General features: G+C 42.8%; 14 protein-coding genes and 1 long non-coding RNA gene across 42 annotated transcripts; 6 read left to right on the top strand and 9 right to left on the bottom strand.

The window, feature by feature from the left end:
- The first annotated feature begins 22,631 nt into the window (after nucleotides 1-22,631).
- YTHDC1 (YTH N6-methyladenosine RNA binding protein C1) lies at nucleotides 22,632-43,801 on the top strand. 4 transcript variants are annotated; one of them, XM_064652127.1, is made up of 18 exons: nucleotides 22,632-22,750; nucleotides 26,669-26,770; nucleotides 27,393-27,721; nucleotides 27,854-28,208; nucleotides 29,486-29,575; nucleotides 30,089-30,142; nucleotides 30,737-30,831; nucleotides 32,658-32,766; nucleotides 32,867-32,984; nucleotides 34,071-34,155; nucleotides 36,049-36,215; nucleotides 38,680-38,762; nucleotides 40,190-40,226; nucleotides 40,319-40,358; nucleotides 40,462-40,524; nucleotides 42,054-42,188; nucleotides 42,800-43,007; nucleotides 43,401-43,801. In XM_064652127.1, the coding sequence occupies exons 1-18, from the start codon at nucleotides 22,723-22,725 to the stop codon at nucleotides 43,448-43,450; spliced, it is 2,148 nt and encodes a 715-aa protein (XP_064508197.1). In that variant the 5' UTR covers nucleotides 22,632-22,722; the 3' UTR covers nucleotides 43,451-43,801. The 4 variants fall into 4 exon arrangements, with proteins under 4 accessions (XP_064508197.1, XP_064508199.1, XP_064508198.1 ...); XM_064652129.1 differs by lacking the exon at nucleotides 30,089-30,142; XM_064652128.1 differs by lacking the exon at nucleotides 43,401-43,801 and having other exon boundaries at nucleotides 42,800-43,328.
- Nucleotides 43,802-45,382: 1,581 nt separating this feature from the next.
- Nucleotides 45,383-61,839, bottom strand: LOC135413042 (UDP-glucuronosyltransferase 2A2-like). 4 transcript variants are annotated; one of them, XM_064652135.1, is made up of 9 exons: nucleotides 61,723-61,831; nucleotides 58,901-59,022; nucleotides 57,314-58,212; nucleotides 54,819-55,441; nucleotides 50,756-50,904; nucleotides 49,301-49,432; nucleotides 48,789-48,876; nucleotides 47,954-48,173; nucleotides 45,383-46,718 (listed from the first exon to the last, which is right to left on the bottom strand). In XM_064652135.1, the coding sequence occupies exons 3-9, from the start codon at nucleotides 58,051-58,053 to the stop codon at nucleotides 46,442-46,444; spliced, it is 2,229 nt and encodes a 742-aa protein (XP_064508205.1). In that variant the 5' UTR covers nucleotides 58,054-58,212; nucleotides 58,901-59,022; nucleotides 61,723-61,831; the 3' UTR covers nucleotides 45,383-46,441. The 4 variants fall into 4 exon arrangements, with proteins under 4 accessions (XP_064508205.1, XP_064508202.1, XP_064508203.1 ...); XM_064652132.1 differs by lacking the exon at nucleotides 54,819-55,441 and having other exon boundaries at nucleotides 57,318-58,212; nucleotides 61,723-61,830; XM_064652133.1 differs by lacking the exons at nucleotides 54,819-55,441; nucleotides 58,901-59,022 and having other exon boundaries at nucleotides 57,318-58,212; nucleotides 61,723-61,839.
- Nucleotides 61,840-62,154: 315 nt separating this feature from the next.
- Nucleotides 62,155-64,546, bottom strand: LOC135413048 (sulfotransferase 1B1-like). 2 transcript variants are annotated; one of them, XM_064652152.1, is made up of 8 exons: nucleotides 64,418-64,546; nucleotides 63,766-63,914; nucleotides 63,421-63,549; nucleotides 63,222-63,319; nucleotides 62,917-63,043; nucleotides 62,736-62,830; nucleotides 62,478-62,658; nucleotides 62,155-62,404 (listed from the first exon to the last, which is right to left on the bottom strand). In XM_064652152.1, exons 2-8 carry the CDS (start codon nucleotides 63,911-63,913, stop codon nucleotides 62,292-62,294), a joined length of 891 nt encoding a protein of 296 aa, XP_064508222.1. In that variant the 5' UTR covers nucleotide 63,914; nucleotides 64,418-64,546; the 3' UTR covers nucleotides 62,155-62,291. The 2 variants fall into 2 exon arrangements, with proteins under 2 accessions (XP_064508222.1, XP_064508221.1); XM_064652151.1 differs by having other exon boundaries at nucleotides 63,766-63,917; nucleotides 64,418-64,542.
- Nucleotides 64,547-64,908: 362 nt separating this feature from the next.
- LOC135413049 (sulfotransferase 1B1-like) lies at nucleotides 64,909-67,298 on the bottom strand. 3 transcript variants are annotated; one of them, XM_064652154.1, is made up of 8 exons: nucleotides 67,166-67,298; nucleotides 66,514-66,665; nucleotides 66,169-66,297; nucleotides 65,970-66,067; nucleotides 65,665-65,791; nucleotides 65,484-65,578; nucleotides 65,226-65,406; nucleotides 64,909-65,158 (listed from the first exon to the last, which is right to left on the bottom strand). In XM_064652154.1, the coding sequence occupies exons 2-8, from the start codon at nucleotides 66,659-66,661 to the stop codon at nucleotides 65,046-65,048; spliced, it is 891 nt and encodes a 296-aa protein (XP_064508224.1). In that variant the 5' UTR covers nucleotides 66,662-66,665; nucleotides 67,166-67,298; the 3' UTR covers nucleotides 64,909-65,045. The 3 variants fall into 3 exon arrangements, with proteins under 3 accessions (XP_064508224.1, XP_064508223.1, XP_064508225.1); XM_064652153.1 differs by having other exon boundaries at nucleotides 66,514-66,662; nucleotides 67,166-67,297; XM_064652155.1 differs by having other exon boundaries at nucleotides 66,514-67,023; nucleotides 67,166-67,285.
- Nucleotides 67,299-67,656: 358 nt separating this feature from the next.
- LOC135413047 (sulfotransferase 1B1-like) lies at nucleotides 67,657-71,109 on the bottom strand. Of its 6 annotated transcripts, XM_064652145.1 has the most exons (9): nucleotides 70,330-70,494; nucleotides 70,004-70,083; nucleotides 69,157-69,305; nucleotides 68,851-68,979; nucleotides 68,652-68,749; nucleotides 68,419-68,545; nucleotides 68,238-68,332; nucleotides 67,980-68,160; nucleotides 67,657-67,906 (listed from the first exon to the last, which is right to left on the bottom strand). In XM_064652145.1, exons 3-9 carry the CDS (start codon nucleotides 69,302-69,304, stop codon nucleotides 67,794-67,796), a joined length of 891 nt encoding a protein of 296 aa, XP_064508215.1. In that variant the 5' UTR covers nucleotide 69,305; nucleotides 70,004-70,083; nucleotides 70,330-70,494; the 3' UTR covers nucleotides 67,657-67,793. The 6 variants fall into 6 exon arrangements, with proteins under 6 accessions (XP_064508215.1, XP_064508218.1, XP_064508214.1 ...); XM_064652148.1 differs by lacking the exons at nucleotides 70,004-70,083; nucleotides 70,330-70,494 and adding an exon at nucleotides 70,513-71,109 and having other exon boundaries at nucleotides 69,157-69,308; XM_064652144.1 differs by having other exon boundaries at nucleotides 69,157-69,308; nucleotides 70,004-70,497.
- A 489-nt stretch (nucleotides 71,110-71,598) lies between these two features.
- Nucleotides 71,599-74,554, bottom strand: LOC135413045 (sulfotransferase 1 family member D1-like). The gene is given in 7 exon segments (XM_064652142.1): nucleotides 71,599-71,828; nucleotides 71,953-72,133; nucleotides 72,218-72,309; nucleotides 72,409-72,532; nucleotides 72,627-72,724; nucleotides 72,824-72,949; nucleotides 73,024-74,554. Coding segments are annotated over 7 exon segments (1,062 nt in total). The 5' UTR covers nucleotides 73,250-74,554; the 3' UTR covers nucleotides 71,599-71,613.
- Nucleotides 74,555-75,835: 1,281 nt separating this feature from the next.
- AP5S1 (adaptor related protein complex 5 subunit sigma 1) lies at nucleotides 75,836-78,776 on the bottom strand. The gene is made up of 2 exons (XM_064652156.1): nucleotides 78,438-78,776; nucleotides 75,836-77,967 (listed from the first exon to the last, which is right to left on the bottom strand). Exons 1-2 carry the CDS (start codon nucleotides 78,593-78,595, stop codon nucleotides 77,541-77,543), a joined length of 585 nt encoding a protein of 194 aa, XP_064508226.1. The 5' UTR covers nucleotides 78,596-78,776; the 3' UTR covers nucleotides 75,836-77,540.
- Nucleotides 78,777-81,726: 2,950 nt separating this feature from the next.
- Nucleotides 81,727-95,576, bottom strand: LOC135413051 (uncharacterized). Its single transcript, XR_010430080.1, has 2 exons — nucleotides 94,713-95,576; nucleotides 81,727-91,584 (listed from the first exon to the last, which is right to left on the bottom strand). It is a non-coding gene; the product is annotated as an uncharacterized LOC135413051 (long non-coding RNA).
- On the top strand, nucleotides 87,657-97,321 carry SH2D4A (SH2 domain containing 4A). Its single transcript, XM_064652141.1, has 9 exons — nucleotides 87,657-87,831; nucleotides 88,585-88,744; nucleotides 89,269-89,428; nucleotides 91,262-91,327; nucleotides 91,729-91,864; nucleotides 93,057-93,273; nucleotides 93,683-93,813; nucleotides 94,233-94,453; nucleotides 95,971-97,321. Exons 1-9 carry the CDS (start codon nucleotides 87,657-87,659, stop codon nucleotides 96,061-96,063), a joined length of 1,359 nt encoding a protein of 452 aa, XP_064508211.1. The 3' UTR covers nucleotides 96,064-97,321.
- A 2,019-nt stretch (nucleotides 97,322-99,340) lies between these two features.
- Nucleotides 99,341-143,029, bottom strand: CSGALNACT1 (chondroitin sulfate N-acetylgalactosaminyltransferase 1). Of its 4 annotated transcripts, XM_064652136.1 has the most exons (11): nucleotides 142,880-143,029; nucleotides 142,334-142,402; nucleotides 127,775-127,920; nucleotides 116,358-116,614; nucleotides 113,771-114,692; nucleotides 107,088-107,304; nucleotides 105,835-105,936; nucleotides 104,867-105,045; nucleotides 104,421-104,515; nucleotides 101,164-101,245; nucleotides 99,341-100,805 (listed from the first exon to the last, which is right to left on the bottom strand). In XM_064652136.1, exons 5-11 carry the CDS (start codon nucleotides 114,402-114,404, stop codon nucleotides 100,522-100,524), a joined length of 1,593 nt encoding a protein of 530 aa, XP_064508206.1. In that variant the 5' UTR covers nucleotides 114,405-114,692; nucleotides 116,358-116,614; nucleotides 127,775-127,920; nucleotides 142,334-142,402; nucleotides 142,880-143,029; the 3' UTR covers nucleotides 99,341-100,521. The 4 variants fall into 4 exon arrangements, with proteins under 4 accessions (XP_064508206.1, XP_064508209.1, XP_064508207.1 ...); XM_064652139.1 differs by lacking the exons at nucleotides 127,775-127,920; nucleotides 142,334-142,402 and having other exon boundaries at nucleotides 142,880-143,028; XM_064652137.1 differs by lacking the exons at nucleotides 127,775-127,920; nucleotides 142,880-143,029 and having other exon boundaries at nucleotides 142,334-142,835.
- A 6,433-nt stretch (nucleotides 143,030-149,462) lies between these two features.
- On the top strand, nucleotides 149,463-169,774 carry INTS10 (integrator complex subunit 10). Of its 4 annotated transcripts, none has more exons than XM_064652121.1 (18): nucleotides 149,463-149,623; nucleotides 150,474-150,541; nucleotides 150,806-150,909; nucleotides 151,910-152,049; nucleotides 152,548-152,629; nucleotides 152,931-153,071; nucleotides 153,442-153,613; nucleotides 154,060-154,229; nucleotides 157,813-157,946; nucleotides 158,719-158,875; nucleotides 159,502-159,584; nucleotides 160,458-160,610; nucleotides 161,700-161,808; nucleotides 162,081-162,160; nucleotides 162,619-162,781; nucleotides 163,346-163,439; nucleotides 167,384-167,461; nucleotides 169,385-169,774. In XM_064652121.1, the coding sequence occupies exons 1-18, from the start codon at nucleotides 149,495-149,497 to the stop codon at nucleotides 169,539-169,541; spliced, it is 2,214 nt and encodes a 737-aa protein (XP_064508191.1). In that variant the 5' UTR covers nucleotides 149,463-149,494; the 3' UTR covers nucleotides 169,542-169,774. The 4 variants fall into 4 exon arrangements, with proteins under 4 accessions (XP_064508191.1, XP_064508192.1, XP_064508193.1 ...); XM_064652122.1 differs by having other exon boundaries at nucleotides 149,464-149,623; nucleotides 158,722-158,875; XM_064652123.1 differs by lacking the exon at nucleotides 167,384-167,461 and having other exon boundaries at nucleotides 149,464-149,623.
- Nucleotides 169,775-169,867: 93 nt separating this feature from the next.
- On the bottom strand, nucleotides 169,868-182,517 carry HGSNAT (heparan-alpha-glucosaminide N-acetyltransferase). Of its 2 annotated transcripts, XM_064652125.1 has the most exons (17): nucleotides 181,981-182,517; nucleotides 181,568-181,707; nucleotides 180,962-181,083; nucleotides 179,922-179,991; nucleotides 179,203-179,272; nucleotides 177,999-178,105; nucleotides 177,450-177,526; nucleotides 176,770-176,800; nucleotides 175,759-175,919; nucleotides 175,271-175,380; nucleotides 174,442-174,563; nucleotides 173,936-174,062; nucleotides 173,701-173,787; nucleotides 172,463-172,540; nucleotides 172,282-172,352; nucleotides 172,048-172,160; nucleotides 169,868-171,020 (listed from the first exon to the last, which is right to left on the bottom strand). In XM_064652125.1, exons 1-17 carry the CDS (start codon nucleotides 182,515-182,517, stop codon nucleotides 170,839-170,841), a joined length of 2,205 nt encoding a protein of 734 aa, XP_064508195.1. In that variant the 3' UTR covers nucleotides 169,868-170,838. The 2 variants fall into 2 exon arrangements, with proteins under 2 accessions (XP_064508195.1, XP_064508196.1); XM_064652126.1 differs by lacking the exon at nucleotides 173,701-173,787.
- Nucleotides 182,518-182,582: 65 nt separating this feature from the next.
- Nucleotides 182,583-186,575, top strand: POMK (protein O-mannose kinase). The gene is made up of 2 exons (XM_064652143.1): nucleotides 182,583-182,870; nucleotides 183,394-186,575. Exons 1-2 carry the CDS (start codon nucleotides 182,583-182,585, stop codon nucleotides 184,165-184,167), a joined length of 1,062 nt encoding a protein of 353 aa, XP_064508213.1. The 3' UTR covers nucleotides 184,168-186,575.
- A 6,215-nt stretch (nucleotides 186,576-192,790) lies between these two features.
- SMIM19 (small integral membrane protein 19) lies at nucleotides 192,791-207,605 on the top strand. 2 transcript variants are annotated; one of them, XM_064652119.1, is made up of 3 exons: nucleotides 192,791-193,000; nucleotides 193,148-193,272; nucleotides 206,059-207,605. In XM_064652119.1, exons 1-3 carry the CDS (start codon nucleotides 192,834-192,836, stop codon nucleotides 206,109-206,111), a joined length of 345 nt encoding a protein of 114 aa, XP_064508189.1. In that variant the 5' UTR covers nucleotides 192,791-192,833; the 3' UTR covers nucleotides 206,112-207,605. The 2 variants fall into 2 exon arrangements, with proteins under 2 accessions (XP_064508189.1, XP_064508188.1); XM_064652118.1 differs by lacking the exon at nucleotides 206,059-207,605 and adding an exon at nucleotides 194,417-195,318 and having other exon boundaries at nucleotides 192,800-193,000.
- Nucleotides 195,962-253,768, top strand: SLC20A2 (solute carrier family 20 member 2). Of its 6 annotated transcripts, none has more exons than XR_010430079.1 (12): nucleotides 214,683-214,826; nucleotides 220,605-221,155; nucleotides 225,971-226,111; nucleotides 227,346-227,431; nucleotides 229,360-229,456; nucleotides 231,493-231,609; nucleotides 232,326-232,529; nucleotides 233,920-234,508; nucleotides 245,514-245,699; nucleotides 246,396-246,480; nucleotides 246,983-247,067; nucleotides 252,067-252,185. XR_010430079.1 is itself a non-coding variant. In XM_064652117.1 (12 exons), the coding sequence occupies exons 2-11, from the start codon at nucleotides 220,867-220,869 to the stop codon at nucleotides 246,995-246,997; spliced, it is 1,809 nt and encodes a 602-aa protein (XP_064508187.1). In that variant the 5' UTR covers nucleotides 214,683-214,826; nucleotides 220,605-220,866; the 3' UTR covers nucleotides 246,998-247,034; nucleotides 252,067-252,172. The 6 variants fall into 6 exon arrangements, 5 of the variants coding, with proteins under 5 accessions (XP_064508184.1, XP_064508187.1, XP_064508186.1 ...); XM_064652117.1 differs by having other exon boundaries at nucleotides 246,983-247,034; nucleotides 252,067-252,172; XM_064652114.1 differs by lacking the exons at nucleotides 214,683-214,826; nucleotides 246,983-247,067 and adding an exon at nucleotides 195,962-196,081 and having other exon boundaries at nucleotides 252,067-253,768.
- Nucleotides 253,769-260,710: the final 6,942 nt, after the last annotated feature.

The following is a 260,710-nucleotide window of genomic DNA, read 5'->3' as shown; positions in this document are numbered from 1 at the left end:
AGCTGTCCTTTTTTATTGCGGTGCTATCAACTTAATTGAACTCATGCCTATTGCAAACAGATGGAGAGGGATCCAAAGCCAGTGGATGCAGCAGTAATTATTTAATATCTGTGACCCTTCAATTTTTTTTTCCATCTTGTTTTTCTTCCTGCACCTTTAAGAGCAAATTGTATAGTTTCATCTAAGGCTTGAGTCAAGCAGCATTTACTCAGTCTCTCACTTGGGCTAATCCTAAAAAAACCCTCCTCCTTATTAAATTACTGTGAAGAAATTTTTTTGTTTGGAGCCTCCTGCTACCTTGTCAATCTCTTCCCTAATTGAGAAATGTACATTATCCAGAACTGCCCTGACTTGCAGAATGCTGAAGAATTGTCTTAAACACTAATCCGTTAACAAGATCCTGCTCTAGTAATGTGTCACCAGAATTGCTTCAGCAACCCTTGTAACTCCTCCTCGTCGTGTTTGCCATGACAGCTCTCATTTTCTTCCATAAATGCTATTGAGACATAGACTTGCCTACAGTACATGCTATCACCACAGTATTTAACCTCTCCTTGGGCAGTTCTTCTTGAAACACAGAGAAGCCAGAACAACTGGCTGCTGCTGCTGTAATGAATTGCCTGGGTAGGACTTAGTGCAAGAACAGGAACTGATAGGCTGGTGCAGGTCTATCGATGACTCAAATCATCTTCACTGGGTTACCCAGCACTGAGCTGTGCTAATATCCACTAGCTGAAGATTTCTTCACATTACTTCAGGGGTGACTATTCAGATACAGGCAACAACACATGTGCTTGGAGACTAAGCTACAAGTCTTTTTAAAGGCAAAGTAAGAAAGGGGAAAAGGAGCAGAGAGATTAAGAAAAAATATCCCTCCTTATAATTTGTTTTTGGATTTACATACATCCTTAGGGAATGAAAGATGACTCCAAAAAGAAAAGCAATTTGGTATTTGTGTTTTCTGTTTAACACAATTGTTTTACAAAGCTGAAGAGATATTTAATTAACTTGTTCCTATTGCAAAAGATGAAATTAACAACATGTCCATGAGAGGACAAGAATAATTCCAGGTTATCAATGGTCTGTAATGAAGAAGGAGACTCAAGGAAATAGAAGTGGACATGATCTCAAGCACAGCTATGGTTTCTAAATCAGGAAAGGGAAAGTGGTGGTGAGGAACAGTAAGATGAGAATCAAAAATACTGGAAATTAAACCTTGGAGCACTTGCCCATGTAGGCTGAGGCTGCTACAAATGACAAGAAACTAAACTCAGCTAAGAAGAGGAAAAAAAATGGAAATTTTTATTATTCTCATGCCTCCAGAAAGGAGCAAGGAAAAGCTGAGGAATAAAAAAGAATATCAATGTTTGAACTGCAGGGTAGCAAAGAGGAACAGCTCTTCAGTACCAGCCCAGTGGACCCTGCAGTCTCACGGACTCAGAAACCTTCTTGTCACACTAAAGGCCACATCACAGTCACAATACAGAGATACCAGACTCAAGGAATACGGAGCAAAGACACCATGCAAGTAGTCACCAACATACGAGGGACACAATCCGTGTTGCATTTCATTGCTCCTGTCCATGCTGTGCAGAGCTGCATTAGATCATCACCAGCAAGAACAGTGTTGCCCTGGCTGTATACAACTATCTGCACCTCCCAGATGGAGGGTGAGGGTGAGAATAAGCCCAGAGAGGGCTTATTCTGGCAGACTGATCCAAATTCCCTCCTGTGCTCAAAGTGTCCCAGCAGCAAAGATTAGCAGCAATCACAGATGACTTGTCTAGTAAGCCTGGAACTTCATTACCTGCAGGAAACAGAGAAAAGTGCAGACCATGCTTTGGGTACCCTATTACATTCAGTACCACAAATAGTGCACAAGGTGGGATACAATCTTTCTTAACGAGCAATCTTCCACTGCAAACATTGACAGTCTGTGCTTCAAGATTTTCACTAGCTGGAACACAGCATTTTTAAGGATTTTTTTTTTTCTTTTGGATATAAGAGGACTGCCCTCCCCCCGGTACTTGTACATATTTACACTAAAGCAGGGGACACACATATGGAATACTTAGCTATAATAGGGCTGCAATGACAACACAGCAATATCTTTGTGCTGAGCATACAGAAGAGCTCCCTGCAGTCAGGCAGGGTTCTCAGGATGTTTCACCCTTCCTGCCTGCTGAAACTGGGTGGGCCAGGCCCTGATTTGAGTTGCTAAAAAAAGAGAATGCTGGTGCAGGGAGTCAGGCTCACAAAGCGTTTGGGTGTGGACATGGAATCAAACAGCGCTGGTGACAGCTGTGTTTCTCAGGTTGTATCTGCATGCTAGAAACAGACTGGGTACCTCCCTTACATGGGGAGAGATGAGGCTCTTGGACTTAGAAGAAGCCTCCATCTCTGTCAATCATCTCTGCTATGCACAGACACTGCTAGGCACCAGGTGTTCAGGGAGCCAGGCCAGCACACTCCAGCACGCAGCAACTACAAGGTGATAAGTTTTGGCAGTGGCAAGCCAGCTCCTGTGTTGTGCCTGTGCAGGAACAAGTTAGAAAATTCTGAGACCATCCGGCTAATGTTAGAGACCTTGGTGACATTTGCAAGGGATGCAGGGACAACACCTCAGAGCCAAATGGGCAGAAGTCACTCCCCGTTCCCAGTTGGCAGGGGAGCAGAGCTGGACTGAGTGGAAAGTCAAGGGCCTGCTGCAGGGCCTGATGCTGCTGTGGTCAGTGACCCCTGTGCTCCACTGACAGTGAGAAAGATGGTGTGCACAGTGTGAGACACACTGCACCCACACTCCCTTCTGAAGGCCCAGCCCCCAGTCATCTGCTTGTAAGAGAGCATCCTAAAGAGCTTAGAGAGCTGATACACCTAACAGCATGGTCTCATCGAAATAGTTACTACAAGTAAGGACAAAGGAGAAAAAATTCAGCTCTGAAAGCTCTCAGGCTAATATGAGAGTACATGGAGGCTGAAGTGGATCCTAGGGATTTGGAAACAAATCAGGATTTAATGCAAAAGTAAATCTAGTAGTAAATACAATAGTATGAAACAGGGTGAAGTGCAAGATCAACGCTTGTAGGCTAAACAACAACTCAAATTCTGAAAGATCACCCACAGAAGAGAGGAAGATACTTGACCATGCTGTAGGCAATCCAGAAATGGCTTGGAGCCAGGATTGTGATCCAGCCATCAAAAAGGAGAAAACAAATCTAGTCAATATTGCAGATGAGCTACTCAGAGACAGAAGTAGTATGCTATGCACTGCAACACAGACTACCCCTGGAACATCATGTACAATTTTACTGCCACAGATGAACTATACCTAGAGCAGACATGAAAAGGTTTATCAAGAGAATGAAAGAAATGGAATGCCATTCTTACAAGAGGAAGGTAAGAACTAGAGAAGACAGAGCTCAAAGTCTAGTTTAACAAGACACAGAAGACAAGAACTAGACAATCAAAATCTGTGTGGGCTGTTACCTCATTTTGAGTCTTGGCTGGAATTAGAAAATCTGCAATACTGTAAGCACCAAGCCATGCAGTGGAATAGCAGCCCCAAACTACATGGCAAGCTATGCATTTTTCCTGAAAATAGCCATACTTTGACATTGAATGGCCTGAAGTTGTGTCAGGGGAGGTTTAGGTTAGATATTAGAAAAAGGTTCTTCACCCAGGGTGTGATTGGGCACTGGAACAGGCTCCCCAGGGAAGTGATCACAGCACCAAGCCTGATAGAGTTCAAGAAGCATTTGGATGATACTCTCAGGCACATGATGTGACTGTTGGGGATGTTCCTGTGCAGGGCTAAGGGTTGGACTCGATGATTCTTGTGGGTCCTTTCCAACTTGACATATTCTGTAATTCTGTGATTGCACCTGATGCATTCATTTTGTTTATGACACTTTAAGTGCTGTTTTGCATGGCATTACTCAACATTCTCAAAGACAAAAGTCTTCAAAGGGGCAAAACACTTGGCTGGCTGCAGGGGATTAGAGGGAGGAGAGTATCTCACCGGTAGTCCTGGGTGGTAGCTCATCCTTGAGAAGTTAGCTCCACCTTGACTAGTCTTTTTTTTGCCAGATTCTCTGGGCTTGAGTGGAGGAAGCAGAGGAAAAGAATCATTTGGAAGGGGACAAAAATGGATTTATGATGTTTAAGGAAAACTGACTGCATGGTTTCTAATTATATAAACTATCTTTTACCTCACAGCTGATAGCATGAAGCCACAGGGCAGCAAGAAATCAGTACATATAAATCAGTACATATAAACCTGTCTCAGCTCACCCAGCAGATTTCATTGCTAAGCCACAGAGAGAAGTGTTCTGAGCTTTACTAGACTAACTACAGCGCTGTTCGGGAGAAGAAAACATTCACAAAAGGTGACTTTTCACCCTTCTTCTGTTCTCTGCCTTTCTAAAAGGGTGGCTTCCCTGTAGGATGGCACACAGAACATGGCACAGAGAACAAGGCAATTTTGCTGCAAGGTGAGTTCAGGCCAGCACATGGCCTCCCGGTCAGCTGATCAACAGCAACATCTGTGAAGCCCTCTCAGTTTTAACACACTCAAGGGTCTCAAGGTGAATATAAAGGATTTGTCAGGACCAGTGTGTAATATCAACCAGAAATTGATCTTGCACCCGTTCTAGAAGAATTGCTTTGTATGAACAAGTGTTGCAATGCACATTCTAGCCAAGAGCATTCATGACCATATGACTTGGCTGCTAATAAATAACAGGAAATCTCTTTCCCTTCACACTGTAAAGACAATCAGTATTGTTACAACTTGAAGCCATGTAAATGCCCTCTGTGCTTGATCCAAAACACATCTAACAGAGCTGTTAGCACCAGCAGCTCTGGAATTTTGCATGATTTTTAAGTGAGGAAGGCAGTAATACTCGCTCACACTGATGTAGTCCACAAAGCTAATCCTTTGCAATGATGGGGGTGACTCTATAGAGTTTGGCAGTTGACTTTGCACAGACTAGTGCTCGTCCATTGTAAACAGTGTTTTAGTTCAAATACTCCAGAAATTCCCCAGGCTGAACCCTTGGAAAGTACTTGGCAACCCTAAATCTTATGCTGGAGATAATGACTATGTATTCAAGATGTTCAGCCATACATGACATTTCCACATGAGTCAGCAAGACCTGGGTTTTTGAGAAAGAAAAGACTTCAACAAAAAAATTACGACTTCTCAAAAATGTCTTAACTGAAGTCGTCTCTGCCATCAGCAAGACCAGAATGAGTGCTAATCCATTTGAAAAGGAAAACTGAAATTTCCAACATCTCCAGCTACAGAGGGAGGGGAGGAGCTCTCTTACTACTAGGTGTGCTTCAAACATTGACACACTTGTGGTGAAACTACCAGTAGCTGACATTCACAAGTATCAAATCCCCTACCCCCTTAGCCTAGCAGTCAAGTGCTGCTGGACTGGCTCTTCTGCATCTTTCTTCAAGACCAAAGGAGCCAAGAGCAGGCAGCTCTATGCCTGCACTGGTGTTTGCATCACACACAGGCTCCAGCCGCTGCTCAGGAAGGGTGAGGGTCTGACCAAATCCTATGTGCCAGACCCAAGAGGACATTGCAGATACCCCAAGGTGTCTCAGATAGTGTTAGAAGCCAATATGATGACAACTGAATCAAACCCAAGGGGACACTGCTCTTTCCAATGCAGGGACAGAAATTTCCATTACACTGGCAGCACAATGCACTTCAGATATTCTCCCTGCAAGTTCAGCGCTGATGGAGGAAAATTAATTCCCAGACATGACCAGGTAGGAAAGTGCTGTTTATACCATAAATAATCCAGGATCCTTACATTGAGAACAACCTGTAGGAGACACTGCTAAAGTCATTCAGATTTAAATTTGCATCAAAAACAAAAGCTTTTAGCTGGTAGGCAATTAAGCAGACATTTCTACACAAATAGCTCCAAGGATTTTTGAAAGAAACAGCAAGTTCTAGCCTAGCACTTTTGAGAGTCCTGCGTTTTAACACACAAGATTGCCTTCCAAAGCCACCTGTCTTTAACCCCCTATGCTGGCAGTTAGGATCACAAGGCACAGGTGTTGTGAGGTGGTCCTGTAAAGGACCTGCAGCTGAGGAGAGATGCCTGCTATCAGTTGAGTCACCATACATTAGCTAGCGACCTGCTAAACTGTAGTCTCTAAACTGCAGGGTAACCCGAACTTACTTCTATCTGATTTATAACAACATGTTAAGCTAATATAATCTTGCTTTGTGCTGTGATGGGACAGAGACAACCATGCAGTCAACATGACTCAGCTGAGCTGTACCATATTGAACAAAAGCAATCCAAAGGTCACCTCTTTTTCCGGCGTCCCCAACCATCCTTCCTGTAACACTAGGGTGCGGCACCTTTGCAGCATTATTAGTAGATAACTGTGAACTCCTTCCCCCAACCTGAAGGAAAATATAATAAAAAAATTATTGGAAGAGAACGTGAGAAACCCGTTAACCATGAATCTTTTTTCCCTCTGTCTCCCCTGCACGTCCTGTATCATTGTGGTCATTCTCAGAAATAGCCCCAGGACTAGTTTACTTAATTTATATGTAACCTCTCTTAATTAATGATGGAAAGAGGTGGAGATGCTGTTGTAACAGCGAGAGGAAGTCTGTCACTAGCCACAAGATGCAAGATAAAAACCTAATAGGCAAAATTCTCCCACACACTCTACCAAAGCCAGACAAAATCTGAACATAATCAGTTTGAGAAAATCTAAGCTCGTGTTACTCTACTCCATGTGTAATGTTTGCCAGTAACATGGAAAACTTAATTGTGTGAGGAGTGAAGACTCATTTGTATCATTTAGGCTACTAGGACTTCATTAGACATTCCTAACTGTTAAGTAAAGCAACCTGCTTTGCTCTAAACATTATCCATGACTGGAATACCGTATGCTGCGCTGCTTTATAATTCAGATGAAGGTCTCCACCTTTCCATCTTGAAAATCAGTCTTCCTTGACTTCCCCCTACCTCCACTTCTGGTGACAACTGCACTACCTTCCTCTGTAGACTGCAGGTTTTAAAGTGACAGCTTGTTTATGAGCTACATTCAGTTACACCTCCAGGATGGAGAGGACTAGCTGCTACTGTCTGAACAAATATCAAAGACAGGGGTTAAGAAAAAGTCTGCTGAGAATAGAGTATCAAAACAAACTTTTTTTCAAAGATACTTCACTAGGACCTACATTCTAACCATCTAAAATTTCTATACAGAAAGGCAAAAAGGATTCAGTTTGCTGCTTGCAATGGCATGTTACTAATGCACGATATATATTATATCTATACATATTTAATAACCAAAGGTGGTTTATTTCTCTTCAGTTCTTCATTCTCATTCAATAAAGAGAAGCCAAACAATGAAAATCCATCATGAACAAGAAGCCACTGGGCTCCAGCTGGGAAAACACCAGTGCTTACTGTTGCTAGATCATATAACCCCAACAGCTGAACTGGTCTCTGACTGGAAGTGGTTCTGATTGCCATTCTCTTCCTGGGACCCCTGTGTACTGGTATTGAACACCTGAAACTCAGAGATTATCTGTCTGGAACGTACAGTTTTATACTGCAGATAGGTAGGCAATTCACATTCAGATACACCACATCAATAAACTAAGGTTTTTAAGGTGTTGATTTGGAGATACATCTACTTAGTGCTCCACTAATGTACTCCAGTATCGCTGCCCACAGTACCCACAATTTAACAGGGACAGTTTCAACTCAGCCCCTTCTTGTTACACCTTACAAGCATTATCCAGGACTGTCACTACTGAGTATGTGCCAAGCATTAGCTAATTACTTCCAAGCTCTACAAGACAGGAGATAGGAGAGGGAAACTCACCAAGAGCAAGCACAAAACCAGCATCCCCAAGAAGCCAGAAAGGTGAGGTCTGGCATGAGAAGACAGGCAAACTTCACTTAGGTTTTATGGCTTCCACCTGTGCTTACCAGTCTTCAGCCACTCTAGCTGGGCGTTTAAACCCTGAACCCACACAACAGCTCTGCAAAGGATTAAGGCCACATTTGCTACTGACACAGCTCACACTGTTGCTCAGCCATAGCTTGTAGTAGGAAGAACTATTCTTCCTCCTTGGTCTGAGCATCTTATGCATAAAGTAGAAATGCTTTCACCTGAGCAGAAAAACCCAGTTTAGATAAATTCTAGGTCTCATCTGCACCTAAATGAATATATTAACTTTTCCCTTACCAACGCAATATATATAAGCCAGTTTCCTTGTTCAAATTCTCTAGCACCACACCAGCCACTCTCTTCCTGTTTCCTCCAAGAGCCACCCCTGCCTCTTGCACATGGGCTACCACCAGTCATTCCTTCCACACCCTTATGAAGCAACCAAGGTTGTCCATGGACCTCTTCTGCAGTAGTTTTCCACAGCAAGGACGCTACAAAACTGACTGAAAGCTTATATCAACCTTTGATTCTTCCTGACAAAAGAGGAAACAGGAAAAAAAGACAGTGCTGGAGGCAATTCCACCCCTGTGATGACTTTTCCAAGCATGAGACAGTCACTGTATAGACTAAGTATGTACCCATGTGTGTGCAGAATTTTCTATAGGTACCTATACCTAACCATGTTAACATATGCCAAAGTGAATCAACCCAAACAAGAAGAGAAGCAGATAGGTAGCACCACTGCAGGTTAGTTAGTCAATTTATTCCCTCTTATTGCCTCTTAGGCAGCTCTGGCAGCCTCTACTGATCTTAGCTGGTCAGACATCTTCTAGAATGCAGTTTATCCAATTTAATGCTACCTGCAGGATGTCTGCCACACATCCGGTCCTCCAAGTGACAGCAGCGTGGGTGTGTTGGACCTATTCTTAGTGTCTCCCCTCAGGTCTTGACAACTGAATGGGTTAAACACTTATAAGAAATATGAAGGTCATTTAAGGTCACCATGCTGGAAGTCTGGACCAAGTTTATTCTCTGGTCACATAAAAAGCTTTATACATAAAGGGAAAAAAGAAACCACACAGAGCAGAGGAAGGGAGATTATTAAGAAGATGTGCTTCAAAAAGCTGGTGATATCTCCAAATGCAGATGGCAAAAATAACAAACTCTGGTTTGTAAAATGCCAACATAATGAAGGCTCAGGTAAAGATTCAACAAAGAGTTTGGTCAACACATAAACTGGATAATAACTCCTCTTTCAGGATGTTATGTAGAAAGTCAGTAGGATCAACAGACTATTGGACTATTAAAGGAGTAGCAACTGAAGATGTATTTGAAATAAAAAGTTAAGGAAATTCTTCACACCAGCCTGGGGAAGTTTGTACTCTGGAACTTTATTTAGAAATAGATTATCTCCTGTGTTCTCCCCAAAGTAAACGTCAGCAGAGCAGAATTTGATTTTATTCATTTCTCTACTACCACTTACTAAGGTCAGGTAATATTCACCCACACATTCAAAAAAAACTCCTAGGAAGTGGAGCAGGAGGAAAGGGAGAACAGAAGCTTCCTATCCTGAAGATTCAGACTTGTGAGAGCAGCTAGGAAGGAAAGTTAGCACATTAAAACTTGAGCTGGTTCTCAAGATGCTGCTTCCCCACATCTAAGGTAGCTGGCAAACCAGAGACCACCAGCACATAACAGTAAACACAAGAGCAGAAGTGGGACAGGCATCAAAATTTCTGTCAGGTTCTTAGCTAAACCTCAAGAGGGAATGAGATGAAAAATCCGAGGCCTGAAAACCTCAGCAATCCACCTAGCAAGGTGGCAAGCAACCAAACATGCCTCTTAAACAGCAGGGAATGATGCAGTGCGATAGTTTTAATCATTCTGTATTTTCTGACATCTCTGCCAACATTTCTAAGCACCTATAGCCGTTACGAGCCTCACCCTTTCTCAAGAAAAATGGAAGTACCTCCTTTCTGGCATTTACTCCTTAAGACAGCATGATACATAGGCAGAGATATCACACCAGAGAGGAGGCACAACTTAAACACCTGCAGGACCAGGTTTAAGTTCCAGCACTTGTAAAATTATCAAACAATGCGAATGTTACGGGCACTTAGGGAAATTAAAAGCAATGATTTTACAGTGGTTTTTTACACATTATAGAATTACTACCTTGCTGTAAGATATGATTGTGACAAACAGCTGTGTAATATTTATGAAAAGTAGCAAGCAGTTGACTATCCAGCTTTAAATAACAGGGCAGTTCTGGGCTGACATCACTGTTACCTGTAACTGGAGGGAATTTGTCTCCAGCTGTGGCAACACTGCAGAAATCCTCACTTAGCATGTTACAAAGCAATCAGCAAATGGGTCATAAAACAAGGATCTCCCAAGGACATAATCTCCTGCACAACTGACATTGGCCACTAAGAGATAAGCTACCATGTTAATTAAACCTGGATCACTGTAAGATACAACTGTTCTGGTCTTACCCAACTTACATTTAGATAACTATGTCACAAAGCTGTAGAGGAAAAGGGAAAGAAGAAACAACAAGCATATCCTTACGGTATCTCCCACAGCAGATGACCTGGTCATGGCACTATACCCACTTCTAGTATTTCTATTTTTCTTTTGAACTACAAGTGAAGTAGCAGATCTGGTTTTGGATCTGTACCAGACTGATATCATATCCATCCTATTTAGTATGGGAAGAAAAAATATGCAGCCTGGCTTCTTATGGGAAAATATCATCACACTTCCTCTGTATTTACCCTCGATTGTTCCATACCCCCACACAAAAGAGAGGTGATATTTACACCTGTACTGATGAAAGGCTGGAGTTTGAACTCAGGTGTTCTAGACACAACTCTCATGAAAGATGTGATCAATGACAAAGCCAACACCCCTGACCAAAAGCCAGTCATACAAAGCAAACTTCCTTGGCCTCACTGCACACAGCAGGTATTTTGAGAAGGCAGCAGAAATGCTGACTTTGGCTCTGTGAAAGTGCTAGCCATTCAGACAGACAGCAAGAGCTAAGACAGGCATGGAGGTATTGCTTAATGGCTAAAGCCTCTGATCCTAGAATAAAGTAGAAAGCCTCTAGCCCGTTAATCCACTAACACTGTCTAGTTTTTAACTCGGAAGAAAACCAAGTCCTACTCTCCCATTCAATAGCAGAAGGGAAAGCCATTGCATTCCTTGCCAGCAGGTTCTCAAGAAGCCAGTGTCTGTGCACCCCAGGCCAGCTGGGGCTGCCAAGCAGGCTGCCTGCTGTCTGCTGCTATCTGTAACACGTCTCACTTGGCAAGATGATTCCCCTAACTGCATTGCTGGAGTGGCAAGCTCTGCAGAAATTTAGAAGACTTTTCAACTTGAAAAGGAAAATTTTATTAGAAAGTAAAATTAACTTTTTAAGCAGGAAAAGCAAAGCACCTATGCAAAAATAAAAAACAAAAACCAAACCAAACAAACAAAAAAATAAATAAAACAGATGTATAGGTAGGTCCCTTCTAAGGGACTTCTTCCCTTTTGCAGGTCTCATTCTGGTCACTCTGGTGGGTTTCTGGATTGCAGCAAACCCTGTACAATCCCTCCCCCAAAGAAGTTGCTCTATCACAAGGAGTGTGGTCACCTGCTCCCCAACTCTATAGCATCTCCCCATCAGTGACAGGCTCCCAAGGCTCTGGCATCCCTTTCACCACTTACCAATCAAGCAGAGATTATGTCCTAAGCATTAGGTTTCATAACTCTGTACTGTTCCCCTCTTTCCTCTGGGAAAACCAAACTTCACGTTGTCCGGGTTGCCTTGATACTGCACATATTTCTGTATACAATCTAACTCCATCCATTTAAGAGTTTTTATTTCACTGATCAAATTAAAGCACCTGGATGTGATGTGATCTACTTGGTAACACAGGAACCGAATCGAGTACCTTTCACAAATAATCCCGTAAGTACTGTAAGGTGGCTGAGCCACCTTCTGCACTCTCCCACAGAAAAAGGGCAGCTGAGAACCAAGGGGTCCACAAAATCTGGGAATGTCTATTCCATAGAGGGACAGCTGTCATCCAGCCTTTCAAGGTGAGGTGACAACATGATCAGGAACCAAATCTGAAGGCTTCTGTATTCCTCAGTGTCGCAGCCACCTTGTCAGACTTAGGCATAGAAGACAGTTACTGAAGTTGAACAAAATATCCTGTGGCCACATCTCAATATTATAGGCATGACAAGCAGAATAAAGTAGAATCAATCAAGTTGAAGTGAATAGCTCAGATGCTGAAATATTTTAATGCTTTTCCCTACAGAACAGCTTTTAAAAAAGGTCATTTTAAGTTTTGCTTTTAAGAAAAAATATAGAAGCCTTAAAATTGAAGTAAACTAGCATTGTCAAAATGACCTTGAGAGGATATAAAAAATTGAAATATTTTTGTTCCCAAAGCAAAGTTTTTTTTACTGCTCTTTGGATTGTCAAGTTCTTATCTAATATATCCATGTTTGAAGCAACTATAATACCTAAGGAAGCTGTAATTAGGATAATTAACCTATCATATACACGTAATTATTATTTCTACTTCAATACTCGGAAGAATTACTAACATGTTGCTACATGATAAAAACTTTAAAAGACTTCAAAAGCAGCAGTTAGTAGGTTATAAAATAAAATAGGAGGCAATTAAAACAGTTTAACTCATTGCAGAGACTACTATCACAGCAGTGTATATTTGGTCTGGTATACTTGGTCTGGTTGGGATGGAGTTAATTTTCTTCACAGCAACCCATATGGTGCTGTGTTTTGGATTTGTGACCAAAACAGTGTTGATAACACACAAATATTTTAGCTATTGCTGAATGGTGTTTGCACAGCAACAAGACCTTCTCTGTTTCCCAATCTACTTTTCCCCTCCCTGCCAGTAAGTAGGCTAAAAGGTAGGCAAAAGATTGGGAGGGGTCACAGGCAGGATAGCTGACCCAAACTGATTAAAGGGATATTCCTCACCACATAATATCATGTTTGGCCAAAAGTCCTGGGGGTCGTATTTTCCAAAATAATTGTTGCTTACAGACTGGCTGGGCATTCCACTGCCTGTGGAAGGTGGCAAGTTACTGCTTTTACATCACTTGTTGTTGTACACACACACACCCCCCTTCATTGAAACTGTCTTGATCTTCACCCAAGAGTTTTTCTTGTGTTTGCTCTTCTGATTCTCTCCCTCATCCTGCCAGGTGGGCCTGAGCCATCAGTTGGGGGTTAGTTGCTGGCCAGAGTCAACTCCCCTTAGAATCAAAAAAGACAGAGTTACCCCTAACAAACCAGGGAACCAGGAGTCATGCAGGTGAGATTAAAGAAAATTTAGGACAACTTAGGGTTCTGGAACAAAAAACTACAGGTGAATTAAAAATTTATTGTAATAGCCAGGGATTTCAAGAGGAGAGAACAAAAAGAATATGTAGTTTTTTCAACACATCAGAAGCCAGCTGGCTGAACAGTTTCTAAACCAGATATAGCACATAAAGTCAATGCAGTGAGACTTCATATTTCTGCATCTCCTTTCACTTTAGGAGATGTGGAACAGAAGATCCTCAGGCTTGTGTTAACTTTCTTCAGGAAAATGTAAAGTACTTCTTGGGAAAAAAAAATAAAGAACCAAAACTCGAAGTACAAAACCCCATAAATATGCTCATTTGGGTCCTGTAGTTCATGCCTGAGGAGTCCAAGACCTGCAAAAGTGTCCTAAATATGAAACATTAAATCCCATGTCAGAAAAAAGCAGATGAGTGGAGCTTGTGACCCAACGGTGCTGACAAACTCAAAACCACCCTGCAGATTAAATTAGATCTGTGTATTATGACTCATCTGAATAATTGCCCAGCAAGCTGTGCCTGAAAAAAAACATCTCAGCATGGAAGAATTTCTACACCCGGGTCAGAGAAGGTGAGCTGTACTCAGTTGCCTTGCTTTGCAGCAGAACTTGGTGCCTTGCAGAGAAAGCCAGGTGGCAGAGGAGGAGCAGAAAGGAGACCAAACAAATGACAGTTCTCAGTACAGCTGCAATGAGCTGCAGAAGCAGATTAGTCCAATAACAGACAGAGAGAAAGGTTGTGAAGAAAAGGATAAGCCATATTTCATATGCATCAGAGCTGTATGAAGACATTAAGTGAGTAGATGTTCCCAGAAAACATCTGAAAGATCAAGTTAAGTTCTTAAGTTTTTCTGGACTGAACCACTACTGCCTTCATCTCAAATCTATTCCACTTCATTACCTGCTGCCACAATAGCTCCTCTCTGGGACAAACCCCATGAAGGCACAGGAGTTGCCTAAGGCCCCTCCTGCTACGTCTGACACACGTGCTGTCTCCCTGACAATTGCTGTTTCATCAAGACTTAGCAAGCCCCACAGGAAGCCTTGCCACACAAGTGGCACCTCAGCTTCCAGCAGCAGGACTCAGTCATTAAGAGTTAGCTCACATACATTATCCAGCCAAAGCACTGCACTGCAAACACACTCCATACAAGGAGAGGGGGTCATCCACATTGTATCCTGGTTTAAAATGGTGGGGGTTTTTTTGGGGGGGAAGTGCGAGAGGCATACACATAACTGGGGAAACTTAAAGCTCCAAATGTGCAGAAGCCCTTCAGGGCATAATTTAAAATATTACTGATTTGAATTATTCTAGAAGGACACATGAACAGGTTGAGAAGTAGCATCTTAAATAAGAAATATTTCTTGAATCCAATTCATGCACAATTTCCTGAGAAGGATGAACAATTCTTTGATCTTCAACTTTTTCAGTGCTATACTGAAACCTACTATATGAGATCAAAACTTGATCTCATGCAGTCCTGTCAATACTAATTCTGATCACTGATTCAGAGCCCAATCATTTCCTCCCACTATTTCACCTCTTACTACTCATCTACTGTAGACAAGATACTTCCTGGTAATTGACTTTCATTTATTTAACATTTATGGTGAGGCAAAGCATCAAAGTCTGAATCCTACTACTTCTAAAACTCAAAGGCAGTAGAATACCCACCCTTATGGTGTCTGAGCTCTTAATAATTGTCCAACCTGTTCTCCCAAGCTTCAGTTACAGATACTCTAAAACTTCTGTAGATAAACTATCAGGAGCACTTAAACTGTAGTTGATCATGCCTGTGGTGGAAGAGGAATCAGAAGATCTAGCAATATCCTTTCAGCCCCAGTTTCTATTATAGCTCTAATGTTTATCTATGAAACCCCCTAGTTTTGCTATCTGACTCATGATTCTAAGCATCCAATGAGGGCAACACAGATAATCATTTGATAAACAAACAAACTCACACAGAAAAAAATTATGAAACTTAAAATAATTCAAACAGGACACAGAATGAGCAAGTCTAAAGTCCAATCCTATGAAACATGAGTATTCCAGCGGCCCTAGAAACAGAAAAGCATTGTGGCTTAAAAATAGGGTGTGATACCAGATAACAGCAGTGATTCACTTGGAAGACAATGAGAGTACAAAAGCAAGAGACAAGCCAAAACCTGCACTGTAATGACAACACAGAGAGTCACAGCCTTAACATCTCCTTTGGTGCTGGAATGAGAGGTGAAGAACAGGGCAACCTGTTTCATGAGTATAAATCATAGGAAAAAACTACAGCCATCACAGAAGCAAAAGCTATCTCAGACACAAATGGCTATTACCAGCTTATCTACTGATGGTGATGCACACTATAGCCATCTGCCATTAACCACAGTAAGCCACTTCTTAAATCAACACAGCTTTTGTAGTTTGAATTAAGATGTTTAGTCACAACCAGAAGTCTGACCATAAAGATTGCAGATGTACAGAGGGAACAATATTGGGAGCAAATGTATTTCCTGCCACAGTAAAATGTACGTCTCAACTTGACCATTATCCACATGCTTATATGTGCAGAATGAGACAGTAACTCCTTATGCAAGTGCTAATGTCTATTTACACACTCCCCTTTTTTTAGAACAAACATAACATCTGGTCCCATTCATATTGGTTCAGGTTTTTGGGGTCAAGAGACGGATATATACACAACCTCTACCCAAACCCAGAAATGCATACCAAACAAACATTTCTTTTTTCTTAGCTGCTTCCTGCCCTTCAATTCCCCTTGGATATTGCTTCTAATAGTCTACACTTCTGAGCAACTGCTACTTTGAACCTTGTTTTCAAAGACAGACCATCAATGCAGACAGTGTTTCCCAACAAACTCAACAGGCTCTGAAAGTTTAAGAACTTGAAGAGAGGTTGGGGAACAGAGAAAGAAAAGAGGCTACTGCCCCTATTGAGAAAGACACATGCTCACACCTTGTTAGACACCAATAACAGGTAACTGGGTTTTGCTTCGGTTAAGCTAAAAAATAACTACTTATTAACAGAAAAAACCCTACAAACTCACCAAACACAAATTTCCTTCTATCTCTAAAGATGACTTCCCAGCCATATTATCCCAATAATTACATTCAGTCTTCTAGTTAGACCTTTAACCCTGAACAGCTCTCTGCAGAAGATGTTCAGAACTGTCAGCATGGTAAAGCCTCACTGTGCTTGGCACCGACAGGCAGAGCTGGAAAAGGTGACCTTTACAGTCTGGTACTTAAACAGCACATGATGCTGCCTCTCTTGCAGTTTTTATTTGAAAGACTGTACTATCAGAAAGTTAAATCCTTTTCAGAAAGTAAAATCACATTTCTTTCTCAGGACAGAATAGAGGCAAAACATGCTGGGACAAGACAGGGAAGCCTGACGTGTGTTCTTTCCATGATGTTATTGAAAGCTCTGTCCACCGTGTACATCTTTAAACCGTGCTGCTGCCAATGGGTGTTAATACTGACTCTGTGCAGAGCCCTGGACACTATTTTTGTGACCAAAAAAATTCCTTGGTTTGCATCAGAGTGCTATTCATCTATTTCAGGATAAGTTAAGGTAGGGCTATCTAGCTAATAATAGGGTCTATCATACTACCATGTAGACACCTAGTCTTGTCAAGCTTGTTCTTTAAACCCTGTCTAATTGGGCTAGACAGTTTGTACCACACAGTAATTGTTCATACACTTCCAGTGAGGTGACAGCTAAGAAGAGAGATGTACTTTCAGCAACTGTAAATCACAGCAGAAGGGAGTGAGTAGAGAATACCAAATACATACCTCATCCCTTCAGTGTAGCAGAGTGTGTAAGCTGAGCTCCAAGTATGGGGCTCACTGGCAAAAAAGAGTAACTGTAAAAAAATTCAGCAAGGCCATGCTTAACTTCAGGTACCTGGTTAGGTCCTTGTGGATACCATAAGGCTCAGGCAGGAGCACTCATAGTTCTCTAAATGCCCAGCTGAACTCAGGCCAAGCAAATGCAAACGTCAAAAACAGATCTGAGAAACACATGTCAGGGATGACCTTAATTGCAACCTCACACCCTCTCTTGTTTCCCAGGAAAACAGACACCACACAAGGAGCAAAAATTTACCACTTAAAATATCACCCTGAACAAATCCTGCCATCTCTACACAAGTTCTGGCTATCCCAAGCAGCACTCTCATGCCAGTGATCTTGAATGAACCCTGCAGTTTGCTTCCTTTAGCCATAACCACTGTAGATCCTTTTTCTGCAGCAAAGAAAATAAAACAGTTAACGCTGGTCTGGAATCAAAATGTGCACCAAACGCAAGATGCTGCCACCTTCTGATTCAGTAGGAGACTGACCTAGAAAATCCACAAAGCTGTACCAGGTTGCAGCTGGACTCAGCACATCTAAACAATACTCACTGCTGCCAAAAGGGGACAGTCACCTTTTCTCTGTGTTCATGCTTCTTGAACAGCTATTTCAACTCACATTCTGGAAAGTTATCCATTAAAGAAAAATTAAACTTTTATTTCAGATAAGCAATTTAAATCATGTCAGTGATGATTATGAGAACTGGGGGCAGCACAACTGAAAGCAAAGGGCAGGCAAGATAGAAGAGAGGGTCACCACATCCTGCAGCAGAAACACACTGACCACCTTGGCTGTATCATGTAACCCTACTTTAGTGGATTTGAGAAGGCAAGCACTGGAAAAACATTCTACTCTCTACAATGGAAGTGCCCATAGAAGTGAAAATTGCAGTGATGATTGCGAAATGCAGATTCTTTAGGTGCCTCTCTGCAAAACCATATTCAATGGGACCATTCAACAAATTCAGCCTTGTCCTAACTTGCTTGTCACCGAAGTCACTATTCAACTCTTCAGGGTCAGTCTGTCTCACAGGATGCACTTCCAAAACATTTATCAGGTTTTATCTATTTATTAAGAAAAAATCTCACCCTTCTTGAAACCCAGTGCAAAAAAATAGATATCACCCTTAACACTATCAGCATGAGAATCACATCACCTAAGTGGAGAGGGGAGAGGGGTAGGAGAAGGAAGCCTGAGGGGGAAAAAGAACAGGCAACAAACATGACCAGAAAAAACAATAGGAAAAAGCATCCAAACCCATATATTTTAGGAGACAGAATAAAAACTTCTTGGCTTCCAAGAATTTAAGTTTCCCTTCCCTGTCCCCCTCCATCTTATTAACTTACTAATTAAAAATAATTTTTTGAGTAATACTTATTGGGAGTTTCCTGTTTACACAGCAGTAACTCCATGAACCAATAAACTCCCTGGCCCGAAGTACCTGGCCCTGACACACAGTCAGTCCAGAACACAGCTATTGCCTTGTAAACAGGAAGCACGCCAGCGCACTGAGGTACAGGAACAAGAACCACACAGAAGCTACACTTCTGCACTAGCACCTCCTGCAGCCGACCTCAAGTGCAAATCAGAAATTAAATCAAATACAAATAATACTTCACGGATGTCTATGCCAACAAGTGTTTGCCAGCACTCTCTGAAGCTTTCTTGAAAAATCAAGAAAGGTTTTTTAATTGTAAACATCTTCCATGGGCTGACATAGCCAAAAGACTTTCAGGCATCATAGGGTGGCTTTTGAAAGGTTTTTATGCATAAGCAAATTAAAGCAAAGCAAAGGAAACTTTTGTTATAACCTGCACCTTACTGTTTCAAGGTTGTAGGCAGATGACAAGGGTTAGTGCTCATAAATGATATCAGACTGTATGGGAATCACACATATGGTAACACCAGCCAAATATATGGGTGTATCAGCAGAGACTTAAATATCAGGATGCAGCTATACGGATGGCTCCCTGCTCTCCCTGCTGACTTGCATCATAGAAGTCTGGTTTTTGAGAAGAGCAGGACCAGTAACAAGTCTTATCCTCCAACCTGGAAGACAAATTCAAAATCGGTGGACTTTGCATTTTATTCTTAGACACATTAACCTACTTTACAAAAGTGATAGTCCCACCTCATCTTGGTTCTCCACAGTTCCAAGTTATACAGACTGCAAAGGGCCTACAAAAAATAATTTTCAAAAATACACCTCTTGAGCAGTCCGCAACCATCCCCACTCAGTATCTTGAGAGACAGCAGAATGACTGGACATAAAAGCAAGCCCAAATCTGTCTCTATTGCAGAATACAATTAATCTCAGCCACCATAACCATTTCTCAGCAGTGGCCCATCTCCAATACACAGTCTTCAGAGACTGTCCATCAGTAGTTACTTGCACAAAAAACCAAGGACAAATCGACTAATATTAAGATTTATAAAAACCATTTTAAAGGGAGAACTTCCAAGCAGCTGTAGTAACCTGGTTCTGAAAGGCATTTGGCTGACACCAAGGGAATTCTTCAACACTCCTTTAAAACAGGTTTGGGCAAAGCAATTAGCTGTACCTTTAAATAACCGTATCTCTCAAATCTCTGGCACAGCAAGATCTAAAAGGAAACACTGTCAAGCTTGGCACCATTTCTTCCCTCTCCTTTCATTGGGATTTGCTATATTGTAATCCACATGGGAAGCTACAGCTACCAGCTGCTTTGCTGCAGTAAGGAGTCTCTCTTACCCTGTAAATCTTGAACAAGAGCCCATCAGTAACAAAACATATGAATGGTTAAGGCTGAAAGGGACCTCTGGAGACGGTCTGGTCTATCTAGAGCCACTATATCCTTAGGAAAGTATCAGCAGCTATGCTCACTTGCAGACCACACACACACACCCCCCACACACGCCCACACCCACACCATACTACAGCAAAGGCGCTAGACTCATGCCACCAATATTTAAACTTTGTGTCATGTGAAAGGCATTAAACCCACGAAGAAGTTCTATGATTGGCTTTAAAGGACAGCCTTTCCAAAGTTGTCTTACTGCACCTGCAGATTGAAAAAGAAACATAAAAACTGGCGCAAACAGCAGCTCTTTATTTAACTCGTGCTAACAGCACCATCTAGCGCATTACACGCAAATAGACCTTTTTTTATTTTTTTTTCTTTTTATATAGGTAACAAAACATGCAGTAAAGTTAATACTACACAGTAATTTTTAGTACAATTTAAAAATTCAGATATTGCTCATAAATGACGGACATAAAATACACTTGATGTGTGCATACCAGTTGCTGAAAGGTCATTCTACAAGCAGCTTACCCAAGTGACAGTCAATGTCATCGGAACAGAGACACAGTTGCTTCAGCATTTGACTACAGAATCAAGAGGTTAAGTAAAACTACTACTGTCAAGTCACACATATTTGACTAAACAATACTCCAGAGACTGGATAAAGGCTCATGGAAAAAATGTTGAATCAGTTCAGTCATAGCACTACAGCAATAACCATATTTAATCAGGTCGAGAAGCCGATACAAAGTTGAAGAATAAGTATCTTCATTTATTTCTGTAAATTTCACAATCACCTCATAATTTTCACCTTACCACATCTTTTATCATCTCCCTGCAAAAATATTTCAGTTCTTTGGGGCATGCTTTTATCCTCTGTTCAGACTCTTGCACAGCTTTGAAGTGAGATAGACATTAACAACTAGAGTGCCTTTTGTGTTCCAGCCTTCATCACTGGCAAGGAAAATGCTCCCTTAAGCTAGCCAACAGCTGCAGTGCTGACCAGACATTTTTACCAACCTATCCACTCCAGGAGCACAGGCATGCACGCCAAAGTGAACCTTTGACTCAACACCACCATGCCAACTAGACCGTTTCACTAAGTGCCACGTCCAGTTGTTTCTTGAATGCTTCCAGGAAAGGTGGCTCCACCATATCCCTGGGCAGCCTATTCCAGTGCTTAACCAATCTTTCCATGAAAAAATTCTTATTGATGTCCTAACTGAACCTCCCCTGGCACAGCTTGAGGCCATTGTCTCTTGTCCTGTTACTGGTTGCCTGGGAGAAGAGGTCAACCCCCACCTTGCTACAACCTCCTTTCAGGTAGTTGTAGACAGTAATAAGGTCTCCAGCAAGCTTCTTGTTGCTTTGGGTGAGCCATGGACTGCCAGCTTCTCCAGGAGAGTGCTGTGCGACACAATATCAAAGGCTTTACCGAAGTCCATGTAGACACATCCACTTTCCCTCATCCACTAGGCAGGACATCTCATCATAAAAGGAGATAAGGTTGGTCAAGCAGGACCTGCCTTTCCTAAATCCATGCTGTGGGCCTGATCCTCTGGTTGACCTGTAAGTGCCAATAAATAACTGAATGCCACCTAAGTGGCCAGGCTTCTTCATAAGCTGCCTGAAAGAGTAACTAAGAGGAGGTGGTAAAGTTTTCACCTAGGTTATGGTAGGAAAGGATGACACCCTAACGCCACATTTAGTAAAAGATAATTTGGATGGATGAAACACACTTGTTTCATATTTCATAGAATCACAGAATGGTTTGGGTTGTAAGGTACCTTAAACATCATCTAGTTCCAACCCCTCTGCCTTGGGCAGGAACACCTTGCCCTAGACCGGGTTGCTCAGAGCCCCATCCAGCCTGGCTTTGAACACTTCCAGGGATGGGGCATCCACAACTTCTCTGGGCAACCTGTTCCAGTGCCTCACCACCTTCAAAGTGAAGAATTCTTTCCTAATATGTGTTCTAAATCTACTCTCTTGAGTCTCTTGAAGACTTTTCCCCTTGTCCTATCACTACATGCCCTTGTGAGAAGCCTCTCTCTGTCCTTCCTGTCGGCTCCCTTCAGGTACTGTAAGGCCACAATTCAGTTACCCTGAACCCCTCCCTTTTCCAGCCTGAACAATCTCGATTCTCTCTGTCTTTCCTCATGGGAGAGGTATTCCATCCCTCTGATCAACTTGGTGGCCCTCCTCTGGATTTACCACCAGGAGAAAGAGGGGGGAAAAAAAAAAGCTAAAAGACAACAGAAACCCAGAGAATAGTGACACCTAACACCAGGGGAAGCCACGGTCACTTTCCCCCACTCAAGGCTTTCAGGAAGGGCTCCAACACTCGACAGAACAGCCTGGACACAACCCTGTGCCATGTGCCCTGGGATGACCGTGCTTGGGCAGGGAGCTTGTACCAGGTGACCCACTGTGGTCCCTTCCAGCCTGAGCCATTCTGTGCACACTACACATAGCTGTATAGGGACGAGAATTATTTTTTTTTTTTTTTTTTTTTTTTTTTTTTTTTGAGAGGGCAGAAACCTCTTCCCTTCCCTACACCTCTTTTTCCCCCAGTCAGGGAAAAAAAAAAAAAAAAACAGCTCAGGGGCAACGCCAGGGACTAAAATGGCGGGCGCGCCCTCAGCGCCCGCCCCTCCGCTGTGACGCGCGGAGCGTAAACAAAGCGGCGCCCTGTGGGAAGAGGGAAGCGCTACGTGCAGGAAGAGGGAGCCTCCATTTTAGGAGCTCGCCGCGGTGGCGGGATGGCGACGGATAGCCGGGAGGAGAAAGGTATGAGGCGGTAGGAGTGGGGGCAATCGCTAGGCCCCGGGGAGGAGGGAAGGCTCGGGCAGGAGAGGAAAGTTACTCCCCCCGCCCGAGCCTTCTCTCCTCTCCGGGGCCAGCTTGGGTGCTGGCGCTGGGCCTTCACGCCGGGAGACATCCGTCTCCTCCCGGAGGGGCGACGGGGTCGGGAGTGAGTCTTCAAGGGCGATTTTCACAGGGGAGCTCTTCCTGTGCTGCGCTGGGGTGCTGGAGGTGGCGGGGCCCCGGGTAACGGGGCGTCCCGGCGGCAGCGGGCTCGGGGCAAGGTGACTCGAGCAGCGGGAGCGGGGATAAGTTCGTGGGCCCTAAGTTTTACATTATCGGCAGCGACTTACTCCTTGATGTCTTCTCGCAGAAAGTATCCGCTGTTTTTATTTTCAGAATTGTTATTTATTTCTACTTGGATCGCTAAGCCTTTTTTTTGTTTGCTTGCTTTTTGCAGGATTTTCTGTGGAGGGATGTAGTTACTTTACTAACAGAAGCTGGCTTTGGAATATTATTTTGGCAATGGTCAGAATTGTGATTTGGCTTTTTGCAGTCAGCTCTGCTTTCTGGGCACTGTGGGTAAATATATTTGACTTAGAGGAATCTGACGTTTCCAGAGCCATTACTCTGGAATAATAATCTGGATTATTTAATTAATCTGGAATAATTGCTCTGGAATAGTATAATCACAGCTCTTATAACCGACTGCCGCTATGCAGGGAAGCTGAAGTGATCCGCGTGTTATCTGGGAGATTATGTCAGCCACACCTCACAAAATAGTCCATTTAACAAGCAAAACAAAAGTTAAGACGTAGAGAATTGCCATTTGGTCGTTAGTGCAGATAGTGGCAGAGTTATAAAAAAGGTAAAGTATCACTGTGGTGTTGTGGTTTGCTTTATGTTGTTTTGGATTTCTGTGGGTAATAGGTTTCATGTAAAGCTTTTTACAGGACATGTGTCCGTAAAACAGCTTTGTCAGAGTGGTGAAAGTTTGCTGTCTCTAATATTTATTGTAAAACTATATCACATGGAAAATTCCCTATAGATTGTGTTAGAACTGATAAATAAAGTTATTGCTGGTGCTTGATCCTTAATGCAGTATTATTGTAAATTTGGTAAATTAGGATGCAATCAGGTTGTGTTGAAACAGATCTGATCTGCCACCGTGGATGAGCAGTGAATTTGAAATGTTTGCTGTTGTCATCTATAAATTTCTGTTCATATAATTATTTATCCACTTGGGCTTGAATATTTTTTTTGTTAGTTTTTTTTAGTCACTGACAGTGATCAAGTTATGAGTAGCAGATGAGATATTTTTGTTTTGTGCTTTAATTTGCTTTTAATTATTTGTCCTATGAAAAGAATTTTTTTGACTGAATAGCAGGTGTTGATGCATGTTTGTGTGCAACTGAAATTTCAGCTGTTAGTGCTCCTTTTGGAAGAGAAATGCTATTTCACTGCTTTAAAAAAGTAGAAATAAAGCTTGCAGACCCGTTTAGTTTGAAATCATCTGGTCATATCTTCTCTGTGTGCCAAATCAGATTTTTGCTTGGACCTTCTGGTGAATAGATCTAACACTAGCGGCCAGTAGGGAAGAAGTGGCCTCCCAGATTACTTTACTGCTGTTTTGGGTGAGTTACATTTGTTCATGGAGGGATCCAAAAGAAAGATAAGTTGCAGGAGAGCCCTGTTGGAGTATCTGTAATGAAGAGGGCTCAGTTGGTCCTTTTCCCTTCAGTGGTGATGAACTGTAAAAAAATCTGTCCTCTGCCGTTTTTCTCCTTCTATATTTTTCCTGATACTTCTCTGAGATAATTTAGCTCATCAGGTTGAACACTAGCAGTGGCAGTTCAGTGAGAGGAATCATTTTGTGGAAGGAAGTCAGTTGAGCAGTATGTCTGATGCAAGTGACAGACAAGAACCTAAATAAATCTAGAAATGTGTTTTTAAATGAAACAGGTCGATATATCTACAGAAGGGGATGGGGGAAACTTATCCTGCTCCTGTCTCTTGCGTACTTGTTTAAGGTTCCAACTACAAATGAGGCCCATCAAACGGGGAAGGGGTTTATCAGAGTGTGTGTGCCAGACTTGCATTTTCTGTTAAATTTTCCTTCTGATTTATTTCTGAATGAACTGATAGAGGAGTCTTTTACCACCTCTGAATGCTACTGCAGTAGGTAGGTTAAATGTCATTTACTCAAGTATGGTGCTGTCTCACCAAGAGGGAAATAAACCTGACGTTCAATATGTGTGATCTGAGATGGATGATATGTTTAATATTTTAATCCTGGTGCACCTCTTTTTCATTAGTATCCAGTAAAAAAAATCTTGTGCTCTGGACTTGCCAAGTCTTCTGTGGGGAAGCAGAATGCAAGCCAGGAAATTGCAGCCTGTGTTTAGCAGTTGCACACCCATGAATCTGAATTTATCAGTAACAGCAAGAATATTTGCTGTGGATATATATGTGTCTACAAACATAAAGGGCTGTTCCCAAGAGAATTACGATGCAAGTTTGTGTTGCATTTGAATGCCAGCCATCTATAAATTGCCAGGAAAGGTTTGATCCACCTCTCTCTGCACAGCTTCCTTTGCATTAGCTACACCAGTTGGGCAGCTCAGGGATCACTTCGCATTCCCCTACCACTGCAAATGTGGAGAAGTGCCAGCAGGAAAGTTAGCACACATGCTGACTTCAGGTTTGGTAGTATATGGTAGAGAGACAATTATAATACTAACTTTTAATTATGTGGATTGTGTATTTTTTTTTAATATCAAGCTGTAAAACTTCTTTTGTGTTTTGGCTCAAGATTTTGTGATAGACAAGTTGCCAAACTGTGGAGGACTTCTGCGTTGCCCCAGTTTCATCTAGTACAGGAGTCCTTACCTGCATCTTCTACAGATACTGTCAACTAGCTGAATCCTTGGAATTTGCTTTCTTTTTCATGAGTACAGAAAATAGAATTGATCATAAAGTGAAAAGAACTAAGAATTTTGGAGTTTAGGAGAAGAAACAGGAGGTTCCAAAATTAATACCTTTTTTATTATTTTTCCCTTCATGTGCTTAGGCTTAGTTCACTCCTGTTTTTTAAAGTGTTTGAAACATAGATCTGCTACCTTAAAGCTGGTGAGTCCTTCTACTAGAATCACCATATATCCCCTTTAGTTTCAGGCAAAGTAAATCAGTTGGAAACAGTGACAGATTTTAAAAGTTGTGTCACCAAGTGTAGTCATTTACTACTTTTAGCATGGATTTTCTTAAACATTTGCCCTTTTGATCAAGGTGAATTAGTTGTGGGGGTTTTTTTTCAGAACAGCTCAAGAGTTAATGATGCAGCAAATAAGTATGGCTTTCCCCTTCTTCGGTGGGGTAACCTAACGTATATTCTCGTTGTTAAGTTACTCTGTTGCGGGTTTTTTCTATTCGTAAGTGATCCACGAACCCCACCCTCCTAACACAGCAATGACAACAAAAATAGTAGGTCAGGAAGGGAAATAATTTAAGGTGCAGGTTTCAGGATTTTGAAGAGATAAGGGTCCCTCCTCTTTACTAGTGGCGCTTGGACTATCTCCCAGTCTCCCTTTTTCTCAAATTTTGTACAGGACTTTATGTTAAGCTTTCATTTGTAGGTCAGCTTTCCTGCAAAGCTTGTGTGACATGAGGAGCCAACTTGGATCTTATTCACGGGTCTAAATGCATCCTGTGTTGTATTTTAATTCTTTTATTTGCTTTGCTTGCTCTTTCCAGCTGAAATTGTGGAAATAAATCAAGATGTTAATTTTTGCTTTGTGGCAGATCTGTAACCCCAAAGGAAATGTTTGAGTTTCTAAATACTCGTTCTGTAGTTTACATGTCCAGACTTTTTATAGTTGTTTTTGACATTTTTTTGTGTATTTTCAGATGGTGAACTGAATGTTCTGGATGACATTTTGACTGATGCTCCTGACCAAGATGATGAGTTGTATAACCCTGATAGTGAGCAAGATAAAAGTGAGAAAAAGGGTAGGTGGCTTGGGTAGTGAATGTCCTGCAGGAACGTAAATGGTAAAAAATGTCTATCTCACTATAGTTAAAGTCTTTGGAGTAGCAGATTTTGTAACCTGATTCAAGGAGTGAGAGTTTTTTAAAAGTCTTTCTTTCCAGGACATGGGCTTTCTCATCTGACCTTCCAAACAAACAGTCAACTCTGTTTTCTTTTGTCTCAAAAGCAACTGCTGAGTCTGGCTTGTTTTGAATTCATTTGCTGTTAGAAAAGGACTGTCTTTTTTGGTTTGATGAAGTGAGATGAAAGTGGAGCAAGGGGGACTCAAAATCTGGTTCCAGCTCGGTTGTTGATTTGGCTTTAGGCCAATTCCATAAGCATTTAATTTAGAATTCTCATATATAAAATTTAGAAAACACCTACCAGAGCCTAAAGGATTACTCTTATAAAGAAAATACATGTTTTGGAACATGAGCTGTTCATAAGAAGCAGTTTTGAGTGTTGCTGCAAAGCCTTCAACTGGGAGATGCTTCCTGTGACTGCAGCAGGGGAATTAGCTAAACAGAGGAAGTAGGAGCCTCTGTGCAGTTTTTGTTTTGATACAGGAAATAACATTGAACTTGATATTTCTTTCTATTTAAGGATCAAAAAGAAAAACTGACAGGATGGAAAATGCTGAAAGCAAGAGGCAAAAACCTTCTGTGCATTCATCGAGGCAGATGATGCCAAAGCCTCCTAGTTCATCCGTTAGCAATAACAAGAGAATAGTGAGTACCAAAGGAAAACCAGTATCAGAATACAAGAATGAGGAGTATCAGAGGTCTGATAGAAACAAGCGCCCAGATGCTGATCGAAAGATGCGCATGACAAGCAGTTCCAGGGAACCTTATAAAGGACAACCAGAAAAAACCTGCATGAGGAAGAGGGATATTGACAGAAGGGCAAAGTCTTCTACACCAGATGGTTCAGAGGTATTAAATATTCTTGCTGCCTTATAAATGAAGCAGTTTTGTGAGACTTTTATAAGGCACGTTCTCTTAGGACTGTGTGTGCATCCTGACAATGTTATATGACTGCTGATTCACTTTTTCTTTAAACATCAGAGAATCAGGCATGATGTGGATAGAAGACCAAGCAGATCTAGCCATTCTTCTAAAGAAGAGGTGAACTCTGAGGAATATTGTTCAGATCACGAGACTGGCAGTAGTGGTTCCTCTGAACAAGGCAACACCGAGAATGAGGAGGAAGGAATGGAAGAGGAGGAAGATGATGAAGGGGAGGAAGATGAAGAAGTGGAAGAAGATGGGGAGGAAGATGAAGAAGAGTATGAACAGGATGAGAGAGATCAGAAGGAAGGAAATGACTATGACACACGGAGTGAAGCCAGCGATTCTGATTCTGAATCTGCCTCTTTCACAGATGGGTCAGTCAGATCTGGGTCTGGTTCAGATGCATCAGGTAGGCAGCAACATGCATGCTAGTCTGAAATACCTTGCCATTGAAAGTTTGGCTGCTTTTAAAAATAACCACTTCCTGACCATGTTAAAAGTAAGCTGTCATAGCATAAGTCAGTAAGATGTTAATTATGAAATACCATAGGCAAGGAAAAAGTGCACTAGAAAGTGGTATTTTCTTACACCCAAACTTTTGAATATCTGGATTACCATATTGAGGATTCATAGTGTTCTTGAATGATTTGACCTTGCTGTTCAATGCTTTGAAACATTAAAATTAGTGTTTTCTTGAGTACCTAGTGGCTTAGCTTCCCACACAATTCATTTTAAGTTGTTGTTAAGCTGTTCAGTATTCATCTAAATGAGTGACCAGGCAGACTGGTGTAATAAAAGCACTACCTCCCCAGGGAAGTATAGTTCAGTCTTAAATAGTGACTGCCTTTAGCTTAGAAAATGTAAACCTAAGTTGAAAATATTAGCTATTAGGGCAAATTTAGAAGGAGGTAAATGTTTTAAGCAGAAACTAGAAACAAATGCTTCACAGTGTTATATTATGACTGGTCCTAACTTACAGATATGAAGTGCTTATTATGTAAATACTTTTGGGTTTGGCTGTTCGTTGTTTGTTTTTTCTAGGAAAGCAACTTGCAATCCTGTTAAGATTCCTATTGTGTATCTTCCTTGTCTGAAGTCTCCATAGGTGGTCATCCTCCTTAACATGCTGCCTTTTTTAGCTCAGCTCTGCTGTTTGGAATTAGAGAACAGCAAGGTGTAACCTAAAGACAAGTGAAGCTGTAATAACTGTTCTAAAAAGCCCTGTGGTATAACATAACACATTTTTAGAGTGGAAATAGTTGCCTGTGTGCCACAGTGTTTTGTTGCCGTTGTCTCTTGCCGTTTTGTTGAGCTCTGAGCAAATGAGCCCATATCACTATTGCAACACAGTTTGTGCTTGATGTTGCACATTTGGGTGAAGGCTGGAGAGAAGAGCTAACCCACCCTTACTAAAACACCAGGAAGATAAGTTCTGTCTCTAAACATTGCATAGAATTACTACTTTTGTGGCGATCATCTTCCTTTTGTGAATGAAAAGCTTGAGTAATTAGCGTTTGCTTCTTTTGTGCATGGTAGTTTTGCAGCAACAACCACAATTTTAATGTGCGAGCCAAATGCTAACTTCACTTTTACTGATGTTTTCCTGTCTCCGTACTTTTTAATCTCAATTTTGCCTGACACTTGGTGTTTAAAATATTGCTTATATTTATTATGGTTTCTTTTTAGATGAGAAAAAGAAGGAGAGGAAGAGAGCTAGAGGTATCTCTCCCATTGTTTTTGACAGAAGTGGAAGTTCTGCATCAGAATCGTATGCAGGTATTCTTTCCTTTTATTGCTTGTCATTGTGACTTGCATCAAATCTTAAGGTGTAATCTAAAATAAATGTAACTGGCTGTAGAGATTTATGGGGTATGTAGCTTTGTATAATTTGGTATTGACTTCTGGCATGTTGTGTGTGGATACCTTTCGGGGGGAGTAGGCTTTCTTGTTACTTTAATGCTATTCTGTTGCTTAAGTGGAATTTTCACTTTTTTTTTTTTAAACTTGGAAGATGATGATTCAGTGACTAGTTTTCTGAGTAGGAAATTGTTCAAATACTATTTTAAAAACCAATCCCAAACCAAACAACCCAAAACCAAAACCAAAAAAAAAACAAAACAAAACAAAACAAAACACTCGTGCACATTGAATAGTATTTTTTGTGTGTGTGGGTGCGCGCCAGAAAGCATAATTTGTCATGAATGAAAATTGTATGTGACAAGGCTGTAGAAATTGTATATTATCTCTATTAAGGCTCAATCTGAACAAATGTACTTTGGCTAAACACAGGTTCAGAAAAGAAGCATGAGAAATTATCATCTTCCGTTCGTGCTGTCCAAAAAGGTATCATTTAAATTTGAATTTTTAATGCATGCCCCATAGCAAGCCATTGTCTCTGTTGATTGAATTACCTGTAAGTAGTGATGTTCCGATATAAATCAATTTGAGCACGTAATTGTTCTGAGCATGATAAGTGAACCTTGAGCTACTTTTGCATGTGTTGAGAGTGATATGCAAAAAGTTCAGTCACTTTGCTCCTTGCAGAGGCAGCAAATTAGAAAAGAGAGTGCTTAAATTTGAAAACATTTCAGCATTCTCTATTGGACAACTTGTGCTTGTTGTGTGCGTTACCCAGTATTTATTCAAAGACTCTTAAGCAAGGAAATAAGTCCTGTATATTGGAACATCACTGAATCATGCTGATTTTATTTTTTTCTTTACCTGGATATCTTAAGTTTTATTTTTGTTTTTGTTTCCCCTGGCATTTTGTGCTCTACAGCTTAGACTTCAAGTTGGGTGGCTGTGATAATATATAGGTAGGAATTGGGTGGGATACTGTGTATTTTGAAGGAAGCAAACAGCTGTCTGCACTCAAAGCAACATGCTTGGTAACTAAGTATTTACACATCAGCTTATTTGATACTCTGTTTTTTTCAGACCAAACAAGTAAACTTAAATACATTCTCCAAGATGCAAGATTCTTTCTCATCAAAAGTAATAACCATGAAAATGTATCGCTTGCTAAAGCAAAGGTATGTTGAATTTTCTTCAAAAACTTTGTTTTCAAAGATAACTATCTTAGGATAGAAGAGCATGTAGAGAGATGGGTTATTTTCTGCGTCAGATCTCAGTAGGTGCAGAGATAAAAGCTACTTAACCCTGGTTTCTTCTGCTTCCACTGTAACCTAGAAAAGTTTCTAGACTGTCAGTCATCTATCTTGGTAAGAATAGAGTTAAAAAGAGGCCTCGGGGTCTCTTTGATAAGGTCTTAAGCCAACCTCCATCAGGAACGCTGGGATGGTATTTTCTCCCCTTCATCAACACCTCTCTTTGTATCGCCGTACTGTGAGGAAGTTCAGAAGGTTGTTTCTTTTGTCTAATGTTGTAAAAGTCATTTTTCTCCGTTGATTCAGGGATCTGAAGCCTTACTGTGGAAATGTATGCCTGACAGTGCTGGAATTCTTTGGGAGGAATTCCAGAGCACTGGACTTCAGCTGTTGAGGAATTGCACTAGGTGTCCGTTGCATTAGGCCACTCTGGTGGTTTTGTATTGGCATGGAACAACTTATAGAGAAAATATCTTATTTGCTGTTACACAATATACACAGAGTAGGCTATTCTATTAATGAAGATTTTCTAAAATAGGGTGGCATTAAAATGATTAAACAAATCTCAGAATTCCTGGACAGATTTGGCTCGTATCCCTGCCCCCACCTTTGTGTCTGATCTCTGCAGTGAACCATTGTGACTGGTTTTTGCTTTAGCTCTGTAAAGGAGTATGTCCTTTTTGTGCCTCACCTGTGCTCAGAGCTACAGTAGTATCCTTGTTCCTAAAGTTCTTGGGGGGGATGTTTTTTTCTCAGTGTATAAGCATCAGTGCTATGCCACTGCGTTTTTGTGAAACTTGCTTTTGTAGTGCCAATATAATAAGTTGTTCTAGTTCACAGTGGGGCTTTAGAAGCAGCCTAAAGCCATGTAATCTGACTGAAAGCTAGTAAAAAAGCCAAATGGTTATCTGGTGACTAATGAATTGCCAGTCAAACTAACATTGATCTGAGCTCAGAACAGGACTTGTAAACACACCTTCACTAAAAACAGTAAGGGGAGGAACATTTTCTTTGGTAGATCTTAGATCCTATTCTGAGGCTCAAGTTTGTTTGCCCAGAGAATGGACTGAGGAGTAATTCAGTAAACTGATATTCTGTATTTCAACTCAGCTGGTACCTTAAAACAGATTGGGTTTTATCGTGCATGGCTACATAATGGCTGATGGAAGAGGTAGTAGCTAATAGTTGTAGATGTGGAAGGCTGAACCAAGTGGTTTTATTGTCAGTTTAAAGTGTTACTCTGGTATCTTTCATGTTGCTGGTATCTTTCACTGAAACAGTTCTAAAGTCTGCAAACTGCCCTCAACAAATCTGCAATACTATACTGAAGTCTATCTGCCCACCTTTAAGTATATATGCTTCTGGTTTTTCATAATTTGTGTGTGTTTTATAATACATGAACTCCCAATGTCACTTAAAACATACATGAAAACCTTTGCCTTTAGTATTTTTAAGGTATCTGTCCATCATTATAATGTTTCCGTTGTAATTACAGATGGTCTCAAAGCATCTTTCAAGAAAAGTTGAAAAAACATTGAAAAGCCAGTGTTCTAAAAGTTTTAGCACAAGACAGGCTAAAAATATTTCCTGAAGGACATGAATTTAGCAATACGTTTCTCTTTCCATTATCTTCTCTCCCAGTACACTATTTTGGTCTTGTTTTCCTCATCTGCACTATAATTTTTGTTAGCTAAATCACTTGAGATGAACTCTTATGTTGTGGTGGTGGGGCGGGTGTTGTTCTGTTTTAGGGAGTATGGTCAACGCTTCCAGTGAATGAAAAGAAGCTTAATGCTGCATTTAGATCAGCAAGGAGTGTTATTTTGATATTTTCTGTAAGAGAGAGTGGCAAATTCCAAGGTAAGGGAAAGTGATCTATTATCAAGGTAAGTGAAAGTGAGTTTTATGTGGCACAGATTTTCTGTTGTATCTTTGTTACAATTCATATGAAATCCTTTAGGGTTTGCAAGATTGTCTTCAGAGTCCCATCACGGAGGATCACCTATACACTGGGTGCTGCCTGCAGGAATGAATGCAAAAATGTTGGGAGGTGTCTTTAAAATTGACTGGATTTGCAGGTAAATCGCTGTTCATTTATGTTGCTGTCAGTAACAAGGCATTATAATACCACTTCTGCATGTTACTCACTCAAGTGCTGACCGCATCCTTCTGAAACTCGACTCAACCAGAGATGTGTCCTCCAATATCCCCAAACCATGCCTCTATGTTACTCTCCTTGAGACTCAGGTCTGTACCTGGCATGTGCAATGGAAAATACATGGGTTTTTTTAATATAGACAATGCATTATAGAAAGACTATTTTTTTTTTTAATATAAACGATTTTTTAACACTTGATTGCATTCCTTCACTGATCTTTTGCACTGAAATCAGAAAACTGTATTCTACGTGTTTGAGTAAAATAACTGCTCACTTGAACAGACAACAGTGAATATAAGGGAAAAAATCCTTTAAGGACAAATCTGTCTTTATCTGACTGAACAAAGAAAATGCTACTGTTGTAAAATAACAAATAGTACAGGTATTTTGTATGATGTGTAGGTTGTGAGCGGTATGTTCATTGATGTAACCGAGTATGTTTTCACAGAAAAGGTTTTAAAACTCTTAAAGAAAAAAATTATAGTAGTCCTGTGAGATACATAGTAGCATGGTTGTACAAGCACTTCAGGCTGCCTGAAAGACTAAAGTGGGACTTCAAATTAGAGAAAAATCTAGGTTGGAAATGTCCTCTGGAAGCTATTGACTCCCACTCCAGCTCAAAGCAGTTCTAGCTTCACAGTTACGTCACATGCTCAGAGACTTTTTTCAGTAGGTACCATGAGTTACCACATCACATAGAGACTGGTCAGTGTATTCAGATGGTGAGATAATAAACAAGCACAATCTCGATAGTGCACAAAGACCAAAAGAATTTTCTTTGGAATGATGGTCTGACATAGTATGGACTATATTAGTTAATACTGGAAGAAGTCAAAGTGAAATCTCCAGTTACCAATACATACTACATAAGAATACATTCAGAGACCTGACAGTGCAAAGGATAACAATGCTATTTTGTATGTAATACCCTGCTGTATGCGTTTTTAAATCTTTCCGTAATGAAAAACAGAGACAAAACTATAAATGGTGCCACTTGCATATTTAGGCGGGAATTGCCGTTCACTAAGTCTGCTCACCTGACCAATCCTTGGAACGAACATAAGCCAGTAAAGATTGGACGCGATGGACAGGTTTGTTAATTATTACTTTTTTCCTATAACCTGTATCTTCTAGTGCTTGCTTTCAGCTTTGTATGTGCAGATTAGGAGTGTTTTAGATCAGTTGTTACTTGCAGTAGAGTGCTGTAGCAAAGGCACTCTTTTTCCTTCTTCCACAACAGCATTAGAATAAAGCAGAAAACAATATGGTGCCAGTTCTGTTGTCATCTTTGCAATTAACAGTGTTTGCTTCAAAACTGTGTGATATTTTGGATTTGAAATGTAACGTGCCTTGCATTGTACGGTGTGCAAACCATATAGCATCAGTTTTAAGAACAAGTTCTGGTGTTTCCAGCTGTGTTCTGCATTGCAATTTTTTTTTTATATGAACTATTGCTTAGGAGGTAGACTGCCATTAAAAAGTATATGCTAAGCAAATTTTGAGTGGGGGTGGCTCTTTGTCTTGTCAGACGTATCAGAGTGTGGGTATGTAGCTGCTGTCATCAAGTAATCAGGCCTTGGGTAAAATAACGGGTTCTGCTTTCTTGCAACAAGATGGGAGTTGAATAATCCCCATATTTAAAGGAAAATGTCAGTTCTGTACTGCATTGTTTTGCCCATACATGCGTTTGCTTTGTTGTGTAGCAGAAGTAAAACAGTAGTATTGGTCTTGGTTTTAGTTTAGTGTGAATTTGAAAAAAAAAAAAAAGGATTTCAGTTAACTTTGTTTCTATTAAATGGTCAAGGAAATATATTTTTTGGATGTTTTGTCCACTTCACAGTACCGTTACAATCTGGACATGGGTTTCATCTTTTTTCGTAAGATTACTATACTGTTAGTTCTGGGCAAGCATTGTCTGATGCTTGCTCTCCCTGATTTCAACTCTGCTTATTTCCTGAAGCGGTTGTCGTTTATCCCTTTACATTTATGTAACTCTGAATGGATCTCTCTTCTGAGGATGTGTACATTGAAATTCTGCCTTTACAACATCATTTGGGAAGGCATTACGCAGGCCTGCTAGTCACCAGGTTGAAGAAGCACTTTTTTGGATTGTTTCATACCTGGCTCCTGCTAGCTTCATTTGATAGCCCCCAAGTTCTTGTACTGGAAGAGAGAATCAGCAAGTTGATCTCTCTCCTTCTCCAAATAACTTGTGGTGTCCGATGGTCCCATTATATCCACCTTGTTCCCCACACACCACGTATTTCTCTTTTAATCCAGACTGAAGAGACACGACCTGCTCAGTCATTGCATGTAGGAATTGTTGCACTCATTCAGTTATTCTTGGTGCCCTGCTTTGAAGCTTTTCCATTTCTACTGTCCCCCTGTTTTTTGACATGCAGGGATCAGAACTGCACCCAATATTAAAGGTGTGGGTGGAACATGAACTTCCAGTGTGGTATAATGATTTTCTTGTTTTGTGTTCCTTTCCTAATAATCCTGAACACATAAATTACTTGTTTTAACTGATGTCAGACATTGAGTGGGTATTCTCATGGAGCTGTCTACCATATGAAGAACTCATTTTGAGTGGTAATAGTCAACTTCATCAGGCCACGGCTTTATATGTGAAGCTGGAGTGGATTTTTTTCCTACGTCTGTCACTTTTCTTTCTGTAATAGGTGATCATTTTCTTTGTGATGAAAAACACTCCTCTGATTTTTGTAGCAAAACAGTGATGTGGCCTGTATGTCTCATGGGAAGATATGGTTGCCCCAAGTGTTGGACTAATTTATGAAAATTCTAAGTAGTGGCTAAAGAGTGAAAGGTAATGTAAGTGAATTTTGCTGTCTCTAGAGATACTGAAATCTCTTCAAAGTGTCCTTTTTTTTTTTTTTTTTTTAAAGTGTATGTTGTCAGTGTATTTGGGGAGAGTTTCATTTCTTCAGTTTATAAACCACTACTGAACTTCTAACTAATTCTAGGAAATTGAGCCGGAATGTGGAACCCAACTTTGTCTTCTCTTCCCTCCCGATGAAAGTATTGACTTGTATCAAGTCATTCATAAAATGAGGCACAAGAGAAGAATGCACTCACAACCCCGATCAAGAGGACGCCCATCCCGTCGAGACCCCGTTCGGGACGTGGGAAGGTTAGAAACGTTCTTTGGACTGATAATAGGCACATGTATCAGAATAACGTGATGGAGGAATGTCATTCGTCAAAGCTTTCCCTGCGATAAAGAAGAGAGAAAATCCTCAAATCAAGCTGCATGGACAAGTTTGTGGCTTCATTGAGGATTTCACATGGTTCCCCGGTCTGTCATTTTTCAAGAGGAAAATGGGGATCTTTGCTTTTGCAGAAAAAAGCTCTTAAAGTGCTGTCTCTAGTTTAGACTAGATCATTTATTGAGCTAATGCAACATGTAATGCTAGCTGTAGGTAAGCTCGGCTTGATTATGAGCAGGCTAGATGGAGAGGAGGAAATATTTATATGCCAAAAATGTGTTAATATCTTGTAAAAGCCTTTTCTTTCAGGTGTGTCTCTGGATAAGCCTTATCAAATATGGGACTTTTATAAGGATCACTTAGAATTTTGCAGAAGATGCCGCCTCATTTTGAGGATAAAATATTTAAGTTATTTTGATATTCAAGAGGAGCATTATTGGGACTGTTTCAAATTGTGTCACCGTGATGTGTTAACCCCATTGCCAAATATTCTCTAACATGTAACCACTGAATTCACACATCTTGCTGAGCTTCTGAAAACAGTAGGTTCTTCCCAAAAGGGATCAAGTGGCCCTTGGAGACCCGGCAACAAACCAAAAAGAATGGCTGTTGCTGTGTCTGTATTTACAACCTTTCCAGATGCTGGCAGTACCTGTGGACTTAAAATATTTTTAGAGGATCGACATGGTTATTGATCACTGCTATATGAACTTAACATCATTTTCCAGAAAAAAGGGGGTATAACTTGTTACAGAATTGGAGAAGTCTTGGCAAAGAACTGATATTAGCCCTTCTGCCAAACACCTTTTCCCCGTGGTAGCCACTTTGCATACAGACTGATGTATGGTTTGGGCTGAAACCTTTGGTTAAGTTTCCTTTTTGTGGAAACGTCCTGTGGTAGGTACAGAGCCCCAACAAGAGTCCCCATTTCCTTGAGCTTAAAAAAAAAAAAGGACACTGTAACGAGTAGGTAGGAGGAAACCTGGCAGCACCCCCCTATTTTTGGCTTTAAAGGACTGAACACCGAGATGGCTTTTGGAGTTAAGCTAAGAGGTTTCCAGTGCAATAAAGTATATACAAGTGAAGGTTTTGCAATGGACTGCAAACTATACATATAACACCACCACACCTTCTCAAGCCTGCCAGGGCCTCCATTTATGTATGTGGCTTACAGCTTAAAGTCAGTAGTTGGACTACTATATGAACTGTTTCTATCATATTTTATACCGGTCGTAAATGCACTCTCAAAACTACAAGAAAGCGGTATGTTTATTCTTTACACCAGCTTTTATTTTCTTTGATCTGAATTTGCTGTAGATGCAACTGCTTTGGTTTTTGGGCTTATTGCTTATAGTAAAGAATCTGCTTCCGTTTTAAAAAGCTTAGTAAGTGGGTATGGTGGGTTTTAAAGACTGAAGTGGGGGAGGGGGGAAGAAATTATGCTATTTATAACTAAAAGCTATATGAGCTTGTTACTCAGCCAGCAAGTTGCACAGTAATTAAGTAATTTAAGAAAGTGTTCATGTCTTGTCTTAAGAAATTATATTGCTGGAGTGGGGTGGGGGAAGGAATGGATTTTTAGCTGCTTTGTGTTTAGAAACACTGTTATGTTAGAATTGGAGTCTCCCATTAATGTTTATGTACCTTGATGGAACAAAATTAGCAGCCCTTTTTCAGTTCTTTATTAAACATAACAGCAACTGGAATGTACCTTTATAAGGAAGAGCAAAGTTCTTAACATCTCTTCTGTCAAAGAGCTTTTGTATAGAAAGGAGCCCTAATTATTTTAATTATTAGGAAGCTTAAGCACTCCTAAACTCTGTAAAATGCACCAATCCATTCCTGGTAAATTGCTTAGAACAGAAATTATTAGAAATAATTTAACTGGCCTACCCAATTAGGAAAGTTACAGTGAAAGAAGCAATTTCACACAGCATACAGAGTTTTGTTTATAAATGTTATGGAAATAGACCTTTCATAGAATTCTTTACCCCATAGCTATCAAATGCAGCAGTCTCCATGCCCTCTGACTGCAATGTTCTGTGAACTCTTTTGTTATCCGATAGGTTGTTTCAAAATGTAATGTGAAAAGTGTAATGTTAATGCCTAAGTTTGAGTTTGGTTTAGACAAATTTGTTACCTTTTGTTTGATATGAAGGTACAGTTGGGTAGAGTGCCTTCCTTAACTACCAAAATTCCTGTAGACAGAAAGTAACAGTAGAGGGTATGCAATTGTTCCTGATTATATCAGTTCAGATTTAAAGCTGTAGAATATTTTGAAGCAAATGGAATTCAGAATTATTAAATTGAGATCCTGGGTAGCTCAAACTGTGCTGTGACGAACGCTTCAAGCAACCTTGTTTAATCTTTGATATCTAATTTGTGTAGGCGTCGACCAGAAGATTATGATATACATAACAGCAGAAAGAAACCAAGGATTGACTATGCCCCTGAGTTTCACCAAAGACCAGGTTAATATCTTACTCTGAAGATTTGCGTGCACCAGTTCACAAATGCTTTCTCTTTTAGCATGTCCTCATTCGTTCAAAAGTAAAATATTGATACAACTGGGATATAAAAATGTGATTTGTCCCAAGGGCTGCCTGCTGATTTAACCCATCTCTCACACAAGTCAGTGACACTGTTTCACTGGTTTGAGAGAGAGCTGAGTTAACTATGCTGAGGCCTTTGTAAGAGCCTCAGAAATGTGTACACTGTTGTGAACGATCCTCTCAAATGCTTTGTTAATATGGGCACAAAAATTGGTCTGACCTACTTGTCAAGGTGCTAATCATCAAATGAAGATGTTTATCAGAAACTTCCAGCTGGGAAAGTCAGCTGAGATGACTAGCAGCCCCTGTTCAGAGATGACAGTAGATGTTCAGTTTTGTTTTCAGAGAGAGTTTTTTTACAACCTTGACATGAGGAGGTGAGGGGGAAATTTCCCTGCATTTTACAAGAGGATCTAATGATGAGTTTGAGAAAGGAATTGTGTTGTTGTCCAGAGAGAAATGTTTGCAATGGCAGTGCAGCAACAGCACTGGTCATAGTGCAGGGGTTTTTTTTCCTCTTCAGAAAGCAGCTGTTAAGAAATTGTTACTTTTAATCTACCAAATCGTGCTTCACAGCTGTTGGAAAAGTGTATTTCACTATTTCAGTGGTAGATTTCTAAATCTCATAAGAACCTGCATTTATCTGTCAAGCCTGTGTTCTTTGATGCCAAAAAGAGTGTTGTTGCTGCTCTTTCTAAGACCATTGTTTAAAGGAAAAAAAAAATTTAAAAATAATGAAGCTCAAAAGCATTATTTTATGAGCACAAGCATGCCTGGTGTTTTGCACTATTTTACTGAGCTCTTTAAAGCTTACTTCCTGGGATTTACTGAAACCGTAAGAATTCTTTTCCCTGTGGGGCTTTTCCAGATGCTTCTTAGGTTGTTTTTAATTTTCTGTGTAGCATTGTACCCAAAACTTAAAAAGAAATCAGCTTTAAGAGTTGCCCACAAGAACATTTTCTACTGACTGCACAGTTAGTAAATAGTAACAGCTACATACGAACTGCCAAGAGACAGTACTCTTCAAATTCATGGGCATTCCCAATTCATTTGACTAAATTTCAAGTCTTTATTTGCACAGTTACCCCCTTGCATATTTATTTGTACTATGTGCAGATTCCTGTGGGTTTATCTGTGCCACTTTTTTGTTTTACATTATACTATTTGTCTTCACTCTCTATAAGAAGTTCAAAGTTTTTGAGAATTAGTTTAAAAGTGAGGGTAGTAGCAGGTAGACACAATTTCATAGCTGGCACAAAATAAAAGGATAGTTTCTATTGAGTATGTTTTTAAGAGTGTAAATGTGAGATGGTAAATTGAATTAATACTGCTTGATGTTCGAACAGGGTATATAAAGGACCCCAGATATCCCGAAGTAGACAGGTAAGGTGTGTTCATGTTACTCATTTTATGCCCTGTTAACTTGTCTATATGGATAAATTGGATTTAGTTCTATAAATTTTTATTCCCAACAGACGATTTTCAGGAGTTCGACGAGATGTGTTTTTAAATGGGGTAAGTTTGTGCATGCACATTTTTGGGGAACTTTTATATTCAACTTTCTGCGCTTCCAAAGAACACTTATCACAAATTTTAATGTTACTGTCTTTCATTTTAGTCCTACAATGATTACGTGAGGGAATTCCACAACATGGGACCACCACCACCGTGGCAAGGAATGGTTTGTGTCTTGTTGAATTCAATTTTTCTCCATAGAATATGGCTGGTTTTGTTTCCCTCTAGAGGAGCCTGGCATATTCAGTGTGCATTCAACTCTCCCCTTTTCCTAAAATGTATTTTTGCTGTAAACATTTTAGGGGAAAATATTAATATCAAGTATTTTGAAATTCACTTAGCTCTCAGCAGTAGTCTGGCATTCTAGTAAACAGTAAGGTAGCTGGACTCTGCCTTGGTTTGAATCTACAAGAAACTGAAAGCTCTGAGGAAACAGTAGAACCCTCCTTTAGCCTACACAAGAGGGTGTAATAACATTTTGTATTCTGCTAAATGTTCATAGTAATTGGCTTTCTCTCAAACAGCAAATGCATCAAACAGGTGGACTTGCAGAAGAGGCTGATGGAATGAGCTGATGTGCTCTAGCGCTGTGCAGTGGCTTGCTTTTGGCTCTGGCAGTGAAGCATGCAGGAACGTAGCAAAGTGGACTGCGCAACATAGTTAAAATAAGTCCCCCCGTATACAGCCTCCACTGAAATGCAATCTTTTCCCAGTCAGATGAACAGATACCTCAGTGCACATATCTACATCTCTGCAGATAGAAATTAACTGATAGTGTGTCAGGAGGAGTAGTCATTATAGCAAGTTATTTTGATTACATCTAATAAGTCTGGCCTGATTTTGCGTAACTATAATGAGTCTTTTGGCTCTTGTGTATACTGGCAATGAGCAAAAAGCAGTGCCAGATGTAGAGATGCTCCTGTAGCCTCTAATTTTTCTCAGCTGAAACACAGCTATGGTTTGTTATAACTGAAGGAAGTGAACGAGCTTGTCAGATGGGAAGAAAAAAGATTTTTCAAACACAGCTAAACCTCCAGAAACTTTTTTTTCTTCTCTCCCCTCTTCCCTATTTTGCATGGTGTCCAAGTAGTCATCCTGAAATCCCACACTTCCACTTACTTTCTTTGTAACAAAAATGTAAGCCATGATGGTTTGGTAATATGGGAAAGGAAGGCCTTACTGATTGAAGAAGTGGAAGAAATCAGCCAAAATATGTCTTATTAAAAAAAAAATAAATCTGCCATTTGTCAAATAATTTGTCTTGCAAAGTAAGGGTTCAGTTAAAATAGAAACGTATTCATAAGGAGTAACACTGAAAAGACTCGTTCTGTAAGAGCTGGCTGGTTTGGACAGAATTCATATTCCATATGCATAGGTTTAAAAAAACCAAACCCACCACATTTAAGTAGCAGAAGTTTTATGTACAGTATCATGTTGAGGCAGATATGGAGGGAGGGCATCTTTGGTTTTGGGGAGTGTGTTGACCAAACTTCTAAAAGCAGTGGTAGAGAGGTAGTAAAGCATGCCAACTTAGTGGAAAGTAGTCTGCCATTCAGTTAGGAGGCTGTAATCGGATATATTTAGTTGTTGTGTTCTCCATCTGAAAGTAACCTGTGTTTTTAATTACCAGTGCTCAGCCTTGTGTGCATTCCTTTGCTTTGAAACACTAACAAACTTCCTGTAACTTTCTTGTAGCCACCGTATCCAGGTATGGAACAACCACCACACCACCCTTACTATCAGCACCATGCACCTCCTCCTCAAGCTCATCCTCCATACTCAGGACATCATCCTGTACCACATGAAGCGAGATACAGAGACAAACGAGTGGTGAGTGGCCAGAGAGACAGGGGGATGCAAGTCTGCAGGCTAGAGTAGGAATCTGGGATCCAGTTATAGCCTAACCTGAGCTTTGTTGACTGTGATAAACTGCATTTTTATGACCTGTAGTAGTGTTCCCTAGAAAGATCGGTTATTTAGATTGACACTTCCAGCAAATTTGAAAACCTTTTCTCTCCCAGGTGAGGTAGAAGCACAAAATTTTCCAACTCTTAAACTCAGGGGTGTTTTAGATTGGCTTCCAGCTGTCCAGCTCTGAATGTTTTCATGCTGAAGCCCGCTTTGAATAAGGACACACCTGTCACATTGCCTGTGCTCATGCACAACAAATTACTTTATCGGCAGAAGTTTGTGTTCTACTATTTTTTACAGGCACATTAGAAAACAGGGCAGATGGTTAAATTTCTGTCAGTTGGCTTAGAAGGCTCCTTAGCCTTCAGGTCTCTTGCTGATATCTGGCACTTGAACCCCAGCTTCTGCTCATGGATGCTGGACACTTTGGATTTGTTTGGGCTTTCTGCAGAGGTACAGCCAGCCCTGTGAATAAGGGGGGGACTTTTAATATGAGAAGGAAAATAAACAGAGCTGTCCTTTCATCACAGCACGACTATGACATGCGAGTAGACGACTTTCTTCGCCGCACACAAGCAGTCGTGAGTGGTCGGAGAAGCAGGCCACGGGAGAGGGACCGGGAGCGGGAACGGGACCGTCCTAGAGACAACAGAAGAGACAGAGAACGCGACAGAGGCCGTGATCGGGAAAGGGAGAGAGAGAGGATTTGTGACCGGGACAGAGACAGAGGTGAAAGAGGTAGATACCGAAGATAATCTATCTGGAACCAGTGCTCACTTGAAACAAAAAAAGCTTGTATTTTTTTGTGTGTTTACAAGTAGTACATTTTATTTTCTGCTGTCTACTTAAAGTTCGTTGTGTAGAAGGATTTATAATGACCCTCTCTATTCCAAGCATGCAATGAATTATGAACTGGAAAAAACTCAAATAGGCCAAAAATAAAATACGCAAAGCTGACACTCAACTTCACGTTTCTATTGGAACAGAGTTGGAAACAGCTAAGAATGTAGATATTGATTAATTAATTCTCAATAAGTGTTCATCTACTTAGTGACTTCATTCTAGGTTTTTGAATACTGATGGATAACTGCCTTTTTTTTTTTTTTTTGCTTTGATGTTTTCTTCCTGTAGTTTCATATGGTTCGATGGGAGAATGCTGCTATCAAGTATGCAAATATTGAAGTTTGAATTTTTTTTTTTTTGACTGTATGGCAGTGTTGTAGCAGCCTTTTTTTTCTTTCCCCCACCCCATTTTTTAACCCTATCTGTAAAGTCAAGTGTTTTTTTCAGTCTTCAGTAATAAAAGCAATATTAAGAAGACACTATTGATATCTAATTTTTAGCCTTTTTTAAAAATCTTCCCATGTTCAGTAACATTTTGGTCAATTCTCTTGTCTAGTCTCCTTCCAAAATGTACACATTGCTTGGAATGTTCACAACCTGCGTGTGTGGAACCAGAAAATATTGCTGTATTCTACATTGCTACCATTTTTTTTATAAAAATAAATTGGTAACTATTGAAATGTTTAAAACGTCACATCAGGTTTCTTTATTTTCTAAGCTTGCTAGATTTGATAGATTCTGGCAGTTCTAGGAAAACATTTGTGTTCAAAAACAGTTTAAATGTTCATGTGGTAGGTGAAGTTGATTTGAAGCCTGAATTTAGGAAAAGGACTGCTGAAATAAAAGGTAATTGCTTTTCTGTTTCCACAGTGATGTAGTCAGCTTACAATTCCTGCAGCTCATCAGAGTTAATATTGTTCATATTAATCATACAGTCTTTAAGCTATTGAGAGGCTGTCCTTGGCCACAGTCATATCTCTCTCAGAAATGTGTTAGTTCTGTAAGATTCAGATGCTCCCCATGTGTTCTTTGTAGTGAAAACTGCATCACTTTTTATTTCTCTTAGATAGGAAATATTTTAACCGAAATGCCAATGGTAAAACTGGGGGGGCGGGGGAGGAGGAAGAAAAGTAAAACTTGTAGTGAAAGTTCTTCAGTTTCTTTAGCAATTTCCAATTTTTCAAAACTTGTAAAAGTAGCACTGCTTGGGTGGACTTCATAAACTTTCTTCATCATCTGATCATGTAACAAAGCCAAACTGTAGCATGTGTTTTAAAGACCCAAGTTCCACTGTGCTAGGTGCTGCAGATGTTTTTATAAATGGCAGTACAGGATTGGCCACAGTGTGGCAGCTGTGGAAGCGTGTTTTTTAGATCTGCCAATAATCTGGGCTCTGTTTATTTTAGTCTACAATTCCAGTAGAAATCTCCATGTGTTAAGCAAAAAGTTAGACCTCCAACATGCAAGTATGTGTGGATTCTTTAAGCAGCACAACAAGCTGCACGTTTGGGTTCCTCAAAACAGTTTATTGTTCACGGAGAGGTGTGCATGCTAGCTGTAGGGTCAGATCAGTGTGACAAATTTAGTATACATACTGTGTCTAATTGGAGAAATGCATCATCGAACACCTTCCTACTTTGATAACTCTCTGCTTTTATATGCAGATTCTAAAATGAAGAAATGAAGAGGGGGGGTTGGTTTTGCTTGGTTTTTGGTTGGTTGGTTGGTTTGTTGTTTGTTTTTTTTTTACTTTTTAAATTCAGTACTAGATAAGCTGAATTTTTCTGAGTAGGTTACTGAAAAGAAGCACCCCTCCTTACAGTGACTATGGAGCACTTTCTCTCTCTGACTTTTCCCAGCTATCCTGTTACCAGTGTCCTTTGTTAGCCCTGTCTGACCAATGCCTATGGAGTGTTCTAGGAGGCTTGCTGGCCTTCAGGCATCTGAACTGACATCTCAGCAACTGGGTGATTGGGGCTGTTAGTGATCAAACTCGATGGAGCTGTGAACAGTTACAGCAAACTCTTTCAGATCTGGGGCCTGGATGTCACACTGTTCTATTTTCTGTTCACTATGCATATTTTAATATGCATATTCCTGCATATCATTCCATCATGACAGTAGGAACAGTGTACCAAAAATTGCCATGAGATACAGTAGTCTTGTTCTAACCCCTCTTCAATTTGGAAACAGTTCACTTGAGCTTTTGTATATGTTGTAGTATGAACAGATTTAATCAGACATTGAAACGTGACAATGCTAATAAAAAGTTGATGAGATATAAGGAATTTTATTATGTAAACAAATAATCATGTTTTCTCAGCCGGTTCTGTTTGAAAACAATTCCAGAGTACAGCAAATATCAGTTAAAATTGGAGCAGGTTCTTTCTCAAGTAAGCTGGCACATAATAACCTTACCTAGAACAGGAGGTCTTAACTAGCAGCATTTTAGAAGACACCTTTGACAACTGAAGAAGTACTGCCTTTAGTACCAGTCTTACCTGACCCAAGAGCAGCATTATTTTCCCTCAAACTTTGCAGGCAAGGCAAGTGACCAGTGTACTGTTCCCACTTGTAATGTTACTGCTTTGCAAGTTCCCTCTCTAGAGTTTTTCTTGCATGGCTCAGAGGCATTTGGGGTTTAAAACAGGCAAGTTCCTGACAGAGGTGGTTTTCACATCCCTGCAGTGTTGCAGTTAGAATGATGGCCTGTGCAGGAGGACTCCAGACTGAAAGGAAAAGATAAATGGTTCCCAGAAAAGCAATTTCTCTAATGGTCTTAGGACTCTGGTCTCCCCTCAGCTGCCAAGTAGTCAGTGCATTTGCCACTTGCAGTGCCCAATTTTTAGGATCACAGCCCTTCAGCTGGGCACTTTTTAGGAGCCTGTGATCTTAGCTTCACTGTCCTGTCTGGAGAGACTCTGACAGGAGAGGCATTATGGTTGAGAATCATCGAGCCTGGGTGACACTAGAGGAGAGGACAGAGTTAAGGTAAGGATACTAGTTGCAGACCCACAGTATCACACAGAGGAAGGCTGAATTTATGGAATATACCCAAATGAATTTAAAAAGTTAGAGCAGTAATTACCATGGTAGGGACCATGTATGATCAGCTAACATGGTCCCAAGGGCTAAAGCAACTATAATTCAATTTTATTTAGGCCAGAAGGAATTTGCTGGCTAAGCAAGCAGCTCTTCCCCACAACAGCTTTGTATCATGACCCTGTTCAGTGGGGCACTTCATGATATGCCCAGTTTAAAGCACATCCTAATAAATGCCTTGCTGAATCAGCCTAGGAGAAGAAAAAGTGCTGATGAGAACAAGATGTCTATTCTTTCTTCCTCTTTGCAATCCTGCCACATCTTCTACAGCAACATAAGCAACACTTAACAAGAATGAAGACAGCAATGGCTACACAGGTGAACAAGAATGCCAGAACATCCAGGGAGTGGTACTGGTACCAGGTGAGATGGTGAGAAGCTGGTCTCAAGTGCTTTGCTCCTTTGTGGCGCATGACAAATTCAATCCAGAAGACAGCTCTGTCCAGAGGCTTAACTGGCTGGTCATGTTGTATCTTGGATAACTTCAGAGCATTTTCCTTATAGCTGGGGAGAAAAAAAAAGAAAAAAAGGAAGAAACCAAGGAGATTTCTCACTGATTCCTGAAACAACCTGTTCAGCACCTGGCAGTCCTCTTGAGGAAGGTAGACAGCCCTACTTTTCCTTTCATCAGTCTTATTTAAATATATTTGAAACTGGTCCAATTTATTCCTGTATGCATAAAATTGGGTTAAAAGTACTAATAGAGAAAGCCAATATTTTGCAAAGAAATCTTATCAGAAATTATTACAGATACTCCTTAAAAAAGCAACATGGAAACATTTGCAGCATTTTATGTACCAATATAATACGGTGTGCTGGTTTTGGCTGGGATGGAGTTAGCTTTTTCTTCACAGTAGCTGGTGTGGGCCATGTTTTGGATTTGTGCGGGAAACAATGTTGATAAAATCGGGATGCTTTCCTTACTGCTGAGCAGCCCTTATACAGAGCCAGGCCTTTTCTGCCTCTCACCCCACCCCACCAGTGAGGAGGCTGGGAGTGCACAAGGAGTTGGGAGGGGACACAGCTGGGACAGCTGACCCCAACTCACCCAAGGGATATCCCAGGTCATATGGTGTCATGTTCACCAATAAAACTAAGGGGAAGGTAGGGGAGGCTGGATACACAAGATATCATCCAGGTTGTTACAGGTCACCTCCCACATGGCTAACTCCCTCAGATACTAGATACCTCCATCAGTGTTGGTCCATTTGCTTCAGGAATTTGAAAGTTCATATTGAAGGAACACCTGTCACTCACACATGACAGGAGTTGCTGCCAAAGACTGAGGACTTCTGCATTTTTTCCAATCTCTCTGTCAATGGCGTTAGCCTTAGCATGCTTCTGGCCTTCCTTACCCTCTTAAGTCCTGAATGATAGGTATGGTAACCTAAGGATATTGGTAAGTCAGGGGTAGGATAAAGAACTGTTGTGACTACAGACAGAGAAGACCTAATATTAGTGCCTCCAGAGGATTTACTCTAGCAGAGAACGGTCTCAAGAGCTGCTCTGGGCTTTCCAAAACTTTTTCTTGAAGGGATCATAAAATGTAAGGAAAATCAAATTGTTGATCTCTCCTATTTGAGAGATGCTGATTCTCAGAAATGAAGGATGGTTTTCCTCTGAAACCCAAGCTCAGCTACTCTGCATTTTCCATCCAAGAAGAGCTAGCAAAATTTCTCACATCAGCAGCACAGGATTTTAATAACCTCAGCCTACTGTAAGGCAAGAACAAAACTCACGTGGAATTGTAAATGACTGTATTCAGTGCATCAACCAGGTCCTGAGTCTTCAGTGTGTTGAAATCCACATGAACTGCAGCTCCCTTTGCCACTACATGAGCAATGTTGTCGTGCTGGTCAGCAAACATGGGAATCCCAACCATTGGGATCCCATGGTAGATGGCTTCATAGAGCCCGTTGGTCCCACCGTGAGTAATAAAGGCCTTTGCGGAGGGATGTCCTGGAACAGGGAAGGAGAGGCGCATGTAACAGCAGCTGTGGCAGACTGCACTGACTGGGATGTGAGCGCTGCAGAACACTGGGGCAAATGTACTGCCAGAGAAGGGAACAGCCCTTGACCTCTGGCTCAGCAGCAGAGCTTGCACACTGAGCTTTCATGCATTCATACTTTTTTAATGCAGTGTGTGAATCATCATGTCCTGCCAGACTACCCCAGTTACTTCAGCCCTCCTGCTCTTGTGCAGTTCTAGTTTTCACATGGTATCAGGTTCACAACAGCCTCCTGCTTCAGCCTTGCTTAGGTCAAGCATTTTGAAGAATAAGCCTTGGAGATTAACTGCAGAGGCCAAATCCAACTCCAGAGTACATCTCTACTTTGGTATTTACTCCTGCCTACAGGTGTTTTTGAGCCTTTCCAGACAACTGCCACCAAGCTCTGTAAGTCAGAGCCTTTTAGGAAATTAAGGCTCCCAAGAGCAAAGCTCTGCAGCTTAAGTTATGAAACTAAGTGTATCCACAAGTGTTATATGGTGCTGGTCCTTTAATTACCCATTTCAGTGGAAAAACAAACAGTTTTTCCAAGAATACAGTCTATCCTACATAGAATCAGTCTCACCAAGCAGGTCATTTTGGGGTATCCAGTCATAAATCCTGGTGTTGGAGCCCAGAGTTTCTGGTTTTTTCCCTTTGTACCGCCAGAGGACCTTGAACAAATGAAGAATAAGATAAACATGGTGCATGCAATGTGCCATTAATGTATTATTGCATGTAATGTAGGGCTTTATCTCAAACCCATGTGCCTTTTCCCAGTAATTCAAATAGCTTCGGCTTCAGTTGAACTCTTTGATTAATTATTATGTGCATGTTATAAAAATCAACTGAAGTGATCTCTGTATTTTGGCCTATGGACACACCTCCACGTAATTTGGTTCAGAGGTGAAACACCAGAACTCCCCATGAGGTAGCTCAGCAGTCTGCCTCTCTGAGAGAGAGCCCAGTGTCCCGGCTGTAGCACATCCAGCAGGGATGCAGATAAAAAACAGGCCAGTTCAAACTTAAAAGTCTCACTGAAGGCAACAGGAGTGAAAAAAACAAGGCAAGTTGTTTTAAGCTTGAAAGGAAATTCACCTTCTGTGGAAGCTGGCTGAGGGCTTTGGCAATCACATTACTTTTTTCATCACTTAGGTTGTAGACCATTGACCCAAGAGAGAATACCACAATGCCGTGTTCCCCGGAGCTCTGAACAAATTCTTCCATTTCCTAGGAGAGGCAGAAAACATACCAAGAGTAATTATTCCATGCGGATTGCACAGGTTTCTGTGAAAAAAGGGCATAACCTTTTTAGTTTATCAGGGAGATGGTCATGGTGTATGAGCACCTCCACTGACAGAAGGGTGTTACCAAGACAGACCTGGCCCTGAGCAAAACAGTTTCTCCCCAAGAAGGAGCAGGACAAGTTGAGACAGGTGACAGACACTTTGTCTTTTGGAAAGAAAATCTACCAGTTTCAGGACGCATTTCTTTTGGAGCACAAGCAGCAGGAATGGATCCTGGCACCGTCATGAGCCAGCCACACCCTGTGGCCCCCTCTGCAGCTTAGTCATGGTTCTGGATTTCCCTAGAACAAGTACTTGGCATTACATAACTCTGCAGGAAGGGGCCATGCTAAAAACTGACAGGGTTTTTCAGCATCCTGATCACAGACTCATTGAGTCACTGCCATCATTTCGTTAGTCAGACAGTTCTCTTGTTTCTTGCAACACACCACATTGGTCAGAAGATTTTCTACAAATCAGACTGATAGGTTTTCCTGTTCCTTTTTTTTAGTTAGTGTCATGTGAAATGGCAGTAATATCCGAAAGAGAATGGTTATCCATTTCCCCCAGTCTCAACCCCTGCTACAGGGGAGTGGTAAGGGAGAAGAGAGTTAGAAGGTTTTTTTTTTTTAAATAGACAACTTGCACTGAAAATGGCCTACATATTCTGAGGCTCCTACAGGAATGATAATCTAGACCTGAGCTTGTCATGTTGCCATCATCAGTATCTGGGAGTTTTAAATTCCAATGGAACATGGCCATTCACAGCAGAGTGTAGGCTGGAAATGATCAGGTCTTTTACTCCCTTTAAGATGTCTTAAACTAAGTACAATAGAAAAAGTGTTTCTCACTCATCTCTTTCTGCAAGTCTTGACCCCATTTTAGTTAAAGAACTTGTCCTGTCACAGTGCCTTCTTGCATCAGGTATTTCAATGTTATTGTGGGCTCCAAGTCTGTATCTTATAATTAAATCTTACACTTAACTACTCTGAGGTAGCCCCTATTTTTCCCAAAACAGACACTGTATTCCCCCATGCTGACGTTCACTATCCTCTTTTAAGACAGCAGGCTGTAACCCTGTAACCCCAGCCCTCAGTTGGAGGGACATGGACAGATGCTAAATAGCTCCATGCTCCCCACCAGCAGCAGAGTATTTCTTTAAGAATGAGCTTTCTCAGGACATGGCTTGCATGGTTGATCAGGGAGAGAAACAGTCTTTGTTCTGCTGCACAACCAATCAGCCAACAGTAGAGCAAAGCTGGAGTACCTTTGGTAGTGGCTTTGCAGGCTGGCAATGAAGTCCTCCAACAAACTCAAAGTTGGGCAGGAAAGGGCGTGGAAATTCAAAATCCCAGTAAGTTCTGATTAACCATATCTCTGCTTTCCCAATCGTCTCACACAGCGTTGTGGGTCTTCCTGCGGACAAGGTACAAGAGGTTTAGAACATGCACGGGAGTGACCTTGTTATCTGTAGATTGCAAAACAGGAGCCTTACCTTTGTCTTTTGGAACTCCCAAACAGTGTAATCTATCAAACCATGCATAAAATGAAAACATTCACAAATCTGGACCTATTCCTTGCCCTCTCCTGTGTTCAGCCTTGGCAGGTGGCCACGAACAAGGCAATACAATCTTTAAAAGGATTTTGAACCTTCAGGATTAATTTAGAGCAGTACAAGTGGGAAGCATTTATTATCTGTAATATAGAAGTGCAGTCTTGTTGCTGGAATTCTTGCCACTGAAAGACTTCATTACCTGTGCATAAAAATGCATTTTGGGGAAAGAGAACAATCACAGAAAATTTAGTTCCAAATAAAAAATAAATGAATCACAAAGTGATGATCAACTGTCAGGGAGGAGGAAAGTTTTTAAATGAAGTTCTGTAGCATTTTTCAAATGGTGACTCAGTCAGTGGCTGCTCAGACAACAATAGAAGACATGTACAGACATCCCTAGTTTTCTTCAGGACTGGGTCAGCTGCTTTTGACACATATTGGGAAAAAATGGCCAAATCCATAGATGCTTTGAATGTCTTTTTATGCAAAATACATTGTCTCTAGAAATCCATCTACAGAGAAAAATCTAACGGTAATCTAATGTTTTATAGCTTCCCATTCGGAAAAAATATATATTCTTAGATACACGTTGCAAGTTGTCTTTGCAGTATTTTCTACATAAAGCAAAACCGGGGAGTAAAAGTGTTAGAAGTATTGATGAATTATTGCCCAAATCCAGCCTAATACAAGCAGGAATCAAGCAAAATAAGCAGCAAGATAAAGGTTATCTGTCAGGCATCTTCTTATATTCCTGGATTAGTGTAATAATCTACACCAGTTTTTTTTTTCCTTTATAAAGAATAACGAGTGAGTTACAAAGTTGCTGAAGTGAAAATTAAGTCTGTATTACCCGTAGAGTGATATAAAGGTGTAATTTAGTCTTATGTGGTATTAAGAAGAAAAATCAGTCCAGAGAAGAGAGACTGGTTTGCAGAGCACAGAGGCATTCTTGGCAAACACAGGAAGAGACTGGACGGCAACAGAAGAGATGCCCTTGTGCTTGCTATTCACTCGTTATCTGCCTAAACTGGCAGATATTCTGGACAAGATTCAAAGTCCATTAACTAAAAGGTCTATTTAATAGACTTTGAATCATGCCTGAGTTGTACTGTGTTGGAACAAAATTTTCAGGTATGCATGTAATTTAAGAAGACCATTTCAAATTCTGAATGGTGGATGAAAGGGAAAGGTGACAGTTTGTAGTATTTTTTGTTCAAGAATCTGAACTCATGCTCAATATCCTGCACTATGCAGCATTGCAAGATACTTCCAGACAATGCATGTCATGTGAATGAAGGGTGCTTTTTTGCTCTGCAGTTGTCCAGAGGCAGCCAGTGTTCCCAGTTACAACAAGATTAACTCCATCTCTGTCGTGCTAATGGAGCTGTCACCGGTGCCTTACATTTAGTTAATGAGTTTGCCCTCCAGCCTTTATCTTCTGCCATCTTAATTGTGGAAGCTGGCATCATCAAGATGAAAACGCAGCAACTGTCCTCTGAAAGCTCTAAAATGAACATACAGCTCAATGCAAGAATTCACCAGCAGTATCATCATTGACAGAAATTAGAACTACGTGCTCTGTAGATCTTCAAGAGGAACTAAAGCAAAACTGCTCTCATGTCTGATAGACTAGATCAGACCTAAAAGGGAAAGCAGTGCCTCTATGAACATAACAGGACTGCCACCTCTGCTGACCTTTGAGAAACAGTATTTTGACACAACAGCATTGAAGTCCCAAACCATTCAAAAGGCACAACCTATGCAAGAGAAGAAACCACTCAACAGCTGCCTTACCTAAGACATTACTGTAGTACTCATCCAATTCATCACGCCAAACCTTCAAGGAAAATAAATCCGTGTAGAAGTAAATGAGGAAATTCTGTACTCTTTCCATAAAGGACATGTGGTGGGTCAGCCCACTTGTACTAGCAGGCACATAGGAAGGTGGGGATGGGAGCCCACCACACAGCCGCTCTACCACATTCCCATCAGAGAAGCGGAAGCTGTAGACAAAAGGGATGCCTAGGATTTCTGCAACGAGCTCCCCACCTATAGACAGGGGGTCAGCAATCAGAACATCAAACTTGGCCTGCTGCAGCTTTGCTATCAGCTGAGAGTTCGTCACCAAGGTGTCACATGTTTGTTTTGACATATTGATAAATTCCTCCAGGTCCTTTTTCATCCTCCACATGACCTCCCAGGGGAAGGCATTAGAGGCTTCGTTCAGCCAGAAATTGAGGAAGTCCTCCATGAGAGCATCCAGGGTCTTCTTGCTAAAGGGGACTTGCAGGACCTCGAAGGTGAAGGGGGAGGAAGTGTCTTGGTAGTCGATGAGCAGATTGGTTGAGGGCACCAGCACAGTCACTTCATGACCCCGGAGAACGAGCTCTTGCAGCAGCACTTTCACATTGATCCAGTGACTTGCATCAGTGGGCCAGACCACCACCTTCCCACAAAAGCCAGTACTCCAGCAGCATGCATAGGCCAAGAGCAGCCAGGGGAACTTTGGCCTCATCATCTCAGCATTCCATGTACAACTCTGGACTGACTGAACAGGAAGCAGTTCACTGCTTCACTGTGCAAACACTTTGGAGCCAACCAATGAAAGTGGCATACATTTGGTGACAAGAGTGGGAAGCGTGGCGAGAGGGCATGTCCTAACACAACGCTCATAGGAGGAGGATTGGGCAAGCAGCAAATCCCGTTCTGGAGTCTCCTGCAGAGCCACAGCATTAAAGCATCCCTGCGTTGTCAACACTGTTTTCAGCACAAATCCATCATGTAGCCCACGCAAACTAACAAAACAGGTATTGCACATGAAGCCTTAAATGTTAAACCCCACATTTAACAATAAAAAAGGCACCACAAGATCCAAACATCTCTGAGACTTACACAACAGATCACCAAACCATGCTTCTGCCAGCACAAGATTTTCGTATCATGTCAAACAGGATAAGCATCAAAAACACACAGCTAGATACTAATAGTAGGATATCTTAACAGCTTAGCTCTCAGCAGAATTCACCTTACTAGTGAAATAAAAATAAAAACACTTTAAAGTCTCATATTGAAATAATACCATTTTATCTGCCCACCAGTAATGCATATATGTTTGCCCTGTTTCCTTTTAAGTGTTACTATAATTACTTAGAGCAAAAATGGGAAAATAATTATGCAACTATTATTTACAAAAATAATTAAAACACCTAATAAATAAATACAACTACCCTCTAGTATTTTTCTAGATACTTTCAGAAAAGCAAAGAACCATGTATCTGCAAAGGTCATTTTATCACCGCAAATTGCAGTTCATCTGAAATCCCAGGCCTTTAAAAGACCAGAGGAGGCCATTATCTCTCATTTTGAGACAAGCTGGCAAGCAAGAAGGGTGCCGGGGGAAAACAGTAGGATTCTTGCATAGCTTTCCAAACCTAGTACTAGTGTTTGGTGGGTATACAGTATTATTTTGCTTTTGTTAGTATTTGTCATGATTCATCTATGAATATGACTGATGAGCTCTCTTTCAAGTGGCTTTAGCACTGTTTTACCTATCCTAGATGTGCCTGTATGAGCTTAGCTGAACTAGTGTAGCAGGTCAGGATTAATGGGCAACGTTTGTACTTGCCTGGATTGTTTGACTTGACACAGGAATTTGAAGGAAGGAGAGTGAGTTCAGGGCTGTCTTGCTCCTAATTTGTGCCTTAACCTCTCAGCTCTGGGTATTTACTCCTGTGTGTACAGCAGATCTAATTTCTGGGAGAGAGAGCAGCCTTACCTAAAACATCACTGTAGTATTGATCCCAGTCTCCCCAGATAAGGTAATGATACATGATATCCTGCAAAGTGTAGCTGAAGATGTTTTTTAGCCTTTCCCAGAAGGTCATCCTATCTGTTAGGCTGCTTAGGGCGGCTGGTACGTAGGAAGGAGGTGCTGGGAGCATCCCACAGAGCCGCTCCACTGTGTTGCCTAAGGAGAACCGGATGGTATACACGAAGGGGATACCCAGCTTCTCAGCAAATAGCTCCCCACTGGGTACCAGTGGGTCTGCCAAAAGGACATCAAAGGCAGATGCCTTCAGTCTCTCCAGCAGCATCTCATTCTTCAGGACCCCATCACAAATGGTTTTGGTTACATTCTCCAGCTGTTTGAATTGTTGAGCTATCTTGTAAGCACTTTTCCAGAATGGTAGCACTCTCTCCTCATAAAACCAAAAATAGAAAAATTCATCCAGTACGGCAGCCATCTCCTTTTTGGTGATCGGCACCTCAATCACCTCGAAGTGGAAGGGTGAGGGCTGTGTGTGGTTGAAGATGAGGAAGCATGAAGGCATCAGCACAGTCACCTCATGGCCCCGGAGCACAAGCTCCCGGAGCACGAACTCCATGTTCAGCCAGTGGCTGTTGTCAGCCGGCGAGACCAACACCTTCCCCCCGGAGGCCCAGCCCAGCACGCCCAGCAGCCACAGCACTGCCACCTCCTTCCCTGCCATAGCCTTGCCCTGTGTGGCAGTGCACCCGCGGCCTTCCTTCACCGGCAGCAGCAGCAGCAGCGCTCCTCAGCTGCGCTGGGCACGTGTGACACTGCCTTGATCCCAAGGGCAGGGAGCCAAGGTACGTGCCGTGAAATCCTGTGCTGGAGAATAGCATGTCTTCCGGGGGGAGAGGGGGAGGGCGGGGAGAGCAATAAGTGGCTGGCACCATCTAGCACCCTCTGGTGGTAAGCACCTTGCTAAAGCCGGAAGATCTGCTTCCCCAGGAGCAGCGCAGAGCGCCATCAGATTTGGCTCCACAGAGGAGCCAAAGAGTATCCTGTTGGTAATCCCAGCGCTCCTGCCTGTCTAACTACAGTCTCTGTGTTATTTGTTTGGTAGAAGAGGTGAATTTTTCATTCTTCTGGCTCTTTTAAGCACAGCTGGATACACAGGAAAGATGTTCACTGACTGTGGGCACACTTCTGCTTTTATAAAGCCACTGAGTGTCCCTTTACAGCCCACTTAAAGTGGTGATCCCAGGCTGCAGTTCAAGAGTTCCATCTCGAAGCAGATGAAACTACACAGTAAATGACTCCAGTAAGACTGTCCTCGAGGGAACTTGCCTCTTCCAGAGCATGCATCGTGGGAGGCCAGAGCTGGTCAGATCACCACTGGAGTGGTGATCCTGTGGGCCCCCTGCCTGCCACTAACTGCCAATTATGCACTATAAGTTGAAGTAGAAAACCTGTTAAACAGTTTTATTTATGGTCCCTTCTGATGTACAGTTAAGAAATAGTGTAAGTCCTCTTCACTGTGCTAAAAATCATTATTTACAGGGTTTCTAACCAGCTCTGTTCCACAATGTTTTCCTAATGTTGTTGTGCAAGGCTTTTGCTATGTTTTCCATGCTGCCTAGAGCATCCTTTCTGGGATGAAAATGGGGGTGATGGAAACAGTTGCACTGTGAGGAGCCAAGCTGAGATACCTCATCTACTGTGCACGTGACCACAGCTTGGTGTACTTCTGGAGTCCTGCAGCATGCAGGTATATGGAGGCAGTTTTTTGAACACTGAGAGATTTGCAAGTGGTCTTTTTCAAGAGCCTAGTGCGAGGGTAGTAGAAATGGCTTGTTGATTACATGTGATTAATAACAAGCATATTTTTCTACATATTCACTCAAAACAGTCCAGGAGAAAAGTCTGCAGAGAAAAAGACTTGTTGTTTTCACTGTTTGCTTGTGGGTGGAGGGTATGTTTTAAATAAAACTTGTTTTGTTCAGAGAGGATCGGTTGTCTATGACCAGTGACATAAGTGAAGTCTCTATTACAAAGCCACAATGCATTTCAGTATTGCTACAGAGAGCGGCAAGGCTGGCTTGCAATTCACCCGCTCCCCCCTCCTTGATATGGTACTATGGACTAGGAAAACAACTCTGTTCCTGGCTGCCTTCTGTGCAAGCAGTCATTGGAGGGAGAAATGTGTAAGCTGAGGCTCCCTTGCTGAGGGCCCTACATGGTGTGGAAGCTGTATGAACCTCCACATTAAAATTAATTATGACAAAACTCAAATCCATCTATTGGGAAGACCCTGATCCTGCCTCAGTGCAATGGCATAGCACCACAGCACCCTGACAGGGAGTGGGTGCAACTGATGGACCCTGGTGGCTCCTTCCCTTTTTTGGGGCATAATGACAAACCTCTTGCAGACCTCTCTCTTGACTTTGTGACCCTGCCAGGTTCCTAGCTCTGCAGGTCATAAGGATGGAGGCTATATAATGAGAAGTGAAGTATCAGAAGACTTACCTAAGATCTTGCTGTAGTAGCTATCCCAATGTCCCCAGTAGGTCTGGAAAACATAGTCTTGCAGATGGTAGGACACAAAGTTTTTTATTCTCTCAACAAAGGACATGTGGTCAGTGAGCTCAGACAGGGATGCAGGTGTGTAGGACGGTGGGGTTGGGATCTTGCCACAGTGCCTCTCTATGGTGAAGGCTGGAGAGAAGCGTAGAGAGTAGACAAAGGGGATGTCCAGCTTGAGAGCAATGAGTTCCCCGCAGGGGGTCACCGGGTCTGACAGCAGCATGTCATAGCCAGCCCCCCGCAGGCGAGCCATCAGCTCTGGGTTGGCTAGCACCGAGTCGCACATCAGCTTGTTCATCTTCTGCCAGTCTCTGGTCATTCTTCCCAGCTCCTTATAAAAATGCCAGAAGGTCAAGATGGTTGGCCTGTTATTGAGCCACAGTGCCACTAATCCATTAATCACGCTTTGAGGGAGATCTTTCTCATAGGGCACGTTATAGACCTCAATCTTCTCCCTGGCATTAGCCTTGGGTTTAATGAAGAGGGTAGCGTTGGATACCAGGATGGTAACGCTGTGCCCGCGGTGGATGAGTTCTTGTATAATTACATTCATGTTCAGCCAGTGGCTGCCTTCTGTTGGCCAGACCAACACCTTCCCACAGAAAACAGGCCCTAGAAGAGCAACCTGAAGAAGGAGCAGCTGGACATATTTCTTTGAGCCGGTGTTTTTTGTGGCCATGGCAGAGTTAAGGGCTAGATAGCCTGGGAATTTTCCCTTCCGGTTAGGAATGCTGCACCTCTGTGTTGTGTTTGATGACTCCTTACTAGCACTCTTAGCAAAAGCAAGGGTTTGCTGTCACACAGGTGGTGCCTTTATAACCCACGTTTGGTCTCAGGTCTGAAAAGACAGGAAAAGGTATTTGGTGATTCATTTTTCCCTTTCTGCCTTCTACCCAGTTAGTTTTCCCTTGAGGGAACTCCTTTCCCTGGTTAGCAGGGTGGCAGCAATCCTCACTGCTGTGAAAGGATCCAGTCCCCTGGATGCCAGCTCTGAGGCTCAAAAAAATCCCTTGCATTGTTTCCATAAACTAGCAATGCCAGAGGCGGGACAAGGAAGGAGACATCACAGGGCTAGCTTGGAAGTGGCATCCTTTTTCACAGTGAGATGCTGGAAGTGCTGATATTTCCCACGCTGAGAGAAGGCAACAAGTCATTCATTTGGTTGATCATAATGCCAATAGTAACATGCAGTTTGTTCTGATAGGTGACAGGTGGCTTCCAATTGCTCCCAGACAACTCTTAACATAAGGAGTGCCTGGGGCACATCACCACCAACCTGGCTGCGTTGTTGGCTCAGTTCAAGTGTCAAACATGGGTCTGGCCCCTCAAGATGCTTCTCAGAGCAAAACCTACATCTTCTGGGATGGCTCTCACTTGGAAAGTTGTCCTTCAAATGTAAGCACTATGCCCTGGAAGGAGCTCTTAACCACAAGGAGCCAGAATTACAACTGAAACCCACACAGATAATGATACGCTCAAACCAACACAATTTGGGGAACAAATGCCATGCAGCAAAAAACTCTTACCTAGTGTAGTCTTCCAAGGTACATCAGCATCATGCTGTGAGTTGCAAGGTGCAATTTGCTACACCAGTTTGCGTCTGTTCCTTGCTACTCTCCTGCTCTGTCCCTGGGCTGCTCCAGTGGGACTGGTTATCAGACAGAAGGAGCTTAAGTAAGTTACCCTCTGAACTGGACTTTTCACAAGGAGGAAGTAATAAAATACGGGATGGTGGCAACTAGGCATGTATTCTGTGTTTATTCATTGCTTTGTTATGCTCTGGGAATGTAATAGTTGAGATGGTCTTCCCCATGCTAGGGTATATTATAATGTTATTACAGAGCCAGATTCTCAAGAGGACTTTGCATTTTGTAGCTCAGAAATATGATGTCTGACTGCTAAAAAGATTTTTTTACTCCCTGTAAGGTCCCAGGTGGCTCAACAAAATTGTTTGTTAGGTAATAGATTTGTTTACAAACTTTCAACAGGAATAAGGAGAGAATCTTGTGGTTTGTTTGCAGAGGTTTTCTGAAGTTGGTATGTTGCCTGTACTGGCTGTGTGGCCCTTGATTCTGAAGATCTTTTCAAGTTTTTAATAACCTGAAAATATAGGAATCTAAAGGTGCATCTTCAAGGTCTTTAAATATTATCCATAATATTCAACCAGGTTTTTTCTAAACCCTCAGAATCCAGGGCAATTATGCCACCATGTTTGACCAGTAGTTTGGCCTCACAGCCAGGAATTTCACTACAGTCTCTTCACAGACCTTTGTATCCAGGATAATATTTTTTTTCAGGCTAATTTAGCTTATTTTGTAAAGTCCTATAAGAAACTTACAGCTTCTCCGGCAACTGTGGAAAGGCCATGTTCATGTGGGCTAGAGCAGATCACAGAATCATAGAATATCCTGAGGTGGAAGGGACCCACAAGGACAACCCCAAGATTTGCACCATGTGCCTAAGAGTATTGTCCAGATGCTTCTTGAGCTCTGTCAGGTTTGGTGCTGTGATCACTTCTTGGATGGGAACTAGGTTTTTGTTCCAATCCCTTAGTAAGGAATTCCTCCATAGCAAATGAGAGCTATTACTAGGGGAACCAGAGGATTAAATTTGTCTTGTTTCCATGGCCAGCTTTTAAAGATGATACTCAGATTACTCAGATCAGAGAAGATAAGCATTTTGAGAGGATTAAAGGACAAAATCCAGCAAATGAGTGGGAAATGGGGCAGAAGAAAAATGGTCTTAAGTGCCTGTATTTCACACATCTAACATTACTAAGTAGAAGTGCTGCAGACAGTGATGCAACCTCCAGCCTTGTTAAATAACAACAGGCTTTTCAAGGCTAAGGCCCTTATGCAAAAGTTAGGCAATGCAAACTAGTGTTTTCTTACGGGTCTCTTCACTATTGTGCTGTCTGGATGGGGGTTATGGTGTGCATGGCACCTTTATTTCTAGAAAACCTTGATACCAACCAGAACCTCAAAAAGTCAGAATCAGGGTGGAAGAGGGAAGCTTTTGCCCTGAAGAGGCACCAAATGACTCTCTGGTTTCCCTTTCACTTAATGCAATAAAGCAGCTTCTGGTCTGAAAGCAGACTTAAAATTTTGTCTTGACTATCTTTGTTTCTGAGGTGGGGGGAAGGGGAGGGGAGGAGATAGAAGTGAGCAGATTGAGCAATTCTGCAGCCACGTGTGCAGTAAAACACCCATTTCCATGTAAGCCCCAGGGTACAGGGAAACTCCAGCTGAAGTTAATGAGCTGAAATAGCCTCACCATGACCATCTTTCTCAGATAAAAGTATCTTTATAGCTCTACCCTGCAGCTGCAGGACAAAAATACCAGGGGCTAGTCTTACAGTATTTCACTTGGATTTTTTGATTCAGCTTAAGATTTTATGAACTGTATTCACTGCTGCGGCAAAGCTGCAGGGGCACCTAGGCATGTAAACATACAGGCACCAAGGTGGCTCACACTGGAGCCATTTCCACTCTGCAAGCCAAAACACTAAAGAAATCAGAGAAGGTTTTTGCCAAGCTTTATGTCCGTGCTGGGAATTGTGCATTGTTGGTGGAGAATAGGTACTGCAGCTGTCGTTGTCAGCTCTACAGTGAACGGCAGCAGTAGACTTGCCAAAGCTACCTGCAGATATGGTACACTGTCTTGCCAGCATATATCTGAATCCCCAGGGAAAGCTCTGTTCTGTACTGATGGGCAAGTTTGCAAATCCTGAGGGTATAGACATGATGGGACTCATCTAACAGTTCATCAGCCCAGAGAGGAGGAGATGCTCTCTCCCTTCCACCTTTTCATGCATTTTGGTGTTCATGCTCCCATGGCAAGCCTTTCCCTGTGACAAGTCAGCTTGCCAATGATTTATAGTGGTGGGTTAGTTTGCTGCTGAGGCACGAAAGAGCTGGGCAAAGAACAGGCAGTCTACCATGGCCAGGGCAGCCTGGGCACACGGCACAGAGTCTGCCCAGACAGCGTCAGTGATAGAACCTCCACACAGACCAGAGGTCACTGCAACCATCGCTGCACCCACCGTTGGGGACGGGGGCCCATTCGGGAGGACAGGAGTACACTCAGTGCCCCAGCAAGGCAGGGGGTACCTATGGTGTGCCAGCATCACCCAGACCAAGCACCTCTCCCATTGCCTCAGCACCACAGGGGAGCAGGAAGCTGGGTCCCAGAGGTTATTGCAGCACACCTCACTGCAGGGGAAGGTTTAAGGTGGCTGATTACACCTAAAAGTACCCCAAACCCACCAACCCGGACCCCACAGCATGCAGCTCTGTGTGGCTGAGCATGCGCAGAGCACCCACAGGGCACCCTAGGACACCCCTCTCACCTAATACAGTGCCGCTCTGTGCCGGGAGAGTGACGCTGGGACAGTGACACCACGAGGGTGACGGTAGTGGTTTTTACTAGGAGAGGCAGGGTGGCAAGGGCAGCAATGTTTGCCAGCTGGGAGGGAGGAGCAAACACAGGGAGAAGCCACCAGTCACTGATCAGCAGGCAGGGTCACAATGGACTTCTTTCCACCCCCAGGTCCCAGACCATGTCTCCCCAAAGGGAAGACAGGGAGGCCACCCCTCACTGACCATATCCAGCCAACAGCTTCCCCATATGCAGTTTTGCCACAACCCTCTGCAATCCCACGAGCTGCGGGTAGCAATCCCCCCACCATGGCAGCTGAGGGGTGACACCTGCTTGTCCCCAGCCCAAGAAGAGGACAGCAGCCCCAGAGGGATGGCAGGGTTGGGTCCGCACAGGCACAGGGTAGTGAGCACCCCATGCAGGGGTCAGGAAGCACATTTTATTACTCTCCAGCAGTCTCAGAGGAGGGGAAGCAGCCCCCGGTGTGGGAGCAGTGCCACCCCCATGGGTCAGATTTGGGGGGTGTCTGGCAGTGTCTCCTCAGATCTGAGTGCGGAAGCGCAGGTCGGTGCCCGACATCTTCTGCGCATAGTCCTGGTCGAAGCGCTCGTTCTGGGCCACGGTGAAGTGGTTCTTCCAGTCTCCGGTGGTGCCTGCAGCCAGGTGAGATGGGGCTCAGCAGGGGTCAGGGGGACAGGGCACCTGCAGCCCCCCAGAGCTGCTCACCTTTGCGCATGAAGGGGGACACGCTGTGGTCCATGAGGTCAGAGGGCACCTTGCTGTAGTTGGTTGTGGGGTTGTCCCGCATGGCCTCGAAGGAAGTGTGTTGGGTGATGGTGTCCAGTGCCGCCTCCGACAGCTCGTGCCCCAGGAACTTGGCCACCTTGACTATCTCCCGGCGGAGGTCCTGTAGGACACAGGCTGATGTTCACCCCTCCTGCCACCCCCTCAGATGCCACACCACCATCCACCCCAGTCCATCACCTCCTTCAAGTCCTCGTAGAAGAGGTAGAGAATGGGGTGATCCTTCCTCCGCTCCCAGTAGCCCTTGACGTGGTTGTACCAGGAGCCATATGCCACTGCATGGGGAGAGCAGCCAGGGGATGTCAGTGGGTGACAGCACCCCACAGGGTCCCCACATTCACCCAGGGGTGCCCTGTCCCACCTCTGCCAGCCATGAACTCCTCCAGGTACTGGGCCCATGTCCCGGGGTGTGGCTGTAACTTGTTCATCAGGTCAAAGTGGTAGTAGGAAATGGCCACATCCTTGGCATTGCGCCCCACATAGATCATCTGCAGATGGGTGACAGGGTGTGAGAGCAGTCCCAGGGCCCCCTAACAGGGAGGATGCTCCAGCTCCCAGAACTCCCACACCCAGTTAGTGTGCTCAAGGGAGCAGTGGGGGGTCCTGTCTCATGGGAACAGGGGGACTTAAATGCCCCTCAGGGCAGAGACCAGGGTTGGGAGTTACCTTGCAGCGGTTTTCCCAGAAGGATTTTGGCAATACATCTGCCGGCAGGTGGGTCTTCACCACGCGGGGTGAGGGCATGGTGGTCAGCAGGTCTGTCCCTGGGGGATCCCAAAGCACTTCCTCAGTGGGCCCTTGGCAGAGACTCCCAGGACACAGCCCCTGTTGGGGTGTCCATGGTCAAACCTCCACCCCTCACTACCTGCTGGCAACTTCCCAGGGACAGAGAACTCCAGCATGGGCACCCTCTTGCTGATAATGTCCCGCTTGCATTTCTCAGGGTCTCCGCCTTGCAGGATCATGTCCACAATCTCGCTGACCCAGGTGGTGCCTGGGGAAAGGAACTCATCAGGGGGCAGCCATGGTGGCATTGGGTGTCTGATCACTGACAACCCCTCAGACTTTAACCAGACACTGAGAGGGCAAAGGGGATCCCGCACAGCTCTGTCCCGACTGCCCCCAAATGTGCTGCATTTCCCCCACCTCAGATGTACAACACACTTGCCCACATGGTACCAGTACATCTGGTACACTCAGGGATACTCACCAGATTTGGGGAAGGTGACCACCACAATGTCCTCAGGGTGACTCTGAAAAGTGTCGACACGTTCCCAGTTGTGGGTGAAGGCTTTGACCATGGGAATGCCGTGCACTGTGGGCCAGGGCTGACGCAGGTCGGGATCTGGATCGGCCATCCTGCTGGGGAGGGGGACACATGGAGGAGGCTGACTGGTGAGAGGGGCCCCCCCTCACCGGGCAGTCAGCAGCCAGAGCAGCCCAGGCAACTGGCACAGTGCCTGCTCAGGGAGTGGCAGTGATAGCACTGGCACACAGACCAGAGGTCACTGCAGCCATCGCTGCACCAACCACTGGGGACAGGGGGCCCATCTGGGGATCAAGGGTCCCCTTTGCAGGAAAAGGAGCACACCCAGCACCCCAGCAAGGAGGGGGGTACCCATGGTGTGCCAGCATCACCCAGACCAAGCACCTCTCCCATTGCCTCAGCACCACGGGGGAGCAGGAAGCTGGGTCCCAGAGGTTATTGCAGCACACCTCACTGCAGGGGAAGGTTTTAAGGTGGCTGATTACACCCAAAAGTACCCCAAATTCACCAACCTGGACCCCACAGCATGCAGCTCTGTGTGGCTGAGCGTGCATGGGCAGAGCACCCACAGGGCACCCTAGGACACCCCTCTCACCTAATACAGTGCCGCTCTGTGCCGGGAGAGTGATGCTGGGACAGTGACACCACGAGGGTGACGGCAGAGGACAGGGAGACACGGGGCCCTGCAGCAGTTTTTGCAGGGAGGAGAAGGAAAAGGCAGGGCGGCAAGGGCAGCAATGTTTTCCGGCCCTGCAGCTGCCGGGAGGGAGGAGCAAACACAGGGAGAAGCCACCAGTCACTGACCGGCAGGCAGGGCCACAGTGGACATCTCTAGCCTCGCTGATCTTGCCTCCCACCCCCAGGTCCCAGACTGTGTCTCCCCACAGGGAGGCCACCCCTCACTGCTCATATCCAGCCAACAGCTTCCCCATATGCAGTTTTGCCACAACCCTCTGCAATCCCACGAGCTGCTGGTAGCAATCCCCCCACCATGGAAGCTGAGGGGTGACACCTGCTTGTCCCGATCCCTAGAAAAGGACAGCAGCCCCAGAGGGATGGCAGGGTTGGGTCCGCACAGGCACAGGGTAGTGAGCACCCCATGCAGGGGTCAGGAAGCACATTTTATTTCTCTCCAGCAGTCTCAGAGGAGAGGAAGCAGCCCCCGGTGTGGGAGCAGTGCCACCAGCATGGGTCAGATTTGGGGGGTGTCTGGCGGTGTCTCCTCAGATCTGAGTGCGGAAGCGCAGGTCGGTGCCCGACATCTTCTGCGCATAGTCCTGGTCGAAGCGCTCGTTCTGGGCCACGGTGAAGTGGTTCTTCCAGTCTCCGGTGGTGCCTGCAGCCAGGTGAGATGGGGCTCAGCAGGGGTCAGGGGGCACCTGCAGCCCCCCAGAGCTGCTCACCTTTGCGCATGAAGGGGGACACGCTGTGGTCCATGATGTCGGAGGGCAGCTTGCTGTAGTTGGTGGTGGGGTTGTCCCGCATGGCCTCGAAGGAAGTGTGTCGGGTGATGGTGTCCAGTGCCGCCTCCGACAGCTCGTGCCCCAGGAACTTGGCCACCTTGACTATCTCCCGGCGGAGGTCCTGTGGGACACAGGCTGATGTTCACCCCTCCTGCCACCCCCTCAGATGCCACACCACCATCCACCCCAGTCCATCACCTCCTTCAAGTCCTCGTAGAAGAGGTAGAGAATGGGGTGATCCTTCCTCCGCTCCCAGTAGCCCTTGACGTGGTTGTACCAGGAGCCATATGCCACTGCATGGGGAGAGCAGCCAGGGGATGTCATTGGTTGACAGCACCCCACAGAGTTTCCACATTCACCCAGAGGTGCCCTGTCCCACCTCTGCCGGCCATGAACTCCTCCAGGTACTGGGCCCATGTCCCGGGGTGTGGCTGTAACTTGTTCATCAGGTCAAAGTGGTAGTTGGAAACGGCCACATCCTTGGCATTGCGCCCCACATAGATCATCTGCAGATGGGTGACAGGGTGTGAGAGCAGTCCCAGGGCCCCCTAACAGGGAGGATGCTCCAGCTCCCAGAACTCCCGCACCCAGTTAGTGTGCTCAAGGGAGCAGTGGGGGGTCCTGTCTCATGGGAACAGGGGGACTTAAATGCCCCTCAGGGCAGAGACCAGGGTTGGGAGTTACCTTGCAGTGGTTTTCCCAGAAGGATTTTGGCAATACATCTGCCGGCAGGTGGGTCTTCACCACGCGGGGTGAGGGCATGGTGGTCAGCAGGTCTGTCCCTGGGGGATCCCAAAGCACTTCCTCAGTGAGCCCTTGGTAGAGACTCCCAGGACACAGCCCCTGTTGGGGTGTCCATGGTCAAACCTCCACCCCTCACTACCTGCTGGCAACTTCCCAGGGACAGAGAACTCCAGCATGGGCACCCTCTTGCTGATAATGTCCCGCTTGCATTTCTCAGGGTCTCCGCCTTGCAGGATCATGTCCACAATCTCGCTGACCCAGGTGGTGCCTGGGGAAAGGAACTCATCAGGGGGCAGCCATGGTGGCATTGGGTGTCTGATCACTGACAACCCCTCAGACTTTAACCAGACACTGAGAGGGCAAAGGGGATCCCGCACAGCTCTGTCCCGACTGCCCCCAAATGTGCTGCATTTCCCCCACCTCAGATGTACAACACACTTGCCCACATGGTACCAGTACATCTGGTACACTCAGGGATACTCACCAGATTTGGGGAAGGTGACCACCACAATGTCCTCAGGGTGACTCTGAAAAGTGTCGACACGTTCCCAGTTGTGGGTGAAGGCTTTGACCATGGGAATGCCGTGCACTGTGAGCCAGGGCTGACGCAGGTTGGGGTCTGGATCGGCCATCCTGCTGGGGAGGGGGACACATGGAGGAGGCTGACTGGTGAGAGGGGCCCCCCCTCACCGGGCAGTCACCAGCCAGAGCAGCCCAGGCAACTGGCACAGTGCCTGCTCAGGGAGTGGCAGTGATAGCACTGGCACACAGACCAGAGGTCACTGCAGCCATCGCTGCACCAACCACTGGGGACAGGGGGCCCATCTGGGGATCAAGGGTCCCCTTTGCAGGAAAAGGAGCACACCCAGCACCCCAGCAAGGAGGGGGGTACCCATGGGGTACCAGCATCACCCAGAGCAAGCACCTCTCCCATTACCTCAGCACCACGGGGGAGCAGGAAGCTGGGTCCCAGAGGTTATTGCAGCACACCTCACTGCAGGGGAAGGTTTTAAGGTGGCTGATTACACCCAAAAGTACCCCAAATCCACCAACCTGGACCCCACAGCATGCAGCTCTGTGTGGCTGAGCGTGCATGGGCAGAGCACCCACAGGGCACCCTAGGACACCCCTCTCACCTAATACAGTGCCGCTCTGTGCCGGGAGAGTGACGCTGGGACAGTGACACCACGAGGGTGACAGCAGAGGACAGGGAGACACGGGGCCCCGCAGCAGTTTTTGCAGGGAGGAGAAGGAAAAGGCAGGGCGGCAAGGGCAGCAATGTTTTCCGGCCCTGCAGCTGCCGGGAGGGAGGAGCAAACACAGGGAGAACCCACCAGTCACTGACCGGCAGGCAGGGCCACAGTGGACATCTCTAGCCTCGCTGATCTTGCCTCCCACCCCCAGGTCCCAGACTGTGTCTCCCCACAGGGAGGCCACCCCTCACTGACCATATCCAGCCAACAGCTTCCCCACGTGCAGTTTTGCCACAACCCTCTGCAATCCCACGAGCTGCTGGTAGCAATCCCCCCACCATGGAAGCTGAGGGGTGACACCTGCTTGTCCCGATCCCTAGAAAAGGACAGCAGCCCCAGAGGGATGGCAGGGTTGGGTCCGCACAGGCACAGGGTAGTGAGCACCCCATGCAGGGGTCAGGAAGCACATTTTATTTCTCTCCAGCAGTCTCAGAGGAGGGGAAGCAGCCCCTGGTGTGGGAGCAGTGCCACCCCCATGGGTCAGATTTAGGGTTTGTCTGGCAGTGTCTCCTCAGATCTGAGTGCGGAAGCGCAGGTCGGTGCCCGACATCTTCTGCGCATAGTCCTGGTCGAAGCGCTCGTTCTGGGCCACGGTGAAGTGGTTCTTCCAGTCTCCGGTGGTGCCTGCAGCCAGGTGAGATGGGGCTCAGCAGGGGCCGGGGGGACAGGGCACCTGCAGCCCCCCAGAGCTGCTCACCTTTGCGCATGAAGGGGGACACGCTGTGGTCCATGATGTCGGAGGGCAGCTTGCTGTAGTTGGTGGTGGGGTTGTCCCGCATGGCCTCGAAGGAAGTGTGTTGGGTGATGGTGTCCAGTGCCGCCTCCGACAGCTCGTGCCCCAGGAACTTGGCCACCTTGACTATCTCCCGGTGGAGGTCCTGTGGGACACAGGCTGATGTTCACCCCTCCTGCCACCCCCTCAGATGCCACACCACCATCCACCCCAGTCCATCACCTCCTTCAAGTCCTCGTAGAAGAGGTAGAGAATGGGGTGATCCTTCCTCCGCTCCCAGTAGCCCTTGACATGGTTGTACCAGGAGCCATATGCCACTGCATGGGGAGAGCAGCCAGGGGATGTCAGTGGGTGACAGCACCCCACAGTGTCCCCACATTCACCCAGGGGTGCCCTGTCCCACCTCTGCCGGCCATGAACTCCTCCAGGTACTGGGCCCATGTCCCGGGATGAGGGTGGAACTTGTTCATCAAGTCAAAGTGGTAGTAGGAAACGGCCACATCTTTGGCATTGCGCCCCACATAGATCATCTGCAGAAAGCTTGGTGGCATGTGGGGACTTGTAAGGTCCCAACAGGGCAGGTACCCCCCTTATCTCTGCTGGATTCCTCCAGGTGTGGTAACTCCAGCCTGTTACCTTGCAGCGGTTTTCCCAGAAGGTTTTGGGCAAGATGTCAGCTGGGATGTGGGTCTTGATGATGCGAGGGGATGCCATAACCTCCAGCTGGTCCGTGCCTGCAAGGATTTCCCCCACGAGCAATCCCACTGCCAGTGGGGTACCCTTCCATACAAAACCAAGCGTGTCCCCCATCCACCACCCACTGCCACCCTCTTACCTGCTGGCATCTTCCCAGGGGCAGCAAACTCCATCATGGGCACCCGGTTGATGATGTTATCCTCCTTGCATTTTTTGGGGTCACCACCTTTCAGGACCATGTCCACAATCTCGCTGACCCAGGTGGTGCCTGGCGAGGAGAGGCTGCATGTCCAGCTGATGCCACTCCCACCAGAGCCCCATCTTAGGCACCCGAGGGCCACCATCTACCAGCGTTGCCTTTTAGCATCCCCTCCAGTCCCAGCTCCTCCAGGTTGGTTCCTCCCTTCCCAAGTGTGGCCCCTCTCTGTTGCCTGGGGACACTCACCAGACTTGGGGAAGGTGACCACCACAATGTCCTCAGGGCGACTCTGGAAGCTGTCGATCCGCTCCCAGTTGAGGGCGAAGGCATTGACCATGGGAATGCCATGCACTGTGCTCCAGGGCTGACGCAGATAGGAGTCTGGATTGGCCATCCTTCTGGGGACATGGACACATGGCAGGGCTGGCCGGCAGCAAGGAGCATCATGGGGCCACCTCTTTCCCTGGAGTCCCCAAAATGCCTGCTGAACCCAGCCATCCTGCCCACAGGAAGGAAACTGTCCCCTGCTTGTTGGTGTCATGGGAGGTGGCATCTGTCTTCTGAGGGGATTTTTGGGGCCAGCTGGCAGTGCAGGGAGTGTGGAGGGGCATGGCTGGCTCTGGGGGGCTCAGGTCAGCACAGGAAGTGGGGCAGCTATCTGTACCAAGCTGTTACTTTTACCTGGGTGTAAAAGCTCACAGGGGCTTTCCTGGCTGGGGTTTCAGGCTGCTTTCCCTTTGCCTTTTCCTCCCCATCTCTCAGCTGTACAGCAGCTTGGGGAAGACCTTCTTGCAGGGGGATGAGTGAGGGTTTGAAGGAGACAGAAATGAGGAGCAAGGCTCCCAGAACTCTCTCCCCAGGAAACCTTTTCACCCACCAGACAGGATAGAAACGCTGGATATGGCAGCTGCGAAACACCCACACTGTGACTTTTGGAGAGAGGCTTGGTCGCTTGCTTCCGTCTTCCAAGGGTTTGCAGGGACACTGAGCCTCTCTGAGCCCCCGCAGCCCCCACGCAGGCCCTCTGCTTGTGAGGCCAGGGCACCCCGAAATGGGCCGATCCCCCTGACCGTGGCCAGAGTCCCCCCATTACCTGTTCTCCGGGTCCTCTGGCAGGGAGGAGGCAAAGCTTCGCCCGCCGCTTACGGGGCGGGATTTGCTATTTTCCCTTCCCTTCGTGGAAGATGGAGGCTCAGGCAGGCGGGGGGACAGCGCGGGGGCAGGAGGAGGGCAGGGAAGGGGCGAGCGGGGGTAGGGACTGTCCCCAGATGCCTGCGATAAGCTTTGCCGTGCTCAGCAACCCCCGGTACGCACACAGGTGGCGGGAGTGGAAATCACAGCTGCCTCGCAGAGGCAAACAAAGGGAGGAAATTCCAGCCCGGGGAATTTAACGTCACCCTGTCCTGATCCAGGAGTCACCTGAGTGGATGTCCCCAGTTCCTCACACAGACGTGGGGTTTGCTAGTGGGATGTGAAGATCAGGCTTTGGTCATATCCCTGCTCCACGCAAATACGGGTCCAAAGTTTGCAGGATTGCAAAGCACAAGTGCTCCTGGGAAAGGTGTTTAAAGGTGCCCGTGGTGGTGAAATGCTCCTCCTTACCTGCTTCCCACAGGCGACCTGTGAGCCAGGAGAGAGTGGTGAGGGCAGGAAACATGACAGCTGGGCAGGGGCAGCAGCTCACTTGTTTACAACCTTGATAGAAGTCCCTGATTTGGACCCAGGGCCAAGTTCCAGGTGAGGTGGGACATGCCAGGCGTTCAGGTGTTTTGCAGGCACGGACATGCCTCCCTGCCTGTCCATCTGTCCATATATCAGCAAAATTGGTTGTGTGTGCAAACACCACAGGCAAAGCCAGGAGGTGGGGAAGCACAGAGATCTCCATTGGCATTGAAATAAATGTCTGGAAAGGATTAATTCCTATGGGTCAGGTCTCCTCACAGCACTGCTGCTCTATAGGAGTCAGATCCTAGTTGCTTCTCTTTGGGGATAAAACAACCCTGTGAGGCTGTATTGCCTAAAAGCTGCAATCTTAGAAACTCTGGAACAGGCCAGAAATGGAGTGTAAGTGGGGCACTTGGGGCTCCAAAGCACACCTTTGCCCCAGGGGGACAGAGAGTGGTTTGCTCTGGCCATCCCAGAGCAAGGGCTCAGTGCAACCAGGTTGGAGGTTACAGGGTGGGTTCCCTATCCAGCAAGGATGGTGATGTTGCTGAGCCCGGCCATATGCCAGCAGGGAGGTGTTTCCCTTCACCTTTGTTCCATAGACTATGGGCTGCCAAGCTCCAGCTGGGTCAGGGAGCCTGGGGAGAGCCTCACCACCACCCACTCTGTCAAGAAACTTGCCACAACCTGGAGCCATGGAAAGCTCCTGTGCACACAAAAGCCATGGCAGCAGCAGGTTTGCTGGTGCTTTGGGGTTTTTCCACTCTTCACCGATCTATGCTCCCTCCAGGCACCTTGGTAGGCTGGGTCTGGGGCACCCAAGCTGACAGGGGCCACTTGTGGGTTTTGGGAGGATGCGTATTCCCAGTGATGCCTGACCATCACTAGCCAAAAATCCACTGTGTGCCCACCTTCTCTCCTGCTGATCATGGAGGTTCTCCCAGACACTGCCTGGAATTTGGGGGAGTTCAGCCTCCCCTCCCCAGGAGGGGGGGAGTCATTTCTGCAGGCAATGACTCACTATCCTTTTATCACAATTTATTGCAAGGGGAAAAGTAAATCAGTGCAAGGATGCTCCACTTGGACCCACCATCCGCACCAGGGGAGCAAGGAGAAGCAGAGTCCTCCTGCAAAGGGGGATGAGCCCCTCACATCTCCATCTGGAAGTGGAGGTCGGAGCCTGCCATGGTAGTGCCTGTCGAAGTGCTCATTCTGGGCCACAGTGAAGTGGTTCTTCCAGTCTCCACAGATCCCTGGGGGTAAGAAAGCAAGTGGGGCAAATCTCGAGACACATAAAATATTTGCAGCCACAGATGGGGGCTGAAATACAACGCAGGGACATTCCTCCCAAGCCCTCCACCACTGGCCAAATCCCACTTTTATGGAGGAAGGGGGAGAGGTTGTGGTCCATCAGGGCAGTGGGCATGGTCTCATAGTTGGCAGCAGGGTTCTTCTTCATCGCCTGGAAGGCAGTGTTGTGAAGGATCCTCTCCACTGTTCCCTCCGCCACCTCCTTGCCCAGGAACTGCAGGATCTTCTTCACTTCCTGACATGGGTCCTGCAGGGCAGTTGACATGAGGAGGCTGCCAAAAATGCTGGGAGGGGGGCAACCAGGGCACCCTGCTCCTCATCCCACCCTCACCTTTTTCATGTCCTCATAGAAGAGCTACAGGATCTTCTCCTTCCTCTTCTCCCACCAGCCCCGCACATGGTCATACCAGGACCCGTAGGCCACTGTGGAATATGGTCAAGGGATTAGCTAAAAAGCAGGGTAGCAGGGGACGTCCTTCCCACCAGCATTTCAGGGTGGGCATCCTGTGGCTCAGCCCCCACCTTTGCCAGCCAGGAAGGTCTCCAGGAACTCAGCCAGTGTGCCAGGGTCAGGGTGTAACTTGGCCATCTGGTAGAAGTAGTAGTAGATGACAACATCCTTGGGGTTGCGGGCCATGTAGATAATCTGGAGACAGACAAGGATGTGGCTGGAAGATAGAGTAGTGCCTCCTCTCTGCCAACCCAGATGGGGAGAGAGGCAGGGGCACCTGCAGCATTACCTTGCAGTCCTTCTCCCAGAAGGACTGTGGGAGGAGCTAGACTGGGAGATGGGTCATTACGAGCCATGGGGATGGGGTGTTCTCCAGCTGCTCAACACTTGTGACACAGGGGGCTTAGAGGTGTGAGCCCCAGCACGCTCAGCCCAACCCCAGTTCTGCTCCCTCCCCACCCAGGGAGCCAGGCTGGGGAAGCTCACCACTCGGTATCCCAGAGTCCTTCATTTCCAGGAAGGGCACACGGTTGTAGATGGCATCCCGTCGGCATTTCTCCACATCGCCATCTTGGTAGATCATGTCCATGATCTCGCTCAGCCACGCCGTGCCTGCAGCACAGGGACAGCATTGCAAAGGCTGGTGTCACCTCATCCTCCCTTCACCCTTCCCCAGGGCCACTCACCTGATTTGGGGTAGGTGGAGATGAGCAGGTCATCTGGACGGGCTTGGAAATCCTTCACCTGTGCCCAGCCCTCAATGAACATCTTGTAGAGGGGGATACCCAGCTCCTCCCTGACACTTTCCTGCTCCATGGCTGATGGTGGATCCTCACAGTGTTGGCTGTCCTCCCTGCTGGCAACCTCCACAACCTTGGGACTAGCTGGATCCTGTGGCAGCACTGTGCCCATGGCAGGGCCCCACCAGGCAAAGTTCAGCCTGGATCACATGTGGCAGACGTGTTGCCAATGCCAGTGCAAGAGCCAGGGGCATGGCCTATTCCCCAGCAGGATGCCACCTTGACATCTGTGGTGCCAGCCATGCACTAAGCCCAAGCCATGACGGGTAAGGAATGGAGCCCACCATCACCTCTCCTCCCACTTGTCTGTGCTTCTCCCCCAGCTTTAGCCCCTTTAATAGGTGCCACAGGGTTCTACAGCTGCAGAGACACCTCTACCACCCTATTCCTGCTGCAGCTGTACCTATCAAGATTCTGAGGCCTCTGGTCCCCAGGAGCCTTGGCACCTCCACCCTCCTGTCCCGCCCAAGTGGTAATGGTTAACAAAAGCTGGCTCGGCTAAGGAGCATGGAGGATGGGAAGCAGGTTCAAAAGGCCAGCAGCCAGGGTGTGGGGCAGTTTTGGGGTGGGCTCTGCCTCCCTCCCTCCCTCCCTGCCCCTGCTTGTCCTGGCTGGGGACCAGACTGGCTGGGACCTGGCCGAGGGTGCTGCAGGCAGAGGAGTGCCTCCCTCGCCCTCCGGGGTGCTCCTTTGATGCCTCTTTTAGGAAAGTGCTGATTACACTGAACTTCTCCATCCTGGGTGATGTGATCCAGGTTGTACAGTGCTGGGACCTGGCATGGTGGAGCAGGTGCTGCTCCTGCTGCAGGAGATCGAGGAGAAGCAGAAGGGAAGTGGTGCCTGGCCCAGGCCAGGTCAGCAGGAACTGTGGGAAAGGGGGCACCAGTGCAGGATTTAGAATCTGTGCCATTTGAAAAAATATGATCACACAACTCTGACTTTTTGTCCAATGAAGGAATTGGAAGACAGTAAATGCATTTATTACCCTGACAAAAAGTGAGATGTAGCATTTGTCATCTGATGATGAGGAAGTAACATTATGACCCTTAATTAAAACTGAAACCACAGATGATGGTCAGGGTCAGCAAACTGCTACCAAAATGGAGCTGCATACGGAGACTGAGATATCAAAGTTCCAGGATAAGTACAGCAGACTTACAAGGGATGTAAACATATAGGGTGATCCCAATGACAGGGAACCAGGGAAAGATGATTCTTTATCTCCTTCAACCCCCCCTGAATCTACTAGACCTCAGGGCGGAGCAGAAAATCACACACAAAAAATTACTCCATTAGATCTGATTCAGTGGCTGACTTGCAAGACAATTCTGGCCATAAACCAGGTGACACTGAAATCCAGCAAGTGGAATCCTATGAATGCATACAAAATAATGGCCCATACATTCAGATTCCAGTTGGTTCTTGTGGAAAGTATTGCTGAAACATGGTTGATAGAAAGAGGACATGAGAGAGATGCTATAGCTCTGGTCCCACGGTAAGAGAAAACTATCAGAAGGTCACTGTGTTTGAGAAACTCGGTACGTGACAGAAGAATAGAATATAGCGGATGGGAAAGCAGAGCAAATAGCAAACAAGTATCCATAAGAAGGTTAAAGAAATAGCATTTGCACAAATATAACTTTGGTAATTAGGAGCCAATGATAAGCTTAGCTTTTGTAACATGTATGAAGCTAATTTGTAACCTTTATAAGCACAGAGCACGCAGCAATAAAGTCGGATAAGTTATTGATCAATTCTGTGGTCTAAAAGTGTCTTTATCCCGTCGTCTACAACAGGTTCTCATCAATAATTAATTGCTGACACCATTGAAACACTCCAAGACAATGTCTCTTTGGCTCTTGGTTGTATTCAAGCCCAATTGTGCATGCAAGATATGACAGCTGCTATCATATGGGAAAGTGAAGACAGCACCTTGCCAACTGAGATTAGGAAGGTAATTTGGGAAAATAGTTTAAAAGAAACTTCCTGTCCTGGTGGCATTTAGTCAGCTTTACCTATAACCTCAAAAATTATACGGTCACTGCCTTTGTGTTAACAGTGCTTAATGCTAAAGTGTAAAAAACATATCTCATCATGCTTTAGGATTAATTTATAATGGAACTGTATTGTACCCCACAGAACATAGGGTATGGGCCTAGAAAGAAGGGAAAAAATGGCAAACTACAGAAGTCGATGCATGCATTGTGCAGGAACAACAGGGATTTATCTGTCAGGAAATACACTAAGGGCTCAAGACACTTCTCTTGATACTGAGCAAAATATGCCATTTTGAAATTTGATCAGATTGCAACACAGAAAACATGCATGTGTATGCAGGCAAGAGATGTGTTTTCTTAGGAACACCTTGTGATCACGTAATTGTAGATAATCAGGTAGTAATAACAAAAAATCATTCTAACATTTGTAAATTTGTTCAATGCGGGGTAGGATTTCAATCATTCAGCTCTGATTAACTCCTACCAGTTGCTGAAATCTAAGTACACCTCGATCTTAGCTTTAAAACCCATTCCCACTGGTATGAACCTCACACTGGTAAAAAAGGTGCTACAACATGAGGACCTGAGATGACTGTTGAAGCAAGCACAAGACAACAGACAAAAGACTTTGATTACTGTTCACCAAGATGTGGAAAAAGTCCACTGGATGATGGAATGGGTGAAGAAAGATGGGGAACACCTCTGGTGTGACATTTTATTTGGATGGTCGCCAACAGCAACGTGAATTTTTAACAAAATGTGGCACTGTGATTGTTCTTTTAGTATTAACCTTTCTGCTTTTCATTTTGGTAATTGGATTGTATGTTAAGGTGTGGAGAATTATGGAGAGATTATCCCAAAGCTTAGAGATAATTTACAGAATGCATTTGCCCCTCCCTCTACCTCTCTTTCCCTTCTTTTCCCTTTTCAAGGGATCACCTTTTCAAGGGCCCTATTGATGTTTGAGCCATAGAAGCCCAGAAGAAAAGGGGATGATGTGTAAATCTCAAACACCGACAGCAGGATGGCCATGGAGCCAACCAAGGACTGTTGGAACTAACATGCCACAAGGAAGAACAAGATGTGACCAGATAAAGGGGCCATGCAGAGGTAGGGAAGCACTTTTCTGGGACAAACATCCTTGTTCTAGTCCACAGAGACACAACTAAAAAAATAAGACAGCATCAGCACAGAAGCAGGCACATACTGTCAACCAAAGGTCAATCTGGTAGGGGGGGACGAGACCATCCAAGATGCCCAACTCCCCCCAACCCATTTCCAGAAGGGTGTGAAAGAACAGACTGCATGAGAACTAATTTGCATAGAAAGCGAGAAATCTGTCTTGAGGGCAGGGAAACCTATGTATAAAAATGTACCCCCACCAAGCCTGGGCTGTGTCCTCGGAACCCTGGACATCCCATCAGTTGGATGGATGGAACCAGGACTGGTGATCTCTCTTTCCTTTCTCTTCCTTCCTTCCTTCTTTTTTTCTTCCTTCTTCTCTTTCTCTCTTTCTTCCTCTCTTTCTTTCTCTGCCCCTTTAATTCATCTCTTATTTTCTCTCTTCCTTTTCATCCTACCCCTTTTTCAAAAACCCACTACCATATGCTTGTACAGTAGGTCAGGGGCCTCCAGGCAGAGCCACGCATGCCACGTCCTGGTTCCCTGACCCTCCCAGCACTCAGAAACTGCTAGGATAGAGCCCTGATCCCCACTGCACCCTGGTGGCAGCTGGAAGAGCTGTGCAGTTTGGTGCCAGCTCCAGCCACCTCCCAGGGTGTCACATAGGTCCCCTGTTCCCAAGCAGCATCACCAGGTGACAACCAACCTGCTGTGTCAGGCGCACGGCCACATCTTGCCTCGCTGCCTGTTTTAAATAAATCCCCCACCCAGTGACTCTGATGCACCAGGCCTGGTTGCACACCCCTGGCTTCCCCATGTTCCCTGGGGTTCCTCCTGTCCTGAGGTGAGCTCCCATCCCACAGCAGAGGGGTTCTGCACTGCCTACAGCCAGGTCTCCCCTGCCAAGAACCCCCCACCTGCCCTGTAACATCCAGCTGGGGTAACTCGGCATCCCTCTTTTTAATGTCCATTCACGGCCATGTGGAGCCACCGCCCGCTGTCACATGCGCATGGAGCAGTGCAAGAATACAGCGCAGGAAAACGGTGCAGGAACACAGCACTGTTCCAGCTCCAGATGGATTTATGGGGATGGCTATTAGCTCTCCCACAACAAAGTTGGGGGATAAATGGATTAAAATCCCACTCTTTGCCGGCATGTTGCTCTTTATTCCTGAGCTACTTTTCCCATCCATCCTGCTGGGGCTTGGCGACCATCTCGGATCCTTCCCTTGTCTCTCTGCAATGAAAAATATCCAAGTGATGGGCAGGGATGTCATCTGTAGCTCAGCGGGATGCTTTGATACCCAGCTCCCGGTCCACTGCCTGGAGGAAACGTTCATTGAGAAAAAGCATCTGCCCATGGGGCAGGAGACGATCCAGGAGGGCATCAGCAGCATCCTGACGGAGCAGGACATCAGCACCAGGGCTGAGGAGCCGCAAGGAGAGGAGCAGGCGGGGAGCCAGGCGCCGCAGGGTGATTTCAGCCAAGGACAGATTTTCCTGGGGGTCACAAACCAAAGCACAGGCGAGGGCCAGCACTGATAACCAGACTACTGTCACCCGCTCAGGGAAGGGGTCTCCAGGGGGCATCTGGAAAAGCCCCCCCGGAGCATCTTGGAGTGACACCGGCTCATCAGGCAGCTGGGGGAGCTGTGGGGAGGACAGGCGGCCCAGGGATGACTGAAGCAGCTGGCACTGGGAAGCCACTTGTCTGGAAGAGAAAGGGGGGACCCTTGTGTTATGGACTCCTGCTTCATCCAGGGATAGAGTGACCCCCTCTACTGGGGACACAGGGTCCCAGCATCCCCAAAAAGGGCGTATCTGATGAATGGGGGGGATCATGGTCCTGGGGTTCCCGCTGAGCCCTGTCCCCCATAAGGGGGCTGCCACAGTTCTGGAGGTCCCACTGAGCACAGACTCCCCTCAGGAAGGGAGGGTGTCCCACAGTAAAGGAGTGTCTCAGCCCTGGGGGTCCGGCAAAACCCAGGAGCCCCCACATAAAAAAAAAAAAAAAAGGAGGCATCCCTGGAGGTCCCAGGGAAAGGGATGGATAGTCACAACTCCAGGGGCTCCAGGGAATGGAGGGGGTCACAGGGGTCCCACCGAGCCCAGCATCTCCAGGAAGGGGTTTCCCATGGAGGGTGATGTCGCCGCCCCGAGGCGGGGGGTTCTCCCGGCTACCTGGCCACGACCAGCAGCTGCTCCTTGCGGCGAAGGCGCTGCCGGGGACCCCCGAGAGGGGTCCCAGGAGAGGTCCCGAAGGCGCGCGCGTACAGCACGCGGCAGGGAGCCTGCCCTGCCTGCCCGCCCGGCGACAGTAGCACGAACGCCCGGACCATGGCCGAGACCGCGCCCCGCGGCCCAGCCCAACCCCTGCTCCGGCGGAAGGGGCGATGTTGGCTCGGGAAAGGAGCGGCGGTGGCTCGGGAAAGGAGCGGCAGTGGCTCGGGAAAGGAGCGGTGGTGCTTCCGGAAGGGGCGGCAGGCGGTGGCCGGAGGGAAGAGCGGAGGACGCGCAAACGGCGGGTTACGATTGGCCAAAACTCCGGGGGCAGCGAGAGCTGATTGGTGGGTAGCGGCCGGTGGGTGGGGTAGGGAGGACGCACAGTATGGCCGGTGGCAGTATTGCCGAGCAGCGATGTCCCGGCTGTGAGAGTCCCTGGTGTCCCCTCCCGACCCATCCCTGCTCTTGCCCCGGGCATAGCCGTGACCCACAGCCCCTGTCCCGTGTCCTCCTCCCCGCGGTGTTCCAGTGGCCTAGGCGGCACCGGGAGCGGGGCAGAGCTCTGAGTCCCCGGCGTCCCTGGGGCCCAGGCTAGCGGGGCACACCCGCGGGGCCCCCTCCTGCCGCCCCCCCAAGCAGGGACAGCGGTCGGGGGCGCACGCTTGCCCTGCCACAGCAGCCCTGCCCCTGGGGGAGCCCCCAGCACCCAGGGAAGCTCCAATCGCCCGGCCTGGCCCCCCGACGCAGCCCCAGATCGGGGAGTGCCCACCCCCCGCAGTCCCAGGTCAGGAGCCGGGGTTGTTCCCCCTCTCGAAGGAGTTGTATTAACAGAGTGTGTAAAAAAACAATCACAGCAATAAACAAAACACAAAAGACAGTCCCCAGCCCAGCGAACACTTCCATGCTGCCCAGCTCACAGTGCCCAACCCCTGGGTCCAGGGTTGGGGTGAAGCCCCTCCTGTCGCCCAACGTAAACCATAATTGGCTTAGAGCAGAACTACTTTAAATAAGACATGAGTTGGTGGGGAGGCTCTTGATGTGACCACCCTGGTACTCCTACAGCACAGGGAGGTGTGGCTCAAAGTGGGGGCACAGGACAGTTTTGGGGGGAAAGACCAGGGTCCAAATGGGGGTGGTGACACTTGTCTCTGGGCACGGGGTGGACATGGCTGGGGGGTACATGGGGGTGGATATGGCTTGGGATGGCATGGGGGGTCATGGCTCGGGGGGGCACAGCCAGGGCGAGCATGGAAGGGTGCTTGTCTTGTGGGGACATGGAGGGAGAGGCTCTTCCATGAGACCTTTCCAGCCGTGGAATACTTGTTTTCTGCCTCAAGTGGCTTCAGTGGCAAAGCTGGTTTTTGACAAATTCTTTATGGCTGTGGCTGGTCATTCACAGGTTGAGGGCTGGAGGTGGGGAGGAGTGGGGGTCTTGCTGCTGTGCACAGGGCATGTATAGGGACACCATATCCCAGCTCTGGTGTCCATATTCCAACTACAGTGTCCATATCCAGGCTATGTTGTCCATATCCCAGCTGTGGTGTCCATCCCAGCCATGGTGTAGCCTGCCAGAATTTGTACCCCTGGTGCCACCACCCAGGAGGAGATGTCCAGCCTCAGGCTCATGCAACCTTGCTGCACATGGCTCAGAGCAGCTCCTCCAGCTGATCTCCAGACCTGGCACGCTGGGAGCCACAGCCCCCTGCCATGTTGTTGTGCTACTACAGAACCCTCTTGGAATGCTCTCCCCTGCACCTTCCCAGAGCGGGGACGCTACCTTGCTCGGGGTCCTCCTTGCTGGCGGGTGCCACGGCAGCCCCTGCCTTCTGCACGGCTTGTGGCCGCCCTTGACCCGGCCGTGTCCTCCCCCGAGCCCCCGCCTTGTGCAGGGACACCGCGATGGCCACACCGGTGCCGGTACCGTGGGCTGCGGTGCCGCTCCGCGCCCGCCGGGCGGCGGCACCGTGCGGGGCCGGCGCTTCGCTCCCTCCCCGCCGCGCCCGGGGCGGTGGGACCCGCCCGGGGCTTTCCCGGCGGTTTGGGCACCGGCCTGGGGTTCTTGGCCTGGGGAACAGCTGTAGCTCAGCCGCTGGGGCTGGGAGTCCCCGGCAATGCTCCGCTTTCCACCGCAGGATCAGTCCCAGCTCCACCACGCCGGCGGCTCCCGGCCTTGGCTCCCAGCCATGTCCCCCTGGCGGGGGTGGGGACTCGGCGGGGATGGAGGTTTCCCGAGGGGGCGGTGACCCCTCCTGCTACAGGCCCCCCTGCTCCCACCTAGTTTCTTCTCTGCAGCTCTTTTCCGGAGCCGCTGCCGGCAGGACAAACCCCTCGGCCCAGCGCTGGCTCTGATGGAACTGGGGAGAGCTGGAATCCACCACAGCGGGAGCCACTTGTGCCCGAGAGCCCCGCGTGGGGTGTGGATGCCCCAGGAAGAAGCCGGGCTGCCTGCACCGAGGGCGATGCTGCTGCTGCCTGCCCTCTGCACGGCCCCGCTCCTGGCTCGGAGATGCTGCGGGGACTTGGTGGCTCCAGCTTGTTTGTGGCTCCAGCTCACTTGGAGCTTCAAGTTATTTGTTTCTGTCCCCAGTCTGTCTCAGGTCCAGCTCGTGGATGGGTCTGGTTTGTTCTTGCTTCCAGCACATTTTAGGCTCCAGTTGAGTTTAATCTTCCTCAGCTTCATTTTGGCTCCAGATTATTTGCAGCTCCAGTTTGTTTCCCTCTCCAGTTGGTCTGTGGCTCCAGTTCATTTCCACTCCGGCTCATTGCAGCTTGTTCTTGTTCAAATTATCTTCGCTTTTTAACAGGGCCATAAATCAATCACTGTCATGACTTGAATAGGAATGGACATAATTGTACATCATCTAAATATGGACTAAGCTTCAGGGACCAATGCAACCAGACCCTCAGCCTCCAGAGGGGTTCCACACAAGTGCCTCCATCCTGGTTCCCACCTTGATGAATAACAGGAGCAAAGTTCCAAATAACAAGATAAAGTGGTTAAGCATTGGAAGCAATAACCATGGGAATATGGAAGACAGGAAATTGATGGCCTAAGTTCATGAGGGGGGAAAACAAAGATAAAATCCTTCTTGTCTGGGATGTGTAATGATGAGCTAGAAGAAAACCTGTTTTGACCTGTTCTGTGGTGAGAACTTGCCCTAGTGATGAACTTTTGCTCCTTATAATAGTAAAAACACACCCCAGCTCAGGCCCCCCCGCCCACAAAAAGACCACCACTCACTGAGCATGCACTGTGATTTCTTAGGACACAATGGCTTTAATTCAAAGCAGAGAAAGGATGAGCCAATAACAATTTAGCCAAGTAGTGACTTCAGTAAGAAATGCTAATAGCTTAAGATTGTAACTGTATAAGTAGGCCTGCTTTTTTGTGTCTCAGGGTGCTGGATTTGGGAATTTACCACTGATCACCCTTTCTGCACAGAACTGTAAATTAAATTATGTGTCATGGCTAGAAAAAAATCTCCTTTCTTACAGTGGCTGAGTTTGGTTGAGGCTCTGATCCTGTGTGTTAACCTATAGAAGCCCTCACCCTTTTCACCGCACTGGTAATTCCCTCAGTAATTTTAATATAGGAAGATGATCAAGAAATGTTTGCACACTATTCTAGCAAGGAAGACAACTTTTTTCTTGAAAGTAGAGCCCTGGGTCCTCAAACTGTGTTCAGTGGCTGCTGCTATATCAAATTATTTTTCCTTGTTGCCATTTCCATCCATTTGTACCTGCTATAAGATAACCACTGCCACAGGCTATAAGATCAGGGGCCTATAGGGCAAGTGAGTTCAGCTATAGGTAATTTCAAGGTAATTCATGTTGTGGTAACTTCATTGGTTTTGCTCTTTCAACCATTATATGCCAGCCTTACTCAGAATCCAGTATCTAAAAGGGCTACAAGAGAGCTGGAGGCAAACTTTGGACAAGGGCATGTAGTGACAGGACAAAGGGGAGTGGCTTCAAACTGACAGAAGGTGGGTGTAGATTACATATTGGGAAGAAATTCTTCCCTGTGGGGATGGTGAGGCACTGGAACACATTGCCCAGAGAAGCTGTGGATGCCCCATTCCTGGAATTGTTCCAAGCCAGGTTGGATGGGGCTTGGAGCAGCCTGGTCTAGTGGAAAATGTCCATGATTATGGCAGGAAGGTTGGGACTAGATGATCTTTAGGGTCCCTTCCAATCCAAACCATTCTACAATTCTACGATTCTAAGATACAAACAGGTCTAGTTCTGTCTTCTGAGTGCCAAGCTTATGCAGTCATATTTTCCTTATGAACAAACTAGCTTTCCTTTCATCTGAAACAGAAAACAGTAGGCTGAAGTGAAATTAAACAGAAAGAGAGGAATGAATCATTCCCATATTTAGAACAGGATGAGGATTAAAAAAAAACCAAACAAGAACAAAACAAATAAACCAACAACCAGACCCCAAAGCACAGAAGGATATTTTGGTAGTAACCTTGCCGGTACAGCTGCTAACATAAATATTTTCTGACAAAAGTGCATTTTATGAACAATATGTAACAGTTAACCCATGAAGACTTGTGCACTGAGAGCAAGGTTTGCGAAGCAGTTACCTTTGGCTGCACTGATTTCAGGTGGGTTTGGCAATTCTGTTTTGCTTCACTTCTGAAAAAAAATCAGAAATCGCTTCCTGAAGTCTGGCAGGGAGGTGATGGCATTGGAGTGGCTGGAACTGGAGAAATCCAACAAAACCTGAGCAAAATACCTCTTCAGTGCTTCAGGACTTAGTTTGGCAAGTGAAAGGAAATTCAATTGCACTCTCACGGCTCAACCTCTTGACTAGGGAAAAGAATTCCCCATGGTGTCTATGAAGCCACTTCTCACTAAGCAGATGACCAGCTCCAAGGAGAAGTTCTTGATTCAAAATAATATAGTTCCACCATTTTCTGAACAATGTGCTCTTACCTGCTTTTTTATGGGAAAAACTACTTTATGACAATAGAAATCTCTTATCTCCTCAGTCTGTACCCTGAAGCAGCTTTTCTTGTGTTCTCTTTTCTCTTCATCTTTGAGTTTCTTGGGTTATTCTTACTTTACAGTTACTGCCACATTTACTGGAGAGATGTGTGCAGCAGGTTGAAGAAGCCGCCTCCCAGAAAATCAGCCCAAGAGCCACTGTTCAGCTTGTCCACTATTTCATTTTACACCCTCCTGCTTGATTTCTTGGTGAAAATCATACCAAATGCCTATCTGTCTGTCTACTGTTTTTGTGGAGAATCTTCCCCTCAGATGGCAGCATTCATGGTGAGGACCAGGAATATTATGCCAAAAGGGAGTGTCAGTGAGCCTGTCAGTGACTGAGTATCACACACTGCACACGTGAGCAGGAGCTCATACCAGTTCTTCTGAAAAGTGGTTGTGCTTTTATGTGTGTTCATAGACTTATTTCCCCTGTTAATGGTAGATGATTTACAGGAGCACAGAGAAGAGGCTGCTTTCTAGCAGAAAACATAAATATTATGTGACCTTGTTTTTTGAAGAGTCATTCGACCTTTGCATTGTACTTCCTTTATGGCTTTCAAGTCAACTATCATATATAAGTGGCATAGCCCCAAAAGCCATGTTTTGGCTTCCCACCTCCCTCCACTTAAGTTTTGCTGGTTTTGGCTACTCCCATTTCCCATTCCTCCACAAAACTAGCTCCCATCTGTCACTCCCATGAAAAAATACAAGTAGTAGAAAGTTTAACAAGACCTCTAACCAGAGTTTTCCTACAAGTTACCTGCTTGGAATTCCCATTGCCATTACTGCAGTCTTTGGCTTCCCTAAATTTGAGCTGTAAATATACTACTTGCAGCTGGAACAGCATCTGCAAAACCACTTCTGTCCAAGTGACAGTAACATGGGTTTGATTCAAACTTTGAATGCTGCTATTACAAGGACTTCCATCTCCTAAAATCTTTAATGAAGTGATTGCTAAAAAACCACTTCAAACCTCTTGAGATGCATGTCATTTCCCAGTGTTAAAATAGCTGGTGTTTTAAAGGGTACCTTTGGGATACAGCATTATAAATTTCCTCTTACAACCAATTTGTTACAAGGAGATCCAACTCTGCAAAACTGCATCAGTACTGTGAAACTTGTTTTCTGAGCACCCTTCCATCTTGCCAACACACTGTGTCCCTAGGCATGGAAAAAGGGACTACCAGTTTGTCACCACTGCATATGTCAGAGCACATCAAGTCCTACTAAGTAAATGCCACAGCAAAGCCATTCCCACTCCTGAGAAGCCAGAGCAGCAGGGACATGCTGCTGCATGCATTCTGCTGATGGCTTCTCATGCGTCGTGTCCCAGGAAGCCTAATTTAACTGAGGAAAAGACTCACAATCCTTATAAACCCTCTCTGTCTCCCAAGTGCTTTGTGAGAAACAGGTAACCTGGTCAGGCAGAAGGAGTCAGGTTGGATATAGAAGATGCAAGACGGAACTTTCAAAGACAGAAGCACACCCCAGAGTGAGGAAGAGCACCTACAGCACCAAGAGGCAGCACTGGGAGAGATGGAGAAAGAAATACCATTTAACCACCACAGCTTTGCTCACTGCAAATTTTAACTCTGCAACATAAGCCACTCTGGGTCATGTTCAATGCCTCCTGTGCAGCCAAGGGATGAGGAAGAGGGCTGACATGATGGTGAGGTGGATTCAAGTTGCCCACTGCTATACAAAGAGCAGGGTGCAGGACTCAAGCTCATGAACTACACCTGAAGGGAATAAATGTATCTCATCTCCCTGCATGTAACAAGTCTCTTTTGTTAAAAGCCCCTTCAGTTTTAGACATTGTGATTAATTTCTGTCAGCCCATGGAAGGCATCTCTGCCACATCATCAAGCTCAGATGGCCAGAGCTATCCTACTTCTGTTACTGTTTCAGATCCACAAAGGATGCATAAATAAGGGTTGAGGAAATGCTCAACAACACCCTCCCCACAAAAAGCTCTTCCCTCTCTACAGCTGCCACCCCCATAGCTCAAGGACAGTCCAAGCCTCTTCCCTGCTGAGCTGGAACAATTCTGCTATTGTGGGGTACTCAGAAAGCATTGCCCAGATCAGACCACCTCCCCAAAAAGCCTTTGTTTTATTTAAATCAAGAAAGCCAAATCAATACAAATTTGGAACATTAGCTTCATGCTTCATTCTGGAATTAAGTTAACATTTTTAATAGGGAAAATATTAAGTAATCAGAGAAACAAAATAGAAATAGAAGGCTCATTCCCAATTCCTGATCACTGCACCTTCCCAGGGACTCTTGCTCCTGCTCCTGGCCTCTGCTGCAGACAAGGCTATGCTGGGACAGTGGTCTGCTCTGTCGATGCCTGGAGCTCTTCAGGGAACTCCTTGTCTCCCTGCCTACAGCTCCTCCAGCTGCTCCAAGCTCCTTTCACGCTCTCCCTGCTGAAAGTGCATGGGCATTAAAATGCACTGGGGCTCCGGCCAGCTCTGTCTTCAGCAGTTTCAATGCAAGCCATGTTCAGAAGCAGGGAAATGCTTGGGACAGCCTACCTGATCCCAGCATGGATGTGAGACAGGGGAAGGTGGACCAACACAGCATATATTGTTCTGAGAGTCTGACTTTATGAAGGCTTCTGTTGTGCTGCCCCATTTTATCTAATTAAATGTACTCCATGTGTGCTCCCTGGAAAGCTTCAGTATTGCACTTGCTGGCTCCCCTACTGCCTCTGTTATTTTATATAGTAGGAACCAAGCAGTCATACTCTGAAGCTGAAGGTGCTCCCAACACTTTTCTTCCAACATTTGGGTCCCTAGGGATTCAGTCTATCTCCTGTAAGATGGCTAATTGATTTGACCTCATTAACTTAATTTAATATACAGTCCCACTTCACCCTGGCACAGGTTCTTCTGCCATGTCTCTGCCCTTTGTACCTCCACATTACTGCCTCACCAGCTCTTCCTCCCACCTACTGTGCTCTGTCCTAGCATGCTTGTTCCTCAGACTCCCAAGATTTGTGCAGAAGGACATGAATAAACCCACTGGCTTAATCTCCTTGTAGCCTGATGACTACAACATTTCTCAAGAATTTGTCCAGGAAGCCCCTGCCACCCCTGGCCAACCAGCCCCCGTGCTCTGGTCTTGCACTTCACACATGACTGTCAGCCTCCCTGTGTCACCAAAAGCACTGCCAACCAATCTCCTGGTCTCCTCGAGTTTATCCAGATAAGATAAGGAAAAGAACTGGTTTCAAGGTCTTTAGTCCACATTTCTATTTTCTCATTTGCTAAGTTCCTAAGTGACAGGAGAGCTCCCATTTTTTGTAAATGTAAATCCATGAGCACATAGCACAGCTGGGCAGGTGTCAGTACCTCACCAGTGTGCACTATACACAAGCCAACATCCTGTGCAGGAACAGGAGTGCTCCTTCTCCCCATCCACTTCATCCTGTCAGGCAGGGATGTCCCATGCCACGCTCACCACGTGAGCAAGGTGCATCAGCAAGATGTGTCAGACCGGGAGCTGTCTCAGACACTGACCATCCACGCTGTCTTTCTTCAAACCAGCTGCACTACTTGTGCTCCCTTGACTTGCTGGGAGGCTGCCTTTGATGGATGGGAGCACTCCGAAATTCCCACTCCCACCTCAAAAGCAGAGCCAAAAGTCCTCCCCATCTTTCTTTGGCAAAACAAGGCAGGCTGGGCTTTTGATCATCAAAGTTTTCCTGTTTGGAAGGAGGAGGAGCCGTCTAGTCATGGGTTCATTGATTCCTTGCCCAGCAGGAATGTTTACTTGGGCACAACTCAGCCGCACCTCTGATGACTAACAGGCAGTGCTCTCTCTCTTTGATATACTATCAGCTGGGTTTATCAGAGTATCAACACAACCTCCCCACTCCTGGACTCTCCCCTTCTAGCCAGCTCTCCTTGCAAAGCAGGGAAGGGCTGCGTGGGAGCTGAGCTTACCTCCTATTTCAAGGAATCTTAACAGCAGGTTTTAAGATACTTATTTACTTTTCTGGTCTGCGCAGGAAGTTTGAGCTAAAAAAAAAAGATAGAAGCATAATTACTCTGGCGCGCCTGCATTCCTACTCCAGGCTCAGACGGGCAGGGACTCTTTCTTGTTGGAGCCAGGAAGAGGATCTTATCCCTGGAGATCACTGCCACAAACGTGTAACTGAAACCTGCAGCCATGCTGAAACAGATATTATCAGACATGTACATCGATCCTGACCTGCTGGCAGAACTCAGCGAGGAGCAGAAGCAGATCCTCTTCTTCAAGATGAGGCAGGAACAGATCAGACGGTGGGAGGAAAGAGAAGCTGCTGTGGACAAGGCTCCAGCAAAGAAGCCACTGCCAAGAAAAGGTAAGTCTTTGCCTCCTGGCTGCTTCACCCTCTGACACATATCTGGCCTAGTCTACTGCTCCCTGGAAACAGGAGGTAATGTATCCTTAGAGTAATTCTTCTCCCATGGACATATAACAGGTTTATCTCCAAACCCACCTGCAATGGGGTAGTTTTGACCAGAGGCACTATGGTTTTACTCCCTGACCCAGACACTCTGTCCTTGACCAAATTGCTTGGCTCCCCTAACTGGGAAGACAGGGCTTATTTGCCCCCAGGAGGTGCATCTCATTAAGTTTCCCACTAAATGGGGCCTCTGTCTTTAACATAACCAGGGATTTGAATATCTGTCCTGAGGCACCAGATCTGCAGTTCCCACTGAGACTTTAGATCTGAAGTCTGCTCACCAGGATTGCACAGCATGCTGACGCTAGGAAGATAGCACTCTTCTCCCAGCTCTCCCCCACAGTGTTCTCTTGCAGGTGGTTCACCCTCACACAGTTTGGGGAGGGCAGTAGCCAGGAATTAAAGCAAGAAAACAAATGGTAGTGAGCCTTCTCCTTTGCCCCCAGACTCAGACTTCCTTCACTGACCTGGTTTCAGTAGCATGAAAAAAAATGCGAAGTGTGGGCTGCCTCCCAGCTGAGCTTTCCCCACATACAGTTGCTTTTGGAGAGGCTCTGTCATCAACAGCAGCCAGTAGGGCACAGCAGGTGGGACACAGACCCTGCTATCCAGCAAACAGCATTTGCCAAAGAGCTGCTTCTTTTCCAGCCAATGGGAAGTCGGTGACATGGAAACTCGGTGCTGACAATGATGTCTGGGTCTGGGTGATGGGCGAGCATCCTTCAGATAAACCATATGCAGCCATCTGTGAAGAGATCCAGGCACAAAGAGCAAAGTGCTTGGCGAGAGAGCAAGGCAAGGAGGGCAGGTAAGCACACTTCGGCTGGGGGTCTGAGTGGGCTGACATGGAGGAGAAGGCTTTTCTAGGGACCAAGAGGCTGGGGTCTTCTCTGTAGGGGCTGTGGTTACCACTGTCGTGTTGGTCTTGCAGGCAAAAGACACAGGCAAAGGTTGGCTTTCTGTGAGGACATACAATGCTGGCAGAGACCAGCTCCAGCCTGAGACTTGCTCCGGCTCATTGAGCCTCTCCTGATGTGGCTCCTGCATGGGACACTCTGCAGACCACAGGAAATGCCAACACTGTTATTGTGGCAGGTGGTGAGCTTGGATTGCACTGATTCACCAAGAGGTGCTGGTGTGCAGCCTGACAACAGTTGCTCACCACAAGTCATTAAATCAATTACTGCACCTACCTGATTTGGAAATATAAATGCCCATACGCACATGGCTTCAATGCAGCACTGCTCTGCTCACGTGCAGCTTCCTTGCAAGATGCTCAGGGAGCAGAAAGTGACTCCCTCAGGTTCCTAAGTCCTCTCTCTTGCATTTCAGAGAAACTGACTCTTCTATAACATGGTCTCTACACCCACAACCAGGACTACCGGGTGAGACAGATCTTCATGAGAATAAAAAAAGCACTGTGCACACAAAGGAGGAACGTGGGAGAAAAATGACTGATACAACAACCGGGAAAAGCCAGGAGCTCACAAAGGTAGTTTTTCCCTTTTCCCACAGCTATCAGAAACGCATGTTTTGAGAACTAGGAAGTGCAGCAAATCCTGGTTGCTGTAAATAGAAATCTGAAGAAAAAAAACCATCTATCTGTTAAGGCTTTTCTTCTGTAGTCAGAGAAGAAGCCATGCTGTTACATCCTTCCTTGGGACTCAGGAGGTCCATGTGCTATTCTCAGGTAGGACAGATCTGCTCTGTAGCATCAGATAAGTTACTCTGAATTCCTTTGCTTCCATTCTCTGTGGGTAAAATGAGGGGTGCAGTACTTTCCCTCCTGCACTGTGGCTGGTTTGGATGGCTTCTGGGGCAAGACCAGGCAGGCTATCCCAGGATCTGTACATGTAAGGTTACAGCCATTAGACAGATTATCCACTTTTATAAAAGAACAAATGAAGATAATTTTACCAGCATCATCTGACATGCGTGGTTCTTTGGTTTCTCGGTCTTCTAAAATAGTTAGAAAACAGCTTATGACCCTGACAGCACAGGACAATTTGAAATGCAGTAACTACAGTGTCTGCTTTCCTTTGGTGTTTTAGTACAGAAATATTTTTCTCCAGCAATAAATACATTTCTAATTTTTAACTGGCTACAAAAAGCCATTTGCAGAGAACTGAGAAAAAGATGAGTTAAATTAACTACCCATGCAACTGCAGTTGAACAGAAGGAACAGAACACCCTGCCAATTTAATGGGAGAAGTCCAATCTCATTCAGCAGTTTTCATTCAGCCTTGAATGAACTTGTATGAGTGTATATTCTTTTATCGTACAGCTACACCATATTTCGGCATAAAAAACATGATAACAGAAGGTTGGGGTTTGGCAACATGCTCTCCTGCTGCTACCAAAATAGTGAAGGGAATTTGGAGTGGCTCTCTCCTTTATCAAAAGCCTCTGAGTCACATGAGGTTTTTCTCTGCACTGTTTGCTGAAGTTGAGCAACTATGTGGGAGATTTTTTTTTATAGGAAGTTATTAGTCACAGCTGACAAAAAAAAAAAAAAAAAGAAAGAAAAAACAAACCCAAAGCTACTACCAAAAATCTAATTCCAAAAGATTTAGTTCCCATTTAATGTAAGGGATCCAGGCATTGTGCTTTGTCTGTTGCAGGGAACAGACAAATATCTAAGAAAAAGCAGCTCCACACACATTTGAAGTTCCTAGTTTCCTGGAGGAGAGAGAAATTGTAAAGCCATGTTCATATTAAATATTAGCCAAGTAGGTGGCAGAAGCATGTCCTTGGTAAGCAGTGTAGTACAGTTACCTCATCACCCACTGTGCCGTGGGAGCAGTCAGGGTCCAATGGAGAGGTGGGTGGGTGTTTGCTTAAAGACAAATCTAACTGTTCACCTTCAAAGGCAAGTTTCAGCTAGAAACTGCTGTCAGGGTAGCCAGACTGGTTTGCAGGGGAGAGCAAGCAGGAGATATGCAGCTAGTTGGGTCAGTCTGTTGAGCAGGCGTTTGCAACACCACAGCCGCAGCCGCAAACGAGCACAGGCTTGTAAAGTTGTGGATGGCAAGTTCTGCAAGGGATTGATTTAGGGGGAGGGAGGAAAGAAGCTGCTCCCTGGAAGTACTTGGGGGCATTGCTTAGCAAATCTAGACATGCTTATGGCAATCCTGACACTCCTGAGTTCTCCTCATGTGGTATGTTAGGCCTAATATGATGGAAAACCCAATGTTTGTCAGAGAAGGCTAGCAAAATTTGTTAACAAATGTCATGACTGCTGCTGCATTATACATCTATTGCTCCAAAAGAAGAGCAATTGTCCTAACATTGCATTTATTTCTCACCGCTCTTTTGCTCTGCTTAGAGGGGAACCAGAGATGTACACCAGATGCTGGCAGACTGCCATATGAGGAAACTTAGCTTCCAAAAGGTAAGTGGCAACCTACGATGCTGCTGAAACATTGAGTGGGGCCCAGGCTTTATCCTAGAGTCCCTGTCAGCCTCAAAGCCTCATCTGACCTAAGAATGTTCTCACCTCTTGGAGCAGTGTTGCCATGCTCCTCATGTACAGTGTGACAATTAGGTGATGATACAAAGCAGGCCAGACTGGCAGACTGGGGAGTAGCACAGGGAGATGCTCCTGATGATTTCTGGTAGACTATTTTCCCTCACTTCCTCTGTTGTCCCCTGCAGTAAAGACAGAGGATCTGCATGTTGTTGAAGCTGGAGGGATTCACAATATCTAATGGAGTTCCCAGTATTTCAAGGCTAGCTAAAAAGCAAGATTAAAACTTGCCTGCAACAAAGCTGAACATACTGTTTCTTTCATAGCCAAAGGAAGCACAGAGGAGAAATTCTGAAGAGACCACAGACTCCCAGGAGGCAATACCACAGAGCCACCCCAGCACAGAGAGCCAGAGAACACTGCAGAAATCGGACGAGAATGAGCCTGAATGGCAGGAATTCTGTAAGATCTTGGGATAACTTTTTCCTGTGAGGCTTGAGAAATTCTAGAGCTCTGTGGGGTCACACTGGAACTGAATAATAGGCCGGTGGGTGGAGAGTATTGCCAAGAAAGACAGCACTGCATTATCAGAAATATTTCTGAGTCCACGTAGCCTTGAGACTAGAGCTGGGAAGGGAAATGGAAAACTTTTCCTACTGATACTATATTAAAACAAGCAACAAAGGAACTACATGAGTGTAGAGAGGATAATTAATCTTAAACTAGAAGCTGGTCTTCTGTAGGACTTTGCAGTAACCATTGCTCTTGAGGACAAGGATAATGGGTGACAAGAACTAATTAAAAAGAGCTTCCCTGTCATCCAGGCATGATCCCATCTAAGCAGAGCCCTGCTGCACTATCTCATGTAATGAATCCCAATGATAGGAAGGAAAATGGCAAACAGTAAGAGGCTTGCAGCAGCATCCATCACTGCTGCCAAATACTTCCCAAGGGAGAACCTGATGCATTTTTTTCCCAGTTCCTTCCCTGCTGCTCAGTAGATGGCAATGCTGTACCACCAGTTGTTTCCACTTCAGGCTAGGGGTTCTATTTTCCTGACTGATTAAAAAAAAAAAAAAGTTGACTAGAGAGCTGGTTACTCCTACAGACTCCAGGGTGAGGTGGACCTAAACAATCAAGGCAGTTTTACAGAAAAAAAAAAAAAAAAGAAAGAAAAACACACCCAAGCTCTCCACTTTCCATAATAATTTCAGCAAGACTCTCCCCCACCCTCCAAAATGGATCAGCTCTTTCAAATCCCCCAAAAATTTTGATTTGAGGTCATTTCAGCAGCTTTAATTCCATATGGCTTGCTCCCCACCTGCTTACATGAAAGGCACTACAGAAATCTATATCTGAACGAGGAGTCAGCATCTGAAACCAAACCAAGAAGTCTATAAGTACAAAGGGACTTGGTATCCATAAAAACCACAGATTTTTAGTGTCTTGAAGGAATAAACACTGTACCCTGTTAAGTGGCAGATGCCACGTAACACGTGGGAGACACGTGGCAAATGGTCTCACAATTGAGTGAACCTTTCAGCTTGTGAAATGGGTTATTCTTCCACTTCATCAAGCAGGAAGATGGCCAAAGGGCAGCAAGCTTTAAACTTGCCTGCTTGTTCACTCATGTAGGACTCCTTTTTTGTTCCAGTGCGGAAATCCAAGGCAGCAGATGAGAAGAGACGCTCCCTTGCACGGCAAGCCAGGGATGACTACAGGAGGCTTTCACTTCAGGGCATCCACAGAGGGAAGCAGGCAGATATTTCCAAGGGTGCCATAGCAGGAGATCGGCGACCACTCCAGTATCCACCTCTCCCCCCCAAGCCTAAAATTCTACCTCCTGTGACAGCAAATGGGAGAGCGATTAGGTAAGGAAGCCCCTATGCCCTGTGGAGGGGAGAAGGGATGAGATTCTTCTGCTCTAGCATGGGATGGTTGAGATGGGAATGGTTAGCTCTCCTCCTCGTGTGGAAGAGACACCCCATGGGGAAAAATACAGAGCCTAGGCTATATTCCAGCCTAGGGTGTGATGAGGCCTTCAGATGTTTACTCCTGGAGGGTAACAGGTTTATTTAGTAGAGTGTCCTAAGCCTGGAGTGCAAGTGCATACAGCCTCTGTGATGCCAGATGTTCACTAAAAACCATATTCTACAGAGCTGCAGTAGTGTAAGATGCCTGTTTATGGATGTTCTTAAAATCCTAAGCAAAAGGTAAGTTCAGTGCAAGGACTCAAAACCTATTTGAACCTGATGCACAAACCACGGTCTTTTCTAACAGGAAAGAGGGAATCCAGAGGACAATCTCCAATTCCACTGAAGAAAGCATCATCAAGTGGTTCAAAGAGGAGCAGTTCCCTCTCCGAGCTGGCTATCTCAAAACCGTGGACACAATAGCACCTTGGTTCCATGGTGAGTCTTGAGCATTCCCACTCCAACCCAACTGTTTAAGGAGTTGTTTCTGCTGATATATGGCTGCTAACATAGGCTGGGCCCAGGAGTGAAGCTGCTGCTGTACTGGAATCAGTGTACAACAAACTGCAATGCTGTTCTCTCTCATAACACAGAATCTGTCCTTTCAAGCCCCGTGCGTCTGTCATTCATGGCTGGCCAAGTCTGGAGCAGTTAAGGTAGAGCAGTTAGCCCGTGGCCATGGTCTGTTACTAGCAATGGCAGTACGGTTCTTCCTGGGCTATTGGGCAACAAAACAAGGGATGGGAGTGCCACGGACTGGGTTTAGAGCAGTAAAGCAGATTTCTTGTGAGAACTGTTCTGTCCAGTCCTGCACAAATGCTCTTCTCCCTTCAGTTCTGTGTTTTAATTTTGAACAGGTATCCTAACCTCTAAGAAAGCGGAGGAGCTTCTAGATAAAACAGTACCAGGGAGTTTTCTGATCCGGGTCAGTGAGAAAATCAAAGGCTATGTGCTCTCCTATCGGTCTGTGGAAGGATGTAAACACTTCCTCATTGATGCCTCCGGTGATTCCTACAGCTTCCTTGGAGTGGACCAGCTGCAACATTCAACGCTGGCTGACCTTGTAGACTACCACAAGGTAAAACATCTATCAATGCATTCATTAACTGTTTAATTGCCTCAGGGCACTTCAAAATAAGAAAGAATAGATGCAGTTATTTTGAAGTAGGTAACTAGACCCATTTTAACTGCTGTTGGGTATCCTGTGTGCTGCTCCAGAAGGGTATGTCAGCCTGATTGGTACATCTCAGGTGGCCTAACACATCTCAAACATCTTAGATCTGACTCATTCACTCTCAAGCACACAGAACACCTTGCACAGGGCTCAAGTTACTTACGTGCTACTTGGAAATGTTGCTAAGGTGAGAGGTGACAGCATACTCATATAGACTCCTTTCTTTCGTATTTTCTGTGGTTGTGGTGTTCTGGCAAGTTGGGTAAACAGAAAATCCTGCTTGCCTCCAGCTTCAGCATGAAAGAGAACAAGGTATCTTTATAATCTAAAAGCAGGCAAGGTGTGATATTGAGCAAAGATAAAAAATAGAAGGGAAGGAAGAAGGTTGGCAGATTCTTGCAGCAATAACAGTAGTGTCTACCAGCACTGACTGCAGTTACATGGGCTCCAAGGAGAGCCAGATGGATTGTTCATTCCTTCACTGTAAGATCTGACCAGGGACAAGACAATACTTTTGCTTTATAGGTTCATTTAAAATCCCTGTTTCTTTTAAATAAGTGCCTAGCCTAATACAGACATGCCTAAACAAAATTTGACATGAGGGCAATATCTATGTTCATTTGCTCTATGGAACTCTACCTGGGCTACCAGAACTTGCTTCTTGCGTGGTTTTCACAGTTCAGGTTGAAATCACTGAAAGCAGGAGCTACACAGCTATTGACTCCAGAGCCAGGGGATTTAAAGCCTGGCTGTGCAGAGCTACATCAAAGATAGAGCCATACCCATAGTCTGCAGTGAATCCTACAGAGCCCCAGTGCTACAGCAGATGTGGGCAGGCTAAACCCACTCTGCCAAAGTGATCCAGTGGGTTCTGCTTATCACCCACTGAGTGACCATGAAAGAAGGCAAGTCCCCACCATGCATCTGCTGCTAGGATGGAGGACAAGACTGGAAGCAGACACTGTACTGTCAGGGAATTCCCTGGTTAGAACAGGATTTGCCTGAGCAGAGGATATGTGCTCACTCTAGGATCCACCCTTGCCCCTCCCACAAATATAGCCAGAAGCACATGGTTCTGCTTACCTGCACGCTGCACAGTCCTTGCTCCAGCACTTTCTAGGCAGGGCACCACTTCATGTCATAGAAGCTGTAGTTTCCTACAAGATGAGCACAGCTCTTTCTGAGCACTGCCGGAGTTGTGTCATTGAGTTATGGCACTGAGCACAAATACTGTGTTATGAAGACAGAGGACACCCACTTGGGTCCTACCCCAGGTTCCCCAGGGCACTGAGCTGGATCACACAGTGGCATGAATGAGGCCACACTGTAACAGAGGCGGGGAGATTGCTGTCCATCCTGTGAGGTTGTGACAGGTAGGGTCTGTTTGAAAACAGGTGTTTGATCATATCCTATATCAACAGGATGAACCCATCACTTCCTTGGGGAAGGAACTGCTGCTTTACCCATGTGGCCAAGAGGACCGAGAGCCAGACTACATCTCTCTCTTTGAGTGAACCTCCCAGTCTCACTGTGCAGTCCCATGCTTGTATTCACAAAGACTGAACTTGGAACTAGAGCTGCTGATACTTACCTGAAACCCTAAGTGCCTCTATTTTATATCCTTCAAAATGAAGCAGTAGGAGGATAAGTACTGTTGTGGGTTTATCATATCAACTGAGTTGAAGGATGCATCAGCCCAGCAAGCTGCAAAGCACCTGGATGTATCCCAGACAATGGAGTGAATGAGTTGATGAAGTAATCAGTTGAACAGGGAGATACTGCCACAGATTTTCAATGGGTTTTTGCAGATTTTTTCAGGGACTTCTGTATTCAAGCTGCCTTTTGTTCTTGAATGCAAGGTTGTGTGCCATCTGGGAAATAGATTGGTACCTACAGTTGAATGAAATCATACCTTCCTGAAGGCACATAACAACTTGGAGAGGAGAATCGATCTTGATATGTAATTTACATAATGTGAAGCTTAATTCTGTAAAATGCTGTGTCCTTGAAATGAAGGACATTCAAACTGAACATCCAAGCAAACCCTGAGTGCCTTTCGGTGAAAGGTGCTCTCTGTGATGATGGATTTTCATGAAGAGTACATTTTTTAAACTCCTCTAGCCTCTGAATATAGATCCCCACTCTTTTAACCTGTATTTAAATCCTACACAGGCCTTTCTGCATTGAGAGGAATTAACCTTTTGAAAGGGAAAGAAGGGACAGAGGCATTTGTATAAAAGACTACCGCAGGTACAGAGAATAAAAAATGTAAAAAGCAGCACCCATATCAGTATTAATACAGTTTACAGAAGAGTGTTTGCCAGTAAAGAATGATATTTTCCAAAATGGAGTTATTTATTGCAAGTCGTGTCCGGATTACTCAGATGCATCTGGTGTAAACTTCATTATAGAAGTTGTTTTTTCAATGTAATATTCTGTCTCCTTATCTGTTACACTGCTTTTTAAATACATCATTCAGAATACTGAGGGAGAGCCTGGACAGAATCACATAACAAATTAGTCCTCAGATTCCCTCATGTTGTTGCATGACAAATTCTACAGCTGAAGGTTGTGGTTTTAATCTGTTAACATAAAGTTTTAGAGACACTATCCTCAAATAGTGAACAATAGTCAATCTCGTTTCAATCGTTTACCTGTTTCCTTTTTTCTGTTAGATCAGGGCTATTCTGCTTAACTTGAAGGAGCAGTCAAAACCTTAGTCTTGGACTGATCTGTGTTTTGAGGGATATAGAATAAAAGAAATTATGATCATCTGGTCTTAAAATTTACAACTATGCTGACAGGCAATTTTCATTTAAGGAAAAGGGAAAACTGCACTCCAGTTACAGCAGGTGTACTTTGCTAGAAATAAAGCCTTAGTGTAAACTGAGATTCTGAATCTAATGACACTCTGGCACTTCAATTGACTTAATGAGCTTCTTGAGCATTATATCATACGTATCAAAGAAATAACTTAAACATAATCTGCTTCAATCATGAGAAGGGGTATCAGATTATTTGTATTCCTTTTTTATGAACTGTTTATTTTAAAAATATGGCCAAAAAAAAATGTCCTTCAAAGACCCTAGAGAAAAGCATCTGTTCTGATGTGGAGAATGTGCCTTAGTTGTTATCCTGCAGGAGACAAATCATGAAGTGTTTGCATACCTATGGGCTGGTAAAAACAGAGGAGAAAGTCTAAATGCCTCTAAAAAGGCATTTTGAGAGGCAGGGTGTTAACTTGCAGAAATAAGGTCCAGGCTGATCTGGCATGAACATAGCAGAACTTAATCAATTTTATCTCTAAGATCTATAGTAAAACTCCTCTGGGTTTGCCCTGCTGAACAGTGGAACAGTAGCTTCACACAACTTTAAATTAAACTACTTATTTGCAAATGTTGTCTCGGTATAGCCCAGGGAAAACCACTATCCATGTTCACATCTATCCCACGTTTGAGAGTCATGCCTCAGTTTTTCAAAGATTCCCAGCTTCACCTGTCATCTGTGAGGAAAGAAACATAAAGTTTTGTACCTACACATTTAGATCACTGAATTGACTGCAAAGGCAGTTATCTTGCCAGAACAGATGCCCTCAAGACTAGCTATCTATTGCTCCAAAATCTAGTCACCCCAAAAGTCTGTGGAGTAAGGATGACTTGCTTCACATAACTTGTCTTGATAACAGGGTCTTGATGACACACTTGCTAAAGTACCCAAAATAATGAAGTGTTGAATTTAAAAGTGTCCAGTGCTTAGAATTGGAAACTAATATAGGTTTGAAGGGACCTCTGGAGATCATCTGGTTTAGCCCTTCTCTACAAGTGTGGCCAATCTCAAAGTTACTTTAGGTTACTGAGCGGTTAGGGAAACCTCAGGGAAGGCACTGAAAAAAACCCATCACAGAAATAGTTAAGGCTAGGCTTGAGGCAGGCTATGATTATAAAACTGTCCTAATATACAACACCCAGTTTCAAATTCAGGTTGACTGGGACTGTTGGAACAGCTGCCTTGGAGGAGCTGAGTTACTGTAACTTTCATATGCACTCAACAAGCCATGCCTGTCTCCTCCTACTGCATAATATTTGTAAAGTTACTTCATCAAAACAAAGCTCTTTATAAATAACTTATTATGTGTTCTGGGAACAAAACAGTTCTTTGAGTGATTGCTGAATTTTCTATGATAAGTGATGTATTTTGGGGCTGAGTCTACAAAGTTTTCATTCTTTTTGTACTTTGGCAGTGTTTTGGACCCTTGATGATTTGCAAGGGAAGTGCAAGGCAGATCCTTTACATCCAACAAAAGACAAACACATATAAACATTTGTCAAGGGAAAAGGTACTTACAGTGGCATGGTCTCTGTGGATTCTGCATGCAGTGCTTTCAAAAGAGGTTCATAAGTGTTCTTCCTATTGCACAGTGGCACATCAAATAGTGGTTCATTCATTGTTCAGTGCTATCTTTCAGATTTCTTCCCCCAGCTTTTACAAGCCAAAAACCAAATTAGAATCTGTTTCAGACTGCCTTGTATTAATCTGAAGCTATAAAACAAAGAGACTGCTCAGAGAAACAGCATTTAGGTAAGCAAATGGGATTTCCAAGCCTATGCAGTTTTTTGTTGGCTGGTATATATTAAAATGATAAATAGCAATCAGAATTAAAAGAAAATGCTTTATAAGAGCAGTAGCTCAGACTTTCAATGGTTTTAGGCAATTGAAAAATCTATTAAGAAGATGACTAATTTTTAGGATTAGTACCTATAATTATCATAAGAGAATTTGCAGGGTCCAGTAATCCATCACAAAAATTTATTTTGTTAATTACAAAAAGCTTTCTGTGCCCTGGGCAAGACTCTGTATTTGGTTTAGAAGGAATACTTTGGTATAAAGTCAGAAAATGTTCATCAATTTTGGTATCTGGCATTCAGAGTTTAAAGCCTCCTAAGTCAGTAATGCAAGTTGATATGGATTTCCTTTTCTTCAGCATGATAAAGCTTCTGCCTTCCAGTACCCAGGTTGTGTAGAAAAATCACTTCATTTATCTGAACCCAGATCCCATCCACAGGAAACACAGATTTGTAGAGCGTTTTCCAAGTGTCGGAAGGCTGTACTGTTTCTTAGTAAGGCTAGAAGAAGAAAACCTGAAGTTTGACAAAATAATTCCCAAGCAAAACCAACTTCATTTAAAAATAAATCTTGAGATACATACAGTATTCTAAAGCAGAAATACACCATCTGATTCACATGATACAGATGTGGCTCATTGCTTTTGGTTCACCATCCACAGAGGAGAACAATCACTCCTCTTGAGTACTTTGGAACCATCACACTTGATCAGTAGAGTTTTCTGTTTCTGAATTTTAGAAAGCACTTTCTGAGATACCTCTTTCTCTGGATGAACTGGGAATCCCTTGTTAGTGCACTGCTGCTGTCCCCCACCCTGTCCCAGCCCCTTAAGGGAAAAGGATTTTTGGTCACTCCAGCTTAACCATCGTTAACAATCAGATGTCCTTCTCAGAGCAGGAGCTCTGTACTTATTCAAAAATAGCCCTTTTTAGATATATCAGGTGAGATGTAGAAAAGAACTCCTAATTATTGGCCCACGAAAAGGTCAATCCTTTAAATAACATCTTACAAACATTTCAAAGGAGGAGCACGTCCATTTGTTATTGTGAATACCATACCAGCATTTATGTAACGTTCATTGTCTTCATCACGGTCCGACATGACCTTGAATCTCATCAAGTGTTCAAGTCCCCCCTAGAAGCAAGTGCTGAAAAGTCAGGCTAATGGAGTACTTAAAAGCCCCATTAGAATAAAAACAAAAGTAGGGAGGACAAACACTTTCCCCTCTTCTTCTTTTGCTGCCATCCTGCTGAAATTTTCATCCTCTTTCAGTCCGATTCCATCTTTTCTGGTTAGCAACTCTTTTAAAAAACACCCTATTCAGAGCCTCGTGGCCTCCCTTTCTGGTTTCATGTCTTCTTACTACTCAATTTCTGTCTGTGCAGATGTGTCTCAATCTCTTGCTTGAAAACAAGCATCCCAAGCTGGCCATGAGAAGCCTCATTCATGGCCTTGGACTGCATGCACATTTTGTACTGCTCTGGAGTCAGCTCGTCCAGACACTGCTTTTCATGCCACAGATGGAAGAGACCCCTGACAGGCGTTCGGATCACGATGAGGTTGCTGTGAAGGTATTTGCGGTACAGATGTACATCTTCACCACCCCAGCCTTTAATGTCCAGGTCAAAGCCACCTGACACAAACAAAATCCAAAATAAAACTAGAAATATATACTAGGAAACTCAATGCTATTAATTACACTGCACCTGTTTTCTGGATCCAGCCAGCCCTTTAAAACAGACACACTTTCTGTGAACATCCAAGTGCCCAAATTTCTCAGCCTCAAATCTTTAACTATCAGACACAATTTTATTTGTACTGAGCAGTGCTTAGGTTCTGGTAACCTCTATGGCACCTAGGAATAGTGTGAATATCTAGCCACAGCACTGCTGCAAATTAGTGACATAGACACATTGGCCAAGGAAAGGGAGGCTGATTGTCATTTTCTGTTTCAGTAAAAATACAGGTGTATTGGAGTGTATTTCTCTTACCTATGTTGATAAAATCAGATCTGTACTGGCAAGTCATCCCAAAACCAAAGTCTCTCCAAAATCCAGTTTCTTTTTTAATAATCTGCATGGAGGGAAAAGAATGTTTGTATAGAAGCAGAAATGCTTTCACAGTGAGCAGCAGACAAGTTCCTGAATGTGGTCAGAAATAGGAGCAACTGCCCTTTTTTCTTCCCCATGTGAATCCATGGCTGATCCTGAACCTGTTTTTGTAGCTACTCAGTGCATATATCTGCCTCCAAAAAACAGCTGTGTCGTTAGCTATCAGGATAAAGCCCCTGATCCAAAATGATCAGGTTTTGTTCCACCCCTGCTTTCGTAGACCAAGTAGACCAATATCACACTGCTCTCTGGAGCTCACCTCTTTGCAGGCAAAACATCCTCCAAAATTGTTAGTTTCCTTCTGTGGCATTCAAATGTAAGAAACATATTGGTAAACCAGGGAAGCCAGACTCTGCTGTAAGAGCAGATGGTGGCACCTGGATTGTGGACCCCAAGACCTCTGGAAGAAAACTGTGGTTCTAATCTTGATTGCACAACTGGCAGCTTTCTGATTACCTTAACTTTGATAAAAATTAGGAAAATACCAAGAATAATTTTCCATTACAGAACTGCTATATCCAGCTAAAACTGAAGTCCGGAAATGTTAGGATATACGTCCCATGAGAAACTATAGCTGTAATTTTGAAAAGCAGAAATCCAAGTATAGATTCCGAGCATCATAAACTCATGCAAGTGACCTAGCCCAATATGGTGAGACATCCAAGAGCTTCAAGGGACTGGGCCAGGTATTTAAAGCCTCTGAGCAAGTCAGCAGTACTTCACACTCTTGAAGGTCTGGTTAGAAACCTACCCCTTAGCAGCTGGTTTGGAAAATCTTGACTTCCCTTGTGACAGAGTTACAGAAGATGAGGAAACAGAATTTCCATTTCTGGATTTACAAATCCCGGTGTTTCCTTTACCAAGAAATGCTCTTCCAAAGTAGTTTCTCCTGATTTCTTGTTCATATCTCCTCTTTTTGTTCATAACTCTTGTCACTTCAATAGCTTTTTTTTTTTTTTTTTTACTGCTCACATTGCTATTGCTTTCATTTCTCATTTCTCCTTTCCTTGAAAAAACCAGCTTACTGCAGAAGCCAATTAAAAGAAAACAAGATTGTATCTGTCAGGTCTGCACTGTAACAAGTCTCCATAAGGATGCCTTTACAGCAAGCCACTCATATGCATTAGCATTATTATTTCTCATTAGCACAAGTGGCTGCTGCACAAATCAAATTCTATCACAGATTTCCAAAGGTTTGAGTTTTTTTCCTCAGCAGCCCAAGCACCAGGACAGAGAGGTAACACTGTCTTGTTTTAATGGCATAGATCTGGCCTCATGCCTGGGAACCAATGTGGGCTAAAAATATAAAAATCTGCATAAAAATGAGATTGGCTGTACTTCTTTAAATCAATAAGGTTTTCTGACATAAGCATCATATTTTATGATTCAAATATTAGCTATAAATACTTTCACAATCCTAACAACGTACTTTGTGGACTTTATGCTAGCTTGAGAGTTGAACTCTATTTTATTTCCTAAGCACAATGCTTACAAGCTTGAAAATCCATGGCAGGGTCTCATCAGAGAGAGAAAAGCTAACATGAATCCCATGGTGTTATCAGAATAAGTCTGATAAAAAAATGATAAGTCTGATAAAAAAATGATAAGTCTGATAAAATGATAAGTCTGATAAAAAAATGATAAGTCTGATAAAAATATCTGAGAAAAAAATGGTAGAAGGGATTTTCCAGACTTTTCAGAAAAGGTTTTCTGGCTACATGTTTGATAACACAGACAGCAGTAGACCAAAAAAAAAAAAAAAAAAAAAAAAAAAGTATTTTCAAACTCTCATTCTTCATTTTTAAAGAGGAGCTCTTGCAAGGTGGGGGTAGTGATGACAGAAGACTGGACTCAGACCCCAAATGATTGTTTTCAGCTATGGCTGTTCCTGGGATCACAACACCACTAATTCCTATCTACCCTACCTACCCAGAACAACAATAGAAGCTGGGACGCTCTGGGGACAGTGTCCAGCCTGGGACATGATGAGCCCTGATAAGTGCAGTGTCTGGCAGTAAGAGGGGCAGATGTGGCATGTTGGGACCAGAGCCAGAGAAGCTGAATGAACCTGCATAGCTGGCTTATGCTTCAATTTGAAAATTCAGCCACCCAGCAGGAGTAGTGGGCAGAGGACTGTGACCCACTGACTCTGGAGAGAAGCACGAAGCACTTCTATCAAGCCCTTAAGTTCAAGACAGTGCAACACCTGAGCACAAGAGAATGGAGAATAGTGTCTGCAGCAGTGTCAAGCAATGTCTCTGTCATTAGCATTCATGTGAACCTCTCATCTCTGTGCTCTCTTTCTTCTTCACAACAGCTCCCTCTTCCTCAAGGAGACTCATACATGTCACAATCGTATGCCTTCTGGCAATGTTTTTAAAAACACTTGCTTTGTTCTCACACCAAAAATAAGCAGGTGAGATGGAAATCAGTGGAGTTATGCTGTATTGTATCAGTGCCAGATTAAAGCCAGAAGGGACAGCTCCAAGCATGTCATTTGACTCTGAGACAACGTGGTACACTTCAGAAACAAACTGTTTGCAGGCAGTTTAATCAAGAACTGTGGGATGGGAAATGCCACTGTAAGGTGTTCAAGTAAATGAGGGAAAAAGTCTGACAGCCCCTGGAATTTTGTTTTCACTGACTCATCTAAGGATAGCTATGCTTTTTACAAACATCAGTTCTTCAAATGCAAATACTATTCAGTGCAAGGAAGAAATAAGAGCAGGATTAGGGACTGTCCCTCCAAGATAGCACACCATGGAGGAACTGTTCACTAATGAGAAAATCCCTTCTGGCAGAGAAGCAGACACAGTTCAAACTCTTAGGTTCCATGTAAAAACTTTAGAAAAGGGTTAAAATAAATGGTACCAAGATACTTCCCTGTGAAACACAGAATCAGAGAATCAAATAGGTTGGAAAAGACCTCTGAGATCATGAAGTCCAACCTATGATCCAACACCACCTTGCCAACTAAACATACCAGCAGAACTCACCGTAAGGGGACTGTTGTAGTTAATTTTGTCTGTGGTGGTCACTGTGCACAAGGAATAGGGGAATGCTACCCAAGAGCACATGCACATTTAAAAAATACTTTGTTTAAATAAAAGCATGCATTCAGAGAAGAATATACTTACCAGCTGCTGTTCTAAAGAGGGGATAGAATCATGGTGGCCATAAATTATACTGGGGTTATACTGGCTGAAGAGAACAGGATAAAACACCTTCTTCCCTGGAAATGACAATGGGTTATTTTTTTAAAATAAAAGCTGTATAAAACACGCTTCCATCTCTTTCAAGACACTGTCCAGGCCAGACAAAATCCAGAAAAAATTACACAAATTTTGCACTTAGCCTATATTCTTTGCATAAGAATGTGAACATGAGGATATAATTAACAAAAAGAAAGCAGATGCTGAAGGCAAGGGATTCAATCACAGTGGGAGCAGGAATTGCTACAACTGATTAACAACTGATTTACAGTAGCTTCATTAGCAATTCAAAGACAAGAATACTATGGTGAAGGCTTTTATACAATAGGTAAAACCTGTTGAAAGACAATATACTTCATGAGTTGCAGTACCTGGCTGTGTGTTCAACCTGCAGGAGTTCAGGAATTCAGCTGTGAAGTATATGTCCACATCGCAAAAAAAGAGAACAACATTGTTTCCTTTCCAAAATCGAGCACCAATGTCTAATCCTTTGCCCCTGGAAAATTCTTCATTCAGCTGGATGAAGGTAAAGTTCTTGAAGTTTGCTGACCTAGAAGGAAAATATTCAGCAACTTACCCTGTCCATACAACTCTTCACACAAGTCAGGGGTGAGAACCCAATATGAAAGAATTAACCTAGAAAGTTGTAGTACCACAGTTTGAGAGCTGTTTGAGGGAAGAGATGTCCTCTTTGACTTTTAAGGAGATTTCCACTGGGTCTACATTCAGAGCCTGACCTGTGAATCACACGCTAGCATTTCTGTCACAGGCTTTCTTTGGGCAGACCTCACAAAAATCCCAACAAGACTTAGATTGACAAAAGTATCTTTAGTATGCCAATATAAATTACCTGTGGTCATATTACTGTATCTATACAAGGGTATTGTTCCTACATGAAGATGATAACAAAAGACTACACTGCCACATGATCTTGACAAACACAGCTATATAAGCAAACTCAATAGACCAGAACTGGCCAAAAGAATCCAGTTTCTGTGTGCTCCACTTGCCTTTGGAAGTCAACTTCCAGTCCTAACAGTTAACACCACTTTCAAAGGCACTAAAGCATTATCAGTGTGGGAGAAAAAAAATAAAAGCAAAGCTGCATTGAGGTAAAATTCAGTAAAATCTGTTTGTGGTTCTAAAAACCAATGTCACAAAACCATGGGTATGGGACTCTCTGGGTAACAAGTTTTTAGTCTATTAAAAAAAATAAAAAAGCCATTTTCTCCAATGCAGTTTAGAACTTTTTGGCCCAACTACAAGTTTGAACAGTTATGTAGTCTCCACATTACAATCCAGTGTATGAACAGCGCACATCAGATGTTCAGGCACTTACCTAGAGGTATTTTCAAGTATCGATTTGACTTCATTCATTTGTTCTTTTCCAAAGTAAACTACAGTGAGGTGAATTCTCCCATCCTGCTGAATGCCCATTTCCCTAGAGAACAGAGACAGATCTCTGACTTGTTCCAGAAGTTAGCTTTCTTCAATAACCTACATCTGCTGGGGAAGGCAGAGTAGGGTGAACCTTGGAGGCATTCCTAGGGGCATGATTCACTGACAAGAGATCCTTGTCCTGACAAAGGAGATCACTGCTTCTGTCAAATGGGACAGAAGTCTATCTTTCAGAGTAGGATCAAGCTCTAAGCACTGTTTGTTATATTAGTAGGAGGACACTTAAAACAGGCCATCCAGCCCCAGCAAGAATGATGAGGCAGGCAACAACTCCAGCACTTATAAGAATATGAGAAGGGGGATTTTAATACGTACCTTATCTCATAACCTTGATCTTTTGTAACAGATACTCCAGAATTCAGATCTTTGGCATTTACTAAAATCTAAGTATCAATCAGAGGTCAAATCTGTAGCCTAAGAGTAAGACCAATCAGAACTAATGCTAGACACTATGCTTTACTTGCTCTAAGTTTAGTCAGGAAGAGTTCATCTATAATCAGCAGAGAGATCAGCATAACCAGAGGGCGATTTTTCTCATCCTAAAACAAGCACCTATCAGATGGCTAATTTAGACAAGGAGCCTATTTTTAGATGGCTGTAATTAGGCAAAACAAATCCCATTGTAAGAGTCAGTATCTGTTCATAACACAGTCTTAGGGGCAGCTATTTAAAGTTACATCTCCAAACATCTCTGTGCTGAAGATTAAAAGAAGTTTAAGAGTAAGTATCCTGAAAGTTCAAATACATTTCCTTTGTGCTTCTTATTGCCTTAATATTTTATCTAATGGGGCCTGGTGTCTGGGAGCACCGATTCCCCTTTTCCTTAGAAATGTTCCTTTGCAACTACTGGCATGAAATTCTCATGTTGCCACAATTGCATGTGCCACAAACAGACTGAGACACATAAGTCAGGTACATGCAAATCAGAAACCCTGATGACTGGACTATAATTGCTTTTATTGCTGATCACAATGCATTAAGCAGACAAATGCCTTGCAGTCTATAATCTCAAAAATGTTTTGGTGGCACAATGAACTGTTATGTAGAAGTAGCAGTGAGTGAGGACAACTCCTAAAATTGCATCTTATTTTCCAAGTAAGAAAAAGCAAAGGCAGCACTGTAGTGGAAGCTCACCTGAAATTCTGCATGAATTGCCGAAATTTGCTGGCTCTCTTGGCCAATGGCACAATGATGTTAATAAGTGTGTCAGCCATATCGACATTTTCACTTTTCACTTTCATTACAGGACCAAATGGCCGGAATAAAACAATCTTCTTAAACTGATGTTTTGTGTCTCCTTTGAAAGTCAGCTCATACAGTGTGCCTTTATTTTTTTCTGTGCGGTAGATCCCTGTTTGAAAACAAAAGTGAAGAGATTTTTGGATTAAAGCTGGACTCCTGGGTGGAAAAACAGGATGCAGTCTTCATTTGCTACACCTAAATTGAGAATACAGCAGAGGCCTATTTACTTCTAAACCAGCACACAGTCCACCATGGTTTGGAGGAGGCTGTCACCCTGGCAGGGACACAGCCCTGGGTTGCTGGAGCTATTTGGTATTCTTGCAGGCACATTTCTAGGCTTGGCTGGGTTACAAATTCCTGAAGGTTACCAACTGCTCACACTCAGTATAACCCAGCAGACACACTGTCCTGATTTTTCAGACTGCTCCAATTGCACACTGCAGACATGCATGGTAATGGGATGCAGAGACACTGCGAAAGGCAGCCTGCCTCCCTGCAATAGGAATGATTAGGCTATCTCCCAGAAAAGCAATTTCCTGATGAGCACATTAATTTCATTCATTCTGGGAGGTTCTCTGGAAAGTCCCCTAATAATGATATGCAACCAGGCCTCAACAGCCATCAGCTTCACCCACTGCCAATCAGGACAAAACTCTCCTGTTACTCAGCTCTTGAGAGACTTTCATTTCCTTTGTGGCAATGACGCACACTCCTGGTCAAGTAATGGTCTGCAAGGATGATGCTACAGAGTTGGTTAGAGGCTAGTCCCAGGACACAATCCTGGAGACTGCATTAAGCAGTCTCCAAGGATATTTAATTCATACAAACATGTATTTATTTCCTGTATGGAATGAACTTTTGATATACTCAGTGGGTGAAATTGGTGCCATGCCGAGGGACAGCATGAACTACAGAAATCCTTGCCATGCCTCACTGAAACGCTATTCTGACACTTTGAATGAGAGCAAGTGTCAAAAAGGCTATAGATGTTACCCACTCTAAATGGTACTCCAGTCCCTACAGTGCGTACTGAAATAAAGCTTTTTCATTGTCAGATCCATTAGGTTTAAGAAGGAATAATTAATGGTAATTCTAACTACTCATGAAGCCACTGTAAGCATGTTAACAACTTAATCAGTACAAGAGTATAATTGCAATGCCTTCCATCTCTTGCAGAAGTTAAAGAGACAAGTAAATATCTGGAAAAAAACTCCTCTTGACTTGTTTTTCTTTTTTTCCCCCTCCACATCTGGTTATGAAGCACAGTTTCTTCTCATTATGAAAAACAACACCAAAATAATGTGCTTTTTTCATCTTGTTCATTCCCTGATATGTAACACTGCTGTGCATCTGATCCATAGACTGTCAGCTTTGTCTGTTTTTCTTGTGAAGGTCTGGGTCAAAGTTTTCATTGAACAGCAAAGTGACACAAGCTCTTCATCTTGTATTACAGCTTTTACATTGATATAATCAAAAGACTAATGAGGTGTGATTTTTTCTGGTGAGAGTTCTGAGGACTGTCTTCACTATCATTCTTTGTTTTGTTCTTAATGAATGCTTCAATTGGTTAATAATATATGCAGATTTCCTGATCTGTTATTCACTTCATGTTTTATTTTTAATATAAGCTGAGTCAACAAATGCTCCAATCCTCCTTCTAGCATAGCAGATGAATCTAGGGAGATAACAGCTCCATCATTCCTTTACTGTTAATCTTTCAAAGCTGTGCCCTTGATTCCTCCTACCTTTTTCCATATAGTCTGCCCAAGGTGCAGACCATGAACTACATCTGTTATTGAACTTGAGATCACCTGAATGGTGACCCAGTAGTCCCTTCTTTTCCTCCTCATGGTGGCCAGAGAATGGAAATCTGGGCCTTTGAATTCTGCTCACCCATTTATTCTCACAATGCCTGCTGATGACCCGAGTGTGTTTTTGGGTGCACTCATTTGCTGAGGCAGTTTTTGAACACAGGTTTTACAAAGAAAGTTTGTGCTTGAAAGGTTAAGGCAACCTTTTGACATTAAGCTAAACAAAACTGTAAATTAAATCTGATTTGCATTTTCTCTAGAGAGAAATAGGTATGACTATTTCACACATTTGACGTAGTGAACTGACATTTTTCATAACAAAGACCTAAATTAAATTAACAAAGTTAATAATACCTACCACACAACATCTCAAAGCCTTTGCTTCTGCATCCTGTTCTAATCCAGACAAGAAATGACAATCCCAAAAATACCCCTTCCCCAGAGATATGTACTACACCATAGAGGAAGCCTTGACAAATAAGTACCTTAAAGCACAGTGCATGTTGTGACCAGAGGGGGGGGTCCCTCCTAGTGCTATACACACAGGCTGCTTCTAACTCTGTAGTTTTGTTCTTGTTCAGTAATTCTACTGCAGCTGAAAGCAAGCAGTTAGGTGAAGGCAAGGTTCCCTTGCACAAAATGGTAATCCAAGAATTTATTATCCTAACATTTTATATTGAAGAGAACTGTACCCAAGTTTAATGCCTGTAATTTGATTTCCATTTTTAAGCATCTTCTTTCCTTTTTTAATTATCATCTTTTTAGAAGCAGAGAACAAAGTGATTTGCCCAAGATCAGGCGGTGAGCCTTGGAAATGAGTCTGAATGTCCTGAGTCATTCTGGGGACTCACCCAGCAGAATATCCTTCCTTTTACAATTTTTTTCCATTTCTGGAGGCACCACTTAATTTGTGCCACCAGGACTTTTTAAGCGATTCAGAAAGATGTGTAAAGCAGCCTGAATTCTAAGACATGAGCTACAAGGAGAGGGAAAAAAGTAGTGTCAAGAAAATAAACAAAAAAACCTTTTCCTGAGAAGATTGCTCCTGAAATGAAGGCCTTGGAAAGGCTAGATGCTCACTATGGATAAAAGAAGGTTAATCAATCATCTATTGCTTCCATTACAGCAGCCACACTTCAGAATATGCATGATTCCTTTCAGAGGCAGGGAGAAAAGTTAAAGTCTTTGGAAGCCCAATGTGAAAAAATAAACAGGAGCTCTGGGTCAGCAGAGAGAGTAGCTCTAAAATGAAGGAAAAGAACAAGTGAGAAGCAAAAAAAGACCTGGGCTGAAGAGTTGACTAAAGAGTGGTAAGTGTCCAGTCTTCAGAGCAACAATTTCCAAGGTTCTCTAAAGAAATGGTAAATACCTGATCTCTAGTCAACAGAGCAGGCAAACAAGTTTCACCTACATGGATCTACATGAAATGGGTAACTAGCCAACCAGAATGCATTCTTAACAAAATGCTGGAGAGTGGATGACAATTTTAGCCTCAGTTCCACAGACCACAGGTTTCAGGACTTCCACTGTCACTAGAAACACTCTCTGGACCCATGCTCATTACTTGTCTTCTGTTAGATGTTATAAGAACCACTTATTAGGATTTATCAGCATTCATTGTCCCCATTTTAACTCTGCATTATGATGGTCTTCCCACTTCATGTGCAGTAAAACACAGCATCTTAACCTTCGAGGAAAAGCATCATCCTTTCTCCCAGTAAGCTTTCAGGGCAAAATTGCATCAAGTAGCCTATCATCATCAGTCAAGTCACCTTGAGAAATCAAAGCTACTCTTTTCCATTTGTATCTGAGACCTTATTTAAATTTTCAGTCACTAGACAGCCACGTACTTCAAGTAGAAAACTTACGATACAGCATATTTGACAGTATCATGGCAGGGCATTTCTTAAGCAATCCAGGGATTTTCTGGAACTATTCCTGTTATGAAAGAGTATCACCAGACAGTTATTCCATTCACTTATGGAACACACCACTCTGGCTTGTCAGAGTCTCCAGATTATTATCTCGAAAATGAATGACTCCCAAAACTATTCAGCTCTGCTGCTACTTACATATACTAATGACCAGACCTGTTATTCTGCTCACTGAGCGAGGGACTTTCTATTGGAAACAGAGCAGTCCTTCGCCTGCTTATAATACACAGAAATTTCTGATTTTTTTCCATACTGTTTTTTCCTGACTCCTCATGGCAGAAAACTAGTGAACTTGGTCCAAAAGTAGGAGGAATAAGGGGAAGAGGGGAGCACTGTAACAGCTGAACAGCCCAAGTGTCTCTGTAAAGAGAGAAGCAGAGCAGCAGCCAGATGGATACACATCGGGCTCCAGGGAGAAGGTGTGGCTCGCTTGGCTTGGAATAAGGGGGAAAAATGGAAAATTCCACTACGTGTCAGCTATTACTCTGGAAGGAGAACTGTCTGAGAATCCTATCCAAATTTCATGTAACGGTAATTCTGCTGAGGAGGAGTTTAACTCAGATGTAATATACTAGGGTCACAGTCTAATTCCCACGCACAAGTCGCTCTGTCTAGAAACTGCAGAGGGTGCAACACTTATTTTAAGAAATCCCAGCCACAGAGACAAAACATATCTCCTTAAATGTAAGAAGTGTCTGAAGAAACATTTTCCCTCTGCAAAGACAAGAACAAAGGCACAAAATGAAAAAAAAATAAGGGAGAGATATAGACCCTAACTGAGTTTATTACCCCATACCACCACCCTGCATAATGGCATATGTTAGCAAGGAACTAGCACTGAAAAAGTGCCAAATATGATCCACAAGAACAGAAGAGTCTGCACAAGAGGCCCAAGCAAACAAGATTAACTTGTATGACTCTATGTTGTAGTGAGACTCAGGGTCAGCAGCATGTTTTAGTGAAGCTGGTGTCAAAGGCTTTGCTGAACAGAGAAGAAACAAGGACACAAATCTCACTTACCAAGAGCAGCAGTTTAGGGTTTTAATCCTGCCTCTGATCCCGATTACCTGATTTTCATTTCAGCACCTGATCAACCTTAAGACGAGGACAGTTGCCTCCATGTTTAGCATAAGAGATGCACACAGCTTTTGTGTGCTATTATTGCTGAAGTAGCTGGAAGATAAAGACTAAGAGGGTTAAGTGGTATTACTTTCAGTGCAGACCTGGGCCACATCTCCCAGAAAGCCCCAGATACTCTGGCCAGTTCCAGAAAACGCATTGGCTGGCTTGGTGTCTGGGTAAATGCAGCCCATGGTTGCTGTGTTACTAGATTTATATTAAACTGCCAGAAGCTAACATAGAATCCAGCCTATTACTACCTTGTTGTGTAGACAGTGGCACCTGCAGAGCACTGTTTCCAAAACATGTTGTGAGTCCAAACTATAACTGAAATGTAAAACTGGAACTGAAAACTCCATCTTCCCTTCACCTGCTCAAGTCACATAGAGCAATGAATTTGTTTGTGCTTTAATCAATGGTTTTTGCCATTCTTGGAGAATGGAGGGTGGAGGAAAAGAGTGACAAGAGATGACAGAGACTTCCAAAGGAACTCAGCAGGGAAATCTTCTGCCAAATCTCTTTGTTTCCAGTCCCAATGCATGGACCTCTGCATTTGCAAACAAATTGGTCTGCTGAGTGAGAATGAGAATTTGTTCTCTTGCACCTACAGAAGCAAGGGCCTGGTCCGCAGGTGAGGACACAAGGAAGGTTTCTTGAGCTCAGACTGACCTGCACATGGGGCTTCAGTTTCTTGAGCTCTGAGTCGCATGCAAGGCTTCCTCCCTCTGGAGTACTTCACCATGGTATGTGAAAGCCAGCAAGACCATTAGTGCATGAAGAACCTCCACAGAGCCAGCATTGCAGTGTGCATCTCTTCCCCAGGCCTTTCTGGGGAAGGCACATCAGATTTTGCCTTGTTCCCCAAGCACGGCGCTGGTACCCAGTCAAAGACCCTTGATGGTGCATAAAAGTGGGCTCTAAACTTAATGAATACTAAGCATTGTATGGCAGGAAACATCTTTCTATCTTCTCACCCTCTCCCATGGAAGAGCTGATGCCAAAGAGTCATACACACTTGTTCAGCACCTATAATAAACTACAGAAACATATTTTGAAAAGATAAACTGAACAACAAACAGAAAGGAAGAGAATGGAAGCATGTAGTTCCAGGATGCATTCAAATGCTGGCAGTCAGAAGCACTTCCCAGGTCTCTGCCCACCCCCTGGTCTGAGCAAGAAGAATTGGACTGGAGTGGAGGAAGTGCCTGGAGCAGAGGGGAGCAAGGACCTGCCTCAGTGAGATCTCCACAGTTTAAGCAACTCACATCCTTGCCATGGGAGGCACCTGCCCAGCTGGCAGGTACATCCCAGCATGGTTTCAAGAACCTACTGTCACCAGAGAAACATACAGAGTGGAAAATAATGACTGGCCAATGCACAGCAGCAGTAGTTTGTCCTCATCACATGGAAGACACATTTTGCTATGCTCTGTTCATAAAAGCTTGGTGAAGAAAACAACCCACAGCAAAATCACTAGTGATTTGTGATCAGCACATGAGAGCAGTCATTCCATAAAAGGTAGGCATCTTACCCACATCTCTGTGTCTGCAGCACAAACATTTGAAGATGAGCAAGGCAAGTTTTTTCTCCTATGCCAAGTTCACCTAGGTCAGATGTGGATTAAAACTTCCATCTCCCTCAGCAACTCAGTCACACCAGAACTCCTCACCAGCACTATGTGGCCCTTTTAACCTGCTGTCTGCATACAAACCTTCAACGAAGTCGGAGGCTGTGTATACACGGTGCTTTGCATTGCTGACCCCCTCTGGTTTGTTCAAACTCCCAACTCCTAATTCAATCACCTCTATCAACTCATCTCGCTTATCCTTCCTTACAGGTTTCTCTTCTGGGTGGCGTGTCAGCCCCGTCTCCAGTTGATACACCTTCTGCAGGGTAAAGCTCTCAAAGGGCACAGCCGCATACTCCGTGGACAGCTTAACACCGCTGTGCACCTCTGCTTTGTCTACTTGGGAACGCAGGAAAGCCAGCAGGTTAGCCTGGGCCTTCTCTGGGTTACTTTGGTCAAGCCAAACGTCCAAGGGGTCTGGGTACTGGCTCTGCATCTTCTTAAACTGCTCGGCTCTGCCCTGGAGCTCAACCTTCAACTGGGCAATTTGTTTCTTCAAGCTGACGATGTAATTGCGGTGTTGCTCTTCTCGCTCTTGCAGAACAACTTCATATCCCTCCTTCACAGTCGGACTGTGTACCCTGGGCAAGGCAAACTGCTGGTTGTCACCCTTGGGTGTACAAGCCAACATATAAACAATAGACATTGAGCAACAGGCCACTACCAGCAGGCCTACAAGTCGGGGGAGAAATAGAATAAATCCTCGTCGGAGCATCATATCTCAAAAAGCAGAGTCTAACCCCACACACGCAAAAGTTCTTACATCCATGCAGTGCCACAGAGGCCTCTGGACTTGGAGAACTCTTACACAGGTGCATGTATGTGCAGGAACTGACTTGTCAGCTCTCTTAAAGTGTGTGCTCTGCCTCTATATCGAGTTCTCTCTGGTGTTTACCCAGCAGGACCAAAAGATAAGCTGTGAAGTAGACAGGACACCTCCTGATCCTCATGGCAACATCTATGTTGCTGCAATGTGATCAGATGGTGGCTGATGGAGCCTGAGGATCTGAAAGACAAATGACAAAGACAGTCATTCAGACAAGCTAGAATTTGGTCATTCAGTTTAGATCATTTAGAGTGTTCTAAGAATTTACCTTGTTTCTCAGCTGCTCTGGCAGATCCCAGAGTTGTGAAGTACTTGGGCCAAGACCCAGAAGATGCCTAGATCCTTATGTGGGAAACCCTGTATGAATGCCTTTAAAGTTAATAACATGACTTGGCCCACTGCCAATGAAAAACTACTCCAGGCTTCAAAGTCTGCCATGCTTTAGAAATACTAGGAAGTGCCTAGTGGTGAGATGCTGAGTTGTTCAGTTCATCCAAGCAGTGATGGCCCTCCAAGCATTCTCACCTCTTGGAGCATTCAAGTTTTGAAAGGAAGGCAGTCAGTCCCACAGCTACCACAGACATTTTAGCTTCCAGGCATGTTTTTCCAAAACACCAGGGGGTAAATATGGTCCATTTGAACATATGAAGCCTGATCTGGAGCAGAAATTTGATAACCAAAAGACTAGAAGCTGTTACCAAGGACAATTACTGCAACTAACATTGTTTGACATATCCTACCAGACGCTCCCATAAAAAGCAAATAACTAGGGATAGGATTTTTTTAGGAACATTCAGACCAAGTCTTACTCAAAATCAGGGGAAGCTTTGTTTCTATTCTAGGAGGCTGTTCTCATTGTGCACTATTTTAACTTTTCAAGGCCCTCTTCTGTTTCTCATAACATTATAAAAAGTTAGGCAACAATGTACAGTACTACTGTTTTTTTCCATGTATACTCTGCCCAGGACTACAGACCACAGAGAAGGTTTAGGGAAAGATGGCTTAGGTATTTTTTCAAATAAAAGAACTTAAAATTGGGAACATTATTATTTTTAATAAAACTTCCTCTAGTATATGTAGAAACAGGAAAGAAAAATTAGATAGTTGCATATGAATATTGATCTAGCTGTAAACTACATTAAAACAATTGTGCTGAGAACATTAACAGTGGGATTTTCAAAATCCCTCAGTTTTGGCCTAAACCCATGCTGGTGCAAGGAGCTTCATCATTTACTCAGCTGACTGTATACTTAGGGCAAGTCTGAGTAACATCCTAGATTACACAGTGACGCTGCATTGTTAGACTCAAACGCAATCAAATTAACCCCTGAATGCTCTCCCCTCGGATGCATGCATGACATCATGACACTCTTTTGACAACAGAGATTCATAGACCTTTCAGGCATACATCCTTTATGGCAGACCCTTAAGTAAAAACAGTTTAACTAAGAATAAGACTTCCAGTGTTATTTTCAGTTATTTCTAGTCCTGAGTCAAAGTCTTACATAGGACTGCCATGTGACTTCCCCTCCTCTGTCTTGGTTGATTATTACTCTAAATACAGCACTTATGCAGAGATATTTCTGATGTTTGAACTGTTATCATTATTTTATCAGTTTGCAGGGCTTCTGGAAAAAAACCCCAACTTTTAGAGTAGAAAGTGAGGGGGCTAGACTGAGCTATAAAAATAGTACTGTGTTTTTCTCAGAGTAACGTTGAATGGCTATTATAGCGTTTATATGATTCTCCAGAAAATGTCAGCGTTTCCAAACGAAGAATTGCTGATTTTGAAGAAAATATTCAAGCAGCAGGAAAAAAAGGACAGGCTGAAGTTGGTGCTCTTACCTTTTTGATGTGATCTTGTCTTTGGAACATCTTTATCTGCCACAGCTTCTTCTCAGCTTGCCAAAATCGTCCCTTGTTTATCTCCCTTCTTATGCCCTTCCCAGAAAATGCGTGTACTATGAAAAGCGCTGTCAACCTCGGAACACCTCTTCATTGCTTTCACATTTGTCAGCTGCCTACAGCCTCAGTCTGTCTCCTGTGTGGTGAAAGGCTGTAGTGGAGACACTTCCTATGGATGCACTATAAAAGCTGGCCTCCTGCAATGTAAAGAAGCTTGTCAAAGCGGGGAAAATTAATCTGGGCATTTCTAACTGTACAACAGATCTGGCTAGAAGACTGCAAGAAGGTAGTGTGCAGGGAGAGAGGGTCAGGAAGTGGTGAGATGTAGTACATAAAACACTGCTGTGCTTGTATGCTTCACTTCACACAATTAGTCCATTGACTGAATTGGCAGAAGCTGAACATCACTGAAAGGATTAGTTGTGCTAACATGGTATAAACTGAAATTACATCTCAATGGCTTAGATAAACACAGTATTTCATTCCTATAAGCAGCAACATATTCCAGTTTTGGGTAAAGAGCTCTTCAAATGTTAACCTTAAAATATATGTCTGTGTAGACAGCTATCTTCACTAAAATACAGTATGTCTCTCTTCAGGGTACTCTTTCTTTTCTGTATAGTTTTCTGGTTTGTAATCTCACCCATCAAAGATGCATCTTTATAAACACTTCAGGACAGTAAATTAACAGAGCTATCTTGTCCTTTGAACCACCATTCTCCTAATAAAAAATTGAGGCCATGGATTTTCACCCTCTTCACAGGGATTTTACCATCATGACTGGAGGCATCCTGATAACAAGCATTCATTGCTTGCTTTCTCTTGCTGGTTCTGTCTTATTGAATTTTACTGGTAGCTTCAGTGGCATTGCCTTACAGTGACTGACATTTAACTATACAGCTGTCACTGTACTACTATCTCATGGACATGCTTGTGAAAGCAGTCCCAATCCATGTCAGTGCCAAGAAAAGCAGATTACTTTAAGTCAACACTGAAGGTGGTCACGGCTAAGGCATCTCAGCTGCACGGACAAGTACCAGAAAGCCAGGGATGGTAACTCCTCCTAACAACCGTTCTGTTGATTTCACCAGACCGACAGTTTCACACCAACTGAGAGAGAGCCTGAGATGAAGAGAAGACAAACTGGTTTTTTGTCTGTTTTTTTCCAGGAACTGACAAAAACACCTCTGTATTTCACAGCAGTCAGCTGCATCAAGTAGTCTCTTTGCAAAAAGAAGCTGTAATGAATATGCAGTGACTGGTCTGACAGCTCAGGAAAAGGACAGTAATTCTAAAAAAAGTATTGTTTTGCAAAAACATCTTCAACCTCAGCTCAACCTGTTAGCCCAGCCAGAGGTCAGCCCAGCTCACAGAGGTGCTTTTTACTTGCTTTCCAGGAGTCTGAGCCCGAAAAATTATCTAAACACTGAAACAGATTCTGTTGTCACTGTAAGCACTGTGTAAACAGCTCTGCACAGTGGAGGGTGATGCACCCAATCACAGAGAGAGGAAAAAACTTCAGAAAGTTGATTGGTTTGAAATTTTGGATGGTATGCACCCATCACTGCTTCTCATCAACATCTGTATTTTTAATGGACTGTAGAGTTACAGGAAATTTATCTCTGCACAGAAATGACAATGTATTTCAAGTCTCAACTTTTGACTCTCAAAAATGACACAAGAATTTGTGCAGAAGAAAGGGATTCAAAATATCTCTGTATATGTCTCCCCTCTGAGCTTCACGATTTCCATGCTCTTCAGGTTGAGGACAGAAATTAATGGTAAAAGCATTGGCATAGTGAGTGCATTTGCATAGGCAGTGATCTCTTAGCGCATATGGCATGGGTAATGCCAAATAGTTCCACTTTTGCAAGTACTTTCTGCCACAGCTTCTTATTGTAGGTGTAACTCAGACTGGCAACTCCCATTTTAGCTCACAAATCTTTTTGAAATGCCTTTTTTTTTTTTTTCCAATAGAGGCAGGAAATGGTAGAAGTTGCGATTAGGTTTTGTGTAGGTATTTGAAACATCTTCATTGAATAGCAGCACACGTCACAGGGAGATTTCACTAGAAGCATATTAATCTCTGAAATGAGCTGCAGGGAGGAGGAAACAGATGTTTCACCCAGACTTTAAGTGCCTTACAAAAATAGAGAAAAACATTCTTCAGGCACTTGGCATTTGCCTTGAACTTTTTAATTATAAGGACTGTGCATAGGACTGCAGACAAATTAGTCTGCTTTAAATGTTAGGAACAAGACTTTTGCTCCCTCAGCTCCTTGACAGAAATTCAAGCCACTCAGCAGAATGGAACATGTCACAGGGATTAAAATCTAGTTTTACACAATTTAAGGTGCATATGCACTTTATGTAAAAATAAATTATATTTCTCCTTAATGCCAAATCATGATTTCTCAACTGCTTCTCAGCCCCGCTCATCTGCCCAGGGCTGAATTAAACAAAAGGTTGAATAAAGAAAAAAACCTGTCTGATAAACTCACTGGGAGCACCTTCATAACCTTCCTATATTGTCCCATTAAAAATGCTATCACTGTTCCCTGCTCGGTTGACACTAACACATCCCAAACCAACCACTTAAAATCTTAACATCTAGTTTGCAATTTTCAATCCAAATAAAGGATTGTTAAGAACTAGTGTCCAGAATGAAAATGCTAAATGCCAAATACTTGAAGACAGTAAACAACTTACTGTAAAACTCTTCATTTCCTAATCTTTGATTCCAGAGTCATTTTCAACAGAAAATCTTACTTATATTGTCACAGATGCTCTCAAAGAGAAAAGTCTCATTATCTAACCCTGCCCACAGAAAGACAATTATACTGTTCCCCTCTACAATGAACAATTACGGTCTGATCATCTTGCAAATAGGTTATAACATACATCTGTTAGAAGCTGACTTCAAAACAAAACAAGAAACCCTCAAAAGCATTAACATTCCTGGAAATACTATGTCTTCTTGTCAGGGAACTGAGAAGTAGCTGCTTCATTCAAGAAGTAGGTTACGTTCAATATACTGCTATAGGCTTCTCACTCTGAAAGTTACAAAACCAATGCAGAAGTCATAACTTTTGCCTTTGTTAGCACTCTGGACCCCACTGCTGCTAATTTAATTGAGTTCCTCTTGCCAAGGTAAAGCAGTAACGTTATTTAACAGGACTACCTGCCATGCCACTTCAGCTGAGTTCTGAGGTCCGTGTCTACTTGAGTTGGATCATCCACTTACACATGGTCTCAATGCTCATGTCTTTCCCAAAGACAGTCTAGAACAGAAATCAAGGTACTCTGAAAGCCTTCTGCTGGTATATGCAGTAAACATGCCAGCGTTGTTGCAACTTTTACAGTAGCCATTATTACTATTACAGTAGACATGCAGTAATAATTATTTCTTCTACAGTATCATTACTTCTATTTTAAATAGAGCACTTAAAAGGCATATTGAAGTCCATTTGTCCTGCCAGTGCATACACATTCTGTGTGTGGGTTTTTCAATGTGGATACACAAACAAGAATGAAAGCGCCATTGCTTTCCACTATCCACTGTTAATCAAATTAAAGTAAAAAACCCACACAAGTTAAACAATTAACTTTTAACTGCATCTGAAAAGAACCAATTTAACACCTACAATTATCTCCACACTCCAACAATACCATTTTTTCTAATAAAAAAACCCCAATACTTTATGTTACTGCAACAACACTCCCCGAACTGCTTTCTCTCTCCCAGAACAATGTTATCTGTGAAAGACTTGGCAGTTTTCACAGGTCAATAATCAGCAATTGCAGAGGTCTGTATTAGGAATGTTATTTTTTGTGTAAGATACTCAGATGTCCACTTTACTGCTATAATATGCTACCCCTCTCTGCTAAACACATCCTCAGCACAACTTTTAGCTGGGGGTATTATAGGGCACTTCCAAAAGCCTTTACAAGACTTTCTGTGAGTTTCCACCACTCTGTGTATCCTTCAGTAGGCCATGGGACAGATGCATACCTTGTCAAGCTCCTAAGAGAAAATGCAGAGAAGAGACAACAAGCATGCACTGCTGCTTCAGAGATGCTCTGACTCACAAAGACCATCTCCATGCTACTTCAAGACAGAAATTACAATGCTTTTTCTCTGAAGGTCTTTTAGTATTTCCTGATTAAAATAAATAATAGGATAAATTTTGCTTATCTATTTAATTCTGAACTTGGGAAAAAGTACTGTTATTTCACTTTGAAATGTTTATTTATCCTCCCTCAGCGATTTACACAAGCGAAAGAAAACCAACTGCCACCACAGGAACAAGCAGTCATTCCTTTTAAGAATGAAAATGACCACAGTTTCACAAAAGAAACTCAGATCAGCATGAGCAAGACCTGTAAAAATGAAGGGATCTACACCTACGTATGCACACACTATGAATGCTTGTGGATTTAGACCCATCTCTTCATGACTGTTACTTAAAATATTTTCTTGTACAAAGTGCATACCTACTATCGCTTTATGCCAGGAGCCCTAAGGATTCTGCCAGATGAACATCACAGTACCACAGCCAGACTTCCAATGAAATCTGAAGCCCAGTATATGCGCATTCATGATGGTCATGAATCAGTGAAGGTTTAGCACCTATCTAACTAAGCAAGAGAGTTGTTTATCCATTGCTAAAAATGAACTATCATGCATGACTAAGTTGTGTTCAGAAACAGGAAAGCCTAGCTAGGCTGAGCTGCAGGGCGGAAAGCAGTTTGTGTGTGTCACAGTATTTATCTAGGACTGCTTTAGTCCAGGCTATAAAAGCACTCATATGTTTAGCTGCCATCAGTCCAACCCTTCAGCTCTGACTGCACAGTGCAATGAAAGCCTTCTGCTCTGAGAAAAGCTGTTAGGTGACGAAGTACAGTAACAGTGAATTAAGGTATCTATGCTATCAAAGTCCTTGTAAGGTAAAAGCAGAGTTTTACGATGTCTGAACAATCCAGCCTGACCTGGAGATTATATCTTCCTCTCCTTGCCAGAAATCCCTGGTACAGCTAGAATGCCCTGTACCAAGCTAGATATGGACTTGAACTTCATTAACTCCAGCAGAATTGGCAGCAGAAGAGGTTTCCTCCCTCCTGAGTCCAGCATGTGGGAACTGAGAAGAGACATCTGGCTCCCACAAGTCTAATGTTATATTTTTATGGTAATGCAGAGCCCTACATTTTGAGCTATTTGTACCTGAAATAAAATTTGCTGGGTAGTGTGGTACCAATACAGTGCTTCAAATAAAATAATTAAGAGTAAGGGTGACAACAGAAAAAACATCTTGGTAGTCAAGGTATTAAGGTTAGGTAGGTTATCTAGGCTGAGCAAGAATTATCAGGATAGGGACTAATTTTACTGTTCAGCTATGGTTTACATTACAGAAGAAAATCAACTTCCTAACTACTAACTAATAACCAGGATGCCAGAAAACAACTGCAGCCTGGTTCAGTATTAGACAACTTACCCAAGCTCCACACACAGCTCTAAAATATGCAGCATTAACAGTTCATGTACCAACAAGGTACAACAGGCTCTGCTTATCTGCATTTTCCTATCAGTCTGGTCCGTTCTGATCGACAGGAAGAAGCCAGGCTCCTAACTCAGCCCCCATTTCCTTCCTGCTCCAGGTTAGTGCTTACTGTGAAACAAGACGTGCCACAAAGTCCCGTTTAGTTCATCACCACTGTTTTGATATGTGATTTTTGTCAAAGACAAACATTTTCTTGATATACCAGGAAAGAGTCGCCCAGCAATTCTTTGAAAAGCCCACTCTCTTTCAGTTGTTTCAGTGAAACATTTTTTCTCTTTCTAGCAAAAGTTTCCAAATATTTTTTCTTTTTTTTTTTTTTTTTTATTTTGGGCTTACACAATACTTGAATCTCTCCAACTTCACCTTCATCATTAAACTAGCCAATTCTTTATTACGGGAACTTGAAAAGATAAATCATAGCAAAGTCTCTGCAGAAAAGGTCTAGGCAGAGAGGAAAGGAAGGTTTTCTATGTTTACTATTGTAGGGTCTTCTATCTACTTGGCCATTAAATTCTTCTTCCAAAAAGGAATTGAAAAAAACCCTGAGGACAATCAAAAAATGAAGAACTATCCTGCAAAATACAGCTATCTACAATTGACCTATTCAGGCCAATTGATTTTAACAGAATAAAGATATTTATCTTTGTATGATACTTTATCACTTATATGGATTTATTTTTAAATAAAATATTTCAATAGGTTGAGAATGCCTACTTTGTTTTAACTTAACAAATCAAAATGCTTCAGGTTTCCACCTCAGGACAGGTTTTGTGGGTTTCTTTGAAGATGGCAGACTGCACACAGGCCCACAGAAAACTGCTTTTGGTCAAATGGCTATAAGAAAAATTATTCTTTTAATTTTATGAAAAATGTCATCACATTTCTATATCCTTTAGTTAAGTAAACCAAGCCACATTTTCAAGTGTTAGTGAGATACCTGCTCAAAGTTACTTCAGTTTCTGAGTTTTCATCTCTGATACTCAAATCATATTGGAAATGGGATCTATGCTTTTAATTTCTTTATGAGATACCTTAATTCAAACAATCAGTCTGATATTACTTTACACCTGTTTGATATGCTAAATTACAACCATAAATGTAATTTCTCATTGGTCATCATGAAATTTCAGTTCCCTCATTGACTCTATTGGTTTCTGGGTTAAAAACTGTAGTTTATTAAGGAGATTTTAATTGCAGTTACTGCATAGTTGACAATAGCTCTTAAAAAACCAGCCATTCAGCTAGAAACACATTAAATGTTAACAGTTCATGCAAGAAGCATCCTGGTTCTCTAACACAGAGATGATTGATAAGTAAAGCCAGTTTCCCTTGCCAGTAAAAGCTATCTATTTTTCCCCTTTTGTTACATGAGAGAAGTACACCCTGCAGTCAGGACAGCATTTCCTGAAAAGTTCCAAAGAGCCTATCCCTTGAAACAACTTCAGGCTTCAATCAGAAGCAAACCATGTTTCATGCAAAGTTGTGAAACACACAATATGAACTTGCTCTATAACACTTTTCCTCACTGTACTACAAAGGTATCTGGCTTGGTTTGATTTACCAAGTCATGTATCAAAGTCGACACAAACCAAATCATTTTTTTTTAAAGGATAGTTAATTTTTTTCTTTTTTAAAGAAAATAGTTTCCTGCAATTAGGTATAAAGCTTTTCAGAAAACAGCAATAGGAAAAAAAATTATAATCTCATAGCCTACAAGAATATTTGAAGAAATTTCCTTATGAGATGAAGCTTCTTGCTACTGCATCTCTGTTTCTCTGCATATGGAAACCTGCCTGCAAATGATACCATTATTTTTTATTGCAACAAAGATTGGCTAGAAAGTGTGCTGGTACAACTACATAAGCTACTGAAATAAAAAGAATCAGTTGCTGCTGTGCCTTCATGGATTTCTCCCTTCCCCTCCTTTTAATACAGATTTCTGTAGAATATTAAAATCATACTATTTTCAACAAGAACCCATAGCAGTTAAACTCAGAGGAAGATATTCCTGCCCTCAAGCCAGTGCCCTCTAGTCTGCCTATTTTCTAATCCGTAGGAAAGGAAATGTGGCTGTTTTCTGTAGTCTCTTACAAGTGTACATTGTCCTATTAATTTCTCTGAAGGGTTTAGTGTAATCATGCAACACATTCTGGATTACAGGTCTAAAAATGTAAATTCCTTACAGTGATAACCAACTTCTCCTATTGATTTCATTGTTAATAACCTGTAACACTCAGCTGAGGAGTAGATATAGAGTTATAGAACCATTTTAGTCATAGAATGGTTTGGTTTTAGAAAGGACCTTAAAGATCACCTAGTTCAACCCCCTGCCACAGGCAGAGACACCTTCCACTAGACTAGGTTGCTCAAAGCCCCATCCAACCTGGCCTTGAACACTGTAGTGGATGGGGCAGCCACAAATTCTCTGGGCAATCTGTTCCAGTGCCTCACCACCCTCACGGGGAAGAATTCCTTCCAACATCTAATTTAAATCTACTCTCTTTCAGTTTAAAGCCATTCCTCTTTGTCCTATCCTTACAGGCCCTTTGTAAAAAGACTCTCTCCAGCTCTCTTGTAGGCTCCCCTTAGGTACAAGAAGGTGCTATAAAGTCTCCCCGGAACCTTCTCTTCTCCAGGCTGAACAATGCCAACTCTCTCAGCCTGTCTTTGTAGGAGAGGTGTTCCAGCTCTCCTATGAAATACCTGAAGGATCCTATATTTCTTTTATCATTAAATCTCCACTACTTCCTTTCCTTATATAGTTCTATTATTACAGAAAAAAGAGACATTTGTCTCACTACAAATAATCATTCTCCTATTGATGTGAAAGTATCTCCTTTTCCAAGCTGCAGTCAGTGTACAGGCAGTTTTTCAGGACTGTCACCTATAAGAACAAATGCCAAGAGAATTTATCAGTTTCTTGTCTAAAAGAGGAGGAAAGCAACAGTTCATGGAAGATGTTAGTTGGAAAACAGCAGCTGAAAAATCCTACAGAAAAGAATGAGATATGAACAAATTGGTGTCAGCATGTGGATGTGGAGCAAGTGAGAAAAAGCAAGTCATATCTGATTTAAACAAAACTCACACAGAGGAATAACTTTTAAGCACTAGGTGAGAAGGATTGTGGTGATTTAATTCTCTCCTCTGGTACCTACCCTTGACAATGAACTTGGCTTGACTTTGCATTGAAAGCATGACAAAAACCTCAGTGAAACTGGAGAAGCTGAGGGAAATCCCTGTGTTTTTAAAGGAAAATATAGATAAGAGAAGCTGCTCAATAGAGCATCTATTCAATGGTTTATATTGCAACTCGTAGAGGATACCAAATGTTTTGGAAGGTGCAAAAAAGCTTGTATAGCAGAGAAATACTACTAACTTTTGTGATTTCGATGATCCACCTATTTCCTAAGCATACATTTTTATTTTGTAACAGATATGCACAACAAACAATTCTCCTATTTGGGAACTGTTACTTTTCTTCATTATTCCTCTGGATTTTTACCATGGTTTTGACCATTGCTTCAAAATTGGTGTTTTTCCATCTCCTTGCCAGAGAAGCCACATGCTTCTACCTGTTTAGGTACTTGATGCCAATTTTATGCCCCAAAACAAGGCGCGGAGAAACTGCTCAGAGACAGAATTTCAGTCTATAAGCAGGAGGTATTTATTTCACGGCCGGGGAGCAGCCAGGTCGCCCTGGACAAACTGCTCCCACTCGAGAAACACACAATCCAACTTTTATACAATTTTTGCTAAGCAATTACATCATATATTATGAATATTCATTACATTGCAACATCTACTTTTAATATTCATAACAGGTGGAGTTGAGGCGGAGTTAGAGGCGTGGTCCTTAATTTGGGGAGAACTTCGGTGGGAGTTCCGGTCTTCCTTCATCATGAACCTCGTGTCCTTTTCATCATCATCCTCCTAAACTTTTGAACCTTCCCTAATTTGGGTAGCTTCCTTATGAATTTGGCAGAGAGTTTCGGTATTTGGCACCAATACCTAATTTCTTGGCATGTCCCTCTCTTTATCTCTTTGGTTTCCTCCCCATATGTCTCTTTTTGTGTGTACTAGCATTTTCTGTTCATGTTTATGTTCTCCTGTGTCAGCGCGACCTGTACCTCAGTGAATTTATTGCCTCCGCTTTCTTAATGCTGAATTCTATGTGCCTTGCTAAAGCTTGCTTCTACATTTTGTGCTTAACTCTTTATATTGCTTAAATTCGCTTTTCAGGTGTTACCTGGCTTCATACTTCTTTTAACTCCTTCTGAAAGGGAACAGCCATTTCCAATAGGTACTCTTCTTAATTAGTACTTCATCGGATTCTATTAAGTTGCAGTCAAAAAGGACAAACACATGTGTATTATATGTAAATAACTGAAAAATTCAAAGAACGTAATTATCTTCTAGACAATCATAGGCAGAACTCTCCCTTGTTTACTTTAGGAGATATGCATGCTGAAAGATCTACTCACATTACCTAAGATCTCAGACTCCTGCTGAATTATCTCCTAGACTTCATCTACCCACAGCAAGAATCAGATTCCTGCTGGGACCCCAGGGAATTTACCTGTCTAACTTAACCACCTAGTCTGTCAGATGCCAGTGGGTGGCTGGAGCAAATTATCTATGCCCCAGACCTCCTGTTCTGCATGACTATTTGCTGAAGAGCTCTCAATCACACTATGCCAACTAACTTATTTTACATAATTACAGTGTCTTCATTACTGCAGAAAACTACAACTCAACAGAGGTAACACGCCAGGAAGTGAGAACCCTCCTGATAACTGACTTGCTCCCTGTAAGACTAATCCAGTGTCCTACTGTTTATTCATTTCGTTAGTGATTTCAGTCACTTTTACAGGATTACTGGATATCAGGCAACCTGTGCAGTGCAATAGTTCAATGTATCTCCAGCAAGTCCAACACATCCAAGATGCACTCAGCAGAAAATGGAAAAAAATATAATGAAAACCAGATGTTCCTGACCTCCCCTTTGGTTTTATACATGCGCTTCTGCTTTATCTCAGGTATTTTACCTCAAAAATGTACAGTTGACTGGAAATATTAAAAAAAAAAAGGCAAGAACCAAGCACCAATCTGAGTTAACAAGTTGCTTGCCAGCTGAGGAGTCATGCATACATCCATTATTACAAGTCTAAAAATAGCAATCTTTTGAGAAGTTGTTAAAACATCAAAATGTGGCATGTGGATATAAAAGTAATACGTAGATAAAAGAAAAAGATGGTGATAATCTATTGCAAACAAATGGTAAACAAATAAAGCCATTTCACCCCAGCTTCAAGTAGCAAACTTTACCATCATTATCGGTGATGTCAGAGCCAACTGCTCTACATGGGGCCTTGCTGCATTCCCTTCAGAATGTCCAGGCTCCCAGGCAGTGGGGTCTATTCTAGAGGAAAGCTACACAGATTCCTAGCAGTCCCTGAACACTCTTTAGGTGTTCTTTCTACCCATTTTGTATCACCACCAAATAAGGCTCTGCAGAACAATGACGTTCCTTGCTGTTCAGCGCTTTGCACAGTGGAAGTCAGGTCCACTTGGGGCCTCAGTGAATCTCTTGTGACAGCAAGGCATCAAATACCAGATGTGACCCATAGCTTCTTCATTCTCCCTAAGAGATGCACAGGTCATTTCAGAGGCTCTGGCAGAACCAGCTTGGCTGCTCTACTGAAACAACATATTAGTGCTGGCAATAAGCCTGGAAACTTTAAATGTGGTACAAACTATGACTTCAGCCCAGAGGAAGAAGGGGAAGAAAATGGTAAATACCTTGAAATTAGAACTCCGGGATTTCATCCAGCCTTCAAAAGTAGGAGCATAAAACTAAATACTGTGCACATATTGCAGCTACACAGTGAGGTTCCTCAGCTGTTGGTAGATCTGGAATTTCACACCAATCTGCCACACAGGGGCATCTAGAAGGAATTTGAGGAGCAAATGTGAGGCAAATGCCTTAGTTGTGATCTCACAGCATCATTTTGCATTTCCTTCTTTTAAGAAGTACATGACCTCAGGATCACTATTTTGATGTGTGCACCGTTTGCTGGGTGGAGGCTCTGCTCACTCCTTGACGTGCAGAGGAGACGCCCCATGAAATTCACTCCCTCCAAGCACTTTCTCCTTTATAAGCAGGCAACTGTGTTTTAAGGAGGATAGGTACAGACATAATCCCTAGGTTGAAGTTACAGAATGGGCCCTTCCTGTACAGTAGCACAGGAAGAAAAGGATTCACAGTTTGAAGGGAGCAAGAGGAGCAGCTGAAAAGCAGCTTCCTCAGATGCTGAACTGTGTATGGGGGTCCCTCTAGATATGGGTCCCTAGTACCCAGCCAAAGAGGGCAAAAGGAAAGACAACTAACTGTAACGAGTGAGAAGACTTTCTTTTAGACAGACTCCTTTTCCAAAGTAATTCAATCTAAGAGTCTTTTTCTGAGTACACACTGCACTAGAGGCTCATGCAATAGAGTATTTGTTAGCAGCACACTTTATGGCTTGCAAAATGTAAAGTTCAACTGCTCATGCTCCAAAACACTGGCAAAACACAGCCATCCCTCAGCCCAAATCCACACTTTGGCATAACACTGCAAAATGTAGGCTATTTTCATTACACAGGTTAGTTCTCAGGCTGGATCCATCTCAGTCTGCAAAGCTGACAAAAAAATTCACAAAATTACCATAATATGCTTCCACCACACCCACAGAAGACAGCTCAGCTTGAAAAGTTTGAAAACTTTCTACGCCAAAAGTATGTGATTTTGAAGACCCCATCATGCCCATTTCCTGGTGTTACAAACACCTGATCAATCTCAGCTGGAAAACACTGCCTCCATCATGGGGAACACTGAGAAAGCTCTCTAAAGGACACACCACTTTTTTCACCTGTGTAGCAATGAGGTAACTAGAAAAGGTTTCTCACAAAACTAAAACAAAGGGCTTGCTAAAAGTGCACTGTGTAAAGCAGAGCTCGACTTTGCATTTCATTAAAGAAGGATATGGAAACATGTAAAAAAAAAAAAGTAATACCACAAAAAGGATATGAGTGGGATTGTGATTGAATTTTTTTTTCCTTTGAAAAAGGGATGTTCTCCGAGGAACTAAGGTAATGATGGCACCATACTGAAGGAGGAACATTTGTAATGGGTCGTACTAGTTCTACTGTAACCAAAAACCACCAAGACACACCTGTGCTGTAGATGAAATACATTGTAGTCAAAGAAATATAACATCAAGAACACTGACAATACAGTTTATTAATTATTGTCTGATAACATGAGGAAATCACACAGATTACTTCATTAATGACTGATAAGTGAGAAAGAATTATACAAATTGTAATTTCCTACTGAAAACAAGTCAGCTGTAGTGATGGAAAGCAATCCTTTTCACACCTCTGATTTTATGCCTCCAACGTAGATTTCAAAGGCATAGCAGACACAACATGAAAATTATTCTCACAACCTTACAGCTGGATACATTTAGTTACCTTTTGCTACTTCCCCCACCCACCCCCCCCCCCATAAACATGTGCTTTCTCTGTAACTTTACCCATTTATTCTGGAATACCATCTCTATCAGGCATCAGGACACTTCGGGCTTGTCTTATTTCCCAAATCACTTGGAAGAAAAAAAATGCAAAGAGTGTCTATATACGACCTAAACGGAAAAATTAAATTATTACCAATGTCATAATGATTTATTGTGGAAGTTTTAGTTTCATTCTAAAAAATAAAATAAAATAAAATTGAGGTTCCTTTCAAGGCATAGAACAATATTAACTGCTGAATGTCAATCTATTTTTTCTAGCACTCATTATTTGTAAAGTATTGTGTTGGTCCAAAACATCAGCACAGTAGTAGTAACTGCTATTAACGAACAATGCAAGTAGACCCTCTGACAAGATGCCATAGCCAGGAGCCATTATTTAGACTAGTCCATGTTCTGTCTTCATTAAAAATTACAATAATAATTTTTTTTTCTCCTTAGTTCATCTATGCAATATCGAAACGCCAAATCACTCTGATTAGCTTGACACTGTAATTGAACACCCGAAAGGAGCTTCAAAAAACACCAACTTGACTTGTGCTTTCACATCATGTGCACAAGGGTCACTAAAGAACAGAAGCACAAACTTTAAAATTCATTATCCAGCCTATGCCATTTAAGCTCAGTGATCAAATTACAAACTTTGTGTATGCAAGAGGGGAGATCACTTGCCAAGATGACATTTATACTCAAAGTAAACAAGCAGCACAGCCTAGATTTCCTAATGCATGAGGCTGTTTGCAGGCTCTGACTGCTGATGCTCCATGCTCAGACCACAGGCATGCAAAGAAGCAATACGCTTCTGAAAACACATGCTCTAACCTGAAACCTTCATTCTAGAAAACAGAAAGGATTGGGTTAAATTCTAGATTGTGCTATCCTTAAGCATTCCTCCACTCTCCTCCATTAGCACTGATATACCCTAGCTGGGGCTCACAACTCACTTTGCTATGCTAACAGGATGGAACAATGTGCTTGGAAGGAAGAACTGAGGAGTAAACAAATGGGAGACAAAAGATGAGGACATTTGTGGAACCACTTGGAATCAACTGTTGCTAAAATTACCTTGCAATGTGAGGAAATTGGCTGTATGTTCACAGCTATGAAGAGCCACAAAACCTCAACATGGTTTGAAGTGGTTTTGCTGAAGGGAAGAAGCTGTAGCAGCTGGCTTGGATTCTGAAATGTGTTTGGGAAAAAAACACAAACAACAAAACTCCCCACATGTTAAAGATGTACATATCTGCAGAGAACATCTTCTCATGAAGGAGTGATGAGTGGATGGGGTGCCTTACTCAAGTTACTCTCTTATTTTCCCTGTGCAGCCTCTACGAGCAAGGGACTCAGCTTTTGTTCTTTGCAAAGGCAGGCTGGGTTGGGAAGCTCTAAACACTCCTCTTTCCACCAAGTATATTTATCTAAGCAAGTCCCAATGGGCCTGAATCCAGCTACAACAAACTTTCTGGGTGCTTCTGACTGTTATGAAATGGAGTGACTCAGCTGAGCTACATCTGAAAGAGAACATATTTTATTTGTTCATTTGAACTTAATAAGCCAGGGGAGGAAAAAAAAAAAAAAAAACAAGTGTCAGAAAAGACACATCCCCACATATCTTCATCTTATAAAGCTTAGCCCTTCTCTGATCTTATGCAGGTGTTGCTATCTGGCCTTCTGTCTCCCCATACACCTTTAACTGCCTGGCTCCCTTCCCAGAGCCACAGCTCTGTGCTTCAGACACTCTTAGTCACCTGTCCAGTGATGCAGTTGAATCAAAGGTATCAGTACTTATTTACCAACAGCATTTCCCCACTTATGTTCCCATTGCCATGGTGAGCAGCAACAGAGCCTGAAATATAAGGTCAAAACATAGCCTAGATATCTCCCACAAGCCATATGGAAGAATCATTTTTTGAGGAAATTTCTGGCATGGATTTGCACTTGCTCTCTGACAAAACACACCTCAACTCAGCACTCTAGACTCCTAACTGAGCTCCTTGGACATCAGGGAACAGTAAACATCCCTAAAAAGCTTTAACCCAGATTTCTCTCCAGGAGCTGGAAAGGAACTTCCCAGTTCCTTATAGGTTATCCTCTTGGGTTTCTGTCAGCCTCATTATGTTTCCTTCCATGGTGTGGAAGTCCAAGTTCTCTGCCACATACCTGCACTGCTTTGCCAAGCACCCCAACACCACTTCATAGGAATAGAGAATTATTTTCCCTCTTTCAGGAACTTTCTAGCCTATCCTTGCCCAAATACAATGGTAACACATGACAATATATGTTTGATCTGAATATAATATTTGTGAAGACAAAGCAGACCTCTTCCCCATTTACTATTCCACTGAAAATCAAATGTCAGTCTGCAGGTCTTAGATTACTCAGGGATAATGCAATTAGCATCACGGTACAGTTATGTAAACTCTTAATCAAACGTCAAGACAGAGTGGAAATATAGGAGGTGTGAAATGAACTCTGGAGAGAGACATGAAGTAAAGGCTGTCTGGACTGCACATGGTGAAATTCCTCAGGAAAGATGAAAATTATTGTGGTTAGTACATCATGATTTAGGCCAACCTAAGAGGCAGGCTATCTACTTGGTAAAAACCTGGACCAATGCACATGTTCAGCATGAGAGACTGTGTCCTGGAGACAGTTATGAGGACACAAAGTATGAAGCAACAAAAAGAGGCAGAAACATCCCAGCACACAATTGTTCTGTCCTGTCCCAGCAAGAGTCAGACTTCAATCACTAGGACCTACCAGAAAATTGGATTTCAGTGTAAACTGACATTTCTGAACATTAAATAGGATTATTCAACAGATGAGAACACAAAGTGCAGTATTGACAATAGTGGCAATATATCACAACGGTGATATTGGAGCCCAGTTTGGCACCCTAGGCTTAGATGAGTTATACACCAGGCAAGACAGAAGCTTTTCACTTCTGTGTTACCTCCTGTATCACCTGAGCCTCATCTGGATCAATTTTAAGACAGCTATTTTGGGAACTCAAGAAAGCAAAAGCTGCTCCGTGTCAGCTTTAGCTTGAGGGACTGGCAAAAATTCAATTCTAACTGTAGACTATGTGGAATCAAATATGTACACTCAGGACTGGATTTTGACATAGGTGTCACAACACAAGAGCTGTTTTTCCCTCTGGGAATTGCACCAAACCTTCTCTACTGATAAGTTTTGATGTCCTAGCTGCTTTCTGATCTGAAAAACAACAGTGCAATTTGGAAAGTATTCTCCTCTACCTTGAAACACAATCTTAAGGAACCTAAGTGAAGGGTTCATTTTAATCTGGATCAGCAGCAAGATGCAACAAAATAAAAAAAAGTACATCAAAATTAAGAAAAAGGCACAGTATGCTGAGCAAAACAAATAAAGATTTAGCCAGAAATAAGTCTAGTTTAAAGGAAACTGCCCTGTGTAATATAAAAAGTATCAGTGAAGGGTTGTGAATAGTTCTTGCCTGATTTTCTCACTCCATATCAAAAACACACCTCAATGTTTTGTTGCTTCAGTTCTAGAAGATTGTGAAATGCTTTCCTTAAGCTACTACTGACTATACACATCAGTTCAATGAGAAAGATCAAAAGTTTAGTAGAAAGTTTGTACCATAAACTTAGGAGCAATGACTCAAAAGTTGTGTCATTCAGCAGACAAAGATTACACTACAGCCCCGCACACATACACCCTCTCTTGAAAAAAAATGCCATGAAAATAAAAAAAAAAAAAAAAAGGACACTAAGGAAGAGCAAATGCTCTCTCAGTGCACTGAGGTGACTAGCACGAAGCACATCAGAACCTTTCAAAAACACTACTGTACTTTCTGGGTCACCATATGCAGGTTTCAATGTCTTTCCCAGGGCAAAAGTGTCTGTAAACTGGTCAGGAAGATAGTCCTGATCAACTCCTAGATGACAGATATACATATCATTATGATGTAGGACTGAACGGTAGCACATGCAAGCAAAGTCTCCTTCCTGAAGGTAATATGATCCTGTGTAAATCATTTTCATGTCTGCTTCTTGATATTTCCAACTGTAGCAAAGACAATATTATGCATATATTATGCAAAGGCTGTATTATCTGTTTAGATAAGATGGTGAAAGAAAACAGCAGTGGACCTATACATAAAATGAAATCACTCGCTGTGGCTTCTTCTCTTTGCTGACTGTCATAGAAACCCAGTCAAGGAAACTTAACTAGACAATGAACTTAAAGACATCTGGAACTAGAAAATCCAGATTCAACCCTAGCAGTGTAAGAGTTAGCATCATTATTAATATGCTGAATACTACTTCTCAAAACAAATCTCAGTGTGAAATACCAGAATCTTCTGGAAGGTGGGGCTTTTTTCCCTCCCCACTGGCTCCATTATCATAGACATTAATTGGAAAAAGACTATTTACTTCAAATAGGAAGGGGAAAAAAAGTGCCAAGACTGGCCCACTGGCCCATGACAGTTCCAGTGAGGAAACAAGAAACTAAAGAGATGCAGACCAACATGAAAGCTTTTAACATGACACTGTAAAGATTAAAGTATCAGTTAGACAGATTTATTCAAGAGTCAGATGATCTTATTACAAATCACCTTAATGGTGGTGCATACTCAGCTGAGAGGAACTGTGGACGCAATTTTGACTCTCATTATTTGAGTCCACAGATCTTTTTTCATTTTTGTTTTTTTGAAAGACAAAATAAAAGTGAAAGCAAAACTCCTATAAGAAGCAGCAGAAAATTCTTGCTGAGCAATCATAAAATACCAGGTTGGAAGGGGACCTCAGAAGAGTTTTGCAGTGGCACTCACAATAAGCAGTGCTCACCTCACTGAGCACCACTCTGCCAGCATGAAATCATGCCCACAAGCTTGTAATCTGACCCAGGGACTACAAAGAAAAATGTAGTTGTCACTTAAGGCTGATGTTCACCTAAATAATAGCCCTCAATGACAAGAAATTGGCACAGCACAGATATCTATTTATCACGCCAGGTCTCTGTGATCTGCCTCACCCACACCTTTTCTCTTTTTGTCTTCCCTTGGTAACTCTGGAGAAGAGCTTACCCTTCCCCTGGACTCCTTTTGATAGCAAGAGACATCCAGCTAGCTCTCCCCAGCGGAAGGAAATTCTCATGGACCTAAGGTTCCCTGTAAAAGCAAAGGCTCACCTATTCTCTCTAGTTGTCTGAGCACACTAATAAGCCCAGATGAGGATTATAACGGATGTCAGGACTCCCTGATGACTTTCCCCTCACAGCCAATTCTCTCCTTTGATGTTTTACAAAAGTTGAAATACTTATGCTAATGTATATATAATGTATATAATTATATGTACCAATATCAAACTCCTATTAAAGATTTTTTAACTCTAGGATGGAACTCCAAAGGAAAACTATAGAAATAGACTTAATCTGCTCTGTGAGTACCAGCACTGCTGTAAAACAAACATGGCAGTGATTAAGGACCTCAGAGGACCCAACAGCTTTGAAACTCAATCTCATACAACATAAATACAGTCCCATGACTCATCCATCCTCTTTTCTACCTCCTCTAACTGATTACATTTGAATCATGCATATTGAAAAATACATCAAGACAGTACCGTTAGCTGCACTACAAGTTGCAGAAGCACAAAATGGCATAAAACATCTAAGCTTTATAATAATAATGCTGTTCTCTGCTGCAGATCACCTGGCATGCACAGCTTGTCTCTCTGAAAAAATAATCCAGTCACTCCCTGATTAAATTACTCCGGGAGTGAAAAAGACATTGAGCAGCCTGCCTGTTTCAGTTGGCTGTATAGTGACTGAGCTCAGTGAATATGGAAATAATTGGAAATCCTAGACCAATATAGAGGAGGAGGAGGAGGAATGTGTGACCCACATAAACAGCATGCTGGAGTTGCCTGAAAGTGAAATCATAGTCTGATATTAAACAAATGAAAAATCCTTGGTATAAGGAATAGAGATTAGAAAACAAATAAAGATTAGTTCGGGAAAATACCAGAGGGGGTAGAAAACAGATTACTTCAGTAAAATGCCAGAGGGTTCCAAGAGAGTTGCAAAGCCTTTTCAAATGTACTTTACAGCCTGTCATCCTAGGAAAGAGATGAAACTGAGAATTTTTTAAATCCTAATTCATAACTCTAATCTACCCCTTTGTGTCTCTTTGCTATTGAGGTTTAATATGTTTACAAGATTACTAAGCAGTTGCTAGACAAGTTTCTTCGACTTGAACTCTGAAGCTATGACCTTTTTAGTAGTTCATAGCCAAAAAGTTTCTAATCAGAATATAAGAAATGGACAAGTACTTTGGAAAAAAAAAACAAAACCAAAAGCTTTGCCATCAGATGAGTCTGTTTTCACCAACCCAAACAGACAAACTGCAAAGAAGGTAAGAAAATTACATCCCTGAACTTACTGGAAAAATTCTGTAACTTACCTCCATAAAATCTCTAAAAAAAAATCTTACATTTTCCTTGGACATGGTTCACTTGCCCACCTGTACTAACCAGTAATAACTAGCACCCCAGAATAAGAGGTGCTTTTGGTGAAATAGAAATACTCTGCTTCCCACATACTCCCTGCAGCTGGAGTACAAGGCACATTCAGGAATCCCATGTAGCTCTGTCCCTCCTGTCACATATACCCCTCCCTGGAATTGCTGACAAAAAAGGCATGTTACAGCAACCTTCTTCAGCTTCTTCTACCTGGTTGTCATAGCAAAAGGAAGATCCAGTACCAAGGTTGAAAAATGAAGTCTAAACCACATTGGACAACTGCAAACATACATGCATGTGGACTTCTAAAATCTTTTTGCCCCATCTGAAAACTTAGGACTACCAATTCATTATAATACTTTTAAGAGCTTCTGAGATATGCTCTCAAAACACAGTTTTGCATGTATTTTACATTTGCAATGATCTAGTTTCTTAGTGTAGTTAGTTCCTAAGGATTCTAGAGTGAAGCTTTATTTTCGTTTCTCTAATACTAAAAAATTTTCCTTTCATTCCTTTAACATTACATAAGTGCTTTTCATTTCCTGAACAATTTTCAGAGAAAGCTGGGATATTTTTAGAATAGCTTATTGATTCATTATAAATTTATATATGTGGTTCAGTTAAACACAAGAAAACTTCACTACTGACTTCTATCTCATAGAAGAGATCATCACCTTACATTATCCTGCAAATTGGAAGATAAGTGACATGTTCTTTAGGCCATTTTCTATCCCTGTAGCTCAAACAAATCTCTACATCAGTTTCTAAGCTAGTAACCATCACTTTCATGATCGGTTCATTAATCTAAAATATCTCTGTTTCAATTTGCTAGGATTTGAGGCAATATTCTGATGTGTTACATATTCCTCTCACATAATTTTTCTACTTAATAGCAGTCTGATGAGAAAAAAACAGTGCAGGTAGCCTGATTCATATAACACACCTCTGCGTATTTTGTTAATAGCTTTTTACAGACTTTCCCAAAGTTGACTTAAAATGTCTTCCCTGAATTCAAGAGACTTCATCTTCTCACAAATAAAATAATACAACGTTTCCTGTAAAAAGGGTGTTTCAAAACTGTTACCTCTATTTTCAGACTATTTGAACTGAACAGGAACGGTTTTCTAAAATAGTGGCTCCACATTAAAAGTATACATAGGAAAGACTATTTGATGTGAAGCTCCTCTTTTTGAAATCAATACAACTTTTAAAGTTTCCCTCTGTGAAGTAAGTTGGTATCTATGTGGTCATCCGAAATGTTAATGAAAAGATCAGTTGTAGGATACATGAACACAAAGAACCCAAATATAGACATACTCTAGTTTAATACACATGCAAGTTGAAATCTAACAGTCCTATCAGAGGTTGGATGACTGGTTACAAAAGATAAAAAATGAAATGCACACAATGCACCCTTCATGACTGGAAGCCACTTTGTTCGCTGAGTGATTACCATTGATCCCTGGCACAAGCAGCTCTACCTAATTCTGTTACAATCACCATGACCAGCACTTTCATATATATCTTCTCTGAAGTCAATTCATAAGGGAAAATGCTGAAAAAAAAAAAAACCACCTGAAATTATATAAGGGCTAAAATACCACTTTTAAGACTGAAATGTTCTGCCTTGTAAGCCCTCCCAGATGTAATTGAAGTACCACCTTGGCAGAAGAAATGGCAGCACAGGTGACATAATATCTCCTTACTTTTCACCATTCACATCCCAGCAAAAGATGTGAGTGCAACACAAACCAGTGACCATCAGTGCTGGTCTGAGTAACATGTGAAACTCTCTGAACCCTTCTGCTTTAGCACATGTGCCTGGGAGCCCTTTGGATATTCACTCACTTCTGTGGTTTGAATATTTTGGCCTATAATTCTTTATCAACCCAACTTTCAAAAGCAATGGTCACTTAACAAACCATGTCCAAATGAGGTGGACTTACAGATGGCTCAACTGTTTTGAAAACGAAGTGATTCTAATTTCTAAATACGGCTATACAATCAAATATAATCTAGTAGTCATAGCTCTGCAATGAAATGCAGGAGACAGGTTCTGCTTCTGGTTCTGCCACTGGCCCACTGCAAACTCTGTGTGAGTCTTTTCACCCTACACAAACTGGAACAATAAAAGAACTGCCTCAAAATCCGAGCAACATTATAAGTAGATGATTAATAGAGATATCTGGCTGCAGGCGTTTGGCTTTGAAAATCTTGATCCAGTTTCTCATCCTGGAAAGGAAGAGAGAATTATTCAATTTAAGAACTGTCAACTATTTATAGCTTTAGCTATTAAAAAAGAGGTTTTTTTCAGAAATAGCAAGCCAGCAACCTCTTGCTGCCTCAACCATCTCCCATAGAAACAACTCCCAGGGTATCTACATAGTGTTCCAAGGCTGCTGGAGTGCAAATTGTTCCATGTCTGCTTGCCAGTAAATTGCAGGACCACTTTCAGACACACAACAGAGAGGAAAAAAATTTCCAGGGATTTCACTTCAGTAGAGTTTCTATCACTGTTCTGTTAATCTTTTCTTTCCAAATAGGAGGATGATGCCCACATCCAACTGATTTACTTACATTTCTCTGTTATCAAGGCCATGCAACATGAAGACAATGGTGATTCACATATTGGAGGGGTAACTCACTTTGTCACAGGCACAGACTTGGAAATGAAAGCTACCACTACTTCTATTTGCTATTGAAGATGAAAACTTCTTGCTAAGTTTTTCCAATTGTTCCTCCCCAAATCTAGCTCACAGACGTCACTAACCAAAATGAACATACTTGAATACTTGCATTACTTTATGCAATCTATTTGTGCCTGCAACACTCACATCACCTCTGCAAGTACCCTCTCTTGAGCTGGTAGCAGGCCACCAAGTAAATGAGCAGAAAAGCTGTATGGCTTCAATGAGACAGCAGAACTGCAACTTCATAGGGCTTAGGGCAGACTGAATACTATGCTCAGCTGTACTGCTGAGTCCTGCAAAGCTCTGCAACTGCAGAGTACTGCATCCAGCTCTGGGTCCCCCAACATAAGAAGCACACAGGGCTGTTAGAGCATGTCCAGAGCAGGGCCATGAAGATGATCAGAGGGCTGGAGCACCTCTCCTGTGAAGACAGGCCAAGAGAGTTGGAATTATTCAGCCTGCACAAGAGAAGGCTCCCGGGAGACCTTATAGCAGCTTTCCAATGCCTGAAGGGGGCCTACAAGAATGCTGGAGAGGGACTTTTTATAAGGGTATTTAGGAATTGGTCAAAGGGGAATGGGAATGGCTTTAAACTGAGAGAGGGTAGATTTAGATTAGATATTAGGAAGAAAGTCTTCACTATGAAGGTGGTGAGACTACTAAATGAGTAGTTAATGAACAGAAACACACGGAAACCTGCTATTAAGGCCCCAACTTTCAACGTTTTGCTGCAGCTGAGGTAGGACACCAGGAATAAAATTCTTTCAGCTTGATTAAAAGGTTCATAGCATTTCCCAAAGCAGATGCTGACAACTCTCATTGAGCTGGTCAAGCTCCATGGAGGCTGTGGGAGACACTCAGTGTGGTGTTTTTATCCAAATCTTCATTCTCACGCGTAAGTGCAATTAAATCACAATGAAAGGGTCCCATTCAATTGCATAGATAAGCCAAACTTCTGGAGTTCACTCAATCCCTTCAACAGCATGGCATTCTGCCAAAGTCCTCTCTTCAGACAAAGACATGACTTCAGACATGACTCCTTATTAGTAATCTTGTAACAGTGCTGAGAAGCCCTCACAGATGCTGCAGTCACAATCTAAACTGAACACATGGGGAGATAATCTGGGTGAAATATTTGTACCTTGAGGAGTTAAAGGAAAAGCAGTTTCTCAAATGTGCTAGAGATCCATTTCTCTCCAGCCCTTGATCTTTAAACTGTTCAGTTCATGTTTCTGAAGTCTTGTCACTGGCTTCAGTGGGCCCATCCTTAAACAGTAACACACTGCTTTCTTCTGACAACCAACTTACTGCCTCAGTGTCAGGAGAAAGCCAGTCAGAGCCCTGCACAAGATTGAATATGTCAGTATAATCGTTGGTAGAGAATACAGCTCACCATGAAGACATTTTTTCTGAAACCTAGGTCTCCCTCCAAAAAAAGTAAGTCCAAAGGGAGGTAAAGAGATTTACTCTCTTTTTGACTAACCAGTCAAGCATAAGAAGGTTACACGTACACGGATAAATATATCTGTTGGTCTTTAACAATGAAATAATTAAGAACAATGATGGCATCTTATCTGGACAGACACAAATGAAAAGGTTTGGGGATGAAAGACTAACACTGCACTATCTGAAAACTTTTGTAGATGCAACTGAGTGAAAACTGAGAGTTTTCTCAACAATCAGAAAGTGGCCTTAGGTATGCTCCCAAAGACATGGTGTGACTAAGCTTTCTTTCATTAGAGGAGGTTCGTGAACAGACTTTTTCTTAGAGATGTGATCTGAAAGGTATGCTACATGCAAACAAGAAAATCTTTTCAGAAGAGGATCGTTTCGGTAGGATGGGGTAAAAATTTTTCTAATGTAAGCTAGGTATAAATAGATGAAGCATTTTTGCCCTATGTTTTTTGTCTGTATCTTGCAAAAGTGTTGCTAAGTGCGTTGCCGATTTTAACTGTTACAAATAAAAGTTCTTAGTGCATTTCCCCTTAATCTGTCTTGATTTGTGCACAATTTAGACTAACTAACCTTTCCTTACTAAGGCAGTGGCAACAGACCAGGTCACTAGCGCAACAGAACAAGCACCCAGCTAACCTGACACTGTTCAGGGCACGCAAGGAGAAGTACAGCAAGCCATGAGCTCTACTACATTGACTAGGTAGAAATCTGACACCACAAACATCAGGAGAAACAAATACCTTCCAGTAACCATTTGGAAGTAAGAAGGATGGAATCCAGAAAGATATTGCTTCAACTCCAAGGATCACAAAGAACACACCAAGACACCCATATCACTTATCCTCCTTACCCATTCATGTTTCCTGGTAAAGTAATATCTGTAGAAATGTCAACACACCATAGTGTGATTCTCATAAGATTCTTTTTGAATAGCAGGAGTGACTGCCTCACAAACTAGAGATCAGAAGGGAAGGAATAGAGCCCAATACACCCTCTAGCAGTGATGCTGGATTAGAGATGGTATGTATCTAATTTTTTGAGAAAAAGATTCAGAGAACGTTCTATATAAAGACTGCCTTACTTTACTATACTGCTTAATTTTAAGGTTTTTAAGGCACATTCAACTTGAGATAACTTCAGCAGTAGGGAATAAGTTTGGTTTTTTTGACAGTAGAAAACAGGTCGCAGACATAAGCTGTGTATTTGCACTGTGATGGGGTATGGATTTATAATACAAAAACAATCATGTCTGCCTTAAAACACACCTTCCCTTGTAAGAGATACCACAAAGACTCAGATGGATTGATTTAAATAAAGATAAAATTATAAAAAGCACATGCAAGAATCTTGAATTATAAAAACTGTAACCTTGCTGCAGAAAACAGTAAAAGAAAAATTAACCTCCCTTGAATGGCAAGCTCTTAAATTGATGAAAAATAAATATGAACAAGAAACAGTATTTTCTAATTCCTCAGGCTCTAATCATAACTCACCAGCAGTGGTATCCTGTACAAATTCCATTTTTAATGCAGTTGTATTGGCTAATGTTGCAGTGACACCTTTCAGCTATACTGATACTCATAAATAATGATTCAATCTTCCAAAGCTATATACTTCCCACAACAGGCAACAGTAAGTGGAGAAGGAAGTAAACAGTCAGATATGAATAATTATTTGTCTATTTTATTTGGACTGCTGTTAAAAAAGAATACACCAAAATGCATTGTATACGTTTGAAAACAATGTTACTCAAGTTATACATTACCATAAAAGCCACTGTCTTACAAAGAAAGTGATTCACACTGGAAACAATTTGAAACTCAGTTTGCAAAGTTTGCATAAGAATTGCCTAGACAGGGTAAGAAATACACTCACTCCCGTACTCAGTGTGATAGAGCAGAAAATCAAAGCAATTACAAAAATGAAACATGAAGATATGTAGTAGATATTGTTGAAATAAAAATACAGGATTTTAAGTATCACGTAGACAAGGAACAGCTTTGTGACAAGTATGTACACATTTTATCAATAAGATAAACAAATAGCAACAGGATAATCTTAGTAACTAAAAAGGAAAGAAATACTGCATCTATTTCACTTTCTAATTTCAGAGATAAGGATAGAAAATTGCCTTACCTCAAATACAGCTTGAAGAGAGACATTAACAATATGCCTACATCCTTTCTTAGTTCCCTTGATAGCAGTCTAAGAAGCAAGACAAAATAGCAAATAACTATCTTTCCTGCAGACAGCATGTGCCCAAGAATAACATGCTTCCTAGTAAAGCGTGCAGAAAAGAAGTGAAAAAAAATTAAAAGTCGAAAAGACAATCCTTCCAAAATAAAAAGGCAAAAACTTTATATTTGAAATTCACAGTAAGGTTTATTGCATTTTGAGGGAGTAGAGGCATTCATTAATTAAATAATATAGATATAACTGTGACATCACCTCAGTTCTCACTAAAATATTAATTTGGTATATTTGTCTGCAAAAGAAAGAGTGTAAATTCATCTGCACAGGACTCCGTCACTGAAGACCTGAAAAAATTCCTATTCCAGTAGCAGCCACACATGGGCTCACAGGATACAACCTTGTTAACTTGCTTTTTTCCTCCCAAACTACAGTGCTTGCTAAAGCGACACTCAAATGTTAAATGCTTTGGTCAAGAGTTCAATCACTGACCTGCAATGAAAGCATTGTGTTCAGCTCCAACATTTTCTAACAGCAAACAAGAAAAAAAAAATGGTTTAACAGAATGAACTGTTAAAAAAGAAAATCCTCACATAAGCTGTCCCCGAGGGGGAAGAAATATCCACAAGCTTTAAATTGGCCAGGCGGATTTAAGAGGAAGCAAAAAAAAAAAAAAGGCAGGAAAAAAAAAAAAAAAGAAAAAAAAGCAGCTCTTTCTGTTGCGTCAAAGAGCCCACTGTGCAATAGGAACAGTGAACAGAGTTGTTAAACTGGCAAGCTTTTGCTGAAGACAGCTTTTCAATATGCTCTCAGCATCGTCTCCCAGGGCCGGCTGGAGACAGTCCCACTCCCCTTCTATGAGCTATGCTCCTTCAAGAGGCAATCGCTCTTTAAGGACAGTTTCTATAAACATGCCGTTCAACTGGTGTGGCTGCACATGATGAGGGTAGTTGAGCACAGATACGTACCTGCATTCAAGGATCAGACCCGCGTGCTCTTGGGGAAAATGCAGGCACGTTTAAAGAAGCGATCGTTACCTCGGCTTAAGAGCAGGATGCTATTGATGACTGACGGCTTGCTAAAATTCCCTTCCCTGATTAGACCATTCAGTATGCTGTTGGAAAGCAATTTTGAAAGGCACAGTACTTACAGAGGAAACCTCTAATGTAATTCCATTGGGATGTTGTAGCCCAAGCAGCACTCACTGATTAAAGGAAATCAGTAATCACATGCTGCTGACTAGCTTTGTGTTTAGCGCAGAGAGCTTGGATAGCCACCAGAGACTGCAGCTATGCCGGATGAGTTAACTGTCCCTCCTGGGAATGATGGCTTCATGACTGAAGACGTCTTTAGGGGCTGAACCAGCTACTGTGAATGGAGTAAGGACACTGAGCAACCTGGTTAAACATTCATAAAGCCACATGCATCACCACATGGAGGAAATTACCACACAGATCTCTTTTAGCGAGGACACCACCCTGCATCCCCTGCATCCCTTTTACGAGCCATGGAGACCTAAGCAAAGGCATTCAGAGCACAGTTCAACCTACTCCAACCTGTGTTTTGTCCCCTGAACGGTCTTCTGGGCTTCATCGCCTACAGAGGGACCTACAGTGGCTTTCACAAAAGGAGGTTGCAGACAGCAACATTTTTTGAGATGAGCACCACTCCAAGTGACAAGGCGATGAACGCCTGTGACATGTGCACAGAAAGAACTTGCAAGGAAGAATGGGATTTGTAAGAGACAGCAGTAAAAAAGGGAAAACACAAACCGTGGAATGCACTTTTCAATGTGACTGCAGAATTAAAAGTGAGGACAAGCATATGCAGCTGGTTAATTTAGAATTTCTTTTCTATTTATACATATTTCAGAGTTGCCACAGGGACATTATGAGCTTGAATATGTGGGAAGGCAGCAGAAGGAAAGGAAGTATATCCAGGAGTTAAATTTTCCCTATTCATATTCTTTCTCCACTTAGCAAACTTCTATATGGAAAAATGACTTCTTTAACAGTTTCTCTTGAAATCCTTCCAGGTGAAAATGAATTTCTCTCCTAAAAAGTATTTTCATAAATGTCAGAGTAAGTTTCTGCAAAAAGTAACTTCAACTTAGAAGTGAAATACAGCATTTTCTAAGTTTTTAACCTGTAAACTTAATGCAAGGTCCTATTTGTGCACCAAGCAGTATGCTGCTCAATTAAACTCTCACAACACCACACAGCTCAACATGTCCAAAGCCCCAGCTGCAGTGTCACTGGAGTCATGACTGTAGCTTTGGCCATATTAGAGTACAGTGATTAATAATTCTGTCTGTGCTGTGTGGAAGATAATTACAATCTGGTTCAGTTTCCCAGATCTAAAAGCTAGGCAAGTACTTTAACACATCTCATAATAATAATACCTGCTCATAAGACTACCTAAATGTTTCCCCCTACAAACGCTGACTCCCCACCACTCATCACTGTCAAACTGCAGGCTGAAGGAAACTGGTACATTTGCTCTTTTCTTGAAATGGATTTTTGGTTTATCCTAGTATCATAAAACAACAGTTATTTGCATTTTGAGCAGGTGGCTAGACCAGATGATCTCCTGATGTCCCTTTCAACCTGAACTATTTTGATTCTGTAAAAATGAGGTCAATTATTAAAAGGTACCTTAGGCTGTTACAGAAATTAATTGGATTGTGGTCAACTGTAGTGTTTTCAAGCCAGAATTTGGATTTAGCTGTCAAGACTATACACAACTCCAGAGTGAAAGATCTCCATTCTGTCATTTCATGAGAAGCTACTAGATCTGCTGAAACATAAACATTTGTACCGACATTACCACCTACGAGGTCATTAACAGATATCACTCTGTGGAGAGGGCTATGTTGGTTCACACATCCCCTGATGTTCCACTCTTGGATTCCCAATCTCCTTTTGTTTTTCCCTTCCTATCTGTCACCCAGTCATCCAATCTCAATCTACTGTCTTTCAGGTGCAAGGGACAAAGAAGACACTTGGTCTCAGCCTCAAATTCTCAGTGACTGACAGCCCAGACAACTCATTTCAGTTGTAGAAATAGCTCTGCACAAAGCAAAGGGCACAGAATTGGGTAAAAAAACCCTACAAAACAATCCTTCAGCATGATCACTGGTTTTTGTGTAGACTCCACCACACTGCTAGCTCGACACTGTCTCTCTTCTCAAAGGCCTGGCTCATAAGATATTAAGGAGATTGATCCTGTTCGGTATTACGCAAAGCTTTAGAAAAGAGAGTAGTGTCCTTGCTCCCCATGCCAGCCAGCAACTCCTGGTGCCCAGGTCTAAGGAATGGCAATCAATTCAAGCCCACACCATGCAGCACAGTAGTTATTCTAACCTTTGCACCTCCACATTACAGACAGTTTTTTTCCATACCACAAACCCAACCTACCTGCCCGTAGGGCTTGTTGTTAATTCACTACTTCTGTGTAAGTGACAACAGCCTGTGGGGCCAAATCAGGAAAGCCAACACAGAATGGATGCTATCTGCTGGGATTATACTGATCCAGAAACTTAAAAGGCGGTGAACGACATTTAAAACCCTCCACTGCTGTTAAGTGCCAAACTAATGCCTGCTGGACGTTCTCTTGGCTCATGGAGCCCCTTAGCAGTGGTATGGAAGCACTTTGGAGCACCAAAGTCCGCAGTTCAGCCTTTGCACACCTTGTGTATCTGTGTTGCTGAGCTGCGTCAGCCACACCACCTGCATCCACCATGCGCGTGATCGCTGTTACACACAGGCCTTCCTCAAGAAACGGGACAAGCTTCCCAGGGAAAAATGAACCTTCACAGGGTCGGATGACTCAACTGCCTTGAGGTCAATGCTGCCTATTTCCTGCTACAGAAGGCTATAAAGCCTCTTCCTGAAAAACAAGGCTCATGTAGGCATTTCAGCTGAGTCCTCTATTCCTGCAGGAAGGAGGCTGTGTGCACTTCCAGTTGTCTGGCTAAAATGTTGAGACCTTCAGCATGCCTTGCACTGTGGAAATCAAAACAGCACAATCTGGGCAAGAACTCAGGAAAGCCTCTTCAGGTGGAGAGGAAGCTTCAGATCCTGATAGAACTAGCACAGTCCCACCACCACCTACAGGCTTGGCCCCTGGAATGGGAGATGAGCATGCAATGCCATTGGCACATCAGTGGTTCAGGTTCAGTGCGGCAACAGCTCTAAACAGAGCTCGGCTCAGCTAAAAACTATAGTTCATGTTCCAAGCATCTTCAAATACTACTCCTATGTCAACTGATCCGGACACAGTGCCCATATTCTCAAAAACCACAGAACCACAGTGCTCCCCTTCCTCCCATCCACAAATGAAACATCAGTGGTGTTTCCTGCTTGCTCACTGACATCACTTGCCCTGGTCCCCTGCAGTTCTGATCCTGCCGCCTGTCTTGTATCTGTGAGAGGATCACAGAGCAGTTTTACTTCCTAAGTCCATGGGTTGGGCATCCTTAATGTCAATCCTCTGTTATGTCTAACATCTTCCAAGCCTGCACGCTCCTCAGGTGGTTCCTACCTTCATTTATGCCCTCTTCAGACTTCTTCCCTCATGTCAAGTTACACTGTTTGTATGATGCAAAATTGGACTCTCAACTCCTCCTTTCCTGAAGGGGCTGAGAGGACCAGCAAACACATGGAGCTGTAGAAATAAATGCAGAAGCAGGGATTCAAAATATCTGCTGAGAAGCAGCAGAGTACTTTGTTTGAAAAAAACCCCAGATTATTCACAGCTTTAAAAGAAATAGTAAAAAAAAAAAATAATCCAAAGTGTCCAGCTAACACACAGTCACACACACAAGGAAAAAATAAAAAAAAGAAAAAAAGGGCGTTCCTTATTCACTGGAGGTATTCCTCTTTGCCTGGTGGATTAAATACAGCTACATCTTGCTTTCAGGACACCTTGTGAAACTGCTTCAAAAACTGCTGTCCCTCTGCCTAACTGGTGTCTTAGGGGTGATTCTGCACCGGCAATTTTTCAGGGGACTCCTCATGCATCCATTCATTTTCAAAAGTAACTTTTGGTAACCCCCTGCCACCCCTTTCGCTCTTGCAGCATCATCCTGATCCTGGTCTCCTAGGCAGCATATGGGGAAGCCCAAACAGCCCATCAATCCTTGCTGGGGAGCTTCTGAAGAGACAGAATGCACAACTTTTTAACCATATTCAGCCCCACAGTAAAACTCCTAATTTTTTTTTTTAATCAAATTTGGTTATATGCATCTGCACAAGTACATAGGGAAGAGCTCGAAACAGACTCACACACACCAGGCAGTTATTAACACTGCTGCACTTGCAAGGGATTGCAGGGCTGTGAAGCCATTTTTAAAGGACCTGTGCCATCCTACAGCAGTCTGTAGATTTGATACCAAGGGCAGAAGAGGAAGTGCCTGTTTTATGAGGGACAGCTGACTTTCTGCTGTGGCTTTGTCTCCTCTCTGAATGGAAAAGCAATTACATACTTTGTGCTCCTTCAAAGCGCAACTTACCACTGTACGGTGAGAGCCCTGAGAAAGGGGGCAATGAACAGGACCTCGCAGCAGCCAGTGTGCACCACTGGCTACTGACAGATAGGGTCAGGTGCTTTCGGTAAGGCACTTGTGCAGTAGTTCTTACTGCCTTAGTTTGTCAAGGATCCCTAATTAGTATTTGTTAGTACAGCAGCAGGAAGTCAAAACAGGGCATGGAATCACAGCAATTCAATGTTAGTCTGGACTCAGCACCCTCCCTCAGAGGGCAGAGCCTTTGTAAGCACACTTCTTGCTGAAATCTGCTGATTTTCAATTTTCACATGGCAGCTCTCCCCCAGGCATGGCCAACATTGTGGCCACAGGGTGAAATCAAATCAGATTCCCACCAAAAGAGCACAGAAAGAGGAGAAATTGACAACAGTACGGAGAGGAGGAGCTGAGAAGCAAAATTCCCAGCCCTCGAAGGGGTTCTACAGCTGAAAAGCTGTGGCAGGCTAACACTGTGAGAATATATTTTCATCAGCAGCAGAATGAGAGGCATATGTGAGCCTTGTGCCATAACGAAGAACAAGGCAAAAATAAACCAGTCACCTCAGCAGGAAAACAGGGACCTTTTTTATCCATAACAGAAGTTATGGGTCTGTTAAAACTACTTTCTAATCGGATTATTACACTGACTCTTGCATGTGTAGATTTATGGATATGATCAGTGGAAGTCCCCAAGTGCAACGTCTGTAAGGTCTGTTGTGACAAAAGGAAGGAAGAGCCTACTTGAAAGGACCAAACAAACAAAGCGACAAGAAAAGAAACAGAGACATTTAATTATGAACTAAGTAACAGAAAGGGCTAAGTTTGCAATCAAGCATCCTAACACCAAAAACTAAAGAGAACAAGCGAGTCTCAGTTGCAAGCTGTTGAAAGCTAGGTGCATTCCTGTGGTGAAAGGTCTTGCTTTTCTTGGCATCTGGCAATGGTGACCCTGGTACTGGACTGTAAGAACCTTTGAGAAGCATGAGCCCAGGCAGTATCATCCTGGACTTTTAAAATGGGCTTTGATTTGCAGCAACACCAGATTAAGGAGGGCAGTGCTCCACTGCTGCTGACATTGGTGATTTCACTCTACTGCCTCTCAGCACCTTTAGAGACATGGCACATGGGGCCAAAATTCAGGTTTCCTGAGGGTAACTCGGCCAATCTCCTACCAGCGACCACACTGGCTGCCAAAGGCTAAGGGGCAGGAGGCCTCTTTCACCTTTGCTCCCAAAATTCCTTATGGTCACTTTGAAAACCAAACTATAGCCCTGGGCTTCACGAAAAAACTCCAGTCCTTCGTGCCTCCCTATACAAGGCCTCCCAGATCCCACACTTCCAGCTCCACATGCCGTCCTCAACCTACTCCCACGCTCCAGTCCCTTCCACCTCCCTCCAATCACTGTGTCCGGCCCAGCGAGCCGGAACATCGCCTGCCCGCTTCCAAGATGGCGGCAGGAGCGCGCCCCCTCAGCAGCGCGCCGCACCAGGGCAGGGCGGAAGAGGGGGCGCTCTGGCCTCGGGGCGCCGCTGAGCGCATGCGCACCGCCCGGCGGCCGGGGCGGGGCGGGGCCGGGCGCAAGATGTCGGCGCAGGGGGACTGCGAGTTCTTGGTGAAGCGGGCCCGGGAGCTGGTGCCGGGGGACCTGTGGGCGGCCAAGGCCTGGCTCATCACGGCGCGGAGCCTCTATCCCGCCGACTTCAACATCCAGGTGAGCACCGCCGGTGTCGCACCCGGTCGGTACCGGAGGTGCCGCGCGGCCTTGCTGCGGGCGCTGCCTGATTGACAGACGGCTCGGCCAATGGGGGCGGGGCTGTGGGTTGCCGCGGTGACGTAGCTAATAATAATAATAAAAAATTTAAAATACCTCTACTACTTATGGGTTTTGTAACAGCTCGGGGTCTTTGCATTGCATTTGACTGACTACAGACCTTGATTTCTAAGTTTTCTATTTGTGTAAAGATTAAGCCAGCGTGTTCGTAGAACTATGGAATGTTAAGGGTTGGAAGGGACACCCTAAAGGTCATCTAATCCCCACCCCCCTGCCGTGGGCAGGGACGCCTTCCACTACACCAGGTTGCTCCAAGGCCCATCCAAGCTGCCCTTGAACACTTCCAGTGTTGGGACATCCACAAGCTCCCAGGGCACCCTGTCCTAGTGTCTCACCACCCTCACAGTAAAGAATTCCTTCGTAATAGCTAATGTAAATTTCCCCTCTTGGAATTTGTACCCGTTACTCCTTGTACCCCTTACCTATCAGTATCGTTCCTGGCAAAGAGTCCCTCTCTGGCTTCCCTGTAGGCCTCTTTCAGATATTGGAAGGTTGTTAATATTAATAATTTTAATAATAAGTATATTATCTTACAGAAATTTATGCCTAAATTAATGTGTGATTAGGTAGTCTAAACTCACTTCCTAATTTCTCCAGCAAATGTTGCAGTCTTTTAATTTTCTGTTACTCAGTGCTGTAGTAATTTGAGGACAGTTTTTTCAGAGTGGAAGGACTAATCTGATTCATAAAGTGTTCTAGAAAGGTAATGTTCTGTTCTTTCCTCCCGCAGTATGAGATGTACACTATTGAGAGGAATGCTGAAAGGACAGCGTCTGCAGGCAGGCTGCTCTATGACATGTAAGTAATCAGAGCTGGAACCTTACAATTATGCCAGGTGCTCATTTCTATAAATTGTCAGACTTTTCCAGAAATACAGTGTGAGTGTTCTTGAAAATCCATGTGGATTAATTAAGCAGAAAAGTTCTAATTAATTAAAAATAGACAGTAAAAAGGAAGGTTTTATTTTATATTTTGCCCATGCACATATTTTCATGGAAAGGTTTTGCCATGGAAGCAGATTTTGAGGTCACTGTGCATTCCTTGCCTCAAACTTTGTTACAGGTTTGTGAATTTTCCAGACCAACCTGCTGTATGGAGGGAGATCAGTGTTATTACATCAGCACTAAGGAATGACTCACAGGACAAGCAGACACAGTTTTTAAGAGGTAAGAATTCTCTATCCTGAGGGAATCTAAGGATAAACCCTCTGGTTACATATCTGGTGTGGCAAGTAAGTGTCAGTCTTTTTAACTTTGCTTGTGGGCTGCAGGGTTTTTTTTTTCTCAACTCGGCCTTAGAGACTTCGTTTGGTGTGTTAGGCTTAGGAAAATAAAGGGATATGACAAACTGATTCCTGTTGCTTTGTCACTGATATGGGTAGAGTGAGTCTACCAAAACAACAAGCACTTAGAAAAGAGATTAAATAGGGAATAAGTGGAGTGGGACTTGTGACTTGTCATCCCACAGGTTGCAGAGAAGTGAATGATCATAAAGATGGGGTGAATTCGTATGTATGAGTGAGGGTTATGAAAATGAGCAGTGACCAGAAGGGCTTGGCCGTTACTGCCGGCAGCCACAGGCAGTTTTGAAAGCAGGATTTATGCCTGAAAAATTATAACCTGCTGTTTGAATATGTGCTTCAGAAGCTCTAAGGATAAACAGTGTGTAGCTCTGCATAAAGGCTATTCCAGTTAAAACATTTGATTTTTCATGGGGTGTGTTTATTTTTCAGAGCAAATACATAAAACATACAGGGAGAATATGTTAGTTTCTTTTTGGTGTCTCACTGGAAGTTTAAATTGGAAAAAACTAAATTTTAATAATTAAAATATTAATTGTAAAAATGGAATGTAAGTCAAAAATAAATGGTCTTGAAAAAGCATCTTGAAATGTTGAATACTTAAGTATTAGGATTTTGAGTATTCCACTCATTAGCAGTCTTACTTGTTAATTCAAGTTCTCTGCACCTGAATAAACAGAGATAAATATTAATTTGGTCTTCTTTGAAGGAAACAGATTTTTTTTTTTAGTCATGGGTATTAAAAACAGAAAAAAACATAAACCCCTTTCACTCTGCATGGCAAAGTGCTGTTGACTCATCTTTTACCCTTTTTCAGTCAGCTTTACAATTCAGACACAGCAAGCTAAATTTATTTTTTTTTTAAGGATTATTTGAAACCCTTCCTGGTCGGGTCCAGTGTGAAATGTTACTGAAGGCAACAGAGCAGTGCTTTAACACACTAGAAAGGGCAGAAATGCTACTATTACTTCTACGACGTTTCCCAGAGACTGTGGTGCAACATGGGGTAAGAGAAGAGAAGCTTATAGTAACTGTTCAGGATATTGACACTCTGCTTCTTGAGATTTTGCTGAAATGTATTTTCCTTTGCCTAGTGAGGGGGTGACTCTTTTTATTCATGTTTAATTGTGTCTAATAGTTCAGATTGCTGCATCGTGAGGTTACCACCAGCAAGGAATTAGGCAGAAAACAAATGGAAGCCGATAAAACAATCCTTTGTTTTGTAAATGAAAGAATATCAGTTATGTATGACTTTCACCTGTCTGTGCATGTCTTTACTAATGTAGTCACATGGCATAGTTTTTCTCTTGTTCTTGTCTTGCTGTCTTCTGGAGTTGCTGTTATTAAGTATGGACAGTTTAACTATACCTTTGGAGACTTGCACATGCTAATCATGCATCTAATCATGCATCCACTGAATTACTGTTCAACCTCATTGAATTGCAGTTCAAAAAGTTTCTAGAACCACTGGTACAGTGTTTGATTTTCACCTCTGCTCACACAGGTAGGCCTTGGAGAAACATTATTAGATGCTGAAAGTATTGAAGACCAAGAATCTCCAGTGAATTGTTTTAGAAAATTATTTGGTAAGAAAATACTAATGTTCTTGTTTTACTTTTTAGTATGGCAAGATTTTGAGATCAGTAAAACTACTTTCAAGATACTGCGATTAGAAAACCGCTTTAGTCAGAAGAGGCTCAGGCCACATTAGTCCAGGCTGACCATGTAGTACAAATTGGTATTGCAGTCTGTCATGTGAGGTTCTTTGTGGTGTATGGTCAGCCAGAGATGGAGGCTTACATTGCTGGTTGAGAAACCTTACCTAGGACAAATAGAATAAAAAGCCCCACAAACCTAAAGAATTTTTTGGTTTGTTTTCTATTTTAGTTTGTGATGTTCTTCCTCTGATAATTAATAATCCTGATGTACGACTTCCTGCCAGCTTGTTATATAAATATCTGAATAAAGCAGCGGAATTTTATATTAACTATGTAACTAGATCTACACAGACAGAAAGCCAGTATCAAGGTAAGAATATTTTTACAAAATTAATCTTTCTTAGAATGTATTTTAGTAAAAAACGCATTATTTTTATGTAATGTAACATGTAGACAACGATTAATAGTAGAATTTGATGTTTCTTAGTTCTTTGATTCCAAAATACCCCATAGTGCTTCAACATACCTACCGAGAGGTAGGACGAAATGTCCAAGATGTCCTTATCCAGCCTAGCAGCTCCCTTGTATGAGGAGGCAGAAACGCCTACTACTCCCTGTTAGCCTTCTCGGTAAAGAATAGTTACCTTAAAAGCTCTGACATAATTTTTACATCTTCTTCTTGAAAATTGATCAATTTGTTTGATTTCTTTATGAAGAGAAAAATGTGCTGGTTTTCCTAGGTTCACAAGATTCCTCTGATATTATGTCTCCAAGCAAGCGCAGCTCTCAGAAATATGTAATAGATGGTCTCACAGAGAAGTCATCCCAGATTACAGATCCTTGGGAGAGGCTATTTAAAATATTGTCTGTGGTGGGAATGAGGTGTGAATGGCAAATGGATAAGGGAAGGAGGTAAGAAAAGTGTACTTTCCCAGGTATTTCTTCTCAAGGAGAATTTGGCTTTTTAATTCTGAAGGAGGTGCGTTGAAGAAGGATTTTAACACAAGAATTTTGTGTAAGTTCACAGCAGCTTTTCTTTCAAGACTGTACAATGTAAAGCAGAAATGTGACTCTGGACAGCACTTTCAAAATAATCTCTAAACTCAATTTTTCATTATGAAAGTCATACATAAGAACTATAGTACTGTCAGGTGTCCTTTCCTATGTGCCTCAGCAAAGAGAAACATGGTAAATGTTCAGTGAAATTTTACTAGCATGTATTCCCAGCTTCCACTGACGTGAGGTGGGGGGATGTTCTCAGCAGAAACATTAAGATTTTGATGTTCACTGTGCATTCTTTCCTTTAGTTTCGGAGTCTGTGTAGCATCCTGAATTCTTTTTGCCTCTCTTCCCCTCAGAAGTTTTGGTGACATTTTGCATCGAATGAAAGATCTCTGCAGATACATCAGTAACTTTGATAGTGATGCCCATGCTAAATATAAGAATCAAGTAGTGTATTCCACGATGTTGGTCTTCTTTAAAAATGCGTTTCAGTATGTCAGCAACATCCAACCATCGCTCTTTCAAGGTTAGTTTCTAATATTTCAACTTCTATAACGAGTGCATTGTGATTTCATTGCTAATGTCTGAGAGATCTTTTCTCATTAGCCTTTTGAAACGGTCATCTTACAAAGTGATATTGACATGGGTCTTGTTATACTTCTCTGAAGCCGTTAATCTTACCAGGAGAAGTATTTCATAACGACTGCTGTAGTGGATCAGACCAAAGATCAGTGTAACTGTAGTGGCTTCAGCCTTGGCCAACAGAAGTTGTCTAGCAGGGAGAAAAGTAACAGACCAGACATCATGAGAAACATTTCTAGGATTGATTCTTACTCTTCCATCAGCATCATGTTTCTTTCATTTTTTCCTCTGATTTTTTTTCCGAGAAACTACTGGTGTTTCCCTGCTTTCCTTCAATCAAAATATTCTACAATATGTTTCTATAACTGAAGATATTTTTGCATTGAGAACACACAACCAATTTATAATAAGGCAAAGAAAAGCTGAATAGGAAAAGATTTCCTGAAATTAACAAGCTTCCAACTTGGCTTTCTTTGTATAGTTCAAGCATAATCTTCAAGGTGTGCTTTGCATATTAATCCTAACTTGTAATTAATTTGTAAATTGAACGTTTAGCGTATGAATGTTATCTGTGTATTTTCCTACCCACTCAAATTTGCATTTGGGACATATCAGATTGCTTGGAACACCTTGAATTGTTTCTTCAGGAATTGATTGGACTTTTCAGAGGTGACCCAGAAGCTGAGGGAAGTTGTTTAATCTCCAATTTGTTAGAGCTTACTGAAATAAACAGCATCACAAATAGGAATTTTCAGCTCTTAATAATGTACATTTCCAGCTTTTTCACTCACACAGGGAATTCCTTGGAATGATAACAATTGTCACTGTAGGTAATTAGTACTTATTAACACTACAATTACAGATCCATGGTAAAATTATAATTTTAATTCCATGTGTTGTGATTATAAGTTTCATCACATTTTTCTGCATGGAGCAAATAATCATTTGACTGAGGAAGCAGTCAGTACAAAATGATGGGTTTTAAGCAGCTGTACAGAATGTTGGGTAACCAGTTGAATGGTGTCAGTAGATAGCTAAGCTCAGAGGACAAATGACGTGGTAACCTGTGTGCAAAGAACAGGTAGTCACTTTAACAAATACAGGAACTAATGGAGTTGAGTTTTTTGTTCTGTCTAGAGGAAAGAAGAGTAATGGTGGAGCAGGAAGATGCTTCAACTGTGCGTGTAGTTCCCGCTGCTTGATTCTGAGTTGAGGAAGAAATGAAGTAAAGAACTAGTGAAAATGTTCCTTTTTAAGTTGTACAATTGAGTATCTCAAAACTAGTGTTTTCAGACTGAACTACCAAAAAAAGAAAGAATTTTGATGTAGCAAAGTGCAATCCCTTTGATGCAGTGTTTGTGGTATCCTCTGTTATTTCCTGACATCAGGAAAGTATTTCCGAGACATCTTTTACTCATTTCTGCTTTAGCATTAAAGTCCAGTGGTATTCAGTGCCTTTCTTAACCTTTCTATCATTAAAGTTTTTCCTCCTTCTCTTTGGAGGGTTTACTGTAGAAATGTAGAATCCTTCATATTTTAAAAGCATGGTGGTGGGGAAAAATGCTGTCTCCTCCTTAATCTGCAGCTCTGAGATTAGATCTGCGACTTTCTTCTCATGTGCCTGGATTTGCAAGAAACCTCTGGAGGGAAAACTTTTCAATGCATTTCTCTTACATAATTCATATCTGCTTTGCTGGAGACTTGATAAATGAATGAGGCAATTCACATCCCTCCTAACTTTCAGGCTGCCTGCAGGCTTGGCAGGAGTTGCTATTTGGGCTGATGCCTTTAGGGGTTTATTTACAACACTTTCTGCTACAAAACAGTTAAAAACTCTGTTAGCTTACATTCTAGAGCCTGGATAGACAGAAAAACACAACACTGCTCTTGGTATGGCTGTGTAACTTTCAGTACTGTAAGAGAAGGTCTGCAGCCCCAGTCAAGGGTGAGATTAGGTTTTGGTTTCGTTTAGGACTGGAGGTTTTGGAATCTCTAGTGCACTTGGGGTACTGAGAAGAGAACACTTCTTGGAAAGCAGAGCACTTAGGTAGCTTTAATTTAAATCAGTACGAGTAAAAGAAGAACCCATTCTTTTCTCCTCAGGTGTTAGAACTAGGCAGCTCTTGAGGTTCTAGCAAGGAAACTCTTCCAGCATCCCAGTTGTGGTACTTTCATATGTATTTCTCATGGATGCCATCTTCTGGATTATGTCTTAGCTCTATTTTCAGTTTGCATAGGTTAGATTCTGATATAGTGGAATACATGATGGTACAGGAGAGGTGATTTCAATCTGTTGTAGCCTTTATGTAGGGGACATTTTGATGGTGCTGTTTAGTTTGTACCTAATCAAAGGAGATAACCTTATTTGTTAAGTATACCAGGTTGGTTGTTTCTTCTAACATGAACTTCTATTGTATAGGACTCCTTACACATCACTTTTGAGTAGATAGGAAACCTTAAGATAGGTTCTTTTATGTCAATAGATGAAGTAGATTGTCCTTCTACTAAACTCTCAAAATAGTTCTTTGCAATTATGAATGAGGCCTTAGCCTCACATCTTTCTGCAAATAGAAACAGAAGAAAAGCACAAACTGAAAATACTTGTCTGCACTACTGTCTTATGGGACAGATTTCAAAAAGAGAAAAGAGATTAATGGATTTTCCTTTTCCTTTATATTTCTCTTTGTCTGAGCTTTGCACGTCTATATACAACTTGATTGTGCAAAAGGAGGAAATGTTTTTGGAAGGAAAGCTGTCTCAGTAGTGATCATGTACCAATGTTGTTTGAGATTAAGAAGTATTGTTCTTGTTTTATATTTAATGAAACTTTAGCACTGGGATTTGAAATAACAGCTACCAGATCCCACCAGGTGTTCTGTGACACTGGTGAAAGTAAAAATTGTCTTCTGTGTTTCAAATTGAGGCTTCTCTAGAGACTATGGAGAGTGAAGATGCGCTCTGGCAGTCAATTAAAGGTTTAATTCTGTTTACTGAAATCACTGGGATCAAAGCTGACACTGAGTGATCCTACCAGGGAAATCTTGTCATAAAATATAGTCACTTCTTCAAGGCATCAGTGCCTGTCAGCATGTTGCTTTGGTTTCTCATGAGAATGTTTTGAGAATATTGCTGTGCTTTGCCGTATTTGTGGCTGTTAACTTCAGAGCCATTTGCACTATTCATCTATTGAATTATTATACTTACATAAAAGCAAATAATACTTGATGAGAGAACACCTGCTGCCTAAGTATATCTTGTGACAACTCCATAAGAAAAGGATTCAAAAATATTCTGAAGCTCTCAAGCAAACTCTCGTGATGTCTGACCTTTACCATAAGGCTGCTTTGAGAAAACCATAGCTTTACCAGCATAGTTTGATCTTATGCAACTTAAGTGACTTCATTTCAGATTGTTTTCTCTAGTATTAGAGTCATTACTTGTGAAGGAAACAAAACCAGCTTGCTGTAGGCATGAGTCCTTTCAGATCAGTTTAGAGTAATTGTGAATTAATGTGTCTTTAAATCCAGGTCCAAATGCTCCAAACCAAACCCCACTGGTTCTTCTCGAGGATGTATCCAACGTCTATGGTGATACAGATATTGATCGTAACAAACACATACACAAAAAGAGGAAACTTGCTGAAGGAAGAGAAAAAACAATGGTAACTCTTCTAGACTTTTCAATTCATAGCAAGAATGGCATTGGTACTGGAATTCAGACAATAGTGGTTTTGACGTAGATGTAATAGACATATTTTTAGAGCTATGCTGGAATAGCTGTTTATGACCACAATTTTCAAAGAGATTTTTTTTCTAAAGCCAGCAAGAATAAAACAATTTTTGCAGCAATTGCTGTAGACACATATGTACTGCTGTGAATATTTTAACTTGAAGAGTTCAGCAGAGGCTGCAGAAACTCTTAGAAAGGTAGCTATAGCAGTCAGATGTTCTACAACTAAACTTCTGAAGTAATTGACTTTTCATGACTGGAACTGTCAGTATATATACTGCTTTAGTGGTAGAAAACCACTATTTTATAGAATTTCTCTGGTGGTAGAAGTACACACTTACACAAAAATTTCCTCTACACTATGCCACTGTAGGCTTAAACTGAGTGATAACGTTTAAAGTGTATGTACTTTAACAGATAATCTATCTGAAGCTCAGTGATGGTACACCATGTTTAAGAGAATAAATTCGCCTGGGATACTGCCTATCATACTGTGCCCCTGAGTTTCTTAGTAGCAAAACAGATTGGTCTTATATTAAAACAAGCTAAGCAAAAAATCACTTAAAGGCACTTATACTAGGACCTTGGTATCTCTTAATACATAATTGTTTTCTTGTGTTTAGTGGAACTTCTGTGGTTTTAGAGTCCTTTGAAATAAGTATAATTTAAGAAGTTAATCTTTTTGTTTTAAAATGACTTTTAAGCAGAGCTCAGATGATGAGGATCCTTCTGGGAAGGCACGAAGTCGCCATATTACAGTAAACAAGGCAGATCTTGCAAACTCCATCGAAGTATTAGAGAGCTTCAAACTGGCAAGAGAAAGCTGGGAGCTGCTCTGTTCTCTGGAATCACTTGACAAAGGTAAGGCTAACTGCAGGCAGAGTTGCATTTATGCTTCATTGCTCTGCATAGAAGTAATTTTACTGTTGTTAAAATGGAATTCCTGTCAATTATGAATCCTTAAAATTGAAATTGCTTTGGGTCCTGAGTATTTTTGATAAAAGTTCCAGTAAGGAGCTTTATCAGTTGTGTTTCTGAATATTTTGTTCCTGTATTTCATTTCATTCTTGATGAAGCTTTGCTTATTCACTTCCACTTCTGTTGGAGCAGTTGTTGGGTAGTAAAGCTGATAATGCTGAGTGAGGATGTGCTGCTAATGGCTGCCTTAGTTTATGCTTAAGAAGATGTGTGTTTACTCTGTCTCTTCCTTTCTCATAATATCTGGTGTGATAATCTTGAAAAAAATTTCTAAAAAGTAGGGAAATAGTACCACCTAGCTGCTTTTAGGTTTATTGGACACTGTGAAAAGAAGTATAATCAAAATCTGAGTGTGTAGAAAGAGAGTATTCTATATTTGAAGGATTTCATACTCTTACTGTTTTGGTGGGGTTTTTTTCCAATTTTAAATTGAGCTTTTTTATATACAGAATTGATTTTTAACCCAAAGCTATGAAATCCTTTATTTTCTCTTTTTCTTCTCTATGCAGAGTTTACCAGAATTTGTTTGTCATGGAAGACAGAGAGCTGGCTTTGGTTGAGAATCTTTCTTACAGACATGATCATCTACCAGGTAAAAAAAAATACAGTATAAACTAGGAAAAACAACACAATTGTGTTGCTCTTCCTTCTAGAGGTAGCTAGTTTGATTAGCAAGTTTGACTGCTTATAGTGTCTACTGATTTTATGCCTTAAAATATAACCCTTGTGGAGATGGAGCTACACTGTTTGTAACACAAGCTGGGTACCCTGCTTAGGATATTCCTGTCCCAATAGCTGTTGTTTGAGTCCAGCTAGTTTTGGCATATGGAAAAGGCCTCTCTGCAGGCATTTTGACCAGTGGATATAAATCGCCCTCTCTCTCTCTCTCTCTCTGTATATATATATAGTGTTATGGAAGAAAAGTGCATTTTATTAGTCTGTCAGTGCATTATATTGGAACACAATTAGAGAGAGGAATTTTCAAACAGCAAAAGATTTGAATATGTCTCAGTTAATATTTATCATTCTCCTCAAAAATTAGGCGGATTGTGCCTATTCCAATACCACCCACAGAAGAAAGCTTGTTCTTTATTTTTCCTTTGGGGGTCTTTTATTTTTGCCTGTACTTGTTACCTGAACAAGAGCTATTTCAAACTTTATTAGTCTAAATAAAGAAACTGTTAAGTCAAGACTATGGTTATTTGATTCAGTTACAAATATGATTTCGTAAACTGTTTTTTTAAAGTGGAATTCTGTTTATCTTGTCACTGCCCTGCAAATGATTGATCCACACTCCTATACACAGCCCATCACTGGAGAGTGGTAGGCTAGGTTAAAATTTTGAAGGCTTGTTACTTGGACACTCTGTTTTGAAAGCTTTCTGTAAGGGAATTTTTAGTTCTCTTTTTCTACCTGTTGTATACAGAAGACCCTAACAGTATTGGTTTTGTATCCTTTTTTAAAGGGGCAGTACAAAAAGGCAATCAGCAGCCTCCATCACTTGGCAGCTCTTCAGGGCTCTCATTCTCCACAGCAAATTACAGGACAAGGATCTCTAGAAAATCAGAGAGCACTAATCCAGTTAGCATCGTGCCACTTTGCCCTTGGAGAATATCGGGTATGTACAGCAGTCCACACACTGGTCCTTCATCATCTGGCCCTGTCTTCTTCCTTTGAATTTTCCTGCTTTCAAGAGGGTATCAAGAATAAACCAGGGTCTACTGAAAAATCCGTGCTTCAGAGGAAGAACTACACTTCCTACCATGTTAGCTGACTATTCATTAGCAACTCTCTTTTACATATATATATAGTCTATTTGGTAGTTAAGATTTGAGAGTTTAGTTACAATTTTCCATAGCTACAAGTGTTTGAGTTGTCTGTAAATATAACCTTAAATTTGAATTCTTTAACTTTATTGAATCAGTTCTTAAAATTGAGGGGAAATTCTTAGATATAGGCTTCATATGGAAAGAAAAAGTAAAGAAACTTCTTTAATTGTCTTAGAAAATAGTTATCAACTAACAGTGTAAGAGACTCTAGATCAATATTATCTGACCTGACCTCTGAACTTGCTTTACTTTTGCAATACATATTTTGTGTTTTTTAATATTACAGCCATGCATGGTGGTCTGAGGTCAGTCAATGTCAGCACTGATAATAAAGTCTGTGTCTCTTAGGATCTAATATCATCCTGCTGTTATTGGACAAGTGCTTTTGTCCCTTCTAGTTTAGTACTTTTTCACTGAAAATGTGATCATCTATCCCCAGACCTCCTACTGTCTCTAGGAAATAGCATTAAAAATTCATTGAATTTGTCATGCTGTCAAATTGCCATTTTCCTTTCTATTTTTACCATGAACAGAACAAGCTTTACAAAACTATTCTAAGAATACATTCGAAAACTTAATCCTTCAAAATAACATAGGTTTTGATTGCAGTTTTTGATCTGACACCCTTGAAATGAAGAATGGCAATACATATTTTTTCACAATTAAAATTATATATGTAGGCTCTCAGAGATTGTTAAAGGACAGCTCAGTCTTTTTGCTTAGCCAAACTATGCTGTATATTAAGTCCATTCAAGTTCTAGCAGAGAATTTTGTGATTTTTTTTTTCTTTTGTGGTGTCTGAAATTTTTAATAATTATTAACATACCTGAATTTTAAGAACTTTAAATTTAGCATTATCATGTCCCTTCTTTTTATAGCAAACATGTGAAAAAGTGCTTGACCTCATGTGCTATATTTTGCTTCCAATACAAGAAGGAGGTAAAGTGCAAGAGGAGCAACCTAAAGTCAAGTCTAAATTCAGGAAAGGTATGGAGTTGCTACTATCCCTTCTTGGTTTTATATTGTGATTTTCATGCTGGTACCTCTTAAAGTATATTGGTGACAAAGTCCTACCACAGGAAAAGAGAAATGAAGAAAAAAAAATTAAAGGTTTAAGTTCAACTTTTGAATAATTCATAATTTACCTTTAAAGCTTTCTTCCCTACTTGAGATTGACAATTGTAGGTTTGTTCTACTCCATTTCAATTTCTTTCAAACTTAGATAATCGTGAGACCGCTAAAGAACTGTTCTGTTGCAGGGTCTGATTTGAAGCTTTGGCCATGTACCAGCAGAGCTATCATGCCTTACTGCCTTCATCTGTTGTTAGCTTGTTTCAAGGTAAGATAAGGTCGATTGGGGCTTCAAGTTCTTTCCTGTCTTTTTAAGGCCTGGTTTACATATCTGGGTTCCTGAAGCTGCATGGCCTTATCCCACTGCTGTGACTAAGTGCGAAGGGCTGTGCCTCAAGTCCTTCTCACCTAAATGGGTTGGTGAACGATCTTTTTTTGGAGGGGGTAGTGGAGTGTTATGGGGGACCATTTGATCTCTCTAGTTTTGAGCAGAGCAGATAGAATTAATCTCAAAATTTTTGTCTCTGTTCAGACTTCCCTTTATATAGGGCAGTGGAGAGAAATTGATATCTTAGCTGGAAATTTCCAACCTACTTTAGAAGTGTATTTCATTTTGCCTTAATACATAATTTTTAAAGAACTTCTGTATTTACACAGATGAATCCCATATATTTATAAAAGCAGCATGTGTTTCCTGATTGTCTCAATGCCATTTTTTCCCTGAAGCTCAGAGCTTTCACAGACAGCAGAGATGACATGGCGCTGGGCCACGTAGTTGTTCTGCTTCAGCATGAGTGGCCAAGGGGTGAGAACTTGTTCCTGAAAGCCATCAACAAAATCTGCCAACAAGGAAACTTCCAGTATGAGAATTTTTTCAACTATGTCACAAGTATCCTTTCTCTAACCAAGAATGTCACATCTTGTGCTGTAGCGTTGAAAAAGCTGTTAGATAGTTTCAGCAGTAGCTCTTTCCCTGAATCATATTTTGTATTTATTTCCATACCATGAAAGCCTCTTACAAAAGGTCAAGCACACAACAGACTGTAAATATGCTTCCTGTCACCTGTTTTGGCACTTGAGAGTACTCTTAAGTACGTTGCCATTGCACTTCAATTCAGAAAACCAGCAGCATAACCTGCAATGCAGAAAAAGGAAGTAAAAACAATCAGGGAATTTGAAGAAATAAACTTTCTTTACCTCTGACTGTACATATGAAGAAATGAAGAAAGAAAAGAAATTACCTGATGTTTTTGCACTTTAAAAAGCCATTTCTCATAAATTTGTGGAGGATTAGGAATGCATGCCTGTTATCTTTGTCGCTTTTAAGAATGAGGTACTTCAGTACCTGTTCAGTTTGACTGTCCTTTCACCAATGTTGGCTTCAGATGTGAGGGGTAAGAATGAATGTTCTCTATCATTGTTTCCCTACTCAAATCTTTAACGTTTTCCTCAGATATTGATATGTTAGAGGAATTTGCTTATTTAAGAACACAGGAAGGAGGGAAAATTCATCTGGAATTGCTGCCAAATCAAGCAATGTTGATCAAGTAAGGATAAAAAAGCATTTACTGTTTTCTTTGGAAAAAAAAAAGGGAGTATGTTCTGGTTGTCTTTGCTTTTATGTTATCTTCTGGATAGTTTGTCATGTCTTTGAGCTTAAATTTAAGGAGTTCAAATAAGGCCTTGAGTTTCTTTTTCTGACTCTCCTGCTGATCTGTGAATTCCTTTTGGGGGTTCTTCAACTTTAAACTTCTGCTTTTACAGAACTTTATTTCTGAGTGTGGCATTTGCTTTAGAATGATTCATAATGAAGTTATTACAGTAGTGCTCTTTCAACCAGACACTTGCACTTTACAGGAATTCTTTGAATAATTAGGCCTGAGTGCAAGGTGTTGTTACTAATTTGGCTGAACAGTAACACTGAACAGAAAGCACTATTCCTTGTAAACAAAGTTATGAAAGACCACGAAAGATGAAAAACTTTGGTGTAAAACAGAAATTAAATTACACTCCAGCTACACTCTAATAACCTTTTTGTTAGAACTAGCAGGTCATCTCTTGCCATGTACTGAACAATCTTATTCTAGTTAGTTTATTATGAGATGCTAAAGGAAATTAATAATTTGGATTAACTTCCTAGGTGTTCTTACTTGTTCAGTCTTGACTCGGAACTATCTGCTGCAGGGTTTTGGTGGCAGAGTGTTTTGGAATATCCTGGTTTTTTATGAGAATATGATATTTTGCTTCATAAGAGGGGGACTGCTTAAAGTCTGTTGAAATTCCACTTTGAGTCAATGTATTCTGGCTGCTCATTAACTAGAAATGGGCTGAAGTTTTCAAAATGGGAGCCTAACGTTGGACAACAGGATCCAAACTTGGATTAGTAAATAGATTTTCCGAAGTTCTAGGTAACCAACATAAAAATGAGATGCCAAGTGTAATTAAAGAAAAGTAGAAATTCAAATGCTTACTTATGTGACAGAGAATTTTCTCTTTTAAGGTCTAGATTTTCAAACTCTTACCCTTGCTATATCTCACTGCTTGTAACCCGCTGTATGAAAACAAGCATCAGGATATGCTGCACCACATATCATGTTAAGTAATAAGCTTTGTCAGCAAGAGGGCTTAGCGCTGAAGACTCTGCCTGGTAACTTCTCACCTGCTCTTTGATTTCTTTGCAATAGTTCGGCGCTGTTTCTCTCGGCTCTGTTTGGATTGGCGTGGTAGCTGTTACTTTCTGTTCTGACCCCACCAGTCAGGAAGTAGGTAGCAAGAAGTTTCTAGCAAGACAGAATCTCTCTTTGACCTCCATTTGATCAGTGTTATGTTTCCTGAATGATGGAAATGCTTGTAGAAGGGCAGTCCGTTTCTTTGTGCTTATTGAGCCAAAACAAATACCCTGTCCAGCTGGAAAAGCTGTGTATAGTGTCTTTTATGTGGGTCAGATGTGTAGGACTGGAAGCACTTCATCGGAGAGCTGGTGGAAGGGATAGTTCAGGGCGTAGGCCACTGATCGGAGGTGACGTCTATCCCCTGGTACCGCAGATGTTTTTTTAGCTGGACTGGCTGTGAGACCCAGGGGTGGTGTCACCCAACAGCATTGACCTCGGCAGTCCTGGTTAGCTCACAGCTTCCCCCAGCTGGGGTTTTCAATAAAGTGTGCCAGCATAGCCCTCTTTCCTGGGACATGGTTGGTAGGTAGGCTCAGTATCTGCAGACTGCTTACATCTTTCAAAACTATCACTAGTTCTGGTTGGATGAGCTGCTGCACCATGCTCCCAGGAATTAGCAGAGGCAGCTCAGATGCTATTCAGTCATTCTCAGAAAGACTCTGAGTTTGCCACCACAGGCCAGACATTAAGCAGTTGTTCCTTTGTCTGATCTTTGCTCAGCATAAATGTAGCAATCCTGCATCTCAGGTGATGGAAAATGTATTTCAGATATTGTATGTCTTTTGCAGGGACCTTTTTTTTTTTTTTGATGACTTATAGGACATTTCTCCCCCATAGAATTCCATATTCTTCTTCTAGTACTTTTTTCTAAGTACCTTGTACTTCATAGGAAATTATATTCATTTTTCTGAAACCAGCAAAGCAAACTGCAATGTGGTTTTCAAAAGCTGAAGTAAGATCTTGGTAGCTTGTAGACTTATAGTTGGGTTCTGCAAAATATGTATACAGCTTGTATGCTTTCCCTTTGCTTGTATTCATTGTAGGAATAGGAAGGTCCATGGCTTTGGGTTTAACTGGTGATATAGCCAGCTCATTCTGTTTGTAGTGTCAACAAGATTTGTTCAATGACCTTTGAATTGAGCACCACTAAGTGCTTTTGAACTCCCTTCTAGACAAGCGAAATTTCATAGTTTTACTGATTATACATATCAGTAGTGGCAGTGTTAGCTGGTGAGGTTAAAGAGAAAAAGAACAATATGCCAGAAGTTGCTGCTTATTACCTTGCTTCTCTGTTTGATAAAACTTACTCTAATTAATCTAATAGTAGACTATCAAAATGCATAAACTTGATCTGAAAGCTGAGTGTTCTGCCTCTACTCCATTCCCATCACATCTGTCCTTGGGGACAGAGAAGGAGAAGCTCAGTTGGTTTGAAGTGAAACGAAGTATCTTGAAAAAGTAATTTTTATTCTGATTGTGCACATGGGTACATATAGTTCTCACTGCAGATCTTGCAAACAGTAGTGAAGACAAAGTTGCACAGAATCCCTTTTGCAAACATCTGCCACTCTGAGACCAATAACATCTTGCTGGTCCTTTGTATTATCTGTTCCCTGTGTCCATTTTTACAAGTACTGGACTCATTCATGCCAAGAACTCTTGAAAAATTATCTCATTTTATTGAATAATTTTTGTGAATATTTTATTTCAGGTTATTGTAGCCATATTAGAGTGTTAAGTGTCCCATCTTCATTTGACTCTTATAAGCATAGCTCTCCATCCATATCTGTTAATAAATTATAGATATAATGAAAATGCCCATCTGTGAGATCTGAAGGTAAGCACCTAACTCAGTATTATAGCTATGTAAGTGTGAGTTTTGTCTCTCTGCTCCCTTCTTAGCATCTATGGGGGTGAATGATGCACTCAGTACTCAGGTGCCTAATAAGATTTAGGTGACATTTTGAAAGACAGGTTAAAAAACTAGACCTGTACACTATATACCAAATTTCTCATTTCTCTTTTTCTTAAGTGGGGCATTGGATTTGCTCTAGGTTGGACATATTATATTGTTATAGATAACACATAAAGATAAGAACTTCAGGGAGGAGACAAACTGTCTTTCAGCTGAGACACCTTTTGGGGGTCAGTTCATGTGGCCCTGGTCATAAATAGGAGGTTGCTCTGAGCAGGCATTTGTGCTCTAACGTTGTGCCATCCTCTAACAGCCATTTTTTTATGCAGTTTGAATTTGTAAAGGTGAAAAAGGCCATCTGTGGGCTAATGAAAAGATACTTAGGCAACCTTTAACAAACACTGTCATGTACTCAACTTGGCCGATACCCACTGTGCATGCACTCGGCTTGGGCTCAGCAGCAAACCCCTTTACTCCAAGTTGTGATCTCTCCCAGATTGCTGACATGCTCTTGCCAGCTCTGAAGGGAAGCTCTGGTATCTGCAGTGCTCCTCTGATTAAATCTTTTCTGGCTGACATGCTTCCTAGGAAGAGCTATGACAGTTCATCCTAGTACAACTGTGTATTGTTTTGCACCTGCTGCTGTCCTTTTCCCCCAGTGTAACTCCAAAAATATGTGTATGTATTTAGACCACAGTTGTAGAACAGCCTTGCAATGAAATCTGGGGATATTTGCATGTTTGATGCTGTTAGGGTCCTGCACCCCTTTGGCTGCTCAGTGATCATATTGCTATGTGAGCTCACCCTAGTTTTTTTGTTGCTCCTTTTTCTGGAGAGTTGTTTTGCACCGGAGGGGGAGTTGGTGTGTGGGTGTTTGAATGCTGCTATTTGCTGTTTTTTAAAGGACTTCTAGCCCTCCCATGGGGTTACTGCAGCAGGAATTCATACCTGTGCTACAGCCCAGCATACAGACTGCTGACAGGTACCAAGTGGAAAAACCCCACTCATAGTGTGCTGTGTTTTGTCAACATGTTTTACTGCCCATGGTTTTCAGCAATTTGTTACTTAATATTTATCTTTTTTTTTTCCCTTCATTTGTGCCTACATTGCCTGGCAAACCATGTTGTTCTATTATAACATTTATTTTTCTTTTTGCCATAAGTTGCCAGTATCCGTGTCCTCTCAATTTAATAATCACTATTGAATTTAAGCAATAATGTAGAAATACTCCAAAATTATACTGATGTTTGATCATATATTAGCAAGAGTATAGCGCTTCCTTCTCAAGATACTGGTTACTGGATCCATTTGTAGCTACTTTTCCTTATTTAGGTTGTTCTGAATTCTCTTTTCTGTTTTCCAGCTATAACATGACACACATCTTCCAAAGCGCCGCTGGCCCGCTCAGTAGCTGTAGGTTGTGTATTCTGCTTTAGGTTGTAACTGACCATAGCACTTGGCTGCCAGCAATGTTTAAAACAGTAAGGACTGAAAACGGGGCTTATCCCATAACCTCTGAATATGCTGGAGTTTTCAGTGTGTTTTTGCTTCACTTAGCCTAGCTCACTAAGGAATTGCCAATAAGCTCCAGGCTAGTCTCCTCTTTGCCTTTTTCATGTGTTGCAGAAGTCTCCACTGTTTTGGCAGAGAAGTCTCTTCTCAAATGCCAGACTTGCTTATTTAAGTGGAAGTTGGGTGGTATAGTTGGTGAGAGTAATTCTGAGATTTTTCCCTTTCTCATTTCCAGCATCTCTGGATTTGCATAGATGCCCTCACTCTTTATTTTTTATTTTCTTTTGTCTTTCAGAGTGGTTGCTGGGTTTGGACCAGCTCTTCCCTTCTTACCTATGACTCAGGACTTGTCTCAGGATTAGCATTATGCTTTTCTCTCTAAATTAGTTTATCCTTCTCCTTTACTAGTGTTAGGGCTCTCTTTCCAGGGCATATCTTTATTTCCCCTTCCCGAGTAGGGCTTGCAGGTAGATGTTAAAATGTCTTGATCTTACTTGTCCAGTTCTGGACCAGTGCTAGTGAAGTGTAGTGCTTTGGTGCTGCAGAACATTGTTTTAAGGACAAAATTTAGGTGTTGAGTGCTACAGGCCAGTGCGAGGACAAAGAGCTGTTCAGACGAACGGCCTTTAACAGGGCAGTATCCCATGAGTTTCCCCAGCCAGCATTGCTTTAGCTTGCTCAATTTTGTTCTGTTTAAAAACAAGTCCTGAACTTCTGCTCAGAATAAATGTAATCCCGGCCTGGTGTCTAGAATCTCTATAAGAGCTGGCTTCTACTGATGCAGACTCACAGCCTGTCTTGATTTGGGTTTTATGAAATGTTCACTATGCCTTTTGTTAGTCAAAGCATTATCAGTGCCCCCAGGATTATATAGCTCCTTCCTGCACTTTGATACTGGTAGAAGATGCCCTCTGCTCTTCATGGTGGCACCCTTCCTCCAGAGAAAGCAAGTTCATCTTGCCACTCTTCTTTCATCCCCAACCATTTAAAGAAGTGATTCGAAGGAAAAAGCAGCCTGGGCAGCAAAAGTAGAGAAAAAAAATATTCCTTTCCCAAGCAAGGGAAACTCTGTACTTGCTCAGTTGAGAGAATAGATTTTCCTGTTAGCCAAAAGAGCAACATTATTTCCTCCCCAACAGTCGTAGTAAAAGCAGTGAGAACATAGACTTTTAATTGAACTTCTGTTAAACGAATTGTAAGCTACTAAACACATGATTTTTAAAAAATAGCATAGCACGGGCTATTTGACTCTCATTATTTGACTCTCGTTATATAAACTCAGATATGGACATTAAATATATAATAAGTGACATGCAGTACCCTTTAAATTACTGTAGTCCACTAAATAACAATTATTTTATTTTGTCTGTCTCTCTTTCCTTCATGGCTTAAGGCATCATACAGTTACCCGGGGTATAACTAAAGGAGTGAAGGAAGATTTCCGCCTGGCCATGGAGCGCCAGGTCTCGCGCTGTGGGGAAAATCTCATGGTGGTCTTGCATAGGTTCTGCATTAATGAGAAAATACTGCTGCTTCAAACTCTTGCTTGAATGGACTGGATCATGATGCCATTTCTTTTATGGAGACAGAGGAAGGCTCTTAATTGTATGAACAAGCAGCATGGCAGTGGAAAGTCACTTGTTCAGAGAGTCAAAGAAGTTCCCTATGAGTTACAGGTTCTGCAGTACACAAACACTACTCAGAGTTTGTTCGCTGCTTAGTTTTTTTTATGTGGGTAGATCAAACTTTATAAATAAAACTTTTTTTAAGAAGTCTTCTGTAATATTCTATTTGTTTGTGGTTTTTTTCAGAGCATAATGCTAAGGTGTCTGTCTTAGTTCTTTCCATCTTTATACATACACAGAGAACACAGCAAGGTATTTCAGGCTTTTTATTAGCACTAGTTTGGTTTTCAGATTCAGGTCCCTTAAGTAAATCCATGTAGAAAGAGGATTGCTTTGACTGAAATTGAGCAGTATCCAAGAGATTATACAAAGGCAATAGGAACTGGCCTTTCTGCACTCCTAGAGTGTAGCACATGAAACTCGGACTTCATCCATGCTAGAGGTATGTAACACAAAGGCCCAGAACATGCACAGATGGGCTGCAAACCTGTAGCAGCAGCCTGCTGATTAATAAGCCAACAGAAGAGATTTTAGGCAGCAGGCTTCAGCAGGATCCTAAACCTAAGGTTTTGGTCCAAGGCCAAATTGGAAGAATATAATGAAGCACGATCAGCTGAGGGCACCGCTTGACACAGAGCTTTCCCAGACAGTAACTGCACCACCAACCCAAGTGCAGGGCTGAGGATGCTGCCAGTGCTCCTGAGTGGAGCCAACGGCCAAGTTAAATAAATGTGTGCCGGTAGCCAGAGGGGCACAGACATGTGACAGGTGCCAAGGATATATACACACCCCAGCCCACCTGAGTCAGGAGGTTCTGCGTCAGAGGCAAGGACTGTTACCACAGGCCCATTCTGATAACCTCTGAGTCACCACCCGGATCCCTTGCAGTTCCTTTTGTGAACACCATCAGGCTCTCTTAGACTGCCCAACTGTATGTTCACTTTCTCTATGTGAAGGAGGGAAATCAGTAAAATATTTACAAAAGACAGGAAACAGAGAGCAACAGCAGACTAGTAAGGTTTTGCTAAATAGGAAAATACTGTCCCTTTAGTCACATAAAAGTCTTGGTGACGACTTCCATGGCACTGTAAACGTGAACTAGTATCCCTTTTTAGTTATACAGCCTAGCATGAGTGGCAGTATTCCAGGATAATCCACCATATTTCAGGATAATCCACTTGCCTCATCAGAGTCTAGGCCTGCTACACTTTGACCATCTCTATCAGATTTTCCAGAATATCCTTCTCCTGTAAAGTAAATATGATATTAAGACCCAAAGAGTTGTCGCAGTGAGGTTTTGAGTCAGATGCTCTCCGTGGGATTGACTGTCTTGCATCTTCCACTTAAAAGGGAAATAGTTTTCAAACACTTCATGTCCAATGTAGACCAGGATTGAGTTCATTCCTGAAAGGAAGCACAGATCATACCATCTGAAAGAGCAGGTAAGTTTGCTTCAGAGCAAGCAGGCTTGCTTTTATAAGCGTGCCAGGCTTATAAAACAGAATGACACGGAGACAACAACAGCTAATGTTACTTGCCCTAAAGATGCTACATATGTGCATTTTCAAATACAGTCTGAGGGTTCTCTTCCCCGAAACATTTATTGAAAAGAAATACAAACAACCTTTGTGCTAAATTGAAAACACAACCAAATCAGTATCCTGCAATTGTATTAATAAGGAGAATAATAAGTTATTGTCTTCAGGGAGGACGAGTGCCAACCTATCTGGTCAGATCTGTTGCTTTAACAAACAAATGCTGACTGCCCTTCAAAGCTCTGGGATTTCTGGTAGGAGGTACGATACCATGCTGTCACCCTACCCATTTTCCTGTCCAGATACCAGACACCAAAGCTGCTGAAAGGTCCCCTCTGGTGTGGGTTTGCATTCTGTACTCATGTTTGTTGTGTGCCCAGTGTGGTTAAAACCACAGTGGGATACTTTGGGAGACATGCTTATCTAAAATCACAGAGACAGAACCTACACAGCTGCCCAGGGGATTTCATTTTCCACATCTTCAGAAGTGGTATTACTCTGTTGACAGGCCTTTGAGTTTCCCATTAAGTTACACAAGTCTCAGCAGTCCTTTCCAAAACCAATTATGAACAGCTGTGGTATTTTGCTTGGTACTAGGCAGCTGTTCACTGGGACCTTAACTCGAGACCAAACTGAGAACTGTCATTAGGCAATACCAACAGCAGCTTCCAGGCCTTGTTTAAACAATTGACTGTCCCTCTCTCCTAAATATCTGGTCTCAAGTATCCCAGTTCTATGCAAAGGTTCCACTCAAGTTAATCACTCTGGAATCCTTCAGGTTACTTCATCCTAAATCCCTACTCTTTTAAAGACAAGGGAAGCGTAGAAAGCAAAAGGATAGTATCAGTGCAGAAAGAACTGGAAGGAATATGTTTCCTGCTGTGATCTTAACTGACCTGGGTAGAAAAATGGAGCACCCGACCACAATTTCTTGACATCCACAAGGTAATATATCAGCAATAAGAGGATGAAAGCAAAGCAGCCTGTGGTTGTCACATACGATATTGACCTACAAACATTTTCAGTAGAAGGATTAATATTTAAAGAACTATGTGATACAGATCTCAATATACAAAAGATAAAGTAGTACTTTAACATAATCGTACAAAAAGTTGTATCTCTTTGCTTACCATAAGTTCTTGTTTATGGGAATAAACCCTTCTTCTTTAGAACATTTTGTCAAGATAGCAGAAATAATTCCCTGAAATAGAAAGTTGCTAAAGTTTATATAACCATTGCAACATGTTTAACTAACTTTGCACTGCAATACAATGCCTGTCTGTAAAAGAGCTACATAACTATTAGACTTACCATTAATATGCTCCATATGACGAACCGACTCATAATTTGTTTGTGCTGGTCTTTGTAGAACAAAGTAATTTTTCCCGCCTTATAAAAGAATTAAAAAAATAATGTCCATTAATGTAATTACATTTCAAGAGCCAGCTATATTTGCCACCAGCTACCTGAGCAAAGACAGAGAACACTAATAGGATTTATATCAGCCAAGTGGCTGAAAGGCTCAGAATGAGGACTCTTTGCAAAGAATGGACACAGAAGAGGAAAATGAGTAAATACAACCCAATCAGCAATAGAGGTGCACCTTTTCTCCCTTCCCTACTATGTTAACACTGAGGAAGGGGAGAAGCAACTTTATTAGGTCAACACAATGTAACTTGAGCTCCATTTCCCTTAGCAAGGGTTGCATGAAGGAACACTACAGCCAGCCCCAACAGCTTCTCCACAGCGCCATGTCACACCCTGACCTGCTCAGAGCATGTGCTCCTTTTCATACTCTATTAAGAAATGTGTCCTAATGACTCATTCCTCAGTGTCACACTTCTGTTCCAAGCTCTGCCCCACAGATATTCCCAACCAATTTGTACCCTTTGCTACATGTGGAAACATTCCTTTCCCAGCACAAGAGTTTCAGTTTGCTTCACAGCTGCTGCACAGTCAGAAAAGCCAGCAGTGACTAACTAGAACTGCATCAAAAAGCATCATGGTATTGCATTTCAAACACAGTGGCGAGCTGTGAGCTTTTGGTGTTGGTAACACCAACGTGGATCTCTGCCTCCCTCGAGTCAGGTAAGGTGAGCACACTCAGCACCTATGCGAGACAGATAACACTGCACATCAAGCAGAAAATTAGCAATGAGGAACAAACACAGCTTCAATATTTAAAACACTTAAAATGGAGCTGTGAAATCTATGCATCTCTTGGCCTTATTTTGCAACATGCAGAGCTAGCCTACTCCCAGCATAAGCCCAATCTTAACAAAGTTTCCAGGTGGATATTTTGAAAACTTCTTGTGTCCATCCCTTACAAAAACTAAGAAAAAGTCTAGGTGTATCTAATGCAAGTTACTGCCATGTTAGGTTCCACTTCTCTGACGCTCACCTGAGGCTGTCATCCTGAAAGCATTGCTCTGGAAAATTTTTGTTAGAACCAGTCTCAGTCATAAGTAAAGAAACCCAGTTGCCTCCCCACTTCCAAGCTTCCTTCAAATCTTTCCATTATTGCATGCAGCCAGAAAGAAAAGAGGTACCTGCAGTCCCAAAAATGCCATAACAATGCTATTTATGGTCCCCAGGATCCCTTCAGGATCATATGGCATCGTTGTTTGGTAAGTCACCTTAGAGAGAAAACAGTTGTTACAGGGCACCTGAACAACCAATCTCCTTTCTCTTAAATCCCCTTGTATGTATCATTCCCAGGCTCCTCCTGACAGGTATGTTCAGTGCTTGCCTGTGGCTTCATAATGCAAACCAAAAGCTACTTACACCTGAAGAGGGATGCTGATATATATGCTTTTCTCCAAGAAGCAAACGATCAATGTAACCAGCTGCTCCTCCAGTACAGTTGGGATACTTTCCAAAGTCTCCAATGCCCCCAGGACCAAGATAGCCCCTAGGACAGAGGCAAGCAGGTTATAGCACACAGTGTTGGTATGCTCCATACTAATGGCCCAGCACACTAAATGCTCAATGTTTTCTCTGGCTAGAGGCACATGTTGATGGCATTGCAATGATCATATATTGCTGTACACAGACCTCAGGGAGATTTTAATCTTCTTCTTTAGATAGAAAGGAAGAATGACATCACCTTTGTAACACCTAGTACTTTAGTAAAGTAAAGAAAGTTTTTTCACATGGTGAATGCTTCCTTTAATGCTGCTGGCCTAAAAGCTCTCCATTCCTTTGCCATGGGTAATAAAATGTACTTTCTACTCAGTAGAAGAAAAACTATCTGATGCCCCACAGAAAGTAGTCCAAGAGCACAGTCTTACCTAGGACAATCTGGCACAGGTAACAAGAAGGTCAGGCAGAGCCAAATCACTTCTAAAATCAGAATGAAAATCCACTGCGGCCAGTAGGGGAGAATATCCTGCAGAGCAGGATATGATGTTTCCTGCATGAGATGGAGGAAAGGGAGTATTAGCTGGCAAGTAAGAACCATGCCCTTGGGGACAACCTGTACTTCCTGGCAGGCAGTCCCCCAGATACAAGAGGGAGCTGCTGTCATTACAAAATTGGGTTCTACCAATAGACCTTTCATTTTCAAAAACGATTTCCAGACACTTAGTTACATGGGGAGGGCGGAGAGGATGGGAGAAACAAACCAAAACAAAAGCCCCTAATGTTTTTTAACTTGGAAAATGTCAAAAAGAATTTTGATTCATGAGTAGAACAAAAGCCTTTTGGGAAAGCAGACTCTCAAAAGGCCAAAAAGCAGTATTACTTTCCCCTGCTGTGAAAAAACGCTGCCAAATTAGCTGGACAAAAAACAGACCACAGGATTGAGCATAGAGATGCCTGTCCCTGGGCTCCCTTTGGCAACGGAAATTCATCAAAAGTGCCTTGGAATGCCTGCTTCTAAGCACCATCTGAATGGATTTGTGAAATCCTCAAATACAGCAAAGCTAGATGGAATAAAATGCAGACTGGGACACTGAAGGGTGCACGCTTCCTGAAATTTTTACCAGGTCAGACTGCACTACATATCAGGTAAGATGCTACATGTTTTCTTGCAATTTCTCATGTTCTTTGTGCCCAAACAAGAGGAAAGGTTCCCAAACCTTACTCCAGTTTCAGTTGTCATCTCCCCACATAACTCACCAAGGTCCCACTCTCAGCTCTTGTAAACAAAAGTTCAAGAGCAGCAACCACCAGGTATGTGAATCCGAGCCTCTGGAGCACCCCAGGAATACGCAGATTATCCCAGGACACTGGAAAACATGTAAGCAATGTGAAAGAGGAGTAAACACAGGCTCTTCTGTAAATATGAAAGCTACCCTTTCTCCAGGGAGAGCTGAGACACACTGCATCTGCAGGTAACAACGGACACCTCCACCCTGCCACCCCAAGTTTCTGTAAATCATAATCCTGGGAAAGTCACTACTAAGATGATAGCAGTGATTGGCACAGGAGCCTGACAGAGAGAATTGCCTCAGCGCAGAACTGAACAGCACTCTACAGGATACCATCAAACTGCCCCCATACAGCTGATCAGTACAGCAAGGCTGACACTGTTTTTGCAACAGCCCAGCCAAGAAGGCAGGAACAGCAGTTGCAGAAATGCAAGAAAGGGAGCTAGTTCCACTCACAGGGTTTAAGGCAGTAATTGGGATTGACAACTATGATTCCCAGCAGGATTAGCAAAAAACTCCTCCAGAGGATCTTCCTGAGCACCTTCCACTTGGAACTTCCCCACCTCAGCATGGAGCTCAGTGACAACGCTATTGATGTCCCCATGATGAACACAAACCTGGTGAACAGAGCAGATGGAAAATGGAGCTGACTGATGTCTCATTACACTTGTGTGACAGCAAACACTAAAACTAACAAAGTTAGTTAACTGGCCCAACAAAATTTCACTGAGTGAAATTGGACAATTCTATTTCCTCTGTTCCCAGGCTACTGAGCTTGCACTATGGGACCCTTCCACCTTTTTCAGTGGTCAGTTGAGGCAGGGTTGTAATTGCATTCTGGTCTTTTTCCAGCAATTCATATGCTACCAAAAAATTCCATTACTCAAAATTAAATTAGCATCTTCAGAACAGTAAAACACAAGCTGCAAATCTATGATTCAGATTCAAAATTGACCCAGTCCTCCCCTCTAGATTAGGTTTACAGTCCAAGACCAGCTCCCACCTCCAAAAGTAACCACAACCGGTGTAGAGAAGCATGTTAGGGGCAGATGGGATAATTGCTTCCCCATAAGATCATTGTCTGGTTATAGAAATATTAGCTTAATCCAAAATGTACTTGGCTATCTGGACACCAATCCAGCTTTGAATCTTGCCAGACTGACCACCTTCAACACAGAAGCATGACAATGAGCTTCTCAGGGACACTGCACTTCCACTGGCAGAATAATCCTGGGCCTCCCAATGACATTGTGTGTGGGAGGGAGGAGGATGGGGGGCAAAACACTTAGCTCTTCTACTTTCTACTTGTTCATAAGGATTTTGTGGTTACCTGGAGGGGCAGATTCAAGACAAATTCACCCCTCCAAATACATTTCTACTTGGAGGCAAGGTGCACCCAAAGTCCTGCTTGCAACCCTTAACATAAAGAATCACTTCATACAAGAAGTATTCTTCAGGAAAACTTACCATGGAAACACCAGATCAGCCACAGTTAATCCTACAGAGAAATACGAAGGAGCACATTATTTACCTTGAACCTTCCCTAAATTTTAACAATATTATTGTTGAGATTCTAGAGGAATTGCAGACTGCTTGCAATTACTTGATGTCCCCAAATCTAAAACATGTTACAAACAAAACTTATAAAGAGCTAATCATCTTGGCTCACTGCTTTTACCACTCTTCATGAAGAGGGTCAGAACTCATTGCTGTGCCTTGGAAAAGATTTCAGGAATGGGATCCTTGCTATTCTCCACTGGGGCACCACAATGCCCAACTCCTTCCCCAACAGCTTGTCAGTCAAGGCATTGTTTTTACAGCACTGAGCAACATCAGCTTGACTGTGGTCATTATGAGCAACATCAGCTTGACTGTGGTCATTAACACAGAAAAGTTGAAGATATGAACCTCTGTGACAAATGAAAAGGTTACACACAGACTGTGATGTGAAACCATCCTGCTGCTGTGTGATGAGCAGGACCATACACTTCTTTGTCCATTAACCTGACAGGCCAGACACCCTGCAGAGGCAAACTGGCACAGCATGCCAGCCTGCAGCTGAACAACAGCTCACTGCAGCAGCTGCAATGCTAACCATAACACTGCTGCAGTTAAAACCCAGATTAACTGTCTCAATTGTACTTTACCATTCCAACTCTCATGTTTGAAGAACCAGTATTTTCCTCCTCCATAGTTAACAAACACCATAATTACAAGAGAGAGCCTAAAAAGACAAGAAAACACTAAGTATCGCATGTCAATGAAATACATATATATGAACACAAAGTTACTGTTTACCCCCACTAAAACATTTCTAACTGTGAGATCTGGTTTATTTTATTTTTAAAGAAAGATTTCCAAGGTTTCCAACAAGGTTTCCAGCTTTACCAAGCAGGAAGCAGTGTTTCAAAGATCATGGGTGGCAGCGAACTGAAGTAAGCTCCTTCACGTAGCATTTTCACACTGAACACATGTTGTTCTTTTCCACCCTCTATCACAACTTTAATGTTTCTTTGAACTAGATCAACTGCAAAGTGTTTTGGAAAATCTGAAATTAAAACCTTGCTTAACTTCCAAGTAAAACAGACCACCTTGAACTGTCCATCTGCTATATATTTCCATACACTGTCAAGCCGCCATTGGAAAAACCTCATTCCCCTTGGAAGAGTTGCTTTTGAGCAAGATCTTATGCTCACCCTCGGAATGTGTCAAGGGAATGCAGCCGCTGCCGAGAGGCTGTGCTCCATGAATGCGGGGCAGGATCACAGTTAATGGAGTCTGTTGTGTTTGGGGATCCAAGCTCCTTTGGGAAAAAACCAGACACATGAAGAGCAAGTCAGCAGCTGCACCGGCTGCCTAGGGAACAGAGGTCAGCAAACTCCAAACTTTCACAAACTCTGTCTTTATTCTCCCTGTCTTCCTTTTGTTTCCTCACTTGCTACCAATAACCTCTTCCTGGCTCCACCATATTGCAATAATGATTGCAGATGCTCCATACTCCACATTTGACCAGGTAGAAACAACAGCTCAGTAAAAAGAGCCTGTGCTTGAGACTCATGAGAGTTGGGTCCAGTCCAAATCAGCCAAAGACTTGCCATCACTGTGAGTACTGCTTTACAACAGAGCTGAGCAAATCCAGTTGCTGACCCTCAAAAAGGATCCATCCCATCCCATCAGAACTTGTCTGACAGCACAGTGAGACTGCTTTGAGAGCTAAACTAGCAGAAAATGAATCCTTTTAAATGCAGGAGTGGCTTCTTTGCAATTGAGTTTCCTAAACTACTCTGATCAACCTCAGTGACAGCATAAAGAAGCAGACCACTCTATCACGGCTATAGAGATGAAAAACTACACAAATTGCTGCAGAGCTCTGCTTCCAAGTCTTTTCATTCTAGATGGGTTTGGACCAGGTTTGGCCTAGATGTGAAGTCCAGACTGTGATGAACTATCTACATTCTAGTACAAAACGGGGTTCACACAGAAATGCCAGCTCTAGGGGTACCAGAGAAATTTAGGCTTCAGTTTTTTGCTAAAATTCGTGCTGTGTGGGAAGCAGACATGAAGGGTGTCATTTCTTCCCTTCCCTTACACTATGCCAGAAGGGGCCAGTATTTTCACCAACACATTTCCTTCAAGGGAACTAAAGAGGGCACAAAGCTGTATGTTCAAAACTTGCAAGAGGTCTACAGGGAATCCACTAAACTTGCATGGAAACCCATTCTAAACACTCTTCATTGACATAAAATTGCCTCTGACATCAAGAAAAGATTTGCTAAGGGGAACACACAAAAGGGGAAGATGATTAGTAACAAACAAGTCTCCGGATGTCCAAATAGTGTGTGTTTTCCTCAGAGATGAAAACACTACAGAATGCAAACTAAAGATAGTGTGGTCACTCACAGAATTAATCAGACGATCAGTTTCTCTGGGGTTCAGTTTCTTGTAAACCCAGTTTCTGACTGGATCAATTCTGAAAATTAGTAACAGTTTAAAACACAAAACAAAACAAGAAGTACTTTATAGTCAATTTCATTTTAATAGCAACTATTTAGCAGCATAAACCAAAAGTTGGGACAGTCCCTATTTCTGTTTTTACAGCTCACACAGGTACTGACATTCAGCCAGTACCTAGGATCTCAATTAAGTCCAGCTGTGTAATTACACTGACAAGCTCAGGCTTGGGGGTTTTATTCTTGAGTTGCTTACAGGCAAGGATGACTCATGCCATGAAGTACACAAGGTGGAAGGTTGCATATGCTACACACATTTAGGTCCCACTGACTTTGCTTACTGATTCCAGGCTAGACCCAGGAACAAGTCATAGGAGGGTGAGGCAGAGTGTGCATGAGCTTACAGTGGACATCAGCTGCTCTGCAGTAACTGCTCTGCTCACAAGCTAACAAGGCTGCAAGATATCCCTCAAGCAAAATCACATTGCTGTGCATTTATTATTGCACAGACAGCTACTACAGCATAACTTGCACATGGCAACCTGATAATAGGATTTGATGATCTGCAAGCAGGGCTACAAGTGGGACTCTGAAGCATTACCACACTCTCGCCTGTTTTTAAACTGGTGGCCCCACTTCACGTGCGAGGAGGAATTTCTGTTCACTTACTTCATAAAAAGGCGCCCAACAATCAGGACAGCAAGGATCCCCATGTAAACCAGGAAAGCAAAGAGAATAGCTACACAGAAAGAGAAGAACACAACTCTTTAAATGATCTAACAAAATCATTCCGCAACTTGGGCTTGGCCAAGCATGACACAAACATGACAAAAATCCCAACCCACCAATCATCACACCACCTTCTCCATGCAATACACATCCCTAGCCCGAGTTCCAGAGGGAAAAAACCTCACAACAAACCCCCAGAACAAGCCAACACAAAAGCAGGCTAGTTTCAAAGGGCAGCTCAGGGACTACACATGTTGGCATAAAAAAGGCAAAAATAGAACTGCATTGCATCACAAGGCAATAGTGAGAGAAGAGCTGATGTGCTATATATTCTGAAGAATAAAAATAGAGATTTTGAAACAGCCTCAACATGGAGGAGACAGGGGAGTGGACAATACACCAAGTTTGCAAGCATGGAGAATTTTTCTTTACAGCTGGGAAACTGGAAAGACTGAAAAATAATCCAATGTAAAGGAAAAGAATGGAAGAGACGTAGTCAAGAGTTTGAAACAGTCCTGGAAAAGAGATGAACAAAAAAAGAAAAATGTCAGGTTTAAAATTAAAACCGCAACAACAAACAAAAATCCAAACACTGTGGGAATTGTTTCCAATTTTTTGAGAAGCAAGACAGAGGGAAGAAGAGGGAGGATTCTGTGTACATACATAAACATGCAGGGAAACAAACTAGCTATGACAGTATCTCCCTCTGGACACATACCCACTGATTTTTTCGGACTAATCCCTGCAGCAAAAAGGTTGTGGGCATACCATATATCACATGAAGATATATGGCCTGATCCTGGTCAGGGCCTCAAGATGGGTGTATAACATAAGGAAGTGAGACGTTGAGAAAGAAGAGAGGCAAGCCCATGACAACTCTTCAGCACAGCATGAGTGGCTGCACAGGCTTCTTAGGAAGGTGGTTCTTCTGGGAGACATGCAAGTTGTAGAATTAAAGAGAAAAATAGAGCATTACATACGGAGGTAGCTGTTGATAGGGCCTTCATTGATGATTAGGTCACAAGAAACGGTTTCTGTGTTTGCAGTTAGGGCCTTTACCACAAGGGAATAATTGCCAAACTCTCCAAAATGATACTGAATCCTGCAAAGGATAAAAAAAATGAAACTTGCTGAGCTGCCACCACTACATGCAGGTACCACAGCAGCATTTAGGGGGGCTGTAAGCCCAAATGCTTTAGGACAGGCAAGACAAAAACTTGGACTAACAGCATGATCTAGCAAGGCCCTTGTCTTTGCCAAGCATTACCCTCCCATAGCCCAACACCAATTCTTTACCACACATGCACTGCCATCATTAGTCTTCTTGAACTACAGACTCCCTGCAAGAGAAACCAGGTGCTTGCACATGCTGCCTCAGTGAACACCATTCTGGCTCCTGCTTGCACCTATGTCCTTTCAGCACAATTACAATGTATGCCGCAGTTCCAGCAGTGGGGCAAAGACTGAACTCTAGGTCTAAACAGTCGGGACAAAGGGTGTGTGAGCAGTCACATGTCTCCAAGGAAAAAAAAATACAAAATATAGGACAGAGTTATTCATGTATTCCCTGGGGCTGGGCCACGTACTTGCAGAGCTCTCTGTCACCCACAGAGCTGTTGAGCATCAGGGTCAGTGGATGCTGGGTATCAACCATTACCGACGCCGTGCCTGTTTTTTTCAGGCTCCCGTTGCTTGGTGGGACAAACGCCAGGAACTGATACAAGCACTGTGGAAGAAGAGGGTGAAGGGAACTCATTAGTGCCAAAGGAGAGTGAAAGGGGGTCCTGCCTCGCATAGTGGCAAAAACAAGGGAAGCTGTCACGGGGCTAGAGCAGCTCCTACTGCGGGAATTCTTCGCGTCCTGCTCGCAGGTAAAACCGGAGCGAAGCAACCTGACGAAGCCACGGGGAGACGCCAGAGAAGCCGAGCAGCCTCGCCGAGGGCCGGGCTGTCAGAAGCGGTGGCCGGGGGGTGACCCACGCCCGGCACAGCCCCTCACCTGGTGGCAGGAGCCGGAGCGGGCGGCGAGGCGCAGGCCCGGAGCGGGCAGCTCGTTGCGGACGAGCAGCAGAGCCTGGTCCATCCGCCCCGGCGGCCGCCGCTCCGCCACCGCCGCGGCCGCCGCCCCGGCGCGGGGCCCGGGCGCGCTGCCCTCGGGCGACCCGTGTCCGGGCGGCTCCGTGAGGGCCGGCGCCATGAGCAGCGCGCCCAGCGCCGCCGCCACCGCGGCCGCCAGCCCCGCCGCCGCCGCCATCGCGCTGCGCTCCGCCCCGGGGCGGCGCCGCCACCGCCCCGCACGGCCGCGCTCCTCCGTGCTTTCCGGGGTCAAGCGTCCCCACCCGGGGCGGCCGGCAGCTTGGGCCCGCCCGCTTGGAAAATCAGGAGGATGGACAGAGGGGCAAGCGTCGAGCTCGAAGCCGCCTTTAGCACGTCCCGCCGCCACGCGTGGCCTCTCTTCGCAGGCTGCAGGCTCGGGGCGGAGGTGTCTGCGGGGCGGCTGGGCTGCCGGCGCTGAGAAAGCTCCACAGGCGTCCATCCCCGGGCTGGGAAGAGGGTCCTGCTTAGCCTCCGTCTTTCACGGAGAATGCAGAGGGCAAGGCCATGGAAAAGAAACCGCACTTCGTTAGGAGAGAGTTTCTTCCCAGAGAGGTGTCGTCCATCTCGCTGGCGTTACTTCTTGTGGCCGTCCTGCTCCTTAATGTCCTTCTCTACCTCTACCTCAACAAGTTTTACAACTCTTTGGGACACACTGAAATGGACCCCAGCCTATGCCCTTTTGGGCACTTCAAACTGGGATCAGTGAAAAATTGTTCCCCGTGGCTTTCCTGCGAGGCTATAAATAGGGAAGTCAGGAAACTCAAATGTGTTGGTGAAGGTGCTGTGAAAAAGGTGAGTTTGGTTTTCCTTTCTTCTCTCCTAGATAATGGGCTTTCACAGTTTGCTGGCTAATTAGTGCCCATACTGCTGTTATGACTATCCTCACAGCAGCTAATTACTGTAGACATCCAGGAGCATATGGCTACTGATAAGGTGAACTGAACAGGTAGGAGAGCATGACCTGGGCCACCTCTCTGATACCAAATGACTTCCAGTTACACGAGCAAAATCAAAGAAATCAGTGAAGTGCTTGTGGAGCATGGTACAATCATGGCAGAGTAAGACTGTCTGTTTGGGTGATATGAAATAACTCACCTGCATTGCCCATTTCAAAGAAAACTTAGGAAATCGTGATGTAATTATGACATCGGTAAGAGCTTGCTGTGACAGGTACATGGCCCTACCTAAGACTGACTGTGCCTGGTAACTGCAATTCGCAGTTGTGACTAAACATCATAGTCAGAGGTCAGCAGCAGCTGGTAGCAGTTCATAGAAGGCTCTCCGTGTGTCTTACATGTCTCTTGTGCGTTCTCAGGTCTTTCTTTCTGAGTGGAAGGAAAACAAAGTGGTCCTTTCGCAGCTCACCAACTCAGAGCTGAAGGAGGACTTTCTCCATGGACTGAAGATGCTGAAAGCACTGCAGAGCAAGCACGTTGTCCGGCTGCTTGGCTACTGTGAGCAGCAGTTCACAATCCTCACCGAGTACCATCCTCTTGGCTCCCTGAGGGGTCTGAATGAAACTCTACACATTCCCAAATACAAGAGCATGAACACCTGGCATCACAGGTTGATGCTTGCTATAGACTACGTGAGTGTAATTCGTTACCTGCACAGCAGCCCTCTGGGCACCTTAGTGATGTGCGACTCGAATGACCTGGACAAGGTGCTCTCTCAGTATCTCCTGACAAGTGACTTTCACATCCTAGTGAATGATTTGGATGCTTTGCCTCTTGTGAACAGGAGTGCTGGCAGACTGGTGAAGTGCGGTCATCGGGAGCTCCAGGGTGAGTTTGTAGCTCCTGAGCAGCGTTGGCCCTATGGAGAAGACGTGCCATTCAAAGATGACCTCATGCCTCCTTATGATGAGAAAACAGACATCTGGAAAATCCCAGATGTCTCCAACTTTTTGTTGGGCCATGTTGAAGGAAGTGACATTGTACGACTGCATTTGTTTGACATCCATGCAGCATGTAAGAAGAAGGACCCGGTGGAACGACCTTCTGCCCGAGAGGTCTTAGACACCTACAGGAAAGTTTTAACTCTGCTTATTCGGGAGGCAGCCATGCCTGGTACTAGGGAAATGCTATAGTGAATCATGAGGCAAACAACATACTGAAGTTGATGTCCTTCCTATTTATGTAGCTTATCTGAAGGGCGAAGCCTCTGTGCCCAGAACTGAGAAAAAAAGAACAACTGAACTCGTACCTTTTGATTAAAAAAAAATAAATCTACCCAATCCTAGAGCTCTGCAAGCTTCCCATTGGTATGTTTAATCTATTATTGGAAGAGGAGGAGAGAGAAAAATTAAATTGTGTGGGTGCAGGGGAAATTTGTTCCTTAAGAAATAATAAGTAGTCTTTTGCAACACTTACACAAAAAATATCTTGAAAAATAATAAAAAAAAAATTAGTCCACCTCAACTGGTTGGCAGAGGATGGGGGAGCAGAGACCATGGCATGCCCCCCACAAGCTTTGTGCTAATTCCTGTGGCTTTGGCCCGTTCGTATCCACAAAGCCCTCATCCACTTTCCCATGGAGTAAAAACAGTGGTCACTCAGAAAGGAGTATCCCAGTTCACTTCAGATTTTGGTAAGCCTCAGTGCCAGAGCCCCAGTGGCAGTCTCTCCATGCTGGATAGGGAATAGGTTGTTTTTGGAGCCATATGGCTATTGCTCTGTTGTCCCTGTATCCCCCACCAGCAAGCATGTGGCTACTTTTGTAAGCAAGCAGATGATGCAGATCCTGAAGAGTCTGCTTACAGACATATGCTCTTGGTTTTCAAGCCTTTGTCCCTTGGTATTCTCAGATGGGCTCTTTAGAGACGAAGCTGTAAAACAGGAGTCTCTTGCTCTTTTTTAATCCACAGAAGTCCTGAACACTTTGGAAGAGAGCTGAAGCGTATCTTTTTTTCATTCACTTATCCTTGCTGAGTGTCATCGTGACTCAATGGAAGGGAGGAGAACAAGGAACTGAAAGAGAATGTGACTTCCTTCCATAGTAATGAGCATTAAACACAAGGTTTGGAAAAGAAAAGCCCTGTATTCAGGCATACAACTCTATTTGGTGTGAATTCAAAGAGCACTGAGCATAAAAAAAGACTGCTAAAAAGCAGCCTTGTTCAATGTGTTGGAAAGAAGCTTGTGGTACCTACATAGGTGTTACAGCCTGGTACCAACAGCTGGAGAGGAAGAATAATGATGCCTTAATCCAGCAGTAGGCTCAGTTTGATGGGACTGGGGTCTGGGATGCAATTGTCCTCTTGGTGAAAAAAACAGGAATAGTGTGATTCAGAAATGTGGACTCTACCTTTGCGCACATGAGGAATTCCTGTGCTGTGGATGAGGTCTTTTAAGGATCTAAGGGCCTGAGACCACTTGCGTGTTTTAACTTGTAAGCAGAGAAGTACATGGTCCTTTCTGCTGAAGACTTTGGTTCTATTCTTTTCTGTGCTGCTGTTTCTCTTCACCTAAACAAGCTGCGTTATGACTGCACTGAGAACATGCAGTCAGTTCATACATATAATGTTCAAATCTTGGTACCAAAATTTTATTATGAATGGGAAAACTTTCCTGCAAATTAGTAAATTTGTACCTGATATCATACAATGCTATCAGGAGCCCTTTAAAGGCTGCTGATTATGGCTTCCCCTCTGGACAGTCTGTTTCCTTGAATTAGCTGACTTTTGCCCTTTTTCATTTGTGCAGTCTTTCCTTGCAGCTTTCCTGCTCAGGTTGTCAGCAGGGAAATCTCAGAAGACAGCGTCTCCAAAAGAGAGTAGCGATTTTGGATGCTTCAGGTTTGTTTTGAACTTCGACTCAAAACACCTAAAAGAAGTCTGGGGGAAAAGAATGCTCTACCTGTTGTAAATGCATCATCCAGCCCATGAACTCTTGAGTTGTAACTATTAAGGCTAGAGTTCTACAGTTCCAGCATGAATCCAGGATGTGCAACAGCTGGAAGAGTGTCCTGTTACAGCTCCTCAAAGCCAGGGACCAAGCTTTGAAGGGCCAAGAGTCAAATCTTTTGCATGTTCCACCCACAATAACTTGTTACCTTTTGTTAGCTGTCATGTACACTTGAAAGGAAAATCAGCATCTGATGACTGTGAATAAACATCCCATTTGTTTGTTTATGAGAGTAGCAAGGACAGACAAGAAGAACCTGCCAAGCTTCTTATGCTAGTCTCTCTCAGTTAAGACAAGCTTTTGTCAGGATTCTTTCTCTGTTGTGTACTGTTGCACCTTGCAAACAGCCATATTAGTTTCACAGACTGAAAAAAGTGAGGACAGATTCTGCTGCTGAATAATCATCTTGCAGTGGAGATGACTCTCTCTGTTCCTGGATGAAATAATTACAAATGTTTTAAGAAAACATGTCTCCCTAAACATTCCCCCTGAGCAGTGGGTTCTCCACATGTCTCTTACCCATTCCCTCTCCTGTGTGTTGTCCAGCATTGTATTTCATCAGGAATAAATTACATTTGTTCTGAATACAGCATTATGGAGCTGCACAGTTTCTTTTTTTGGATGTTGGTTCTGTCTATGAGGAAACACTAGATGGCAGCATGAAGGTCAGTTTAGCTTTAATTATTAGCAGTTGCAGCCTCTCATGCCCAAACATAGCCAGAATCTGCCCTTGAAGCCAGTATTTTCCTAGCAAACTTCCATAAAGATCTCATTGGGTTTGCATTAGTGAGTTTAAAGTAGCAAGACAGATAGATATAAGGGGTGTTATAAGAGCCACACCTGCCAGTTGAAGGGGCTACCACCTCTAACTTGCTCATGGTATTTGTGTACTGTTTGCATGTCACCTCCTTCCAGTCTTTCAGTAAAATCACACATTTGTACCTAATGCATCTTTCTGTCCTTCCCTGCTAATCCCTTTTGCAATCTCAAGACTGCATGAATCCAGTCCTTCCCACAGTTCCAGCTTCTTTTCCCTTAAAGGGAAGAGACAAGGCCTCATGGAGAGGGGAGAAGGCAGGACGGCCCTGCGTGCTGTTGTCTCCCCTCTTTCCAGTTCTCTTTTCTGGGCATTCCAGTTTTTACCACCAATGACAGCCTTTGATAAATATTTAGGGACTTTGCTGCCTCAGTGCAAGCAGCTCTTGTATGTCTAGTGGAAAAGATCAAAAGAGGAAGGGCAGGAAGAGGCCTGTTCACAGCTGGAAGCCTGCAAGCCCTTCTCTCCTCATCCACTCCCCAGCCAGCTCTAGACCAGTGTATATGACCTCCCCTGCTAAGACCACTGCCACAGCTCTCCCTAACCTCAACAACAGCTGATGGCTTTTATCTCAGGCTCAGATCAAGGGTCCCACATTCCCTGTTCTTCCCACAAAAGATACTTCTCTGGGGATGGTTATTGCCATACTTCCTTTTGTATCCCCATTTTTCCATCCCAAAAGTCCAGTCAAAGAAGCTGCACAAGGATGCAAAAGGAGAAGGACAGCTACTGGTGCTTATCTCCTTCAGAAAACTCCAGAGGAGGTTCCCCAAACCACCCGAGGTGATCAGTGTGAAGGTAAATATGATCCCAGTCATTCCAGGTCTTTGGTTTGCTGTCATCACCAAGATAAAGGCCCTGGGACTGGCCCCTCTCCAGAGACAGGACAACCCTTTTGCTGAGGTCAGTGCCTGTAACCACCTTGCCCTTCCCTTTCGGGCAATGCCTCCTCTGCCATCCCTGCAGCAATCCCACAGCATATCCTACCCACACTCACCTAACCAGCTACTAGACAACAAATCAAAGCAGAAACCACCTCCCAGACTCAAGAAGTAGCACCTGGTTCCTGGACCGAACTTTCCTGGGACACTGCTGTGCCAGCAGTAGAGGAGACAGGGAGACCTAGGGCATGCTAGCTGAGCCTGCTAACAGGCTGGCTGCTGGTGCCAACTGTGTCAGGGCACCTGGATCCACTGCTGGTATGGTATGCTCTATTCTTGGTCCAGTGGTGTTGCCAGAAGAAAATTCCCAGTGGATTTACCAGTAAAGTTTAGCCTTTACCAGGTAGGTTACAGCTTACAGAATAGAAACCACCTGTCTTAGAGCAGAGTCCCACATTCAGTTCAAACCCACTGCTCCTGTCTCTTTTCAGAGTCATCCAAAGAACAGCACTCTCAAGGTTATTGTTTCCCTTTCCAAACCACCTGCTGGCTGCATGCTCCTAGGTGGGTCAAGTCTGATGTAGTATTTCCCATTTTGTGCAGTGGGTTTCAGACTACATCCTAAAAGCATTTCTATAACACTGAATCCTGTAAAGGTGAGCAGCCTACACGGCAACTCCTCTGTATGTTCGACACTGACAGAGGTAAAGAGTAGTGCATGAATATCCACACCAGCTGCTATATAGGTCAGGGGAAATGCTGAGAAAATAAAATGGACACAATGTATTTAATTGAACACTTGTTTGATTTTTTGAAGGATACTTTGAAAATGTTTGTTACTCTGCATTATTAGAGTGGTAACTTTTAAATGTAGCAGAAGTTTATACTACCACACAAACTTTTTGAAATTCTGTCACAAGCTCTAAAATAATATTTTCCTTTGGTGCCACATAAACAAAACATCAGATCATTATCTCTGTGAAACAGAGGCAGTGCTGTTTGCCAAATATAATTTGTGAGCTATTTGGCAGAATTTGCAACTGTAAACTGATTCTATCATTATGACTGTAATGTCTTACCAACAGTCAAGAGACCCTGGGAACAAGAAAAAAGTGGTTCTCAAGTTCTTCTAGGATGATATAATGTGTATTTTGTAGAGTCCAACCAAATAAATTATATGCTAGATGTGCTTTTAAAAAAGAAAAAGGATTGTGTGGGTTTTTTTAAATTGAGGTACTGTATATTTGAGATGACCACATGATTTCCAATAATTGTCAGTCTCTGTTCAAAAGTCTACAATCCAGTATTTATCAGGATTAAATGATGAATATATTTACATTAGAGTGATATTTATGTCTCAGCAATTTCTGATTCTGTTTAGCTCTGGGTAACTCAAAATCCATTAAAAATTATATATTTATATATAGACACACACACAGATTCTTTGGCCATAATTTTCAAAAGACCAAGCTTACTGTTCCAGCATTCACATTTTGGATATGAAGTAACTGGATTTTCATAACTGGTAACATTCAGTAGCTTTCAGTCAAATTTAAAGTAGTTGCTGGATGCTAATGACTTTTGGAAAGTAAATTCTTTCCCTGAAGAGCTGGAAGACCCTTTTCAGCAATTCTCTTGATAAATCTATGAGACCAAAGTAGGTACTTTTATCAAGTGCACTCTGTATTTCTTTGTGGAATGAACAAAGTTCCCACTTTTGTAAAAGTTGTAAGTTTTATGTGTTTTTCTCTCCAAGAGCTCGTTCCTGAGGTAGAGGGGTGGGAGGGGCAGGGTCTAACTCATCTGAAAATCCCCAAGATTATTTGTCTGTAATGATGAAAATCTAGCAACTAAGCTTGGGGCTCCATTAAGTAAGTTTATCTTATGCCAATGCCATATATTATTATTATATATTATTAGTCTGGTGCCTATATGCTTTGGTCACAGGCTAGGATCCTGGAGGTCAGACGTTATAAAAGCACAGCACAAAATGACAGTCCTTTCCCTACAAGCAGCTTTAGTATAAGAAAATATAAAACAACTTATGTCTTCATGCATTAACAGCATACACAAGAATTGGTTATCCCTTCCCATGCCATCCAAGCTACAAATAAATATGCTACATAATCTACACAGACAGGTCACACCATTTCTTGTACAGATAATGACAATTTCAAGGCCTGAATCTGCTCTGACCAAGTTCAACAGCAGCTTGCATTCCCATTTCTGAACGTGCTTTAGGAGTCTAAGATTGAAACAAAAGCCCAAGCTATAAGAGGAAATAACAGTGTACTAGGACAAGATAACATATAGGCTTAAGAGTCAACCAACTTTGCTATTTGAACCAGATTCCTCAAGGAAGTCATGCAGAAGGCCTGCACCCCCAGAACTCCTATTTCTACAGGCCAGTAAATGGAAGATCACCTCTTTTCCTCAGGTTTGCAAGGCTGACACACAGTGCAGTACCAGATGTGCTCCTCAGTCTAATCCTATCCTACCCCCTGATTCACGTTTGCTAAATTCAGAGGAGTATGTGGGAGAAGAAACTCTGTCTCTGCCTGTCTTCTAGGCTGGGGGCGGGTGGATTATCTGAGACTTAAATCAGGCATTTTATTAAATCAAATGAACCAGGCACTTGCTGAGTGAGGTGAAGTCTGGTTTTGTGTGCTAGAGGCTGTAGAGAAAATCCCAGGACCTGAAGTCATGCTTTATGGATGCAGGTCTTGGTTTCCTCTGGATGGGAAGCTGCGTGCAGAGTCCTGAGGCATTCCAGCCCCTTCCTGAGTTGTCCAGAGCAACCTGTAGGGTTAATACAAAAAGTGCTTTTAGTTACAGCTTAAATACAGCTTCTCTACACTTCATCCAAGGGAACCTGATCTCAATTGAGGTCTAGAGATAGTAATGAAATATAAAGACCCCCCAAGTTACTTATGTTTGTTCTTTCCACTTTTCTTCCAAAGATGTGTAATACTTTCTTGTCCAGCCTGTTAGCAAAAAAGTTCAACAAACCAAAAAAGCAAACAAAAAGCCTCAATTTCACAAGAAACTGTTTAAGATCTCTGTGAAACCATGCTTAATTAACTGTCTTTTGTCATGTTGCATAAGTGACTTTTTTTCTCTCTCTCTCAGTGGTTTCCACAGTTCTGTGCATGGGTGCCATCCCAACTTAATGACCTAGAATTATGTCTAATTGCTGGTCTATCCTTTTTTCCCACATCATGTGTGGCAAGGAACTTTTCTCATGACAACAGTGCCTTAGGTTTTTATTTTTTATTTTGTCATTTTCACTCATATCCTTTTATGTCCTGATCTGGGGCCTCTTAAAATGAATTTGTTTCATACATGAAAAGAGAAAGACTTGGCACATCTTACACTGAGAACACAGCTCCCCAAAAAAGTTTCCCCAGGTTAGACATCTGTTAAGCAAGTGCCTTCCAAGCGAGGTGTCTTGACTCCTTCCACACAGTAAGGGGTCAGGGCATTTCCTGGACACAGGAGGTGTAATTCTGAATGTTTGACATAGGTTAGATAAATCATGCACTAAAAAATACTTGGTTTTTTTCCCCTTATTTTCTTGTAAAGCATGAAGACAAATAACTGCAACACAAGCACATATCCCAAATATGCATAAAGCAAATGGAGATGAACCATTTCCCTAGTGTCTACATTGTAATATATCTACTATCTGAAGGAAGATATGATAAAAGGAAGTATCAGGGCAGAGGTGGATAGAAAGAAGGGGAGGGGTATAGAGAACAGCATACCTAACCTCTCATGTAGTTCAAATATGCCGCCTCAGGCAGTAGGGGAGGAAAAAAGTTTTTGTGTATGTGTGTGTTAGAACCAGCCTAGTTTACCTGCATCTCATTGAGCAGTTCAGGCAACTTTTCAAGGTTCTAAACTGAAATGCTTGCTCTGCCAAAGCATTGTCCTAGAATTGTGCTTTTTGGCATCAGGAGCATATGGAGCATAGGAGCAAACTATGTTGCTCCAGCATCTGAACATCCAGCAACTCCCACTTTGGCGTAGGGAAAGAAAAAAAAAGGCAAGACCTTTCAGAAAGCCCTGTTTCTATTTTGACAACCTAAACTGTCAAATTCAGTTCCTATGTGAAAAGCAAGAGCTTGTGACAATCTGAACCTCTTTTTCTCTCAACACCACGCACTGCAGAACTACATCCCACCATTCCACTGCCACTGCATGAGCTCCAGCCCAGGCAGGTGACTCCATGCCTGTGAGGCTCCCAGAGCTGCTGAATTCACAGTTCTCCTCGCTCCCCAACCCATCTGCTCCTTTATCCTCGAACACTGGCACCACAAAGGAGAAAGGACTTCTTATATGCCCTGTACCCATATCCCTGGGAGAGAAGCAGACCCCTCTGTGTGTCCTATCCCCAAGGGTCCAGTAGCTGGGGGAGAAATGAAAGTTTGGGGAAGTGCCCCAGGGCCTCACAGACGGTATAGAAAAATTGGATTCTTTACCCAGTGTGCAACAAGCAGATAATTACACACTCGAGAGAGACATTGATTATTCTCTCTACAACTACCTGAAAGGAGATTGTAGCCAGGGGGGAAGGGGGGGGGGGGTTGGCCTCTTCTCCCAGGCAACCAGCAATAGGATGAGAGGACATAGTCTCAAGTTGCACCAGGGGAGGTTTAGGTTGGATATTAGGAGGAATTTCTTCACAGAAAAGGGTGATCAGACATTGGAATGGGTTGCCCACGGAGGTGGTGAGGTGGTGGAATCCCTGTCCCTGGAGATGTTTAAGGAAAGACTGGACGTCTTAGTGACATGGTCTAGTTGACATGGTGGTGTTCAGTCATAGGTTGGACTCGATGATTTCAGAGGTCTTTTCCAACCTAATTTATTCTGAGATTCTGTGATTTATTTCAGAGTCACACAAGCCCAGGTGCTTGGTGGCATCCCACGAATCAGGCACGCCAACTACCAAAACTTTTTACTGTTCATAAAATTTTAGCAAACAGAGGCATTGATGTTCACCGGCTGCCAGTTACACAGTTAATGATTAGCATTAATTAGTATTAATTAGCATCGACGGCGCCCCTCGGGGCCCCCCGCGATGGTGCCTCACACCGCCCTGACGTCACTTCCCGGGGCGGCCGCAGGGCCGCCCCTGCCGGCCGCGCTCCCCATGGCGGCCGTGGCGGGGGCCGGGGGTGCGGGCGGCGGCGGCTCATCGGCTGCGCTGGGCGACGGCGGCGCCATCGACTACTCGGTGCACGAGGCGTGGAATGAGGCCACCAACGTGTACCTGCTGGTGGTGCTGGCCAGCCTCGCCCTGCTTGTCTACGCGCGGCGGTGAGGGGAGGCCCGGGCGGGGCGGGGCGGGGCGGGGCGGGGGCTCCCTGCGGGCACGGGGGCTCCCTGCGGGGGAAGCGGCCGCGCCGGCCCCACGTGCGAGGGGCACAGCTCTCTCACAGCCTTGCCCCCCAACCCCCGTCGCAGGAACAAGAGGAGAATTATGCGCATCTTCACCCTGCCCCCAGCCGCCGAGACTCCGCCCGAGCCCAACTTTTACGACAGCATGAAGAAGATCCGCCTGCGGCAGCAGCTGGAGATGTACTCCATCGGTAAGTCGGAGGGAAGAGGGGGTTCCCTCGGGCCTGTGGGCGCTACTGGGGTCCGTTCTTAAAGGGCTGGCCTCGAGCTTGCGATGCGGACAGCAGAGCAGAGCCGCGGCACCATGTGGGCAGGGTTTCTGCAGCAGCCTGGGCTGTAAGGACTGAGGTGTGAGGAAGTGTGGAGGGAGAGAGTGGCTGTGCAGTTCTCTGAAAGCAAATGTCAAAACGAATCCCATGTTTAACTTTGAAAGAGCCTGGAATGTCAGAATGTTGTCAAAACGTGGATGGATTTGTAGATGTTGAGAGGACTGTGGAATCATGAGTAACTCAACCACATAAATTGAAAATAAATGAGAATTTTACTGTACCAACAAGTGTTGCCACACTCATCTTAATGTTGAAGGTCAGGATGGAGGCAGGAAAGAGCCCCTTGCCCCTCTTATTCCAGAGGCCCAATTCAGAGAAACACGTGGCCTTCCTTTACATCTCCCATATGTGCATATCTAGAGGGAATGTGGGAAAAAATACTTAATGAGCTGAAACCACCTTTTAAATGCAAAGATTGATGTAAAGATTCTTAGACCAGGCCATTGCATTCTGTAAGAACAAGATAGGATGTTCTTCCTTTGTAGAGATGCCCGCTGCCATTTTTTGATGGTGCTTATACCACTGCACACAACTCTTTCATCTCCCTTTGCTTTGATAACTAGTTTAATTTTGAAGTCAGTGTAATTGTTAGCTTGTGGCCTATGTATTGTGGAGGAGATGAGCAATGTGGAGGTCAACTGTGTGACTATTGAGTTGTTCAGGTCATTTGTAATAGTACTTCTGAAGCCATAGTCTTTAATTTTACTTATTTTAATGAAAGGACCTGAATGGAATCATAGTTCCCTGCCATTTATTTACTGACATTTTGCTATGACCCTACTGTTCAGCATTTTCAAGGCCAAACACTAAAGGAGAGAAGTTCCAAATGGTGACTGAAACTTCCCCATGTGTGGCTGTGGTGAAACTACGTTCTCTGATATTAAGTCTCTTTCTATTGTCATATTTACACGTATATATTTGCAGATATCTATACATGCATAAACATATATATACATGTATAAAATAAATTATATAATTGGTGTTGATTGGTGTTTCTTTTTTTCAGCGAGGAAGTATGAACAGCAGCAGCAGCCACCAAAACAGACTGAAAGCGTACAGCTCTCAGTGGAATGAAGCCCACAATTATAGGATCTCAGGATATGTATCCAGTGCTGATTGTAAGAGTCAGTGCGGAGCTATATTCAATGCCTCTTGATTGATACATATGTGTAGGCAAGGGGGAAAGGAAGGGGACTCTTCCTAAAACTTTGTTCTTAGTAGCTGTTTGCTGAGTCCTCGTGAGGTAAACTGAGTGCCTACTGAAAAATTCAGCATGAAGGTACCCAAAACAGGGCAGACCTGCTCAGAGAAGCCTCTGAGGGTAGAGAAGTGTAGTCTTACCAGTGATTTAAATTATTTCTCTCTCTGCTAGCACTGTGGAAATCAGCACCTACCTTCTCTGGCAACAGCACCCTAGAGAAAGCAAGGCAGTATCTATCTGCCTGGAAACCCTTGTGTTCCTTGATAATGGATTGTTGAATTTGTTGAATGCAGTCAGTAAGTGTGAAGACACTGTGGCCTTACTGCCGGAAGGTGAACAGCTTTGAGAGCCGCGAGTGTCGCTGGTGGTAGTGCAAAAAGGTTCTGCTCTCTGTTTATTTGGAGGTTGCGTATGCAATACTGTGAACCTTTCCTGGAGAAACTTCGAGAAGTACACAGAGAGCTACACATCTAGATGACTCTTAAAGCCATTACTATAATGTTAATAGCAAAGGTGATTAGGTTAATTTAGTCAAATTGTTTTAAAGAATGGGTTTGTCTATAAAAATCTGTATAAACAGGTCACAGCTTATCCAGGAGAGACTTCATGCTGCAGTTACTTTTTCTTTCTAGGTAAATCACAAAATCAAGTCAATTTAAAGAATGCTGCGGAAATTACTTCTTAATAAAAGCATCTAATCATGATAACTACTTGAAAATGTATCATGCTGTAATTCCTAAGGTTACATGACTTGAGTTGGCCGAATGGTGAACAAACAGCACAGAGTTGGGAGTGTAAATCCAGAGGTTTTTTCCCTATTCCATGCTGAAATAAATATTAAGTGTTGAAGCAGTGGTGAGCAGCACTGAGGTTCCATTTGGATATCAGGAAACTTGGCTTTGTGCACCGACTAGACTGAAATTATCTGTACTTTCGTGTCTGTAGGGACTGTAAAACGTGAACTGGGCCGAACTGACAGTGGCAGAAGGTGTGCCCCATGAAAAGGCTCGTTTGGGTGAAGCATGGCCCGCTGTGACAGCTTTCTCACGTATCACCACGGGAAACAGCACTGGCGTCACTCCGCGGGGCCGGGGAGAGGTGGCCAAGGGGAGTGGGGAGAACGCGGGAGCCCCGGGGCTGCCGGTGCCATGTCCTTCCCACGTGCGAAGTCCCGGCTCCGCACCTCCTCCCCGTCCCTCGGCGGGGTTTACGAGGCACCGAGAGCTCCCCGATGCGCTCTGCCCTCGCCCCCATCCAGCCACAGAGAGCTCCCCGATGCGCTCTACCCTCGCCCCCATCCACCCCCCGGAAACGCCGCCGTCTCCTCTCCGCGCGACCTCACTTCCTCCCGCACTTCCGTCTCCGGGACGCGCCGGCTGCTGCAGCTGCATCTGCCGCCGCTGGTGCTGCCGCCGGTGCCGCCGCTGCTGCCGCCGCTGCTGCTCGGAGGCCGGAGGCGCCCGCCGGGCGGTGAGTGGGGCCGCACCGCCCTCGCCGTCCCCCGCGCCCCGTCTGCGCCGAGGGGAGGGGAGGGGGCGCCTCGCCGGGGGCTGGGGCGAGGCGGGAAGGGGCCGCCCAAGGAGAAAGCGCGGTCGGGGGCGGGGAAGGGGTGTCCGAGTCCGTCTTCATCCCCGCGGGCGGGCTGCGAGCCGCCGCCGGGCCAGGCGGACTCTCCCTTGCATCCCCCGCGGGAGCGCTCGCAGCACGTCCCGTGCCCGGGATCGCCCCGAGGGCGCCGTAGCGATGTCCCGGCGCGGGGCTCGTGCCTGTCCGGAGAGCTGAGCCCTCCCTCCTTCCCACCGGCCCTGCCCACCCGGGCGGGCAGGCAGGGAACGCAGCCTTTCCAATGGCGCATCTCCGCCGGGGCAGTTGCCCGCCGCGCACACCCGGTGCGGCTCCAGTCGCTTTAGTGAAGCAGCATGTCAGAATGGACTCGTGCTGCCTTCTAGTTTACCCAGCCCAGCCGTCTTTCAGGCTGCAGACTATAATTTTACAGTTTGTCTCTCAGCGGAGCCGAAAGCACCGTGAAACGCTTAGAAATCTGGAGAGGCATGCAGCTTCGTTTGTATTCATGGACCTGAGGTAGCGGCACGAGCATCTCACAAAATTGCTTGTTCAGATGAAAGGCTTCTAAGGAGGAGCAACAAAAGCAAAAGCTTTTCCAGGTCCCCAGCCTTTTGCGTGTGCCAGGGTGTTCGAAGAATGCTGCTTGAGCCATGAGCGAAGGGCAGATTGTGGTTTGTTTTCCTGGCAATTGCAGCCATTGAAGTTCTGTCCCAGTGAAACTAAACACTGTTCTGCAGGGGGTTTTATATTTCAGTTTTACGGTACAAGTATGCGTTGGGATGGAAGGTGCAGTCAGCTTTCGAAATTTTACCTCAGATTTCTGCAGTGATTTTTACCCAGTAAACCATAATCCTGTGTGTAGTTAAAAATCAGCGCCTAAAATCAAAGTTAGACAGGGTAGAGAGACAACAGATTTTATTTTTTTTTTGCATCCATTCTTAGTAGTCAGGCTTGTAGACATGCACTGGAGCAGATTCTTAAGCTCTCGTGAAACTTTGTTCATACATTAGATGTCTTGGATGGGGAAAGTTTGTGACCTTTAAAAAAATCATGCCAAAGTTACCTTCAGTCTTGTTTATTTTTGAGAATACTGTACAGGGGGAAGTCTTTCTATCTTCCCCAATCCTGTTTAAAAAGCTATTATGATGTGTAGATTTAGTGGTGTCTGATAACATGAAGCATGTGAGGGAACACTTTCTAAGCAGTTAAAACTTTACTTCTATAAGGTACTGCAAAAAAGTGTTAACAAGTTGCTCTCACTTATAACAGATGTTTTTAAGAATCTGACCTCTCTATTGTCTCCATGTGAGCTGCTGAGCAGTCAGATCTTTGTAACTGCAGCCTTCAGATGAGTTACAACCATGACACTATAATCTTACATGAAAACTATAATCTTCTGTTAAGTGGTGGAAAAGTCATCTCTCTCCTCATAACCAAAATGTGGGTGGCTAGGGTTTGTGCTCAGTGCTGTACAGAAGATCAAAGCTTTTTGGATAGAGCTGTATAAATTCTGTGACGAGGCTCAAGAGCGTCTTAAATTTTTAAGCTATGAGTGTGTCTGTGTTTAAAGCTGAAGACATTGTAAACTCTGTGGGCCTTGTAGTGAAAATATCTTCCTCCATGCCACGAGCATTTTGAGTTTCAGTCCAGTGCTACATGCCCGGATAGTATGAACTGGTATGTGCCGGCTGAGCCCAGATGGGAGCATAGCCTGCAGCAGCTGCCGTGGTGCCTTATAGCTAGCCATCAGAGTTAGGAATCTCAGCAGCGTGATGTTTGAGTGGTCCTAAACTTGCACTCAAACTTCCCTTCCAAAAATGCCTGATCCATTGAGAAGACCCGTGGAGGAAGCCTTTGCTATACCACTTGTTCTGCTGATGTCAGTAGAAGCTCTGAAAATGGGGAGAAGATCCCAGTGCTTTTGTCTAAGGACATTTTGCAGGGGAAACTTCTTCAGCGCAATACAACATTATTCATTAAGAATATTCTAACCTGTGGTGAATCTTTCTGTAATTTATGTTTTGCGTATATGATTAAGCAGCATTGGCCAAAAGCCTGGTGACAGCACAGGGCTCTGGAATGTCTCCCTGTTGCCTGGGCAGTTTATTCACGTTAGCTTACTTCCGTGAGCATAATCACTCCTTTTAAAGTCCTCCTGAATTCAGGAGTGCCACTGCTATTGAGCAAGCTGAAATTATACACGCTACACAGAGCAAGGTGGATATGTTGCAACTTAACATCTCGTTCGGAGGAATTGAAAAGATTTTGCCCCAGCCCTAATTTCTACATTAAAGAGATTGAAGAAGGCATGTAATGACAGTTTTCAGTGGGGAAGCAGCACCTTGTTAGAAAATGTATAATTAAATCCATGATGTCTTTGGCCTGCTATGCCTAAAGAGCAGCAGTGTTTGGAGGAGGCTTGCTGACAAAGTGGAGTCTTCAGTCTTGGTTGCTTATGGTCCAAATTGGAAGTAGTGATCAAAAGGTGTTCCTTTTCCCCTCCAAACACTTAAACTGTGTTTTAGTCATGGTAAGGAACCTGGATGTTGTTTATTAACATAGTCACTCAAACAAAAAGGCAACACTTGATTTTGTCCTTGAGACAGAGCTGCTAGTGAAGACCAGAAGGTTTCAGTGCCTCAGGCCCCCCGAGAATGGAGGTAAGATCCTTTACATTGCAGCCCCATTTCTGTTGTGGCATAAGAGTTAAGGGCGACAAACCAGTTTTTTGTAGTCTTAACAAGCTCCATCAGAAATTGACATTGCCTGGGTCAGTGGGACTCCCTGCTGGCTAAGGGACAGATTCTGAGCGTGAGCAGAGATACTGCATATACTGACTGCTGGCAGAGCACCCCAAAGGCAGCAGAAATGTCTCATGAGAAATCTGACATCAGGGAGTGGAAATCAGTGGTAATTCTTCCATAACAGAGGGCAAGAAGCGAGGAAGATAAAAACCATGCATTGTGTGAAGAGTAAAAGGCTAAGGATTTTTTTCTGGCAAGAAGAATCCTACTTTCATAACTTTTTTCCCAGTTCTCTGATTAAAAATGGCTGATGAAACTTCTCAGTGCTCAGTTGTATCTGTGAAATCTGTGTTTGCATTGAAAAGACTAAGAACCTTTTTAAGAATGAAGGTGCTTTGCCTCATTTTTGCAAAGAATGTCTAAACTTTGGGTGTTACTTTAATAAAAATAATTCCTGATCTTTTTGCGGAATATCTAAACTCTGGGCGTTACTGTAATAAAAATAACTTCAAACTCCAAGATTAACAAAACTGCTAAAAGGAGTTAGTTCTTAATAAGAAAAACAATAAACTGAATTTGGAATTTCTGAACCAAGCCCTCGAAGGCAATTCGTGGCAACACTCCAGAAAAAGAAAAAAAAATCTCATTTTAAATAGCTATATATTTTCTTTCTCAGTTATAGCTAGACACTGCTTTGAAAAGTGATTCTCTCCTTGCAGAGGCCTAGGAGTGAGATTTTTTAGGAGAATTTTGTTTAATTTTAATCTAGCAGTAAAATGAATTAATCCTAAAAAGGAGCTGCTCAGATTTGGCATTTATTGAAATTGGAGACTGAGAAAATACTTTACATTAGCACATCTGAAGAAGAACTGAGATCCTTAGTCTGCGAAGGAGTAGCCCCCTTCAGTTTCTGCCAGGCTGTCAGACTTGCTGGAACTGGTTTTGGTCATCCATGATGTTTAAAAGGCACATGTGGGTCTATAGCTTGCTCTTGAGAAAGACCGTGGTTTTGATAAGATTATAGACATATTTGTCTTTTTAGTAATGGAGTAGAAGGAGTATTTTGAGAAGACTTGGCCAACAGGAGGGCTGTATTACTTTCCGAAGTATCCTCTGGGTCATATTGGAAACATAGTTTGTAACATGCTCTTGACTGACAGTGAAGAGTGTGAGGCATAAATTCCTGAGCAGGAAAGATGTATGTGGGTTGTGCAATGGGAGACTCCATGTGATGTCGTTATTTATGGTGCTTCTCTCAGATGTCTTTCTGGGACTCAAAACAGCTGCTGTGAACTTTACCCAGCACAGAGCACCAGGTATGCTTGAATGACTTTTTTGCTGTTGCTTGGATCATGGTGTACACTCCGATTAGGCAATACGGAGCCAACTGGGTGAATCCTTTTACTGATTGATGAAAAGCTTGCAGGAGAAAAAAAAAAAGTAAGAATATAATCTTCTGTAGCTTTACTTGTTTGACATCAAGGAGTGATAGTTGAAGGCAACCCATTTCTTTATGCTGTAATATGGAAGGAAGGGTGGACTGACAGAAGAGAAAGACTAGCCTTTTCTTTTCAGAGAGAAGATCTGAAGGATAGAGGCAGAGGTGCAGGTTTTTCAGTCTTACCTCTTTTCTTCCTGACTCTTTTGTTAAATGGTAGCAACCATTGTTTGTAGGAACTTTTCCTTGCTTTGGTAAAGGGCCGTGGCTGGTCATGCATTTTGATATGTGGCAGTGCCATTGTTAAACATATCCAAATCTACGGTCAGATAAGGCTTGGAATAATTGATGTTTTTAGCTCAACTGAATAACTGAGTTCACATGATCTGTAAATGGCCAGTGGATTTTTTTCTTAGGCAAAGAATGTACTGCTTTTATTGCACATTTTATTTCAAGCTAATTTTATCACAACAGACTGAAAATTCTAGCAACCAAAAATGCCTTAGTTGAGTCCGTTAAAAAAATTTTCTTACCCAGATTCTGTTTCTGTGTGTGACAAACAGAAAATATCACATATTTTTTACTTCATAGTCACTAACAACCCAAAAGCGGTGAAAGCATTGCACTCCATGCCTCCGAGATTACTTTTGCCATTGCTGATGGGAGAATTGTTCTATATCATTACTGTCTTCTCTTTCAACCTCAGCACATTCTGAAATGCCAAAGGCAAACCACTTGATGGCTGATCAGAGGTCCCAGAGATGCTGGTATGGCAGTGTTCTGAAACTTGTGGCTTGGACCACTGTTTTAGCATTGCCTAAGAGCATTGTATAAGTACCCAGCTCAGGATTTTGTCTTTACACACGTGAGACAGAAGAACAGGAAAGTGTTTATGGCCTCTTAGAAAGTGTCATCACTCTGAAACAGAATTTCTAAGACTGCTGTAACTATTAAAAAGCATGGACAGGTCCGTGCCAATTTAGCTGCCATTTTGAGACCTGTCATTTTATTGACTAATCAATCTATGATACTCAAATAGAGAAAAAAGTTGCATGTGTTTGTATTACTTAATGAGGTAACTGTTGGCAAAGTGGTACCTATTACCAGTTCTGTTGGTGCTATTTTGATCATTAAAGAGCTTAAGTTGTTTATGGACCATAAGCTGGAATAGATGTTTTCTCTTGTCCTCTTGCTTGCCTGAAGATCATTCTGAAGAGGGATGAAGTGGTGTGATTTTCATTTTGGTTGAGGCAGAGAAGTATTCTTTTGCCATAATTCACCAGTTCCAAGCCCATAATCACATTTGTGGTAAAACAGTGATGGCTGTGTGGTATTTCTCACAGATGCTGTTAAAACTCTGTCATCTCCTTGGGGGGCCATCTTCCCATGAGATACTAGCCTTTCTCACTTTCTCTCCTAAAGACTTTGGGATTAAGAACCTGTGGCCTGGAGTCCAAAGTTTTAGCTCCAGGGACTGGGAGAAGAAAATGCAGCCCAGGTAATAACTGAAAGCAGGACTGTGTTTTGGGGAGATTGAGAGGATCCAGAACTTGAAGTTTGCTTTAAGAGTCTCCCTCTCTTGTCTGCTGCTTGCATACATTTTTTTTTTTCCACCAAACTTTTGTTGAATGAAGGTGTGGCTTTATGCCTTGATGCATCTTGCAAATGTTGTATGAGCAGAAACAGCAGTGATTAATCACACTGGAGCTTTAGTAAGTACTTGGCATAATAATCATGGTGAATATATCATGAGCTCATCCATAAGGAAAAAAGTAACAACATAGGCTGAAGTTATTGCACAGGGGAACCTGCAGCCCACAGAACATCAGCCCAACAGCAAATTGGTGTTGCGTGGTTTTGGACCATGTTGTTCTTTATTCAGGCATGGAGATGAGAGGGCAGTTCTTTGCTCAGAGGGAGAGAGGTTCCTGTACAGACCTGGAAAAGACAAGAAGTGTGGTATGCTTCTTATCTGTTTTTTCGTAACTAAATTTATGAGAATCTTGGGCAGGGTTCGAAGAGCACAACATAGGGCAAAGCAGTTTGCTTGTAAGGGTGGCAGCTCTGGAGTGGAAAACACGAGAAGAGTGAGCTTGCAAGATCTAGAAGAGGGTAGGACCTGCTGAAATCCTGATGAAACTGCCAACTTTCCTGCAGATCCCAGAAATTTAGGTTAAAGAAATGTTGCTAGATATGTGATAGAGGTTGCTCAGTTGTTGCCTTAAAGGCCCTCAGATTATGCTCCTGCTCTGTAACAAAGCATATAGCATGTCTTGGAAGTTTATGGTGCAAGCCAGACTGGAGCTCTTGGAAGGGCAACAGGGGCGGTTAATAGCTGTGCTATTTCCAATAGTGCAAGAACAAAGGGATATTTAAGAGAAATTGAAAATCAGTACATTTGAAACTGGGCATAATTACACCACACAATATTACCGAGGGCAAAAGTTTAGTTCGATTCCAAGCAGACCTGGGCATTTATATATATAAAGACAATGTCCAGAGTTGCAGTAAATAGGATTAAAAATAAATTAAGCATATAAACCTTCATGCTAATTGATGAGGTCAGGAAGGAATTTCCCTTTTGGGTGAATTACATCATCGTTCACTACCTGAGCTGTTCTACCTTTTGAAGCATCTGGTCCTGATCACAGGAGGCAGGATTCTCAAACAGATGGACCAGCAATCTGACCTGTTGTGGCAGTGCTTAGCTTATCCTGCCTGGGTAGGATCTTGTGAAAAGGATTGGAGAAGCATATAGTTTATTAGGGTTTTCTGAGGCCACCTGTGCTGCAATGTATGTCTACTTTTCCAGTTTCTCACTAGTGAAACAGGTCAACTGTTGTCCAAGTGCCTCTAATGAATCCTGAGAAGTGCCTGCTGACATGTCCCACTTAGAGATGGAAGATGTAATGGGCACAATAAGGCATTGCGGTGTCGCTCCATAGATTCAAAAGTAGTTCTGTGAGTAGCTGCACTAGTGAAGATGAGACTTCCCTGTAGGTTTCTCGGTTTTGGTGGCACTGTGGTGCCTTAAACATCTTTCCTTCTTTTTTTCCTTCCAGTATACAGCAGTACTGTTAGCATCCCTGATTTCCCAACAGTACACAGTGCCTGAGCAGCTTCTCGCTGCCTTATAGTTCTTGGGTATATTTAGTCAAAACATGCTTGTCTCCATGATGTTTGTGAACCAGACATGTTGCTCAGGGGCTGCCTTGGTTACTTATTTTGCAAGTCTGTTGTAGGAATTGAGTACCTGTGAATCTCTGTCCTTTTGCATGAGATTAGGTTGAATTTGGCCTTAAAAATTACATTTTTGTGTATGGGACAGTCATTGTGGTTATATAAGCAGTATTTCCTTGGGAAACAAGGAAGAATTTCAGTCTTGTGAGCAACTTGCCATAGAATATTTTTTCTCTCAATGCAATTAGGTGCATGAACAGTTACGCCAAATAATTGAGGCATGTGTGCCTTTAAAACATGCACTGTTTAATCTCTTAAGACTTTCCCCAAGGTATAAGGGGAAGGCTTCCTTGCCAAAATACTATAATCGAGTTAACATTCTGGGAGGTGTCTGTGTTTTGTTACTGAGCTACAAAGCTTCAGTTTCTGTTACTGAGCTTCTGCTGGTGTTGGCTGCTAGGAAGATCAAAGTTAGAAATACCAGCCTGACAGTAAATTGTCTCTTCAAAAGAAAACTGAAAATTCCTTGGTTGTTTCAGGTGGCAGTCAGCATTAGATCTTTTTGACAATTATTAATCTTTTTCTGCGGTTCTCTTTCTGCATGCAACAGTGATCAGACTGCATGCCTTGTAATCTGTATGGTGTGTGTGCTGACTGTAGACATCTGATTAATGAGTGAGGATGTAAATAATAAATTGAATTACTTATCCTCAGTTAATTTCTACTGCTCTGAGAGAATATGGAGTTATGATGACTATGGAACAGTAAAATTCTGGTTTCTGTTGCTTGTATACAGTGATCATCATGATAAAAGATTAAGAATCACTGTGGTATAAAATAATTGGATAGTATATGGACATGTTCTGGGTGTCCTGACAGCAAGACAAGTGTGGCTGCCTCAGCTTTTGTGCTTTTGGAAGCTTGTAAACTCTTGAAATCTGTGATAGTTTCCTTTCCTGAGTAGGCAGTAGCGTGTCTCAATTGCAGGCATGATCACCGAGGTACAAGCTTTCGGGACTATTTGCCTTCTAAGCACTTTTGTGGGTAAGGATTCAAGAGTTCAGAATTGAGAGAATATGTATTTTTCTTTGACATGTAATACCAGCATAGCAAATACATTTCTGTCCAGTTACTTAAAAGCTATTGTTTCTGCAATACCCAGAGCACTGTGAAAGGGTTTCTTGCTTTGACTGTCCAAGGCTCAGCTATCTTCTTGATTGCAATGTGCAAGAACCAAAGCCAAGACTTTTTGTGCTCCGATGGGACTCTGTCCCTACAGCTGTCCCTCTATTCTAGTGTAAGAGAGCCAAAATGACCCGTTGTTTCACAGGGAGGAGTTGGTGAAGGACTACACTGTTTTTCTGATTCACTGTCTTTCTGACTCACAGTCTTTGGAGCATGCTGTTGTCAAGTGCTTTTGCAGAAGAAAGGAGGATTTTAGATGGGAGGTGGAATTCTGAGAAGTTTAGATGGTAGCTGATAAGATGTAGGGTCTGCACTGCTTCTCCTACCAAGATGTTTTGATGCTAATGTTTATTTAAAGATGGCCTTAACCCTAAAAGGGAGAGATAAAATTGCTTTCATGCTTCTGTTTCACAGAGAGCTGGCTGGCAGAATGGTTTTGGTGCCTGTTTATCTGTCCTAAAGGCTGCAGAAATAATTTCTCCTGCACCCCCCCATTCAGCATTCAGGCAAAATTGTAAGGCAGGCAAATGGTTTAGGCTGCTTATTTGGACGCAAGATGGCTGTGTCTCCATTTTGCGGATGAGTCATTCCTCTGTCTTTTTGTTGTTAGACTCTAAACAGTGCTGCTCTTGGCTTTGGGCCCGTTTGATCCCAAGTTTTGGGTGGCAGAAACAGGTAGGCAAGTGCCCTCCACTGCAGTCCCAAATTTTATGACATGTTGAAAATACCTTTGGCCTTCGTCACCTTGTAGTTAAGCTGCTGTAACGCCGAGAAGGCATCTCCTGTGGTACCTGATAAGTGTGTAAAAACGCAAACGTACTATGGAGGTTGTGTAGATTAAGGGGCAATGGGAAAAGTGGAGGAGAGACTTACTTACATGTTTGTTTTTAATCTCAGATGTGGGCTACAGCTCTACTTACTTGGACAAATGGGTCCTGGGTAAAGATAACTGGCATTGTTTTCAGTGGTGGGTAAGTCAGCAGATGGGTCAGCAGTTTCTTTTAGTTGAGCTGCCTGCCGCAGACTAGTTCTGCAAGCTTGGCACCCGATAATATTTTCCACAGTATGTAAGGCTAGCTGGTACAGGATTTCTCCTGCTCCTCATGTCAGAATTGGAGGTACAGATCGGGAAGTTCCATTGGTTACCCCAGTTTTGGCATGCAATGTTTTGCCAAGCTAGGTTTGTAAACTTTGCACTTGTGAAAGGAACTCTGATTTCCTAAAAGGAACTTGAATGAAAGTTGGGATTTTATTAAAGACACAGAGGCATATTATTATTCATCTTTCATTGCTTCATCCCTGTGATGTTTCCTGTTTTGCTTCTTGAGATACAGGTGTCATGATGAGGAGCTTCTCAGAAACAGAAGTGGATGATGAGTGGAGATGAAGAAATCATACATTTAAGAAGTTGGCTCAAGTTTCCGTTACAGGCATGGAAAGTTTCTGAGACCAAGCCATGCGAGAAGAACATGAGTAAAGAAGAGGGAGATGTAGACCCAGACTTTCTAGAAGGGATTGCAGGATTTGAGAGGACGCTGCACAAACGTCACGTAGTTTTCTGGTTTATTCATTTGCCTGCGCCCCTGGATTGTAATACTTTGTTTGCATGTCTGTTTGGAAGTTGAAAAATCCCCTCCCATCTGTGTCTTTAATATAATCATGACTTCAAGCTTGTTTTAGGAAGAGCAGAACATCACTGTAGCTTTTATTTGTGGATTAGATAGCTGCTGCTTTGTACTTGAAATCAGTTTTGGTTTTTTTTGTAGAAACATACATTGAATATGGAAAAGATCAGACCATGACCATTACCATTACGATATAGGAAGTCAGGGGTTTTGCTTGCATTCGATAAACAGCCTTTGCATAAAAGGTGTGACAGGTGCATAGGTAAAAGAAAAAAGACAGTGCTAGCCCTCTAATTTGAATAACCTTATAATGTGTTGCTCTTACGCTGTCCTTCGACAGATGTCAGAATCAAATATTAATCAGTTCATTCTTTTTTATTTGACTGTTGACCATAAAAATGTTTTAGACAGATAAGATTTCTTGTCAGGGCTGTGGGGTTTTAAGTGCATATTACATAGTATGTATAGAGAGAGTTAGGGGAGAGTTTTTTGGAGAGGTAGTTTTTTAAATATCTTGGCTGTTACGTGAAGTATCTCCAAGGACATACTATCCATGCAGTCCAACAACTTAACGGTGCTGTGAACGGACTTAATTGTAGTAATTTAAAAATTTAAATTTATGCATATTTTCCTTTATTGAACAGTATTGCTCATAGAGACAAAGAGCAGCTTTATTTTTCTTACGAACGCCTATCTGGTGTTTTATCCTTAAGAAAAGCTCTGGTTATTTTTGTATACTGACTGAATATTTGGCCTCTAATAGTATATAATTAGATGGAAGAGTAAAAGCAGTTGTTAAAGAACTGTTTTTCTAATGAAAATAGTTTGAAATCATATAATTTTAGTTTCTTCTGAAAAGATGTGACTAGTGTGTTGGAAATAATTTTATAGTGGATATAAAGGGAACAATTGAGAGACAGCGGCTGAGAATGTGTCCAGCTATTTTTGTAGCTAACAGTTACATTTTTTCAGTCTTTTTACTTATATATTTCCATATAGTTAAACAACTAAATCACAATGGGATACAAAAACTATTTGCACATAGTAATATTTATATTTTAAAATAAGTTTTATTTACCAATTGATAAGTAAATTGCAATGCCTGTGAGAAAATCCTAGCCTATATTATTACTTTGATAGAAAATTGAATATGGGATAGTATTGTCTGTATCATATAAAAATGTTTTTATGGATTTTTAGCTGCTGAAACTGAAATCAATAAACTTTAGCTACTGTTGTTGACTGGAACAAGTAAATCTGCACATTTCTGTTTTCTTCGTGTTACCTCTGCTTCTATGTTCACTTAGTGTTTCTGCCAGCATCACTCCTTTCATGGTATTTGCCTGTAAGGCACACTGAGTGTGGGGTTTTGCATGTTCTTGTGGAAGACTTTCTTTACAGAGAACTGTGCCTCTGAGTTTGTGCAATTACTCTGTTTTCTGAATAAACCCTCGAGAATCTCAGTCAAAGTAGAATCCCAGGATTAGAGTAGCCAGTGGATCAGTTTGTAATTTTTTTTGTATTTTAAATAGATTTGTCAGTAACTGATGATTGTGTTTAAATTAGATACAGAATAGTCTTCTGCACCCCTGAATTTCACATTAGGTTAACATGCCAGTGTATCCCAGAATAGATGTACATTAGTGAACAATATGGTCCATGTTCTGGATTACTTTAGAGAACAGAAAATACTTTTTGCTTGGTTGAGAAATTTTTAAAATTGGAAAGGATTATTCTTCTTTTAAAAATATAGTACTTCAGATTTGAAAGAAATAAACTTGTAATATAGCCCAAATTTATTGTAATCTGTTTAGTTATTTGTATTAAATGAAGCGATTAAAAGGTGTTCATGTCTGCTGAAGTTTTAAAGAACACATCAAATTGTGGGAGATAACTGGTTAAATGCTTGAAGACAGTGTCGATTGAAATATTAAGCCCATTTGGGGAGTAATGTATTCCACTGTTTCAGGGCAACTGTTTTCCTCACATAATTTTATTAATTTGATTTAATTAAATATATGCTTAATTCAAGGCTGAGGAACTGATTGATAGTTGAAGAAATGGCATAATTAATCTTCCCTATTTTAATTTATGTGTAGAAGAGATGGAAGAAAAAACAACTTCTGTGACTTCAGAAGGTCTTGGTGACCAGAAACAACCAGTTGTTTATTAATTATGGACTCCTTGATTACTTCTTTAAAAGAAAAAATATTTTCTATACTTTTTTCCTGAGTATTCAGTGTTCTTTATTTACATGATGATCCATTTGCTCATTTGTTTTATGGATAACAGTGAGTAAATTTTCCTTATTAGTATGACAGAGGTAGACCTTAGTGCCTTCCAGGTCTTGCAAGAAGTATGCTCTGCATGTGTTTCCATATTCCAGAGCACTCTCAGATAGTTGTCATGTGTGGCTACCGTAGAAGACTTAATTTTTTTTGTTATTTTCTCTTTTTTTGCTTGATTTTTTTTTTGATACTTGCAGAATTTGCACTCTTCCTTGAAGTGGTGTGGCTCTTCTCTCTCTCAGTGCTGATGTGGAGTGGAGACATCTGCGTCAGTGCTGTGCCATTCCCATTGTTGGGTTGGCCATTTTCTGCAAGGGAAATGTGTAGGTTTAGAGAAGCCCAGTTCAAGCTGTGGTGGGCATAGCAGGGTCCTGACATGACTAGCTCTGACTCTAACACCAGAAGGCAGGGAAGAGGGGAGGGTTCCTCACGGAGTCCCCTTTGCTATTCCTGACCTCTCGGCAGCATCCATTCTATCTTTTCTCCACTGGGCAACCATCGAGCTGCTGTGACGCGTCAGGATCATCATCACGGCTTAGCTATAAACATGCTTTTCAGAGGATGAGGGACATTGGGCACTGGCGCTGTTTGCTGGTGCCACGTACTCAAATATATCCTGCTTCCCTTCTCTGTAGGCTCTTTGTCAAGCAGAGGACTTCTATCTGTTTGAGCTCTTTCTGCAGATGAATATGCTGGTCAGTCCTGTTATCCTGCCCATACCTTTAGGAAGACTCTTTGTGCTCCACCTGGACATCAGCATTGGACCACTGGGTTTCCTCCCCGGCTAGGAAAAGCCCATATAAAACATAGAGCCATCTCACCATAAGAGATAAAACCTAACTCCTCTTGACCTGCTTCACAAGACCACATACCCTTAATAAGTCCTCTTGGATGTGTTTGCTAAGCCAAATACCCAACTACGGGACATTCTTTGGCATGCTGCATTGACAGGGATTTAATGCCAAGCTGTTGTGACAAGTCTGTTGGCCACTTGTTTGCTTCAGTAGTATCATCAGCCTACAGTGAAGCAACTAGCACGTTAATGCTGCCTTGTGGGTGGAACTCAAGGTTTTTGCTTCGCCATCATGCTCCTCGTGTCTGTAGCAGCAAAGGCTCCAGGAGATAGGTGTGGACTATTACATGAACTCAGAAGAACAGAGATCAACAGCTATTGGACTTTGTGGGGGAAACAGGCCTATTAGTTGGCAGATGCCATTCTTTGCATGGTCTCCAGGCAGCATTACCAGCCTCTTAGTGTAATATTTGGCTCCTATTCCTGTGAAATGAAGCCAAGGTCACAGATTTCATTGCTGTTTCCCCTTTCATATCTTTATTACTGCAATCCTCATACGAAAGAAAATACACTGCATTGCCACAGTGTGTTGGCCTCATCTGCTTCCACTTACTCCCATACCCCTGGTTGACACCTCTGAGTGTCATCGTCCCTCCTCTCTTTGGCTATATCCCTGGTCCTTTTCTCCTTTTGACATTCAGCTAGCTCATTTCAGCAGTGCTTGATCTTCTGTCCTGCTGGCCACACCGATTTTGAAGTTTGTCAGTGAGAGCCAGCCAGTGTGGTTTGGCATGTTGGTAGCTACTCGCTCACTCCAGCTCTGTTCGAAGAGAGGGGGTTGCTGGACCCAGGGGAGCTCCAGCCATCTCTCTGGCTCAAACAGAAGACTCCACAGTGGTTATGCTCTGAAACCCAAACTGAAATGGAAATGGCAGGCAGTCTGAAGCTGGAGGTGTCAGGTTTCCTTTATTTGAAAAATTTGCATTGTTGACTTTTGGCAACCACGCTCTGGCTTTTTACCAAGGGCATCTCTGCATAAGCCTCTGAATTTGCAAAATGCATATTTTTGGATTGCCACAGGAGTGTTTCATGGGCAGTTTTTTATGTTCTATGTAAAGTCAGTACAGGTCTGTTAGTATTTTAGGATAATGCTCCTTGAGTTGTCAGCAGTAGCCAGGGCTTTTAGAATACTGTGCCCATGCTGATTGTTTTCTTTGGTTAGGGCACTGGGGAGGGGAAGTGACGGATTAAGTCCAGGGTGGCTCAGAGCAGCAGTACACCCTTTTCCTTGGACTTAGTATGGACACAGGTACACTCAGTCTCTGGTCAGTCAGCCAGAGTCACAGGTGATACAGGTCCAGTTCCCTGAATTAGCTGGAGCACTGCTTGAATCAGTGTTGGCCAAAGCCTTGTCCTTCAGAATTGGTTTGCTGCCTTCAGACTCCTCCTGACTTGACAAGGGCTTGTGCTGTGGCAGGGATTGGAGTCAGCATGGCTCTCCCAGGCCACATAAGACCCAGGGCCTGTGTCATCTGTTGTGCCAGCCTTGGCGTCCAGCAATTCCAGTTGTGGGTTTCTGCCTTTCATTTTCCCAGGGCTTACTCACTCAATAGAGAAGTGTGATCTCAAGCAGTCACATGCTGTAACATGGCAACTCTCCCTGCATGCCTGTGCAAGCACAGCTAATTCACCTCAACCATTGGGAGTGGAAGTCCCCTAGTTGGGGTGTTGACTTTGAGAGCCCACAGGCTTGCTGGAAAAAAAACCAACATATGGGTGACAGGGTGACAGTTCAGAGCCATCAAGAAAGCGCGTCCAAGTGATTTGATTCCTCAGAGCGGAGGAGTTGCTCCATCCCTGAATGCTAAATGACTTTTAAATTTTTATGTCTACCACATTAAACTTTCCAGACAGTCCCTGGGATGGTTTTTCTTGCAGTGAAGTGCAGATGCATCCGCTTTGGAGATTATCCTGATAGAACATGTTGGACCTTGCTACCTAATATGCAGAAGCAAAAGTACTTTTATTGGTTGGAGCTGGCTCTTTACAATTTGAACTCTGTTTGCAGCTCTCTGCAGAGCAGATACTCAGAGTTTTGTTGTCATTTGTTGGGCATCATGGAGTTACCAAAGCACCTCGAAGAGTTGCTGTGTTTGGTAGAGCTGTGTTAAATCTGTTAGACTCAAGGACCTCAGGGCTAATTTCCAGGTAATGATTGGCATGTGGTGTCCTGCTTCAAGCCCCCTGTGGTGGAGGTGTTCACAGGGGCCTTCAATGCCTGAAAGAAGAGGGTATTGCAAGAGCTGGATTTCTTCAAGATGCTATGTGATACCTGTGTAGCCATCTGCTACCAATTTTCATTCCTCCTCGTTAATTTTGTTGTCTTTGTTTGTAGATTGAGGGGAAATAAGGGTTCCCAGGCAGGGTTAGGGTCCCCAGTTCCAGCTGCTCCCAATTTTAAAGTACCAGCAGGTATATGAAAGCCCAAAAGCTCATGTGGCTGGTCAGTAACCTTATTTAAGCTGGCACAGTGTAACTGAACAACATCCTGAACCTTTTGGATGTTTTTATCGTATTTCTGTTTCTGACTGAGTGCAATTTACAGGCATTCAGGTTCCAATTCTTACAGGTTTTTATGTTAGAAAATTATACTCATCCCCCATTATCTTCTACTCAAAATGTGTGTACTTCAAAATACATATAATCGCTTAAATATGTAGCCTTCTGACCTGAATGGCAAAAAAGGCCAGTTACATTCGATATAAAAGTTACATTAAGTTGCAAATTCATTTTGTTTTAGTGGTCACTGAGAAATGAGAACCTGGGCATCTTTTAGAAAATAGCTGATGCAGAAATACAAAACCAAGGGTGTTTAAAATTAATTATTTAAATTGGCATGTCCTATTACATTATTTAAGCCAGAATATAAGTCTGCCTAGCACGGTTTTGTGGAATCAAACAGGGATCTATCAACTGTGGATTTACCAGAATAAATTACAATTAAAACCAAATTATGATATCTGATTGAGATTGTAATATATGATATTTGTCATTTCTACAGATACTTGATTTGATGGGAACCAAACTGGTGCTTCCATTGCCAAAACCCAATCCTTGCAATTTATTTTGTGGTCTTATAAATTTTCCTTTGCTTGCTTCTTTAGTGGTATCCCAAATTATAACTCTTTTTAATGGTCAGCCTATCTTGGCTTGAATTTTCCCATGCCTGAAGTCCGCAATGCTGATTTAGCAGAACAAAAACTTTGAAGATATTTCCTTTTCTTTATGCTGTTTATTATATCTTTTGCTTTGCGTGTAGACTGAGCTCTGAAGCTTAGGTCAACAAGAAACCACTGTTGTGGCCAGGCTGGCTCTTGGGAAGCGGCACTCAAATAGTTCCAGTTTGTAGTTCTCCTGCGTCTGAGACGATTCCCACAGGTCAGGCTGGCAGCTTCTGGGGTTTGAAATCGATATAGATACCTCTCAAATAACATATCCTCTCAACTGTCTCTTCACCTACATCTGCATGCTGGTAGTGGTTACTCTAAGCTGGGTAAATGGTCCTTTAAGGAGAACTAGGATGGGTTTAGTGCTTATTTGGACTGTTTGGATTTGAGACAGACATCAACAACTTGTCAGCTGTAAGGAGAACATGAAATAATATTTTGCTTTTTTTTTTTTTTTGCTTTATAAAGTTAAATCAGGTCTCTGAGAAGTTTTTGAGTTTGTTTATTCACTTCCTTAAAACTTTGGAATCCAGATCTATAAATACAGTCTGACTTAATGTTTACAATTATTATCACTCTCACTTGAATTGATTGATGCTACTTGTTAAAAAATAGAAAAGTAAAAAAAGGTATTAAGATATGTTTAGATGTGCAAGAAAAGATTAATGTTCTTGTTGTTCAAATATGTTGCTTTTGTCCATAAGGGAAGGCCAATGTGAAAGTATGAACCTCTTACTTTTCTAAAACTAGGAGGCCTGTTTGCCAGCTATTACAGAAGTAAAAGGAAAGATATTGCAAGCAGACTTGAGATGTAGTTTTCCCCAAAAGTAGCAGCTGTATTGCAGACTTAATAATAGCTGGATATCGACCTTAAATAAAGAGTCGGCATTTCTTAAAAATAATCATGGCCTGATACTTGTAATTCTTTTTTTTTTTTTGGGGGGGGGGGGATTTTAATGTTATTTCTGCATTGTAGATTTCTAGCTGGAGTTTTGCCCTAATTCTTTTTAGAAGGTGATGTAGGCTTGCTAATCAATTTGAGTTTTCTTAAGAAATGTAAACCACTTTTCAGTTTTACCAAATTATCCCTGCAGATGTGCAGTTGAATTTAACCAAATAAAAAAACTTTTGACTTCTTGTTAAGAAATATCCTTTATTCAAACTTGAAAAAATAAGTGAGGAAAGGATTGTGTTTCCAAGTCTGTGTTTACAAATCTAAATAGATGATTTGATTTTTCTCAAATGGCCAGGATGCAGAAAATTTAGAAATTTAGTTTAATTATGTTGGAATATCATTCCGTGGCTTTGAGTGACTCAGAATGGAGTAAAACCTAGCAGATAAATTTAAAACATCATTTATTTATAAACTAGAAATGTGCCCAAATAAATTTTTGTCTGTCAGATATTTAACAGTGACAATGCAGTTTTGATTTACATTCCTTTTTGCTGAATATGGTAGCTTAACTGCATTATATAGTCTTAAAGCAAATGTTTTATATAAAGCTAAACTGGGTGGTTTTAGGCAAACATTAGTTTTGCCTTGACTTACATGCAGAAATGTTTCCCACTTAAAGGAAAGTGGTTGAAGGAATCTGGATTGGGTAATTTAGGCTGAACTGTTGAAAGTGAAGTTGCTTGCTTAGGCATTGATCCAGTCAAAACTCGTGCACATCTTTAACTTTCTGCAGTCTGCATAGCCTGTGAGACCTCTACTGACATGGATAAAGTAGCAAACATGCAACATCATTCCCAAATGGGACGTATGTATCCTACCCTCACATGTGCTTGAATTAAAAGTGCATTTAAGTGTGCTTGCAAATAAAAGATCTGTGACTCCTCAGAGAGTACCTGATCTCACCAGAATGCTCAGCTGATAGTCAAAAATGAGATTTCCTTTCTTGTCTATGCTTATGCTTGGGGGGGGCAAAAAAAAAAAAAAGGAACGTTTTGTTGCTTTTAACATGAGCTTCATTGGATTGGTTTGTCTCACTAGTGCAGTCGTGACGCAGTGTTGTGTTTTATCAGTGCCCACCCCCAGCAGAATTCTTTGCTTAAGAGGAGGCAGATTTTCACCTACTGAATAAGACTCTGGACTCGCATTGATGCTTCTCGGTGTTGTCTTGTGTACTCTCCTGTGCCGGAGTGAATTTTATGCCCGGACTGCCTGGTGTAAGTTATAGCCCTCTTTCTACCCTCTGGAAATTTGCATGTTCAGATGTGACTGTGCTGAATGATAGGATGTCTATTTTAGACTTCAACCTGTATTTACAATCAGGAGGGAAGGTTGCTGGAAGAACTTAGCTCCTTTTCTTTTGAAACAGCTTTTAAATACTGGGTGAGTTTTAAAGATTTCTCTGCATGGTTTTCTTTTGTAAAACATGTTTTTTGTAACCATGAACTCTTGTTTTCTCTGAATGAATCTTGAAAATCTGTACTGTCGAATCATATAAACTACTTGCTTATAAGAAAGACTTCATTCAGTTCCTGAAGGATCAAATTGTGCTTTAATTAGAGAAAAAAATATTTATCTGCAAATGCACAGTAACTTGTTGATACTTTACCTATCTTACTTGTCTGTAGAACTGCTCTTTAGTGTCTGCTGTCTTGTCTTTTTAGTGAATGTTTTCAGCAACAAATCTCATACTAAATATTTTATATGCATTTTTGACCTTTCAGTGGTGGGAACAAAGGTTGATAGGGACTAAGAAAAGAAAGCATCCTCTGAAAGTTTTGGGAACTGACAGTGACAGTCCCTCTACAGTGTTAAAGTGGATGTGAATCCTTGGAAAGCTATCAACTTCAGTCTTGTTTCCATATCAAGTAGTAGTGTGAAGTATGCTTAAACACATTGTGAATGTGTTAAAATAGGAACTGATTGATACAAAACCTGCTTCTGCAGATATGATAATTGATTTTTTTAATAGTAAGTCGAAAGTGCTTTTTGTGTACTGAAGCATTAAACTTGCATAATGCTTGGCCTTGTGACAAGTCTGTGCATGTAATTTAGAGCCATATAGGGATGTTCTTAGTCTTGAACCACTTGAATTAATACCACCTTTCTTATCATGAATGTAGCATTGGTAATTTAAAGTAAGTAATTTGTGAGCCTTGTGGCCCGAGCATGAACTGGAAATGATAAAGACTATTGATATGAACAATGTTAGTAGCTTTGGTTATAAATCATGTTTGGTTTCTAAGCAGTGCTGTGTTTAGTACCAATAGACTGGAATGCTAGATCTGGTCTGAGTTTATATACAGCCTGACAGATCGGTTTTACATAAAGAACAACATACAGAAATGAGAGAGGTATGGACTAACCTCCTAGAAGCTGCTGTCTGGTAAGCATTTTAGACAGACTTTTCAGCCACTGGTAACTGGAAGTGAACCTGCCTGTCAGTATAAATTCAGTGCCACTGTTGATCATGAAACGTCTGCTGTGTTGAACACGACAGGGGAAAAGAAATTATCCTCCCTTGTCTGCCTTGCCATAATGCAAAGTGGAGTAGTTGTAAGAGTTATCTTGAGAAATGCTGCACTAGCTGCTGTCTTTTGATTTTTCCTCATACTTGGACAACAACAAATAAGTTAAAAGTGGGACCTTGCAGAATCTCTGTCCTGTCCAGAGCAGAGGAAAATTTTCAGCTGCAGCGTGGGGCAACTTCTGAGAGTAGAAGAGCTGCATACAGCATGATTTATATATGGTGTGAGCTGCATACCTTTCAATGTTTCACAAGTGCAGTAGGTTTCTTCCCCAATTTTCTGTAAAGAGAAGATTAAAAGATATTTATGGGATCTCTGTTTCCTTTATGTCATACAGTTGGATTGCTGGTGGGTAACGCACTCTGATTGCTTCCCAAGACTTTGAACTTAGTCCAGAGCTTTTATTTATCCATTCATCCCTGCTGTTGGATACTTCTGCAGTCTCTTTAGCAGCAAGTTGTTTAGTAGACTGCCTCCCTCCCAAAAAAAACCCCTGTCATCTTTGGTTTGCAAATTTAGTATTACTTTTTTCACTAAAATCTTGTGTAGTCTCAGAAGTGTACCATGAATAGCTTCCAGAACAGCTGTCTTAGTAAATGTCCATCTATAAACATGTCCTAAAATGATCTTGTGATTACCATGAGATCCTAACTTTTTCCTGAGGATTCACTTGTCATTGTGCATGAATCAAGGTGCTTTGTTACCTAGGTTTTTTTCTCATCTCTCCCTTAGGGAAGAAATAGCATTCTGTGTTGACAGAGTTATAACAAGCTGTTTAGTTAGCAACAAAATACAGTCCAAGGGGGGTGTCTGGATCATCTGCCAGCAAGGCAGAGGGACGTGCTTAGCATTTCCAAAAATCAAATTTTTCTCACTGAGATGCAAGTTCTGTAAATTTCTAAGTCCTCTTAAAAAGCTTTCACTCAGACCTCCTAAGTATGGTACGCTGATTATGGATCATAAGAAAACTCTATTAGCTAGAAGTCTTGCATTAATGCAGAATTAGCTTCTTACAACTTGAAATGGCATCTTCCTTCACATTTCCCTTCCTTCTAATAGCCATCAGAGATGCACGCTCCAGCCTCAGATCCTGCAGCTCTCCAGTCCTAACACAGTTCCTCTGCCCTGCTAATGCCCAAGTGTGAATTTGCAGCACAGCCACTGCAGAACAGGCTAGGCTGGGTCTGGAAGAGTTATCCAAAGCCTAAATAGGAAAACAAACTTTTCCACCCAGAGTCTGCTGCTGTAGCATAGTGCACCTGACTGCAGAGGGGGTATTGGTCTCACAGATAAACAGAAGGGTTTCCCATCATCTAGCAGGTCAGGTTGAATTGCATTTGTGCTACATAAGGGCACATCGATGAAATATAAATGAGCACAGGAGGGAAAGAGGCTAATGACTTCCAGGTGTCACACATAGAGCAGATCATCTGCCATTCCCTACTGCATGGTGATTTTTCCATCCCAGTTTCTTTTTCATCCCAATAACAACATGAAATACCACAGGCTCTTCGGTTAGATTAGGTGATGAGGGGCATAGCTCAGCGTGTCTGAGCATGCCAGATGTATTTTGAGCTTTAGAAAGAAGCATGGTACAAGATTTAGTCTGTATTTAGTTACTGGCCTACTTTGCAGGATATTTTGCATTTCTGAAAACTTTCTCAGAGATGTGCCTTTTTTTCGTTCTGTTTCTTTCTTTATAAGCATTTAAAATCTCTTACCGTTTTTTAAGTTTGAAAGTAGTAACACCTAGCCATTCAAAGGCAGCCCACATATTAGTTTATAAATGTGTGTTTATTCCTCTTTTCCTTTTGATTTTCATCTTCTTAAAAACAAGACTTGTCTGTTGCTGTGCTCTGTTCCTTGTATCAATGCCATGGACATCAAGTTGAGCCTCCCAAGTTTTGGAGGAAGCTCTGTTTTGAACCATCACCTTGATAAAATGACAGGAGAGATGACTTCTTTCTTAAGACATCCTTTTCTCTCAAGGCCATATATCCCATTTTGCAGGGAGGGTGCTTATGTAGCTGCCTCTCTGAGCTGTTTGCCAAAAGCCCCACTGACTTTTGGATACCCTTTGGCCTTCATGAGGCATTTTAGGAGCACACATACACTCACTTGAAGTCTTAATTTCTTTGGGACCATCTGGAGGATTTCTCTCTACCCTTTCCCAGGGAATCTAATAAAGGCAACCTTGTGACTTAGTGGTTTATTTTGGAAGCTCCAGGAACTTGCTGTGGCTGGAGGAGCCAGATTTGACAAACATTGTCCCATGAACTCTGTTGTGGTGGAGGAATGTCACAATCCCCCTGCTCTTCCTTATCCCAGAAATTGGGTCACCACAGTAAATTGGTAGGTTGATTGATAAGTACAGAAAAGGCAGATCTCTATTGGGAATACGGGTGTGCTTTCATCTTGCTTGTCCAAAGGGAATGGGTCTCATATAATCACAGAGTCTGTGGATGCATGCATGGATCTCAGTCAGCTTTGCCCATTTTCAGGAGAAGAAACTGGGGCACCGAGGCTAACTTGGCAAAGGTACTGTGTAAATCCACGCAGGGTGGAAAATTTAATCATTAATCTCCAGGATCAAGAAAGGACCCTACTCCAGAACTTCATCTCCTAGCAAAAGTCTGATATACATAATAGAATTTTTTTGATGAATGCATTTAGTGGGGTTTTGTCTTCCTTCACGGGCAAACAAGTGCTGACTATAATTGTTTCTTCCAAATATCTTTAGCCTTTTCTGTCTCTGTCAAGTCATTTTCCACTCACTGGGCTGAGTGCTCATGAATTATAAAAAGGCAACAAGTCTTCAAACAGCAAACGTGCTTTGGTGCTTTGTTTTCTCATGTTATCTCATAGTATAAAAATCCTTATACAAATGTTTTTAGCCGTTAAGACCTTCTGAAATGTTATTTTAGAGTGTAAGGCATTCAAGGATTTATGTCTGCTCCATGTCTGGAAAAGACTGGAGCAACAGTTGTTCAGCCAGTTTGGAGCCTGGAAAAAGAAACAGGGACATCTTTTCTGCTGAATATGTATAGGTGGAGAAAGCATCAATCCTTGACATCAGTTTAAGAGTTTTTTTAGGAAACATGCATAAATGTGGTATTTTCCTGTTGGTTGTTCTCAAGTATCCAGCATCTCAGGAATATGCAAAATCTCTTTTAATTTTTAATTTTGCCATTATTTCAGAGGACCCTTACTCTTCACTACCGCAGGACCTATATTGCATTTGGGTCATCAAAAGAAATTAATCATGATCTTGAAACTCTACATGTGGGAATACTGCATGAAATTGAAGCAACTGTGAGGAAACTGAGCAAGCAGGAGGTGGGCTCAGGGCTTTTAATCTGATATCCTCTGATCTCTAGAGGTGCTTCTTAAAACGTGTGGAGTAGTCTGATGCATATTTGCATTCATTTAACCCCTTGCCACGCGATGTCTGTGGTGGCTGTGAAGAGAAGAGAATTAGCCCTTGGAGGAGACAGGTGGTTTGGGAAAATTTGCTTCTAGCTTTTGACCATCTTGATGTCACTGTGGGCCTTATCACTCTGTTTAACAGTCTTTTGGATGGTGAAGGTTTTATTTTTTGAATTCCCTTTCTCTTTGTCAATTTTTTGGTTTGAAAGAGCTCACCCTTTTATCAGATTAGACTAATTCAAAATACAGTCATAAATCTGAAGCTATCAAAAAGAAATACTAAAAGGTATCTTTGACAATGGTTTGAATATAATAACAGTAATCGATAAGTATCTGTAGGAAAGAGCAGAGAGCTCAATGTTTTAGTTGCGCTTTTTTTATAGACTTCTCTAAACCAGTAGGGATACATGGAAATATTGAAATTACTGTGTTGTTTCAGTGACTAAAATGCTGTAACAAAACGGTATTCTTACTGCATGGGATGTGATAACAGCAACAGATTAATGCTCTTCAGAGTATTTTCAGTGGTGTTTCCTAGACAGACATATATATAAAATAATTTTTCAAAGGAGTGCATCCATGGCTCCATCTGATAAAATGTTGAGAGCTCTGCTGAGATCAGTGAAGCTAGGTGATATATATCAGCTGGGACTCAGGCTGTATGGTATGTCTTATATTCACTGGGCACAAAAAGCCAAGAAGAATCCTCCTGCCAGAAAGAGGGCTTATTGCTCTGCTCAGTAAATGCAGCACAAACAAAACTCCCAAACTTTCTAAATCCTTTTAAATTGCTCAAAAGATTTTCTTGGTCAGTGATATTGCAAGAAACATATTGCTTTGGAGGTGACCTAATTTGAATCTTTTCTGAATTGCTTTATGATTAGAGCAGTCACATGCTGAGGTAGGACCCCATTAGTGGGTTTAAGTCATCTGTTTACTTCTGAAAACGCGCATTGTTATGGGCTCTGCTGAGTATTCTTTTTTTTTTTTAATTTTCTTTTCTTTTTCTTTTTTCTTTTTCTTTTTTTTTCTCTGTTGCAGGACAGAACATCGCAGTTGTACCGGTTTGGGAGCAAAATATGGAATGTGTTTCACTGCTGACCGAAGGCAGCCAAATGAACAGTATTTATAGTAGTTTGAAAATCAGCAGTTAGCAGTTTCTTCACATTCTAACACTACCCAGCACTTTCCAGAGAGAACTCATTGTTTACAAGAAATCTGCTTTCCAAATCCGTTGCGGTGCCCTCCAGCCTTGACTATTAACTATTTGCAAAGGGGAAGCTAATCTACGGTTTGGGGAAAGATGGCAATGGATGAGTACCTGTGGATGGTCATTGTGGGGTTTATCATTGCTTTTATTTTAGCTTTTTCGGTTGGTGCAAATGATGTTGCAAATTCTTTCGGCACGGCTGTGGGCTCTGGTGTTGTTACTTTACGCCAGGCTTGCATTTTGGCTTCAGTTTTTGAAACCACTGGCTCAGTATTACTGGGAGCAAAAGTAGGAGAAACAATTCGGAAAGGTATCATTGATGTTAACCTGTACAACGAGTCTGTCCCACTGCTGATGGCAGGAGAAGTGAGTGCAATGGTTGGTAAGTAACACTTTCCTATTCCAAGTAACATTTGTTGTGTATTTGTCATCCTGTTTGTTGTGAACATTGTTAATTAAGTCTTCCCATCTTCTGGATCTGCACATCTGGTCTTGTATGAATGCAGGGGCCTGTACTCCTATTTAAGTCTCCTATGTTTTTTAAATGCTTCTAATAATTTACATTTTTCAGTGGTTCATAACTAATAGACAAAAAGAAATGTTTTACGCAATGGATCCTATCTATGTATAGGATACTGAAAAAAATTATTTTGGAGATTTTTGTGATGGTAAATGGAAAATTGGAAAGCATAGCATTTGTGTCTGTACAGAAGATTCTACAGAAACAGCAGTTTGCAGTGAGTATGTACAAGAAGGAGTTGTTTTGAAAAAAATTACAGAAAATCCAAACACATTTGCTTAAACTGATTGCTTAACTGAGTGATTGCAATTAGCTGTACACTTCACTCTTGCTCATGGCAAAACTAAGGGAACAGTAAAGATAAATAATCACACATTTAAGGTCTCTTTAATTTTTCTGACCCAAGCCGACAGCAGGTTACTGTACTTTAGAGTCTGTTCCCCTACTTTTGGTGGTAGTTAACTAAATCTCAGTTTAGAACAAATAGCATATTCTGAGGTAAGTAACATTAAGCCACAGTATTTACTCTTTGTTTATATGCAAGAGGCTTTGTGAGCTTTTAGAGAGCTCCCTCAAGGAGCAAACCTGCTTTTAAAGGTCAGGAGGCAGCAGGAAGGAAACCCTTTCACTGTGGGAGAGGCAACCCAGGCAAGGGGCCAGCCCTTCCATCCCACCACCACTTTCTTAGTCTGGCAGGTTCGTGGCATCCCATGACAGGGTGGCGTGATTTATACAAGCATCGCAGCACCCTCTGTTTGAAAGGGATGTTCCACTTAAAAATATTCTTCCTTAAACCTACTTAAACCTGATCTAAATATTATTTCCACCTACCCCTCTAACCTCCTCACAGTTTTTAGGCAGGACCTGCACATGAGATAGGTGAATCTGTGCAGAGGTCTACTGCATGTGATTATTTTCCTGTTTCTTAGGGGAAACTTTAGCTTTTTTTTATTATTTTTTATTTTAATGGATCAAAATGGACATTGAGTGACAGTTTCTGGAGTTGTCAGAGGTGGCTTTGTGTGCTTGACTGTGGGGAGGTAGTTCCCTTAGTTCTTTGGCTGCTCCTGAACCTCCTGAAGTTTGGCCACCTTTCCTTGCCCAAGGGGAAGAGGGGTTGGTTAGTGAGAAATCACTGCTGGGACTGCAGCCACTTCCCTAGATGGTCCTTCTGGGACATTGCCACCTTAAACCACATCAAGTGCTCTTGGGCACCCCCCATCAGTTCCTCTTTCCTGATATCTTGCAAGGTCAGCTGCAGGTTCCTGGTCTGTCCCTTGGGCTGTAGGGTGTTTTTTGATTACAGAATCACGGAATATTCTGAGTTGGAAGGGACCCACAAGGATCATCGAATCCAACTCTTTAAGTGAATGGCCCATATGGGGATCAAACCCACAACTTTTGCATTATTAGCAATATGCTCTAACCATCTGAGCTAATCTCAGACTTCCACTTGCATCATTTAGCCCTCTTCTTACTGAGATAGCTCACTGTCTGAAATGTAACTTGCACATTCTTGATACTCATGATTCCCATTGACGGAAGGGTCCTTTTTCTTTTCTGTATCTATTTCTGGCATCCTGATCCTGGCAGGGCAAAGGTTTAAGTCTCAGATACCCCCTGCAGAGGCAACTGGTCAGAAGCTCAAAGAAAACAACTTATTTGCATGCGTATTTACATAAGCCTGTGTGAACTTCATGACCAGTTGCATTCCCTTCCTCCAGTAAAGACATTAAGAAGAAATTCCAGATTTTAAATCTCAGAATTAATCACAAGTTACAAAATGCAGATTTCAATTTTTTTTCCCCTCAAATCCATTTCCAGCTCTTCTCTGGATGTATGATATTTTTTCTGTGTTTTCTCTGAGCCTTCTTGGATGTTTTCTTTTCCTCTTTCTGTTTTTGCTCTGCATTTTCACCCATCCTGTTCTCTCATGCCTCATGATCATGTTTTTGCGAATGGATTTAGCTTCTGAATTTCAATGAAGCTTAAATGAGTCAACAGTCTGGGAGAGACCAAAAGTCACTGTATCCTCTTTCCAGATGTCAATGGAAGATCCTTTGATGCTTGCAGCAAACAGCAGATGGTCATTTTCAGGGCAACCTTCTCTCCTAAGAGAGAAGGATGCAGGGAACAATGGGATTAAAATTTTAAAATGTAGCATTTTGTAATAATTCATAGCATATTAAAATGTTGTTTATTAGGCAGATCAAAAGTTAGGGATTGTTGCTTTTGGGAGTAAATTGTAGTGCTTCCTTAGCATTAACTAATTGTCAGGTTATTGTCAGGATTTGTCTGGGTGTTTGTTGTAGTGGTCCTGGTGTGAGCAGAAGTCAGCAGCTGGTGCGACTGAGGAGATGCCACCAACAGAGAGGACATCCCAGCCAGGATTAGCAAAGCAAAGTACTAATCTAGTCTTGCAGGTGACGTGGTGTTTGATGGGGGATTATGGCTGGCACACAGCACTGGAGCCTCAGGAGAATGGATGTGGTGCCTTCAGCACCAGGGGAGCATGAAACACACCCTGGGCCAAAAGCTGGTGCTGGCAACTCTTGGTCAGGGCAGTCTGCAGCCAGCCCTCTCTCTTTAGGGGGTATTAGAGGAAAGGGTGTGCAGCCATGGTGTCAACAGGCATGTAGAGTCTGAATTTGGGACTCTGTGACAGGTCTAGTGAGCCTCCTGCTTCCTAGGTTAGTTTTGCAAAGGTAAAAACTGGAAACATACATTTTATGTTAAAGAATAGTTAAAGCTTTGGTGTAGGTAGTTAAGGCACTACAAACACTGGAGGAAAGTCCTGCTCTGGCTTGATTTGTATTTTCTTCTGTTCCTTAATATGCTTCCTTAAACTTGTTTAGATCATGCATTGTCCTTCTCAGACCATCCACTTTTCCTCTTGCTCTCATGTTTGTTTTCAATTGAGCAACCTAATCTAGCGGAAGGTGCCCCTGTCCATGGCAGAGGGGTGGAACTGGATGATCTTTAAGGTCTCTTCCAACCCAAACCATTCTGTGATTCTATGATTCTGTTGAGTTGTTTAAACACAAAAGAGTTCCATGATCCCTCTATTTGCCCACCAACAAAAAAACCCAGCCCTCACTACACATTTGCAGTGCAGCTGTGGCTTTGTTGTGTTTCCCTTTTTTTTCAGAGTGAGTATTTTGTAGTTACATACCTATGGCTGGCCTATCTGTTTATTTGACTCCTTACAGATGTAACCATCTGACTTCTCTTTCACCTCACTTCCACTTGCTGGTATCTAAGTTCATGTCAATGGTATCAAAGTGTATTTATTTTTATTTTAGTACAGGGGAAAATAAGCCAAAAAATTAAAGGGCAAGAGAAGTAACAGTTGTTTTGGGATAGTAACCCAGGAGAGATCAGTTTTACAAACTGGTTGACTTCCAAATGTAGCTGCATATGATACCAGCAAATCACCATTTGCAGATGTCTCTGTTTCAAGACCTTCAAACCAGCTTCTAGCTGGTTTGGAATTGAGGATGGAGGCTGAAATTTTGGGTAACAGCCTATGTTCAGTGACCTTGCTTTATCACCTGTGTCTGCTGCAGATCTGTTAAGAGAGGTGGCATGATCCAGAAAATTCAGGATCTCTCATGGCAGTCTGATTGCTGCCATTGGTGCCTCTTAACACATGAAGATTTAGTCTTAAGGCCATCAAGTCATAAGATGAAGAAGAGATCTTTCTAAGAATTTTCTAATATTAGGTGAGGTCCACAGAATGCTCGTGTCACTGTCAAAATTATTTTGGTGTCCTGAGGTTAGTGCCACTGCAAGAGGAGTAGGAAACCTGGGTCCTTGCAAAGTGAAAGTGAGTTGAAGCATGGAGCTGCATGCTCAAGGGCTTGGTGGCCAAATGTGGTCTGATATAGCTACTGAAAGTAGTGCTTGGGGTACTTTTTTTCTTCTCTGCACTCTTGACCTCCATCCTTCCTGGACATCTGTAGGGACATCAGACATTGCATTACTTTATAGACCACTAACCACCATCTCTTAGTTATTTCCTTATGCCCAGGATATCTTTGGCTACTCCATGACTAAGACAAGACCTTTCTGCAGTTCTGAATTTCTCCAGTGTGACAGTGAACTGCAAATAAAGGCAGTTGAGAGAGTCCTTATTCCCTCCTCAGTCCGTTTTTCCTATAGAGGACTCTGAATGGCTGTGCATCGTTGAGAAGAGGCATAAAAACTCTCTGCCCCACAATTTGAGTCTTTCTCTGGTAGTATCCACATTTAGGAGCATGGGTAGTTCACTAGTGAAATGGTGAATACCTTCTCACACTGATCATGTGGAGGCTTCCAGATCCAGCTCTCAAGAATAAGGTTTTCTAAGCTTGATGCAGGCTGGGACCAATTTGTGTATTTAATCAGACAGGCTGTAAATACTGAGAACCTTCAAAAAAAAAAAGGCAGAACTGTTGTGAAGTGTAAAGAGCTGCTAGTTATAAACAGTCATAAGTAAGATGTAGCATTCAAAGCTGCTATTAAACTGTCTTAGTATCTGCTTTTAGAGACAGAACAGGAACAAAACTCTCTTTAGAAGATCTCTGTTATGCATGTGGAGTGTAGGCAGCACTTCTAAAAGAATGTGGGTATGTGGCAAAGAATTTTCTGTATTACATTATTGTTGTTGTTTATACCATATGGTTGGATTTTTTCTAGGTTCTGCTGTTTGGCAGCTAATTGCATCATTCTTGAAACTCCCAATATCAGGGACCCATTGCATTGTAGGTGCTACGATTGGATTTTCTCTGGTGGCAATTGGCACGCAGGGTGTCCAGTGGATGCAGCTTGTCAAGATTGGTAAGTGCTGTCTCCTTTTATGTGTGACAGGATATGAAATAGTGTGTGCTGCCTGCAAAAAAACATTCCCAGAAATCTGCTTTGTGCTGATAGCAGTCCCTCGTTAACTTATTTTCCACCCCAGTTGTGTCATTCATAAGATGCACTGATGCCATGTTTATTAAGGGCTGCAGTGTGTCTGCAGTGGAGAAAGGCGTGAGACAAAAGTTGCACTTCCCCAGAGGTAAACTGAGGACACATTGTCCCCTCAGAGACATGCTTCAAGGTGACGTTCCTCCTCTTCTAATTCTTTTTGTGGCAGCTCATACTACCCTGTTCTTGCTCTCTAACAATGTGTATGCCATCATGTGAATGCCCACAGTCATGTTTCTCCACCCACCATCTTCAGGGAGGCAAAATCTGGGCATACAGCACATGTTTAACTCACAGCCTCCCATTGCCAAGATCAGTACATCTAAGCAGGGGTGTGATGGATTTTTTTGTTATTGTTTTGGAAGCCTTGTAACCCGAGGTGCAGCCTAAAGCCTGTATTAAAAGGATTTGATTCTGAAAACATGGTAATATATTTGAACTTTAGCAATGCATATATTCTTTTTAATTCTATTGAAAGTAAAAGAGAGTTTACAGTGATAGCAGAATCGATCTGTTCACCATGCTGCAAATAATAAATCACTGGACGAGATTTCCAGAGTGCTGCCCTAATCCAGTTTTATTGGAATCAGTGGGAGTTATGCCACCTACTTCAGTTAAATCAGTCCTGGACATTTGCAGTGCTGGCCTGCAAAAAATTTACACGCATTATACATTACAGTTGGTGCTTCTATGGCATTTTGGAAATTGAGACTTTTCCCCTGTGAGCAGCATGGCATCCTGCTAAATGCAGTTGCTTTCCACTCGCATGCAACACTTGTGGTTGTGGTGATTAGGAAATTACAGGGTTTGCTTGGTGTACTCTGATTCAAACTACAACGAACTTTTATGATGAATTTGATTGCTAAACTTGCAAAATGATCAGGAGATGCTTTGGCTGATGTTTCTAACAGTGCCTAGCATTACTTTGACTTTAATGAATGTCAGTGGACACTGAGTTGCACCAGTTGTAAGTAAACATACAGAACATTTGTTCCAGTTGTACAAGAACTGTTTTAATTGTATTGCTCATTAACAACTTACTTAACTATTATGCAAGAATACTGTTTATTTCAAGTTTCCTTCTTTCTTTTCTTCGACACAGTTGCCTCTTGGTTTATTTCCCCCCTGTTATCTGGCTTAATGTCTGGAGTCCTCTTTGTGCTGATTAGATTCTTCATTTTAAACAAGGTAAAGAAATCTCCCTATTGTAATGAGTGCTTAGTATGAAGGTTGTGTTCTAGCCTCCCATTTGAGTGCTGGCATTTCCAGAGTTGAAAGTTTGTGGCTTGCTTTTTGCACAGGAGACCAGTCATTTTTTTAATAGCCATTTGAACTGTACTTGCTTTTAGCAGTTCTGAAAGCTCAGGGTAAGTAATTAGACAAGTATTTGAGGCTTAGAAGGTGCTATGTGATAATTAATATTGTATATTCTATTTAGCAGAAGATGGTACACTGAGATTGCTTCTTTATTAGTACAAGCTTGTTGGCATTAACTTAGCCTCACAATAGCTGTTCTGACTGTTATTCAAACCAAGCAGTTCTGTCTTGGAGATACTCTAATTGGCATTTTATAGTTGTGAAATTTTAAGCTTTGGTTTTCCAGCACATCAGACAGGAGATGGGTGTCTGCATATTTTGTAGATTCTCAAGAAACCTGAATTAGTGGGTTTTAGGGACCTGATAACATCAGTCCATGTACCTCCAGTGCAAAAGATGCCACCCAGCATGAACTGGAAATCAGAACACTTTTATCTGCTTTTTCCATTTCTCTCACACCATTCAGCTTGCTAAAATGGGGAAGTGTAGCGCATGACAATGACCTAAAATAAGGGGCACTATATTAGAAGTTATACAAGGAACTTAAATAGATGAGGGATTAATTCTTTTGCTATAAATAGCGCCACCTGTAACCTCAGCTTCATCATTCTTTATTTCTGATCTAAATAAATGTCAGTGATAAAAACAGGTGATAGATTTGATCAGACTCAGCTTTGAATGAAGAAGTACTCAAGTTGCATAAACAATGAGGAAAGGTTCCACTATGGCATTCAAAACCTAGCAACTTAAGAAATTAGTCATCAAAATACATGAACTCTGGTATTAAAGCCACATATTTAAGCATTCAAGAGGCAGAAAAAGTTCAAGTTAAGGACATTGAATTTCTATTGCCATCTGTGCCATTCACAAAGTAGTAAGATCTGTAGAGCTTCTGCCATAAGCAGGAAGCGACTTGTGTTGTTTGCATGCATAAAAAAAGAGCAGCTTTCTAGCTGGCGAGTCCGTGGCCTGTTACAGGGCTTCATGCCCTTGTTGGGGGTGTCTGTGAATAGCAGCTGGCCGTGCAAATACAGCCCATGCTGCATCACGCTTTGGGACCGGGGCACAGCACAGGGCGGCTGCAGCCTTTTCTCAGCTCCCTTTTATAGCTCATGGCAGCAAGAAACAAAACCACATTAGCCAGCCCTCAGCTTCGCCAGGCTCTTTGCAAACACTCAGAGCCCCTCAAAAGGCCAAGGCAGTCTCCTCACAAAGGCTTTGTCCGTGGCTCACATGGTGCATTTCCGCTGCACTGTCAGCTGAGCCTTTCCTTGTGAGTGCTGAGGGCACGAGGCTGCTGCGGGCAGCAGGCACGGCGGCATGCTAAACACTGTGTGCTCGCTTTATGTGTGTTACCTGTTCCATGCAGCCGGACACTTACTATTTCAGAGATTTCTGTTAGCTGGTAGAAAGTGCCAGGCTGTCTCAGTCAAAACCAAGAGGTTAGAAGTAAGGTTTAGAGATGGATGCATTGCACCGATGCTTGTAGCCTTGCCCCAAAACATCAAAGCCCTCTCCTTCTTAGCACCCTTCAGTCGTGCTGAGTGAAAGGGGTTCCTCTCTTGGAGACAAAAATGGATAAGGACACAGTTGCAGAAAGAAACCTGCCACCAGGTTGCTCAGCAGGTCTGCAGCCAACCTGAAAGTACAACCCGTCTCCCTGGTTCCCTTTAACACTGTCAAGCTTCCCCAGAAGCACTGACTCGGGAGCACATGTTTTCCTCATGGTGGTTCATGCTGACATTAATCCGGTGTGAAATCCAACTAATGTTTCCTTTTTCTCCTTGATTTCTATGCAGGAAGACCCTGTGCCCAACGGTCTCCGTGCACTTCCAGTGTTTTATGCTGCTACCATAGCTATTAACGTGTTTTCCATCATGTACACAGGGGCACCAGGTGAGTGAGCCATCCACAGGAGGAGGCACGGGAGGGAGGCTTCCCACAGTGCGTAAGGATGCTCTGCCAGTGTGCTGTCAGGTAGCCATCAGCACATAGAGTTATCTCCTATCCTAGGAGTTAACAAGGGCAAGACTAAATCATTCACCTCCCCACATGCTTCTATTTGTGCAGTGTATTTTTGTGACACCCTTCTGTTCACTGTGGTTAGTGGGGAAGAGTACAGCTACAAAAAACCCTCCTCTTTAAAGGAAGGGAAATTACTGAGCTGCCAGCTTTGGCTTCGCGAATCTGAGTACTTGTTGAGCTCTCAGAGGTGTTCTAGATATGTGCATCAAGGAGAGAAGGTTCAGAGCAGGGCATAAGAGGGGGTAGGCTGTTTGCACTCAGCATAACGCTGTCGCTCCATTGACATCAGCAGAGTCACTGTTCTGGTAGCTCTGGCATGGAGACTGTTATTTAAATTTAGTTAACTTCCCTTTAATGATAAGAAACCCAAGCCTGTTTCTGAAGCCTGTTTTTGCATTAAATGTATCTTCTTTCTTTGGTGTTGTGTTTTCATTGCAACTCAGTAGAAGGAAATGAAGTTGAAGGACTTAATTTATATTTTTTTGTATTTATATATTTTATGTGCACTTAAATGTTTGTGTTTATTCATATTTTTATTTATACTTGAATTAATATTTTTATATTATTTGAATTTATATATTTATGTTTATATTTGTATATTTATATTCACATGTTTTATGGCTATGTATTTGCATTTATATTTTTATAGTTAACTTTACTTAAGCAGAGTACATTTAAACATGGACTTGTAGCAAAAGAGTTCAGAAAAAAAATGTTCAGTGATCTCAACTACTTTGTTGAAGACTGGTCATTAAATGTTGTCTTTAGATTAGATTATTGCCCAGTACCATGAACGAGCAAGCAGTTGAAGACAGACCCCTGAACGTGGCCCTTAATTCAGACAGTAGGCTTAGAAAGTGACCTTTTTTGAATGAAAATTTGTTTTCTCTAAAACCTGACACACTAGAGGTACTAGATAAATGCAGTTGGTAGACTCTACTCCATAGCATAGCATTACTGAAATTAATAAAAAGACATTCCCAATATGAGGGTAACATAACTATTCCTTTTTCTTAAGTCTAATTGGCTATATATGCAAGAAGTTTCACAGTAAATCAACTGTATAACCAATTTTTCTTCATTAGTTGTACTGCAGAAGTAGGTCAGGCACTTTGCAGTGACTCATTAAGCAAAATAAATAAGAATCTTAATGTCCCTTCTGTTTCAGCTTAGCAGTCTCTAAAGTGTGTGAATAAAAAGGTGGAACTCCGTTTTTGATACTCGGGAAATACATATTTACTCTCCAAGGCCTCTATCCTGGCAACATTTACTCCCAAGGATGAATTAATCACATAGGTTTCAAGATAGGCAATGTATATATGGGTTTGAAAGATCATAGTCCAAGCTCTTTCTTCATTAAGGGTTGGATCGCTTCATTGAACAAGTGCAAGGAGCTCTGTTGGGGGAATACTTGCAGGAACATGAGTTATTGACAGGGCTGAGCATTGCAGGACTGAAACCTCAGCTCTTGAGTGCGGCATTAAGCTAATATCCTAAGCAAATAATGGCTTAGATTAAGCTAAGCATTAGGCTTTATTGACCAGTGCAAAGGTCAGGTAAATATTTACCCTAAGGGGCAACACGGTTTAACATGCATTAATGTATAAAATCACTGCAAACCTGTCTTAGCAGCCCTGATGTGGGGGTCTTACCTTTGTCTTATTTGGAAATAAGGCCATAGTGGAGTAACAGAAAATTGGAAGACTAAACCTGCAAATGTTTCCATGTCAACTAGACCTTTAAATACTGTGGTAATGGTCATGTTAAAAGTCACCAGCTCATTCATGTTGGTTTGGAATACATTGTGAACACTGGCTTTTCTGCAATAAATCCCTCTTCCACTGGCTGGGATAATTAAGTCATGTTAATTTATGATTTTCTTAGGTTTTATTTCTTTGTCTTCACAGTACTGGGACTGATACTGCCAATGTGGGCCATTGCTCTAATATCAATTGGCGTGTCCTTAGTATTTGCTGTCTTAGTCTGGATTTTTGTGTGTCCCTGGATGAAGAGAAAAATAGAAAGTAAGTAGTTGTTTGATGAAGTGTGAATGATGTAAAATTATGTAAAATTACATTTCAGAGGTGGAATTGCCCTTGAGAGGTCAAGTCCAGTCCTTGAGAGGACCTAGTCCAGTCCCCACCCACGGGGAAGGTGTGCTTAAACTACTCCTCGTGTATTTTTGTAATCTGCTTAAAAATCTGCAGTGGTAGAAATTCAAAACCTTGTTAGGCAATCCATTGCAGTGCTCACTTCTTCTAGAGTCTAAACAGAACCAGGACAATAAAAACCTGGAATATAATCTGGTTAATATTTTAGTAAGGAAATGTTAAAGAGGGAAAACCTGGCGGAATGATCATCTTTAAGTGACTTCTTTAACTTTACAGTAAGTTGAGCTGATCACAGCTTTTAGCTTTATAGTCTTTTGCTTGTTTGCTTTGCTACTTTCAAGAAATGCAGTGTTTAAAATGCAGTTTCAGATTTCACTAATAGATGAACAGCTCAGTGTTTTACTTCAGTTGTCTACTTTGGTGAATTTTATAGGAAAAAACAAAGATGCTCTAGAATTTTCCCACATGAACTTAGTAAAGATAAGTATTAGAAATAAATAAAGAATGTGTATGAAATGTAGCCACGTTATTGTATCCACGTTAAACTATGCTGTTGATGCAAACAGTGAAAATGTAAGTAAAAAGTGGTATAGGTTGGGTTTAAAATGATGGTACTATTATTTCCTTAGGCCGGTTAAAGAAAGATGCTGCACTGTCAAGGATATCAGATGAAAGTCTTGATAAAATTCAGGATGAAGAAACACCAGTCTTTAAAGAGCTTCCTGGTGCCAAAGCATCTGATGAGAGCACGATTCCCCTTACTGGCTCAGTAACAGAAGCTGCTGGGGCATCAGATACTATTGCAAATGGAAACCATCCACGTGTACCATATGGTAAGAAACTAATGCAACACAGAGGGTTTGTGTTTTTCTTGTTTCAGTGAGGTTTCTTAACTGCGAGTAGGTCTCTCTTGTAAATAGTAAGTTAGCGTTTGGGATTTCCATCTCTAATCCCTTTTCAGCACATGTTTGGAAGGATGCTCATTTATAAACGTTGTTTTCTAGAGAGGACATAATTACATTTTCTTTGGCTGTATTTCAACTTTAAAAACAGCGGGAAAAAAAATTACTTGCCTCTTTGCTTTACTTTGTATCCTTAATGGTGTTTCCATCCTTTCGAGCAGTGGAAAAATACAGAGAACACAGATTACTGATGTATGAAGGTTAAATTCAGCATAAAAATGATTAACATAGTACAACAGGAGATGAAAAGATTTGGACTTCAGTTGACAAACCTATGACCATTTGGACCGTGTCCACTAGAAAAATCTCATGCATTGTTTTCTGAATATACATTTATAAGAAGTAGGCTTGTGTGCATAAAGCTCTTTTTGTTCTCCCTTGTGGTGGGATCACCCCCCTCCACTTAGCGGTCTGCTGACTTTGATATCACTTTGCTAACATCTACACAACTCTCTAATTTGGTTAATAAATGTCTAAAATATTCAACTGTTTCTTGCAAAATCAAATAAGTCATGACATGGAGCCCTTTGAGTGTGTGCCTCCAGTTTATAAATAGGTAAACCAAATTCTGAACGTTGCGTAGTGGAAATTCGGGAAGTCAGGAAGCAAAACGTTTCTTCAGAAGTATTGCCTGTGATACATTTTGATGTGTGTCCTGCAGCGTATGCTGACATTAATTGTATGAAGTGGGAACAATTATCAGCATGTTCATAGAAATAAGATTTAGAAAATGTTGCAATAGCTGAGGAAATACTTCTGCAGAACATCAACTTTTTGCTGTTTTATAAAATTATTTTTAAAAGCTATGTAAATGTCTCTTAAACATAGGTGATCTTCTATTCGGTATGAAATAGCAGTAACCCACCTTTCAGAAATCCTAATTATTCCTATTCAATACCTCAGAAAAAGTAGAGCTTGCTTTACAAGAAAGAAATTTTATGGAAATTATTTTTTCAGAGAACCTGAGCATTTAACCATCAAGTATCACGTTCTTATAGCTGATCCTAAGTGACTTGCTGCAGGTCATACAGCATGTCTGGGGAGACACAACACTGGAACAAACCTCTTTTTGCACAGCATATGTGAGACTTTAATTTGCAGTGAATTGAATCTTGGCTTATTTGCTGCATGTAGTGGAAATTGGTCTCCTTTGTCCTGTATTCTCAGACAGCAGCCGCATTATTTTCTTGTGAAGTTGGAGGAACGGGGCTCTTGTATTGCATTTTGTATAAATAAAAATTCTGAATCTGTGCCTTTTTAGGAAGGGCATTTTCGGTGACGCACACCTCAGTGAAATCACCTGTTTCCAATGGCACCTTCAGCTTCGATGGCCACGTGAGGAGCGATGGCCACGTTTATCACACTGTGCACAAGGACTCAGGTTTATACAAAGACTTGCTCCACAAAATACACCTTGACAGGGCCAATGACGAAAGGCCCACTCCAGAAAATAACTACAAACTGTTACGACGCAACAACAGTTATACTTGTTACACTGCTGCTATTTGTGGCATGCCCGTGCATTCCTCCTTTAAGGCAGCAGATACGTCAACTCCAGAGGACAGTGAAAAGTTAGTGGGAGACACTGTTTCCTACTCCAAGAAGCGAGTCCGCTACGACAGCTACTCCAGCTATTGCAACGCAGTGGCTGAGGCAGAGATCGAGGCGGAGGAAGGTGGGGTGGAAATGAAGTTGGCCTCTGAACTTGCAGAACCTAACCGGCCCCCGGTTGATCCTGTGGAAGAGGATAAGGAAGAGAAAGACACGTCTCAGGTCCATCTACTTTTCCACTTCCTCCAGATCTTAACAGCCTGCTTTGGATCCTTTGCCCATGGAGGTAATGATGTCAGGTAAGAGGATGAGATCTCTGCAGTTTTAAGGTTTAAATACTTGGAGCAAGGTTTGCCAGCTTGGCTGGTTGGAAAGCGCATTCATGTCTGCAGGTAGATGATCATCAGGGCTCTGTTTTGCAAAGTGTGTGGCATCGATGTCTCAGGTGCTTTCCAGGAGTTAGGCTGCCTAGTCCGTGGTTCATTTTCTTCTCAAGGGTAAAATCTTTTTTATTTACTGCTAAATAATTGTTTAGTGATTAGTTTAATTTAGGTTTCATTTTGGCAGTGTTTGAGGCATTGAGACTACCCCCAACATGCCAATCACTGTAAAAAAAACCAGGACAGTCCCACTCCTGCAGAATTTGCAGTCTGTTTGAACTGCAAAATCAGCAACCTTCAACAAGTAAGAGGTTTTAGACTACTTTTGTCATTAGATGAATTTCATTTCTTGTCACACTGCGAAAAGAGATGTGTGAAGAATGTCTTCATTTTGATTGCTGCATCCCTTACAGACTTCACTTAACTGAATCTTTTGCTTGGGGTTTTCCAGGAGTCTAGGACCATGCGAGGCAGTGTATCACTAAAAAGTCTTTTTAGTGAAAGTTAAAAAAAAGTCTAAAGTTTAAGCATTAAAGTCCTACTGCAGTTCATAACCTGTACATAAAACTTCTCTAGCTGCTGCAGTTCTCTTACCAAAATAAAGGGAGCTACCCCCAAGGAGCCCTGGGCATGTGTCCATGCCCCATGCAGAGAGAGGACACAGGCTATGGCTCATCTCTTAACACTCATTTAATAAGCTTCACGTTTCCCAGCATAGTTCTGGTATGCAGTATTCCCTAACAGGAGTTTTATCCAGAGGCACTACCACCGAGTTGTCCTTGAGTTTGGAAGAAGACGGTGAGTTCATCCTTCAGTCATTTGGCTTAAGTGTGCCTGTCCTTAAATCTCACAGCATTAATGTCATTTCCCAGGAATAAAGGAAAAGCATCATCTTTCAGGAGTCTTTTTCTCCTCTTCATATTGACTCAGGCAGCTGATGATCTTGAAGTTGGTCTCAGAAAATGTTTATCTGCACTTCTTGGGCCTCCATCATCTGGTCAGATCCCTGCAAAATAGTGTCTCTTTACTCACTCGTTTGCCAACCTCTTTCATTTTGAAGGTTTGGCTCTGTTTTATTCCACAAAGTACAAGACTTTTGTCTGTAGGACACAGGCTCAGGATGAAGCATTTTCTACCTTTCTTGTCTGCACTCACATTGCCCATCTACCTATAACACTGTGAGGGTCTATTGCACCTCATCATCTTGATGGCTTGTGACTGGAGAGCAATTTGGGTGGTTTTGCTCTGTCCCTGGGAACACTGCATATTTTTCCTTAAGGATTTGGCTGGACTGCCTCTTCCCTAGGCCTGGAGCGATCCATTTGGTATTTAATAAGCACTTTTTCCAGTATCATGATAAGGTCCCCTGAGAAATTCACTCAAGCTGCTTGTTGAAGCAGCTGTCCTTATTTGGGTTGTAGCTGGGGCTGTACTGAGTCCCCTTCCCACTGAACCCTTTCTGTGTTAGCTGTGCCCTGGCACTGTTGGTTTCAGTGTTTGTAATGGGACTTTAAAGCATTCATGATTTTCATCGCCCTCCTTAGGCATTTGGGCAAACACTGTCCAACTCAGCAAGAACAGTTATTCGTTGCTCTTGTCAGCCACCCAATTTAACTCACTGCTCATCTTGAAAACGCTTAAAAACATGTTTCTTCCCATCCAGTCAGTGTCCAGGGAATTCAGAATAGGGCTTTCTGAAGAGCCTTCTTGTACTCCCTTTGTATCCGCAGGGATTTGGCTCCAGGAAGGAGTCCAGGGTCCCCTCATCCTCTGGATCAGAGGTGCAACTTTCTTTCCTCTTGGATGGTCTCTGTTGTTAAGGACCTCTGCTCTGAGCATGCTGGCTGGCCAAGAGCAAAGACCCATGGGGGCTAGTAGCACGTGCTGAAGGGAACATAGGAATAAGGACAAACACCACTGATCTTTCTTGTAATGTACCCTGGGAAATACCATTGCAGAAAGCTCACAGCCTACCTCAGTAGGTAGCCCAGCCCTGCAGGTGATGCTTATGCATACTCCTGAAGGACTCACATGTTACGCAAGCATCACTTGCCTGTTCTATAGGAGGCAGGGGTAGTAGAGTTTGGTAGAAGTGATCTGTAAGGATGCAGTCAGTTCAGATATCAGATTTGATGTTGACAGGAGCTGGCCAGGATGAAATACAAAGTTCAGACTCTGTGCAGTATGCTTTGTTGCATCTTACAGCCTAATTCCCCTAGAATTTTTTAATTGGACTGGCTTGTTACCTTGGCAATATCCTTTCCTGAAAATTCATATTTTTTTAGTATTTTTCAGATCTCTGCTCCTGCAGGTGATCCTACCAAATTTGCCAGGAAACATGTGTTTTTATTAAATGCTATTTGTTCCAAAATCTCTTCTTAAGCTGAATTCATATGTTGCAAAACTAAAGAACAAGTTGGCTTCATTTTGTCAAAGCTAGTAGAAAAGCAAGAAGATGGTCATGGGTGTAGGACTAGATGGGAACCCATCCTTGTGATTGTACTGAGTTCCAGCTAAACAACAAAAATTAAAGACCCCTTTCTATGCCTAAAAGATATAGTAGGTAAAACACTCCAGGAATGCAGATATCTATCCAGTGGACTGTGTAGCAGAGACATTTTTCCAGTCTTCGTCTAGCAGAGCAGAAGACTTCTTACTGGGCTCTTGGCTCCTCCACATGTTGCATGAAGATCTGCAGAGCTCGAAAGGCAACACATTATTTTAAAAATAAGGCAGTAGAATCTAGCTAGGAGCACGGCTTTCTGTTCACACTTCTGTAAGAAAGTAAGCCCTGGCAGTCCATCTTCCACTGATGACTGCTCTCTTTTCATCTCCCTCCTTTGTTTGCTTTCCTTCTGCTCATTCTAGATGCTGCTTCTCTATTTTTTTTCCTCAGCCTTGGATCCTGTTATTAAAATCCAGCTTTCCTCTGCATTTGTTTTAAAGCTCCTCACTCATATTTAGGGCGGCACCTCCACTGTCCACATCTTTTTCTTTGGACTTGTCTCCTACATTTTCTTTTGCTATCCTGGAACTTACTCTTGTGCCATGTTTTCCATTTATTTTCCATCAGGCTGTTTTTTTGTATTCCTTGAAGGGACAGGAGCAGATAAGAGGAGCAAAGAGAGAAAAATCAAAAGCTAATAGGAAACTTAAAAACTGCAGGTAATTGTGAAGCAAATAATTGACCTGTTTTAGAGCATATTTGAGCATGAGGCATACAGTTCAGATTGAACCCTGAGGGAGCTCAGAAAAACTTCATGGATCAAAAGTGCCCCATATACTTTGGACAGCACTTTACTGGACAAAACATCATATGGACATCTCTCATTTCATTGTCCAGGATTGCCCATGGACCTGGAAGAGTTAAATCGGTATTTTGCCCTTGACTGCAGAACTAACTCGTAACTAACTCATGGGGAAGTTAGATCCCAGTTTCTTCCAAGATGGTGCTTTTTAGCGTCATAACGATACCAGCCATCTTTGCTGTAGGAGCTGATGTTTGTAGCAGTCAGGGCTCATGCTTAGGCTGACATCAGCAGGGATCCTGACTGGGGCAGCTGTGTGTTAAAAGAAACAGGGAGTCATGGCAACTTCTTATTTGGGTGACTGTTTTGTTCAGCCCATCCCCTCCTGCCCCCCTGCCGCCAAGCTCATATGCGCTGTGTCAAGGGTGCTGGAGCTCTTCCAGGGCTGGGACTAGCTGAGCCGGGCCGAGAGCCTTGTGACACCATCATGCACATGGACTGAATGAAATCTAAAGAATTTAAAATCCCGACTAAATGTGTTGGGACAGAACTGCTGAAAAAAATGTTTTTGTTTAACTTAATTAGAGGCACCAAGTGAGCAGCTCCACTGGCTCAGCACCCGAGCACAAAGGGAGCACGTCAGGTCATTGCAAGGGCAACGGGAGAATAAAAAGGCCAGGATGGAAAAAAGACCTGGGCCAGGAGCGTGACACAAGGAGAACTGCCAGCTTCCTAAATGCTTGTTCAGAGCCAGCTTTCCAGAGAGGCCGGGAGGCTGGACTTTGTTGGCCAGTGGGGATTATATGCACCTATGGTTGAATTGGACTGAGCTTATTTTTCTAGTATGGGCTAGCTCAGCAGGAATTGTGATGGCCCAGGGCTCAGCACTGCAGATGGAGCAGCCTACCTGTATAACGACAAATAACAGGAGAGTTGCTGAAATTGTAAGGTTTATGCTGCGTTTCAAAGTCTGGAAATATTTCTGAATTAACTAGTTCTCAAAAACAGGGGCAGTTAGGCAGGCTGTTTTGGACATGGCTAGAGAGGGCTGCTAACCCCACAGCTATCTCTGGTGCTCAGCACAGTGGTGGCTGTGGCTGCTTTGTTACTGGGTTGGGAATGAGAAAGAAATGAGCAAAGAGTGCATCAGACCCACAGCCCCATCCAAGCAAATGGGAAGATGCTTTTGTTGACTCAGTCAATCTCTGTAGCTTGTTATTCCTTGAATAAGGATTTTTCTTGCAATCAAAGCAGGATGACCCACAGAAAGATGCTGTAGGTCAATGTGAGGTTTGTTGATTAAAATCTGCTGTTTATGCTCTGAAAAAAGCCTGTACCTCGTGCTCCTAAACACCTGTCCCTGCATGTGTTTAGTCTTTTCTCGTACAGATTCTTTCTCCTATAAATGGGTAGCCTCTTCTGTCCCCTCCTACCCTCCCTTCTCTGCCTCGGGCCATCATTCTTGCTGTCACAGGAGAAACCCCGGGGATGTCAGAAGGAGCTGCATGCCCTGACTTTTGTGAGCAGGCATCTACCTGTGCTCGTGGATTCTGGCCGTGGAGGAGGGTTGATTTATTATCGTGATGGTGGCAGGAGGCGTGATGCTCCAGCTGAACAGGGTGACTGTGGCCCATGCTGCCCACCCCTTCTGTGCGTGCCAAGGTGCAGTCAGTGCTGAGGTTTGGCTGGTACATGCTGTAGGGAGGAGAAACCTCCCTGCAGACGTTTCACGGGGGGATCTCAGTTTTCCTGAGTTCCTGTTGCATAAATGGTTTGAATGTGTCTGCTCTAATTAAATTTCACTTGGAGGATTTCAAGACTACCCTTGCGTATTCATGCTTAGATATTAGGATAAAAGGGTCATTCGTGTTAGAGTTTCCAGGTCATGCCTTATAGATTTATGGCACAAATTTGACAAAGAATGGCTCTCATTATCTAAATGGTACAGACTGCATTACTGACGACAGGATTTAAAACTATTTCAGAACTATAGTAAAAATGTTTAGTGTTTTTAAAATATTTCTATACATTGTCTCACTGGTTTTAGGGAAGCTGAATTGCTACCAGACAGGGAATTAATTGTTTAAGCAAAGCAGTTTGAGTGAAACTAGGAAATACCTACTTGCTCAAAATACAGGCAGAGGAAACTCCTCTCACCTCCGTACAGACTTCACTGGATTTTTAGGTCAGAGCACACAAACAGCAGTAGGATTCACCTTTTTCCCCTCTTCCTAAAGTAAATGTAATGGGATTAAAGGAGGGAAGAGCTGGAACCTTGCCAGTATCTCACTGCACACAGAGAGCTTAGTGGGATTCAGCCTCCTGGCTAAATAAGGAGTCTAAAGGAGCTATAATAAGGCTGGATTACAAAATGAGTATTTATTTCCTCCTTGAGAGCTGCAGTCGAGATCACTTAGAATATTTAGGAAGCTAATCTGTCAGTTATGATTAGTGAGAGCAGCCTGATATCTTATTTCTTCCCTTTTTAACAGAATTCCATCCTGTGAATCCAGCCTGTGTCTCAAGTAGATATGAATCTTCACTTGTGTCCTTAGTTGTGTAGGGATGTGTCATTTTTGTTGTGCCATGCAGGCAAGCCAGAGGAGAGCAGCAAGAAACGGAGCTCCAGTGGGCACAGGAATCCCTCCCCATCCTGCTGTGAGCAGGGCCCATGAGTGGGTTTGCCAGGAAAAAAGCTGATGCTGGTGGGTATGAGGGAGGATGGACCCAACTCTCCAGGATCCAGTGAGTTGGGGTTTCAGGGGCAGTATTTGGAGTGCACAGAAATGAGCTGCAAGAATAAAAACGTATCCTCCCTGACTCATTAACGCACCCAAAGCTTGCACTTTGTGCACTTCACAGGGCACATCTGTGGCACGCTTTTATTGTTCTATGGTATATGCACTATTTCAGAACTGTCTGGTTATTGGAATTAGGATTAAACTCTCTTGATAATCTGAGATCTCTGGAGATCAGGACAGATTTTTTTCCTCTTGCTACCTATAGGCGTATCTTTCTTGCATCCTTACTCAACTGGGTGATGTCATGGCATAACTACAGCCTACTCAGAAATATCCATCCCACTGATTTTCCCAGTGGAAGGTTTGTTTGTGAAACCCTGGCTTGAGAAACTGACAAAAGGCTGGGGATTTTGCAATTGTATTTGTAATATTGGACGCCTAATAAAGATTTCTCAGATGGCTGTTTTGCTAGTCATTCAGTTTTAACTGGTGAAAATGTACATTTCAAGGTTCTTTCACTCCACTAGAAAAAGTGGCTAAAACACAATCTCTTTTTTCAGGTAGCAGAGCATCAAAGCATGGTCATCAAGGAGTCTGTAGATTATTAACAAAGCGTATTCAGAGTATAGATTTCAAATACAGTTAGATTTTCTTTTTGAGCAACTCACTACTCCCCCCAAATAATAGTGAGGTAGCAGCAATGTTGCTACTTCACAAAATGTTATGACAAGTTTGATGGGATTTGGCAATAGAGCATTCAGCTGATGGCATTCTTCCATTACTGGGAAAAAACCCCTAATTTTTTAATAAAAATATAATTTAAAAAAAGTTTTAGTCCTTGTGCCTCTAGAGAAGGGCTTGGACTTGTGACCCAAAGGTACCAGAAATTTCTGCTTGTGTGCGTGCACATGGGAAACTGTAATTTCTAAGCCTGTCTCATGATAGCTGAATGTGGGGTGTTTGGTTTTTTTTTTGTTGGTAATACTATCTGTCTCACAGGGGAGAGGAGAAGCCGACTCTATTTATAGTTCAGATTCACTGTCAAATGCTATCTTTCACAACAGTTTTATAAATGGTGCGTGACAGATTCTCAACTGGCACAAGCGAGCAGAAAAAGAGAAGTTGTGCCAATTCACGTTAGTCGAGAGAGAAATCATCATGAGGGTCAGGCAGCACTTCAGAAACACTGAGCAGCACTTTGCTGAACCACTGTGACACGCGTCTGCAAGTACAAGTATTACTATAGATGGCATTTAATCCTGTATTGCACCTCTGGAGAAGGCAAACAGCCCCTATGCACTGCCCCTGCTGCAAAGTCCTGTGCCCTGCGAGTAACTGTGGCTGGTGGAGCCCAGCAGAGATGGTGAAAAGTACTGGATGTGGAAAGTACACTTTTACAACAGGTAGACTCAGGAGGTAGGCTTCTTAAGCCATTTCATAAATTCATCCTAAAATTAGCTTGTAATGGCCATCCTCTTGTGCTCAGTGGAAAAGTATGTATTAGGCATACAAAATTAAAGTAATACCATGGCAGGAGCAGCTCATGTTGCTTTTTAAACCCAATAGCTAAATAATACAGCAACATCCTCTAAAGCACTTCAGTTTCATAGGAACCTAAGAGCAGTTTTAGGTATACATAGATGTGGATAGGGGTTCAGAGCCCCTGGGTGACATCTCAGGCTTTTTTCTTCTCCTCTAAGCTGCCATAAATAAGACTTGGAGCTCCAGCACGAAGGAGAGTTAGTTAAGGCAAATAAAAACCTGCATGGAAGAATGAGAGAAAGTCACTTGAAAATAGACTTGTGAAATGAGTCTTAGCCAAATGCATGGAAGATTTAAGGTCTGCTTTCTTGCTAGTTATGTCTTGAGTCAAATGAGATAAAACTGGTGGGAAATACTGTGAAAGCCACATCCCAGTCTAGCCAGCATCTTTGTGGTTCGTCTGGTTAGTCACTCAGCTGTAGGAGACATCTGAGAAGGTCTCAAAGCAAACTCTCTTATCTAACAATGCCTTTTTTCTTTTTCATGTGTGTTGTTTCTCTCTTACTCACTCTTACTGTCCTGTTGGGACTGGTTCTCTTCTATTTCTATACAGAACCAAAGTCATTCTTTCCAGTGCCTGACTCAGACCCATTCATTGTGAGCTTTCGGTAGTTTTGTGGTGGAACAGGCCTAACAGCTTCTTCTAGAGTTGTTCTCCATTGACATTGGAAGTATTGATACCATAGGCCCCTTGGACCGGACCTCCTGAACAAATCTAGAAGCCAAAGGAGCCCCTTGGAGAGCCATGATGGTGGTAGATTGGAGCCACTGTTTTGGTGGCTGTTGGTAGCCACTTTCAGATGCTCAGGCTGGGAGATGTCACTGTCCCTAGGAGCTGAACATTTAAGTCACATTGAACATGATTTATAGGGAGAGGAGAAATATCCTTCTGGTAAAGATAACCAGTGATGCAGATACCCACAAATAAAAATGTGGTTAATTACCTTTTTGCCTTTCCAAACATATATGGATCCAGTGCTCTTCTGCTTTCATTTCTTATAGGGAAGGTATCAGAAATGCTGCTTCTGTGGACATAGCGCCATCTCTTATGATCTATTGGGCAGAATCAGCCACTCAGATCCTCTGAGGCTGAGCATAAGCCAGCAGAGTTTTGCCTTGTCTTCCATTGCTGCAAATAAGAAAATAACCTTTTCTTCAAAGATTAAGCTTAGTTGATTCACAGAGGTGTAGCATTTGCAAATAATTAAAACTGGATTTTGATGCAGAAGAGCATAGTTTGCTGCTGCAGTTTTTGAAGCCTTTTCTGTCTTTCCATTTACATTGGGACTTACAAATATCCATCCATAATCTCTTTAGAACAGTCAGGAATCAATGCCTGGACTTGCTTCAAATGTGCCTGTTATTTTCAACAGGGAGGTTGTTTCCATGTTATACAGCACAGTAAGAAGGGATGATCAATTTTCCCTTTATTCATCTGATCAGTGTTTTATTTGCCTTTATCCATCCTTCTGTAGCCATCAGTTGAAGGTACATTGAATTACCTTTGTTTTTCTGTGCAGAAGAAGGCATTTAAATGTGCAAGTAACTTAATCCACACCTGAAAACACTGGAAAAGAAGTTGCAGGTCAACTTAAAAATATGAGAAATGTTTTGATCAAGAATCTCTTCTTCCTTGGAGGAAAAATAATTCTTGCATTTAGGCCCTAAGGACTTTTTACATACTGTGATTCTATTCACACAAAAAATCAACAAATCAAATGCTTACTCAGGCACAGTATCAGATCAGAATTTTAAAGTATTTTTGTTAGTGGAAATCAGTCTTTATTTAATGTGTATTTAGCTCTTCACTGTATAACCCATAGTCTTCAAACCCACTGGATTTTATTATCCATATTAGCTCACTAATTTATTTTCAGTAATTTTCTCAAAATCTGTAAGAATTATAAATTCTTTCTTATATCAAAGAACATTTTTAAATATTTTCATTTGCCTTGCAGCTTCAATGTTGTTGTGTGTGTTTGTGTTTACAAGGGAAAACTCCTTCCTAGTTACTTTGCTCCAGGACCACTTCCAAGGGTTCAGAGCTGGATTTCTCAAGGACCAGATGAAAGAAGGAGGGTCTTGTATTACTTAGATGTGCCGAGCTTTGCAATGCTGAGGACCCTCATCTCTTGGCAATCACCACTCAGCTCCTAGTGCCTTGTATTTGGTAAAGATGGGATTCAAGTAAATTATTAACTGGCAGATATGGTGGCTTGGTTTGCATAACATTTGACATTAGAACTGGCCCTTACTCCATCTGTGTGTTTTGGAGCGGAACCAGGAACTAAATTTAGCTGGTCCTGGCTCCAGGGTGAGCATGGCCATCGGTCCTGCCTGCAGTGCTCGCTGTGACCCGCTTTCCTTATTGATTTACAAGGAGCGGTGCTTCCTGATGGTTTTCACATGTTTTGAATGACATTGGTCAGGTTTGCTCTGCTCTTTTTGTGATTCTTTGGACATAAATGTAGTGCTGTTTCACTGAGTATGCTTTTTTGGAGTGGATAAATACTGCTCAACCAGGCAAGCAGCTACTCAGTTTACTAAAAAAGCTGAAAAAAAGGGACATTGAAATTCTTATCTGCTTTTTAGTATTTAAGCCTCTAAAGTAACTGGATACCAGCTTTCAAGTTTTTCTTCTAACTCTCATGCTTTTTTAGAATAAACAATGTCAGAAGTATGACTCCAGGCACTGGAGACTCCAGTGACCAATTTTGGATGATCTGCATTAGGAGTGGGGACTTCAGTGTGGCTGACTTTCAGTGTTTTTCTAGATAGCAGCAGCAGGGTAGCAAAAAGGGCTTACGCCAGCTCTGTGTCACCAAAGGGTCCTCTCTGATCCAGTCCAACTAGCTCTACAACATGTTTGAAGAGGACTAAGTCACCTTCCTAGCTGCACTCTGATCATATCCCAAACTTTACTGGCTGTCAAACTAGATTATATTTCTATATTCTTGTCTGCAATGGTAATTTTGTTCATTATTTTCCCTATTTGACAGGAAGAGCTAATTTGATACTTGAATTTTGAAGATGGAGAGCTCTTGAATTGGTAAATTTTGAGATAGTTTCAGTGCAGTGCTGAAAATACTGATTTTTGTCACAGAACAGACTTAAAGAGGTACTTCTGACTGACATTTTAGGAAACAATTTGTAAAAGAGAAATTCCTTTCAGGATTCACTCTAGTTATCAGTGATGAAGTGACAGCTGAAAAAGCAACATGATGAGAGTCTCCTGCCTCAGCCTTTCCAAGCAAGAAAGGGTGTTGCCTATAGGGTCAAGTCAGAGCAGTGCTGCATGCATAGTGAATTAAAATAACACAGAAAATAAGAGACTTCTGTCAAGGCAATTATCCACATTTCTATAACTCAGGTGATGTATTTCTGTTTCTCCAGCAATGCAATCGGTCCCCTCGTCGCGCTCTGGCTTATCTACGAGCAAGGTGGCGTAATGCAAGAAGCGTCGACTCCTGTCTGGCTGCTGTTTTATGGAGGTGTTGGGATCTGTGTGGGTCTCTGGGTCTGGGGTAGAAGAGTTATCCAGACCATGGGTAAAGACCTCACTCCAATCACACCATCAAGGTAGGTCCACAGGTGTCATTACAGCTTTGTGAACTTTGTGTGTGAACCAATTGGAGAAATTGCTGCTCCAGTATTTTGTTTGTAATGCAGTTTGCTGGATCTGCTGTGCTTTGATATTAATGATAACCTTGCTTCGACTTCTCCATCTTTCTAAAAAATGAAAGAAATAAAAGGAAGAGGAGAGAAAGAAAGAATGAGAAAGAATGAAAGGAAAAAAGATAACCCTGTAAACTAATACTGAATGTGTTTGAGGCATAGAGGTCTGCGTGAACAGTCTTCTGCTGATGACCTAATTAATATGGCAGAAGGTGCATTTGGAAATGGCAAGATTACAGTGGCTTTCCCAGTGCGCTTCTGACTATTAAATGTATTTATTACAGTAATTTTCATCCTTAATGCATATTCGACCTCTGCTGGTGCTTAACCGAATTACTAATTAGGCATGATTCACTGCAGCGTCGAGTAGTAAAAGTCCCTGACGCAATGAGCCATGCAGCCAGGTTACTACAGATGACTAGCCTGTGCCGTTCCCATTATTCAACCCTTCCTTGTTCTCTTAACTTATTTGTATGACAAAAATCACTTGGAGATAACACAGTCAAAAGAAGAAACGGGTAAGACTTTGGCACGCTGCATGGTATCAGTCCGAGCTGATGCAAAGAGTGATTGTGAAGTGTTTTCTTATGCTTCCTGCAGTGGATTCACTATTGAGTTGGCTTCGGCGTTCACAGTTGTGGTAGCTTCCAATGTTGGACTTCCTGTCAGTACTACACACTGCAAGGTATGCCTTTGCCCAGCGACTGCAGTCAAGGCAGTCTGGACTATTCATCTTAAAATTGTGCCGCTCGAGCCAGGGATAATGGCATGGCAAGGGGAAAACAGCCGCTGACAGAGGATGGTTAGGCAGAGGTGCGTCAGCGCATCTCGGTCATGCCAGTGACATTGGAAAATAATCAGGCTTCAAAAAAATGCATTGGAGTTGTCACAGTAAAGTCACTGAAATTGGACACAGTGTGAACTCCATAGCTATTGGTAAAGAAAAACAGCACTTACAAAAACATGACATCAATTTTAAAGCAAATGATTACAAGGAAGAACCTGGTTTCCTCTGACAGTGCCATTTGAACCTGGTCGGGTAACATTTCTCCCTTGTTCAGAGGCTGCGCACCATTCATCATTTATACTTCACTTTCTTGATAAGTGCATGGCATGGGATTTCCTGCATATAACTCTTTTACTACAGGTTTTCCATCTGTCTTTTTTTTTTTTTTATTTCTTCACAGTGGATTTTGCATTGAAGTAATGTGTGCGCTAACGGTACTTGTAGCCTCAAATGTGGGTATTCCAATAAGCTCCACCCATTGCAAGGTATTGGGGTTTGCAGTGATCCTATCAGTAAATCACATCACTAGGACAAACCATAACAAACCACAAGAGATACCAATTGTTGCAGATTGCCTTCACTATGTGGTGCACCGTGCAGACTGTGATCGCAAAATAACGAGGTTCACTTTTAAAGCTGGTACAGATAAAAGCAAAGTCAGCATTATAACTAATTGCACAAAAGTCTGGACCATTTTTCACCCTTACATGATTGTACTAAACTAATATAGACATATTAAAATAACATAGATCTGTAGTTTGTGTGAACCCAGTTACATGTGTTTTAGAGCAACCTGTATGAAAAACACTGCTACATCGTTAAGCTAATATTTTAATGTCTCTCTTCTTTTAAACCAACTTGTCCTCACTTTTGTGCATTATAATACAGAATCTGGCCCTTATAATCAGTTCTTTGAACAAGGTTGTTGGCTTTCTTATTATTTTCTAAAAAAGACCACTTTGGAGTATAGATATCAGCTGGGTAATGAGCAGAATTTAACTGTGTCATATGGTAGGCTGTGTGAAAAGACATTTATATTGCTTGTAGACATAGGGAGTATGTGCACATTTACACTGCTGGAAGAACATAATGGGAATTTAAAATTATGTTCCCTGGGAAATTTTCAAGTCAAATATCCCATCTTTCTTTCCTTTGCTTCCCTATGGACTCCCAAGGTCTTGGACGTGCAGAGCTGTTTGTTTCTCTCATCCACTGGCAGGATGTGGGGAAGCCCCTCCAAAATCAGAGACCCCAGAGTGGCAAAGTCCCTCAGTGGCGTGATATGCCACCAAGACCAAGCCCTAAAAAAAGACAGATCCTGTAGGATTCACTACTGCACCCTGGAGACCTTGGAGCCCTTCCAGCCCGGGCTGGGGCTGGGGCAGGCAGGCAGGTTTCCGGGGCTAACTGCTCCACGGCATGGCAGGCGGGCTGGCAAAAAACCTGGCATCCTTGCCTGTGACATTGACCTGGTTTCCAGTGAAAGAGTCAATTGGCCTTTTTCTAGTGAAAACCATTTCTTCAGAAAGCCTTCCTCTGTTGCAAAATCATTTCTTTCTTCTGCCCTGGTGCCTCTTTGAGAAGCAGCCAAGACTGAACTGCTCTGAAAGGCTGTTCAGATTTCCTGGCATTGACAGAACTCTGGTTCCTCTGAATCAAGCAGGGAGGGGAAAAATAATAACAATGTGATCCACTTCTAAAAATGCTAGCCTGAAACCACCTCCCTTTAAGATGACTGGTATATCAAATGCATGATGAAGAATTTGCCAGGGAGAATAATACAGCTTTGATTATCCCTGTGTGCCTGAAGCACTTCTAGCCAACTGTTGTAAAAGAGAAAACACACTTTGGTGCAGATAAATAAACTGAATTTAAAAAGAAAATGTCTTGGAAGCCATAAGCTAATGAGGGGGTGGCATGAGGAGGTATTCATTCCCTCAACGCAGTTAAAAGCTTGGTCTTTTCTAACTGCAGAGCAAAATAGTTCTTTTTAAAAAATACTTTCATAAAAGCAGTTGATGTGGTTAGTGTGTGTCTGCTCCCTGTAGTTTGCTGTATCTCATTAGATGGATCATTCTTAATGGAAAGATCCACTTTGCAATAGGATTAGACTCTTCCAGGACAACATGTCATTATAACTGACTCAATGTTTCAGCAAAGTGAGATCCTGCGCTGAAAGATCGTAAGTGATCAACACAAGCAAACACTTGTAACAGATTAATTCCTTGTTTTCTTTGAGGGCCCAGAGAAGGAATAAAAGGACTGTTATATATCCTTTGCTCCATGTAAAAATTCCTCTCTGAAAGCGCTGTCAGCTGTCAGTCAAAAATGCTGTCTTAAAAATTAGCAGGAAAATTATTTTGCCCTAGAAATCAGAAAGAAAAGAGATTCGAGGTTAGCCTGATATTGAGGCTCAAGCATCAGGGAGTGGAAATTATTCCTTTACCCAATATTTGTTTTTGCTCCACTGCAAAATAGAATTTGCGGAAGTGGGAGCCCTACCAAGGTGTGTCAGTCAATTGAACATGCGGTAACTAGATAAACTGATGGCAAAGAAGGAGCAGCATGAAACAACAGAGGTGGAATGAGACCTTTTTAAGGTGAAACAATAGTCTGTAATGAAAAATGGAGACTAAGTATGAAGGAAAGCTCTGAGCAGCAGTTTTCAGGTCTTGGAGCAGATGTGGTGGCAAACTGGTAGCAGGAAGAGAAGCATTAGCTTCTGAGAAAGATTCCTCAGTCCCTCTCAGCTCAGGAGCTGCCTTTGGTCCTAAATCAGAGGCTTTTGGTCTACATGAGGTGGTCACTGCTCGATGTGCCTGTCCTAAATCTAGAGCCGAGCAGCTTTTTCACGCTCAGTGCCTGCTGAGAGCCTGAACTCCACCTTCATGTTTGCCATGAGTCAAAGGGGAGAAGAAAATCCCTCTGAAAGCCTCCAAGTCAAGGAAGCCTGAAGGAAAGACCTCATCTTTTGAGCCTCCAAAGGAATTTGTGAATCTGAACGTGGTAGCCACATCGCTCTGCCTGCACCAATTCAACCTCCCTTAGGATTTAGCCCCGAAAAGCTGGTATGGTGTGAATGCATACCTTGCCTTTCTATTGCCCAGGTGGGCAAATGATCGCATTGAATGTTACACATAGCACCTGTTATTTATTCTAAGATTTGAGATGTAGAAATAAATAGACATTTCTCAGCTGTAACAGATTTTGTTCATGTACAGAGAAAATTACAGTGCAGGAGTTAAATGCTTTTCCTCTGCAAAAGCGACTTTGCTGAGGTCATACTGTCAGCTCCGTTTTGCCATTATGATTTTGGGGTTTTGAAAAATATTCTCTGTGCTGCTATGATTGAATTATCCTGTTCTGTGTGTTCTTATGATACACCATTGCACAGGAACAAGAGCCAAGAGCATTTCTGTAATGCTTTAAGCAGAGCATACTGAAGGCAAACTGCACTGGTTTCAAACCAATCTCAAAGTAGATATCATCTGAAATTCTGCAGGTGGTGTAGTGTGCCTACACCCAAGTTTTTAGTTACTCTCCTAACCTCTAGTCCATCAAAATCACTATTAATAAACTAAACTTTAACAATGTTTGAAACAGATTGCCAATGCCATCATTGCTGATACCTTTTAAATTTCAGGAAGGACTCGGAGACTAGCGTACGTAGACTGCAGGCTTACTCAATAAGCAATGCTTCTTGTTGCAAGCATGACAGATGGATGCTAAGGACATGGAAAATGGAAAGCTGAGCCTCACAGCTGAGCTGCTGGAAAACCAAACGCTGTTTCCTTGAATTAAGGCTTTGATATAGGCAGAAGTGTGGGGTTCCTCTTCACTGGGCTCCTCCTAAATACAGAATAGCATATTATTCACTCAAGCAGTATTCAGATGAAATATTATCCAAACGATTTCCTTATTGGATCAAGCTTTAGACAGAGGCCTTACTGGTCATAGAATATCAGATTTAGTTTTCCTTTGTTCCATCACAGGCACCCTAGAGTTACAGGGTCTTCCACAAATAACTGTTCTCCAAAAAGAAACATTAAGCAATAGTTTGAAGCTAAGTAGGTATTAACAAAAAATATGGATTTGATATCTCCATCCCGTCTTTCCCTGATTCCTTGTCCTCCTAGCATTTATCATTTTCCGGGCTCTGTACATGGGGAGCAGCCCGTCTTCTGATCTGTAGGCAGGGACTGATACTCCCATTAAGAAAATAAGCGGGTAGGCAGGGATGGCACATGCTCAGCTGTGTCTTGGAGTTTCCTTACCTTCAAAACAGGATATTCCTTCCACATTTCTTGCTGCTTTACCATGCACTTTGAATAGACATGCACATGTTTTTGCTAACAGCATGGAAAGCCACTTCCAGGGCAGAAAGAAAATAGAGAGTTTCAGAAGGTTTTGTATAATTTTTCACTGAAAATGGTTTTTTCAGCCCAGTTTTTTTCTTAAGAACTAATATGCTGGGTTTATACCTGAGCTTATGGACTGAAAACACAGTCAAAGGAAGAAAAGGTTGCAGCTTTGCCATGCTACAATGTGTTTTGTCTACAAAACCACTGACCTACCCCGCTGTCCTAGTAGCTGTGACTTTGAAGGATATTTTGGTGGTTCATCCACTTCCCCACCATCGTCTTGGTGTCCGTGCAGTTTGTGTGCCCCAAAGCATCAGGCTGATGTCTGTCTGCACGGAGGATTTTAGCTCTGGATGCTTTGCTTGGCTAGCTGGTCCAAAAGGGCTGGTTTTCCTCAGAGGGCTTGGACTGATGAGTTTGATGTACTGCATCTAACCTTGCACTGTCTTTCTGCCCCCTGCCAAGTCACCCTCACTGTCACAGGGTGGGCTCAGCTGCTTACCTTGCCGTTGCTGTCCTGTTTATAGCCCACAGTATTAAAATACAGATATGCTGTTTTGAGTCACCTCTCTACTCTGGGCTGTAAGCTGCAGAGGTTCCGCAGCTGCTGGGTTTGGGCAGGACATCCCAAACCAGCAAGAGGGCAGGCAGGCGGGACATACTAGTTCTCCTGACCTGCCCCATGCAACGCTCTCTAGCAGAGCCCTAAAAACAACTCTCCTGGTTTTTTCATAATTTAGACTGCAGTCTGGCCAGACTCAGTGGACACTTGCCCTGCGCCCTGTGAACTGAGAGTAAGGTGGAGGGGCTGCCTCAGTTCCACTGATGGCTGATGCAGGAGTTAGCAGGACAGAGAAAAACCTACAGACATATTTATTTGCCTTTGGCCAGCCCCAAGACTCATCAAAAACAGATAGTTGAAAAATAAAGGTTAAAGCACCCTGGAAGTGTCACCCTCCTACCACCACACCCAAACAGAGCCATTGTCATCCTCAGGGGCTGCTTTATCTCAGAGCATCGCTTGGTATCAGCTGGCTGGCATTGGTGTGGTTGTGGGCATATTACAGGCGCTCAGACCTACCCCTCACATCTTGTCTCCCTCTCTCCTCCCCACACTCCCAAGGTTGGCTCCGTGGTGGCCGTTGGCTGGATCCGCTCCAAGAAAGCTGTTGACTGGCGCCTTTTCCGCAACATCTTCCTGGCGTGGTTTGTGACTGTGCCAGTGGCTGGCTTGTTCAGTGCTGGGGTTATGGCGCTGCTGAGGTATGGGATCTTGCCTTACATCTGAAGAGCTTCCTCTGCTGGGAAAAGGGGAAATGGCCAAGCTACTACCGAGGGGAGAAGCGTTCCCGTGAAAGAAGCAGTCGGAGAGGATCCATCTTCCATATCTAACTTCTTATCTACTGTACATAACAATGTGTCATATTGGTGACATGGTGATGTGGTGCCATTTCTTATATATTACAGAAATATATATGCATATAGTAGGTAACAATACCTAAGTTATATTATCAGTGGGGTGAAAATAATTACCTAGAATTTAATATTTAGTAAAATTTGTACATAGTGTATCATTTTGGTGGCTATTTTTTAATCTTTTGAAGAAGAGTATGGATTAGGAAATGTTTCTTGTCCATTTGATATAAGAAGCGAGGTACAGGACTGCATAACACATGAATTTTTTAAAGCTATTAAGATACTGGAACAAAATAAAATGTGCAGAAGTGCTTTTCATAAAATAACTTTGTTCATATCACATTGATCTTTGTGTATCATAGCGTGGTGGTTATGGCTGTGTAAATACTTACAACAGTAACTTTTAAATGGTGCATTTCCCTTATATATTTTGGATAAGAAAGTTTAGGAAGTACCAAAGAAGCAGGGGAATAGCTTGCCAATATTATGTTGTTGTCTACACGTGTGAGCGTGTGTTGTGTTTCCCAACCTCTAATTCAGCATTTTCACCAAGCTCCAGCCAATGAGGCTGGGATAGTACTGTTCATGTCTTAATGTAACTTTAAAAAAAAAGAAGCGCACACAAAAAAGTTAGCTCTTGTGACTTAGTAGGCAGACCATGGTTCTCCACATTAGCTGATAGTAGACTGACTTCATTTTGTGGGTTGATACTTCAGTATCTCACTGCTCACCTTCTACCTTCTCCCTTCAAGTCACAGCTCCGAGTTGCCCTCCTATCAATTCCTGTGGGAGAACAGATCATCAGTCTCCCCTTTTCCTGTCCATCCAGCCACAAGCACACACTCTCAGGTACAGGAGTGGGACCGTGGCATGCACGGCACCCCCGCGTACAGAAGCGAAGGGCAGCAGCTGTTAGGAAACGGGCCTAGCCCTGGTTTTGTGGTTGAAGGTAATGGGCGCCCATGGGAGTGCTGATCCATGCAGGGGATAGCGTGAGAAACAACGGAGAGGATGTGAGCAGATACTGCCTCCCCCATGGCAAGTCCCATCCGATGCCACAGCCAGCCAACCTCTTGCTGTGCTGCCAATAGCAAGGAGGGGATGGGAGCCTGGCCCTGCATGGATGGAGGTTGTATGGTAACCAGCATTTGGGATGAGATTTTTTTCAAGGCAGCTCAGGGGAAAATGTCTAGCTGCATCCCCTGCGTGCCTTTGGAAAGCACATTTGAGTGAAGGTTACTGTTTTGTGGGTGGGAGGCAAAGGGCAAAGGGTGCCCGGAGGAGGCTGGGAATCTATTACTGTTTAAATGCTGCTAAAATTTTGATAAAATGTTCTTGGTACTCCATTGTGACTTTTCCATTGGTCATTCATACTAAATTTATAATAAAAAGATAAACAGCCCCTATAATTGCCTCTTGCGTTTTTCCAGTGTTACTCAGCCGTAATGGGAAGGCTCCCCGGGCAGTTGAAACCTACTCCTTGGCATCTGCTGACTGTTGTTCTTTGTCTGCTGTGGTCAGTGGGGATTAAACCACGCTTTGTGTGGCACTGACAAAACCTCCCTTTTCTTCCTGCTGTCTGGGCAGCCCCAGTGCCCAGCCCTTGCTCTGTCCAGGCTTGGCTCACAGGCGTCTCCCCGTCAAGGTCTGGGAGCTTGGGGGCTGTTTCAGATGCATTCCCTGGGCACTTGCTGCCTCCAACTGCCGCCCTAACTCCAACCCTCCTTTCTGGGCCTCTGTAAGCATTCCTGTTGCTGTGGCACTGTGGAGCTCGGTTTCCAACCCCTCTGAAACCTTAGAGCTGGGGTATAAATAGTGCTGGCAAATAAGTGGGACTGGTGGGGCAGCGGCTGAGTGACCAGAGTAGCCAGTAAGTGCACGAGACAATTTGGGACCTGTGGATAAGGGTGGAAGGACTCACCATGTCTCAGCACTTGCATAAACACTTACCTGCCAGTGGCCCAGCAGCTTGCCACCTTATTTTATCTACAGAGACAAACCACACTTCTCTTCCTGCAGCGGCAGGGACCCAGCTGCAGCCCTGCCAGAAATGGGCAGCATGTGGAGGACTGTGCCAGCTCTGGGGGTATGTGATAATCCCCCAGCACATGCAGCTGGGTGTCTGTCAACACACACATTTAAAAATAAAAGTGTTATGAGGGAAACGGCTGGCAAGGAGGCATCTCCAAAATATCCCTGCCTGCCCCAGATACACTAACCTTTAATCTGGAGGAAGATGATGGAAAGCCCAAAGTGACTCTCCACAGCACGGAGGTGTCCTTTGCCACCCCAGAGAAGAAGAATCACTGCAGGGGAGGCATAGTTAAAATGCCCTTGGCTCAGGCAGCAATCAAAATAGGTACAGGTCTATTTTCAGCTCAAGAAATGGTGAGGGATTCGCATTTTTTCAGCAGTGTGGGGGCTCAGTGGGGCCCAAGAGCTGAGCTTTGTTTAGCCAAGCAGATGCTGATGGATCCTGACAGGGACATGGGATGCTGTTCACCTCGCAAGGCTGCCCCATCCCCTGGCAGAGGTCTTCCCACCTGGATTCACGGTCATCAGGGCTGCAGCCCTCCTGGGCAGGACACAGGATTTCATGGTTGTCATCAGGAAGACCTTGCTGCATGCTGGGGAGAAGTGCGCACAGAATGGTGGGGGCTACAGCAAAGGTAAGCACAAGAAACAGGTTAGAAGGTAAGAAAGATAGAAGCCTGATGAAAATATTTATTACAAGTAAAAAACACTTCTGGCTGCAGAAATGTGGGCCTGAATTTCAGAAAACAAAGTGTCTATAAAGTGGCTCATGGACAAATGGTAAAATCCTTGACTCAAATTAGCCTGAGGAGAGCCAGTTGGCAGTGTGTGAAGGTGCTAATAGACTCTAATTACCCTCATCAACCTCTCCTGGTGCCTCCAGCCTTCACCCCACTGCCAGATTTCTTAGCTTGCCTTGGGACTTGCCTTGTCTTTGCATGTCTGATGATTGCTAGGCTGATTCTGGGACTTGTTATTGCCACCAGCTCTGCTCTGCTTATGCTGCTTGGTCCTATGCCCCATGCTGGTGAAGTTGCTGTGGCATGCTAAGCCGTGCATCCTGGCTTGTCCTCCCCAACAGAGCAGTGCTGTTCTTCCAGCACCCTGCTGCTGGTGTTCTATTTCCAAGGTAAGTAACCTGTGTGCTAGTGACTGGTCAGGCTGGCTGAGCACCCCTTGGGCAGGTCTGCCCGTGCCACAGGTACTGAGGCTTGTTCTGGTGTTGGTCACTGAATGTTCCTTGCAGGGCTATGAGTGGTGTGAGAGCCCAGGAAATGCAGCTGGGAAATGTGTGGGGCAGGGCAACCCAGAGGCATAAGGCCCTTAGTTTGTTTGTGGTAGAGAAACCTGCGTTGTTTTGTGAGAGCTTCTAGCCCAAAGCTGGGGACCTAGGTGCCCCTGGACTGCAAGATGATGCTGGAAAGGACTTGGACAGATATGTGTTTTTGGAGGGAAGAAGACTGCTTGAATGAGTGTCTTGTGCTGTTGCTTCTCTAGAGAACGCAACTGATGAGAAAAATGGGTTTGTTTTTGTTTTGGGGTTTTTTGGGGGTTTTTTTGTTTGGTTGGTTTTTTTAAAGTTTAGGGACCTTTGGTTTTGTGTTCTTCCTTTTGTAGACCTTGCTTTAGTTACACTAATGATATGGCCTGATGGATCTGATGGACCATTGATTCCACCTCCTGGTTGCCAAAAAGAAGTCTGAACTGGAGTAAGATTTTATTACCATTGTGAATGTTTGTAAGCCTTCATTTTCTAAGCAGTAAAACAGAACAGAAAAGAACGATATGTAACAAAAACATGAACTGTGCTCTGTCCAGAATTCTGATTTCTTAGATTCTAGGAGAAAAATTTCTTCCTGTTGCATGGAATTAAATTACGTTTTTATACTGACTGACACAAGCAGACTTTGCTTCTACTTGTCTTGCTGAAGTAACTATTATCTGACTTGAGTTCTTAAAACTAGGCTGCTGAACTTCTGGAGTGATGCTATTTTAGCACTGTATTGATGAGCACACACTCTGTCCTGAGGTAGCATTGGTCTGATAGATTTTATATGCATATTGCATCACTTGTTCAACTAATTGCAGTTTTCAAAAGGGCATTATTTTTCCTAAGTGAAACAGGTTTTTTAACTTGTACAAATATGCTGTGCTTTTATCAGCTTTAAGGTGCAGAAGTTTTTGAGAGAGTGAATGCAAACAACAAAAGCTTATTTCCTTCCTTAAATATAATCAGCTTTAAACCAAAGTTGGTGCCTGGAAACCAAGCACAAACAGTGCCTGAGTTGCATGGCTCCTCACATCTGTCCCAGCTGACACCAAATATCCAAATTCAGAAAGCTGGCTTCTCATCCGATAAACCCTAAATTCAGGGATGTGACATACGCTCCTGCTTGGCAATGGTGCTGCAGTGCACGTATTTACTGTAGATAATTATTCATTGCTGTGCTTCAGAAAGAGGAAGTGGAGTGATAGGTGTCCAGCTGATGGCCAGTCCTCTTCATTGCAAAGCTACAGTCAGCCCCTGGACCCACAGGATGGTGCAGTGTGTGCCAGTTCCTTTCCTGCGAGCGGCTCATGCAGCTTACAGAATTTGAGTTGCTACTAAAGAACATGATCCTTGTTTCTGATCTCTCATTGTAATCTGAGGTTCTCTGTCTCTGAAAGCTGACTCTACTAACTAGGAAGATTAATCTGCAAATGTTACCTTGCTATCTTGATGTACTTCGTAATGGATGTTCTTCTCTTGATTTGATAAGACAATTTTGAGAATCCCCTTGGTTCCTGTGGAAAGCAGGAATACCTGGAACAGCCCAAGGTTTCTGTTCTAATAATTTTTTGCATGCCCGAATCTTCCACTCATTCTTGCTTCTCGTGGAATCCTGGTGATCTCTGTAATGGAAATTGCATGTGACATGTCTTTCACACTCATGGGCTTATCAAAGTAAAGCTGACAAGTTCTCTCAGCCTCCGGCTTTGCATGACAACCTGTAGTAAGTCCTGGCTGCTTCCTGACAGACGACTACTTCTGTTTCCCACAAGACCAGAGATGTTTTGTTACACTGATAAAGTGCCTGTCACAGTACTGGGGTCAAGTGCTGCTCAAAATACACCAAAAGCAATGGGGAACTGGCACAAGAAATTATGAAAGGGAGAAAGGGGCTTGGGGCTAGACCCAAGGACCATGAAGAGCTTGGTCGCTTTATGGGGAGAAAGGCACGAATTCAATTCTGTAAACAAGCTTTGGGTGGTAGACAATGGTGAATGCCTCCAGATTTCTTAGGTCACAGCCATGTACTGTGTTTTCCTGCTTTCCAAAGTTTTAGATACTTTTTTTCTAAGCACTGTGAACAATTTGGATACAGAAATCTGTGCCCAGAATCTTTGAGACAGCAGTTCAAAAGCTATGTTAAGTAAGGTTGGCTAAAAACCTTTCTACTTACTTGGGTTATTGTTTCTAAGCACTGCAGAAAGAGGTTAATAGGCTTTATCAACTTGCAGGCTGTTTTCTTCCATAAAAACCTGTCCTTCTTATCCCATCTTTATCACAAATAATGTTCATTAAGGCAGAGTTCCCCTTCCTTTATAAAGGCTGAGGTAAATGCTCTTAGATATCATTTGAAGAAAATCTCCTGAATTCATTGAGTATTTATGACAAAGACTTCGTACTTTTTTGCTTCATTCTTTCATTTTGGGTAGTTTACATCAAATGAGTTTAAAGATATTTCTTTTGTTACAAAAAATTACTCCAGTTCCCCTTCACACAGGAACGTATAGAGACAAACAGTTCTAATTTGTAAGACCTGTTAACAAATGTGAGAAGTTTGCAGATGGTGTTGATAAAAAGCACATTACCAAGATAAACAGGGTAGAAATAAATGAGGTGGAAAGGACATACTAACAATACCAAAATAGCCTTCAGAGATCAAGAGGTTGCAGCTGAGACAGACAAACAAAGGCAGAAGCACAAGCTGCTGATGCAAAACTAGAAGAAAAACAACGGCTACAGAGATGCCAATGGCCTTCCTCAAAATTCACCAGCTTAGGTGCCTCTGTTAGAGTAGATTCAATTTCCAATCTGTTGCTTTTACTCTCATGCCAACATTAGCTCTAGGGCAGAGGTGGCCTCTAACTTTTCAGATGGAGACACAGAGACAGTGGTCACAGAGCCAAGCAAGCATCTTTCTCCTGCCTTCTCTGTCCTCCAACCTACCAAGGTAGTGACTCTTACTCTGTACAGCCAGTTTCAGAAGTAGTCCTCAAGGACTAAATTTCCACTTAATGTAATTGAGAAAAGGGATGTAGGGCTTTACTGCTAACATTGTTAAGAAGCTATTTTTGCTGAAGCTACAATTATCGCTTACAAAGCAATTCAGTGGGTAATGGAGGAATGCTTCAAAACCTCTCAGGTGCTACCTACCCACAACACTTGGAGAGGCGCCCACTCTGAAACATTCAAGTTCAGATCTTATCTGTTTACATTTTCCATTAAGATTCTGCATATAAAGAGCTACTAAATGTTTTAATACATTCTTCATGAAGGCATAGAATCCAGCAGACTAGCAAGTTGTTTCCACCTGTGGTCTGTAACCACCTGCAGCATTCATTGATGTATTTATAACCATCTAGATATAAACAGCAAATGTGATAACTTAGATGATCTTTAAAGTCCCTTCCAACCCAAACTATTCTATGATAACACTTCATACTCTTATAGCCCACTGGAGAATGGGCTTTGATATGAAGTTGGATGATAATTATATTACTTAGAGGACATAAATTAATTTCCATTTACAGTTTAGTAACACATGCGATAGACAAATCTGCTACAAACCTTCTGACAGAAAATACTGGGCAAGGAAAATTTGTCATCCTTAGAAGAAAGTCTCAGTAAGGCAATGGCAAGTTTTTTATCAAACTTACTGAAAAAAATGAAAAAATAATTAATTATCCAGGTACTATCTGGGATAAAAATTGCAAAATACAGGGATTTCTTGGTGTAATTATTTGGTATGCTCTGCTTATTCCTACTCAATATTCCATGTTAGATCCCTTTAATCAATTAAGCAGGTACATTTATGATGCAGGAGAAACTAAGTGGAACAACCTTGGACATGTTGTGCTTGTTGATTTGTCCTGCCTTCAGCCCGTACTGTGCTAATGCAAGTGTGCCATCAGGTGGTACAGAATGAAAGAACTTGATAAAAAACTGATGCTCTAACTTAAGCCTGTTAGAGGAGACTGAGTGTCTCCTAAAATGCCACCTTTAAAGCTGTCAATAACAAGGGACAGCTACTGATAATGCCACCGTAACACTAGGTGGGAAAGAGCTCTACAGCTGGGGTTACTGGGCATGTAGATACAGGGGCAAATGAGTTCAGCAGGCTTTGAGGCTCTTAGAACAGGCTTATATAAAAGTTTAACCTTTTTAGAGTCTGCCAAAGGATCAAATTACCACAGAGCAAGGTGTATATCCCACCTGACAGAACCAATCCTTGTCAGGGATTTCTGAGGGACCTACACTGCTTCCATCACCAACCTCCCTCAGTATCTCAAACCTGAATGCATCAATCTCTATGTTACTATGAGGAAATGCTTAACTGCTACATCCAGGTAACTTGAGTGTGTGCAAGGGAAATATGCTTCAAGAGCTGCTAAGGCATCCACGGTGAGCAGCACAGAGCTGTTTGAATCAGGACCACAATTGTTTATTTCCTAAACTCCTCCCCAAAGCAGCTTGTTCTTGCTGTCAAAAGCTCTATGAAACATCCAGATTTCCTCTTTTTCACCAATTGTGAAGACTTGCACTCAGTACAGCTCTCTATGGTCAGCTGAGCTTGGGATATGTCTGTATTTGTGTTCTTACCAACAGCCCACCTCTCCTGGCAAAAAACTCACAGGAGCATAAAGGGGTCCCTCATTTACTCCCTGTGGAGTATCTGTAATACTGGGATGCTGAAACAGCCACGTGTTTTATTCTCTGTCATCAGTATTTACATGGAATGAGAGACGAAAGCGGGGGGAGAGGACACGGCAATACACTCTGTCAAACAAAGGAGCAGTGCTTCCAACAGTTAAATGGCTAGAGGAAAAATGAGACTTTGCAAACATTGTGAGTGACCATATTTGTATGGTGTATAATATGTAGTCCAGGAAAACTGGGGGAAAAAAACAAGGGCATTTCGGTATTAGTGTCATAAAACGAAGTAAAACATAGTGCATGCCAGCAGACTTTCTAAATTGCCAAGGAAGTGCAAATGGCAGGGAAAAGTTCATTGGAAGACAATGGCAAATAATGAAAGGTGATTTAGTAGGAG

The sequence above is a fragment of the Pseudopipra pipra genome, chromosome 4 (assembly GCF_036250125.1).
Source record: "Pseudopipra pipra isolate bDixPip1 chromosome 4, bDixPip1.hap1, whole genome shotgun sequence".
In the NCBI taxonomy this organism is placed as follows: domain Eukaryota; kingdom Metazoa; phylum Chordata; class Aves; order Passeriformes; family Pipridae; genus Pseudopipra; species Pseudopipra pipra.
Note: the sequence above shows the minus strand (reverse complement) of the source record. Positions and strands in the feature narration are given on the sequence as shown.

What these genes read in the sequence shown, in the direction of transcription:
- YTHDC1 (XM_064652127.1), top strand. Translation starts at nt 22,723, where the DNA reads ATGGCGACGGATAGCCGGGAGGAGAAAG. An exon ending in CTACACCAGATGGTTCAGAG is followed by an intron (nt 27,722 to 27,853) that starts GTATTAAATATT and finishes TTTAAACATCAG; the next exon opens with AGAATCAGGCATGATGTGGA. An exon ending in GAGATGTGTTTTTAAATGGG is followed by an intron (nt 40,359 to 40,461) that starts GTAAGTTTGTGC and finishes CTTTCATTTTAG; the next exon opens with TCCTACAATGATTACGTGAG.
- LOC135413042 (XM_064652135.1), bottom strand. Translation starts at nt 58,053, where the DNA reads ATGGCCACAAAAAACACCGGCTCAAAGAAATATGTCCAGCTGCTCCTT. An exon ending in ATACTACAGTGATGTTTTAG is followed by an intron (nt 50,905 to 54,818) that starts GTAAGGCTGCTC and finishes CCTTGTCCGCAG; the next exon opens with GAAGACCCACAACGCTGTGT. An exon ending in ACAGTCATTTACAATTCCAC is followed by an intron (nt 46,719 to 47,953) that starts GTGAGTTTTGTT and finishes TTTTCTCCCCAG; the next exon opens with CTATAAGGAAAATGCTCTGA.
- LOC135413048 (XM_064652152.1), bottom strand. Translation starts at nt 63,913, where the DNA reads ATGGCCGATCCAGATCCCGACCTGCGTCAGCCCTGGCCCACAGTGCAC. An exon ending in TCTGGGAAAACCGCTGCAAG is followed by an intron (nt 63,044 to 63,221) that starts GTAACTCCCAAC and finishes ACCCATCTGCAG; the next exon opens with ATGATCTATGTGGGGCGCAA. An exon ending in GGAGTTCATGGCTGGCAGAG is followed by an intron (nt 62,831 to 62,916) that starts GTGGGACAGGGC and finishes CTCCCCATGCAG; the next exon opens with TGGCATATGGCTCCTGGTAC.
- LOC135413049 (XM_064652154.1), bottom strand. Translation starts at nt 66,661, where the DNA reads ATGGCCGATCCAGACCCCAACCTGCGTCAGCCCTGGCTCACAGTGCAC. An exon ending in TCTACGAGGACTTGAAGGAG is followed by an intron (nt 65,407 to 65,483) that starts GTGATGGACTGG and finishes TGTGTCCCACAG; the next exon opens with GACCTCCGCCGGGAGATAGT. An exon ending in GTCCCCCTTCATGCGCAAAG is followed by an intron (nt 65,159 to 65,225) that starts GTGAGCAGCTCT and finishes ACCTGGCTGCAG; the next exon opens with GCACCACCGGAGACTGGAAG.
- LOC135413047 (XM_064652148.1), bottom strand. Translation starts at nt 69,304, where the DNA reads ATGGCCAATCCAGACTCCTATCTGCGTCAGCCCTGGAGCACAGTGCAT. An exon ending in GGTCACCTTCCCCAAGTCTG is followed by an intron (nt 68,980 to 69,156) that starts GTGAGTGTCCCC and finishes TCTCCTCGCCAG; the next exon opens with GCACCACCTGGGTCAGCGAG. An exon ending in GTCCCCCTTCATGCGCAAAG is followed by an intron (nt 67,907 to 67,979) that starts GTGAGCAGCTCT and finishes ACCTGGCTGCAG; the next exon opens with GCACCACCGGAGACTGGAAG.
- AP5S1 (XM_064652156.1), bottom strand. Translation starts at nt 78,595, where the DNA reads ATGGTCCGGGCGTTCGTGCTACTGTCGCCGGGCGGGCAGGCAGGGCAG. An exon ending in CAGCTGCTGGTCGTGGCCAG is followed by an intron (nt 77,968 to 78,437) that starts GTAGCCGGGAGA and finishes TTTCTCTTCCAG; the next exon opens with ACAAGTGGCTTCCCAGTGCC.
- SH2D4A (XM_064652141.1), top strand. Translation starts at nt 87,657, where the DNA reads ATGCTGAAACAGATATTATCAGACATGTACATCGATCCTGACCTGCTG. An exon ending in GCAAATGGGAGAGCGATTAG is followed by an intron (nt 93,274 to 93,682) that starts GTAAGGAAGCCC and finishes CTTTTCTAACAG; the next exon opens with GAAAGAGGGAATCCAGAGGA. An exon ending in ACCTTGTAGACTACCACAAG is followed by an intron (nt 94,454 to 95,970) that starts GTAAAACATCTA and finishes CTATATCAACAG; the next exon opens with GATGAACCCATCACTTCCTT.
- CSGALNACT1 (XM_064652136.1), bottom strand. Translation starts at nt 114,404, where the DNA reads ATGATGCTCCGACGAGGATTTATTCTATTTCTCCCCCGACTTGTAGGC. An exon ending in ATACTTGAAAATACCTCTAG is followed by an intron (nt 105,046 to 105,834) that starts GTAAGTGCCTGA and finishes TTTTCCTTCTAG; the next exon opens with GTCAGCAAACTTCAAGAACT. An exon ending in CAGGTTGAACACACAGCCAG is followed by an intron (nt 104,516 to 104,866) that starts GTACTGCAACTC and finishes TGTCATTTCCAG; the next exon opens with GGAAGAAGGTGTTTTATCCT.
- INTS10 (XM_064652121.1), top strand. Translation starts at nt 149,495, where the DNA reads ATGTCGGCGCAGGGGGACTGCGAGTTCTTGGTGAAGCGGGCCCGGGAG. An exon ending in CCGCCGACTTCAACATCCAG is followed by an intron (nt 149,624 to 150,473) that starts GTGAGCACCGCC and finishes TTCCTCCCGCAG; the next exon opens with TATGAGATGTACACTATTGA. An exon ending in TGTTGTTAGCTTGTTTCAAG is followed by an intron (nt 162,161 to 162,618) that starts GTAAGATAAGGT and finishes TTTTCCCTGAAG; the next exon opens with CTCAGAGCTTTCACAGACAG.
- HGSNAT (XM_064652125.1), bottom strand. Translation starts at nt 182,517, where the DNA reads ATGGACGCCTGTGGAGCTTTCTCAGCGCCGGCAGCCCAGCCGCCCCGC. An exon ending in TCCCTTGACACATTCCGAGG is followed by an intron (nt 177,527 to 177,998) that starts GTGAGCATAAGA and finishes TTGTCTTTTTAG; the next exon opens with GCTCTCTCTTGTAATTATGG. An exon ending in CCCATAAACAAGAACTTATG is followed by an intron (nt 172,161 to 172,281) that starts GTAAGCAAAGAG and finishes AAATGTTTGTAG; the next exon opens with GTCAATATCGTATGTGACAA.
- POMK (XM_064652143.1), top strand. Translation starts at nt 182,583, where the DNA reads ATGGAAAAGAAACCGCACTTCGTTAGGAGAGAGTTTCTTCCCAGAGAG. An exon ending in GTGAAGGTGCTGTGAAAAAG is followed by an intron (nt 182,871 to 183,393) that starts GTGAGTTTGGTT and finishes GTGCGTTCTCAG; the next exon opens with GTCTTTCTTTCTGAGTGGAA.
- SMIM19 (XM_064652118.1), top strand. Translation starts at nt 192,834, where the DNA reads ATGGCGGCCGTGGCGGGGGCCGGGGGTGCGGGCGGCGGCGGCTCATCG. An exon ending in CTGCTTGTCTACGCGCGGCG is followed by an intron (nt 193,001 to 193,147) that starts GTGAGGGGAGGC and finishes CCCCCGTCGCAG; the next exon opens with GAACAAGAGGAGAATTATGC. An exon ending in GCTGGAGATGTACTCCATCG is followed by an intron (nt 193,273 to 194,416) that starts GTAAGTCGGAGG and finishes TCTTTTTTTCAG; the next exon opens with CGAGGAAGTATGAACAGCAG.
- SLC20A2 (XM_064652114.1), top strand. Translation starts at nt 220,867, where the DNA reads ATGGCAATGGATGAGTACCTGTGGATGGTCATTGTGGGGTTTATCATT. An exon ending in AGAAGTGAGTGCAATGGTTG is followed by an intron (nt 221,156 to 225,970) that starts GTAAGTAACACT and finishes GATTTTTTCTAG; the next exon opens with GTTCTGCTGTTTGGCAGCTA. An exon ending in GATGAAGAGAAAAATAGAAA is followed by an intron (nt 231,610 to 232,325) that starts GTAAGTAGTTGT and finishes TTATTTCCTTAG; the next exon opens with GCCGGTTAAAGAAAGATGCT.